Source organism: Zophobas morio, unplaced genomic scaffold, assembly GCF_036711695.1.
Source record: "Zophobas morio isolate AGI-343-1 ecotype UQ-CSIRO unplaced genomic scaffold, CSIRO_AGI_Zmor_V1 ptg000002l, whole genome shotgun sequence".
Classification (NCBI taxonomy): Eukaryota; Metazoa; Arthropoda; class Insecta; order Coleoptera; family Tenebrionidae; genus Zophobas; species Zophobas morio.
The window spans coordinates 19752914-20000000 of NW_026972107.1; the positions used below are offsets into that span (position 1 = coordinate 19752914).

At 32.7% G+C, this 247087-nt stretch overlaps 13 protein-coding genes across 19 annotated transcripts in view; 5 read left to right on the forward strand and 8 right to left on the reverse strand.

Moving 5' to 3' along the window:
* Positions 1-11378: 11378 nt before the first annotated feature.
* On the forward strand, positions 11379-54778 carry LOC135129954 (torso-like protein). 2 transcript variants are annotated; one of them, XM_064057226.1, is made up of 3 exons: positions 11379-11512; positions 41584-42240; positions 53653-54778. In XM_064057226.1, exons 2-3 carry the CDS (start codon positions 41602-41604, stop codon positions 54046-54048), a joined length of 1035 nt encoding a protein of 344 aa, XP_063913296.1. In that variant the 5' UTR covers positions 11379-11512; positions 41584-41601; the 3' UTR covers positions 54049-54778. The 2 variants fall into 2 exon arrangements, with proteins under 2 accessions (XP_063913296.1, XP_063913302.1); XM_064057232.1 differs by lacking the exon at positions 11379-11512 and adding an exon at positions 23118-23177.
* LOC135129946 (tetratricopeptide repeat protein 5-like) lies at positions 54149-56626 on the reverse strand. The gene is made up of 8 exons (XM_064057219.1): positions 56418-56626; positions 55978-56328; positions 55686-55928; positions 55572-55625; positions 55341-55526; positions 55009-55187; positions 54802-54946; positions 54149-54743 (listed from the first exon to the last, which is right to left on the reverse strand). Exons 1-8 carry the CDS (start codon positions 56475-56477, stop codon positions 54624-54626), a joined length of 1338 nt encoding a protein of 445 aa, XP_063913289.1. The 5' UTR covers positions 56478-56626; the 3' UTR covers positions 54149-54623.
* A 3874-nt stretch (positions 56627-60500) lies between these two features.
* LOC135129967 (ubiquitin-like protein 3) lies at positions 60501-105019 on the forward strand. The gene is made up of 4 exons (XM_064057240.1): positions 60501-60956; positions 97249-97357; positions 103349-103513; positions 103572-105019. Exons 1-4 carry the CDS (start codon positions 60927-60929, stop codon positions 103634-103636), a joined length of 369 nt encoding a protein of 122 aa, XP_063913310.1. The 5' UTR covers positions 60501-60926; the 3' UTR covers positions 103637-105019.
* Positions 105020-108413: 3394 nt separating this feature from the next.
* Positions 108414-113743, forward strand: LOC135129978 (cleavage and polyadenylation specificity factor subunit 6). Of its 2 annotated transcripts, none has more exons than XM_064057249.1 (5): positions 108414-108513; positions 108721-108933; positions 108985-109566; positions 109625-110562; positions 113326-113743. In XM_064057249.1, exons 1-5 carry the CDS (start codon positions 108457-108459, stop codon positions 113504-113506), a joined length of 1971 nt encoding a protein of 656 aa, XP_063913319.1. In that variant the 5' UTR covers positions 108414-108456; the 3' UTR covers positions 113507-113743. The 2 variants fall into 2 exon arrangements, with proteins under 2 accessions (XP_063913319.1, XP_063913321.1); XM_064057251.1 differs by having other exon boundaries at positions 109631-110562.
* An 821-nt stretch (positions 113744-114564) lies between these two features.
* Positions 114565-115722, forward strand: LOC135129985 (proteasome subunit alpha type-3). Its single transcript, XM_064057259.1, has 5 exons — positions 114565-114709; positions 114769-114975; positions 115024-115269; positions 115319-115431; positions 115479-115722. The coding sequence occupies exons 1-5, from the start codon at positions 114689-114691 to the stop codon at positions 115654-115656; spliced, it is 765 nt and encodes a 254-aa protein (XP_063913329.1). The 5' UTR covers positions 114565-114688; the 3' UTR covers positions 115657-115722.
* Positions 115723-115889: 167 nt separating this feature from the next.
* On the forward strand, positions 115890-119126 carry LOC135129996 (ectonucleoside triphosphate diphosphohydrolase 5). 2 transcript variants are annotated; one of them, XM_064057287.1, is made up of 8 exons: positions 115890-116209; positions 116463-116583; positions 116633-116791; positions 116850-116929; positions 116978-117233; positions 118076-118648; positions 118697-118803; positions 118859-119126. In XM_064057287.1, the coding sequence occupies exons 1-8, from the start codon at positions 116180-116182 to the stop codon at positions 118928-118930; spliced, it is 1398 nt and encodes a 465-aa protein (XP_063913357.1). In that variant the 5' UTR covers positions 115890-116179; the 3' UTR covers positions 118931-119126. The 2 variants fall into 2 exon arrangements, with proteins under 2 accessions (XP_063913357.1, XP_063913362.1); XM_064057292.1 differs by lacking the exon at positions 115890-116209 and adding an exon at positions 116240-116384.
* A 421-nt stretch (positions 119127-119547) lies between these two features.
* On the reverse strand, positions 119548-122558 carry LOC135129993 (ufm1-specific protease 2). The gene is made up of 6 exons (XM_064057272.1): positions 122432-122558; positions 121602-122319; positions 120643-120903; positions 120309-120458; positions 119880-120254; positions 119548-119828 (listed from the first exon to the last, which is right to left on the reverse strand). Exons 1-6 carry the CDS (start codon positions 122468-122470, stop codon positions 119617-119619), a joined length of 1755 nt encoding a protein of 584 aa, XP_063913342.1. The 5' UTR covers positions 122471-122558; the 3' UTR covers positions 119548-119616.
* Positions 122559-128240: 5682 nt separating this feature from the next.
* Positions 128241-135089, reverse strand: LOC135129053 (leucine-rich repeat-containing protein 56). Its single transcript, XM_064056168.1, has 5 exons — positions 134889-135089; positions 128915-129243; positions 128691-128863; positions 128544-128638; positions 128241-128477 (listed from the first exon to the last, which is right to left on the reverse strand). The coding sequence occupies exons 1-5, from the start codon at positions 135087-135089 to the stop codon at positions 128346-128348; spliced, it is 930 nt and encodes a 309-aa protein (XP_063912238.1). The 3' UTR covers positions 128241-128345.
* Positions 135090-140280: 5191 nt separating this feature from the next.
* Positions 140281-229022, reverse strand: LOC135122178 (synaptotagmin-10-like). 2 transcript variants are annotated; one of them, XM_064046455.1, is made up of 11 exons: positions 228932-229022; positions 180550-180567; positions 180293-180495; positions 180081-180233; positions 179866-179997; positions 174240-174394; positions 154902-155070; positions 154593-154713; positions 154366-154537; positions 140883-141083; positions 140281-140831 (listed from the first exon to the last, which is right to left on the reverse strand). In XM_064046455.1, the coding sequence occupies exons 1-11, from the start codon at positions 229014-229016 to the stop codon at positions 140828-140830; spliced, it is 1413 nt and encodes a 470-aa protein (XP_063902525.1). In that variant the 5' UTR covers positions 229017-229022; the 3' UTR covers positions 140281-140827. The 2 variants fall into 2 exon arrangements, with proteins under 2 accessions (XP_063902525.1, XP_063902488.1); XM_064046418.1 differs by having other exon boundaries at positions 180293-180567.
* LOC135121912 (uncharacterized) lies at positions 145764-146715 on the reverse strand. The gene is made up of 2 exons (XM_064046220.1): positions 146356-146715; positions 145764-146304 (listed from the first exon to the last, which is right to left on the reverse strand). The coding sequence occupies exons 1-2, from the start codon at positions 146577-146579 to the stop codon at positions 145791-145793; spliced, it is 738 nt and encodes a 245-aa protein (XP_063902290.1). The 5' UTR covers positions 146580-146715; the 3' UTR covers positions 145764-145790.
* LOC135122019 (uncharacterized) lies at positions 220897-222173 on the reverse strand. Of its 2 annotated transcripts, XM_064046340.1 has the most exons (4): positions 221915-222173; positions 221629-221840; positions 221388-221568; positions 220897-221335 (listed from the first exon to the last, which is right to left on the reverse strand). In XM_064046340.1, exons 2-4 carry the CDS (start codon positions 221836-221838, stop codon positions 220962-220964), a joined length of 765 nt encoding a protein of 254 aa, XP_063902410.1. In that variant the 5' UTR covers positions 221839-221840; positions 221915-222173; the 3' UTR covers positions 220897-220961. The 2 variants fall into 2 exon arrangements, with proteins under 2 accessions (XP_063902410.1, XP_063902370.1); XM_064046300.1 differs by having other exon boundaries at positions 221629-222173.
* A 1297-nt stretch (positions 229023-230319) lies between the features above and the next one.
* Positions 230320-231304, reverse strand: LOC135122313 (uncharacterized). Its single transcript, XM_064046539.1, has 2 exons — positions 231115-231304; positions 230320-231056 (listed from the first exon to the last, which is right to left on the reverse strand). The coding sequence occupies exons 1-2, from the start codon at positions 231292-231294 to the stop codon at positions 230367-230369; spliced, it is 870 nt and encodes a 289-aa protein (XP_063902609.1). The 5' UTR covers positions 231295-231304; the 3' UTR covers positions 230320-230366.
* A 10064-nt stretch (positions 231305-241368) lies between these two features.
* LOC135130026 (glutaredoxin domain-containing cysteine-rich protein CG12206-like) overlaps positions 241369-247087 on the reverse strand; it is a 69136-nt gene continuing 63417 nt past the window's right edge. For both annotated transcript variants that reach the window (XM_064057338.1, XM_064057329.1), the window contains exons 4-5: positions 242947-243012; positions 241369-241835 (exon numbers count right to left, since the gene is read on the reverse strand). In XM_064057338.1, coding sequence (XP_063913408.1) covers positions 241662-241835; positions 242947-243012 — 240 coding nt within the window. In that variant the 3' untranslated portion in view covers positions 241369-241661. The remainder of the gene's footprint in view (positions 241836-242946; positions 243013-247087) is intronic.

Below are 247087 nucleotides of genomic sequence, written 5' to 3' on the forward strand. Positions count from 1 at the left end.
TTCACAGCGCAGTTTTAATATCTAAATAAATATTGGTGTAATCACTGTTTACATAAAAATCAAATTTTCTGATAAATTGTACTGGATTCATGCACAAACTCGACACGTTTTTAAATAAGCAAAAAGACCTCCACAAAGTGTCATGCACAATGCATTCTTTATGGGTTTTACATGCTGTTACCTAAACTGGGCAACAATTTTTTTTGTCATTGTTCATAATAAACTAAAGGTCGTCACACCGTTCAGATACAAAACGGAAAACAATGCTACATGCTAAATTAAAATCAATTTGAAAAAACATGGATAATTTTCCACACAATTTGGCTCTTTCGACACTCCTCAATAAAAATTTCATATCCCATCCACAGCCGCACATTCCCATCAATCAAAATGTCATATTAACGTGTCACATCAAATCTGACACGACAGCAAATCAAAATCCATTCAATAAACCATGATCATTGTGAACAGCAACATCGATGAGTCCCAAACGCTCCGGTGAGTTTCCTTTAATTACATTCAACTTTCGATCCGCGTCTCTACTTAATTGTTTAATTATACCTAAGGAACAAACACCTTTTAAGAGATAATCAGGACGTTTCCTACCAATTAGCAGCTCGTTTTCCGAGTGATTTCGTGTGAAAACAACGAGTTCGTCGGTCTGTAATTTTTCGAAATTTTTCCGTCTTCGCAGCAATTTGAATTCTGACTAAGAGCAACGACTTTGTCGTCAGCAATGTTTACAAAATGCACATTTACTTTCGTAATGAATCGCAGTGTCTAGAGAGGTGTGCTGAAAATGAAACGCAAGAAACACCGCCGTTATTGTCAGGTACTTAATTTTTGCATAATTTGTCGCTTTCTTCATCCATTAACCGCCAAGTTAATAAAATTTTAACGACTCATTTGCAACACGCAACTAGGAAAAATCTTAAGGTTGCTTCACACTAGAATTATCCCAAATTACGACTATTATCAATAAACGGCTTCTTCTTACTCGTATCACGTAAACAATAATCTGTGGCACGTAATTACTCTAATACCAGTTTAGTGAATGCCGGGTATACAATTTCCAGTGACGTTTCGAATGTTTTGAAGACTCGTCGTCTAAATTATTTGCTAGTTTAATTCTGATGCAAGTCTAGCAGTTGCCCTTGACTGAGAGACCTCTTCAGCACGATGAGTACCGTTAACCTTTACAACCATTGCGATATCACACCATTATGCAACGGCTGGAAAAAATCCCATTTTTTTCGAGCCGATCGTGACCTCATCGAATCGAAAGTGACAGTGACCCACAATGGGCTAGCTACACTTGGAAAAATTAAGGCGAGTAGAAAAAAGACAGATTCGACGCGGCCTTCACCTTTTATCTGTCATTATACAGTCGGTGATTGAATAAAGTTGTTTGGCGTTTTTTCTGTTGATCACAAATTAACTGATTAGAGATATGTAACCTTCGAAGCTACTTTGTGACACAATCGTCTGCTTTTAAACGGTTGATTTATGGCAGTTGATCAATTTGTTGACAGTGTTGGTAAATTTTGCATGCATGAAGTGGTGCGCTTACAGATACAGTCTATTGTGGAAAAATAAATTTTTATAAGAATACAGATAAGAATTTGAAAAAAGACGGAGTAATCTAAAAGTAAACAAAAATAAAGAACAATCGGTTCATAATTATTGAACAATATTACAAGCAAAATGTTTTGAAATCTGGTGAAATATTTTTTCAAGCTTTGCCACAATAATTAAAACATAACTTTACTTAAAAAGAGCTTTGCAAATCATTGTAAAGAATAGCTATAATTTTAATATTTATTGCAGTGACAATGTTTTATTAGTTTTTAAAAATGTGAAAATTGATATAAAGTACTGTTTAATCTGTTTTAGTCAAAAGTACTACTTTATGAAAACGAATACACTTCAATAGTTGTACATACCAAAAGATCCGAAACTTGCGCCCCTGAAGTCCAATAAAACATCCAGATTTTTCGAAAAATGATAAAATTTGATCTTGCGAATTTTATTTATTTCTTTTAAGAAAACCCCTATGAGTTAAAATAAAGATATGTACGTAATGTAAATGTAAAGAAGCGTGCTATGCGTTGGCTTCAAATGAGTTTTTTTTTTACAAAATTTTGTGATGGCGTGATCAACATTTTGGTAAGGACACGTTTATCAGTTTGGATAGGTGCAGTGTAATATTAATAACAACAGTATTTGATTCCCAAATTTTTGGGAAAATGGAATGACCCGTTCCTGATTCAGACAATAAAATAAACTGACTCATTCACTAATTTTTGTGAGTCACCCTGTATAAACAATTCTCAAACATATGAATCCACTGGTAAATCACAAGTATAGACTTACCACAGTTTGCACATTTTAAATAGCATTTATTCGCAAAATTTTGAGACGTCATCGATTTTTTAAGGACACGGATTAATAAACTACACGTATGGGACTATGTTATTTTATACAACTTAAGACCCATTTACTATGTACAATTTTGATAGACGAAGTGTGGTTAGCGTTTTACCATGTACATGATATTCATAATGCACATATAGAATTTGACAACAATCGGTCCAGTAGTTTTGGAAATTGTTTGCCTAACAAAAATTGGCACAGACGACGGACAGACAGACAGACATACGGAAACCGGAGACCTATGTTTTTGTACCTAGGGGTCATCTCTACCATTCAATTTTTATTTTTATTTATGAACATGTCAGCTTCAAAATATTACTTTCTTTAGTAATACTCCAATATTAGACTTTGTACTTACCGAGCATAAACTAGGGAAGTATTGTAATAGAACAAACGGCTACTTTCAAGTTTGCTCAATGTTTCATGACCCCTAGAGTATGAAAAAATAGATCTTCGTTTTCTGTCTGTTATCTGTCTGCATGATATCTATCTGTCTCTCTGTCTGTGTCGATATTTATTAAGCAGGTAATCTCCGAAACTACTGTACAGATTGTTGTCAAATTTATGTATGTATATATATTTTGAAAATATTGTGTAGAGAGAAACTTGCACTATCTAAAAATAAAAAAATTTAATCTGTATGTAAGAAATCTAATACCATACCTACTTGTTTTCCAAAAATATATAGAACCTAAAAATATTGTAATTCTTAATTTTATGTTATTTTCTGTTATTTTACTTCTGATTTACAGTTTACAGGAGAGTTAGTTTCCTCTTCAGACTTTCGAAGTAATCGGTATTTTCAAATCATTAGTCAGACCATACACAACAGTTAACATTCTCACATTTTACAGCGAAATATCATATTTTGTCAACCTTTTTCACTTTCTGAACATCAAATGTCATTGTCGACCTGGTTCAGCAAATATTTTTATTTTTGACGATTTTATCAAAGTATAGTACTCGTAGGTATAGTGCGATGGAAAATAATCCTATTCATTCACCTCATATTTATTTATTTGTTTCATGTCACTGATTGAACAGAATTTAAATTATTGTCTGCATATGTTAAAAAATTACAAATGGGGAAATAGAATTCCAACCAATACACAGTAAATTCAAAATTTCGAATACATTTCAAAAGTTGATTAAAGAATCAAGGGGATTTTTTTATCCCAGATTTATCTAAAAAAAATCATGCTGTGTTGTAATAATTTCAATTATTTCGGTGCACAGTATCACATTACAATAATTAAAAAAATGTAGTTTCGCAGAAAATGTAAATCTAATTCAAACACAGCAGCAGCGTTTTTTACAAAACGACACGAGCTTTCCGGATATTGTACCACATATGTGACCGTTAACCATGAGTTACAGTTCGCAACTCATGGTTAACGGTCACATATTTTTGGTTAACTTTATATAAACACGAGTCACCATATATAATTTAACCTATAATCACCAATGTTTTCTACCTTGTTGATTTCATACAACACAATAAAACGGTGCCGTTGTGATTCTTCATTTGCTGGCAGGTGTTCTAAATCTACTTTCTCGCAACAAGAATAGAAAAATTAATAAGTATCAAGGTTAAGCATCTTTCCATCTTTGTGGCCGAGAATCAGAATTTATGTAAGCAACATCCTTGTAAAATTTCGATCATAACTAAGATAACAATATCATGAATAGCATACTTTTGCATGACGAAATATGTATTCAAAATATTTTCAAACAAACTTTTTAATTTATTATCACGGAAGTAAATTACAAGAATATAATAACAATTGCGCAAAATCTAATTTTATAATTATTTTTCGAAATTTTTTTATTGTACTATCGAAATAAACAGTAATGAGACCAAATTTTTATGTTGTAATAAAAAAAAATCATCGTTTGTGCAAAATTTATGTTGTAGAAAATGAAAAATATTTTAGTTAGAATAAATGTATAGGTATTAGTTTTCAAAATTTTGATAAGGGAATTTCTACATTAAATACAGCTACTGTTGCCAGTGAAACTACTTTGCAACATTTGGAACAAACTGCCCCTTACAAGAAGAATATTAAAAATATTAAATTTTCTCCTGTTTCCACCATTTCTTCACATAAATTTAATGGTCTCAGGGTGACCGTCCTTTTCGTGACAACATGAACAATGACTGTATTAAAATTGATTTACACCTAAGTTACCTTTTGCTTATCGATTTAAGTGTGAACATTCACCTCTAAACCACTTTTCCACTTTATTAGTTTTGTCTACTAAATTTTCATATTTGAAGTCTAGACACGAAGTTATATTTTTTCCACGAGCAAGCTGGTCCAACAACGATATCTCAAAACAAATCACATTCACAATGAATAAATTCCACCTTCGACGTTGACTAACGCGAAATTTGCAGGTGGTGATTTTTATTTGTGTTTGTGATCAGTAATAAACCAATAAACTAATAAAATGAATACATATCAGTCATTTTGTTGTTTTATCTAATCTAACAAAAACTTTTTTCAACATCAACTACGAATAATAAATTCAAATGAAATTAATGATTAAGATAGTTGTAATTTCAGCATAGACGCGCTGAACACATGTTGCAAATCGCATTATATGTACGTACATGTTACACTCAATGTACTTTAGTATGAACTCTCTTTATAAAGACAGCAAACCGACAAAACTACACAACTTTGGTGTTCGGTTACGGCAACAAGTTAACAACTTAAGTAAGTTCTTCATACAGAAGTAGTTATAAACTATAATAAAACTCGTCTGAAGCCAGAAATTGTTTTTGGTTTGCGCTCCTCGAGGTAAGTCGTTGCAATTTTTTCATCTTACAGAAAACTCGTAAATCTTACAGCTTAACCTGAGCAAACTGTTACTGTAAAATTTAATTCAAAAGTTGAGTGAAATGTTGTGTGGGGTCATATCCTAAAATAATTGTTACGTTTACATCTCCTCCATGCTATGTTAAAAATTTTGATGGAATAATTTTTCAGTTTATTTCAAACAAAAAAATAAACAAATAAATGACGAGCAACAATTATTTTTAGTAAAATTGACAATAATTTGTATGCAAAATGTTTTAACGCTCTCAAATGATACTTTTACTCGAATTTCACAAAAAACTTCTCGTACGCTGAAACAACATTTCACGCATTAGTTACACAAATAACAATTTCTGAAATCGGCATTAAATACGCATCTTAATGTACGATTTATCATTAAAAAAACATGTGCTTTCGTATTCAATAATGCGGGATATTATTTTACGCTTGTCGCAATTCTGATGTTATGCAATCTATAGAGAATCTAGTACACAGCATTACACTAAAGCGTAGTTGTTTAAATTTTGGTAATTTTTCTGAAAGATTTCAGGAAAAGGAAATCTCTTTCTTGTCAGTGAAGTCATCGTTCGATTCCACTTCCGCCGAAAGTGAAACAAATTAAACAGTACGTTAATTTTGAATTAAGTTAAGTTTTCCGAGAATATCAAAACTGATTTCGGTCGTAGTCATTAGTAAATTACACTACTGGATAAGGTATATAAGAATTTTTATTTAAAAACAACATTATTAAATAATACTTAAATTTCCATTTCCAAAAATAATAGTGTGTGGTCTGCTTATCCTGATGTTTTTGAAAACAAGTAATCCATTTGTATATACTTACTAATTTAAAACAGAATACAGTGGTTTTAAACATTATGTTATCTTTTTTTTTCATACAAATGATCAAATTTTACTTTATAAATCTGGTCTGTCAATATTCTAAATCGTTAAATTTAAATCTACCATACTTTAAATTTTATTTTGAAGAATCAATTGTTTCTGCAATAAAGCAATATGCAATTTGCAGTAGATCAGAGTCATACAACAAAATTTTTCAGCAAAATTTATCGAAACGTGGTTAGAATGATTATTTCAAAGCTTCGAAAAATTTTCAAATCATCTTTTCTTGAAAATGTTGCTGTGTAACCTGATAACCCAGATCAAAATCCGGCATGGGTCAGTTGCGCGCTCCGCACAGAAAAGTCTGCAGGTGATTCTAATTCCATTGGATAGTTGAGCGCAAATTGAGAGGTAAGGGACAGTAGCGCACAGCGGTCAGAAAGGTTTGCATAAATTTGAAGGGTCAATACCATAAATTTCATAAACAATTGTTGCCGTCGCAGTCAGAGTTGCCAATTGGCGGATGATTTCGGATATTTTGTTATTGAAGCACCTAACCCAAAGATTTGATCACAATTTTGCTTCGATTAAAATTCTCTGTGAATTAACTTGTGTAACGTAACTGGTTATTGGAAAAAATATTTTATTGCTCTTAAATTTTCTACCAATAGGTTTATCTTGTAAAAAATTAAACAAAGTGTTGAGAAATTAATTTATTTTTTTATAAATCTATAAGAAATACTTTACAAAAGTAAATAGATCTGCTGATCTTATCATCCCTATACTTCTAGACATATGCTATGTTGCTATGAAGCTGTAATGTACGACGCTTCGGATCAGCTAGGTATCTGTGCGCAATGACAACCCAAGTGAACAACACCCAAAAATTCGCAGTCTTATATTTTGAAAACAAATAGAAATTTAGAAATTCTGTAAACGCCATTATTTTCACTTAAAAGGTGAAGATCAATTTAATACATTGCAAACATTACGCATAGATGTGATAGCATCGGCGTAGCGAAACAAACATATATTTGTTTAAATTGCAAGGTATATATGTATTTATAAAAATATTTATATTAACAAAATTCTATAAATTTGCATCGCGTCATTGAAGCCATATACGTGCCGTTTTTGTAGTGTACTAAATTAAGCTTCCTATCCCCCTTCAGACTAAAAACAATAGCGTTTGCGGAATTTCAGTACTCGTATCCGTTCTCAGGGTAAAAGACCGTGGGGTTTTATCTAGGACGCCTATATACAGGTGCCTCAGCTAAAATTCCGCAGCAAAATATTTTGAAAATGGATAGAGATAATGAAATTTTGTAAACGTCATTATTTTTAGTTTGAAGAGGAAAGCTTAATTTGGTACATTGCAAGTACGACACTTCCGATGCAAACCTATATTTTTTTAAATTACAACCTATATATTTTTTAAGGGATTCTGAGAGATAATTAAATTACGACTACAATGATATACAATAATAAGGGCCGGGTTATAAAAAGCGAATTGAATATTTAATGCTCGATTAATTTAACGCAGGATTAAAACGTACCCCTAGAGTACGAAGAAATAAGTCTCCCGTTTCTGTCTGTCTGTCCGTCTGTCTGTCTATCTGTCTGTCCATATGTTTGTCTGTCTGTCCGTCTGCCGTCCCGATTTTTTATTACACAGATAATCTCCGAAATTACACTTCAAAATTGTACATAGTAAATGGGTTTTAAATTGTATGAAATAACATAGTCCTACACATGTAGTTTATGATTTCGTATTGAGTTTTTACCCGAAGATTTTTGGAAAAAAAATCAAAATTATAAAACAACATTTTGCAATTTAATTTTGAATCTGCAAAACCGAATGCTTTGAAATCTTGCAGATGTTTTAAAGTTATGATATGCATGATAAATGTTTAATCAAAATGTATTTACTTATCCCCTCCAAAAAATTGATGACTTTGACTCAAAATTTTTCCGAATAAATCCCATCTAAATTGTACAAAATATGATGAGCATGTCCTTGTAATTTACCATTGCTTTCATATTTTTTTGGATTTTCATATACAGAGTGACTCAAAAAAATTAATGAAAGCGTGAATTTATTTTACTGATTTAATCGGGAACTACAAAACCGAATGCTTTGAAATCTTGGAGATGTTTTAAAGTTATCATAGATATGGTATATTTACTCATCCCCCCCCCCTAAAAAATTGATGATGTTACCTCAAAATTTTGCTGAATAAATCCTATCTTAAATGTGCGAAGTGCGATCAATACTTGTGATTTATCACTGCATTAATATTTTTTAGATTTGCTTATACGGGGTGTCTCAAAAAAATTAATAGCTGAGTCAATTTATTTAATTGATTAAAACAAAAATTGCAAAACTGAATATTTTGAAATCTTGCAAACATTTTGAAGTTATTGTAAGCGTGGAAACTTTTTTACTTTTAGTTTCATTTTACATACAAATTTTTATTTTGACTTAACAAGGGTTATCGTAAAAAATAAAATTCGCAAAATCAAATCTTTATTTTTTTTTTAAAGAGCTGAATTTGAAAAGCTGTACTTTATGGTCCAGGGAAGTTCTGTCGAAGTAATCTTCGACCAATTTTTTATTATTATCTACAAATATTTCAAATATCAATATTTCAGTTTCAGCAAATAGAACACTCTGCATTTTATTACTACATGTTATTCTTTCTTTTTTGTTGTCCTTTTTTGACTTAAAGTTGACAGTCATTACGATTCTTCCATTTTTTTAAAGACACCGCCACATTGAAAGAAAAGGAACACACAATATAGTAAAATGTAGTAATAAAATACAGGCTGTTTTATTTGAAAAAAAAAAAAACTGAAATATTGGCATTTGAAAATTATGACGTTTCAGATTTTTTATAAACACCCTGTATGTTAAAATTTTGATTTAAATTGATACCACAACAAAACGTGCACCTCTGTTTGCTTCTCCATAAATAGTGCAACACAGATCTAGAAAATAAAATTATTAGGTACCATTGTTTTTTATCAACCCTTGTTTGCTTAAATTCAAGGAAACTGGAAAAGCGTTGTAACATCGTTTGGGAATTTGAAATACAAACTATGGTAGGGAGAGGCTAATAAAACTATGTGAATACACATATATATGAAGTTCTATTTAAAGAAAAAAAACTAATTTGTGTACTATGCCTCTAAAACAAAAACACTACATAGTCGAAAATAATTTTAATATATGCTACTCAAAGAACCGTAGAAGATTAGTCTTTAACTTTTTTCTATTTGTAATAAGTAATTAATGAGATATCGAGGACTGAGCCTTTAGTGGCTCACCTTGTATACCATGTATTTCTTTTATATCATACAACCCCCGTAACTTTTTTATTTGTAAAGATAAACATATAGTTCTTTAAGTAAATCTGTATCATTTTAAAAGATCAATTATCTGAATAAATGTCAATTTCCCAAGTTACCAGTTTGTCATCAATAAATATGAATTTTTCGTCTATTTTATTAAATAACTTTTTAAGTATGATTTTAAAATATTGGTTGCTTTTGATTTTTTTCGAAAAATCAATATTTCCTTTTATGAAAAAATATATCTAGTGTTCCATAAAAAAAATTAAGTTGACGTAGTTTCCGGTTATATCGGAAGTGATAGTAAAAATGTGAGGTTGCCATCACATAGATCTTCTAAAATGATACAAATTTGCTCAAAGAATTACAGGTTTATTTTTAAAAATAAAAAGTTACAGGGAATGTATCAAATAAAACAGACGCCCTGTATAATATAAACTTTTTCGAAAAACTGGTTTGAAGTTATTTAAATAGAACTTCCTTCAGCCGAAATATAAATATAATAAATTAAGTTTTTTAAAGAAATTAGAAATTTTGATTCTAATTTTCTTTTCTGTACGATAATGCCCATATTTCAACATAAAAATAGAGGCAATTTTTTTAAATTACACCTGACATAGCATGCTAGGCTGTATGTCTCAAATTAAGTTATCTCAAGAAAGTTTTGGTGAAGTTATCAACATTTTAGTGGAATCAAGTGCATATGTCGGTTACGATGCGTACAACATAATACTCGTAAGAACAACAGGACTTTGCATCATGAAATTTAAGAAAATGAAGTAAGTTCCTTACAATATAATCAATAAAATTAATTACTCAACTACTTAAATGATTTTTTTATACATCATGTACATGTAGTAATAATATATAGTGGGAACAGCCAAATAGTGAACATTGACTTTTTAGTTTATTGGAAGGTTCCAGTAAATCGCCTAAAATTATGATAACGACAGTTTACGACCCTGACCTCTCCAGTAAGTTGCTTCCTTGAAAAGAACATGGTTCTATGAATCTGACGTGCATGAACACATTTTACAGAAACAGAACAGGAAGCTTATGTTCAGTATATGGGTGTCTCGACTATACAAATATTATATATTTTTGATTCAAAAGATCACACCTATTTAATGTGGTTTTAGAACACAGAAACACTGGCTACTGAATGCCGACACTGATTTTAAAGCCGGTCCGGTCCGTTGGAACAGGTGTATCAGATGGAATACTGTGATCAGGACAAGACAGCTGGCAATAAAAATAAAACTGTTTAAAAGTTATTATTTTCCGAGGTCAGCCCGTTTAACCAGTTATCTCATAAACGATATAATTATTAATGATAATTAAAATTTCTTTTTGTCTATTCATGCTAATAACATTTTTGCAGGGAATGAATAGACAAATGTTGGTGATCGTTTTACTATCTTCATGATAATCTTAAGGTGTACTTAGAAATCCAAAGTAATCGGTTAAATAGCTTCAGAAACTAACGTAGGAAACAGCAATTTTCAGTTTCGTGTTGTAAAGTGAAATAAATTTTCCTTAATCTTAACAATCGCAGTGAACGTTGAAGTGTATTAACATTAATAACAAAAAAAGAAACTAAAAACTAAGCAGTTGATGAAAAATCGCCCTCGTAAAAAACCAACGTGAGTGCAAAACTCCGGTGGATTTAAAGCGAAGCTTATTTATTAGCTTTATCCACGAACCTGCGTATAATTTAATCGGGGCTTCCTCCTATTCGGCCTTGCGTTTCGACGTCATCGCACGACCCGAAATAATGTTAATTCTTGATAAACGGACTAAACATTATCCAATTGAAGCCGGCAAAAAAATTATCGCATCATAAATTTCATAGAATGGCAAGACTGTCTACTTGCATCCGTTATCTTCTTACAAACAAAACAAAGAACAAGCAGAGGTGCTGTTCACTGGTGATAACGTATCAATCCGGAGTCGGCGTCTGAAAAACATGTTATTTCCAGCCGACAATGAACACAAACGTGATTTGCAAACAATAATTAGTGCCGGAAGCGCGCTTGAAGTTCTTCGCACCGAGGCCCTAGAAGGTAATCCAATTTTATTTTAAAGTTAACCGTTTTAGTGAAGGTGCAAGTTTACTTACTTTTGTATGTATTCTTAATGCTATTTATATTTACGTAGGCTAAGATTTTTTTGTGTTTGTGTTATCGCAGCAAATGAAATATGTAATAAGGTAGTATATTTTAGTTACATTATGAGAAACGTAGGAAAGTATATTATAATTTAAATTGGAATGTGTAAATTTAACCATTCTCATGAGTTCAGCCACTGGCCAACATAAAACTTTTATATTTACTTATTAGTGTTCGTCCACAATTGTATCAAATTTGTTATAACACTGGATCCATAATACACATACAATTTGTAAAAAGCTCAAGATTTTCTGGTGCTGTAAACTTATATTCTGGAATTCCCAACTAAGTATTAGTATAAAAATTTCGAAGAAGCTTCTTATTTAACCTCGCAAATAAATTGCAAAATTTAATTGTTTAAACAAAATTACGTACTTAACCTAAAAATACCAGTGGGTTGTTAAATCATCATAACTAAAGAAGTTTTTGAGATGAAAACTGCTAATAGATCGACGACCAATCGACACATTCCTGCAATGATATTACGGTACTTCCCTTGATTATCACTTAAAGTAAAAATGATAGTACACACGTCAGCCTTTTGTTCTGTTTTAATTTTTTTCCATGGTAGTAAACAATATTTTTTTTTACATTTTACTATTTTACTATGGTGTGCTGATGTGACGTCCGATTGTACCTTCATATAAAAATAATCTTATGGCTAAATATTGAGGAGTTCTCTTACAAAAACTAAAGGGTGACAATTCGGTGATGGTGATGGTGACTGCAACGACACGCGATTGTTTCATATTAGTTAGCATACCACAAAGTCTGTTTTTTTTTCATTTACTCAATAAATATTTTTTTAAATAATAAGTAAAATCCGAAAGAAATGAATATTGTTTACTGTTCAGTTTCTTGATGGATAGCTCTAACAGAGCGTATTTGTGGAATTTACTTAAAAATATAACAAAGTTCCTCCCTCCCAGAGTGATGAGACAAAGAACCCTATCATTATTTATTAATCAGTCTCCGTATTCATGACAGTCTTTTAGACCACCAGATGAATCCCTCGTCTGTGTTCCTTATGAATAAATGAAAAGTGTTTGTACTTATTACTGGAAGACTCATCACCATTAAAGTCGTCACTAATTCATGCCCAATACAAACAGAACCAGAAGTTGGCGGTACAGAAGTTTGAGTTGCGAATGAACTGTATTAGATATTTATAACATGTCTTGTAAACTTTGAAAGTTTTGTATCTCATACTGAATAATTATTGCTACAGCAATTCCATTGGGAAATGGAGTTGCTGACACCCTTCGACATTGCTTCACTTGAGTAACATGAATGTCGTCTTCGTAAGTTTTGAACTATATGACAACTTTATATAACTAATAATTCGGTCTAATAAAAAAGCGTCTTCTCTTCAATTCCATAAGCATACACTTTATGCGAAACTTGTCGCTACCGTGTTGTGAAATAGAACTTACATTTTTTTGTTCCATTCTTCCTTAAATTATTGGTTTTTCTAAACATTATTTATTATTATTATTAAGCACGGCTGAGAATCATTTTTAATGTTGTTTTCGTTGCCTTAAAGGCTCTAAATCTCCCCATTATAATGTTTTATTTATTTCCCGTGTAGAATGTGTTTTGACATTTGCAATAGGCGGAAATATTTTTTCGTATTGAAACGTTTTGAGCTAATTTATAGTCTTCTACATCGTTCTTTTTTCCTTAAAATTACAGAAAATCATCGAGTCAGTCCAATGCAAATTCGCAGATTATTCGTGCGAAAAAATGCATTCGAGACTAGCCACTTTCATGTTTCCTCGACGTTCTATGACCCCTGCAATACGAAAAAATAGATCTTCCATTTCCATCTGTCTGCTTGCTTTCCGCCGTCTACCGTCTGTCATCTATGGCGATCTTTATGTTATGGTTATGGATATGGTCGAACGCTAACCAAAATTTGGTAAATCATGCCCACTAAAAATTTGATGACGTTCCCTAATTTTTTTATTGAGCACCATTTAAATTTCATACAGTAACATGTTCATCTGCTTGTGGTTTATGAATCCGCCTTGATGTTTTACCTTGATGTGTAGATAACCGTGGCCGTGCTGCAAAAATGTTTAATTACTAACAATCACATTTTTTATTCAATCAAGAATGATTCGCCCCATTTTCTCGAATATAAGAGAATACAGTAATGTTGCTCCCACCTATACTTAAAAATAATTAAGGAAGAATTATCATGATAGCAGCTACTTGCCTACTACTTACATTGTATTAGTGAGATGTTACTTACATTGTAGCTAACCCGAGGAGGGTAGAATAAGAATTATTCTACCCTCCTCGAGCTAACCTAATAATTTTAGTCGCCTCTACAGTTTGAGAAGGCAGTTTGCTTAACAGTCACATTCTTTCTATGTATAAACATATATAATCGAAGTTAAGCATATTAAGAAAGAACTGAACAAGATGAGTAAATCAAGTTGTCATAGATCAATCAAAAGCAATGGGAGTAAGACGTTTACGTCACCTTCGTTTACCCGGTTTTCTATCTTTTTTTTTTTTATAAAATAGCACTAATGATTTTTTCCAATTAGTTATTATCTGCTTTAAATATGTTTGGCTTTTTGGTTGTCTATGCGAACTGCGCCCTTCGTAGCGTACGGGTTGCGAGGGTGTTATTTACGTCACTGCATAGCATGCTGCTTTAACTGTACTTTAACAGTCCACACATATCTTTTTTTCACTTATAGGGGTTGTCAAAAAAATTAATAAAGGTGTTTTTAACACACTACACCTCTGTTTTATATCCCTATGCATATATGGACTACTAAGCTTTAACGATCCTTATAAATCACATTCGTTATGTTCCAGCCATTAATTTACTTTTTACGAGACATCAACGAATTTCAGAAACAGTACGCTATCATCGCCCTTGATAAATTCTAATCAAAGCTAAATATCTTTATTAGCATTAGGTACTTTTTTCTAAAACCAAATGACTTTTTACGTTCCAAGTAAACTATGAAGGCTTGTATGTGGATGTATTTGACGGCCATATGTAAACTGCGGCGCAATTAATCCACCAGTTGATGATGAAATGTTCATGTCTTGTAAATTTGATGATACAAAGATATAGTAACTATGAATTACTGGAAGCCCATTTCTTCTTCACTTTAGTACGTGTCGAATCTGTGATGATTTTTCGAAAAAAACCCCTAGAATTACCTCGGTTGACTCTACCTTGACTTTAGGATAAATTTAAATAATAAAATTAAATTTCACTCCTAATGTCTTTGCCATTTCTATTGAAACACCACTTGTTGATCGTAAATTTGGCAACGTTCATATTCAGACAATTTTCTAACTAAAAGCCGTTGTCAATCAACCGAAAACTATTAGCAATTGCTAAATTTTAGGCAAAATCAACAGGTGGTGCTTCAATAGAAATGGCAAAGATTATATGTATTTTTCATTATTTCAGAAAGAAAAAATGCATAATAATCAGATTTCCTTATAATACAAATACCTTAAAATTATTCGTGTCGCTTTTGCAGTATTAATACTAATTAAACGTAGAAGGTAATAATATAAAAAAAAATGGTCGGAAGTTGTTTCGACAGAACTTCCCTCGCTCCTGAAGTACAACGAAACATATCCAACATTTTCGAGTTGAGTTTTTTCTTTACACAATTTTGAGATGTCGTCATCAACATTTTTACAAGGACACGTATATCAACTTGGATTGGTGCGGTGTAATACCAGAAATAACAGTATTGTATTTCCAAAATTTGCTGTGAGAAAGGAGTGAGCCGTTCCTGATTTATGAATAAAATAAAATGACTAATTCATTAATTTTTTGAGCCACCTGTTTAAGTAAATCTAAAAAATATGAAGGCAATGATAAATCACAAGTAAAAACTCATCACATTTTGCACATTTTGGGTAGAATTTATTCGGCAGAATTTTGAAATGACCTCATCAATTTTTTGGGGTTGATAAACAGATACACTTTGATTAAAAAGTTACCATGCTTACAATAAGTTCAAAACGTGTGCAAGATTTCAAAGTATTCAGTTTTCCAATTCTTGATTTAATCAATAAAATACATTCACTCAGGCATTAATTTTTTTGAGACACCCTGCATAAACAAATCTAAAAAATATTAATGTAGTGATAAATCACAAGTATAGACTCATCATATTTTGCACATTTAAGAATTTATTGTGATGTCATCATTTTTTTAGGGGGGGATGAGCAAATACATTTTGATCAAAAATTGGCCATGCTTATGCTAACTTTAAAACATCTGCAAGATTTCAAAACATTCGGTTTAACAAATTCAAAATTAAATGGCAAAAATTTTGGTTATTTTCCCAAAAATCAAGACGTTTCGGGTAAAAACTCAATGCGGAGTCATAAACTACATGTATAGGACTATGTTATTTTATACAATTTAAAAGCCATTTACTATGTACAATTTTGAAGTGACGTCATCACATTATTGGTGGGGATGATTAAACAAAATTTGGTTTGCGTTTTACCATGTACATCACATTCCTAATAAGTATAATGCAAAATTTGACAACAATCGGCCCAATACTTTCGGAGATTATCTGTCTAATAAAAATCCGGGACGGCAGACAGACAGACGGACAGACAGACAGACAGACGGAAACGGCAGACTTATTTCTTCGTACTGTAGGAGTCATGAAAAGTCGAAAAAACGTAAAAGTAGTGAGTCGGCCGATAGACTCGATTACAATACTTCTCGAGCGTAAGCGTAAGAAGAGGAATCTTTCTCAAATCCTGTGAAAGATCCTTCTTAATTCACTTGTAGAGATTAAAATATTTTCTCCGTCTGCCGCAATTTACATTTGACAAATAACTAGTTTTTTAGGCTTTTCATAGTTTCTAAAATATAAAACACTAGGTGTTCAAATTTGTTGTCTCTGTAACCTCTGTTGTCTTGCTGGTCTAAAATTTTACACATATTTTAAGAATAAATGATAAAATCCTAATAAAAATTTGTATATGTATCATTGCAACTGAAAACTTGCTAAACAAAGCCTTTTTAAATATGTAAAATAATATGTTTCTACGTATACCTGTTATTTATTAATCATTTCTATTATTTTTAATTTACTCAAAGATTATTGAAAAAAAAAATTAAAATCGTATAACAAAATTTTGCAATTTATCTTAGAAACTACAAAACCGATTTATCACATAATTTTACAAACGCTTGAAATTATACCTTTCAAATACTTGGTACAACTTTGCAAAGCAAATCACATTTCAAATGTAAAAAATTGTAATTTTTACATTTTATCTTTTTACTAAGGTAAGAAATATAGTAATCGAGGCCATCGGACGAATTGCTACTTTTATGTTTTCTCGACATTTCATAACGCCTACAGTACGAAAAAAAGTAGTCTCCCGTTTCCGTTCGTTTGTCTGTCTGTCTGTCTGGTGTCTGTATCCATTTTTATTAGACATGTAACCTTGGAAACTGCTGGACCGATTGTTGTCAAATTTTGTATGTATGTTACAAATATCAGTAGATGGTTAAATGCCAACCAAAATTCGTCTAATCATCCCCACCAACAATTTGATGACGTCATCTCAATAAACCATATTTTAAAATGATTTGAATGTTTTACAAAAATATACTCCTATCCTTGTAGTGTACGAATCCGCTTTCAGTTTTTTTGCTAAACGTTCAAATTTTCGCAAAAACATTTGCAAGTTATAATAACGTTACATTACCAACATAGCATATAAGTCTTCGTTGCTCAATGGCTTTCTTGCAGAACCGATGACTTGCAGTCATGGGTTCGGTGCCGAAATTGTCCCTTTACTTTTTTTTCTGGCACTGGTAAGGCGTTGTGACTACTTTTCTTTTGTGCTGTGACTAAATTTTTATTATTTTATTTTATTTTATTTTATTCAATTACGTCCCCCAACAGGCACCGAGGCCCAGTTGCAGGGGAACGGGACATACACGTTACACCCAGAGCCATGGCGGGAATCGAACCCACGACCCAAGGTGTAGCGGGCAAGCATGACGCTAACTAGCCCACCCCGGGTCCTCTTATTAGTCAAATTAAGAACGATTCACCCCATTTTCTGGAAAATGTGATAATAAGCAAGTCTTTATATAATAATGATAAAATAAGAATTATAATATTTATAAAATATTTCCGATTGTGGTTTAATTAATAATTTTAGTCCTCTGTTTTGAGAAGACAAACTTCAAATCAAACTAATTTCTACGTGACATTCTTTCGATGTATAAGCATACGTAAACCCTTGAACTTCAGGCTGCTATTACCTAGTGCTGACGGACATTTTATCCCGTTAGTAATGTGCTTTACATATGTATATTTTAAATCGTAAAATCAAATTTTATAATTTTTTTGGAGAGCTGGATTTGTCGGATTTATCAAATTAAGTACCTCATTTACTAGAGCAAGTGAGAATATCCACGTCTTTAGTTTAACAGTCCGTGCAAAGCTTTATTTTTACTTATAAGGGTTAATCATAAGAAAATAAAATTCGTGAAATCATATTTTTTTTTGTAATTTATCTAAGAAATTGGTTTGTTTGATTGTACACTGACCGGCAAAAAAAAAACGGCCACCCTGAAAAATTTCGCAAAACCACTTTAAAAATTATTAATTTAACTAGTGATCGTTATTTTGTTAAAGGACCATTCACTATTGACACATGATCTACAAATTAGCATAAAAAACAAGACAAATAAACGCAGAATTAAATTTAATTTAACAAAATAACAGAAGCATACCAAGTACGACATTTTCTTAATTAAAACAATAAAAGAGGCTGTTGTTGCAAACAGTGTTTTTCGTCATTTGATTATTATAAGTTCGTTAATAAACGTTTTCACGCGAAAACAATGCCGTTAACTCTTAAAATTCTACAGACGTCTCTCAAATTGTCACTCTGTTTCTGTTATTTTGTTAAATTAAATTTAATTCTGCGTTTATTTGTCTTCTTTTTTGGTTAATGTATACATCATGTATCAATAGTGAATGGTTCTTTAATAAAAAAAACGATCACTAGTTAAATTAATAATTTTTAAAGTTTGGTTTTGCGAAATTTTTCAGGGTGGCCGGTTTTTTTTTGCCGGTCAGTGTAGTTCCAGGGCTTGCTCAAAAGCGAAGGAAGTTATGTCTAAAGAATTTGCAACCGATTTTCTTATAATTCTTATACAGGAGCTTTGCATTAGCGAATGAAGCATTTTTTTTATTGAAACTTTATTACAAATTATTATTGGTACTGATGGTAGACTGTATGTGTCAATATTAATGTATTTGTGTCCAATAAAAAGTTAATGAAAGGTAGGTACAGATATGTAATTTTATCGTACTATGATGGCATACAGGGGCGGACTGGCCAGGCGGGCTACCGGGCATTCGCCCGGTGGGCCGTCGAACTGATGGGCCGGTAGGCCGGTTACGCTGAATAGACAATATCAATAATTTCTCAAAGTCAAACTTTTAAATTTTGTTTAACAATGTTGGCGCCACTGCCGACGAAATATGATACACCGTGTATCGAGTTTAAATAACATTAACAAAGCATGAAATGCAATAGGCAGGTTTAGGCAATTAAGCACGTACTATTTTCACACTCTTTTAATTAATGCTTAACAAAATATACAATCGGCCTAATCGAAAAGTTATCTTTCTCTAAGAATCAGTCTTATGTCTCTGCTTAACCATTGAGGGTGTACGTAGATCGTGAGGTTTCCATTAAGTGACAATTTATAATCATCACTGTAAGGTAATTACTTTTTTTTATCTGTAAAAATAGTATTTGCATTATGGCTTTTTCAAAACTAGTTTGTCGAAATGGACAAACCAAGCACAAGTGGGAAGGGTGTTAAAAGAAAAGCGGTTAAAGGCGGTGCGGAAAAATTACGCGAAAAGAAAAAAAAAGCTTTGGAGGAACAAGCCAAGTTTTACAAGCCCTTGTCTTCATTTATTAAATTGCGTAAAGAAAATGTTGAAGGTGACAGTCAACCTGCACAATCTACAAGCACTACTCTTATTGAACCTGTTGAAGCGGTGGAACTTGGATTGAAGCAACCTACTACTTCAACGATTCTGGAAGATGTTTCTTCACAACAAAAAGTATCAGAACAAGAGTTTCTGCCACCCGTCGAAAGCAATAAATTTTTTTCTATCCCAGCAACAAGTGACATTGATAGCTTTTCTAAATTTCATCCAATTCAACCATGTGATGTAAAAGACTTACCATTCAATCCGATTACACTGTTTCGCAGGAAAAGTGGGGTGCGGCGTACTTGGTTAACTTATAATGAACACTCAAAAACTTTATTTTGTACAGTTTGTATGGTTTACAGCAAAGAATCTAGTATATTTAAAAGTGGTGTAAAAAGCATTCATCCTAAACATATTTACAGTAGAGTGGATGAGCATGAAAAAAGTCAAAGTCACAAAAATTCTGCTGAAGCACATTTGATGCAATTGAAAAAATTAAATATACTGTCTTACGTACCAAAACAAGAAAATATTCGTTTAAGTCAAGTTCAGAATAGAAGAGATATTTTACTGCGAATTATAGAAGTAATAAAAGTAATTGGTAAATGTGGTATTGCCTACAGAGGTCACAGAAATGAGGATATTCTTTCTTTGGCCAATTCAAAAATTAATCATGGTAACTTTTTAGAACTTATTTTACTGCTAAAAAAATTTGACCCCTTATTAAATTCACATATTAATCGTGTTATTTTAGAAAAGCAAAAGCGATATACACGTGGCAAGAAAGGTAGGGGTAATATTGTGTCTTTTTTGTCCAAAACAACTATAAATTCCATTGTAAATATTATCAAAAATTTAATAACGCGTAAGATTTCAGAAAAAATTACCAATATCGGAATGTATTCACTTCAAATTGATACAACACAAGACATTACAGTTACAGATCAAACTTCTATTATTATTAGATATGTAGATGATGAATCTGTGCATGAAACATTGCTTGCATTAAAAAGTACAAGTTCTACAAAAGGCCAAGCTCTTTATGAGTTAATAGCAAAAGTGTTGGCCGATAATAATATCAATTTAAAATATTGTGTAGGTAGTAGCACCGATGGTGCTGCAAATATGCAAGGGCAATATAATGGTTTTAGTTCTTGGATGGCTACTTCTAATCCTGAACACATACATCTCTGGTGCTATGCTCATATTTTAAACTTAGTAATAACAGATATTACACAAAAACCACATCAGTGTACATCTTTATTTGATTTGTTAAATGGTATTGCTGTTTTCTTTAAAGAATCTCACACTAGAATGGACATTTGGAAAGAGTCTTCTCGAAAAGTTTTAAGTATAATAGGAGAAACAAGATGGGATTCTAAATTTAATGCAGTGTTAAAAATTTTTGGAAGTTATGGTGACACAAGTAATGCCCTTTTTGTTACAATTATAGAGGTTCTTGAAGGTATATCAAAATCAGAAATTTTAAATTCTGACACACGATATAAAGCAACTTCCTACTTAAATTCACTTTCAAAATATGAAACCATTTTAACCGCCAATATGTATTTGAGAATTTTTCAGCATACTTCACCTACATCAAAATATTTACAAACATCTGGACTAGACCTAATTACAGCGCAAACAATGATTACTGAAACAAAAAATTCTTTAAGTGCAATCTCCAGAGATTTTGATCATTTAAAGTTAACAACAGATAAATTTGTAGAATGGGCAAATAATGAATTGGGAAAAGAAAACGACGCGTCTACGGTAATAATCAATTCCCAATTAGATGTTCTGCGAATTCGTAAAAAAAAAATGTCGGGTGAAAAAACTTCAGACTATTGTATTGATAACCCCTATGAAAAATATAAAATTGATGTATACAATGTAGTTATGGACGTTATTGTGCAAAGTTTTAGTACAAGATTTACCAAAAACGAAAAAAATTATACTCTGCTTGCTGTATTTAATCCCCGACAATTCAACAATATAAGTTCTGAAACTCTAAATTCAGATTTATTTGTTCCACTATGCAATATTTTAATAAAATTTAATGCCGAAATTACACCGGCTCAAATACGAGAAGAACTTTTAGATTTTGCTGCAAAATGGGATCAATTAAAACAAACAGTATCTGAAGAGTCAACTTTTAGTGACGATTGTGGTAACCAAAAATCCTGCAAATCCTGCAAACAGTGTGCTTTGTGTTGTTATACATTTTTAATGAAACACAATCTTTATTCAAGTGCTTATGAAAATCTTTTTCTTGTGTATAAATTTTTGTTAACTCTATCTATTTCGTCTGCTGGTTGTGAAAGGAGTTTTTCGAAGCTTAAAATTGTCAAAAACAGATTACGAAATAGTTTGACGGATGATCATTTGGAAGCATTTACAATGATGTTTGTTGAAAGTATCATGTTAGATGACATTGACTGTAATATTGTTATAGATACACTGTCGGGTCAAAGTGCCGTTATGGCCAAATTATTAAAATAATCTGTATAATATAGGTATAATGCATATAAAAAATAAAATTGCTGCAACTTTTTACTTCCTGAGCGTATTTCTAAATAAAATTAGTTATTTTAACCTTATTAATTAATAGATAAATGTAAAATTGTTGATTTTACAAAATATCACAGAAAAAAACTACTATAAGTAGTAAATGAGGGTCGCCTCCAGGGCCGGTTAAATCTTTTGCCAGGGCCACTTTTAAAGTGCCAGTCCGCCCCTGATTGGCATAGTACGATAAAATTACAATTACAAAGTTTATATGGATAAACTCTGTGAACTAGACTTACGAGTATTAAAATGACGTTGTTTTGGGAGTGAGAGAAGCTCTGTTTAAATAACAGTAGACCATTTGTTTTTATTTAGAAAACATAAAATAAATAAGCTGATTGTGAGAACCCAAAATGTTGGGAGAAATAATATTGTTAAAAGGCTACAAAAACATTCAAATTGGCATGAATTTTATCGTAATAAAAACAAGTAAACGCAAATACAAAAGAAATACTATTTACAACCACCTGTTGGTAAATAAACATTGATTTTAATATTATTAAGACATGCGACGTAACAAAAATTCTGCTGTACATTGTAGAGGTTTCGTATATCGACTCCTTCTAGGAACTCTTGGTGCCTGCAACAAAGTGGCGAAATCTCCATATCAAATGCATTTCTTTTGTGCTTCATCCGCCGCCGACTAAACGCAAACTGGACAATACGCAAACACTTGTTACATAATTCACCTTCTGGGGCTTTAGTTTCACGGAAAACGAGAGGTCATTGGCATAGACGCACTTTCCGACGTTTTCTAATTATCACACCCTCCGCGTACGGCTCGGGAAGCGCCATTACCCCAGTGAAATCCAAGTTAAGAAACCCATTTATTCCTTACGGAAAAACTCGACCGAAATGGAATCGAGCGGTGAAAGTGAGAGCGTGAGTTCGGCCCCTCTACAGGACACCTGCCCGATTCAAGGGGAGCAACCTGGTCAATAATCAGTGTGGTGTACGAAGTTGAGTGGATTGTGGCTGGAAGTGATGGTGGTTGCATTGTTTGCGTAAGTTGAATTTTCGGAGGATATCCGCTCAAAGACTAGGGGTCGCGTTGCGTAACGCCGTATTGTTGCAAATTCGGAACACGTTCAGTTAATTAATAGCCACACTTTCGATCACACAATAATTGATCGGATAGGAAAAAAAACGTGCATGGTATAGTGAACGATTCTATCACGTGTGGAACAAAACGAACGATGAGCAAGTGTTGTCGGACCAAAGTTTTTTATGTAGTTTTCACCTGTTTGTGGTCTCCACACGTAAAACCCGAGTCGCGATTGCGGTTCGTGGGATTCACAGGTAGCTACTCTGACAGGTTAAAAATTCGTAGCGGAAATATTTCATCTGAGTGAAGAGTGGATAAAACGAATGATGCACACAAATGGAGAACGTACATAAAATTCAAAGAAAATATTATATTTAAGTGTTAGTCAGCGGCGTGAGTAGAGGGAGGGTTGGGGTAGAACTCCCCTACAACGATTGCCAGAGATTATTAAATATTTACACCTAAATGGATTTTATTTGTAGATAAGAAACAGTTTATATTTTATTACGTGATTATGAGCGCAGAATAGCAGGGTTATTATTATTGACGATTGTAAAATGGCCTGTGGAGGTGAACCTTCGCTGAAAATATGTGGGTTGTAAAGTCGAGTCCGCCAAGGGGTGGACATTGACTTTCTGTTTATTGGAAATCGCCAGTAAACCACCAAAGAATTTACTAATGTTAATTTACAACTCTGGCCTCCTCTCCCATCATTTTCTTGAAACGGACAAAGATTGTAATAATCAAATGTCTTATTAAGATTTTATGTTATAATGGTTAACGAACGACGTTCGGTTAGCAAAACCTTTGATCCTTTCCGAGAAGCAACCCAAAAGCAGGCAAGCGTTGTAAATCACCACTACTGTAATCCTAGGCAGTTTATTGAGGACTTCTAATAAGCACTTTTGGAAATAGAAAGTTGAGGTTCACTACTTACTTGACGTTTCAAAGTCATTATAAGCTTGGTAAATTGTTAATCAAAATTACTCTGTTTATTCCCTCCAAAAAATTGATGACGTTATTTCAAAATTTTGCGGAATAAATTCTACACAAAATGTGTAAAATATGATGAGTTTTTACTTGTGATTAATCATTGCATTCATATTTTTTATTGATCAAATTAAGAACGAGTCACTCCATTTTCACGAAAATGTGAAAATACAAACGTATTTATTTAATAATAATTATAATAATGATATTCAGAACATTTTGTCGATTGTAGCTCACTACTTCATAGTTTTGGTCCTCTGTTTTGAGGGGACGAACTCATTCAAATCAAACTAATTTCTACGTGATATTCTTCCAATGTATAAACATAAACACTTTCAAGTTGTTGAGGATAACCAGGACGTACAGTAATGGAATCCGTCGGGCAATTTGGTAGTTTCATATTTTCTAGATATTTCATAACCCCTAAACAAGCCTGCAGTTAGGGGAAGGCTCGGGGACGCTGGGCCTTCACTAGATCTAGACAGGTTATAACATGGCCGACTAGTATAAAGATTATGGCCTGTCCAAAGGAATGCCAAAGGTACCATACGTGCTGCCATCTATTAATAATTCAAAATCGACAAAAGAATTATTAACACCTTTTGAAAGGCACAAAGGCATTCATACCCAAACAAACCACCATTACACGTTTTGAAGTCCCATAATGTCAAGTCAAATTAAAATTTTGCTAAATTATTAAGTGTAATTATTAATAGATGGCAACACGTATCGTACCTCTTGGACAGGCCATAATCTTTATACTAGTCGGCCATGGTTATAATTATCTAAATGTGAATTACTACATCGAAAATCAAAATAAAATGTAGTGTTTTATTCAATAAGTGGAAGTCAGAGCAATAATTTATAATAATTTCTGAATAAACTGTCCTACACCAGAACTATGACAGGTGACAATATTGTCAAAGCTTGCTACAATTTTTTGATTTTCAGTATTTTTATTTTGACAATTTATTTTACCTTGTTGGGAAAAAATAAAATAATGCATGCGTTACATTTCTGATTTCAGAAACAAAAACACTATTCAAAAGCGGAGCACTTGACTATATACTAGTGCTATTAAAAAAACAATGAAGTTAGCCCTGCATCTCAAAAACTATTAGTATTAGTATTCAACTGCTTCCATACTTTCTAGCTGATTTTTTTTAAGTGAAATAAGACCTTTAAATGTTTAACGATATATGGCACGGGATTCTACCTGCTACCGATACAATGTCATTTTACTGTCTACATATTTGTTACCATCTTTAACTTCACAGAGGATGTAAAAATAACGTTCTGCGAGAAGTATTAAAAATATTTTATTTTGTTCAAACAATACAGAATAAAGTCCTAATTTTAGGTTATTCTTGGTTCATTGAAAATGTGTTTTGCTTATTCAGACTATCTAGAAATCAACCACTGGCTGACTTGTCGAACCAGAAATCATAAATACGACTTTGAAAGTGACGATAACTTATAACAGGTAATAAAAATGTGAACGGGAATATGAAAATTTCTAAACTTTTATTGTAGTTACACAATAGTTGACATTAACAAGACACCTTAGAGTACACCTCTATCATAGAGTACCTTTTTAGCAAAACATGGTTAACATTATAATAATATAAAATATTTTTTTCATAAAAGCAATCAAAAACTCTTGCGATATTCCAATCTATGAAGACATCTGTTAGAATAAACGGGGCGACAAATACTTGACCGACTTGAGGTAAAATTTGCAATAGTCTGTTATAAGATTTAGTAGTTCTGTTTGTAATTTATGACCACACATCCCAGTGTTTTCTCCTTCCGACCGTGAACACAGTGGTAATATTTTTAGAAGAACACACCAATAAAACGTCACAGTGGACTTAAAAATGTCCGGATGGATTCTTTTACTAACTCAGGGGGAGAAAACTTCCGTCAGTAGCGTTCGTCATTCTGTTTTGTGATTCCATTGTGGTTTAACCTAACAATGTTCGTAGCCTATGCTGCCAATGAATTTTAATAAACATGCCTTTAAAAGAGTATAATCACTGTATTATGTAATCTAAAAAAAATATTTTTTTAAATGTCCTTATTTCAAAACGCAAATGGTATGCCATTGTCAAGTCCAAGAGGCAGATAGTGTGACTCGACATATTTCTTGCAAAATATTTTCACCTACCTGGTTGGATTTTTTAACTGAAAGGTACCCTTGCTAATTTTTGACTGTATAAAAACTCTAGAGAATCATTGTACATCAGACGTCAAGTTGTATTAATTTTCGCCTTCCTCTTCAAAAGTCATGTTTTCTAATTGTCTTTGAAATTACTTATTTAATTATAATGTACCTAATTAACACAAAAAAGTTTGAATATATATTCAGAATGAATCACTAAGCTCGCATTTCTCAATATCTTATTAGCTATTAGATTAGTTATTAGATCCACAGTTTATTTTTGAAATGCCGATGCGACGTTGCCACGTTATTCGAATTTTCTTGAAATTCTTTAGCAACTGAAGGATTAAAAAAATCGCAGTAGGGTTATTTGTGCAGAAATAAATAAGGGTTCGTGTTTTGTTGAAGTATAAATAAAATTGAGTCTTAATATAGATACACATTGTCTATCAAAAAAATAAATTATTAAAATTTTCACATATCGATATTTCATTTTTTCAAATTGAACACCCTATATTTTATTACTGTGTCTTATTCTCTTGTTCTTTTTCTATTTTTATTATTTAAGTACATATTTTCTGTATTTAAAGTTATTAGTAATTGCGATTTTTTACTTTTTTAAGAGAGTCACCACCATATAGAAAAATGAAAATAAAATATAGAGTAAAATTCAAGAATAAAGTATTATACAAGGTGTTCTATTTGAAAAAAATTGAAATATCGACATTTGGAAATTGTAAAGTGTCATTCAGGAACGGCTCTCCATTTTCCCAGAAAATTTTGGTAATATAATACTGTTATTTTTAGTATTACACTGCACCAATTCATGTTGACATAAGTGTTCTTGTTCATCACAAAATTGTGTAAAGGAAAAACTCAACTCGAAAATGCTGAATATGTTTCATTGTACTTGAGGAACGAGGGAAGTTCTATCGAAATGAACTGCGACCATTTTTTTTAATTCAAGCAAACATTCCGCGTAATATTTTTTTTTTGCTTATGAAACTGACTACTTAAGAGTCTTGTAATTCATAAGGTACTTTTACAGCTGAAGGCAAATTCAATTAGAAGTGAATAATACATAAGGAAGACGTTCTTCAAAATTTACTACCACGATTTCCATCATAAATAACAAAAGCTAATTTAAGAAACCCAACACTCATTAATCCACATGTTGCGTAATATTTATTTTGTTCAGCTTTCAATTTCGTTCTTTACAACTTTAAAGTTATTTAATATCCAGTTTTAAAAAATTCTCTTGTTAGTATCGCTATTTTTATCATAACTCGAAGCAAAATCCGGCCCGAAAATTGCATTATCTAAAAAACCAAAAACTGATCTGGTGAATTTATTATTATCAAAATATATTGAAGAGCTGAGAACTCCACTTAAAATAAAATTCACTAGATGTCACTAGATGTTGTGACGTCATCAATTTTTCAACGGATGTAAGCAAACGGTTTTCGGTGGGGTAATTTTGGAGATTCCTCTTTAAACTATTTCCAACAGACAGGCGCTGACAGGTGACAGACAGATGAAAACCGGAAACCTACATTTTCCTGCGTGTTATAAAGCACCAAGGCAGCATGAAATTAGACGTTCGTCAAAATGCTTATCATAGTTCCTCCAGTCATCGATCGGTAAGCGTAAAGTCAAATTTTTGTCCACTGGTTCCTTAAAATGTGCAAAAAATAGTTATACCGGCATACAAAAGCATGTGATGGCATATCTTTGGCACCTCAAATAGAAGAGTGCGAATTTATTTTTAAAGACAATCTATACAGGAATCGTTTAAATGTCAAGGTACATTCGTTTGTTTTTATTAAAAAGTGTTAATTTATATCTTTCTTTTAATTACTTGAGGTAGAAATTTGATATGAATATGACTCATTTTGTATATAGTTTTTTAATACCTGTTTTACAAATCTGGGTTAGCATTTAAACGGAATGTTGTATATTAACCGTCCGGACATCGTCATCTCAGTTTTTAAACTTGCTTTGTTCATTTAATTATTAATTCCATTAGGTTACGAAACAGTTTAAGGAACCAGGGTATATATAATAGTAGTAAACCTAATAATTCTTCAACGGTAGATATGCAGTATTTTTTATTTCAAATTTTAAACCTATTGCTCTTTTATTATTAATACCACTGTCCAGTTGTAAAATAAGAATAATACACAACAGACAAGTTGTTCTACCAAAGAAAGATATTCTAATGGTTTTTTTATCGTATCTACAGAATCAACTTCTGGTGCGCATTTTATTATCAGCACATAAACAACTTTGTGGTTAAAATTAATTTGTTCAGAGAAATAAGTTTTATTTTTAAGTTTTCATAACTTCATAAAAATGGAATGATAAATCTCTTTAGACGTGAAGAGGCAATCAGGAGTAAACCGAGGTGAAATAACTTGTATTTGAAAAAAATGTAGATTCGAATGATTAATATTGTTTTTATTATCATTGTAAAGGAATATATCGTAAATTTAATCAGAATATTTTTCAAGAATTGTACATACATAATTAACAAAATCGTAATTTCCAGAAGAACGATTCGCTTTTCCTTTATTTACATACCTATATGCTGACGCAAGTTTGTGTTAAATCATTTATTAAAAAAAGAAAACTATAGTAGAAACGTCAAAATTTTATTTACTGATTTGTTTATTTATTTAGTTTTGGCTGTGCTATGGAGCGTCACACGGCACGTCTGAATTTGGGAAGCCGCACCTTTCGCGACGGCGAATAACTAGTCCGTTACCAACATTCGGCTTTTATAGTATTCTTAAATAACATCTTTACAATATGTTTGAATCTGGTTTTATTGGTTTTTAAATTGCACCATAGCATTTTAATGATATAACAGTTTTGTAAACTAGTTTTAATCATTTCACTGATAAATTTTGCAGCCAACCTACAAAATTTCTGAATAGAACTCCGTGATTCCGATGAAAATTTAAATTTTAAATAAATTGTGGCAAGAAATTGGTAACTTTAATTTTTATACTCTTCGCACAACACATTTATCTTCTCAAACTCCAGGTCAAGAGTTTAATAGTCACTTACTTTTTTTTACTGCATCTGCTAAGTATCCTTAACGTTTTGCAGTCAGTTTACTTAAGGTTTTCCAGATTAGCGGTACCGACTTGTTTAAGCTATTATTCCTTCGCGAAACGAAAGTCACGTCGGAATAACAATTAATAGCAGTCAACCAGAATCAGTCTCAAATAGCATTGCGGTATGCATGATTATAGTCCTTGATAACCTGACACACATTTACCCATTCGTGATAAATTCACTTTCGACACTCAAATCAATCTGAAAAATATGAAAATTTTCGAAATCATGCCCACAAGGTTGACGAGACATTGTCCCAAATACAGTGGTCTCATTACTTACCTAATATTTTTATTTTCCAATAAATACTTTTAATAAAGGCGGAAACAACTCGCAGAGTAGATTATTATGCAAAAGACATCAGGGTTGTGTAATTGGACCAAAACAAATGTTTGTGGATAATTCGAGACAGTTCCAAAACCTTTTGTGCTGCTTTCGAGTGAATAATTACCAACTGATTCAATTACTTCGGTACCTCTTCGTTAATTAAGCCGCTGGTCTTTATGCTAATACGAATTATGACGTAATTATGCATGATATCCGCTACAGTTTTTTTCCCTGGGCACATTTTATTAAATCATACGTGCATTATGTAACATTCGCTTCCGGTTTCTTTTAACCAGGAAATTTCTTCCTTCACTGTGGAGGCATGTCTGTCTCAGTGTATTAATCTGTTGGCATCCTGTTCAAGAGAAAATTCAACTGATTTTTTGATGGCAAACAGATCCGGTTAAATAAAGTTTTCGTGTGCTTAACCACACAGGTTAAGATGATCTTACGAGCTGCTAAGACCTCTGCGCAGATGTTAATTAAGTTAGGACAACTACACAAAAAACGAAGTAAATAAAAGCAATGACGTGTTAATAAATTTTATTTAATTAGTTGTTAATGGTTCATGGACAGTTGTTGAATTTATCTACTATTTGTTTGTGTTGTAATCGAAGCAATCCTCGTACAACATTTGGACTGAATTTGATTTTTGTCGTAGTAGTTTCAAATTTGATATTTGGCACATGTTTCTCGTATATAGATTATCAACATTGCCTTTTAACCTTGTAACCCCAGGACTCGTACAGCATAGTACAGTATTCTGAGATGCACGCAACACAATTGCCGACTGTAGTTTTTATAGCAGCTATATTTGTGTAATTCTTTACTATTTTTAGAATAATTTGTTTGCTGGCATTCCACTCTTTATGGTTTTAATACTTACATGAAACTATTTTTATGGCAGTTATTTCGCCAGCGATAACTCATTTTGACAAATGTATAATTTCATGTATTATTTTAGCATTCCATAACTTGTAAAATACGCAAATGCAGGTTGCCTCTCTTCCAAGAAATTTTGATGAGACACTAGATGTTAACATACAATTAACACAAGATATTCACTAAAATTTAAAAAATTGTGAAATAAGTGTTAAAGTAAAAAAATATATTGTCAAAAAATGTGTAAGAAATTGTCCTGAGTAAAATTTTTATTAAAAGTACCAATTTTATACTGATTAGTTATATTGTTGTCTACAAATATTATTAAAACATTACTGACGTTACTCTTATAAATCAGCAGATAAGAACACTAGTCATTATGTATTATTGGTAAAAATATAATTGTATTATATTTATCAATGAACATTTTTTATTCCTTTAGTGTCGTGTCATGGCTACTAATCTCTAAAAGGATACTAAATTGTTCTTTCATTGTCGCCAAGTCAAGTATCGCGAACACGTGGCCAACATTCAATTAATAAATTCCAATCCGACTCCAATAGCGCACCTAATGAAATCATTGCACTTAACATTTTAATGACACTGCCACATTAAGGCCTAAATCATGGAGGTAGTAAAAGTGAGAAAGTGAAAGATAATAAAAGGTAACTGCGTGATTTTAATGGAATGTTCATACAGAACTTAGTTAAAGCGGAAAATCGTTAAGCGGTTTAATGTTGTTTAGTAATCGGCCGACAAAATTTAGATTCCTTGCACGGTTGAAACCGTAACCAGCAAAAATCAAAATATATTGTGACTATAATCAAATAATAATATAATAATAAATACGATATTTTTTATAAAGTGAACGAAAAAAGAAAATCTAGTGAAAGTTGTACAATTCAGGGTTTTGCTGTTTATTATTTCACAACATTTGTGATAACACCGGGTGACTACTAATGATTGAAGCAAATTTTTGGGTTGAGAATTCTGAATTATTATTGGCAGCAGTGATAGCATATTAGTTCAAAGTCGTGAATTTTGACATGAGCGCGTCCAAAAACCAATGAGAAGATGGCAGCACAAAATTTGAATTTGACATCAAGTATGCCATCATAAAATTTTACCAACCTAGCTAAAGAAAAAACACAAACATTAATAAATAGTCACTCGGTGTTTAAAGGCGTAATATTTTTTATAATCTCTTTTGTCGTCTGAAATTAAATCTGAAAAACTTAAAATGTTGCACGCAATTTTGAAACATGCATATTTTTGTTTTCTCATTTGAAAAAACTATTTATAATTTGAAACAATATTTGCATTTCAGTGTATATTAATCGAAATCGTTAGTATTGTACAAATGTCTAAAAAATATCTGGCAATGTATTTGAAGTTCATTTACTGAACAAATGGAGTGATCACGTGCACTTCACGTGCCTACAAAGTGTACGTCCAGGTTTACACGATAGCATCAAAATTGGTCGTATAAAGAAATTTCAGCAAGATGTTTGAAAATATTTTTCTTGTTTATAAATACATTTTCCTTATTTTTAGAATAACATACAGTATGACTTAAAATATTTCTAATAAGAATAAAAATGTAAATAATATAAAGCAAGCATTTTAATTATATTGAGGATATTTTCCTCACTTAATAACAAGTTAAAAAAAAATAAAACCACATCAAATTAACAGAAAAAATGACAAATTTTGTGGTAAACTAATGAACAATTTGCCATACAAAGCCAACTTAATAGAAGTATGTGTTCACACTTAATAAAACTTTCTAAGCCCCGTATAACAACAAATTCAGCTTCTTTGAAAAATTAAAAAAAAAATGATTTTGCGAACTGTTATATGTGATACCCTCTATTCATTAAAACAAATATGGATAAGTAATACCAGTAACAGTGTAAGAAGTTAAATGACATCCTATAAATGTGTTTTGCAAACTGTATATTTTTTTTGTGTTTGTTTACATGAAACTTTTTTTTAGTGACTCTATATATTTTTTAGAACTCTTTTTAGAGCTTGATTTTCTGAATTCATTAACGTATCATACTTTAATCACCAATATTCCGCCACTGTCTGTGATTCGAACAAATTATGTTACGAAAACACACTTGTTTATATTTGGTTTTGGTCATAATATGCCCCAATATCTAAATAGTTATATATCGAAAAAATTATACCTATTGTCGTGCTTGCATTTTTAGGAGATCACATGGAATTTTTTTACAAGAAATGAAATTTTAGAAACATTAATCAAATCAAAAATTATTGTTTTATACCTGAAAATCTAATTTGTATTTGATTAGTTATAATATCAAGAATTTCGGAAAAGATTTGCCTTAATTTGTGTTGTTTATCATTCATTTCACTTCCTTTACAACACTTTGACAGTAAAATATCAATATCAAGTTTTCCATAAATTTTCTTAAAAGATGGTTACTGAGTCTAATTTCGGTAATATCTGTAAACGAACTTACTTTACATAACATAAGAGACAGTATCAGTCTCCCGAATAATGAAAGTACGGAAAATGAGACTAGTCCCAATTTTATCTTTTTTCAACACATACCGCTTATGGGTGCTTTATGGACAGCCTACATATTAAACGATATTGTATAATTATGGGAACAGAGAATACTCGTCTACCAAGATAACAATCATATTTCACATTTATTTTTAAAATATTATAAAAAAGTAGCGTATCATATAATTTAAATGTCTAGGGGAAAAACTCAAGAGAATTCGTACACTACAAATGTAGGAGTATATTATTGTATAACATTTTAATATAGAATCTTTTGAGATAACGTCAACAAATTTTTGATGCGATTGAGTAGCCGAATTTTGATTAGCGTGTTAGCATTTACATGATATTCCTAATACACGTACACAATTTGACAACAATCAGTCTAGTAGTTTCTTAGATTATCTGTCCAATAGAAACTGACACAGACAACAAATAGACGGAAACGGGAGACCACTTTCCACGCTCATGACGTAAAAATGCAATTTCTAAGGATCCAAAAGTGCCAATTTTTTTCAGCCCCAGCCCACTTACAAATATTTAAAATTAGAGATGTTCAGGCGAATATCGTGCTTCACGTTTTCAATAAAATCTACATAATATTTTGAAATGACATCATCAGTTATTTGGAAAAACTAAAGCTAAACTTGAAATCTCAGAGTTCGTTAGCGCTGGAAATTATAGACATGCAGAACATGCACAAACATAGTTTCATAATTTGCGATTTGTGAAATGCCATGAGAGTATCACATTATACATTCGCCAAAATGATTTAATTAAAATGTTTCTCCTAGCTACGGCCCCCGAAGGAAAATTGTCAGACTTACACCGCATTCTAATTTTTTATACTTATCATTTGAATAATTGCTGCAAAAATAATTAAACTTTTCTTTAGTTTATCCACCTCTATGTTTTATAAAGTCATAATAAAGCCTATCACGTGTGACTAAATCCACAAATCTAAATGTGAATAAACATTATCAAAGTATCTATAAAATACAATCTACATATTTGGGGACATTATTCATGATTCTTTGTTGTTTTTTTTATTTTTTGGAACAATTACTGAATACAATAGAGTGGAAATATTTTGAGAAGAACGCCGCAATAAAGCGACTCAGTAGTATTAAAAACATATGGTATCGCGAGCGGTTTTCGTCGTCTTACGCGTCCTCCGTGGTGTAATCTAGCCTTAACACTGATTCATTTCATCTTTTCGAGCTTTTAATTTAAAACGTAAAAGATACGCCTCCAGTAAAAGTCTAAGTAACAGGTTGTGATATTTCCTCTCTAATACAGAATTAATAAGTTACTTACCAAAATTCTCGTAAGCGTTACAAAAAGCCGTCAAATTCTTTTTGACTTTACGTGAGTATTATTGGTGTGATTTTTTAACTACTGTAGAATTGTATTCTGCAAGACAATACGACTTTCATAAAATCGATCAAAGCTTGATGTTAACGTCCGTAAATTGTGGAAACTTATTACGGTTGCCGTTGAGAATTTGATTTACGTTGCATTTGCTTATCAGTAATTGCTAAATGGTATATTGTCAGGTGGAGAAGTTGCCGGTTGCCTGTGATCGGGTATTTCAAATTAAATTAATACACTTCATTAGTTTTGATTTGTCGGGTAAATGCTCTCTGAAAACTTATTTTTAGTATTGGTGCAGCTCTATTGCTGCTACTGACTACTAAAAAAAATTATAATGTTATAGCACCTTCTAGGAAAATTCTGTAATCCCATTGAATTCCTAAACATTAATCAACAGTTACCAAGTTATAGTGACAAACTGTGTGTAGAAACAATAAAAATCTTTCGTAATTCAGGACTTCTTAAAAGCAATTTTTCAAACTCTATCCGGGCTAGAACAATAACGTTTTTGTAGGTTGTTGAGAGACCTTTCGTAGTTAGAATTTATTCGAGAGAATTTGGCTGTAGTCTTCTGTAAATTTTGTTTCATTATGGAGGAGGACATGTTTCCAAAGTAAATTAGAAAAAAGGGTAGTTTCACTTGAAAAACCGGCATTCCGTCTTTTTATTATGTCTCCAAATACACTTTAATTAGGAGTTTAGACAATAATTAACCTAGTCAGCTGAGATGAAATAAAACTCCCCTTAAGCAAGTGTTAATATGTTGTGATAACACAACTAACAAGCAATAAAGTAGAATTATGACTTGACAGATTCGTATTTAGTTAATATTTAGCGATCAGGAAACCGCTACTAAAACAAGGAAAAAGAATCGAAATAAAACACAGTAGTTTCTGTGAAAAATAAGTTTGTCTTCAAACTTTTCTTTTAAAACCTTTTATAAATTACAACACAACTTCCATTCTTAACTTAAAGATTTTTTGTTATCGCTTTAAATTTACGTCAACATCAAACAATACTTTTCTTAACGTCCTATAAAATAGAAAACAACATTTTAAAAATTCTCTGGACCAGTTAAATAAACACTTTATTTATTGTATAAAATGGCAATAAATTAATGGTAAAAGCATTATATTTCGACCTGAATTCAAAAGTCGACTTTACTTTGTTTATTCTTGCAAGATCCTGTTTCACTGATCCCGGAGATCCTTGTCGTTAATTCGTACAAATTAAAAATTCAAGAAATCTGGACACAACGATCTTAAAATTTAAAAATCCCAAATTATCATAATAATGTGAAAATCAGAAATCATTTTGACATTTTTATTATTGCTCACTAGAAATAAGAAAACAAAACTCTGTCAGCACGATATCTACTCGATACTGCACCTCAAAAGTGCTATCTACAAAGTGTGGAAAAGTACTACCCACACAAATATCAACAGTCGTAATTAAGTCAAAGAAGTGAGTGTGAAAAATACGCAATTCTGGGTCAAAATCGTGCGTTTTGAAGCGATTCAAAATTACAAAATCGTGACAAAAGCGTGGTTTTTAATGCAATATTTAAGTAATGGGGTGCATTATTGACAGCGTGATGGATTTTAAACGCTAAAAAACTTGAGCGAAGATTGATTATTGGTGAAAGTCTCACCCATTAAAATCATGCAATGATTTACAACAATAACGCTTCACAGACAATAACTAATAGACTGTTTTTGTTTCCATGTTTTAGCTTGATTATCATGAAATAAACTCATTAAAGACACAGCGATGTTTGCTATGTTGCAAAATTAAGACAATGCTGGGGATCAATAAACAGTGCCAAAACCTGATGAAATAATTTAAAAAAATTCTGTGTGAATAAAATAGTAAATGAATTTTTAAAGCGTTCACAGACATTAACCACCACAGATGGTGCAACCTTGATGAAATAAGTGCAGTTGATTCCGTTATCGTCAGTTAACTTTGTTGCCATAATTCTGATGAAATATGTAGCATTTAGAATTTTTTTGTGATCATCCACTCTGCTGGAACTTTCTCTTTTACTTTGTTACATATACACCTTATTTTTTGGTGGGACATTTCAACAATATCTTGTAATCCAATTATCTATTTGTAGGTGACAAGGGCGACCATGATTTAAAAGTTTCAACAATAACGGGTTTAAGACTTGAGTAGACTATTGGAAATCAACGATATACTAAATATGGGCGTAGCCTTTTATTACCGATTCAAGCATTATGTCAAATAATACCGTATAAAGAGTAGACAAGTAAGCAAACAAAGTATGCATTGTCTGTTATTAAAGTGTTACTTTACTCAGGTATTTTAAGTCAAGGTTAACGTTGTCCTTAAATTGTCCCAGTTGCTTTATTTAATCGACCTACACAATAGTCGAAAAGTGGACTTACCTGCATAGCGAGGTTTTTATTTTATATAATATTTTATTAAGAATAAGAGCATATTGACGAATGGTAAAGTCGGTATATTTTAAGAATTTTTATATAATGCATTTTCCCACAAATTATTTTTGTGATAAGAGGTTTTCCCGAGATTAAGAATATCTATTAAGCATTAAAGAAATGCATTCGTGCGGTACCACATCCTACTTACTAGATTAGAAAGATAACAGTTGTTTAACTTTTCAACATTTCAAAAAGAAACAGGTTTTTATTGTTGACAACTCGAAAAAGGGCATTAACTTACTTCCAAAACATGTTCTTAATTTTCTGACACTAAACTAAACTCTTTTAATCACATAAGCAACAGTTCTGAATTGCCAGAAAAATTCGAAAAGTACATAAACTTTTTTGAATAAAATGTCTAATTTAGAGTATGACAATATGTAATCAAATCGAATTTGCTTTTTTGAAGCTGAACAATTTTTAGTATAAATATTTCTTTTTTTGCTAAGGTAAGGTTTTTAATTTACAGAAACAAGTTTTTTGCAAAAACTAATTTAATTCAAAAGTTCTAAAAAATCTTGCAACGTCGAACACTCGATACAATCGAAATCTTCAAAAAATGATGCGGCGATATAGAAACAGAAACTAAATATTGTAGACACTTAAAATTTGGCATTCGTGATATACAACTTATTAAACTATGATAATTTTGTCAACTATGACCTCCTTATCGCAAAATTACGTACACCACAAGAATCAAATTTGAATACTTTCAGTGTCTTTTAAGTAAATTGCTAGTCGTTTACCATAATTATACGATTATAAATAATGGTTTTAAGTATTATCTCATGCATCTGTTAGTGTGTCGGCAAGGTTTTGTCATGGTCACCTGCCAGAAAACTACTTTTTTCAATGAATTATTTGTAAGACGCCGTACATTGTCAAGTAATATGAAGATTAGGTAATTATTCTCATAGCAGAAATAAGAGTGGTGCTGGTGATTAATTAATCAGTTGTAGAGTATCTACAATTACATGTTTACATAACAGAAGTAAGTTAATTATGTCTGTCTTGTATTTTCTTTATTATCTTTTTTTAGGTTTTAATTTGTCTCGACAAAGTTTAGCTTACCACAGCGTTCAGAATTATCGGTGTTCTACATTCTAAAGATATTTCCATATATGTATGTGCACACGGTAATGTTACATTTTGAATTCGGGACATGTATTAACATTAGTTATGTTTTTTTTTTTCAAAAATGTCGCTGTAAAACGCTTTAAATCAATTATAATTACACTAACCTTGTCGCATTTTATCTGGCTACGACTTCTTCTTTAATTTATTTTTAAATAGGCATTTAATAAAATTGAAACATAAAACAAACAATCAAGTAATCATTATAGTTCAGTTACTTTCAATCGGTACATATGCACGTAATTACAGAAAGTAATATAAAAGAGAATGAATATATTAGCAATATAATAACGAAGCTTAATTAGGACTTAGAAATATTTATTTGTATAAAGCGAGTAGAGAAACTAATTCTTAATTACACTAATAAAATCTAGGCAACTGAATGGAGCACCGCAATTTTCGTTGCTAAAATTAGCACTCACCACTTTTAGAGAAGATTTGTGTAATGAGCTGGTCTATTATTCTATTTATTCAAGGTACAACACAATTAATTTTATTTACCAACTATCTATTTTGCTATTAATGCCTAATTTATCTCATTTGAAATAGCATGTTATTTTTATTATTTATTTACTTATTATGGAAACGTCTGACCCAAAAACAAAGGTCTGCGTATCAAATCAACACATAATAATTATACCGGCGATAAGGTAGGTTGGTCAAACTATATCAAAAGTTTGTCAGAATTTTATCGTGTCGTAGGTTGTTTGAAAAGTTATCTAATTTTATGAGGTAGCTGGTTTTTCAGACGGTGTAAAAAGGTAATAAAAAATGATTGGCAGTTTGCATACCAGATACTGGCGGTTTTAAGTAAAAATCAAATCTACCATGCACTCACAATCGATCGATAAATTAAAATTATGCGGTGCACTCGACCCTAAATAATTTAAATAGAAAAGAAGCACTGAACAGAACACGTTTAATTTTTTACGAGTTAAAATTAAACTTTTCTAATAAGATTCGTTGGTTACGGCGCCTTTCAAGATTAAAACATTACACTATAAGAGAAAAATACATAAATAGTTATAGACTTTTTTAAACTTTTGTTCTCGACTTCACCCTACTGTGTTAATAATGGAAACACCAAGTACTAATTCAAAATTTAATAAATAAATTGTTAAGAGACTTATTTGCTAAGACTTAATTCTATAAAATGCATTTTAGAAAATATGCAATAGAATCAACTTGGTATTCGATGTATTCCTTGCAACAAAGCACATTATAAGATTACGACCATCAAACTGAGTTTAATTTCTAGAAAAGCTGAGTTGGAAATGCTTCGAAAACCCCACAGGATTTCTCCCAGAAACAAAATCGATAAGTTTTAGTAGACTACATGGGATTTTAGCGTTTTAATGTTCTGCAAAGGTCCGTAGTTTCATAGCCGGTCTAAGTCAAAGCGGTCTAATTGTTGTATGCCACCATTTCTTTGATACAAAACGGACAGTAATTTAACAGTTACGTGTACTTTTCAAAGAAGAATAGTAAAATTTTCGTCAGCGAAATTTCCTTTATGCCTTCGCATTAAACTCGAGCCCCTGTTTAAGTGTAATACTAATAGCTAGTCAGCTACTTCAATCTTCAACGGAACGAAATTAAATTGTCTACGGTGCTAACCTTCAAATAATACCTTCCCTTGTGTACGAAACTTGTTTCGAATCTAAAAAATATTTGCGCCGCAAGTGTTATTCCGATTGTTTGTCATGACATATTTAAAATACTTTGCTAGAAAATTAAGTTTTCAATTTTGAGCGCGAAATATATTTGTCAACATCGCATTTTAACTCAAAATAAGTATTAACATAATAACAGTTTAATTGATTTAGTAATGCTATAAGCGTAATTAAATAATATACAGTATGTTTCACCTCCACTGTTGAAAATCTCTGTTAATTTTTATTTGTGTAGTTAATATAGAAAACACAATGATCAAATGCCGTCCTACGCATTTTTTAATTCTTAACATTGCAATGCAGAGCTGTTTCATTTCATTTTCATTGACAATTTCTTTTCATTTTTAAACTTCAAATTGACAATCCGTGACAAGATGCTCTCAACGTTGTGTTAATCTCAGAATAATTAAACTATCTAATGAAGGTATTTGTTTTTTTACACTGCGTTCAACAGGTGGTGGATTGACTTGGGCTCGTAGAACAATATAAACTTAGTCTCATTTCCTAAAACAACCAATTTCTAGGAAATGAAAGACAACTTATTTTAATAGAAACGCCTTTTTTAATACATTTTAAATAAAAAGTTTTTTATTTTAATTATACTTATTTAGGGCCAGTTTATACAGTATTTTAAATGAGATTAAGTTAATCACGCATTTAACGAGGCGTTTAGCGACGTCTGATTGGCGTAGATTCGGTCACGTGGTACTTTAACGCCGTGTTAAAAATTTAGTCGCAATCAAATATTTAATTGAGTTTTGTGTAAAACTGGTCTTAGTAAACTAAAAATGATGTGAGGTTATACAACAAAAGTTTCCACTTCACAGAGTTGGATAATTCTTTCTCAACAATGCTCAGAAATTACCATGTAACTAATTTTTATTGGGCGAAAAAAGAAACATAAGAAACATTCCAATCATATTTCTATAGTTCCAGTTACTTCAACCAGTGTTAAATAATAACTTTAAATTCGAAATTTAGTCGAAAATTTTATCATATTGTGGAAACAATACTTTTTCAAAAAATTAAAAAGAAGGACATTCCTTTTAAAGAAACGAAAGTTATCTCGACCTCCGGTAAAACCAAATAGTACAATCCGTTTTACATTTCGCAAGAGGACTTTATGTTGTAGAGTCTCTATTGCCAAAATTTTAAGGTAATAATTTTGATAAGTCAATTGGTGTGAAATTTTTTGCATACCTACGTGTTCCGAATTTGAATGATTTTGTACATATAGTTGAAAGAAGGGCATGAAGAAGATGAAAAATCCTATATATTAATAGTGAAATTACACTTGCGTTTATCCTTGGTTATATCTGTGATGGTTCAATGTCAGTCAAGATAAAAAATTTGCTTGAAATTCAGAACTACTGCGTATTCTTGTCCGCGGTCGCATGTCACGCAACAATCAAGTCCACCACCGAGCCGTAATCTCGGAGATGACCCGCACCTCAATCATTCGCTTCCTTGGAGTATGAAGGCCTCGCGTAATGCCCATGCACCTGGTGCTGACCCGCTCTGATCGATCCTGCTCGACGGGATTCCACCGCATGGGCGCATACCATCCCATCTCGTCCCGGGTGAACAACCGTCTCGCGAACCTCGGCCCCAGTTGCACTCAGGGGGCGCAATTAGGCCTCCAATTATGTGATACCGCGCGCGCACCCAAGGACTCACCTTGTGCACGATATTCTCTGTTTCAGGTGTCAGTCGCGGCGAGAATGTGGGGCCGAGCGCAGCTGCTCGTGCTGCTGACCGCGCTCTCTGCCTACGGGGACGACGTCCAAGAGGACACCCAGCTGCGCGCCGGCCGCTCCATCGACATCTTCACGCGCTACGGCTACCTCAGCCTCAGCATGAAAGTCGTGCCGCGCAACGACTCCGACTTCCTCTTCCGGGAGCCGACGATCGACGTCTTCGACGGGCTGGATCGGCACGTGGTGCACCCGACCAAGGTGCCCAAGAGGCAGCGCCGCATCTTCGCCGGGGACTTCCATATGGAGTTCTGCGACAACATCAAGCAGCTGGTTCAAGCTTACTTCAGGGATTTCAGCTTCGAGCGTCTGGACAAGCCGTGGAGGGCCTTCACCGGCAGCTGGTCGGCGGAGGCGGTGGCCAGAAACCTGGGGATCAACTCCTCGTTCGTGCATAAAGAACACTGTTACGTGCTGGTGAGACTGTCGAGGTTTAGGGACAGTGTCAAGTTGAGTACTGTTCCGAATAATGTGAACTTGGTGGACGCGGTCGCGCGGGAAATTGACAAGATACAAGTTGGTGATGTGAGTAGTGTGATTCGGTTCATTAGGAAGTATGGATCGCACTATATAGAGTCCTACGTTACGGGGAATGCTCTATATCAGGTATCAGTCATTTTAAGGTTTCTTAGGTAATGGCACAGCTACAAGTTGTAGCACTGGGAGACATCAATCATAGCGCACCTTAACCCATCCCTGTTGATAAATATAAGACAGGGAAAGGGAGGGCTCGAGATAGCATATGTCTTTCATCAAAATACATCTACACAAATATGTTACAATCACTTTTATCGCATAAAATATTACAGTAATTTTTTTTCATAAGACCAAGTCAAACGACAATAACTTGAAAAACTGTAGCAATTAAAAATCTAGGTAAGTAATCTCTTTGCAACAATATTATTTGTATCTTACAGTCTTATAGCAGGTTGTTTAAGGTAACTTGGTCTTAATCGAAAATGTTCACTGTATTCTTTTGCAAGCGAAAATACGACAGATGTACTTCTTGAGCAACATTTCAAAACAGTAATCTGTGTGAGTATGTCGTTAGGATTAATGCTTAAGACTCTAGCTAGATTATTCTATACCAATGTTTTCTGGAAACTAGGCAATGAGAATTTTATGAGGATTACTACTCACGACATAGTTAGCAGGCTATAATATCGACCAATTTTCACATGTAAATATCATGTTTAATGCCTTTGTGTAAACCAAACTGTAGTGAGCGTCTGTAGTGTTCTGATAAGCACCCTCTTATTACACAGAAGACGTTAGCATTCTAGCTTTTAACTTGCAACTTACACCACAGATATTTTGTTCAGAAATATCTCCAACCATCAAATGCTTTTTTGTACTTAATAATAATATAGGTAAAATGCATAAAATTTGTTGTAAAACTTAAACATTTTACACGATTAATTTACGTGGCTAAAATTTATAGTATTATACTATTTATGGTTTATATATTATTAAAACCAATCAGTTGGAGCAATTAATTTATAACAAACCTGTACAAGTATTTTTAAATTTAAAATCATTAGCAAAAATCGTTATTAATGTAAATTATTTTAAAAATTTCCACAAACAGAAAGCAGCACATTAACGATGAAAGAATGATTTAATAGTAGGTTATTACATAAAACCTTGCACTTTAGTACTTTTTTTATTCCGTCAAAATTATGTTTTATCCGAATTAAATTCAAATTCAACGATCTGTACAACCAAGGAAGACAAGTTAATCCAGTTTTGTCTCAGAGGACTTCACCGCGAATACATCGGAAGTGGCGAAAAATATGCAGACTTCTTACCCCTATTGAGACACATTTTACACAGAATAATAAGTACTTCTATCTGTTTTTTCCAGTTTCATGTAGATTATAATATTTATTGCACACGTGTTATTGAATCGGATATCAAAAATTTTATATCTTATGAACTTGGAAGAATGTTGGATAATATAAATATCTGACTTTAAATACAGACTTGATTTCGCGTCTAAAATTTATTTTACAATACTAGTATTATTTGATTTAACACTCAAGACAGCAAATGAAAAGCGACCTTTAATCAACAAAATGTTAAGGTGACGTCATTAATTGTTCGAAGGAGTAGGAAACGGGAAACCCTCATTTTGGTTTACCTACACAAGATGACACAACAAGAAAACATGAAATTAAATATTCGTTAAAATTACTCTATTACAATATCGCCGAGGAAGTAAAAGGTTTCCCAGCTATGTCGTAAAAACTATTTTCCGCGTCTTTATCTATAAGAGTTAACAGAATTTTTTCTCGGAAACCCATGAAAATATAAATGCTTTGAGAGTTCACATTATTTCTTCAATTCAGTTTATTTGGTAAGTCAAAAAGACAAAATCGACAATTAAAAATAAAATTCAAAGTACCATCTCTTAAAATACATAAAATAAGAAAAATACCATATGTGATATTTTTTTAGAGTATTTATATTGTACCTACCTGCTCAATAAAATAGGGAAGATAAATCACTACGTTTGCAAGGACATATTTTTCCAAATATTGGTTTTGATGGTTTTACTTCCTGAGCGTAAGCTAAGGTTTTTAGCCCAGACATCTAAATTTTTGGAAAAAATCAAAATTTTACAATTTAATTTCAAAACTGCAAAACCGAATGCTCTGAAATCTTGCAAACGATTTAAGGTTATCATAAGCACGGTAAATCGTTGATCAAAATTTTTTCGTTTATGGACTCCCAAAAAGCGATGACGTCAGTTTACAATTTTGCCGAATTTTTCTTTAAATTTGATAGAATTACATACTCCTGCATGTGTGATTTATTAATTGAATTTTTACCCTAGGCATCCAGAATTTTGTAAAAAAAATTAAAATTTTATTTTACAATAATTTAACTTTGAAATTGCAAAAACCGAATACTGTGAAATCTTGCAAATATTTTAAGATTACTGGAAGAATGGTAAATCGTTAAACAAAATTTGTCCGTCATCTTACAATTTTACCGAATAAATGTTGCTCAAATTAAAAAAAAACTGACTGTGGTTAATTCATTAGTCAGTCCTCTCCTTTGCGTTGAACAGACAAAATCAATCACATTTCATTTTCTTTTTAACCGCTCAAGCTTTAATCTGAACGTGCTAATAATCGAATTCTTTCGAATAATTTATTCAAAATTATTGCCAAAATGCGAACCTAGAATCTAAGGTTTGTTTTATTACAAGAAGGAGGTCTTCCATTTGTTTCAGTGTAATAAATAATTAATTAAACATAAAGAAATATACGTCTTTTTCTTCTAACGCTAAAAAATGGAATCGAATTGAAAAAAATGCACAATTCTTTGGACGACGGGTATTTTACGATTAACATGAAAATTAGCAAAGTAACTCCCCAAACCGCAAACGTTAGAGCGCTAACTGTTTTACATATTTTACCACCACGCAGTTCTTAAAATACATATTTTTTTATATTCTACGCTATAAAAAATCTTGACGAATGCAATAGATGCAATAATCTAAAATCTAATTATATTTTTTGACGTTTTTCACTAACTTTTGAAGTATTGAAACATATGCACTTCTTTTAAACCTGTATTTCAGTAAATTTATTTTTAGGATGTTTACTATTCTTTTGATCATTGACAAAGCTTTAATGAAACCACCACAGGCAACGACAAAAAAATTAAGGCGAACGGAATAATAATCACCTATAAATATTTACAAAGTCCTTGAATTTGAATACTAATTAAGTTTTTAGGACACCTATTTTTAATATTTTTTATTAAATAAAATTTAAAGTGTTTGACGCTACTCTAAAAGAATACATGTCCGAGTGATTTTAACCTGGAACCTACTAAATGGAATTTCCTGATGTATTTTAAAGTGTTTTAAACATATGAAAAGACCACAATTAAAAATTAATTTTTCCTTGTATGAGCAGTTTTTTACTAAATATTACTGACTGGGCAAGCAAGCATTTGGAGTTAAAATCCTAAGATCTTTACAATAACGTAATACATTTGACTAAAATGCATCCATTTTGAATTTTAACAAAAGAATGTTCCAAATATAGCAGTTACGTAGTAGTCTGGAACTTGAGCAATTTGGGAAATAAAAACAAAATCAGCATGCAATTCTGCTTTATTTGTAACATTTGCATCAAGGGAATCAGTCAAGTATGAATACGCTTGTACGGCAAATTTAACCGGGGAATTCTGAATATGAGTGGATGTGTTACATACAAATTTTATAAGGTATATTTAAATATAATTAAAAAAGTAACAATTAAAATAATTCCCTGTACAAAGTAAAAAATATTTTCCTAAAAACGTTTGTTATAGCGTTTTAAACTCACAAAAAGATGTAAATACAAATAACAAAAACTGTGAATCGTATCCAAAAAAGAGTATTCTAGTCTTAGTGACACCCTGTCACCCTGCCGGTAGCTACGCCACTGTTCTCAAGATTAAGAAAGCAATTAGCAAATAACAATTTCAAGCGAATGTAGGTTGGATCGTTGCATAATGCACATTTAAAGCTCCAATAACCATTCAAAACTAATTTTTCTCAAGCCACTACTGGTATTGTTTTTATCAAGGCTTATATAAGAGTTCAATATCCAAACGAATCAAGACAACAATTAGACACACATTAGGCCGAAATTCACGGTCGTCGTCGCGTCACGCTAGACTAATCGATTTAAACTGTTTTTAAGCCAGATATAATTGAATTAAAGAAAAAAATTCCTGCCGTTACTTCGTGATTCGAAATACCTGGCACATTAATTAGGATGAAATAAAGTCACACTATTCAATAATGAAATCTTTTATTCTGCTCAGTCCCGGAAATTAAAATGCGGGAACTCCGGGTTCCCAGGTAATAACAAGTGGAATCTAAATTAACTGAAATTATTTTGTAATTGCTAAACTAGATTAATTTGGTAACATCTTTCTGTACTAGAAATGTCGCGCTGACGTAACTTGATTTATGGGAGCAAAGTAATGCTAATTAATTCTGATCTGAGGTTTTCGTCATTGAATTAAATAAAATTTCAGACTAGCCATATGGCGTTTTGATTAAGGATCTACTAGTAGCAAAAAAGCTTTTCTATTTAAAATGGAAATTTTGCAGCCACAGAAACAACCGGATTATCAAGGTCGGAAATGAACAATAGTGATTATAACGTCGGCAAAATTTTAAGAAATAAAAAACCTGCTATTGATTTTGGTAGTTGGATGCAACACACTTTCTTTCGTTAGTTTAAATTGGTTACTGAATTCATATAAATTGTTACGTACTGATTCCTCGTAACCTAAGAACCACACGTTTTGAAGAATAAATATATCAATATTTGAATTATACGACGTGTTTCTTTTATTTGAGCAAATTTGTATCATCTTAAAAGACCACTTATGTGAATAAATGACATGAGTGTCAATTTTTCAAACTAATAGATTATCATAAATAAGAATGAATTTTTCGTCTATTTTATTGAATGACTTTTTGTATTGATTTTAGAATATTGGTTGGTTTTGATTTTTACAAAAAATCAATATTTACATTTGTGAAAAAATATATAGTGTTTTAAAAAAATAAAGTTAACGTTATTTCCGGTTCTACCGGAAGTGATAATAAAAATGTGAGGTTGGCATCACATAGATCTTTTAAAATGATACAAATTTGCTACAGGTCTATGTTTAAAAATAAAAAAGTTACAGGGGTTGCATCAAATAAAAGAGACACCCTGTATATAATAGATTTTGTTTCCAAAGATTTAATTGGTTGAAAAATCGCAGCAAGTTTATTACTAAGTAAGCATATTTATTAGTATCGCTTAAGATCTTAAAATCGAATTCGTACCTTGACTGAGCAATACGCGGAAGACAAGCAACTACTGTTTTTACAGAATAAAAAGTTGATATTGCAGCAGGACAGTATTGCCATTTCGGTAGAGAGATCTTCAGTTTATTAACTACGGGCACTTTTTCTAATTTTGGAAAGTTCGAGCTTTGCACTCGGGTGTGCACTATATCCGCATATTGCAATAAGATGCAAATTTCCATCGCCTAATCAAGAAAATAAAGCATTTTAGAAAAAAAAAAAGTTCAGATTGTGTGCAAGACATTTTTTTGGGTTTACCATTTAGCTCCACAGAACCGCAACAATGCTGAGTCACTTATAATACATTAGAATACATATAATACTATATATGTAGTAGGTACCGCTTAAATTGATTAACAAAATAAGTTACAGTGATGATTGACTCTAATAAAAACACTTTTTCGAAAATATTTTGTTCGATTTTTAATTATTATTAACGGAAATTGTAATTCTTAGATACTTGGTGAAAGGTCCAGGTCTGTTTTTTTTTAATAACTTCTAAACTGTTTTCAATTATTTAAAATTATGTTCACTTGCAGTTTTTAATAGGAAATGAAAGAACTGTTAGAGTAACACAAATTTTAGTTTATTTCCTTGTTTTACCAATTTTTGTAAATTTTTCACTATTAAAAGTGATTTTTTTTTTAACAACACCCGGCAAACAACAGGCCAGTTACTAGTATGAAAGGAAATTTCGCTGCAATTCAGCATAATCATCGTACAAACTTTGACATTAAATAAGCACAAACACTTCTCCGATTAATTATAACTACCATAAATTTAACTACAAAATTTTTTCAAAATATTGATAATTACATCAAACGTTGATCTTGTAAAATACCATATTTTACTGACTGTTTAACTTACTATTATTTCCGGAAATCATTAAAAATTTATAAGACATTAGAAAACATTTTTTTTTATAAATTCTTATATAAAATACTGTTTTACAACAGTATTCAAAAATAATGATAGCTAGAGAAATAGTTCTGAACTATTTTTGATCAGTTGAAATGAAACGCTCTATATATATTTTAACTACAGTAACAAACAAAAAATGTATATAATTATACCAAATGATAGGCCACGTATTTCCACAAAACAAAAGGATACATTTTCTGGTATTCGTTAAAATATTTAGTGCTTATGAAATAAGTGAACATCCAAAATGTACATAGGATATTGTTAGGAGTTTCTTTTCTTATTACATGCCATACAATAAAAAAGTTTTAAACCGATATACAACTAATTTTTCGATTTTTTTGTTGAACAAAAAAATGTGGGTTTGGCATTCCATCCTTCTGTTGTGTGTTGGCAGTTTTATTGGACAGGTAAAAAATATCCAAGCTATTACTTTGAAGTTTTAGGTGTACTTTAAAATTATAGTTTAGCATCAAAGTTTGCAATTTATGTAAACATGCTCGAAACTCTTATCATTACTCACGAATTCCAGAACTTTAACTAAAATTTATCTATTCAACTGAAAATGTTATTAAATAAATACGCCCAGAGATGTGCCGCTGTTTGTGATTTAGTAACACAGGCTTTTATTTTTAGAAGTGCGGATGCAAGATGTTTTTAAAAAACGATTGTATAAACAGATTTTACAATTGATTTCAGAAACGGTTTGTATAATTGTGTCCAACTTTGGAAACAATGTAACGTTACAATTTGTTTTGTATTATAAATATAAAATTCAATATATTTATTTATATCGCCTGAAAGAAGGCGACGAAACTCAAAAAATTATTGTAGGAATCTAATTAGACAAATTCTCTAGTTAGATAGGGTATAATCTGAAAAATAAATAACAAAACATCGATTATCTTGAAAACGGTCCATTAAATGTATTGATAACTACAGACAAAAAAACATGTGACATCTCCCTATACCGTTGGTTTAAAATCGCATGGAAGATAATAAAATTTGGCAAATGACCTACTCTCTAAGAAAATGAAGGGCAAGTGTATTGGGCTGTACTTACCAAGATAAGACTAATTTTGCCAAATGACATACCCTCTAAGAAAATAAAAGATAGAGGGTATATCATTTGGCAAAATCAGTTTTATCCTGGAAAGTACTAGCCCCGCCCACCCGCCCTTTATTTTCTTAAGGGTATGTTATATGGCAATATCAGTCTTATCTTGGCAAGTACTAGGGCCGCCCAATCGCTCTTTATTTTCCTAAAGGGTTAGTACTTGTTAAAGTAAGACTCATTTTGGCAAAGACATACACTATAAGAAAATCGAAAGAGGGTGGGCGCTAGCACTGGTTTTGATATTTTCGACCATTCTTTAACCTTTTTCGAAAATTAGCTAAAAACATTTGAAATTCATTTTTAATCCGAATTTTCCGAAGATTTCTAATCATCCGTTATAACTCTCGGATCACCACATTAAAATCTACATTCCAGATTTTTTTGAGAATGTTTGGACAACTTTTCCATCCGCTAAATTTTGACATTTTCAACAATTTTTCAACCATTTTCGAAAATTGGCTGAAGACATTTTCTACCATTTTTCCAAAATCGCCAATTGAAAAATGGTAATTTTACAGTTCTGTCAAAATAGCTCGGTTTGAAATTTTTATAGATAAAAAAGGGAGTTATTATTAGTTTTTGTTTCAGAAAGTACAGCTGTTTTAAAGATGTACTTTGTGGTTTTCATATGTTCACAGAAATGTTTAAAATTGGTTTCGTTAAGACAATAGTGAGTTCAGGACAGGTCAGTCATGTTAGGTCAAGTCAGGTCAAGTGCACGAAATAAGAAATAAATTTTATAGCAAATATTTAGTATAACAAAACAGATAATTAGCCCCGCCCACTCACCCTGCCTCCATTTCAGTGGTTGATTTTAGTCGGTCTGAATGAAATGAATGATCTTACGCTGAAGAGAATTAAAATTAGTCGTTAGGATGATCTTCCAAAGTACGTACTCGGGATTAATGTTAGAAGAAAGTTGAATTCTGTTTTTAATAAACTTAATGAAAAAATTTGCGATCATTGTTCCCTTTTCTTTAAAGCCCTATTTTTAATGCATTATATACATATAAACGTACACAGACTCTGTCAGATAAAATACATAATTCAAATAATTTTGAAACTGTCAATAGCACATGCTTTAATAATAATGGTATGCCGTAGCTTGTTTTCTGTTTTCGGGATTTTTTTTAAGTGTAAAAGATTTTTAAACGACACTCCATCGGAGGTTAAGAACAAATATTCTGTGAATAGGTACATGCGGCAATTCCTATTTTTTTTTAATTATATTTATCGTTAGAAAAAAATAAATAAATCTCGCAAATCTCAAGTGTTCATTTTGGCAAAACGTGACTGAAGTGACCAAGTAGAAGGATACAACTCCATCCTTGTAAAAAAAAATATTTGTATCGTGACAAGGCAATGATTTACTGAAGTCGTCGTACTAAAAATAAAAACAAAAAAATATATATAGAAGCGATATTATAAAATATTGGTTAAAGCCAGTTTATTAATAGTGACTTAAAATATTTACTCTAAAAAGGAAGCCGCTATATATTATTGACTTTATTTTAAGTTAATTTATTGTTGTATAATTTTTTACATTTTAGCTAAATTTGCTAAAAATATTACAAACTGTCACTAATTGTAAGTTTTATAATGTCTAAAACACGATTAACGTTTTCTTTGAAAACAAAATTACCTAAACTCAATTAAGGCATCTTATTTTATATTACACTGTCATTACAAAATTATCTACTGTTACGAGAGCGCATAAATGAAATGGATAGATAATCTTGTTTTGCTGACTTACAGCGAATTGTTCGACAATAATAGTGGCTTTGTTTTAGTTGCTCTGTAGCAGGTGAAGTTAATTTTGAATGCATGATTTACACTGCATTATCTAAATTAGTCAGCATCTGCTGTTATAATTACAATGGACTGGTCTTTTGATTTTCCACTATCTCAAAAAAAAAATATGTTTAGAGTGTGCTATTTAAATATTTTCACACTTTTACTGTGAACTCATTACTGATTAGTAAATTATTATATCGTTGTTGTAAATGCACTTAAATAATCATTTTATTGCATCATACATCAGTAGAGCTGAGAAAAAATGGATACTTTATTTGTTAACAGATGTCAAAATATCTGCAAATTAATGATGCAGTTTTCTTATGATTTAAAAAATATTTATATTTTTTGATACACTTAATCAATGGAACTTGAATGAACAAAAAAACAGTATATAAGTTATACAACAGATTTCACATAGTATGAGTTATAGTTACAAACTGCTTTTTGTCGTAACAAAATACGATATTTCATAATTTTTTTAATTTTACTAAAATATCATGAGATTAGGAGCAAATTCATAATATACTTTGACCAGAACTCTTATGAGGAGTCTGCCTCAGGCGTCTAATTCTTTTCCACTAATTCTTATGAGGGCTTAACCAACCACTGTTGTAAATTTTTCTACTTACCCCGACCTCTGTATTGAGTAATACAGATGGCAGTAAAATTTTCATTACAGTCTATCTCGAGAAATCCCCTCCCAGCCATCTCGACTGCGGCAAATTTACAAGGGTCTTTAGTTAGCCCTCATAAAAATTAGTTGAAGTCAATAGACGCCGCACAAGAGTTCTGGTCAAAGTATAGATATCTATATGGTAATAAATCTTTTCTAAAACTTTTTGCTTTTGTTAATGTGGTGATACTTTGCACTACAAATGACTGCACTATTTAAATTCGGGGTAGTTACCATGGTACAAAAAGGTTTTCTTGTACCATAGGAGTTACATAATCTATGTAGTATTTTATCTGTGGTTTAGTAAAAAGGGGGCCAATGTCTTTATGACCACTTTTATAAATATTTATATTTATGTAATTTTATAGTGGTCATACTCATAACGTCAAACATATTAATTTTTCGTATCTCGACTTGACATTCCCGCAAGGACCCGTCTTTGATCCTGCAACATTTATATTTATTGATATGCGGCAAGACAGCTTCTAGAAAACGAAAGTGTTGATTTCCCGTTTCTGACTCTCTGTCGTACTTTTTTTTATTTGTACCTAAATATTAATTATAATACCTAGTTTTTATCCTGAAAAATTAGCAGAGTCATAATTTCCAATTTATTTAAGAAATTATATAATGTACTTCTTTTTAAAAAAATAATAAAACTTCAACTTAAATTGATTTAGTGATTAACAAAATTTTGTTAATTCATCTCCTCCAAAAAACTGGTGATATAATCTCGAAATTTGATCGAGTACACCCACTTGAAACGGATATTTCCTTAACTTCACTTTAACCCTTAATTTTAGCTTTAAGCATGTACAGATTACTGAAAAAGTAAAATATTTTTTTTTTATCTTGAGTTGTATAAATCAACTTTAGTGAATAATAAGTACTTTTACAATAAATATAGAAACAACATACAACGTATGGCAAAGGCATGAAACCGGTCAAATATTTCAAATCACCTTAAATTTTGCATAGATTTTCCCACCTCCACTAACATTCATGTGTTTTTTAAGTTGCAGCACAGAATAAATATGACGCCATTGGATGTACAGTTTCTTGTTTTTCTGATTTCAATCATATGTTATACGTCATTTTTTTATTTTGTTTGAATAAAAAATGTTGCGTTAAAGCAAATTTGCTACAAATGTTAATTAATAATTATCTATAATAATCTGACTGATTAAAGTATCTACTGTGCGATTAATTTAGTTCTCAAGTTGAAATCCAGCCCTGCGCCAATAAACTGCTCATGAATAAAGACAACGATAAAGCGTACTTTGCAGTCAATTAAAATAAATAAACTCCCTCAATCAACATTAAAATAATAAAAAAAAAACAACCTCTTTTTTACAACAGATGCTCAAATAAGGTCGTTAAAATAAATTCTGTTGCTCTTTCTGTTTAGAAGGTCCGGGATTGAGTGCCTAAAATCTTTAGATCGTTTTTTCAAAAGTATGCTCCCAAAATTAAAAGTAAAAATTGAGGTTTTATATTCTTAAATTAGATGTTAACAGTGTCTAGGATTGCGACTATCTTACTTATGTATACAAGCACTCACACACTTAAAAATTAGTGCATGTTTATATATCAAATTTCTCCAACCACTCAGAATCTTTATTTAGCCTGTATTCTGTTTAGGTGTTCGTCTTCCGGAAACCAGTTTACCTCACGATCAAGGAGCGCCTGAAAACCCAGGGCATCTCTCATCTGGATAAAGTGGAACTGGGACAGTACTTCAGCCCGTGGTTCGCGGAACACATGGGACAGATCAAGGTGGCAAGTGGCAATAAAACGGTGGAACAATGGGCAGCGTCCAAATTACGCGTCCACTACTACATCTTCACATACCCTACACTGTTGAAGATCCACGGTGATACGCAGCTGCTGGCCGTCCTCAACGATTTGCTTCAAAACGAAGCCCTTCTTCAAATGGGGATGAAAACTCTCGCGCCAGCGTTCAAAGACCCACAGAAACGAAAGTTTTTCACCGAAGTGTTGGACAACTTTTTGAAGTTGTGGGAGAGCAATTTATAGAGTGCATCCTCTTTTTGTGATAACGTTGTGATAAAGACGCCTACAAGGTTGGAAGCCTTGAGTAAGAAGGAAAGGAGTGTGTGAGATTATCACTAAATGATTCTGTTAACTAATGAGTTTATTGCGTATTAGAAACAATACATTTAATTGGTCCTCTATTCTAGTTTTTATTGTTTGCAATCGGAATGAGGATAGTTAGCGATTCGAGGCGATTTCACAACGTACATTCCACAATATCTAGCCAACATATTTATTTTTATACTATAAAAAATTATTTTAATACTCAAACCAAATATGTAAAGTTTTGTAAAAACTAAAATAAAACGTAAGTAAGTAATAAAAATCAAGATCCTAGTCGATGCACTTTGTTTGTTATGGAAAAACACTTAAAACCAAATGAAGTGTAGAGTGTACCATACCAAAATACGAAATCACGTCTGTATCTCCTGATTATAGTTTAATAATTTATTTAGATATGTTATGAAATTTTATGTAGTAACCCGCTAATTTTTCGAACGCATCATATTGCACTCGGTTCTCATTCTGAATTACAAACAAAAAGTGTTAGCGTCATGTCAATCAAACTTTTTAAAAATGGACATCTGTACTCCCGCCTGAAGATCTCTACTAACTTTTTTACTGTTCACAACCATTACCAAAGGAGTCTCCACCCGAATCAATGTAAACTTGTATTTCTGTAAATAAATCATTAAATAAATAAAGTAAAAAAGAGCCAGCAACAACTTGGTTTACATTTTCCTTGTAGGTAAAGTTGACGTCTGTGACATAGGGTTCCGGAATGGCTACAGAATTTCCAATAATAACACCTTTGCCATCTGCCAAATTGTAAACGGTAACGACGACACAAGTTCCTACTTTATCTACTAAACAAAACGTACTAAAAACCATGTAGATAGTTATTTTAATAATGTAATAATTTATATCAAATAAATATATTACAATGGTACAGAATCCTCATTATGGACGGTACACACTACTTTGCCTAATACCACTTTTTCCTCATTCAAACCCGATTTTAAGGTATTTAGTGAGATCTCATCTAGCTTTACTGTCTGTTGGGTAGTTGTTGAAGTATAGCTCCCACCTCCATATGGCCCTAATTGTTTTGAATCAATAGACTAAAATAAAGAGTTATATAAAGTCCAGGAAGCAGAATTTTGCCAAAAAAGTTAATATTCGAATTTTAAAATGAAACTTTCATTTCTGCTATATCAGTAAAAATATAACAAAAACAATAGTCATTTATTGAAAATAAAAACAATGTTATGTACCTGTAAAATTTGTTGCAAGCGTTTTGCTTTCATTTTTCCACAAGTTGAAACTAATTCATTAATCTCATTTAAATACTTTACAAGCTGCCTTTCTTTCATCGTTGGCTGTTCCCATGTTGGATCATATAGGGCAGCTTTATTAAAGGATTCTAGTGCTAGTTCATATTCTTCTTCGTACTTCAAAGTCTAAAAATACATTAATAAAGAACTACAAATATGTGTTGCACTTACAATTCCTTTATTATAATGTAAGTCTGGTGTACTTTTGGCAACTATATCCTTCTCCTACAAAAAAATTAATAAATAAAAGACAAGACATATTTTCTAAAGCACAATAAAACATACTGCTTGAGAATAGGCACTTAAGCATTGCTTCAGTATTTTAGGGTTTTGTTGAATTCCAAAAAAAGATGACAAATGTGCGTTTCCAAGTACAGCCCAAGATAATCCATCATGAGTATCTAATTGAACAGCTTCCTTTGCATAAGATAAGCCCTTTTCTATATTTTTAATTAAATCATCTCTGCTTTTTGAACTTTCTTGCCGCGCCAACATGGAGAGATTCCTTAATGATATTTTATTTTTTTGCTACAAAATTTGTCATTAATATAGATTTCAAAAGTAATATAGTATTTACTTCTTTTAAAGCTCCTTCAAAGCAGTTCGTCGCTTTCTTCAGTTCATCATTTTTCCAAAAACATTCACCTAGTTCATTCCATGCTTCGACTGATTTCGGATCTAGTTTGACAGCCTTTGACAGAAGGTTTTCTGCCTCTTTACTATATTTAGGAACAACGTTTAAAAGTCTGCCTCTAAGAAAATTATACCTAGCCCTATCACATTCTGCCACACTACTCTCATTCTCCTTAAAGTCACCTAAAATTTCAGCTAGTTTTTTTTCGATTTCACTATTCTTTTGAATGGCGTCCTCAATTTTATGGTTCTCGAAATAATGATCCCTGTATAAATATAGCCTATTAACTTTTTCCTGTAATAAAATCTGATGAAGCACCACTCCTTTTAAGGGATTAATTGTAGGTGGGCACACCTGGTTAAAATGATCTCAATTGAACGTACCTGCAGTGAATAAATCACATCTTCGCTTGATTTTTTAAGTGTGTCACCACTGTTATCCATTATTTTTTGCTATTACCATTCAATACTCTAATCATTTCACGTTTGAGTTTTTCACGAGTTTTTGTTGTTTTGACGTTAGAGGTTATGTTGTTTTATTGTCAGTCGATCTGTCACCTGAACAGTGGAAAGGGAAACACATAGGCGTAGTGTTGAACAGATTAACAGGTGCGTTGTAGAAATCATATAAACCTATTTTTTCAGTCCTCTTTTTCCATTAACACTGAAAGAAAAAATTAGAAAACGTAAATAATTTTTGGTGAGAGAATCTCTATCTGGCTTAATTTAGTAATGTTTCAGTAATAATTAATTTTATAGTTAAAAAAAAATATCCCCCATTATTATGCTAAAATTAAAGCTTCATGCGTTATTTATCTTAATTTTGATGGCCCAAATCGAGCCTTCCTTGTCTTAATTTTGACAAAATGACGATTTCTCAAATCAAAATAGATGTTCGAAAATTAATTTCTATAAAAAAATATTTAACATCACTAACAAAACAAACTGTGTAAATCTAGACAACAACAATACAACAAATTAACAAAAGCAGGTAAATAAATGATTACATATTTCACCTATGTCGTATTTTATTCGTCCTATTTAAATTTAACGTTAGGTTATTAGTATGAGAAATACAGATGTACATATGTATAGTCTTTGCCATTTCTATTGAAACACCACTTGTTAAGCGTAAATTTGGCAACGTTCATATTCAGACAATTTTCTAACTAAAAGCCGTTGTCAATCAACCGAAAGCTGTTATCAATTGCTAAATTTTAAGCAAAATCAACAGGTGGTGTTTCAATAGAAATGGCAAAGACAGTAGGTATAATTCGGAGTTTCGAATTATATGGATGACAATAAAATTTTTTAGTAAATGTCATAATGATCATGAGCGTCTTTAGTTAACTAAATTAATATATAACGCTTAAATGATGCTTTATATCACCTAATTTTATTGCAGTTATAAAGCTATAAGATATACCAGAACTTAGGGGCGAACAATTCCACACAGTACAACTAATGACAAGAAAAAAATAAAGTTTGACGAAAGATATAGTGCAGTTATGACTTCATCGTCATATTGTAATTGTAAGAGTAAGAAGTAAAAATTATTTCAATAAGGCGCGTGGACTACCTAAACGTCTGGTAAAGTGCCATTGCTTGTACTTATTGCAGTTTATGATGGATCCTCTATAAATTACGAAGTTAAAGTTATAAACGCGCTATATTTTTAGTCAAATTTATGTCAGTTCCTGGATTATGTAAACTGATCCAAAATGTTTTTTTTTTTTTTTTGGAATTCACAACGCCTGAGTATATCTGGACACGTTACAAATACTTACGATTCATTGGCATATAGCTCAGTTCCAGAAATTTGACAAGAAAAATAATTTATAGCTTAAATTTAAGCATTTTTTGGGGGTCTAGAAACTTAAAGAAACGACGAAAAATGCTGAAAGTCATATTTGCTGAGATTCTGAATATCTGTGTCTGAATTACAGGTGCCAACACATGGGAAATTAACAAAATTGTCTAAACACACCTTACAATGTTTGGTAGGCTCAAAATACTCCTTGTTAGATATAGAGGTTCAGAGAAAAAACAGATTTCTAACTGTTTTTGTTTTGTGTTTCCGTGACTGTAAGTGTAGGTATTTGAAAAACTGGAAATGCAATAAAAAATATTTTTACAGATTTTGAACAACTACATATGTAAAAATTACAATCTTGGTAACACGCAAAATTGGCCAATCATTCTGTCTAATAAGGAAATCACCTGAGTTTTAACTCCCGATTTTTTCTGAAAGTACGAAAATTCAATTCCAGAGAATGAAAGAACCTACTTGAAACCACAAAGTAGTGTCAATTTCGCCTTACGGAAAAGAAAACCGACATTTGCTAGTGGGACCTATTTTACTCCAGCGAAAATCGTGTGTTTAATCATAAATAGATCTGTTGCGCACCGTGGTAAAAAAAAATGCAAGTGGTCCTAATTCCACAGGATAGTTGCCTGTAGGCTAACTGAGAAGCAAAGGTCAGTCGAGCGCGGCGTTTAAAAAAATTTGCATATAAATTTAAGAATCAATACCATAAACAGTTATTGTTTGCCATTATAGTTTATGTGGGTGTTACTTGGTTTAAAATAAATTAGTACTGGTGGAAATAATCTCCGAGCGATAATTGATATAAATAATAATTAGATTTTTTGCGTACAGTTAGAATGACAGAGCTTATTATGGTCCCAATAAGTAATCTCTTTCGCTCCATGGAATCGAAAAAACGACAGTTGATAACTGTTACAGCTTAAGTTAGTCAATGTTTTTATCATTCTTAAAGCCCATATATCATATATGAATGGCAACAAAATTTAACAAAAATTTGAGACAAAGTAGAGATAGAAGCAAACAACAAGCCTGCATTTTTGTATTCTCGAACTATAGAACGATAAGTAAGAAACATGTAACTACATTTGAACCTGCATATTCAAATTCTAGTATCACATAACGATATGTCATATAAATAAAACATATGTTTCTTAAATATGTTATTCACACATTAATTAATCTATAGTTTCGTTATCCGGACTGGCAACACAATAAAAATATAGGGTAATAAAATATTATCCTATATTGTCAAATATCCTATGGAATGAAAATTTAACAATCATAAACTTAGTGTATGAGTACATCAAACATAAATTCAAATTTAAGGAAATGTGGAGGAAAAAATAATAATTATATATAATTATATATTATTAGTTTATAAAAGTACTATTAAATTAATAATGCAGTTATACATCATGCAATCAAATTTAACAAATGAAGTGACAATCAGACTCTAAAGTTAGTGTAGCCTTAAATACGTATTTAACAAAACATTTTTTAGTGAACATTTCAGTGAATTTAATACTTTTTTGCAATAACAAATAGATACTACGTGATTATTAATGTTAGCATGTCAGTTTGCAATTGTCAATTTTGATAGAAGTGCACATAGCAAACGTGATTAGAAGATGGCAACTACTAGAGATCATACAATTTGAAATATGTCACCAACTTGACAAAACAATGACAAATATTAATAGTCACTTGATATAGTCATGGCAAATAGCAGTGGCAGATCTAACTTTTAAAACCACCATAGAATTGCTATGAAAGTAGGGACTTCTGTGAAATAATATTTATTATCCTTCTGTTTATGAATAAATAAGACAGAGTACTAAGGACTGGTAAACCTGCTTTTATTATCCACCACAGTTTACATGTTATAAAAATTTAGACCATGGGCTAGGGAAGAATAACGGATAATTTCCGCTGCAGTTTACACGTACCCGACAAATTTTCAGTTTGATTCAACTAGACGGCCAATAAACATTGTTGGACACAAGTTAATATTTTAATGGTGACTTTGAAGTATGTGCTGTTTTAAATTTCTCCGCGCCCTAGTCCAACATTCACTTTGCAACTTTGCACTTTTCATTTTTAAAAAGAACTTTGCGACAATTTATAAGGGTAGACATAACAAAAATTAACAATTACTTGTAAAGTTCTTAGAAGTTTCACTTTTCATTTTACTTTGTATTTACGAAATAAAATTCGCATGGTGGAACCCAAAGTCAGTTTCAAAAGTTAAAAGAGGAAAGTTGCAAAGTGAATGATTGAATACAGCCCGCAAATGTCTTGTTAAATAAATTCAGCGATAATTAATTTTCGTACCTCACTAAAAAAACTTTTTTCTTCAGAAACTGTTGAAGACTGTCACATTTTACTACATATATTCATAACATAAATACGCATTTTGGGCTTTAGATACCCCACATCCGCCTTATTAATTGCAGCCAGAAGTGTTCCCCTTTTAAAAATAATGAACATCGACGCCACTGGATTGTGTCCCTCATGTAAAACAATAAAAAATCATCTGGCACCTGTCATTCGAAAAGTAGCTTTCGTGTTCTTTAATTATTCGGGCAAATGCTTCAAGTAACGAACGATTAATTAATATTGTACAAGGGGTAATTTTGTCATGAATTATTTCACCTGTGTCCTTGCGGTGAAGCTCCGAACAGGTGCTCATGTCCGTAGTTCCTGGTAGATGTCGCTAGTACACTGCGGGTTGCGTCAAAACAAGCAGTTGCAAGTTGCACGAAGAACAGTTCAGCTGGTTGTGTCAGCGCAGTCGCGTAGAAAGGTGGCTTGGAAAAGTTGTACTGCATTGTTAGGACCTCGGAGGTCGTTTCTCTGTGTTTCCTTTGGTGCTGGTGTTGTGTAAAACCCAATTACAAAATCCGTGCGCCGACCATTCCACCCATTATGGATAGCTAAAACCATCACCAGTGCAACACCCAACAGCTTCATGTCTGGCCATGGAGTAGTGTTGTGACCGTCGAATAAATTGCTCAATCCCATCGAATCCGCGGATTTAGGATAGCAGTCGAACCGAGGGCTAAACCATGTCCGGAAGGCATATTCCAGCTGATAAGGTAATCGTCTTTCGAAACCGCACCCTTCCTGTTCGTGTGTGTTAGACTGTGAAGACATAAGGCGACCTAGTTTGCGATTTTCACCCCATTTTTCGGTAAAGGGCGCCTTTGTATCTCCAGAGTTCGCCACCCACGCAAACCCATCACCTGACCCCGGGCCCCCATTGTGTCTTTGTGTGTGGCTTTCACAAATCATGGAGAAGTAATCGCATTTGCCACCCGCTGCTCATTAGAAAGTTGGCCGAAACCAACCAAAACAACAAACAGATTATGAGAGAACGACGAGTTTTCAAAAATTTACGAGTGCATGCCGAAGAAAGTTAAATAAAACAGCGGCAAGCCACTTCCGTTCCCTTAAACCGGATTAATAATTTAAACAATTCTTCTCTGGAGAGCCACTCTGATGGCCACGGAATATTTATAGCCGAAAAAGGCTGCTCTTTAATAAAAGACCGACTGCTCAGGAAATTTCTACTTTTCTGGGGCTATTTTAAGACGTACACAATTTCCCGATATTTTCACATGTAAACACCGCTTGCTATAACCAGGAATACAACTTAGCAACACGTTGCGAACTTTACAAATAAAAGTCAACAGTAAGAATATGACTAATTGTTTTCACTAATAAGAAATCTCATAGTGGCGAAATCACAGTTCCAAAACAAACTTATTTGATTTTTTGGGTGTCTGTAACAATTTCACAGCAGTTAACAATCTGAGTAAATTACTAATGTGAAGATAGAAATAAATTTTGCAGTATAAACATTGTCCTGTACAGGTACAGGTATCACTTTCATTTATAAATTATTATTTGTGACTTTCCAACAATGCAGCTTGCCTTTTTAATTTTGCATGGCGCTTATTGTGCTAAAAATAAATTAAACATAACCATTTTATGCGCGTGCATATTAAATAAAATTAGAATTCTGACGCCGCTGCGTGAATTAATGACCCATGCGGCAAAGATCTGAAAAATGTTATGACATGAAGTTTTGAAAATGCAGAAAACACACTTCGCGAATTGAGTGAAATTTCCTCAAACTTTCTTTACTTGAAGACATGCAAAAAATGTAAGTTTAAAGGATACACACAATGTTATTAAAAATTCTTGATGAAATTCGATGAAAAAGTGATGAGTTAATATATAAAAACTGACAAAAAAACTGGGACAATTTTGTGATGACGTTTTTGGAGAGGATGAAGAGACACATTTTGATTATGGTTTTACAGTCTTCACGCACTCATCATACATTATATAAAACTGTACAACAATCAGCCCAGTAGTTCTGAAGATTATTTGTTGACTAAAATCGCCAACAAATGACGGACAGCTGGTAACGGGGGACCAATTTGTCATAAAGTAAAACTATGATTTCACAAAATATTACATGTTAGCAAATTGTTGCATTACTTCTTAAAAAATCATCATTGAGGTATAATTGAAATATACGATAATGTGACGGAAGAAGGCAAATTTTCATTCTGTCCTACATTTTCTAAAATATTTCCACATTTAACTTGATAATGACAGCGTCAAGTAAAAAGTGCAAGAGGCAAAAAACAAACTCAGACTTTGACGTTAAATCAGTTTGTTTGTTGACACAAATGTGTTCGCATGTTTATTAACATCCAAGAAGTTGAAGAACTAGCAGTAGCTTGTTTTTGTATTGAAGATAAGTAGGAAAACACGGTTCTCCAAGTCTAATTGGTTGACTTGATTGGATGACTATAAAAACACGGTATATTGAAATATCATCCTCAATTTGTAGAACTTATCGTTTTCAAAGCATTGGTTACTAGCGTTAACACAAGTGGCAGCTGTTCAATGTTTATCTGAACCGATCATTAATTTTAAATATAATTTTCTTTATTTTCGAACTAAATAACATTTTTTATGTGAAAGGAAACGATTTTTAAAATGAAATATAAATAAATAAAACGATATTGTAGAAAATGAATCACTTCCATAGCTGTTTAGCATTTGTGGTAATACAAGACCGACAAAAATAACATATACAGCTCATGTGTTTTCGTAAGGTGACGTTTGTAATGTTTAACTTCGTAGTGCTAAAATGTTGACTTTCCATTAGAACTAATATTGTACCTCGATTAACGATGTTGTGGACTTTAATTAGAGCAGTGCATCAGAACTGTAAAGATTGTACAATTAATTGTATGTTTTGAATAAATTAAACGTCACATTGTTAGAACGAATCTAGTTTCTGTTGTAATACGTAGTCGATAGGTAAACAACAGGTTTATTTGAGTATATTTTGGGTATAATAGAATAATTAAATAATTGTTCAAAAAAAATTCAAACATGGTATGTTTATTTTCGATGCCCTAGATGTAAGTAGTTCACAGTCAAGATTTTGTAAGCTATTTAAATATTTGTAATAGAAAACAAATAAGTAGTATTTTAACAGCACACACACAAATAATGTTTTAATTTTTTATACGTGTTTGAGAATTATTGATTCCAGGAGGAACAAAACTTTCTTATCATATGTATTATTTTTTGGGAGATTTTTATGTATATATTTAGTTTTTTTGACGTTTATGTTGAAGAGTACCCCAGTAAATATTTAACTTATTTTGCGAGTTGTCACACTACCGTAATTGCATGCCATTTGAAACATTCAGATTTGTAAAGAAAATATCAGAATCAATCAAATATTGTTTCTTGTTATATCTTAAAAACTATGTGTTCATATTAGGAATCATAAGTTTTTCTAGTTCTTTCGTATTACTCTGTTTTTCTACTCAGTGTTTTTGTCCAATGACAGCTATAGCGCACACTATTTATCCATAGTCCACCTATGGCTGTAGACCTTGGTCACACTGTTGTGGTCGTGTGGGGCGCGTGAAACTTTCTACATTCAAAATTGATCTTATATAACCCATTAACAGCGACTGTACCACTGCACTTAATAAATCGCCCATGGAAGAAATATAAAATATTCATTAAAATAAGTCGGTAGTGGAAGTTGCGAGGCAGAAGTGTTCTAAAGTATACTGTTTTAAAAATTTGTGTGGTGCTTCGGTCGTTCTTTTTCATTAAACATGTTCTCGTTAATATATAATTTGCTATTGGTGTGCGTATTAACAATAACTTGTTAATTTAAAGGTCTCTAGTTTTATTATTTATCACGTGTGCGGGATTCTTGGTTTGTTTTCAATTATTCAAGGCGACCATTATGCGGCACCTGCGGCAAAGCGTCGCTTCACCCTACTGTCGCCAGATCAAAGGGACCAATTACCATCAGATTCCTCTCATGACTGAAATATCGACGTTTTTTGGTAAAATACCGACGATCGTAACAATTAAACGTGACGTGTGGACACCATCTGTCCGATGACCCACTTCATTCCATGAAAAAACCATGCATTGAATTTGTTAAGTAAGAGTGCGTTAATCGCTAAACTTACAGTTGCATAATGGAAAAATCTAACGAATCCGCTAAAGCAAGTGATGGAGATAATGATAAGGAAGAGATTTGGATTACTACGATTATATTGGTGATTATTGACGGGTGAGATGTGGAGGGATTAAATCCCGGAAGTCGATTTTGTACTCACAACACCGTTAGAATCAATCCCAAGTTCGCTCTTTGGAGAATGGTCGAATTAATTGAGATGTTGGAAAATGGAGAATTAGTCAAGTGTTGCAACAATAACTCTTGGTAACTGTAAATCGAGTTTAAGAGAGGTGGATAGATTGAATACGCATGTATTGATCTTTAGGATGCTTAAAACTTGTTACGATAATTTGTTACTTTCCGTGCCTGCAAGCGTCATGTTATTAAAACGCCAGTTTTAAGAGAATTTGTTAATTATGTACGTTTTAAAAGTGTTGGATTAATAACATTAATTTTAAGAAAACCAGTTATAGATTAAATGGTGTTTGACGTCTTCTGACGTCATGTGAACAGATTTAGATAAATCTGGTGATTAATTAATATAATGCAATAATGCACAAGAATTATTTTTTATTTAATCACAATTAGAATTGAATTGATGACAGTTTGATTGTTGATCTTTGTATTTCGAAAAATTGTGATAAAAGCGGTTCGTTTTCGCCGCGATTAAACTTGCTTAAAAAATATTTATTTTCGGTATGTGTGTACAACAGTGTTAATTGCACCTGCACACCGTATGTACATAACACAAACTAAGTAACCAAACTACGATATGTTTGGTAATCTAGAAGGTTATAATTATTCTATTTGTACAATAAGTTCCATTGATTAAAAATAAACTCATGACCAACCACTAATTTTAACAATTTTTGTTTGAGAATTTAAGGTGTAATTATAGACACTTGTAACGAGATTACATTATAAGCAGTAAGTGACTCACTGATAATGGAGTGTATTATTTAAATGAATGAATCAATACTGATAAAATTGTTTGAGTGGATTTCATTTATAAAATTTACTCGGACAAGTCTCCGGTAAGACTGCCGCGTTTGATATGCAACTGATGGTTATAGAATCAATACTGTCAACTACTGTTATAACTTATTGTTGTGATGCAATGCATGTCTTTATTGTAGCTCGTAAAACCGGGGAAAACATTGTTGTCAGAGGTTACATTAAAGTGGGACTTTTCAGTTTTCAAAAAAAATCCATAATGACAGTGATAAAAATTTTAATAGACTCCTGGTTTCTTTCTTCATTATTATGTTTCAAATAATATTTCAAGTGTTTTTTTTTTAATATAAGAAAACGCAGCGAAAAACGTTGTTTTATTAATCCATGCTCGTGAGTATAATTTACATTTGACAGAGTTGTTAAAAAGCGTTAATCTTATTATACGAAATAATGAGGTTGGTTTGTACCAATCCGCGTTTTTAGCTGTCATTTAAATTTCAGGTTTATTGTAGACATACGTCACAATATTTATAAAAAATCAAGGTCCTCTTGATGGTTTTTTCAATTGAACCCCGAAACTACTTGTTGATAACATACACCATTTATTATGCTTTCCACAAATGAAGCTCTTTATTGTTAAACCGTTGTAAATGATGTTCTTTTGAAATTTATAGCATAATTACAACTTTGCAGAAAATAAAGGCCACACTTTTGGTAAAACAAAAAACATTATAAAAATGTTCATAATTTTCCATCGTAGCAGTCTTGGCTAGCTGTTTATAAGCTTTAATTACAATATACTACTTGATTTACGCTTGTCGATTCTTATACCGTAACAATGTTGATATACCAGTATATAAGTGTCTTCTTATACTGTATTCTATCTAAAGGTTTTTCAGTATTTAACAATTACTTTCGCGATCATCGTAGTAATTATATTGTAATAATCTCAATGTATTCTTTTTTTGGATTTTGTATTTTCTTATTACTTTTAATGTTCGCTTACCTTTTTCGATTTAAATAATTTGGGCTAATTTGATTTTGTCGAATTGTTACTTCCATGTGGAATAGCCATAAGTACCACTTGCACTTGAATGGAGGAAATGACGTCACTTACTTGTTAACAAAGATTCATTTTTGCCGTTGACGTAACTGTGATGCTTAGAGAACAACATTTTTATTTTATTGTTGAACACTGATATGATTATGAATGTGTCTACACACAAAAATTAGATGTTTTATGATTACCTGCGCTTTAGATTTCATCTTAATGAAATAAAGTGTCAGTAAAAATGGTCATTTAAAATCGCGTGTCGTCATGACACACCCACGAAAAATTTCTTTAAGTAAATTGCTTTGTAAATCCTCGTACCTTTTACTAAATAAATCACACAGCGTCGAAGAAAACATAATCTACCTTGACGGCACCTTCGACAGAACTCCCTTTTGTCCGATCCTTACACGCATTCAAATGTGGACCCAAAGAGCCATCCATCTACCTGAGCGCAAGCTTTGTGTACAAATTCGATACAAGGTATGGTGTGACCTGGGTGGTGAACAAAAGGATGGAATTTTAAATTCGTCCGTCTGACGAATTGGAATCGGCGTTACGGAAACGGTAGAATCGCTAAACTCTGGCAATTATGCAAATCATTTGGCGGCGCATAGAAAAGCAACCTGTTAATTACTCTCGCTTCATGTAAGATTTATTTGACCGTGTTGTATAGCACAGGCTGCCCGATGGGTATTTATGGTCGAGCTGTACCTCCTCAGCTCCATAGAAAGCTGAATCCGAACGAATCTACGATGGGTTTTCATAGTGCCGCATCAAACAATATCTTTTGCTCGTGGATGAGATGAATCGCGTTTTCTGTCGATCTCGGGTGGAAACGAGCGAAATATTAATTTAATTGCCTTCGCGTTGAAAGCTTCTAAGATTATTCGTCTCGCGTTTTGAAGCTTTAGCCGGAGCTAAATAGAAACAGAAGAGGTTGTGAAGGTCAACGACATCGCAGGCCAAATTCGAACCCTTTTTACCACAAACATTTGCATTCGTTGCACAATTTCCTTGATTACAAGGTAAGAGGCGTCCGGTGGCATCGTTCGGGGGCAGGAGTTGCACCCTAATAAATTTGGTTGCAGCAGGTGGCATTAACTGCACATCCACACGAAGGTCCTTCATCTGTTCTTGATTTTTATTTTCAGACGCTTTTCGAACCGCCAATGCCACAAAAATTAGATTCCGCAATGGGAGCGGATGTGGTCGCGTCGAAAGCGAAAAAAGATCTTTGCTTCGTAATGAAAAACCGTCTTGATTCACTCTAGTAGGTATTAATAGTTTAATGGCCGTGCATTGTACATGTTACTGACTTGATGACAGATGTGTTGAATACAAAGAGAATCGATGGCTCCAAATTTTTTGAATTCTGTATCGGATCCTCTATTCTGTGTTTATTTTTGTGATTTCGTACGTCAAACAAGTTCTGGCGAGATTTCGGCAGTATCTTATTGTGTTCTAAACTTGCGGAGAATGAGAAGTGGGATAGGGGTGTTTTTGTTAAAGCAGTAGAGTAGGCAACTGAAAGCACAATACATGAATGTGGAACAACGAGTCTTGTTTCTGAAAGTTCTGTAGCTTTTTTATTTTCGTTTCGTCGTGCATTTGAAATACTAAATTTTTTATTCTTTGCAAGAAATCGAGAGCTTCTAGTGTATTTATGGCAAAAGTACTTGTACTCAAGCCATGAAACACTTTATAATTTTCAGAAGTTGGATATAATACACCACCCATGTATGTATCAAGAAATTTGTTACAGGTTTTAGTATAGTTATTTTCAATTCTTTACCACACGTCTCCGGTTATTCTAATTTATTTTTTACATTTCTATTCGTGAAATGTCAGAAATGTTAAAACTATTTTAGACCTGCGTCAATCCAAAAAAGGCAACATGCGTAGGGAAAATTATGTAACACGATATGAGCAAGAAGATATTCGAAACGCAAGCTGATTTGTAATGTACTGCTTTTCACTTTTATTTAGAAAAGAACTAGAAAAATTAATGAAATACAATTAGTTATACCACGCTTGACAAACCATACTATAAAAACGCTAGTATTCTAGTGCGTAGATCAAAATATTATTTGTTATTGTAATTATCTATTTGTTGAATTAATCATCGAGTTCTTGTAAATATTAATGAATTAGTCTCAGAGTTAATTGTTTCATTTAATGTTTTTTGTGGTTGTGTTTAACCATTTAGCCGGATATTCATAAGTGTTTTATTTGTATGCTTTTTATATTTTGTACAAATATTTAACTGCATTTACAAGAAATACTTCACTAAAACATTTTTTGTATATTTCAGTTTCCGTTCAGTTTATTTAATACTGCCAGAATTGAGATGATTTGTTCTAATTTAAGAGGTTTTAAATTTTTGCTTTTCGCTCCTGTTTTAAAATGATTTTGTCTAATGAACAGAGTCAGCATAATCTGCATTTTGCATGCACCATTGACGTATGTGTTAACTATTAATGTGAAACCAAACCCAATTCAAACGATTGACACTAATTCATTTTGTGGATGTTAACTAATGTGGCATATTCCAGATTACTTTTACAAATTTTTGACGAATTTTGTCGATACAATTTATTATGTTAATTTTAAAAGTGCACAATCTTAAATAAAAAAATAGTTTTATAAAAAATACAGGGATGATAGGACAGTGTAAGTGTCGGTGACGGTCCGGAGTTTCGCCGATGTCGCGTGAGGGTGGCGTACCTCAGTGTCAAGCCCTCGGCCGACTAGTGATTCTAAAAACAAACTCGTCTGGCTGACCTAGGGTACCGAGGGTGGTGCCTTCAGTCGGGAGCGGCGGTGCTCGGGCGCCAAGGTGGTCAAATTTTGTCGATACAGCACATTTTGTGGGGTTTCAAAATCATTTCGTCAAAATCTGAGATGGTAAGGTTCACATGGAGTGACCCTTATCCTAAAAAGTTCATTAGTGTAATATAAAATTAATTAAGAATAAAAGGCTGTTTACAAAAGATACAAAACCTCCGGACATTTGATCATTATCTTCAGTTTTGTGATCCAAAGAACAAATCCGAGGAAGCTATCGGTGTTTATAAATAAATTCTGTTGTTTTAGAATAAAAAAAGTATTCTTCTTGCTTAGAGTCGGTTCTTCAAATTGTCTGTTAGGTTATACTTTTAGTCGCAAATTCTTGTTACGAAAAAGAGTCAACCATTGTATGTGCCTAAAAATATAAATACACCATAAAGTCAGTGTAATGTTTAAAGAAACTATATTTAATGGGCAACGACAATTTTTTCTCTAACTAGATCTGTTACATGGTTTATTTCATTACCAAGACAATATTATTAACTCATTAAAAATAGTTATTTGATAGTATAAATAACGATCGATTTAAAGTAAATTGTTTTGTTATGACATTATTGGATCAATGCGGTTTTAGATACAATAGTATTTGTTTGGTGAAATGCATATTGTTAAAATAAATGTCTCTATATATGTATTAAGTAATTATTGTAATATCGGGAATTCCATTGGGATCCCAACTAGATCCACTGCTATTTCCTTTTGGTTTATAAATAATCGAATAACTGACAAACTTGCTGATCGTTTAAATTTGTTGTATATAATATAATTGATACTTGATGAAATACATGTTCAAAATATTGTATGGGTGTGGTGATATGAAACTGATTAGATTAAAATATAATTGTTTGTTTTTCAATAAACGCTATTTAGTTGCGGTCACTACTTTTGTGGGAGTTTTGGACCTGTTTCGCTTATTTTGCCTGGAATTTATCATCAAAAAACGGAGGTTAAGTGTTCTTTCCATAAGGATTTCATTAGCAGACCGCTTAGGTCTCTCGGACTTAATTTGATGACTCACAGAATGTGATCTGAGAGACATTTCCGGCCTATAGTAGTAACTTTACCTACACATCTATTAATTATGTATAATATCTTTTCGTGAAGGACAGATTTATGTGTTTTGCACATTCCCAAATTTATACGTTATTTATCCAATTTTCTACCTATCCAATATCTTCCGGCTGTCAATTTTAAAAATTCAGTAGCACGATATACGTATTGAGTCCCCCTGGTAAAATAAAAATAACTAAGTGTTACCAAAACAGCATTTAGTGTCTTTAAATTTAATTTCAATGTATTCGTTCCCACACTTATTGCCTTGTTACACATTCTATTAGCTTCGGAACACCTAAGTTATAGACGTTAGCGGTGCCTTCGTTCATGACTTTTAATATCCCTTTTCTTAGTTTCGCAAACAGTAATTCAAACGTTGAAATGGTTTTTCCCTGCAATTATTCTTAAAGTTCAAGAGTAACATTTTCGACGACGTTTTTTAAATTATTCAGTAATTAAATATTTATGTATGATACATCCTAAACATTGTCATGTTAAAATTTTAAAATATGTAGTTGATCTTGTTTACTTTACTTCATTGCCTATTGAGTTATTAACTACATTACATAACACTGTTACAAAAATGTGAATTGTATGTATTTGAAAACTGTGTATACACAGGATTGATTATTCACATTTAGAACTAAAAGATCTATTTCAGTTTCAAGGTATATGAAATAATGTGCCTACTATTGTATCTTCTATTGATCGCATTAACATACCAAAGTCTTTTTAATATCAATCGTATGAGCTATTTTACAGTCTAGACTGTAGTCCTTTCACTGTATTTCTATTATTTCTCGGTATTTATTGTTGAGCTTTTCTGAGATCGGCATAACGTTTGCAATTAAACTGTCCAACTAAATACGAGAATAATAAATATCTAAAAGACTTTATCGTGTATCGCTGACAGAATCTGAATAATTGCTATCGACATTGATTGTTGGGTCGACGTGTTTCAAAGAAGGGTTTGGCTCATCAACAAGTTAATGTATGACCTACAGTATTTATATTATAATAAATTCATAGTTGTATAATGGCGCTCTAGAAACAAACAGTTTTTGCACTTTATACACTTAAATGTTGAAGAGACCGTAAAACAAGGAAAAAGTTAACAAGGTCCTTAACTTCCTTCTTGTTAACGAGAACCGCGTCTTACCTGAATTTCAGACTTCGTCAACCGTGTGTCAGACACTTGTTTGTACAATGTGCTCATTTAAGCAGAATTTAACTGTACTTTCTCTAGCGGATGCGTTAATTATAACAGTAACGTTAGTATTATCCTCTGTAATAATACACGTCGTCCAAAGTTGAGCGTATTGTAAAAAATTACTCATGAATTATAAGCAACTTGCGTCACGATCCTCACAAATTTCCTCACCACCCTCAATTATTAACACCCAAGGATCGATCCTTGAAGTTGCAGTCGTGTTAAATAAGGAGAGGAAAAACTCCCACAATTGAAGACAAAAGCCCAACGTATCAAAAGATAAGGCAAATGTGCTACGATGTTACGTCTAGTTTATAACTACTGTTTTGATAACAGTTATCGTTGCGTCATTGTCGACGAGATTCCGTGACTCTGGCGAAAGTTTCGACTTTTGTGCCCCTGCGTAAACAACACAAAATACCCTCTTGGAAGCCGGCAAACAGTCAAATTTCCATGCGCCCCAGGTTATCCGTGTTCGGATAGCAACAACGTTCTGATTAAGCTGATAATGCACGGGTCGAATACTTCTGAAGAGCTGGGGGCCATCACGAAATCAACAATTCTTGTCCGAGGCACAATTCTTGGGAAATGTGTCTTGGGCAATCACTATAAAAATGAAGGAAACTTTCTGTTTTGTTGCGGAATATAGTCTGATTTCATCATAGGAGTCTTCCAGTTCTACTCGATCACAACCAATCCATCAAGGATTCGTACTTGTACGAGTTGACACAATAAGGAAGTGTTTATTTTTAGATGCGGCCGTGGGATATCCCAATTACACGTAAAACGGTATTTCTTAGTTCGTACGGATGTAAAGTGGGCGACAAATGCATCGAAACCAGAGCTGGCTTTCATGTTTTTATTGCCATGCGTTCTAGTTTGTGGAGGAAAAATATGGTAAAATGCCAACTGGGACTAGCGCTAATTCTCTTTTGAACTGTGTGTTATGTTTTCGTTTAGTCTGACGGCTGGCAGCACAAGAGTGGAGGTGAATTTTGCTAACGAGACAAATTATCCAAGCAGACGAGAAATCGAACAATTTCGGTTTACGGCAAAAACGTATTCACGGTTGAAAGATACGCTTTTATTTGGTGGTTTTCTTTACGACCCAGTTAACTTACGTCAATAGAAAATTTAAGCGAAGCAAGAGTGGTAGATTTTGAATACAGGTAGATCTTTGGGACAGCAAGATCCTCCACTTGGGAACTTCAGAGAAGAACCCATAAATAATCTCATGCCAATGTTTTCGTCATTCGAATAAATAAATTGTACTTGCTAGAGTATAACGAATTTTTAATATTATTATATTCTTTAGTAATCTACAAACTGAGCTGCGACTTTTAAAATAATTTATTGGCACCTACACATACGTCTTTTGTGGTAAACTCGTTTTGGGTAACATCAAATCGTAATGATGCATTTACATAATGTATATTGGTTCCAATGACGTGACCATTTAGATCTTTCAAAGTAGTTTTCTATCTTATTAAGGCCCATAAAACCGAGTTTTGGTTGTTGTTCTTAGAATAATTGTTAATATCGTACTACATCCGCGTGTATTAACAATCTAGCACGCCATTAATTTTTTTTTAATTAATTTTCATCAATATGCTTTTGTCTTCTTGGTATAATTAACTTGCGGTTGCATACGTTGCTTCAACCGAGTCATCAGCTTCCCTATTTAACCTTCAAACTTTGTTTTAATGTTTTATTTTTTTCGGTTCACTTCGACGTATTCTTGGATACAGAATTTTTGCTCGTAATCTTACTTTACATGTAGGCTTTTATGGCCGTTTTTTTATTTTTCGAACCCAAGTTAGATCATTTTGTCGAATGTTTCATTTCATGTTTTCCAAGTTTTTTTAAAGTTTGTACAATACGAAATTATCGGTATCCCGTTTCCATCTCGCTGTCGTCAGTTTATTGGCGATTTGACCCATATCTCCATAACTACCCAATTGATTATTCTGAAATTTTAGGTGTACTTCAAGATTATCGTGTAGATGATAAAAGCTTGTCTATTCATCTCCACCAAAAAATTGATGTCATCTCAAAACTTTAGTAAGTAAATCTAATCTGAAAATAATATTGTGCTAATTTAGCTGTGGTTCAATACTGTTGAAATTAATATTGTAAAATGAAATTTGTCCTAGAACCTACATAACGGAGCCCATGGACCATGCACTTCTATCTATCTGTTTTTCGTCTCCAGAAATTTGATAGCGTCACAAAAAAGTATATACATAATATTGTTTATTAAAAAAATGTATGTAACATTAAACAATCGACATTAAAACGAAGAACTTTTGTTTCATAACATGCTTAAAGGGATCGCCATTTACATGACGGTGTTGAACAAATATGTAAATTTTTCATTAGTCTTATATCATAGAAATCAAAACTGATTCAAGCTTCACCAGAAAGCTGATTTATTTACATAACGAAAGGTGTTATGAAAAAACTGGTTTTATTTTATAAAGTTTTTTTTTTACAGGAAATGTTTATGAAAAAATACGGTCTAACATGCATGGGGTATTGTATCACGCTTCAGAGAGAGAAGGGGGTACTGTTTAAACTCTTCAGACTAATATTTTTTAGTATCAGATTACGTCTGCATGTTTTAAAACTTGCTAGGCCGTTAATCTTTTTTATACTTTTTCATCAATATGTATTTTTGCCTTCTTAGTATAATTAACTTGCGGTTGTATATATTTATTAGCCCAGTCACCAACGTCCTCATTTAACCTTCAAATTTTTTTAGGGTTAGAAATGTTGGGTACATTTTGATGTATTCTTACCAACTGAATTTTTCCCAATTTCGACTCTTAACTGTGTAGGTTATAAAGAAATGCTTCAGATAGACGGTTTTTTTCCAACAAAATAAACATGATTTATATTTATCAGAAACTGCGGATAATATTGTACTAGAGCTTTGTAAATCTTTGTATTAAGAGATTTTCGCACAAGTTTTGAAAATACATGTGATCTTTTATAAAATCGATTTATAATAATATTATCTTCAATTCTTTTTTCTCAATGATTCAGTTTAGTTTTGGGTTTGAAATATTGAATCCAATTTAGGAGGAGTCAGTTGCGAAGTGGACCATCGAGACACAAAAATGGGATCATAAAAATAAATGAATTCGATTATTCTCTTAATGGCTATAAAAAAGCAACGTAAGGCGAGGAGTAGATATATGCACGTTTCACCAGTCGTTCTAAATTGATAGATTTAGATTGATAGAGATGTATTACAAAGCTGCAACAACAGTTGAGTCACTTCGATTGCCAGAATAATATAAATTTCAATGTCTTTTTTTCTCCAGGGTTATACTATGTTGTAATGTATAAAGAGTACCTGTTTCATCTGGTCGGATATACATAATTATTTTTCAATTTATTTAATTTAGCTTTACTGCTTGCACAATGTTCAAGAAACATCAAGTGGAATATGGTTGGAGAAAGCGAGAGCCACATACGTACACAGAGACAGATCCAGAGAGAGAGAACGCGACAGCAGAGCGAGAACTAGAGCTAAAGAACGCATAAACGTGCTGGCGAAGCCTGAAAACGTGAAGATTTGTTGACATTTCCATGTCCAAAATCTAGCCTCTATGTAATAATAAGTACAGTTTTAAAGTCGGTATTGTCGAAACGAAGGTAACAGTGGTTATGGCTGAGTTATCAATTAGTGAAAGTGTCCATAACGGAAATAAAGGTGAGGTGGACACGTGCGTCATCGTCTTCTCTCCGTTTGATTTATCAATAAACAGAATTCAACCTTGTTTCACCATCATAAAATTAAATTTACACGAGGCTGGTCGAAAATAGAGCGGTAACATTTCCGTGAAAGTGGCGTTTTTGAAGCATAGAGACAGACGAAAGATCGGCCGAGATAAGGAACACATTCTGCGTGTTACATCCATCGATTCTTTTGTTATTTTAAATTACGGTTCAAAGAATCTTTCTCCTCCTTGGAAAACGTCTGCCCTTCGCCTCCGCCAGTTTTAGATGTGGGTTTTAAGGTTAGGGCGAGACATTTCGGTGCCAGATCGATAGATGGCGATGACAATATGCAGGTTTTTTATTGGTCGATGCGGGTAATAACGTCATGGTAGATTAAGCAATCTGGTTAACTGAATCAGCTGTTCGAGATTCAAATAGGGGTCGCGTTTCTTATCACACGGCAGCAGCCAGTGAATAATTCACGAAACGGGATTTTCGCCCAAGGCTGCAAAGACGTAATAGCATAACCAATAAACCAAGGTCTGTGTAATTTTTAAAGGTCGCGTATTTGGGCGTTCAATTCGCACCATCATGCGATCGATGGTCGTAGAGGGTTTTTGGACGTGTGCCAAACAAATAAAATGGAACTAGCCACCGCTGCGGCGCCTACGAAAAATCGAGCAATTCTTGCCAATTTGACACGGATTAGACGTAGTCAAATTAACTCTCATCTTATATTAAATGCCGTCGGGGTGGTGCGAACGTGACGCGAATTTAATCGACTCATAATTCCGGGGAGCGGGAGTTTATTGCAGGCGGACTACAAAAAATTCGACTTTGGCAAGGTTTTTAATGAAACGAGGTCGTTACCTTAAACTTAGCCTTGTCAAGGTTTTTTTTCATTACAAGCAATGTGATTTTTGAAGGAGGCGCGGTTTAAAACGACCTCTTGACATTGGCTTCTCTTTAACAGCTGCCGAGTCCATTCCGGGAGCATCGCTGCAAGTGCAGAGTGCAGAGGCAGCATGTATTGTGGAACAGTATCTAATTGAATTTGGATGTACACGTTTTATTAAAGAAGACAAGATGCATAGTGTAAACAGTTCTGTCGTCTTGAAGCATCTGGGTTATTAATCGGGTTTTCACAGTCTGAAGACTGAGAGTGGCAAACTGGAATGGAGAAAATGTTACATTCAATTAAAAAAAAAGTGGTATTTGCGTAGTTGGTCTCAATTATGTAAAACTGAATTTGAATATTTCTCGACACGTGAAATCAGGTTATGGAAACGCCGGTATAAATCGAAATAGATAAAGTAGCACATAACAGGAATAATTATGATAGAAGGTCAAAAGTCGTAAGGCAGTTATTAAGTCGTAAGTGTTACGATGCCGTGAACTTACATTTGAGAGCAATGTAATCACAAATTCCAGGAACTGTTTATTTCAGTTACTAAGGCTACTAAAAAAAAATAGGAAATTTTCGTAATATATACTTAATACTTCTGGGTCTAAGGCTAGTTAGGTGATATATTTCCGTTCATAAACACTCCACACAGCATCACTGATAATAATAATTCTGTCATGGTGTTCAAAAAACAACGTAGTCCATGTAAGAATATCACTGGTCTGCAACTAAAAATCATCAAATAAAACAAACAAAAAATAGGACTTTAATAAGTTGGACTTTCTGGTTCACAAGTTTGTAAATCGTTTTCATCGAGACGATAAACATGACTATAATAATATGCGTTCATGATTTAGAAATATTCGAATCAATACTTTTTGGACAAAAAGGTGACCATGTCAACGAATTATTCCGTGTATTTTACCGATGTTTATGGTTAACTGATGACTCATTAATTGAATTTTATATCCTTGCGAAAACGATAATGGTTTATTTGGTGTAAATATCTTATCTTGTAGGATTTTCTGATTATAAATACACATTTTGAAAAAGTGTGTCTCCACAATAAAAAAAATACTTTAAGGGTATATTATTTTGTACAAAATAGTACGAAAATAAGATAATAATGATATCGCGAATATTTTTCATTAAAAAACTAGCATCCATGACGCCATTACTGTGACGTTACGTTAACTAAAAACTTCAGTTTCATTTCTGATTTTTTTATGCCATTTCGTCTGTATATGATTAATAAAAGATTGTTGTAACTATGTAATACATATATTTGATACAAAGTGAACATATTCCATGTTATGTGTGTGTTTTTTACAAATATGCCACACACATATGTATGCGTATTTAGAATATTTTGTTCCAAAATCGTGTATATAATTACGGATTCTATTTATAACTAATAGATATTGTTGTGATAGTATCTAAACGTTTTGAGTTTTCTTCAATGACAACGATTACGGAAATATCGATTCCCTAAAGCCTTCCTCATTCTAATAAGTTACAGACATAGTCTGCGTTTCAGTAACTAATAAATAACTTTAGGCAAAGCTATGAGCGGATTTATCGAAATTCGTGTAACACGCAGGGTGTACTATCCTTTGTTATCAGCGGGAAAAGATCTATTATTTTGTAACATAAAAACTGTTTTTTGTACGACGTTTCGAAAAAAAAAGTTTTTTTTATATTTCTTCTTTAAAATCTAATGATAATATTTAAAATAATAAAACAAGTAAAGGTCTTGATTTTATAATAACTACTGAGAAAGCAAAAAAAAAACAAAGGCAGCAATCAATTTTTTGAAAATTTGTTTTTGATATAATTTTCATCTATCAGGATACCGTCAGTTTGAAAGTTTAAGTTGGAAGTGCAACGATCAAAGACAAATTTTAAAAAATCCATGGCTGTCTTAGACCGTGGTTTTTGTTTCGCTGTCCGTATAATATGTATAACATCTTCTGTAACATTTACATTTACAAATGGAAACGATTTGTAAAAGTGAATACAAACAAAAAATTGAAATAGTTATCAGCAAATGGTGTGCTTGAAAATATATTAAAATACCTCGTTCAAGTAATAATTCTATTTCTAGCTTTAGAAGGATAACAAACAAACGTAAATTTTGTTGTTTGGAATGCTTATTTGCTAGAGCGTTCCATATTGTTGCTTTAATTTACTGAATAACATTTTTGTTGACTTGTGATTACATTTTTTTAAAGCAATTTCACCTGGAAGTATATTTTAAATGTAATTCCTGTAATCGTTGTTTAACTTTGGAAAAACAGTAATTGTTAGTAAATACTTATTTAATACAACAGGGGATAAATAACTAATTTTAGTCACGTAGATCTTTAAAAATAACGTGTTTGTATATCTGTACAATATTTTGTAGATTGTGATGGTGACATTTTACAATCATTGCATTAGTGATAAATAATGTTTTTCTTTTACATTGATCGAATGTTTAATATGTATCGCAGTGCTACTTACTACCACATGTTTTGGAATTTTTGCAGCAAGGAAAGCAAATCAAAAAGTTGCTAAACCAAGAATGAAGAGTGAAAAGTAAGCGTCGTGAATGTGTTTAATTTACAGGATTTATCTTCGTTGATTGGTTTAACAGATAACGTTAGATGATAAAAGACAGGAACGTCACGAAATTTACTGAAACCCAAAATAATATATTAATTAACAAAGAGTCGTAGGTAGAGAATATCTGAAATTTTACAAAAACTGTCCATTTATTTATTAGGATATTGAAAAAGTGCTCAGGCACTGTAAAACAGTTGATCCCCGACCAGAAATCTTTATCTCCCCGTGAAACTACACTTTGGCTCCAAGGGAAAAAAAGTGACAATTCGACAACTGACAGGAGGGAAAAATTTGTCTGTTTTGTAGAGATTGTAGAAAAAATTCATTATTTTAATTATAATTGGCTTAGATATCTTTTTTATTTTCTTGTTGCTCTTCTCACACAATAGTGTTTACCTTTAACTGATTTTGAAACGCTTAGTATTTACATTACAAATACCCGCGTTTTTTCTTGTAATGGAATTAAGCTTCCTTATGTAAATTAAAAATAAGCGGTAAATATTTATTTTTCGTCTTCTGCATCATTTAATGAAATGAAAAGTACTGTATTTAAAGCTACATTATTTCGAAATATCGTGTATGTTAACGATAGCACAAAAGTTAATGTCTTTGACTTTGCAGAATCAAAATGCAGAAATTTAATTTACTTGTTAGGCAGTTGTTACAAAAGAGGTATTATTAGTTTTTAAATGATTAAATTTATTCCATTAGTAGTTTCCACACTGTAATAGCTAATCATATAACAGGCAACTGGATTTTCCCCGGCTTAATTTTATTAAACCGTTAAATACGACGAGGAGGCCTCGTCTCTCCCCGTTTAATCTACCATTAAGAACAAAATAACCTCTCATGATTTTTTAGTGCTACAAACATTGTTGGTAGGTGTTATATGAACTTGCGTAAAACAGTTCAGTATGCGTTTATCTTGTCCGGTATATATTTACTCACAATCTGCCTTTGACACAATCTAAATGTAATCTTGCCGGAACTAATTACTTCAGCGGTTGCGGATTCGGTTTCTCTCGTTAGTATTCATAGAAAACACCGGCATCTAAAGCCCTCACCTGGGGGAGGATTATGCGAGACAAAAACTCGTGACGTCGATGATGATGGGACGCCTCTTTCGTCTTTAATTTCGTTTTTGTTTGGATTTCGGAGTTGGGAGAAAATCGACTCCCTTGATAATGTTAAGCTCATTATGTTAGTAAGGCAGGCCTAAGTTTAAAATGTTGTTTGTGTGTCGAGTCTTGTACCCTGTCAGGATTTAAACGGCTACATCGATGCCGTGTCATCTACATCAAGGGATTTTATTAAGGCTAGCTTTTGAACAAGAAGGATGTGCGGTTACATACGCAAGTGTTTTTAAGATCTTGTCAGTTTGACGAAAATAGGTGCGACTTCTATTTTGGACCTAAATGTTTGTTGAAAGTTTCTCTGAGTTCTAATGACAGTTCTTTACCATCTGCTGGATGTTTTGACCCTGTTGCGTTTATTTAGTTGTAACAACGAATCCGATATACCGACTGCGTTAACGGTTGCCGTTCTTGGGTTTCGTATAAGTGGCTTTTAGGGAATGATTGATCAGGAAAAAAAACTGTAATTGATAGTAAATATTCAGTGATTACGAAATAAACTGCAGAATATTTCTGCAAAACAGTAAAGCTCACACATTTCCTCTTCCATTTTCCTGGTAGCAGTTACTTAGATTTTATCATTCTCATAATTGTTTTAATTCCATAATATGCTTCATGAGTATCATGTAGGTTAAAACGAATAATGTAAAAAATTATACAAATTTTTTCGATATGAATATTGCACGTTTTTACACGATGTTTTTTGTACCGGAACAAATAATCAACCCACAGTTAGGTTTAACATAATAATATAAATGATTTAATTGAGAGCCTAAAATGAATTATCGTTTTGGACAAACAGTCGCCGTATTGCAGTTTTAGAAGAAATAAGAAAAATTAGATCATTTTAATTGAACCAAATGAGAAATGATAAGGTGTTACGAAGAAATACGAGAAAATGTAGGTAAACTAATAATAAAACAATACAAGATAAAGGATGTTCACTAGAGTGTATACGAGAAAACGATGAACAGACAGACGATCAACGACAAAGAATAGTATATTTTAGAAATACAGGTAAAATATCTAAAACTTTTCGAAAAAATTGGAAGAAGAAGATTATAACTCGCTACTCGTTCGACGAATAGTGGCAAATAGTTCACAAAACTTATATGTTGATAACACTGCGGGACTGACTTTTTCTTATTTAGCACATCGTGGTTAGTCCTAACACTCCTTGCTCAGAAAACTCTGAATTATATACTGCGGGAATTAAGTAATGAACGGGTTTTTGCAGGGATTAATTGTGACTAGGGAAGATCACGAGATTAATCGCTGCCATGTTCAATTCAAGGTATTCGGGAGGGGCGCGACTATTTCTATTAAGTCTCTCCTGATTATGGGAGGCGTCGTCTTCGGATTTAATTCCGTAAAATTTACTCGAGGTAATTTTATCTCGGTGTCGTATCTCAAAAAGAGTTACGAGACACGTTTTTTCTTCGTCTCTTATTCTGCACCGAAAAGGAATAGAGAAGCCGAAATAGAATTTATGCTGTAGGGTGTTGAGATATTTGAACCAGATGTGGTTTCTCCTCGATACGTGATTTTAGGGTTTCTTCATAGGTGTGGTCTTGTGGGCGAGAATACATGTTGGTTTGTGTAAGCGCGGTCGCCCTAAGTTATTTATGTCCTTACAAAAGCTCACTTTGCTCCGAAGGAGGCATCAGCGGCTAAACACTAAAGACTGGAAAGATGTCGGATTTCGTGGGGCGATTTCTTTCCGATGCAGTGGGGACACAGAAAAAGGCAAGGCGACGCACTGTAATTATCGCCGATCATTAATTATCGGTTGTCTACGCCTTCTCTTGGTAATTTATAGTTGCGACATGTTAGCCGCACCAGAGCGTGGATGATGAACCGTCGGCCACTATTTATTTTCTAGGTTTATAGTGGACAGAAGTAACTGTAGATCGTCTTGAGATTAACAATTTATAAGTGGGACGCCACAACAGCGTTCGAGAACAAGAGCAAAAAGAACAGTTCCTCTCCACGCCAACATATGAAAAGAACGCAATACATCATGTAGAATTAACGTAAACCTTTCGGTTCCAGACCTCGTGCGTAGACTTTTAGGCTTTTTATTGAGTTAAAAACGAGGGCGAGCGCTGTTCCCGGATCAAGCTTGTCCTTCTGCCGCACTCGACTCGAAATATAATAAAGAGGCATCCACAACAAGAGAAGGAAGTTCCTGAAATAACCAGAATATGTGCGTTCAATGGTTCGCAAACCCTCCGGAGAGTGTATGTGGGGAATGCCCATTGAATTGTTCCACAAAAATAAACAGAACGGCTTAAAATGAACAAGGATAATTCGAGAAGTCTACGCGCACGCGGCTTATTTTACGGTGGTCTATTTGTAATTGTTTGTACAGGAAATAAAGGTGTTACTGTGTAATGAACTAGTCACTTGAAAATGCGGCAGAATTTTAAACTTTTGTTGTTGTTGCCGTTGGTTTGTTGACGAAGAAAACTTCAAATTAGCATTCATTTCGTAGATTTATCGGTTTAGTGCTATTAAATTTTAATCAGAATGTTTATAAATTATAATACATAAGAAAATATATAAGAATGAAGGAATTTGAAAGATTTAAGAATATATAGAAAACATATTGGTTGTTTTTGTATGTATCATTTTTAAAATTGTTGGATAAAACTCATCACGTATAACGACTGACATCTTCAATTACTTGTAATAAATTTCTTCACCCACATAGCTTTTACGACACAACGACTTGGTGCTGGTGTTTCATATATATTTTTTATATACAACATTTTATCGTCATTAAGGATAGCTGCAGTTTATGTTGCTTAATATTGTTAAAGGCGACAAATTGGTGTTTTTATTGTTATTTTTCGCAAACTGGGAAACGGTATAAATCTTCCCCTCTAATTCGCTTTCGTTCTAAAAATAGCAGAAATGCTCATGATGTATTTTCTTTGTATGTTTTGTGAATAACAAAAATAAAATGTGTGCTGCTATTTTTAAAGGATTGTCTATTATTATGTATTGTCGCATCAAAATACAGGGCAAACATATTTACCTAATGGTAATTTCGCTGTATGAAAGCGCGTATTGATTGACTAATTAATTAGTGAGCAACTTAATACTTCAGTAATTGTGGTATTATGAAGCAAACTGAAGTGTTGTTACAGGATCAATCAATTTCATCATTTAAGTGCGAAAATAGTAAATTACTGTTCAAGTATATCTTGATCAATATTTAACTTATAAAAACCCAGATATATCTATGTTATGTAAGAAGTATTATATTTTGGATACAGTTAATAGAGAGAAAAATGAACCTGGTTATACGTTATTATTGTTAAAATCGTATTTAGAACCAATGTCTGATATTTAGATTTTTCATTTTGCGTTTATGTCTTTGTGATCCTATAATCTCCGAAGCTACAGGTCGATAACTTTAAAATTTTGATTGTGTCCTAATGTAACCGTGAATACGGTGAGACATTAACCAAAATTTATGAATTCCTTTTTGTATTCTACACATTTGATTTATATTGGCAAAATACATAGATTTAAACCTGTCAACTTAGGAGTTTATCGCAAAGATTACGTAACGGACTTACTAAAAATTTTGTGAAATAGAGATTAACTAAAATCTATTTGTTAATCCTCTCCACAAATTTGTTGATACCGTTGTAAAACAATTTTATGATTGCAGAAACGGCTGATGTGTTTTTGTTGAGGTTCTAGACTCATTAATGTTATGTTTATTGTTAAATTGTTTGAAAAAGTTTTTCAGTGCAGCGTATTTCTACTGTCGTGATAGAAATTCTAATTAAGAAGCTAACGCAAAGTCACGTTTTCTACCATTTTACTTTTTATTTATCTTTTAGTTCCACAATATAACCTTTTTTCCAGAATAACGTAAAATAACTGTGAAGGATAAATTTGCTGTTCAATTTTTTACAAATTGTATCATCTGTAGGTATCAGTATGGTAAATCCAAATTCTTTTGTGAACTATCGTAAATTAGATAACTTTAGAATTCTACAAACTCCACGTTTAAACAAGTGAAACTGCTGGTTTGTCCATCATTAAGCTGGTAATTTTGTGCGTTTATCTCAATCGAGTTCCAAGAAAAAGTATAGTAACATATTTTAATTTATTTATTTTGAAGACTGAGATAAATAATGTATTAAAATATCTGAAAATACACAATTGACTTCCTTCAGTGACTGTATGTTAATCCGAATGTCTAATGACTAATGAATGAGTAAGAAAATAAATTGGACGAAACTTTTTAAGTTGTTGAAACAAAACCTGGAAGTGTCAACATTGTCACCATGTTTGTGTGTAGCGGGGGAATGTAAATTTCGTTTCACCACCCCTTCATTCATTGGGTGGCAATTAAAGGCATTTTTTCAGTGTCAACGACTAATAATTTTTTAAGGAGTTAAATCAGCTTCAGAAGTTCGAGATCCGAAATTGTAGAAGTATTGATAACCCTAAATTATTCTATTTCCAAAATTGTAGATTAAATAAAAGTGCGTGAAACATGATGCCTTTTGGGAGTGAAATTTAATTGAAAATACTGGCATTCATGCATAAAACTGTAAAATGAATAATTTTTGTGTGGTATTTTTGCGGCTGCCTCGTTAAATTTATATAATTTTAATTGCACGTCGGTGGCGGAAGCAAACAAACATTTATATGAAGGATTTACGGTTGCGACAACATCAATATTTCAACTGTTAACGGACGACTGTAGGTGCATTTCGGTGTGTTTGTCAATTTCCAATACCCCCAGGAGCAGGATTGATGGTTATGGAGGACATTTTTAATTTGTTTTCGAACGACACACATAAACATGTTATTAAAACCTGTGCCGTTTGTAAACGATCAATGTTTGTTAACCCTTATGGAGGAGACACTTAAAATTTGTCATTTTACGACGTATAAAGCGCGAGATAGGGATGAGTCATTAACAGTTGAATTTATATTCGGTATTCTGTCAATGACACCCCACTATTCGGCATCCACCCACATCGCACAGGCAGAAAACAGTATTAATACGAGCCCACGAAATCCGTGAATCATTCCTGCAACAATCGAGGAGACAAGCGGAAACTCATATATGGGTTATTAGCCGCAGATGCAAGCCGCGATAAAAGGGAAATAACGATAGAGAGATTACGACAGAGGAGAAGAAAGAGTGCAACCGGCGGATATTCAAACAGAAATTCCCAGTGGACCAGTTATCAGTTCAGTGAGGGACACATTAATTGATGGAGTTTTTTTATGGTTATCTAGTTTGTTAAATGTAAATAAAGATAAAGAAGTTGCAAGCTTTGAATGAAAATCAGCAACAGCACGTGCATAAAATGACAATAAAACAATCTAACCATGAAAACAAATAAACATATTGTTACTTTTTAAGAAGTCGTAATTAGAGATGCTTTTTTTGCATTAAATAAACAAGTTTGTGTTTGAATTGATATTTGCTTATTTCATTTTTGGTGACATGTTGTGAAATATATAGTATGATCTTTTTGTTTGTATACATGTGATCGGAACATACGAGAAGTGATCTAATCACGGTTTTAATCTTTATCTGACTCACTTAGAAATATCAGGAAAGTTACAAATCATTTGTATTTGCATTCCATGAACTAGAAAAAGATGACACTATAAAACGCAGATTTATGATGTCGCGATGTTTATTAGGAAGGGATGTTCGCACGCAGTATGACTAACGCAGTAATTGAAACCTTGATTCATGCGTTCACTTCTCGTCACGTGAGTGCAAACGTATAAAAATCGAATTGTAGTAGCCTTTGAAGACTATCGTTCATTTGGCAGGTCAAATTTTTAACTGTTGTCTATGTTTCAGAAACAAATTTGATTTGTTTTGTTAATTATCAAATTTACATACGTTAACGTTACGACACTAACTTTAAAACTAAGTGAAGGCTAAATTTCACCGAAAAGTAACACGTGATAAAGGTTCTTGTTTATACTGCATATCTACATCGAGAATTTTGCCGAGAAATAAATTTGCCCTAATTAAACAGATAATTTTTCAGCAGGATGTATTGACTAACAAAGAAACTCTAGCAAAAGCTTTTGTTTTTGAAGTTTGGTAAATGCATATAAATAAAAAACTGCAACACAAACAAATAAACTTAAATTAGAAAGAAAACTTTCTCAAGTGAAAAACTTCGAATGAATGAACGGTCTGCAAAGATTCGCTTTGATTGAAAATGATACAATTGCAATAATTTATTTTATATTTGAAAAGTATAACATACATTTCCCTAAATACAGCAGGCAAGGCTAAGTGTATTTTTAAGTGCTTGTTTATTTGTAATTCATTAAAAACAAAATCTACTTTGTTTTGTTTCTTTTATTTGTTTTTTGTGTAAATTCTCTGCCTGCTGTGCGATTCTAATGGTGTTACAAAATTAAACACAGTGTTAATTATAAAACACAATTTACGTTAAATTTATGTCTTCGGATTATATATATCATCGCCAGAGCCATCTATCCCTGAATAATCTCTTGCGACTTGTCAATTCTAAGTTTTACCTTTTCCACGAAAAATTATGACATTAATAACACCATTATAAATTATCATGTTTTTATCTTACAAAAGATAATACTTTGGAACCATAAATAGAATAGTGATTATAAGGATGGTGCTTGCATATAACGTAAAAAGTAAACTCTACTGCGCTTTTTAATTTCACAGGTCCGTCAGTTTTAACGATGTGTGGCCTTCGTATGTCACAAGCAGGATTAATCGAGCAAAAATTAGCCTCCTTTCCAGTGCAAACACAACAATTTTTTTTAAAACGATTCGAAGCACCATAACTAAAGCCAAGTCAAGTGACAGGTGGATGATATTTTGACATATCTAGGCGAAAACAGCGCCTGATGTAATTTTAAACACTCAGAGCTCTAGTTTTAAAACAACTTTAGCTTGTAGCTTTATTATATTTTCATGTTCCATATTTCTAGACGATTTGTACACATATTTACTGTTTCACATGACCTATGTATAATTTCTCGTAGAACGTTTTTGAAAAAACCTCACAGTTGAAAGTAAATTAGTATAAGAAATATGCAAATTTCTGATTTAGTCCCACTATAACTGGCTAATCCATAAATTTCGATGTAATAATTGCCTAGACTTTTACCAAACGAATGTTGGAACTTTATGGAACGGCTTTTAAATTTATGGCAAAAGAATGCTGTATATATGCAGGAGACGTCTTTTTTGTTGGAGGATATTGCTCCCGTTTGAATTTCATCATAACAAAAGTAGCTTACACTACAATCACGATTCGATTTGTTCTTAAGTTTGCTCTATAATTTTTACTAATAAGAGATGAATTCAGTTAAACCGTCATTGCGTTGTTTAAAAAATCTGTCTACTCACGAAACGTCAAAACTGCTAACATGGGAAAGATATCGCAATGATGTTCTTGAATAGTAGGGGAACGGTGAATGAAATAGGTATATATCGCTGTCTTTTATTTCGTGCATAAATTTTGGCAACTTCTGATCAAAAATATTTTCAGATAAACTATTTAATTGACATATTTGACAGTATCACGTTTTTCCATTTAACTATTAATGGTTTGCGACAGGTTGGAAGATAATAGGTGGAGGAATGTACTTGTTCCAACTGAAGTAAAGGGAATTTATAATACTTATAATAATTTCCCGTAGGAGGTAATAACAAAAACTATAAATTTTCATTACTGACATCTGTAATCGTTATAGGTAAGCTTCTTCTATTTCAGAACCTTAATTATAGATTCCATTATAGCATGAAGCGTACCCGATCTGCTTTTGTCATTTGATTGAACAGACTTTCTAAACCTCAATCAACGCAGCCGACGAGTTAAACTACCTATAAATTTTGTACATGGAGGAAAATTTGTATAAAAATTAGATGTTGTCAATTAAGTCTCATCCTTGGTAAAAATTTCATTGAGCCACAGGGAAATTACCCAGCTACACAGTTTTTGTTTTTGTAACGTATTTATGTTTGTTAAGTTTTAACGTTATTACGTTCATAATATGCAAAAAGTAATACACACACAAGACCAATCCCATAAAATTCTCCTTGTAAATATTCCATAACGTGAACTTTATTGATGCTTTGATCTTTCTTATATGAATTTTTTCCTTTTCCGTCTGAGCCGGTCCGCCTGCATTACACTAGCCGTCCGAGCGACCCTTCCAAGCAGTCCGTGCATAATCCAGCTGACCCGTGCAATCCACCAGGAATCATTTTGACGAGAGGGGACATAAACTTCTCTTGATAAGTGCAACGCGCTTTGCCCGGTTATCGATCTGCCGCCGGGGACTCCTCCCCTCTGACCCAGAACTAGGTTCCTTGTGTCATATACGCCCCTTTGCCTTTTCCCTTACCGGAACTCATTTCGTTGATATTCTTGGCCTCTTATTCACGTCAGGAAGACCGTGGCCGTCAACCACCACGCGGGGAAGATTGAAGCACAACAAAACCAACTCTCAAACCTTTGTTCTTTGCAAATTCTAAAAGGCGGAGATAAGTTTGATCGCAAGATTGCCGGAGAACAATAACAGAAGGTGCGAAAAGGACCGAGAGGAAATCTTTTTAATTAACATATCGCTTGCTCAATTTGTTTGCCTTTATTTCGACGAGAGATTAACGCATCAGTGTAGGTTGTCGTTAGGGCAATCCCCATGCTGGAGGGTGAACCCCCTACATCTTTAAAGCGAGGGAGATTAATTGTATTGAATTTCACCCCAAGAACTCGACATATTTCCTTGCGTTCTCCTCACTTTTCATTGTGTATCGGATTCAACACACTTCCATCCTTGAAATTACAGTAACAGGTTTTTTGTTCATTCTTCATGTGCACTTGGTGGTTAGGCTCTTTCGTATCGATTGTCTTGTCAGGGACAGGATTTCTGCTGTGACAAATTTCAATAAAAAACAAGATCTGGTCGACAGTAAAGCGCTGGTTTATTATTTTCCTACTTCACTTACACATGATAAAACATCACAGCCGAAATGCGAAAATTTGACATGACCTGCTTTCTTTGAAGGTTTCTCTTTAACCGATTTGTGACATACGTAGACGCGAAAATAACGGTTTAAATTTAGATTGACGCTCTCCTTCGCGTTTTCATGTTTTTGTTGATATAAACACCTCTGAAGAAGAGATGATAAAAAATATAAAGAGGCAGAGTACATTAATAGCACGGAATTTGTTGCGCCTTGTCATCGTGTGTTTTTTTTTGCATTTTAGATCAAGGGTAAGCTAAAGTAGATCAAGTTTTTTTTTTGCTTATTGGATTTTGGCGCTAAGAACTGAGAAGAGTGACTAATGCTGAGTAAAGCACTGGGCTGCGAAACGACTTTCTCCGCAGTCATATTTCGAAATTATTTATTATTAATTTCCGGTTTTGGAAAAAGCACATTTGAGCTTTGAATAGAAATATTAATTAATATTTCGTGCATGTCTGTGTGCTTTAAAATTATCAATTTTTATATATAAAACAATAATTTAGACAGTCAACCAAAAAACCAAGTTAGTACTCCAAAAAAAAAAGTATTTTTATCAATAGTTTTAGAAAAATCTTTAGGTTTATGCATTCGCTGCAAGGACAGAAATATCACCAGTTGAACATTGCATGAGTTTGCGTAGAAATCAAGTTTATTTGATTACAAATTTAACATATCGTTATGCAAAGCTTTAAATCACAGAGTTTTGTACGGGAACAATATAATCAGATTGACATTGTTTGAAACTAAAAAGATTATGGATTTTTTCCACATTTGCTGAAAATAATGATCTATGAAACAATTGCTTGGAAGAAGTTGGGAAACTAATCAAACTTAGACAAAGTAATTTCAACATTTTCACACGCTTTGTTATAATATAAGAACACATACGAGAATAACCTTGAAAATTTTCAAACTAAAAGAGAAATTACGATTATTGTTTGAGTATTTGTAGACACAGTGTTAAGTAAGACTCATATTAAATAAATAAAATTGAGAAAATATAAAGAAGATTGAAACAATAGCTTTTGTAATCTTTTTGGTACTGCGTTTTTTGTGGGCCACAATTTTGCCACAAATGTTATTACTGAATTGGTACTATACTATTTAGATTGTGGTGAGTAGTGTAATAGAGTCCAGTTGACGAATTGCTAATTTTTAATATAAGACCTAAATTTGAGAATTAGAAAATATGTTTTAAGGGTTTTTCTTAACGTATTTATTTATGAAGATGAAGTACTGAAAATATGGAAGTGTGAAATATGTCATCATATTTATTCTGAGACTTTTTAAACAAAATTGTTGCAAACCTATTACGATATAAAAGTACTGAATTGTAGAGGTAAAGTATGTACAATTGTTGAATACTGAAATCTTGTAATATTTGTGTTCGGGAATACTATTGACATATTTTGGATAGAAAGTTAACATCAATTTAACAGTTAGGATATTTATAGTTTCGACAGAACAGTGCATAACATTTAATCAATGGAATTACCTTTATTATTCGTAGTAAATCCAAAACGGAAAGTCCCATTTGAGGTGTAGTGTTGGTAATAAACTGTTTCACATTTCTGAAAAAAAGATAATCCAACAGAATTGTTTACATTGCTAATCCTCAAATATTATATCCTTCAAAGCATTTGCTGGTAAAGCTTTCAAAGCGTTGCGTCGGTGAAAAAGCTGTGGACAAAATATTTTGAGTATTTCTTTTGAAGATCTGTATTTTTTTTAAGTTTCTTAAAATTTCCAAAGTTTGTCCCTACGATTTTTACAAAAATATATTTGAGAACACTAGTATCACTATCAAAGAAGATATAGGTGTCAGACATGATAAGGATAAAATCTGAGCCGAAATACCCTGCATATTTTAAATGCAGAACGAGAATGAAACATTATTAATATACATATTGGATGACGTCATGTCCAAAATTTACGATAATAAATTTGGTTTACTTGTGATGTCCCAATCCGTGTTGAGTTTTCACTCTAGACATCCAGATCTGTGGAAAAAAAATTAAAATTGTATATGTAACAACATTTTGCAATTGAACTTTGAACCTGCAAAACTGAATGCTCTGAAATCTTGCAAAGGTTTTAAAGTTATCGTAATCATGGTAAATCGTTAATAAAAATTTTGTTCGTTTATCCCTTCCCAAAAAATTGATGACGTTATCTCAAAATTTTGCCTAATGAATCCTCAAAGTGCAAAGTACTCTATACTTGTGGTTTATCAATGCATTCGTAGTATTTAGAATTACTTACAGGGTGACTCAAAAAATTAATGAATGAAGAAATTGAGTAAATCAATTCACTCCATTTTCTCAAAAATTTGGGAATGCAGTACTGTTATTATCCGTACTACTATACTGCATTTATTCAAATTGATATACGTGTGCTGCCAAAAATGTTGATGACGTCATTACAACATTTTGTAGTGGAAAAACTCACCTAAAACAAACGCATAGTACGTTTCTTTACATTTACTTTAAAATTACGTACATACCTTTATTTTGATTTATAAGGGCTGTCATAAAAAAATAAAATTCGCAAAATCGAATCTTACAATTTTTCCAAAAAGCTACATTTGTTCTACTGTATTTCAAGAGGCGAGGGAGGTTTTGCCGGAATAACCTTTGACCAATTTTTATATACATGTAGCTTTGAATGTGTCCGTGACTGTTTACCTCAGGATATGTTTACTCGTATTTATCAATGTCTCGGAATAAGTACATGTATTTTTAGTAGTTTGATGCGTAATGAATTTTAATTGCTTTTCGTCCCGGAAACCGAACCCGTTGTACGTTGTCTGAAGTCTGGTACGTGGTGCTAAACCGGCATTATTTTGTCGGCAACATTGTAATTTGCAAATTGCGCCAACAACTGGCAATTTAAGTCGTGCTTCCAGGGCACGGTTCGAACACCCATTTCGCTGGTTCGCGTGACCTCAGTCTAGAATACCAATACAAACCTTAAATGTTATATATTTTTCGGTGTCCATGCAAATCACCCCCGATTCCGCATTAAAACGCCGCACAAACACGCGCTCCGATTTCGAGGGTGCTAAATTTTCCGAAATTACGAATATCAGTCTGTGCTCGGCGAGCGCTAAAATAGAACGCTGCATGCGGTATGCCGACCAATCAAAATGATGCTGTAATTAAAAATGTGGCTTTTCTTAGATCATTGATGGTTAAGCCACAAGCATGTGGTAAGAGGTCTTCCAGTCCCACTGCTTCCCACAATTTCTTTCACACAGACAAGTCGTGGGCGTTTTAACCCGTTAGGTCAAGCCTTTAATACGGTCTTCCTATATAGCGCTCACCTAGAAATTAAATTGTTTTTACCCTCGCCATACACAATTACCAGACCTGGCAAGAACGCGCCTTTATAATTGCGGACTAAATAACTCGGAATTAAAGCGGCGAAAGCTCCACGGCTCTCGGATTTGATTTTTGACACTAATTTCATCTCCACTCAACCCTTTCACAGTGATTAAAAAAGCGCGTTCGATACGTATGCGACTTCGTTCTGAGCAGTAAAATAAATAAAACATTTAAGGGAAATCTGCGAGCTCGCAATAACAGCTTTATTTACGGAGCTTCCACATACGCACATTTTTCAATTTTGCCACTCGTTTCAGAAGTAGTGCTATTTACCTAAAAAATAAAAATGGAATATATTAGTTTCAATTTGGTATAAAATATTGCTGCTCCCATAGGGAATACTAGGAAATGAGCTCTAATTTACAAAGTAATAATAATTTATTTCAATTACATATTTTATTTTTAGGATAGTGAAAGCTCGTCCTAGACTTCCCGACACTGTCGTATCGATTATATTCAAACTTTAAAGTACTTTCAAATTATTGCGAACCTCTAATCTGTTTATCTTGTCAAGAAATTGATGACGTTATCGGAAAATTTAGTTATTCTAGATTAGACCTAGACTAAAGTTTTAATTTTACTTTTTGCTTGTACAAACTATTTTAAGACAATGTTTGTGCAAAAAAATTTCCAATTTGTTTTGGGCTGTACTTTAGGAACTTTTTTGCTGAGATATTTTAACATGACATCTTAAAGCATTAAATAAACCTTTGTGAAAAGTAAGGAAAGTTCTGTATAAATAATAAATGTTGGCTTCCGGATAACAGGCCACGTAGTACATTGCAAATATCTATCTACACCCACTATTGCCATCTATACAATATGTTGGTAGAGAGAGTTCCATCAGTCATAAGTAAAAGGTTGCATTCCTGTTTGAATCAATAATTTTCTTTAAAAAATGGTGTATTAGTTGCTATTATTATATCAATTCATCTTTCATACTTCCTTTCTAAAGCAATTTATCTAGTAGATTTTTTAGTCCTAGTTTATTTGTAAAAACTGCCAGAGAACCGCAAAACTATATAAGTAAGGACGCATACAATAGCGTAGAGCGTAGACTTTAGATATTGCAAATTTTTAGGAAGGTCATGTCTGTGCAAGATCCCTTAACAATAAATTAACTTACTGCAGTTCTTGTGAAAAATAATAAAAAAAAACTATTTCTGCCTCTAGCAGCGTCATCTTAACTGAAAACCGGTATTAAAAATCAAACATACACTGTTGGACAAAAGTAGAGCAACAAATCAATTTGTTTACAAATTTTCCGAAGTTTATATTGGGTTAGTGTAACTGAAACATTTTCTTCTCTATTTGAACTGTTTATTGTACAAATTTAATTAACTTTTCCTAACCTTCATTGTATAAAATATACATTCTAAAAATGCAGCAGAAATCTATACGACAAAAGTAAAGCAACAAATGCACATGTCATTTTTTATTCATTCATAACAAAACCAACAAAAGAAAATCACAAAAGCGGTATCCATTATTTTGTATAACTTTTTCACATCGGCGTGGAATCGAAGAGATTCAGTTTTTTATGACCTCAGCGGGGTGGGCTTCCCATACTTTTTGGATTTTTGTTAGCAAACCTTATTTATTCGTGAATACGGAAGTTCTTATCCGTCCCTGCACTTCCTCCCACAAGTTTTCAAATGGATTTAAGTCTGGCTATTGTGCTGGCTACTTCAAAACCTGGACGTTGTTTTCTTGGAACCACTTTTTAACAGTCAGTGAAGCATGTTTTGGATCGTTATCTTAGTGAAAACCGAAATGGAAGGTAGCATAACATTTTGTAAAATACCCCGGTAGACGAAACAATCCATAGTTTCATTAGCGACGTGTAGGGCCCCAACGCCATTCCAAGAAGAACACCCCCATTGAAAAACGCTGTATTCCATCATAATTAAGTATTTATAGAGAGTTGCATCAAAAAATATAATTTTTTTCCAATCGTCAACTAACCAGTTTAAATGGTTTCTTGGAAATGCAGAAATAAGTGTATTTTGAGGGGCGTCTACCAAATAATTTGGCTTCGACAATCTTTCTTTGCACTGCTCTCGTACCGATTTCTAGTTCAGGAATTTCAGCAATAATCCTCGGTACGGATTCGAAGGGTTATTTTGAGAGATTCATTTGATGCACCTATCCATTCATATTAAAGTTTTCTTGCTTTTCTCGGTTTTGGTATTTTTTCTAAGCGTTATTTTCCGTAATGCCGAAGAATAATTCTTGAAACACTGTATTTAGGCAAAATAAATTGTGGTGAAATGTCTGCACATTTGCTTCAATTTCCGGAATGGTATTTACCTCAGTTATTCGAAAAGTGACTTTTTTTATTTTATGAACCTTATATTTCAAAGATCCCCACAAAAAAAGTTTAGCGGGAGAACGAGCAACCCATTTAATTCCATCAATCGAATAGGTACACTAAAAATACTTCCTTCAAATAAATAAATTCAGATACAGCTGATTATTTAAATTTCCATTTATGAAAAATAATCCAATTATTTGATTATTTGAAACGTAGCTTCACCCGAAAATACTACTGTGTTTAAGGTAGGAAACCGTCATTTCTTTGATGGTTTCACAAAACTACACTCTACAATTTATTTCAACCATTTTCAAGCTACTCGTGCATAAACTGAATTTTGTAAGGTTTTAATTTTCAGCTTTTACAGATTAATTTTTTGCTAATTTATTAACGTATCTACAGTATGTCCTACGCATACTTTTTGTTTGTGAGAGCTTAGTTCTTTGAAGTTACCATTAGTTACGTGTTTTTCTCACAGACTTCTTTATTCGTACTGAATGAATCCTATCTGTTTTTTCCGGATGATTATCTATCTCGAAGACACAAAGCCTGATTTATGCGCAACGAAAGTTAGGTAACTGGGCGACTTTGTTCTCGTCCAAGTCGTTAAGTTATCGATCCCGTACACAAATTGGATTTAGTGAATTACTTCGACGATATTACTTCAGAGTTTTGCGGTCCGGGGGTTACCTGCATCCGAATAAAAGGAAATCCGAACCGAACAACCAAAGGAAATAAATAAGCTCGTTTGCTACTTACCGCAGAACGTTGGCAAAGTTACTAAATTGGAACCGGGGTTCTTCCCGATTTTCTCAACGATAAAGGCAAAAACGGACATTTTGTCTTGGAAAAGAGGGCGGCATCCATAATATTGTTTAAAACATTCTGCAAACTTCAATTTGTAGATACAGAACGTGGTTGGTAATTTAATGGTAACGACGCAAGTTGTGTGTCGGTAGATACAATCTCAGATTTTTTGTAACTGCTTAACATGCCTCAACAACAATTTTGTTTGGGAAATGTTGTAACCGAATTTTCTTGGAAATATGTAAATACAACTAATTGTAATGCTGCAAAAAGTTGATTGACACGGCAGAAAATATGATAATTCGAACGTACTTCCCCCCATTTAAAGATTTATGATTTGAAGCTGGAATTTCCACTTTAGTGTCGTAAATAAATTTGAAATGGTCGGTATAAAATTCCGGTAATTTAGCTAACCCTTGAGGTGAGGTAGCCGCAGAAGTGATGTTCACAAGTGATATTTGTTTTAAAGGTAATTCCTCATGAATTTTTCAAGGCCCTCGACGGAAATTACTTTGAGATCCTCGAGTGGTACGTCAGTCGTTGGTGCGGATTTCGATTAAAGGCGTCGGCGAAATTGTTTGTCACCGCAAGGAGATCCAAACCAAGTTTAATAACCATTTTTGTTGCGGTGGAGAAGTTTGATGGGCTTCCGGAACTCGAGTTTGCTGTAGCAAGAGTAAACGAAGGTCTAAGCGAACAGAACTTTGAAGAAAACGTAGCTTTTTGATGTCGGTTTTTAATTTTTATATGAGTATCGGGACAGGAATCTGACCCTTGGGAATTGGATTTAACTTGTCAGAGGGTTGTTGAAAATTTAATTAAATTGGCGATTCCGAAGTGTAGGAGTTTTTTTTGTCAACTCTATTGGGCGTTGGACGATAAGGGCAAACCAAAAAGCGCACAAATAAGGTCATATTACTTTAGATGATCTAAGAGTTGACTTCAGGAAACTACCAGCTATACTAATTAAATTCACGGATTTTTATTTTACAAAGCCTATATGCATGTGTAATTTAGAAACTAGATATGTACTAGCAAAGTGCACTTTCAGAGTAGGCATGGGTGTAGGTACCATGAAAAGTTAAAATTGTACGTATATCTACTGTTTGGTTCGAAAGGGTGTTGCTTAACTCTTTAACCTACAGGAACTTACATCTAATCAAACGGCCTCGAGCACTAGGTGTTTGGTCTGATTTCGTATAGCGTTTCAGATTTGCAATTTAAATCTACCATATTATTAAATTCTACGAATTTAACACTTGTGGGCGTATAAAAATCATCTTAATTGTGAAAATTATCCAATTAATCCAACAAGACCTTTCACTTGTAAAAGGTGATAACATCATCTGAGCGACTAGTATTTTCAATTTTTTTTACGTAATTATAAACGTAATGACATTAAAGTCACTTGTGAAAGTGGCATTTTGAGTGGTTATTCTGCCTCTGTCAGAAGTGTCACTGAACTTTGTTTACAGTGATGAGGGTGGGTCTTACAATGTCATTTCGACGTGGCTGAATCACGAATTAAAAATGCAAGAGGTAGCGTCTGATGCTACACTAATCGTCCCCTTGCCCCACCCGTCCTTAGTAAATTTCATAATAGCAAGGTAGTTTACTCTCGACGAATATTTAATCGCGTCCTTTTATTCCGTAATCACCGTTGTTTCCCTTCGTATACGAAATATTTAACATCAAATCGATCTCTAGAAGATCCCCTATGTTCCCCATACATAGCCTCCCTAGCTTTACCGTTGTTGTCAAATTGTTCCATCAACATAATACAAAACAAAATTTCAGTCACGTGTAGGGAGTACGCAAGGACGTTAGCAGGTGTTCATTCCGGGCTTTTGTTGCAGATAAACCTGCGGCTGATCCTCGTCAGCGGGAAGACAAAAGAGTTCCTGTTCAGTCCAAGCGATTCAGCTGGTGATATTGCGCAACACGTCTTCGACAACTGGCCAGAAGGTAACGGATTATTTATTGTTGTTCACTTGGAAGCATACAATGGGACGCATTTGTGTCGTATCTATCGTATGTAAAAAAAATAACATGTCTGTCAGTTATTCTTTTTATTTAATGGAATTAATAGAGTTTGTCTTTATGCACAGTTTCTCTATTGTGTCAGTGTTTGTTGCATGTGCAGAAATAATCAGTGACCAACTTCTGGGTAAAGCGATGAACTCGTTTGTATCTGAATACGAGAAAAGATAAACGAGAAAAAAACCGGACGCGTAGGAAGTAAAAATCAGAGATCACAGTTGTTGCATATCGTCAATTTTTTTCTTCGTGTTATCAGGGATGGCCAACTTAACAGAAAGAAAGGGCCATTTTAAAAAATTAGAAGGTGACGAGCCAAAAACAACTTAACAATAAAATGAACTTTTTTATTAATTAATTGATTATGATGATTTATTTATTTTCGATTATTGAGATTATTCAAATATTAAACTTAAACAATACCAGTTTTTTTTTTTGTAAATTCTATTTAATCAATTATTTTTGAATAGACACAGACATATTAGAAGAATGAAACCAAAAAATAAAGTAAGATATAGTAACAAAATACAGGACGTTCCATTTGGAAAAGCTGAAATATCTCTATTTGAAAACTGTATAATTTTAAACACTTGATTTAATTGATACCACAACAAAGCACGTAGTATTTTCATTAATACTCTCACAAAATATTGTAAGATATTTTAAAAATAACACTTTTTTTTTGTTAACTCTGGCATTGCCAAAAAATTTCAAGAAAATAGTGACAACGTCGCATCGAAATTAAAAAAAAAAACTGTAGTTATAAAGTCTAGGAAGAGGCTAATGAAAATATTAAAATATGTAAAAATATATAGGCTGTTTCAATTAAAAAAAGTAAGTTCTGTGTTACACCTTAAAAACAGAACATAGTCTCTATTAATTAATGACATGTCGCGCGTTTAGTAACTCACTCTGTATTACAAGTAATGTTCAATGACTTTTCTGTATAGAGAGATCTAAAACATATAATATGACTTAAGTATATCAATTAAATAAATTTTTCTTACGAGACTTTGATATTTATTTTTAAGATATATTTCAATTTTAGTTGTTACAGACTATAAATGGCGAGTTTAAGGCTAAGATCTTGTTTGAAATCCAGTTGATTACAAGAAAATAGAAATGCAGTGATTTGATGAAACAAAAATCTATTCTAAAAATTCTTACTTTGTTTTTACTTTATAATTTTAAAAAGTTCTAGGTAAATAAAGTCATGCAGTTGACATTTTACAGACTGCATTTATATGGAATGGGATTTATGTATTTAGACATAGGCAAACCTGAATACGCTTTAGCCAGTTTTTGTGTTATGAGTAAAGAAAAGAAGCAGCAGTTACGCATTTTTAATCTACAGAGTGCTACAAATTCAGTTATTTTGTTTATTCATTGTGATATAAAAACTTTAATAACTGTGTAATTCTGTTAGTTTAATTAGTGTAAATTTGAGTAAATGAAATATTTTTTGTATCAGCAGATGATCTTTGAGTACTATTTAACCCCAACATAACATATATTTTTTAAATATACAGTTATATAATAGCCGAAATGTGTGGGCCGTTTTTTACAAAAGAATCTTTTTCGTGTAAGAAAAAATATTCAACTAGATTAGCAAAGGAGTAATGCTGCGGAGGTATATTATAGAATTATAGATATGCAGGTGTCTCAGTTAAAATTCCGTGGCCTTACATCTTGAGAGCGGATAGAGATATTGAAATTCTGTAAACGCCAATGATTTTAGCTTGAAGCGGAAAGCTTAATTTAAGTAAGTTGCAAATGCGACGTGTATTTTTTTAACGGACAATACAAAAATAAAATTTATAAACATAAATCAATGAAAGCGATAGTTCGAACATACGCTTATGTAACTGCTTTTGAAACATATCTTTTTGATTATAAAATAAAGTGTAATTGCTTTATATTAATCAGCTTCCATTTTTTTTGTTATATAAGTTTAATTTTTTTATCAACTGGAGATGAAATAAACATGTAATTGTAATCGAAATTTAATGGTGTATCAAAATCCGTTAAAAAATACACGTTACAATTTAAAAAAAATATAGGATTACATCGCGACGTCGAGGCCATATGGGCATCATATTTGCAATGTACTAATTCAAGCTTTCCCCTTCAAGCTAAAAACAGTGACGTTTGCAGAATTTCAAGATTTCTATCCGTTCTCAAGATATAAGGCTGGGGAGTTTTAATTGGGATGCCTGGGCAATAAAATATGCCAATGTAAAAAGTAAACCACATAACAAAATAAGGATCTTGACAAAAAGTAAAAAGCTCATAAGATGTAAATTGGGTTAGATATGCCCGAATAAATTGAATTTAATTTTTTATGGTATCTACGGAGTAAATTTATAATGGATGATTTTTACGAGGTACATTGGTGTTATTCAAATATTCACACTTTTGAGCAGCTTTAAAATACTTTTAAAAAATTCGGAAACCGTGTATAATACGTTTAATTAGTAACAAATGAGCTTATTTACGTCATGCTTTTCTAAACTTTTTTTATGGGAGGCCCTTTTTCATAAGATCGCACACGGAGGTCTTTTGAGCCATTGTACTGTAACCCCATTGTGTGGCATCGTTTAAGAGTCGTGTGCCTTTGATAAAGCCTCAAGTTTCTAAACTTGCAGAAATGGAATTTCTAAAATTAAACGTATTAGAGATAAATACCACTTTCAGTGACGTAATTGGTTTAATTACTGTTTACGTTAACAACGTTGTCTTTTCCGTCACTATTGTTGCAGGACCTGCAATTAAATTTTACGCTAAATATCAAACGGTTTTCTGATCCACATTAAACTTTATTATTATTGTAATTTACGGAATGTCTTTATCTAAAAAAAAAAAATCGGTATTACTTTCACCAACCATTAGAGGCCTTACAACTCTACGAAGTTTTAAACAAATTATACTAAACGATTATAAAATTGTTACACTATTAAGGTAATATTAATTGATCGATATTTAAACTCGGTTTAAAGAAACACTTAATTTAATCACACAGTTACTCAGTGATCAGATTCAGCCAGTGATAACTATATTCAGACTCACCGGTTAATCGCACATGAAGTTTTAATTCGAATTAATCATTTAATTCATCTACTGTAAACCGGCCCTTAAATGGACTTCCATATCTTGATATGTTAAGTTTTTAATTATTTAAATTGACTGGCTATAAATGAATTGGTGAATTCTATTGACTGCTTAAAAATTACAAAATTGGTGGGTAGAATTTATTTGTTTTCCTAGTATTGTGCTATCGATACATCAACGTTGTCCATATCTGATAATGCGTTTAAGCTAATGCCAAGATATTTATGTGACCGACCTAAGATTACGGACATATGTACAACATATAAAAACCAAACAAATCGACTGACATATGGTGTACTGTACGTATTCGTTTTAGGACTTTTGCTGTTCTTGCATTACATAAATGATTTACCTTCAGGTCATTTTGTTTACGGATGACAACTTTTGGTGACTACTGTATGCAAAGCACACAAACGTTTCACAGTAGTTTCAGAGTAATAAACTTCAACCTAATGTGGACATAACATTCTAAACCTTGCAGATTTCTATAATTTATACTTTGGGTTTCTGTTTCCCATAGGCAGATACACAAACACTTTTTAAGCGAAGTACTGCCTCATGTATTTTGGTTTAGGGCTAGAATTGTTACAAAAAAAAAGTCTTAAGATGTGAAACAGAATTATTGGTCATCGCGATAGTTTCAAGCAGTCTTTGAAGATCTTAATTATGTCTTATATTTGTGCATAGAGTTGTTTAGTACATATATGGAAGAATAAGGACACGAAATTTAAACATCATTTGATGGTCTTTAAATTACCACGGAATCAAATTTCTAATAAATTACCCAACGAATTAAAGTTCTTTTACCACGTTCTATTACCAAACTTAGATCAGAAGATTAATTATAACGAGAATAGACCACTAACTTTTAACATCACAAAGTTAGATGTTAAATTTACATAAAATTCTCAGGAAAAAAGAATATTTTTTGATGCAATATATATTTATCCAATGGCTTCATTCTTATATTCTATATTTAAGATAAAAAAAGATTGACGTTTGCATTGTCTTTCACATCACTCTCTGTTGATCTCCAGTCTGTTTTAACTTCGCAGGCAGTGTAGCTGAAGAACGTTTAAAAAAGTGCGTCGTATATATTTTTATATTCGCTATTTGGCAAATTCAAGTACTGTGCAACGTGACTTGTTATTTTTGCTTTATGCTTTGTTGTTGGTTGTTTGTTTGGAACACTAATTATAAAAATGGAATCTGTATTTTCGTCTATATTATCGATTGATGATTTAACGAACCACGTCACCGAATTGATGCGGAAGTATCTATGATCAAAGCAACCTACCAACATTATAGTTTACCATTATTATTATATTTAGAAACAGTTGCTAGGTCAAATCAATTTTGTGTATCTGTTCTTGAAAGCGTTTTCGACTTCTGTGGGTGGGAACTAACCGATTACCTTTTCAGATAAGCAGTCACCTTTTTTGCATTTATATTTTGGTTTTTCCGGCAACAAATTAATAGTTACAGAACAAGCGTATGTCGTGACGTTTGATGAAGTAAAAATAAAATTGGTGTCCATATTTTCCAAATCCTAATGAAGGAAAAATGGAAGTCTCCAGAGTACGCTACGTATTCTACCCTATTCTCCCACTTTATCAAACACTATTATGACTTTATAGAGCTATTTCAATAAGTGTATTAAAAATTAGCACCCCAATTTTTTGGCGGCAATGAACAAAGAAAACACACGGGTAAACTAAAAGGCTAAATCATGTCATGTTATAATGCTGACAGTTTTGATGTTTATGCTAATATGTTTTCTCAGAACAATACTAACTTTTATTTGTGTTTGTTCGGATTATAACTCGCATTTGGAAGTTAAATGGATCTCATTAACTGTGATCATTTAAACATAACATAACACAGTATTGCGATAATACAATAGCTATTTGTATCATACAACTTAGGTGTTGATTTTACAATTATTCATTTTAAAATTTGATTGTGTTTGTGCGTATTTTAAAAACAAAACATTGCATCATATTGCTGGCGGCATCTAAAATTATAAAACTGATTCCAGGTAATAGCTGGATGTTAAATCTCTTAAATCTTAATTATAATTTTTCTTCATGGTTTATGCATACATAGTATGAATAGGTAAACAATTAGACAAAACAATGGAATACATTTAAATTGTTTAGTATTGAAGAGAAGTTCAATTCACCTGAAATGTAACGTATTTCGTGATGTCGGTAATAAATGCTAAATTGAGAGTATTGCCAATCTAGTTCCACAAGCGAATTCCGCCGATTGATTGATTTGTCATCACATCCTACGAACCGAATAAATTAATAAGTAGATCCTAACAAACGATAATAGAAAGTCAATGTAGCAAACCGTCCTGTTTTTACGAGGCATTGTAAATTTTTTCCTTCTTGATTATTTCGTACTTTTATGTAATTAGCAGCGACTTCGTTCGTCAGAAACCTAATCAAGATTTTCCAGTGAATACAAATTAGGAAGAATGGATTCTAATAGAAATAAAACTGAAATTAGTCCGTAAATGATGGAAATTCCATTGCGAGCTGGTTAGCACTTCCAGCAACTCGGCTAGCATCTGTTGGAAATTTCAATTTGCACAGTATACTTTTCTTGATTGAAATGTAAGAAATATAATGTAAGAGGCGGCAGTCGCAGAATATTTGTTTGCTCGTTCGTTTTTCGTTTTGTTGTTCAAAATAAATTCCTTGTCGGAATATGTAAATGGATACAAAATAAAATTGATAAAAGTGAGAAATCATATAAGGTTGAAATTTTTTGCTTGAAAATTGCTAAAAATGATTGTTTTTGCAGATTGGTGTCAGGAAGCTGTTTCAAAGGCTGAAATACTCCGACTTATATATCAGGGTCGTTTCCTTCATAGTAACGTAACATTAGGAGCTCTAGGACTGCCATTCGGGAAGACTACAGTAATGCATCTTGTTCCCAGAGAAAACTTGCCCGAGCCTAATTCTCAAGGTGGGTAATTTAACGCCACGTTAATTAATATCTGACTACAACTTTTGTTTTGTTGCAGATCAACGACAAAAGAGCAAAGGCGGCAACAGCAGTTGTTGTTCGGCTTCTTGCTGTATTTTGTAAATGTTGTATTTTTGTGATACAAAAATAGTAAAAGAAATCTCGGATGTACTTTACCTGTCATATCCATGATCGATACAATAAAAAGTGCAAGGAACTACGTGCATAACTGCATAAGCAATGTTGTGATATCAGTGTTAAATTCGATACTCATGTGCCAGACTAGACTGTGTGTTTGTTTTATCGATGAAAATCGTCTCATCCATTATTCATTGTTATAATTTTTAGCGTATTTATATAGTTATATTGTTTTATACTTTAATGAGGAAAGATTATTTTTATCATCTCATCTTTAGACATTAGCTGATGCTGTAAATTATCAAATTTTTAACATGAGCGCCCGTTCTTTTGTATAAACATTTCAAGTAGGTCATTTTTAATGTACTTTTTGTATAAATATATGTCGAAAATGTACAACCGTATCTGTATCCTTACACGTTGATTTCATCCTACCCTGTCAAAAAGAACGCACTAGTTACTGTTGGTGTCTTTTGTAAAATAAAACATTTTAATTTCAGTATTAATTCGGAACTTTTTTAATTTCATTTCATTGGATATTTTATGATAAAAACAGTATGTTTTAAATGGATAGTTTTATTTTTATATAATAATTGAGTTGATGATGGTTCATGTATATTATTAAGAAATTTATAGAATAGAAAAAAATATGTGTTTATATATATTTGAATCAAAGTATTACTTAAGTAGATTTGCAGTTACCTATTGTAACTATATTATTGAAAGATGTACATTTGAACAAATTTTTGTAGATCTAAGTCCTTGAGCCCAGTTCATCCCTCCATGTGTTCCATTACTCATTATTTATTTTCATGTTGATATTTTCTCCTCATCAGTAATTAAAAAAAAAATAGATAAACAGGGTGGTCCAAATTTAGAAAGTATGTAGATGTTTATATAATGTTATGTATGTTACATAAGTACAAATTGGCCCTGGACCAGCATCACTTGAGTTGTTGCTTTGATACACCATTAGCTTCGTTCCGTTTTTATTTTGTTGATGACACCACCAGCCTTTGTGTCACCCATTAGGTGTATATTTAAACAACGATACTCATGTTTTACATTAATTTCTATCAATGTCATTGTAGAAAATTTACCATAATGTATGTTTATATAAACTTAAAAAGTACCGTTTATAGTGAGATGGTGTATGGAAAGAGATGATTATTGTAAACAGATAAACTAGTCTCGGATTGAATATATTTACTCAGAACTCATGGCGTTAAGACTTTAATCACAATTTGTCTATATTTTAATGAATGTAAATATCATTGTACTAGATTTATTAAATTGTAATTTTGTTTTTATAATACTTGTTCAATATAATTTTGTTTAAATTATACAAATAGAATAAAGTGATTTTAACACAGTCTTTTTTTCACCCAATATATCATTAGCGAACTAGTTAAAATATTGGTTTTCAGGCTCGGTTTTTAAATTTTTTGACATTATGCCGGTTTCGATCCATGTAAAAAACGTAATACATATAAAATCAAAATTATAATAAAATCTACATGTTCATTTGGGTTGGAGTTATTTTTCTTGCAAATAAGCGTTTTGTACTAGGCTAAATTAGGCCATATTCAAAACAACGCTTTGAATGAATGTTTTATGTATTGTTGCCTGATCAAAAAACATTTGTCCTTAATATAAACATATATATCTGTCCAAACGTAATAAACGCGTCATTTCCTGCGAATTCATGAATCTTGGATTCGTTGAGGTTTTTTTTGTAAACTTAATCATCTTTTTCAGCCGCAAAGTTTAGTTGTGGTCTGATATGTCTTTGTAGTCGTTTTGAATCATCAAATCTGTTTAAAATTTTTATACCTAGATATTTCGATATTTGTAATTCATTACTTTTCTTGCTAGTTCAGTGTTTTATTTTGCTGAAAGAATTTTGAATCATTATTAATAAATGTGTTATTACCAATGAAAACTGTGCCGTATTAACTTAAAAGTGCTTGTAGTGTTTCTATAAATTATGGAAACAAATTAAAATGGGCAAAAATCAAAACGGTTTTTCGAAATTTTGGCAAAGCAAAAATTTTGTAATTTAGTTAAATTACTCCTACGATATTTTTGACGACTATTATACTTTTCCAGTGCATATATACATTTTGATTATTTAGGTTAACTCAAATAAAATGGTTAAACATTTTAAACCAGTTAAAAAAACGTACACTATGTAACATGTATACTAATATAATATGCAAGGTGGTGTCTTTTTATTTTCTCTCTATTGCGATGCTGTAAATTCTTTATACTATAGACATTTTTATGTTATTTTCTCGATCTTTCATGAAATTAGATGCCTTTTTGTAGCAGCAAATAAGCATTTGAAAAATTGTGGAAAACTTCTTATATGGTTTAAAACCTTGTAATTAGATTTAAGGATTTGAACAAATCATTTTTAAAATCTTTGCCAGCTCTAGCTTTTGAGATACATTAAAATTAATTTAGCTGTGTATTTACTAACCCTAAAGCAAGTAAGCGGAAAGCTTAATTTCAGGTAAATATGTACACATACACATCTACATGGTTAGTTACAAATATTTTTAAGAATAAACTTCTATATGAGGCTTTGTAAATTACCATAAGTGGATAATTTAGCATTGGGTATTATTAGTTATAACATGGGACGTAGCGCGGTGATAACTTGGGAATTAATATTAGTCTTATAATTTAACTTTCTAGAAAAACAGGAAACTCTCTTAAATGCAAAGGAGACATGTTCCCATATTTATTTAATAATTTTCATACTATTCTTAATCTTCTTTTTAGACAAGACTTTTATCTAAAAAATTTCACCAGGTGTAATAACGTAATCGTGCCATTATTTCAGTGCTAAAACTGAACGCCAACCTTTTTCTGCTTTACTTTACCTACTCATTTAATTTACCTAATGCAAACTTAAACAAAAATTTTCACAGATGTAGATATCATGTTTCGAGAACGTGGCATTTTTTAAATTTAAATAACAAAAACTTTGATCTGAAAATTAAAAAAAAAAAATCGAATGGCGCCTTTTCAAACTTATAACAAAGTTAACACTTTGAAAGACGCAGTCGTGAATGAAATTTTGCCATCCTATTAAAAAGTAATATAAAGAAACCAAAATTATCAATTTATAGCCGATTCGATAATCTCGTTGTTAGTCGAAGTCCAAAATAAATGTTTCTTAATCACGAATAAAGTAACAAAAATTACAAAGGCAGTTCGAAAATATGAACACATTTTACACAGTCACAGAATTCCAGTACATAATTGTTCCTGATTTTATAACAAAATATGCTATTAAATCTTATTATATTTGCTAAGATAAGATTGCTTTTGGCCAATGATATACCCTCTATGAAAGGAAAAGGGGGCTAGCATTTGCTAAGAGAAGACTGAACAATATCAAGAGTAGTCACTAGAATGAAGAAGGAGTAGGTGAGCAGGGCTACTGTTTGCTTATAAGAATCTGTAGAAAAAACTACCCCCTCCCATCTCCTTTCTACATTTCACTGACTTTTTCTACATTTCATCGACTTACTTTACTTTCTGTAAAATATGAATTGAATTCTATTTTGAAAAACGGTAGAATCTAAGATTTAAAACAAAGTCAGTCAAGTACACGATCAAATGCTATCCATGTGTTGAAAGAACGATGAAATTCGCTTTTATACCAATAGAGAGCTTCGCGAAATGAAATGCGTCAAAAAAGAATGTATACCTATACATAGCAAATTAGACTTTCAATGTATCATATTATTTCGGATTTAGATCTGGTGGACAGAGCTTCGACTTCTCAAAGAAGCTGTACGGTAGGTAAGGGAAAGTTTCATTCAGATGTAAATCTAAATCCGTTTGCGATTCTTGTATTGTAAGTTGCATAATTTTATTGAATTAGATCTCAAAGATACAAATCAAAACTGGAAAACTATATTTTTTCTATTTTTTTTATCATGAATTAATGTCAAATTATACACTTTATTTTAATAAATACTTACAATAACGTACTCAAAGCTATGTCGCAACAGTTTTGGTTATCTCATTTTTTTTTTTTATAAATACCTTTATGGACTATAAGATGAATAGATTAACAACAGTTCATTCATAATTAAAAAAAAAATAAAGTTTTTTTTTGGATTAGAAATTAACTTTTCTCTCTACTTCCCTCTGAATGATTTATTATATTAGACACGTCAGACGCTACTTTTGAAATCATCTGTAGATTCATACTTTGTTTGGGACAGTACATTTTGTGAACATTAATGCATAATTTGTACATGTTGATTAGTATTCGTATAGTTTTGGACTTTCAGATAAGTCAGCGTTGATGTTTTACAAAAATTTCATATAAATCTGATGTGTAACTTTTAAATTTTATAAGTTAAATTACAAAGTGTATGCTTTAATAAATCATAAATAAAGTAACAACATAAAATTGTAGATTGTCTAATGGAATCGTCAACAGACGACAGATGAGCAAACGAAAACGGGGAACCTGCATCATTCTCTTGGCTGCGAATCGTCAAGTAATAATCTTTAAATTGGAAGTAAAAAAATTAAAAAACCAGATAAATTAGTAGAGCATTTTCATGTTCGCTGGTGTAGATATGCATACAAGCATGAAGTTTGTCGTTCTACACAACTGTATACTTTGAGTGCATGGAAGTAAATTCCGCTTCTGGAGTCTGGTTAGTAAATAAATAAATTTTAAAACTAGCGCCGTGCTGTGGCCAGCAGAGGTCGCTTCGGTAAGCGTCTTCAACGAGCCATGCGCCATATTGTTTCCCAACTTCCGCGTCTCAAAGATGGCGGATAACGACATCGATTTGTACGCAGACGATATTGATCAAGATTTTGCCCAGGTACGTTTATTTTTAACAAAAATGCGATTTCGAAGAGTGTGTTAGTGTTTTGTGCATCAATCTTATTTGAGGTTTGATTGAATACGGTGTCATTGGTCAATCTCTGTACAGTAGCACAGTGTGTGGTGGGGAGTGATTGTTGTTACCGGTACTTGTGTTGTATAATTGTCGCAGAAATCAGGTGTAAATTAATAATTTGTTCTACAGGACGACTTTGGGAGTGAAAACGTGGATCTCTACGACGATGTAATTGCCGCTCCGGCAGCCGCTAACAGCACCGAGACCACGGAAGCTAACCATCAACCCGCGACTACAGCTAACACGGAAGAGACAAACGGGAATACTTACTCCACTCAGGGGAACAACATCACACCCAATGTAGGTCGTCGGCACCAGCTTTATGTAGGAAATCTGACCTGGGTATGTATGGGTTATATTTTAGAATTTGCTTTCTTAAATACAAGGTTTTAGTGGACCACTGATCAGGACATTGCAAACGCCGTGCACGACATTGGTGTAAATGATTTCCACGAGGTTAAGTTTTTTGAGCACCGCGCAAATGGCCAATCAAAAGGCTTTTGCGTCATTTCTCTGGGTTCTGAACCCAGCATGAGGCTTTGCATGGATCATCTTCCGAAGAAAGAAATCAACGGCCAAAATCCCGTCGTCACTCTTCCCACCAAACAAGCCCTCAGTAATTTTGAAAGTCAGTCCAAAACCCGCCCATCCCCCACAAATAATTCCAATAATCGTAACCAACATCCTAGCCATGCTAACAATTCCATTCCCTCAGGTCCCCACCAAAATTATGGCGGCAGAATGCCAATGAACAATCAAATGCGAGGTCCTATGCCTCCAGGTATGCAAGGCCCTGGTGTACCTAGAATGCAAGGCCCAGTGGGTTACAATGGCCCCCCTCAAATGAATCAAGGTCAGCCGCCTAGGTTTCAAGGACAACCACAGTGGAATGGCCCCAGGCCGAACGGCCCTGGTCCCAATATGGGTCCAATGCGGCCTGGCCCACCTCCTCAAGGCCCTCCCAGGCCACCAATGGTAAAATAGCGTTGTCCATTATTGGTGTGGTCCTTTTAACAAACGCTGAATAACCCAGTTCCAGGGACCGCCCCAAGGACAGATGCCTCCACGAGGCATGCCCAATCAGGGTCCACCTCCTGGTCCCATGCGGCCCGACTGGAACAGACCACCAATGCAACAAGGCTTTCCCCAAGGACCCCCGCACATGCAAGGTCCCAACATGGGCCCACGGGGCCCTCCCCCAATGGGAGGTCCGCCTCCGCAAGGTCCCCCCCAAGGCCCGCCCGCCCCACACGTCAACCCTGCGTTTTTCCAACAAGGGGGACCGCCACCACAAATGCAACACCCCATGCAACCTGGACCTATGCCCCCACAGGGTCCGCCCCAGGGGCCTCCTCATGGACCGCCTCATGGCCCACCTATGGGCCCCAACAACGTGCCCCCCCATGGCCCCCCTCACGGTTACGGTCCTCCTACCAGCATGCCCCAGCCCCCATACGGCGGGCCGCCCCCCGATCATCGCAATGACATGCCGCCCTTGAGTGAGCAAGAATTCGAAGATATTATGTCCAGAAATCGCACCGTGTCGTCATCGGCGATCGCTCGGGCTGTTTCGGATGCTGCCGCTGGCGAATATGCTAGCGCTATAGAGACTCTTGTTACTGCCATCTCTCTGATTAAACAATCAAAAGTGGCGAATGACGATCGTTGTAAGATTTTAATCAGTTCGTTGCAGGACACCCTGCGTGGGGTGGAAGACAAGAGTTACAGTTCTGGACGGAGAGATAGATCTAGATCTAGAGAAAGGGCACACAGAAGAGGACGTCGGGAGCGCTCGTCGTCCAGGTATCGCGAAAGAAGTCGGGAAAGAGATCGTGATAGGGACAGAGACCGTGATCGTGATCGGTATTATGCTGACAGTTACAGAGAAAGGGAACGAGATCGAGATAGATCTAGAAGTAGAGGAGATAGAGAACGTGAACGAGAATATAGAGACAGAGAAGCTGATGACGCGTGAGTATTCTAAAATTAGTAAAAAATTATTGATCAACGGGACGCAGTAGTTTTTGTTGTGAATCTTAACGTATGTTGTGTTTTTAATGCACGAGTATGGCTGTGAAAATGAAGTCGGTTTTCTGTATTTATTAAAGTTCAAAGTTCTGTATGTTACTGTTAAACGTTATTTATTAGTTATTTATGTAAATATTATTTAAAAAAAATGTTTCAGTGTACATAGTACAATGAAATTTGAGAATATATACCAAATAAGTAACATATTGAGAATCAATTCAGCCTTAGGCGCTTTATTATTAGTCTTTTGAATGTAGTGCTGTTTGTTTTGATTTGCGGTTTTCTAGCAATATATTTTTATGCCACATTTTGAATATTGCATGAATATACGTACTCTCGAAATTAGCGAAAATAGCCAAGAGACGCGTCCTGTTGATTAAGCAAATGTACATATGTAAATCTTTTGTTGATAGCTTATATTTTTTGTTGATTATATATTTACTTTTGTTCTTTTGTAATTTGGCGTAGATTGTTTATTGTTTACAAATTGTTTAAGTACAAAACATACGTTGATTGTATATTTTCATAACGTTCCCTTGTTTGGAGTAAAGTTAGCTTGCAGTGTATTGTGAATTTTCTCTTTCCCAGAAGGTAGTTTTATTCAAAGTCCGTCCTAGTTTAAATTTTATATAAAAAAAAATTGGTGTGAATATAATTTTTGACGTTTTTTTTTTTTAATAATTATAAACAAAATTTCCTATGAATGAAGATGTTTCTGATTTAGCTGTAAGACTATTTGTACAATATAGCGATTTTTTGCATGATCATAGTCAAAAAGAATTATTCCCCTACCAATTTGTCAGGCTGAAACTACTCCATTTTATTTAAAACACATGCAATTTACCACTTTCCTATTAAAATCTTAAAAATCACAAGAAGCAAATAAAGTAATTTTGTGTATTTAAATTTTTTTGGTTAGTACGAAGTCGTCGAAAAAATATATATGAAGTAAAGTTTTTTCCTCCCTCTTTGAACGATTGAAAAACGTGGAGTAAACAAACAAAAGAAGAAACAGTTTTTTTTTTGTATATGCGGTGGCGCATTTATTTTTCCCTATTGTGAACATACATAAAGCGCAAACGATGTAAGGTAGGTTGAATTGAAAAAATATATCTAGTTATTCAAGCAAGAAATGAAATTATATTAAAGAGTGAGATCATTTCTACTTTTATTTACATATTTGTAAATTTAGACGTTAATTAATAAGATAGCTGACTTCTAAGGTGGACAATCCATTTGGCCGTTTGTAATTTACACTGTAGAGGCAACTCAATGAAGTTTTGCAAATTACATAGACTTGTCCAGTGTTATGCTTTATACATATATGTAACATACGTTTTGTTCCATTAAATTATATAATGAAAAATAATCTTTCAAAATATATATATATATTAACAATTTTTTTTGTTTGTGTATAATTGTAGCAAACCAGGGGTGTTATAAAATCTGCAAATTATTTAATATTTAACACTGATTAAAATAGCTTACAAAAAACTTTTTTACTGGGTTATTAATCAGTAAAAATAAAACTATTTTCAACATTCCTCTCTTTTTGTTGACAAAAAAAAAACAACAAAAAATAAATATGAAACTGTCCACTAAAATACGGAAGAGCATTTTAAATACCACAAAGTCTGGCGCACTGTTAGCAAATAATTTCGAGTATTTTTAATTGTTATTCAACTTTCATTGTTTTAAATTTCTTAAGAAGTAGATTCTAAAAATTAATGGTGTCGCATGACAATAAGTATGAGTGGTGAAAATGCACGCTTCATCTAGTGTTTATAAAAGTAGAAATGCCAAAAATACGTTGCATCAACGTATAGATTTTTTCGCTTTACCGTTGCTTTGCTTATTGTTACTAATAGTCAGGAATCCTTGATCAACATGTTAATTACATGAAAATAGCCCAAATAATTTTGATTGAGTATTGTAAAAGAAATAGGAGGGATTGATTGAAACTATTACTTCTTAAATTTTATTTAAAATGTACTAAAATTTATCTGTACAGGATGGAATTTGTACCTTTATGTATTTGAATCTAAAATGAAAATGTAGAAAAAACTCAGGCTTGACAGGATAGTGTTAGAGAAATGTGTTATATTAAATAACATATTAACTCCAGAAATACTATAACTTGCAGCGTTTATTATAATCTAACTTTGTAAGTTTGACATTGTATTAACCTTGAACAAAAGTAAAATGAGAATTTTGTGCGTTTAAAATAATTTGTGCTGTGGCATGTTTACTACTCAACAGTGAACGTTATCTAAATATATAAATTTGTGATTAAAAATTATGTAGGCATATGTTGTTTATATCGTCATATTCTATGGAAGAAAGCAAGGGCTAATATTACTAATAGCAGTTTAATAACAAATCAGAAGCACGTGTGAGGTTTTCGAGCACAAACCGTTTTTGTCGTAGAACTGTCAACAGTATTTATTTCAAGACCGATTAATACTTAAACGGTGCAATTCTTGAGCACTGGTGCAATATCCAGTCGCGGTTGTTGTGTTTGACGGTTTTACAGTTTAAACAATTTCTTAATTTAAAAACCATACAAATCTGAATAGTAGTATTGATCCCTTGTGCTCCATTATAGTCTACTGGATCTGTTGGTGAGGTGTGGAAGTTGTGCGCATTAAGTTAACAACTGTCGACATTTTGTGTAGTCACGGACAAGTTCTCTTTTGTTTGACACAGGTCACGTGTGTCCAGGTCTAGGAACAAGTCGCCACCTGACGCCGTGGATCCTTCTGGTGAACCTACTTCAAAGTCGCGCTATTATGATGACAGATATCGTGAACGAGAATCAGGACGTCGTGAAAGTGAGCGTGAAAGGGAAAGAGATCGCAGGGATGAGTCTCACCGGTCCCGACATTAATTTTTTAAGCGCCACTTGTTGTTAACGTGTTGTAGCACGTACATGTCATGCATGTATTTAAAATACTATATTACTGTAGCGATAAGTTAAAATAGTAAATCATCTTAACTTTCATTATTGTAACCAAAATGTTTATTATGTTTGTAATAAGTAGCTTGTGCTGAAGAGGAACGAAGAAAGAAGCTTAACAGAAGAAGATTGTATGTTTTAGATAAAAAATATGGTTTAGACTGAGAATGGATTTTTATTTTTCTTCTTTTTTTTATTGATTAACCAATATTTGACCTGCTTTATCCATAATGTAATTTGTACGAACTGTAAGCAATCCTTCACTGTTTTATTTTATTTGACCTCTTGTAACATCTCTTATTGTTGTACACTTCTGCTTTACTTTTATTTTGTTCTTTTTTAGTTCAATGTATTTTAAAAAGGCTGTGATTTAACTCATGTCAATATTAGATGAAATTAGAAATTGCGAGACTGTGATTTCAATACTTTATCATTCAAACATATTGGTTTGAATGGTAAGTATGCAAATTTTCACATCATTTCATTATTAACGAAGGTAGCTTTAAGACTTGTGAATGTTTTTTAAAAATATTTTTGTATTATTTTTATGAATAGGCCGAGGTAAATCAGCTTCAGCACTGATGTAGAAGTTGGTTTATTCACGTCTTGGAAACTGCAGTTCCAAAAAGAGAGATCGTGATATTGTACAGCTTTAATATTTATTTTATATTTTTATTATTTTTGGAATTGTTCTGTCTTATGTAATCTCAAAAAGTGCCGTCATTTTTGTTTCTGATTTTGATTTGTATTTAGATATAAGAAGTTTCCATATCTTCCAATGGCCTTAGGGAAAAATAACAGAGAATAATGGGAATTAATTATTTCCCTTATGAAAGTACAAAACAAATTTTGTTAAGTGTATCTTTATTTATGTAATATAAATAATTGAACAAATCAACCATGGTGTTGTTTACGGCAGCGGTTGTATGGTAGGTGACGCGACAGATTTCCGCGAAAATTTGCTAGGTGGCGCTGATTTAGTAAGTTTGACATTTCATTCTTTGTCGTATCTGTCAAATATTTGTTGATCGAAAGTGTAAACTGCAAATCACGCCGGTGAACTTTACAAATTTCGGTAATTTTGTATAAACAAGACCTCAGTTAACAGTAAATATGAGTTCGATTGGAACAGGCGTGAGTATATATTATAAATCAATGATTGGTGTTTTACCACGATAACCTTAAATTTTTAGTACGATCTTTCGGCCTCTCAGTTTTCTCCTGATGGTCGCGTTTTCCAAGTTGAATATGCGATGAAAGCTGTAGAAAACAGCGGTACGGTAATAGGGCTGCGGGGTAAAGATGGTGTAGTTTTGGCAGCTGAAAAGTTGGTTATGTCAAAGCTCCACGAGCCTGGTACCAACAAGAGAATTTTTAACATCGATAAACATGTCGGAATGGTAAAATATTTCCACTTTTTGGGTCTTGTACTAATTTTATGTTATTAGGCGTTCTCCGGGCTCATTGCAGATGCTAGACAAATTGTTGATATAGCGAGACGCGAAGCTGCCAATTACCGATCACAGTATGGAGTTAGTATTCCATTGAATTATTTAAATGATCGCGTTAGCATGTACATGCATGCTTATACATTATACAGCGCGGTGCGTCCATACGGGTGTAGTGTTATCTTAGCAAGTTTTGAAGAAAATGGGCCTTTGATGTATACCATAGATCCTTCAGGTGTCAGCTATGTAAGTTCCAGCTGAGTGAGAAAGCGAATTTTGTTAATGATGTTTACAGGGCTACCATGGTTGCGCAATAGGTAAAGCTAAACAGTCTGCAAAGACTGAAATAGAGAAATTGAAATTGCGTACAATGACGTGTAGAGAATTAGTTAAAGAAGCTGCAAAAATGTAAGATTGTAAACTGATTTTACTATGACTTCTTATCGCTGTTTTAGAATTTACTTGGTCCATGATGAATTAAAAGATAAAAATTTTGAGTTGGAGTTGTCCTGGATTTGTGAAGAAAGTCGTGGAGTTCACGAGAAAGTGCCTGAAAGTGTCTTTGCAGAAGCTGAAAAAGCTGCCAAACAAGCAATGGAAGCAGATTCCGATTCAGATACTGAGGACATGTAGTTGTAATTCATTCATTTTTTTGTATTTTTATTTTTAAGTAATAAAGTTACGACGGTTACGACCATAGTGTTTTGTTTTGATAATGTTGCGTGGTCATCGTTTGATAGTGATATTGATAGTGACGTATCATTTGACAGATGTCGGCGCGTCTTTTAAAAATATGATCCGGCTCGTTTTACTTCTATGTCATTTAATATGAAGTTAAAGACGAGCATGACTTCGTAAATTTTAATCTAAAAATCGCGATGTTGTGTAACTATACACTTTGATAACTGGTAATCAAGACAAGTTGGAATAATGGTTTGAAGGCCAGTAGTGATAAGGCAAATTTATGATTTAAACTATTATCATTATTGAACCCACTTATTTTTACTATTTATTTAGTCATTTTCGCTAAGTCAGAGTGCGCATACACGGCCATCCGAACGTTCGTACAATTTCATGGTGATCAATAAGGCATTTTAGTAAAGTTTTCGCCGGCCTAAAAATTTATTATTTGCCCTCATAAAAAGATCGTAAAATCATGACCAACAACGAATTACGTAGACGAAAGGTAAGAGCACCTTAAAACTGGGCTATTAATAACTGGATTGGGGAGTGTTGTGTGGCAAAAATAAATTCAAACAGTGAATGTCATGTTCATGCTTTAATGGAAATTTATAATTCAAGCACAATTTGGCCCCCGATGCATTTAAATACGAGAAAAAACACACATGACTGACCCAAAAGTAGGTTTTATTAGCTTTTGTGAACCTAACCTCACATTAATTTTAATGTAATAATCGATTTCCTTTGTTTTCGTTCAGCATAAAGATCAAAATGGGCGGCCGGCACCGAATAAGAAACGTAAAGAAATCAAACCATCAACTCTTCATCGGTCATTCTTCTGTTTGCTTATCAGCGGGACTATTTTGACACTGTTTATTTGTAAGTATTGTATCTGTAGTAAGTGCGCTTTAAATTTATGGATCTCTAGTACTTTACATTGACAACATTCCGTGGCATCTGGGCCATAAGGCTGTAGACAACATTGCCAAAAAACTTGGTTATCACAAACCAGTCCATGCAGTTGTTATAGATGCCGGCAGCACAGGATCACGAGTGCTAGCTTTTACTTTCCATGAGTCATATTTAGGTAAAGATAATGCATGAATGTGTTAACGCAGACGTCGCCAATGGTGCTGTTATTTCAGGGGGCCATTTAGTGTTAGATAAGGAGTTATTTGAGTATACGAAGCCAGGTCTTTCTTCGTTCGCGGACAACCCCAAAAAAGTAATACATATATAATCGGCGAATTTTTAAATATTTTTCGTACTTTAGGGAGTTGCAACTATAGCTAATTTGTTAGAGAAAGCCAAAAAAGAAATTCCAAAAGAATATTGGAACAAAACGCCTTTGATTTTGAAAGCTACAGCTGGTTTAAGACTGTTGCCTCAAGAAAAGGCGGAAAATTTGTTAAATTCTGTGCGGGAGTTTTTCAAAGAAACTCCGTTTTTGACTAATGAGGAGAGCGTTGAAATTATGGATGGAACTGATGAGGGCATTTTCTCCTGGTTTACTGTGAATTTCCTGTTGGGTATGTTTATTGATTTACATTTTCTTTACTAAAATATGCATAAGACGTCAACATAAATTAGTAGACCTTCACGCTTTGTTTTGTTTGTTCGCGTTATACTATAATTATGAATTTATTTCTGTCTTGCGCTAAATTTAACTTTATCGTCTATTTATCGGTATGATAAAACTTATGTTTGAAGTGTAAAACTAAAAAAAGTACCTATCTTTTAATGGTGATGGTGACAGTGATATTGCAAACTTAGTGATATGATTATTTGCTAAGGGTTTGCACATGGTTAGTACAGATTTTTTTAAACTCACTAAGTGCAATACGTCGTAAAACTGATATAATATTTTCCATCAACTCTCAAGTGTGAGATATCAACTTGAAGTTGAAAATAGAAATGAAAAAAAATGACACTATCAAATTGGCGGGTTAGATGAAATACTAGTTTTCAGATACACTCGGGATAATAATAATGAGTGAAAACTGTTCTAGACGAAAAATTTACATTTTGCGACATTGCAATTATTTTGGAATTTACTATTAGTAGCTAATGATTCAGGCAGGTGTAAATTGCAGTCACAGTTAAATTTTAATCCGACGTTATCTATATGTCAAATAAAGGTACGGCGTAAATTGCGACAATTTACGATTACCAAACGATTAAACTTTTTTTAGCCATTGGGTCGGTTTGCTTATTTGTCTTCATAAATGTCGTTCGTGTGATAACAAATACGCCATAAAACTACGACTTTTATGAACGTTTGAAAGTAGGCCAATTTTTGTTTCAGTTTCAAATAAATTTCAATGTTTATTATTGAATGAGAAAATAAAAAATTTATTAGTTCATTTTTCAGAGCGCCTTTATGGGAATCCTTCTAAAACTGTCGCCGCATTGGATTTGGGCGGCGGATCAACCCAAGTGACTTTTTCAGCTTTGACACCAGCTAGTCTTTCACAGAAACAGTACATCCATCAAGCTGTTGCACCCAGTGGATATATTCCAGTGTATACTCACAGTTATTTAGGTTTAGGATTGATGGCAGCACGAAAAGAAGTGATAACGTTGAACCAGGAAAACGAGGTGAATGTGACGTCAGATTGTATAAATCATATCATAAAAGGACGAAAATTCCATTTTGGAGGAACGGATTATTATGTTAGTGGACCTAGAGAAAATTATCCTGTTAGTAAAAGTAAAGAAACTACGTATAGAGTCGGACAGGAAACTCCCGTAGTTGACTTTGACACATGTTCTAAAATTATTACGGATTACGTGGTCGAAAAAGCGACGCCGCCAGATGAATTGCCGACGAAAATTATTTTTGCCTTTAGTTATTATTTCGATAGGGCAACTGAAGTAGGATTGATTGAAGAGAGCACTGGCGGCTACATCGACGTTAACGCCTTCAAAACAGCCGCCAAGAAATGTGTGTAGTTATAACTTGTCTACTTTTGTCTAATTTGCATTATTGTAGCATGTGCCGAACCTAACGCAGACCAACCTTTTATGTGCCTTGACTTAACCTTCATTTCGGTTTTATTAGAAAAAGGATTTGGATTAAGGGAAGACGCAAAAATATTTGTGAGTTTTATACTAACTTAGGGGTTTTTCGTGTTATGACTTTTTTCTTTTTCAGTTATATAAGAAAATCGACGGACACGAGATTAGTTGGGCCCTTGGTGCAGCTTATAATCTACTGAGAGGTTGAATGTATTTGACGTTGTTGAAAGCACACTATTTATTTTGATTGTTCCACAAGTTGACTGTGCCTTAATGTAAATATCCAAGTATTTAGTTCATAGGCTGTGCAATAAGTTCATTCGACTTTTATTCATTATTGCGAGGTGTAAAAAAGACGTTTGTAATTTTGTGGTACCAATAATAAAAGTCACTTTTTTGTTTAATGTTTCACATTTTCGGTACATCAGGTGTTTTTCTTTGTCACATGGTTTAAGTCGCACAAATGAAGTATTTCTGTAAGAATATGTTACACAAATTTTAAATTCTGTTTCGCTCCAGTGTTAATAACAACTGTGCAAGTTCATGTCGGTATTTATGTTCCAACTCCGTAATTAGTGGACCATGTCAAAATGGTTCAAGTATGGTATCATGAACCAAGTTTCCTATATTACAAAAGTATGATTAGATCTCAGACTCATAATTTTATCAGCATCGTTTATGCTAACCTAGGAATGTCTTAGGGATTTGGATAAACACACGTAATCGATTATTTTATTCCAAAAATGAACATTCACACCACGTCTAGTGTGTGTAGATATGTATGGAATAAATATAAAAAATATTCTTAAAGTGTAACAATAACAGTATTATAAATATTTTTATTAGTAATAAATCCAAATACCTTAAAAGCGTAACAAGGGTAAAAAATAACCATTAAATGCCTCTAGGGACCTGAGGTAAGCACATATTATAATATGCTGTTTTATCCCAAAAATCAACGTTTTTCCATCCACACCATCCCTTAGTTTGTATAGTATGTAAATCTTCACTACCCGTGTAATGCGGGTCGAGTATCAAAAATCTCAAGTTGCCGCTCTGTGAATTATAGTCTACCCCTAAAATAGTATGTGCTAATACTCCTCCACCTAAAACCAAATGACGACAAATTTTATATAAAAAGAATACTTGTAACTAACCTATCATAACCGGAGAGCCATGGTTTTCAAAATGGCTCACTAACTCAGGACCTTTACTTGCCATTTCTTCTCCAGAACTAACATATAAAATCTTTGACGTTATTCCTAAAAGTGTGTTTAGAACATAATTAACTTCAGTTGAACCAATCCATTGTTTTGAACCAATGAAATTTGAAGGTTTGTCTCCAATATCCACCAAGCATTTCTGTATATCCTTAAAAGTAGGCACATCCTTGTGAGTGTATCCTTGATTCTTGAACCAAGACGCGAGGGTCTGCAGAGATCGGTAAGCACAACCCCAACCGTTGTCGTCCATTCTGTTTTGGCAATAATGATAGTAAGTGTATTTTCCTTTAACGAGAGAAATCTTTCCACCTACAAAATATATAACGATTTATTTTTATTTTATATGAGAGAAGAACTTGTTACCATTGTCGCTAGGTTTAAGCCCTAAATGAGGATTAATAAGGGGCTCGCCTACTTGAAGCTTATTTTTGAATGTAAAGCGATTGGCTCTTCTGAAAATAGGTTTTTCTTGACTCAATGAAAGCTCTTGATGAAGCTTTTTTCTTTGTTGTACTAAAATGCAAACACATATTTGGAATTTAACTTCTTACAAGGAAATCTAACAAACGTATCTAATATGTATGGGACTTTACTTTTTAGTTGTAAACAAAATTGTAAAAATGAATATTCATATGGAACATAAAGTTTAAGCCCAAAATTTTCCAACTTAAAAAAAAACTAGCTCGGTTTTACTTACACAGACTTTCTTCGTCATCTCCTTGAAGATATATTTGCGTAACAAAATGTCCACAGTCTTCTGGATAAAAGTGGAATATTTCTGGTTGTGAAATTTTATCCTCAAAACGTTCAAAACCTTCCAGAACTGCGCTTTCGAGCAGTCTTAAACTTCTTACCGCACTTTCGACTATTATCTCGTATAAATTGGCTATTTTCGTTTGTCTGTGAATAATTGCGAGTGCATCTATGGTTGCCATAATTGTTATAGTTTTGCACTGTTCTGAAAACGTATACATAGTGAAAATATTGTCTATAACACTTGGTATAATGTAAAAAAGGATCATCTGCTTTTGTTAACGAATTTTCATTTTATTTATAACAGAAAATGTCGAATGTTTGATACAACGCAAAATGTAAAAAAAAATCTACAATTTGTCTTGCACCTATACCTGTAATGAATATCTTCTATATTATGCCTACTAAAAACTTGTACTGAGATTGAATGATGTAGGATCCTTAGTAATATACTTAAATTTTTTAAACTTTAGAACTACTTCTACAGAGTGTAGCAAAAAACATTACTGGAAGGATTTACGTTACATCAAAATGGGTAATATAAATTTCATAAATAGAGGCGAATGTTCCAGCATAAGAAATGAATTATTATTATATTTGAACATTAAAGGACATACGTAATTGTAACAAGAAATTGGTATAGCCAAAATTTTTTTGAGTTATTGAATTTTAATATAAATTTTTGTGTTACTGCACTCATTAAACAATACATTTTTCACAAAAAATATAGAAAAAGTGCAATAAATGTTCAAACTTCCTAAATAATTTTTTTACACAGTTTTAATTTGTCTACACAGATAGTAGTTTTAAAAACTTACACCCATTTAAATAAAATACAAGATGGGAACTGCATAATTAATTAAATAGAGTGAGATATAACTAATTGTGTAATTAAATACTTACTCTTATCTAGAACACAAAGTGGTGCATGTTCTTTTCCACCAGACAACCCATTTTCATTCGTCATTCTTTTCAACATTTTCACTTCAAAGACATCGACATTATACAGCTGCTGGCTTCTCTTTTTTCTGGTACCTCCCTCAGCAGGATCATTTGACTCATCACATATTTCTCCAATGGTAGGATTTCCCGTTACTCCTACTACCCCATTTTCAGTGTCACCTCCCAGTAAATATATATTGTTTTGGGTAAATCCAAAGGTCATAACACCTGAGGACACATTTTTTCTTAAATTGGTAAAACTTTCCTTGATGCTATTTGTTGTTAATTCAGATGTGAAAGGCACACTGGTGGTTAATCTTGTATAAAGGAATTGTGATAAAATTTCCTGTTCACTGATGGGTGTGAACTTTGTAACTTCAAGTTGCCCATTTATATAAAAACTGGCTGTAATCTGGCAACCTTCTACTTTATAACTAACAAAAACAGGATTGTCGGTAACGTATACTTCGGATAAGCTTTCCTTAATTGACTGCTCATTGTATAGTCCATCTCCAGTTTGAATTACTCCGCAGAGATAAATTTCAGCTGGTAGTGAATTAATGAAAGAGTTATTGCATTCTTCACCCTCATTTACTTGTAATTCGATAACAATAAGGTTATTTTTAACGACAATTCCATAAAGTTTTCCAAAAAAATTGAGTTTTTCTTGGGAAAGTCTCTAGAAGTAAGGTTAGGAGCATATGTTACTTGATTCCATTAAAAAATGTCACATTAATTAGAAGTTACATACAAAATATCAGTTTATCAATTGAAATGAAAATTTGACTTACATCTATAACTTTTTGTGATATTTTAAGGGATGGTGTCATGTTTATGTGCCACTTGTCAATTTAGCATGTTTCTTGACTTGACGTTTACACGTATGCAACCAGCAACACACATTGCCCCATAAAGTTCTGAAGTGATGATGATCGAGGAGCGCTGATAAACTAAAGCAAAAAAATCTTTATGTTTACAGAAGTACAGACAGGCGCATAGAAGTTTTTTTAAAGAGAGCTAAATTCAAATGCTGAAAATATACGTAATTAGACGGTTTCACTAAATGATTGAATGATTCCTTTGTAACAACATACCTACCTAAAAGAGGTAAAATAATTCATTATGATGTATGCTTCCTAATATTCATATTCATTAAAATAAATCACTGAGATTAACAGACAGCGTTTCATTCTTGTTCTTTTAACCAAATGTTCAATTAAATTAACAAAATTTTAACGTGATACTTAATTTTTACTTACATGTTCTGAGACCATAGTACTTTGACGATAGATTCTAAAATGTCCAATAGTTATAGTATAGTATATCGTTTAACTTCATTTTTAGTTGTTTTCTTGAAGATGATATTTTTTTCCAAATTAAGTTACTAACCTCTCAGTTTCTTCAGTTTGTTTGCTTATATTATTAGACGATTAAATACATAAATCCTCTCTTCCCCATTCGCTGGGATGATAGCAATAATGTTTAGCATTGCGAATGAAATATTTGTTTTTTAATTAAAATGATTTATACTCATTTATACCTACTTTTACCAAAGTAAAAATATGTAACATTAAAAAAATGTCGTAGTGATAACATTTACTTTACAATTTTGTGATAGGCAAGTTAAGTTACCTATATCATGAGAATATAACAAAAGTATAACAAAACAAAACCAAATTGTTAAAATACTGCCATGTAATTGTATTAATGGTTGCATTTTTAATTTTTATGCAAAGAGCTTCTCGTGAATCACCCCGTAATAATTCGTTAGAAAATTGCCAACCATGAAGAGCTTCTAAATATAGTTGAGTTGCTCCCTCTGATGCAAATGCAAATTTCTCCATTAAATTTTATTTTCATCGTCATTGTTAGTACACTTTCATCTCCTTCACATATTTTTCAAATTTAGATGCGCGAGTCTTAGATTTAGTTTTATGCGATGTCGAATGCTCGGTAATCCACTCAGAAGAAATACTAACTTCAGAAGATGTGCATCATCCTGCCTTAGAGATTACTGTAAAAAATGTAAAAAATAAGTTAGCACACATTCGCACCAGGAATGATGGCGAATTTAATTTTAAAAAAGCTGATTTTCCATCCTTATATGGCAACGTAGCAGAAACTGACTTTTCCTTTCTAAATTCCATAACAGATGTGAACAGGGCTGTTGAATTACTTTATGACAAGTTAAGTATAAAATTTTCAATTTTTTTTATGCCCAAGAAAAGGCAGCCAACCAGAAATTACCCAGAATGGTTTAACAAAGAAATTATAGTTAATCTTAAACAAAAACACAAAGCTTGGATAAAGTACAAAAATGATAAATCAGTTGAATCTTTTGAAATATTTAAAATGCACCGCAATAAAGTAAAAATTTTAATTAGAAATGCTCATAAAAATTATTTACGGCGTATTACAGAAGAAATAAAAATAAATCCAAAACAATTTTGGGCTTTTATTAAAAACAAAACGAAAGAGCACGGAATACCCAATGTGATGAAGTATAATGACAGCGATTTAATGTCACCACACTCAATGCGTTTGCTGAATCGTTTGTTAAATCATTCAAACAAGATAATAACGCCAACTCCGTAGTATTTGAGGAAAACTTCAGTAGTTTAAATAAAAACATCTTATATGTTAAAAATGTTGATTCCAGAGAAATTTGCAATTCGATTAAAAAACTTAAACCAAGTTTGACAGCTAGTCCAGATGCTATTCCCTCATTTCTCATTCGTGAGTGTGCGTCAGTTTTACGTAAACCGTTGTCTGTTATTTTTAATTTGACATTAAGAACATCTATTTTTACAGAAAAGTGAAAACTATCACGCATTACACCTGTCCATAAGAAAAATAGCACAAGTGACATAACAAATTATCGTCCAATCACAATTATTAACAATTTTGCAAAGATGTTTGAAATCCTGCTTCATTCTCGAATATGTAATCACGTTTCCACTTATTTGTCCTCAAATCAACATGGTTTTAGAAAGGGAAAGTCAACAACCACAAACTTATTTTTAAAAACACAGTGTATTTCAGACTATTTAGATCAGTGTAGTCAGGTGGACTGCATATATATGCAGATTTTTCTAAGGCGTTTGATCGCATAAATCGTAGAATTTTATTGCTTAAATTATATTCTTTTGGTTTCTCGAATGACTTGATTAATCTCTTCATCATAGTTACATGAAAGGTGTCAGTATGTGTATTATCAGGGCTTTTACTCTAGAAAGTTTCGTCAAACCTCGGGGTCTGTGTTTGGTTCTATACTATTCAAGATCTTCATAGATGATGTTGGACAACAAATTGATGTAGAGTATCTTATGTATGCTGACGATCTCAAACTAATCTGCGATGTTAAAACAACAGATGACTGTGTGCGTCTTCAGAATAATCTAAACAGATTGTATAACCGGTCAGTCAGTAACGAATTCCTTCTAAACAAAGATAAATGTTTTGTTAAATCCTATTTCAGAAAGATAAAATGTTTGTTCTACAATTACACAATTGATGATTCTATACTAGAACGACCAGAATACATCTGTGATCTTGGTGTCACCTTCGACAGAAAGTTAAAGTTTGACAAACATATTGAGAATCTTTCAGCCTTGGCGTATAGGTCTCTAGGTCTCGTCATCCGCATCTCGATTGCTATACAAGACAAAGAAGTTTTGTCACTTCTGTTTTTCACTTATGTTCATTCACGGCTAGAGTATTCATCGGTTGTGTGAAGTCCCATATATAATTGTCACATTTCGGCATTCGAAAAAGTTCAACGCAGATTCTTGAAGTTCTTAAGTTTCCTAGATGATGGTGTGTATCCTCCTAGAGGTATTCCAAACGATGTGTATCTCAAACGCTTTAAAATACAAAGTTTATTATGTCGCCGGAATATTGCCTCTCTTATGTTGTTGCACAATATTGTACATTCAGTAGAAGATTGTGAAGATATTCTGAACCTTTTTTACTTCAAAGCCTGAGGAACTAACTTAAGATTTAGTTCAGTCTTAGAGGCACCACGACCAAAAACTAATGGTACTAAAGCGTTACAAATTATAATGGTAGCTACTATCCTGCACTCACTTTCATGTATTCTATGTTTTTCTTTTTTTTTTTTTTTGTTTTTTGTCTCCTTTTTCACGTGTATGTCTTTCATTAAAGGAGCCCTAGCCTGTTGAAAGAGTATTAATAATAATAATAATAATTTTTTTTGGTTTCCGTAGTGTTAATGTTTTGTAGTGATGTACCAACACTCCAATTTCGAAATTATTAATTATTTTTTTATAATTTAGGAGGTTTTAGTTACTAAAGAATAGTTAATTGGGTGTTAAATGACACTAACATATAATATTCACGTTAGTTGCCATTTGTCAAAAATATTTGTAGTCAGTTTTAAACATTAAAATAGCTTTATGGTATAACTGAATAAAAGTGAATTTTATCCAACGAAAAAACAGTTTAGCACGCGAGGCGAAGCTGAGTGTGATAATGTTTTTGAGTGGGTAAAATTAGTTTATTCACGTGTATCATACAAGATTTTTTCCAATTTCGCAAAATTTTTCAAAAAATTTATTGTTTAGGTAATCCATATACATAAATATTAATTGTACTATTACTAATATGATGAACATTTGAAGAAGGTAAATTGCCTAAGCTGCCTGTACTTTCGTCACGGTCAAATTCAAACCATGCTCCTGGGCTTTCATTAAGATTGTTTTACAGGAGGTGGACTATCAAGCGTTGCAAATTTTAGTTGAATATCCACACATCCATAGCAACGAAAATTTCAGTGGTAGTGCGAATTTTTAGTTTTTTTTACTTTATTCGTGTTGTCAATGACAGTGTGACTAAAGTGTTGCTATAAACATTTTATTCTTCCTTTCGATTAAACTGTTATTTTAATAGCGAGATTTAACATATAAAATGAGCATTTTATTAGTAGAAATTGGGAAAAATATAATTCACTTTTCATTTTCTTCTTTTTTTATGTACTTAATTAATTAAAAATTTACGAAATTTTTTATGGAGGTATGTTGATAAAACGATGAGGTCAGTGACTCAAAATTGCTTCATACAATGTCGAAATAAATGTATGATTAACTAATTTGAAATTATTGTTTTTTATGAGAAAGAGGAGAAAATGATATCCACTTTTTTTCGCAGGTTTCAGTTAATTTATATTGAGTATGTATACAACAAAACGTATTTAACTATTACGTGACATTCGGCTAGTTCGAAAATATGTACATCCACACAATGTGACTGGCAAAATGAATAATGTTGCTGAGGTTATTGGTGAATCGGAGAATTTTACGATTAGGAATATATTTTTTGAAGTTCCATGCAAACATTTTTGTACATTTTGCATAACCAATGCAGCCATAAAGGCATAATAAAAATGAGCACCTTCCAGTGAATAAGTTGAGTATATATTCGTTGCTGTGATGATGATATGACATCATTAAACATTTATTTCCTTTCTTGAGATTATGTAATTTATACTTTCGTAATTTAAGGTTTAAAAAATAAGTCGTATGACGATTTGGCTGCCACTGTTCACTCTTCAGTTAATATAGCATGGACGATTAGTTATGTTTAATTACTGCTTCCATCAAAATTAAGTTTGACTATTAAGTCGCTTTATATTGCTAATTTTATAGAATTATCTAGTAAGTAGAGTGAACCAAGAGCTATAAGGTTATATGGCCATCATAAAAGTAGTTGACCGCAAATAAATACCCCCTTTGTGTGGTTCGCACTAAGCTTACCGGTTGGCAATAAATCATCATCTAAACATTTCTTGCTCATATTTAACAGGGCCGGCTTTCAAAGCGAGTGGTTATTTTGGAACCCTCAGCGGCTGCAGGTAATAAAGAAATAGTGGAGTGGTGGATTTTCATATTTAGTGAAAGCCGCCCCTGAACGAAACCACAAGAGCCGGTCGAGCTGCAGTGGACACGTTATTTACTACCCTAAAACCTTTTCTATTGTAAACAACTTAACTTCGACACAATGGGATGATTTTATGATGGCCATATAACCTTATAACTCTTGGTTCACTATAATTCGGATAATTTCATTAATAAACAAAAAAAATTAGTTATATACCGCTGTTGCAACGGACGTAGACGGTTTAATCAGTGAAAAACAAAGCTGCTAATATGACTTAATAGGTTGCTTCTTAATCTTATCATTATCTTTATCCATCAAGATTTTATTATGTTTAGCTCGTTGCTTCATCAGCAGCCATTGAGTTTAATAGACACTGACGAGTTTAATACTTTTTCTTGTAGCTATTACGATGTTTGACAGGGCAATTTTAAGATATATAATGCTAGTTTCATCGAATATTGTGAATATTTAAAATCAATAAATTTAATATTTCGTATTAAGGTACCAGGAACAAAATAACTAACATGTTAATCCACAAAATTTCATATTAATAAAGTTCCACTTTGTTATATGTTGGAAGGAAGAAAACGTGTTATTGTATAGATAGTATGTACCAGATCATTAAATAAAATGTGTGGTAAACTATGTTTTGATGGCTTTTTATTGTCCTATTATATGTAACAATAACAATAAATATAGCATGTAGGTACTAATTTATTAATATTGATAATTCTCTTAGGTGCTTCTATTTTATAACCAGTGATCAAATTACGTATAGTTGCTTTCTCCTAGTTGAAATTAAATTAGCAATTACTGTTTATTATTGGTAGATTTATCCAGAAATACTTTAGGAGGGAATGTTATAGTGAATCCAGTCGCGCTGTTTGGTGCAACGGGTCGACTTCTGGGGGCGCCAGCTCCATTAATTACATCCGATAAAGTCTGAAAATTTAATAAAAGTATAAAATTAAATCGATAAAATAAAACCGTCGTAATTAAATCTGTTACATTTCTGGGTGTCGGCCCCGATTCCTCGGATTTCCGTGCTAAATATTGTTGAAGTTCCCGATTTATTTCAGGCGAGGCTTTCGTATTAGACTCTTCTAAAATTTGATAAACATTTGAATAATGCAAGAACTCGAAAATCGAATTTACCTTCAGTGTAGGTAATGCCATCTAAACTTCTCAGTCTAGGTAATAAGCTTTTAACGGTCTGTCGGTACTTCGGAAACTGCCATATTTCAGCATTTCCCTCGAGATAAATATGTTCCAGTTTCTCGCATAGAGTCAGGAAGGCCAACGTGCGTGTCATATTTTTCAACTGGTTACTGACGACTTCAACGTATATATATGAAAAGTTTAATGAAATTATTTCTCACCTTCTTAGATCCACTGTCTTGATATTACTTAAAAAAGCTAAAGGCATACAGTTTTCAATCGCATTATTTGCAGCGTACAGTTCTTCCAAACTTTCCAGGCCCAGCATGTTATCTAAGCAGTCGATTCCACACCGGTTTACTCTCAAAATTTTTAAATTTTTTAGTCCGCAGCCTAGGTCTCTGAGCGAGGAGACGACACTGCCATCCAGAATCAGTTCCCTCAGGGCCGGAATGTAGACGCTGAAATGTTGTAGGGGCACGTCTCTGGCTATTACCCTCAATTTCACTTGAGTTACCCTATCCAAGTCTTCCGTACCAGTTACTTGTACCTAAAAAGAGTAAATGATGGAAACATTTGTTGCAAAAGGGATTCGGGAACCGAACAAATTTTTATTTGCCATGTTTCTGGTTGGTGATTTACGATAAAAATAAAAGCGTTTGTGGTATTCTTTGCGCTAAATACAAACGTTTCTCTATTGGCCATAAAATTAAAACGAAATGATATTTTTTTAGAAATTACTTTATCGCAAGTTCGTTAAAAACAGAGTGTTATACTTTTAAAGTGCGAAGAAAACTTCAAAATATTAACACTGGAAGCATTTTATATTTTACGCTTTGAAGTTAAATGAGCTGCTTCCATATTTGTGGCATTGTTAATAAACTAGCTGAGGTTTTGTTTTGCACTTTTAAATTTCTATAAGGAATTTTAGTACTTTTCTTGAAACTTTTAGAAGTTTTTAGAGGTTCAAAGATTTACCATTTCCCTAAATTATAACGAGTTTTGCGATATATCGCAGTTCTATTATCTTATTAAATATTATCTCTTCACGAAACATATAGTTTTTGCCAAAATTAAAAACTACCGCCTGTTGATTGTAGTTGGTAACAAAAAAAACTGTAATGGTGATTTTCATAATTTTGCGTTTTATACCGACGAAATCTTCAACGAACGTCAAAACGTTTGTAGAATTTGAGTTTATTTCTATCTTTAAAACGTTTTGAAACGTCAAAACATTTCTGAAATCTACCATTGAATCTGCTATTGTTACAAGTTAGCTCTAACTTATCTATTTTTCCCCATTACAAACTTCAAATTTAATACTACAGTGTTGTCTCTTGTATTTTCAAGGTACCATGCAACGTTGGTGGTTTTTTAGTTTTGGCAAATAGTATAAATGGCAAGCAATGTCAAATTTTCAAAAACCGTACTTAGGAAGTCATTTAGGGTTAGAGAAATATGTTTTTCACATGGAATGCTTTTCTGTCACGTGGAAAAACTGGATATAGTTTAAGCTTTATTGTCATTATGACTGACGCATATGTGTCAAAAGTCAAAATGACAAGAATTGTTTCACGAACTGTGTCAGTGAAACGACATCACTTCCCGAGATTTCGTGTTCGCAACTGTACCAGTAAATCACCACTATAAAATTATCGGTTGTGTCAACTGGTCTTCTTAGTTTTTGTTTAAAAAGTATTTCTACATAGATATGATGATAATAAACAAACATTTCTTCTATAAGATTAAAAGGAGGGTCAAGGATTTTTTCTGAATCAGAGACATAATCAAAACCTTCTTCTGACTCATCAGATGATTCCATTAATTGTTTGATGATCATAAACGACTATAAAAGTGATTATCTACGCTCGTGTGCTTCATAAATGTTGTACGTACCTTCACTGAAGGATATGAGGGCGCTGCTTACATTAGCAAATGCTCAGGGGAGGATTTTTTCAAATAAAATCGAACAATACTACGTACAGCAAGCAGGTTTAGAAATGAAGCTTTCCGCAACACCCAAAAAAATAAAAGACCGGATCGATGCGAACAATGGTACACTTATATCTCCCGTCGGAATGATTAGTTTTCAGATGGCTGTAATGTAAAAAATTATTAAATTATTCATTCAAATTCACGTATATCGAGCTGCTTTCTTACTATACATTAGCCATAAAACGCAAAAAATTGCATTATAAACTCAGTTTCATGGAGGAAAATATTGAGAACGAGGACGCGAGCCTACCTGAAGCACTAGTTCGGTCTCTGATAATAATTAGTTTTAATTTATTTTAATAAACTAATTATAAAAACTACCGCACCGAATGTTGTCAAATTTTATATCTATGTTAGAAATCTCGTGTAGATGGTAAAACGCTAACCAAAATTGGGCAAATCATCCTCGCCACCAAAGTGATGACATCCCCTCAAAATTACATATCAAAATATGAAAACATAGTAAGTAGGATTTAATTTTGTAAAATAATATACTCCTGCGTTTGTTGTTTATGAATTCGTCTTCAGATTTTTCCCAAGGCATTCAAATTTTTCAAAAAAAAAAAAATCGAAATTGTACAAGGTTGTCATACAGTGTAGTGTTCTCCTTCGGATACGAAAACCGCGCACGTTCGAACTGGTGTGAAGTTTTTGGTTTTTACACAGTTACTGCTATCTGTTATTGTCTATTATATATTTTTTATTGATCAAATTTCAAGGACGGTACATCCCAGTGTTTTATTATTAGTTTTACACTGTACGTGTTGGAATTGACATGCGTTTCCTTGCTGAAATAATGTTGTTCGGAATATTTTTAAACGGGAAAACTCACTAGTACAGGCTTACTTCGTCAGTGCATTCATATTTTTGGAGCAATTGTTAATTCGCTTCCTATCATGGATCGGCGACAGGAACGACAGCACAAGTGTGTTGTCATAACATAATGCATATTAATGAATTCAGAAAGACAAGCTCTAAGAATTTCTAAAAAAATATATATACAGTGTCAAAAAGAAATGGGATGTCATAGGCAAACAAAAAACACAGGGTGTTAAAACATATTTATAGGATTTCATTGAATGTCGTAGACTGTTACTGGTATTATTTATCTATTTGTTTTAATGTATAGAGGTTATCACAAAGAAAAGTTTGTAAACTCTTTTTTTTAATTTTTTTGAAGACGCGGAATTTGTTGTACTGTAATTTAGGGGCGAGGGAAGTCCTGTCGAAGTAACTTTCGACCAATTTTTTAAAGAAAATAAAGTTAACAGGTAAATTATTGAATCATAACTAAAATAAAATAACTTAACCAGTATTTACTATCTATTATTTATTGTTATTATTATTATGGTGATATTAAACATCGTAATATGAAATGCTTTTGATAACATTTCACAAATAGACCAAATAATCTTCAATTTATAAATGTTAACTTTGGGTCTGATGTTATCAGAATGGTGGAGGCGCCGGGTACAAATATGGAAATTCATTTTTCCCCCGCGAAGCTTATATTAAAACCAAATTTTCTAATAATATAACAATTGCTACCACTCTTGTAGTAAATTCACACTAAATTAAAGTGAAATATAAAATATTTATTCCACATTTTGTTCCCACAGAGTGAAATAAATTTATTGGTAATGTTTATTGTTCATAATTTTAAAGGAAATAAGCAATACGCAAGCGTAAGGAGTCAGATTTTTGTGTTAGAAGTTACGGAAGTTTAATATTAGTGGAAGTTATGTGTAGTTTCCAATTTCATATGAGGCTTCTCCTTTAAAAGCACATATTTTATTTTCGTTTGATTTATTTTGATCTTTCAATGTATGAAAAACTGTTATGTCTGTTTTACTCAAGAATCCCAGTTATTATTAATTTTCTTTGAAGTGCACTGTAGCTATTTGTATTTATCAGTTTTTTAATTAATGCTGATTTAGGAAAAAAATCAAAATTTTATTCTAAAAGATTGTTTTTCATGACAATAGTGCTGCTATAAAATGCTTTAACAAACAACTTTTTAACACTATAAAGCGTACCTTCTTAAGCTAAAAAGAGATACTTAAACAATTAAAAACAAAAATATACTTTACATTTGAGTCTGAAGTTTGTATGACAACAAAGAGTCAAAAGGGGAAAATACAAAGCTCCAAGATGAGGTTTCTTAGAAAAATCGAAGTAAAAATAATATTAGATGAAGTAAAAATAAGATTAGATAAAATAAAAACCACCGTGCCCAGAGAAAAACTACAGACGACACCAGTACGAACTTTAATAGAAGAGTGACAACTAAACTTGTTAGGACACGTAATGAAAATGAGGGAAGACAGCTCAGTTCTAAGAATATACAAAGGTAGAATAATCAACAGAAAACGAAGAAAAATATAGTAAGAAAAATGTGGAGACAGGAAATTAAAGTGGCTGCCGAAAAGAGAGGTTGCAACGTGATACGGAAACAAGCACAAGACAGAAAAGCACGAAAGGAGACATGGAAAAGGAAGTCGAGAGAATAACTCAACCACCTACCTGACTCCCGCAAGGGTAAACAGACTCAGGATTCAGCAAGTCAGTAAGTACAGTCTAGATCAAATAATGTTTCCTCTGTTAATAATGAACAAACACAGGGTTTTTATAAATGATTCTAAGGGCGTAGTTGGCCATGGATTTTAAAAATCCCCACTTCGCTGAAATTATGCCTGATTATGACAGTTCTTACTTGTCATTAATATCATTTAAACTCATAGTTTTTATTGTTTTAACGTTTTTCAAGTGTGAATTACAGTAATTCTTCACTTTCATTGTTGTTTTCTTATCGCAATGGGACCTTCATAAACGAAGAGTGTTTGTATTCTGTAACCGCTTGTAAGCAAGAATATCTGGTCAAATACCGTGATATGATAATTCAAGAAACATCTTTAGAGGTTCACATCAGAGATGTAATCAACAGATCTGTTCGAACTGGCAGTGACGACAAAGGGAAATGTCCTGGAAGACCTTAGTATCTGAGGAAGTTGTTGATGATTTGAGACGACTTGAGTAGAATCCGTAAACATCTTTGACAAAATTTCTTCCGCAGTCAGGAGTTCCTGTTGCAATATGAAATTGAACAATGGGTCCAAAGTATTGACGAAAGGATGTTACAGAACATTTTTGAAATTAAAAAGAAAGTGCTTTGAACAAAGTGGTGAACATTTTCAATATTTACTGTGATGTTTAGCCGCAATAAATTTGTTTAATGAATTAGTTTTGTTTTTTAAGATATAAAGTTTTACAAATGAGTGTGGTATTTATCGTGTGTCCTTGGGCATTTAGTATAGTCCAAAACTGAGAAACGTTTACACGACCTTTTTCAACCTTATATTCATTTATAGAAACCCTGTATAAGTACTAATTTTCCATGGTAAGGTTGTAAATTGAATCAACTATATTTTAATAATATTGATAACATGATTTTATAATTTCGTAAATCGAATTACTAAAGTTTTATTGAATTTTTTTACACATGACTGTATTTGTGTTAGAATTTTTTATTGTTTTTTCAGGAATTCGTAAAATTAATATTTCACTGTTTCCTGGTGCATCCACTAGATTTTACAATAGTGGGCACAGAAGTTTTTAACTTTAATTCGCAAACTATAATCTATAAATAAATGTTATCGCATGTCATTTATTTACAACTGTGACGTCATTCATGTTTGAGAATATTTAAATTATTTATATTCCACAATCTAACATTTATTTGTTTTCATGTTGTTACTGTTACAAGTAATCCAAAGGTAAGACAAATTAATGAAAATTTATTGCAGTATATTGAACTGGTTATTTAGCTTAAAATGTGTCCTGAATTTATTTGTAATATGAGGCGCTAGTTCTCTTAGTCATAAATTTGAAATTTTTAACACTTATTTACGTCATTCTCACTATAGTTTAGTAAATTGTTTCATGAATAATAAGGTATACTATTACTTAATTGTGGTAAGGATGACATACACTTTAATATTTAGCAAATTTGCAGCAACCTGAATACGACAAGTGTTTTTATATTATAGTGTTATGTCAACACCTTAAAGAAGATTACTGTATCGATCAACGACAATGGCGTCGCACTACCACACTACAAATAAAGTTGGCTAGAGCCGAGCGGTGACAAATATTCAAACTTAACGGCATTTTCTTTCGCAAATATTTTGTATAAGTTATTACCAAAAGCGCTCGCAGGTTCTGCTCCAGAGGGATAAGAATTTGCGACAAGTCCGAGACTATATCTTCTTCTTCAAGTTCAGGGGCGATTTCCTCGTCGCTGTCGTCGTCGGAGACCGGACCGTTAGGCAGCAATGGGGCCATAAACAAGATGAGGTCCGAAGATGGCCTGTTAAGTAAATTGTCGTCCAAATTTGGAGGCATGGCTGCAATTTAACGCTGCACTACTGGGAATAAGGGTCGTCATGGAGATTGTAAATAAGGATATTATCGATTGAGGCTTTAAACCGGTAGCCTGTTATTTTTAAAACGTCTATTGATTGTAAATGTGCAGGTTTTTTTAAAAAAACCCTTGAGGTTTGTGGCGCAATAAAAATTTATTGAGCTGTTTAAGTGTTTCCGCATTGTAATTATACTGAATAATGAGGGTTTGTTATAGTATTATGTTTAATGTTGATTTTAGATGAAAATAACAACAATGAAAACAACAAGGTGTTGTGTCTAAAAATTTGATTAATCATTCATTGATTTCTCGTTCGTCAGTTAATTTTGTGTATTTTTCAAAAGGGGGATCGCATTACTTCGGGGCTTCTATTAGTTATTTTATTTAATATTTTAGGAGTATATGCTTAATGTATCGGGCGATCAACATAATTTGTAATCAAGTCGTCATTGGAACGGATTTAGCATGTCGATGATTAAACCACACTGATAAATATAAAAAAAAATGACAAATGTAAAAACAGAAATGACAGACAATTTCTAGTATAGTGTAATTTTAAATAAAATAAGTGTGAAGAAAAAATAGTGTTCTTTAACAAACTTTTTCTACAAAAAAGTCTGGAGGAGTAAGATCACGAGATCTCGGAGGCTAGATATTCTCTGTATTTTGACTAGTGATTCGGTTCTTAAAAAAAATGTCTTGCTGATCTGGAACTGGAGTTAAAGGTTACCTTGAAGAGAATTACATGAATAAACCAGTTAGTAACATAATCGTTTACCAAATACGCAAATAAAGTCCTGAAAAGAACTGTTTTTAATATACAGAGTATTTCTCCAGGAGGCAACAACAAGCAAGAAAACAAGAAAAGTAGGTTAGAAGGGACGTCTATTTGGCAGTTGTTAAAGTTACAGCGAGATTCTGAATAAATTTAAACCAATGTAAAAATCAGTTTATAAGGATTTTAGTTTTTGCCTTTTTGGGTTTCTATTTTAAATGTTTATCGACAAATAAAATTATTCTTGTTAAAACCTTCCTAAGACGTCGCTTTTTAAACATATCACTTCAGAGAAGACATACGGATTCGATTCCAAGGATGATTCGATTACAAATTATCTTGCTCGCCCGATGGAAAGGTTGTAATACTTTTCGAAAACTACACGTGCTGATTACAAAAGTATTTTGAAAATTACGAAACCTCTTCCACAAATCCGGAGAAATAGCTGTCCTAAATTCGTAATGCAAGGAAAGTGCTGGTGTTCGAAACCTCTAGAAACGGAAACATTCTAGAAAGGGGAAGTAGTTTAAATACATTTCGAGGGGAAGAACCGTCCGTTTGGTAAGGGACTCGGATAAAGGACCGCAGCCATCGTTTGGGTCGCAGAAATAAGGGCAATGTTATGCGTTGTTGTAATTAGAATTATTATTATAATAAAAGTTGTTTGGTTTAGCGGTTTTGCTCACTGTTTATAAGAACCGACATCAAAGTTTCATTCACCGTAACATTGCCTCACATAGGGGATTTTTCGGGTCAGTGAAATTAAAAGACGCGGAATTGGATAAGAAGGATTATAGGAAAATAAAAAACATTTCAAGCAGAATCTTAATTTTTTCATTGATTTTACGTTTGGAGTTAAACATGAAAGAAATGATTTTGTAGTTCTCTCACCGCTTGTGTGGCCATGATAAATAACGAATAAATATTAAAAAACGAAACATATCATTTAATGGTTTGAGCGTAAAGCATCTTCCAATCTATGTATGTCCTGGATAAAATTCCGCGGTCTTATATTTTGAGAACAGAAAGAAATATTGAAATTCTGTAAATGTCGTTGTTTTCGGCTTAAAGGGGGAAGCTTAATTTAGTACACTGCAAATATGACGCATATATGGCGTCGAGTTGCAATGCTAACCTATATTTTGTTAAATTACAATGTACATTTTTTTAACGGATTTTGATAGACCATCAAATTTTGATTACAGTGATGTAAAATACTTAGGTTTATTTCATTTTTTGTTGATAAAGGGGTCATCCTTTCAAACTGAGCAAGGACAATAAGTTTCGTACCATATACAGGCAGAAATTTATAACTAATGGGGTTTTTGATGAGTGGAACTCACTACCTAAAGACATTGTTCTGTTTGAGCAACAGTCATTTAAGCTGAGGTATAATGCACATTGTGCTAAAATGAAGAGTCTAAACTAAAGAATGTATGCAGTACTATATGTATAGCGCAGGCACAACAGACTTTTTTGGTTCAGTGTGAAAGACGACAGTTGGAATATATGCTTAAATGACATGTTTTTGAAACAGATTTTATTGACTGTAAAATACTGTGGTAATCCTTTATTTCATTTATCTTCCATTTTTTTATATTTACAAATTTTAAAATTCAGTATTTCAATTATTTATCGAAATTTTGGAACATGGTTACCACTGCTTACAGCTTACAAAACTTTAGAAATTGTACTAGATACATTTTCGACTTTATTTGTTGGAACTGAGGTACAGTAAAAAGAAACGTAGCAGCTCCTATGACGCAAGCTTTTTTTTTACTCTATCTCGTTTCTAACAAAAAAGTCGACGATATATCTGATACGATTTCTGGAGTTTTGTAAGCTGAAAACAGTGTTGGAAACCGCGTTCCGAAATTTACTTAAATAATTGAGATATTGATTTTTAAATATACGTTATGTAAAAATTTCACTAAAATTTAAAAAAAGGATAATAACAAACTGTTTTAAACAAAGGTGATGTTACGCTATATATATGTATAAAGTAACTTGTGGACAGGTTATATTTAAAATTTAGCAACCATAATTCTGTTAATAATGTACATATGTATTACATTCGAAAATTCCACGCAGAAAACGTAGGCGCTGGCTTTAAACAAACATACATTTTAATTTAAAAATATAAGTTTGCGTTGCGACGTCGCCACGTCATATTTGCAATGCATTAAATAAATTTTATCTTTCAAGCTAAAAGCAATGGCGTTTACAGAATTTCAAAATTTGTATCCGTTCTCAAACTCACGAGTGATTTTAAGGTTCTGCTGGTGTACTTCGACAGTCTGTCGAAAAAGTGCAAATCCTCCAGTGTTCGGGCTGTCTATTCAATGCTGAGGGCGACGATTTCTACGAAAAACAATGTTGAGATAAGCAAATGCAAGCAGTTGATTGTATTTCTAAAAAGACAGTCAGAAAGGTACAGACCCAAGAAGTTAAAAATATTGACGAAAAATGAGGTTAGAAGGTTCCTGAAAGAAGCTAACGATAAGCAGTTTTTGCTTACTAAGGTAAGATATGCCTAAAATGTCTTCAAATTATTTTGAATCATAATTTTCTTAGGTTGCATTGATAATTGGCATTGCTGGAGCTTGCAGAAAAGAAAAGCTCACTAATTTGTCCATAAAAAATATTAAGGATGAGGGTTGATTTTCCATATACAAATCTCGAACCCCAAAATCAAAATTTCTAGAGAATTTTTGGTAACAGTGGGTGGCATCCAGGGACTTGATATGGTGGAAATAATTAGGAAATATTTGCCATTACGTTCTCAGCATACCAAGCATGGAAGATTTATTCTTGCATAAAGGAAAGATTTGTCAAAAAATATCGCAACATTTTTGAATTTATCAGATCCTAAAGAATACCCTGGGCATTGCTTCAGACGATCTTCTAATTCGATGCTTGCAGACTCTGGAGCAGATCTTTTAGCTGTAAAACGCCAAGTTGAAAAACGAATACAGTGGTGGAGAGGTACACTGATACATTAAAAGAAAATAAAAAGTTGGAGAGTTGGAAGTTTTAGAAGAAATTATGGCAATTAATTCTTGTACGAACAATACATCACTGCAAATAGTGAGTAAAAACACGGCACAGTTAACGACATCAGCTGGTATCAATATATCCAGTTGCGAAAACATTGATATTGTTTTATTGTTTGTAATTTACTTAAATAAAATGTTCCATCTCTAAGTTTATAAATTTATTCTTGACGATCAAAATGAGTTGTGTAATAAATTTCATTGCACCACTAGTGGAATAATATTGAAGATTACATAACTCAAATAACCGTCATAATAAGTGGTATCATGTAGGTCGCAGATAAAATTTTTTACGTTACAAGTGAGATAAAAGCTTTATTACTATAGCAGTGTGAAGTTCGCTCATAATGAGACATTAGGCGAGTTGTATAATCATATGAGGGTAATAATGTGCGTTAGCGTTAAGTAACTTATAAAGTTTTTTCTAGGGCTTTGTTTTTAGTTCTTTTATAAAAGTGTCGCCTTTATAATCGCTATCTATAATTCAAACAACTGGAATAAATGAATAAATCTCAAAAAAGGGGAAAATAAAACTTACCCACTCTCAGCGATAAAGTCCATAAATTTTATATGGCAGATTTCGCTGCAATGTTATTATTTTTTAAATACCTACTACATTTCTGAAAGAGTCGGTACATAAACTGTGGACAGATTGTCATTATTTATTATTTATCGGTTATTCCATTATTTGTTTAACAAATAAAATTTGCTAGTTTTTTTATCATTCTAACTATTTAGTTTCCCTAATATCAGTAAATTTCTCTAGGAAAATTCATTTTTACTAAATAAAACGCGTTTTAATATTTTGAACAGCGCTTGCTTTATTGTCGAAATTTTTCATATTGATCAGTGGTAAAGTTGTTCGCGGATTTCTGTTCAGAAAGTAAATCTAACTCGATAAAAATTTATAGGAAAATGGGCTTGACTATGCCGTTTTAACAAGTAGGATTCAGTTATTGAGGGTAACAAATACACAAATATGAAAATTTTCGGATACATTGTTCTAAATTTATGCATCGGCTTTTTGGAAATTCGGTGTTTTTAACGAAAGAACAGCACTGCCTTGAGTTCTTTCGTGTAACATTTTAAAATCAAAGTCTATGTTGAATTCCATGTATTTTGGTGGTGTTCATTTATCAAAATAGTATTCTATAAAAATGAAATTAACAATTGAACCCAGTTGGTTTGGTTTATTAAATTAGTTTGCAATGGCTTGATTGTGGTAATAATTTTACAGTTTTTATAGTTATAGACATAGAATTTTAAATAAAATGCAATCATAATAATTGTGGGTTCAGGGGTTGAAAGGGTAATAAATAATACATTGTGCAAAAACATGTGAGTACAGTATATATATTTAAAATAATTTCTCTTATTTTAACAAGCTGATAACAAACATGCATAATTGATATTCAGACACGTAGATCCATAATTAATCTACAAGTATACTTGAATATAACATAACATTGAGTGTTGAGCACATACTTGCCAACTTTTAGAAGATGTATTTGGCTGGACTTGTCGGAAACTGCAAATTTTTTCTCCGGTAGGCCGAAACATTTGCATTAATTATCCAATGTAAATACATCTCTCTAATTAAACACAAAAGATTCGGTAAAACCAGGAATGGTATGCTACAACTCATCTCTCGGTACAATGAAGAGCTGATATGCATCGGTATTGTCAATCATACAATAAAACCGAAAATAACCTACAATACAACATTGTTGCTTATTGTTCACACACATTATAGCGAATTGTTTTTTTTTTGGAAAGTCTTCAAATAGACACTGAATACTGACAACCTACGGGATTGACTTGCTTTCCCTTTCATGATCATCGCAGCACCAATGGTTTGACTGTTTCTCTTAATTTCGCATTACGAGGAAGTTCACCTGAAACATTTATCGGTAAGACGCGAAACCGGGGATTTAGGGACGAATTACCTGCTGTTGAGGCAGCTCAGACTGATGGTGGTTGAATCGTTAGAAGCGGCGGGAATGTGGCCCGGTATTGACTCTAAAAGTGGATACCACTGCGCTACGGGTCTTCTGGGATTGTCGAGCATTTCCAGCCAATGATCTTTACCAATCCCGATAAAACTCGAACCTATTGCTGTGCAACCCATTAGCTCGTTGGAACCAATCCTGAAAGGAATAAAAAAATTACGTGCACATTTTTTGAAATAAATTGATGATGTGTGAAGCAAGAGAAAATTGTAGTTGACACGTCAATTTGTGTTCATAAAAAAAAAAAAATGTCAAGTTTACAGTTATAGTTTTCGAATATAAAAGGTATCGAGGTATTTCGGAAAGTATGATCGGCTGAACTTTAGAAAAAAGCTAGTTTATTTATGAAAGGTTTTTATTTATGACATCAAATTAATATTTGTTGATAAGTATATCTATTGGCTATCTTTAATTAGTTATCATGAGTTTGATGTAATATAAGCTATAACAAGGGACAAAAGTTATGAAAACTTTGTCGAAGGGAACTTTTGTTGGTCAAAATATCCTCCTGTGATTGTTGTTCTTTCGAGATTAATGAATATTCAAGTATTCCGGTTCGTTATAAACGGCTAGAAATTTTACTCTCGTTTACCTTGCGTTATTGTCTAGACTTTGTGTCACAAAAGTTATTAATAAAATTTCGCTGCAATGCTGTTTGTTAGGAATACCGATAATAACTATTATATTAAAGACAATTTCCCCTCTGTTTGCAAAAAATCGGATTCTAATTGCGTACGGTGCTTGAAAATTTCCATCTAAAGTAATGGTGTCGCGTCTGTGAAAGCCGACTAACTTGGTCTTTTGCTAATAATTTTGAACAGTTAAGGGTGTATGACCCCACCGTCCGCCCTTATTAGCTTATGCAAATGCTATTGTCCACTATATACTCAGGTTTTGTTATTGCTTTTCCCCTTATTTTCAGTTTTATGAACTGGCAATATAACTTTTTGTGGTAACTGAGAAAAAAGCATAGACTTTTCGGACTAATTATTAATTACCAGTGGGATGAAATAGTATATTATTAGCCAAGGTTGCAGAGCCAAGCATTCTAGACCGAGCGCAAATTAGAACCCGAGACGTGCAGCGTCGAGGGCTCTAAGGGCGAGGTCTAGAAGTGGCTTTGCAACCGTGGTTAATATACTATTTTTTTCACTAGTAGAAACCATAAGACAATAAACTGAAAAATAAACGTTCAATTTTTTGACACAACATGATTTTGTTTTGATTTCTAATCAAACTTAATCTAAATCTTCAACACAAAGAAAACCGTTTATATTTGTCGCTGAGTTAATCATTTTATCTTGTACCATCTACCAACTACCATGCGTATACTCAAGTAATGTTTGTAGCACACATTTGTTCATTTTTTAAGAAATAATCACATCAAACATTGCGTACATAACCTCAATTTTTCTTTTTGAACCGGTGGTAGCAAAAGTTGAATTTGCTACCACTAAATGAGTCGACATTTGCATGCGTCCAGGCTGCTAGTGAAAAAACGTTATTACAATATCGTTGTGAAGTTTCGTTCCAACGAGATTTTAGTCGGATTGTGTACTCGCAACTCACGTGCCCTACAAAATTTTCTGTACGATTTTAATGATGAATATGTTATAATGGTGAGCCTTATATCTTGCAAACGGATAGAAATATTCAAATTCTGTAAAAGCCATTGCTTTTATCTTGAAGGGAGACGTTTGATTTAGTGCATTGTAAATATAACACATATATGGCGTCGGCGGCGCGACATAAATCTATATATTTTTGAACAACAACGTATATTTTTGACTTTTAAATTTTCTAAATGAAAAGATATACTTAGTTAACTGAAACAGACTTGCAAACACAATTACACTGTTAACTTGTAACGTCAGAAATCTTGGTCTACCATCATATTTTTGTGGTGCTTGTCGAAAATGTTTTATTTTTTATTTATTATATTAACGTTATATTATTATAACCTATTCAGTGATCAAAAAGATTCCATTCTAGGTACTACCAGATGCACAAATCTTTTTTTGACCGTATGGCGTAGCTAACATCATAATCGCACATCTGTCAATGTCAAACTGTAATTTCTGTCATTGTTCTTATCTGTAGACTATCTGTCATTATACGAATTATTGATCTAACCTCATATTGTTAGATGCTAGCTACGTCATATGTTCAGAAAACGTTTGAGTATCGAGAACTAACTAGAGGTGTTGTTTGTTTGATCGCTTGTTATAAATGTCTAAACGATTATATTAATCTGGTTACAGTGTATTGTCGTTTTAATTTTTAACGTTAAAAATTTTGAACTATATTTCTTCCAAAAAATATCTTTGACGAAATCTGAATCGGCAATAGAGGCTCCACTTCTTGGCCAGCTCGTAGCTTAGATTTAACATGCTTAGATTTAACGTGCTTAGATTTTTACTTCTCGAGCGTAAGCTAAGGAAGTATTGTAATCGAGTCCAATCAGGCGACTGGCTGCTTTCAAATTTTCTCGATGGATCAAGACCCCTGGATTACGAAAAAATTGGTCTCCCGTTTCCGTCTGTCTGTCTGTCTGTCTGTCTGCCCGCCTTCTGTGTCGATTTCTGTTAGACAGATTATCTCCGAAACGTCACCTCAAAATTATACATAGTAAATGGGTTTTAATTCGTATAGAATAACCTAGTCCTATATGTGTATTTTATGAATTCGTGTCGAGTTTTTACGCGAAACGTCGTGATTTTTTGAAAAAAAAAAATCAAAATTATGTAACAATATTTTGCAATTTAATATTGAATCTGCAAAACCGAATGATTTGAAATTTCAGAGATGTTTTAAAGTTACCATCATAAGCATAGTTAATTTTTAATAAAAATATGTATACTGGCTTATGCCCCCAGAAAATTTCACCTTCAATTTTGCTGAAAATAAATCCTATCTAAAATGTGCAAAATGTGATGAGTCTATAATACTCGTGATAAATCACAGCATTAATATTTTTTAGATTTGCTTATACAGGGTGACTCAAAAAAATTAATGAAATGCTTTGAAATCAGGCAGACGTTTTAAAGTTATTGTAAGCATGATAAATGTTTAATGAAAATGTATCTGTTTATTCACGAGAAAAAATTTATAACGTCTTCTCAAAATTTTGCCTAATAAATCTTATCCAGAAATGTGTAAAATATGTTCTTCCTTGTGATTTATCATTTCATTCTTATTTTTTACATTTACTTCTACAGGTTACGCAAAAAAATTAATGAATGTGGCAGCTTTTTTATTGATTAAATCAGGAGCGGCTTACTCTATTTTCCCCAAAAATTTTGGAATACAATACTGTTTTTATTAGCAAAAATGTTGATGACGTCATCACAAAATTTTGTAAAGTAAAAACTCATTTCAAACATACGCGTAGCACGCGTCTTTACATTTACTTTAACACTACAACATATGTTATAACTAGAACATGAAATTTTATCATTTTTCTAAAATAGTGTATATGTTTTCATGGTACTTCGGTGGCGAGGGAAGTTCTGTCGAAACAACCTGCGACTATTTTTTTTTGTGAAGATACATAAAAAATTTGGCATATTTGTGACACTTGTGTGATTTAGAAGATTTAACATATACAGTGAGTCACCAAGTGCGCGTTTTTCGGTGTTTTAATTATTATTAGAAAGAGAAGTTCTTTGAGAACTATACTTTAAAGTTATTTTTAACTATACAGAGTGTTCTGTTTTTAAGGAGTAACTCACAATTTAATTTTTTAAATAAAACATCTCTTGTATTTAGGTTTCACACCCACAGTTTAACAGTTTATTGCTTAAATTCCGATGCGATGTTGCCACGTTATTTCAATTTTATTGAAGTTTTTTAGCAATGGAAGAGTTTACAAAAAACCGCAGTGGGATTATTTTTAAACTGTATACAAAAAATTGTGTACTAATGAAATTAAATTTTCATGTACAGAGCGTATTTTAGTTTCTCATATAAAACAGCCTCTATATTTTATGACTGCATCTTGTTTTATTTTTTTTCTGTTAAGTACTTTCTCTATTTAAAGGTATTAGTTACTGCGATTTTTTTTTTAAGAAACACATCGACATATTAGAAGAATGAGAAAAAATAGAGTAAGATATAGTAATAAAATACAGGGTGTACTTAGTATTTAAAAATATGGAAACGTCGGTATTTAAAAATTGTGAAGTTCTATATTTTTTTAAACATCTGGTACATTAAAATTTGATTTAACTGATACAAAGCGCGTACCCTATTGAGATTGCCCTATTCCCCAACCATTGACAAGAAATTTCGAACAACTAGCGGACCAATAAGAAACCATTTTTATGTTCAGTGGGATGACACTGGACTGATTAACTGTCTTTGAAATAATTCTGATTCAAATAAAGTGCGAGCATTATTCTGATTTCAATTTCCGTTCTTTTTTAAATGTATACCTAAATTTTATTGTTTTTATTGATTGAAAATGAAATTAACACCAGAATGTTTTATATCATTGCAATCGTATTTTAATGATCTATCATAAAGTGCTATAAAATATAAATTGTCATAATAATAAAGTAATATGTATGAATTTAATTGAAAAATTTATTGTGAAGTATGTTCACAGTAAACCTAATATTTAATGGATTATTGCACTCACATGTCACATGATGTCAACTGACCAATCAAACGCGTCAATATTTGTAAATTCAACCAATCAGCATACAATTACGTGATAATTGCACACTGTGCAATTACCACTACCGATAATTATCACTAGCCAGATGTGCCAACTATAAGATAAGCAAGTACCAGTTAATTGCAAAAAAAAACAAGAGGTTACTAACCAAATATTTAATTATGAAACTAAGAATTGTAATTAATTATGGTACAGTTGTAGTAATTTACAGGGGTTTGTGTGCTTGGTGAAGTAGTAACTATATTTTTAGACATTTGTACCAAAGCAGACGGTGCGCAATTTGTGGATTTGTTATTAGACTCTTCCATAGCCGTTGAGTTGGCGCGTAATTTGTCAATCATTTGATAATGATGATCTCCATCGAGCTGAAGGTATGGTTTGATGGAGAAAGTATTGGCATGACCGGTAATCTTTATAAGCTGTTCTTCACCGACTCCCGCTTTTGCAAGTTGCGACACTGCAGTTGACCGTAATGAATGATTACTAATCTTCTTTTTCTTTATGTCGATGCCTATTTCTTCTGCGGCGGTTCTTGTCCATTTCCCCATTTCATTCCTTCCAACGGGTGAATTTTTGAACCATCCTACAGAACTAGGTTCTCTCCATGCAGGATTTGGCGTTAAAAATAAACGATCGGTGGTTATATGTTTACCTCTCTTGCTCAGCATTTTTTTGTAGAGCCTTAAATAATAAAATAATTATTATTTTGTATTTGAAACAGTATTTAATTACCTAACAGGGCAAATTCTAGGATCTGTGGTGTTTGTTGCAAGCCATTTGCTGTCTGTTAATTTATGGCTACCTCCTTGAGCTGTTTTGGAAAAAATACAATTGTATTCTATTCGCCCCGTAGGCAAACCACAATTATCACTTTCTTCCTTAAAATGTTTGATAGTAACGTTAACACCTTCACATCCCCTCCAAGCTAATTCTAATCCAGCCACATAAAAAAACATTTTCTGTAAACCATCTGGCGTGTCTTCGTTATAAATCTTTAGAATCTTGTTGTATTCTTCTAGAGTCAAAATTGAGGAACTAGTTTTGCGTTTTTCCGGTTGTATTTGTAGGTTCCGGCGTTTTGCGTCGCGTGCATTTCTACTACCCTTGAATTCCAGGTCAACAAAAGGATCAAACTTTATACCAAATTTATTGAAATACAGTTCTTGCAACTGCTTTGCCGTTACATTCCACATCGTTTTTATTACTGCTTCTTTGTAGTCATTACCATCGACTTTTTTCATATTGTACCCCCAATCTTTGAGGATGAATGCTAGTTTTTCCGTGGAAGTGTTTCCATCAAAAACATATTTGCGTTCACCGCAAAACTTCTCAAATTGCCTCCAGATTGAATTTCGTGAGTTCTTCGTATTTAGCGGCGTAATGTTTGTAATAGAATCATCAATTTCTTTTGGCGTGTTACGACCAAAACGAAAATTGGACATGGTTTTTTAAACCCACACAAATTTTGCAAAATGGCTGTTCTTATTTACTTGCGTCGCCATAGTATCGCACACCAAACTACTTCGTAAATCATTATAAAATTATTTTTAAAATGTTTGTTCTTGCAATAATCTGTTGAATATATTGCGTGCATCACAATGAAATCGATAATTTTGAACAACAATAATCTCTCATGCTTGTTGCCTAAGAAAAATGCACTCGTGCTAAAGCACTCGTGCGTTTTCAATGCAACAAGCATTCGAGTTATTGTTGCTCAAAATTATCGATAACATTGCGATGCACTTAATATATTATAACTGATAAGAGCTTGCGAAATGGTACAGCTTAACCTCACTTTTTCATAATTGACGATTTTCAACAATTCTGTCAAATGCCAATTTTTGGACAACAGTGTCGATTTTCGAATTTGATGCCTTTTGCAACTGAATTTTAAAAATGTTCACATAAAAGTAGTATGAAAAATATCGCATATAAATTGTTTTTTATGTGTGAATTATTGTTATCTGATTTTTTTTTTATTTTTATACAGAGTGTTTGGAGAATGGTTTGGAGATATGTTTTTCGGTGAAGTTTTACCTGTACTAACTATCAAACATATATTTATAAACACAAAATTACAAAGAGATTACTATTGAAACTTGTCAAATTTATTATTCAAGTAGGTTTTAATGTGATCATATGTTGAAAAGTGTTAATAATATATATTGAATAAGGATTTTAACAAATAGTAATATACTGAAAGTGTTTAGTACTAAAGCGTAACCGCAACGCAACGTTGATAAAACTTTCTTTCATTCGTTAAAATGTTGCAGTTTTAATTAGGTAAACGGTGCGAACTCTCAGGTAGCATGAAAAATAATTTTGGAGTTTTTGCTTTTATGATAAATTTCTGAAAACATAAAAAGCACGCGGGAGGTATTTTGTGCAAATATTTTTTACACATTTTTTTTAAATACAAATTTTTAAATTAGTGGAAAAAAATAATTTATTGGGCATAGGTATATAATTTTTACCTGCATGCCGCGATAAATTTCATACACTCCATCGGTTAAAGGCAGAATGAGGGCTAAGCCTTTGAACTGTCAAATCAAGCACCGCTGATATGGAAATGCATAATTATGATCCCGTCTCGAATGTTATAACGAACCGAGAAATTTTTGTTTTCAACGATATCAGATATTTTTGAATCGCTCTCTTATGTTGCACAGGAGATGTTTATACCGGCTGTCTGGAAAATGGCGGATTAACTCTTCAGTACGTTATATACGGGGGTTTCGGGAGTCCCAAAAAATAATAAAAAAATTCTTTATAATGAAGATAACGAAAAAAACGTGCTTTTATAAAAGTAAAATTGGCAACACTGTACACACCTAATGCGTGAATACCTCCGGCTTACTTTCTGGTTTCCTAGTAACGATGCTGACTGAAATCCACCTTCGCTTTATATCAGGTAAATATTGTTGTCAAATGGAAATTTATGAAATTATTACAAAAACAACACAGCCATATCTTTGTGCATTCTAACTGAAATGGTAATTAAACATGGTCATGGGCGAGAAAAATATTAACTAAAAGTTTTACTACTAGTTATTCCGATAATGAATGAGTGGTTTAGTTGTTAAACGTAGCAAAAGAAGCAATTTTAAAATCATTATAACTCACCCAAAATGTGAGAAGGATTTTTTTTACTATTTTTCCCAGACTCACCAGTTGATTGTTAAGAGCGTAGCGGAGAGTTAATCCGCCATTTTCCAGACACCCGGTATAACATAAATTAGACAATAGACACTCTACATTTCGCGTGTAATATGCTAAGTAAACAAGCTACAGTGGTGTTGCAGACATTAACGGTATGCATGATGGGTTTAAGGTGTTAATGACACATCAGTCTTAATGTTACTGCCTGGTCTATTATGATTTATGAAGTTAATTTCGTGTTAATAACTAACTGACAAATTCAAATTGGTTCACGAACGCCACATCTGATGCCAGTTCATAACTCTTTGAACGCGTTATAATCAACACTCAAACCACAAGGTTAGTATGCCGGTGTTTTCAATACACTTTCATGTAAAAGAAATACTAGTTGCTAAAAAAATTTCAGCCTATGTAGGAAATAAATCATACACGACAGAATCCATAATAAGAAAATCCTATTTTTGCAATTGTATGTAGTGCTTCCTCTTCTTCCAAGGAAAACGAAGATGACTTTGATTTATTAAATATATTACTTGTTTTGTTTTTAACTTCATTGATTTCGTCTCTTCCCCACGGTAACGCGAATTTACTAAAATAATAAATTTGTTTTTTTTTTGTTACAAAACAGCCCAACAAAGTTCTTGTGCTGTGGTGACCGAATTTGAATCAAATTTTCGCGCTGGATTTAATTAACAGCGGCGCGAAATTACATTTGAATAATTTTAATTTGAAAAAAAAAAATCAATCAAAAAATCGTTAAACATAGGCAACCATGTGCACGTAGCGCTTGGGGGTAGTTCTGCATGTTTAATTAGAGAGCGGTATGTTGGCTTTGACAAAAGAGCGGCATGGTGAAAGCGGGATGCGGCATTATGTTTTGGTTCGGTGTAATGGATGCATGGTGAGTAGCTAGGTTAAATTAGTTGGTTTGGTAGTTAATAAAAGGGAGGAAGCCTTTGTTTAACGACAATCAATCGTAACACCGATGACGTCACAGTTTTCCCCCAACACGTGTAGCTAATTCTTGCGCCTTTTTAATCGGAAAAATGCGACTTTTTGATCGACGCTAACACCTGTAAATTTGATTCATTGTTTGTAAATTCACAGTTCATGTTAAGAGTTTAATCGTCAACTATTGCTAACACAATTTAACAATCTTGCTAGAAGATTTCATGAAATTCACTTAGTCAGGATAACACCTTTGTTTGTTTAATTACGAATGAGGTTTCTGGATGCATATACATAAGTGTTACATTATAACACTCCTTAATTCTTCACACAAGATTGCTAATCGTGCATTTACGGCAGTTAAATTAACAAAATTCATTATACTGTGAACTAGCGGGGGGTTAAAATAATTTCTCCCCTTCAGCAGTTATCATCGTTATCATCATTACAACATTACATTTCCTCGCAACGTTAAAGATTGATTCCATCACCGAGGCATGTCCTCGCAATGCTAGAGATTGATAACATCACCGAGGTATCGCCTCGCAACGTGTAAAGATTACATCACCGAGGGTATTTCCTCGCAACGCTAAAATTTACATCACCGAGACGCTTTTTCCTGGCAATGATGACTGGATATTTTTGTGTTTATTTATTATGTGTTTTGTTTGGGGCAAACAGTTCACGGTATTATAAACTCTCAAAGTATATTGTTTTTTTTTAAGTAACCAATCACTTGGATCATGACATAATTTGACATAATGTAAATTCTTTGTTTGAATCGTTGACAAAGTGTGGCAAATATTAATTTCATGTAAATTTGTTAGGTTTGCAATTTTCACCTCATGTAATATTTCACTGTCTCACAATTTTAACTTCAGTAATTGTCTTGAACGTAAACTTTCAAGCTCTACAGTTTTAACCGCACATAATATTTTTATTTGCACAAGTTTATTTCACACCAGATCTTTTGTTTTTATAAATCTTTGCTAGTTTTTGTTGATGAATGTTTCCATCATATAAATTATCTGATGTCCAATTTTAATCTAACATAAGAATTATTTGTTGTTTAGAATTTTACAAGATTGTATGGCGAATTTAAATGTTGTTTATTGCTCGTTTTGAAACTTTAACACTTATTCAGTTGTCGTTAATAGAGTCATAGAATTTGATCATTTAAAATGGAATTGAGGTTAAATAACAGAACAACGTGGCAGAAGCGGAGTGCGCGGTTCCTAGTCGAGCTGGCGAGGTTTATCGCGTCACCTGCAGAAAGGATGCAAGTTTGTATAGATTCAGGGGCGGTCGCAATGTTGTAACGCTGTCGGCTTCCCGCCATAGCCGAGACCCAACTGCGGATCTGCGACCGTAACGGCCTGGTCTAACGGGACGTCCGTAATAGAGAGATGCTTTGCGGTAGGCTTGCGATAAATAGAATCACTGTCGCGTAGGAGAACAGCCACGACCGGTAGCCCTAAACTCCGTTTGTGCTAGAACGCCCCTATGGGTATTTTTGTTGTGCTCTTGTTGACTGCCGTAATTTTAGATTTGCCGCCACACGTCTGTAATAACTTGTGTGTTTGCATCCAGTTACTTTAATTCAGATTTTCCTTTGTTTTTATTAAATTTGTGGTATATTTGCATTGATTCAAAAACATATGTGTAGGGTTTTGTGTTTGTTCGGTTTTCATATGTGTATGTGTGTCAACTCGCGGTTGTCTCTTTCTTTCATATTTTTAATGTGTTTCAGTTGTGATGGATTATATGTGGGTAAATAAACCATAGGGGGTTTTTGGAGCTGGGCAGTCTGAGGGCACGTCACTAGTCACCCTCGCTCGCAGCTTCTTTTCCTCCTAGAGAGGGGTACGATTTTTAGCCCCCTCCCAAAAATGTTTATTGTTTCGTGCGCTGTCTACTCGCACGCAGTGTATGCTCACTTGTATCCAAGAACGTCTTCCCGCCAATAAAAAAAAGAAAACACAACGTAGGTTCCATTTTGTTAGACGATCGCAACCAAGGCAAAATTTTGAATTTTTAAATTTTTCGCGGGCGTTTCAAATTTTTTTTTCAAGTGTCAATTTAAGGCGGGAAGTTTGGGTTATCACAGTATCAGTTTTTGAATAGCATTTGCAGCATTTTGGTAAAAGCTGAAAATATTAAATGGTATTAAAAATGCGTTGGGATAAAGTTGAAGTAATCATTTTGACCCCCATCACCAAAAGTTTTAGGTAGGTACAAAAAAACATGTAATTTGTTTATAAGGCTAAATTTAGTCAAACATTTTGAAGATTACCGGGAACATTTTTTGACAAATGTTTTTATATTTACTTTATATTTCACATGTGAATCGAAGATTTTCATAAATATGGTTATACTTAGAATGTATTAACCAAAATTTATTTATATCCTCAAAAAACTGATTACGTCATATTTAAATTTATTAAGTAAATATGACGCCAAATGTGTAGCTGCTATGTATGTTAAGCAAAAAAAAATGATCATAGGTTATTTAGACAGAACTTTCCTCGTCCTTGAAGCACAGTCGAACAAGCAGTGGAACGATGGACAACTTCTTTCTCTGGCTCGCTCGGTTCCTAACCCGAGTTTACTCGAATAAGCGTTTCATCCCGAAACCTGACGAAATCAAACTTATTCACTGCCCACGAAAAACGGCTTATCGACGAAAGAATAATTTACAAATATTAAGCTGTTCTCAAACATAAGGCTAAAAAGTTTTTTGGATAGAAGTCATATGCGATAAGCAATACCACAAAGAGTAGTTAAATAGATTTGTGGGGCTTCGTCGCCAATTTTAAGCACACTTTAATAGTTATTTATGTATTAAGGGCATAATCAGGGAGATTGTGGCACGAGGGAATGTTTAAAGCCCGACGAAGGAGGGCTTTTAATTTCCTGAGTGCCACAATCGACAATTATGCACGTGGTACATACAACGTTTTATTCTATTTTAGTTTATAAACTATTTTTAACGAAATATTGAGTATTTTCGGCAAGACTGTGTGAATTGTGCCGATGCGAATTTTAATACATAGCTGGCTATTATTTTGATGTTGTTATGGATACCACGTTGATTATTTGATAATTCGTTTTTCAAAATGTAAATTAAAGAAGCGGAAAACGTTTATTCAAACGAAAGTTTAGAAGAATTTGAAGTCGGTCAGGTAATGATTTGATAAAATATTGTTTTTCCAACTTAAGAAAAACGTTGAATATCGAAGCGTGTTTGAATAATTAATTGATTAGAGTAAATGAACAATCAATTGTTGCTTAGCAATTTTTGACAGATTTGTGCTAAAAAGGTCAATTTAAGCCCGCATTTGGGTGCTTATAAATAAGATTATGGTTCTAAAATAGAATAAAATAATTTATTTGCAGATTGATAGTGATGTACTTTCAATATAACACAAGATTTAAAATTTAATCATCGGTTAATGTGCAATGTTTTCAGAATGGTGCTAAATTTAATGAACACGTTCTATTTGTTTAAACACGAACTGTTCATCAGATAAACATATTATTCACAGTTTATCGGTGGTTTAAGTATTCGGGTTTGTTTAACGTAATTAACAACCATGCACATGAATTAATTAGGTACGTGCATCTAGTTTATAGATTATGAATATAGTAAAGTTTAAAAATCTATTCCATAAAAATATGGTCGCGGAGTTGTTTTTGATATTAATTTATTTCTTAGTTTATTTCTGCAAATTAAGTATTAGTGATTAAAATTTACTGTCATGGTTTAAATACTGATGCTTTAAGAAGAAAACCGATGGATTTGAAAATCGTGTCAACTTTTGTAGCTTCATCTACTTGACGTACTTTAACGACAACAAATATATATATGAGTAAATTTATAACATACTAATTTATTTTCTTGTCAGTTTTATTTTTTTTCGAATTTTCTTTCAGCATTACTTTATATATGTTACGTTTCATCAAAAATTTGCGCTTTACAAAGTTGCCAAATACTTTAAACTTTATTTCTCCATGTTCGAGGGTTATTTTATTAAATATATATTTTTACAAATTATCAAAAGTATTTATAAAAAAATATGTTATTAAAAGCGCAATTGAACAGACGTATTACGATATTATACTCACTGTCATACTTCATTATCTTCTTTGTAAAATTCCATATAGGAGCTTCTTTAAATTTACCTCCTACTTATTTACAACTAACACAAACACCTTATTATCCCCACGACTTAGTTTAGTCCGAGAAAATGACAGCGTAGCTGTTGAAACGTTTATGTTGATATGTCCCGAGCAATCGTACCGAAGATTATAATTGTTCAACAGTATTGTTTACTTATTTTCCACAATAAGTTTGTCATATTGAGAAAATAACATTTAAAATAGACTATTAGTTAAATTTGAAACTACATATCAGGCGATAAGTACATATATTTAAATAGTTGGTCAAATCGATTTTATTTATTTATGACATCTTAAAACATTATGTATCGAATATGCCACACAATTTTATAGATGGAAGCAATTCTGATACATAAGGTTATTGAAAGAATTTGTTTGTGGCAAGTATTTCACTTGTACGAGCGTGATATGGCGACATAAATAATATTTTGGTATCTATTTTTGCTTCATATTTACCTGTCATAGTCTATCACTTTGACTATAAGAGAAACTTCCTCGATGTTCTCGGCCGGGACATCAAACACTAAAGCCTCGTTATAAACTGGCGACAGAGTATTTTTCTTGACTGAAGTCTTTTTCTTCTTTATCCGCTTCCCTTGGCACAGCAAATACACTTTAACGTAAGGATCTGAAAATGGGAAACGGTCCTTTCACGAACGTTGACCTTTGAATTTTCAATATACCTGATTTTCCCGTAATATCCATGGCTTTGAGACTCCTCCCTTTAATTATGGTGATGGTCAAACGTCCGGCTGTCGGCAAGTAACACAGCGATAACATCAGCTCTCCTAAATCGACTTTTTCCTGCAAATTAAAAAGAACATTCCCTCGAAAATCAATAGACAAAAAGGAAATGCGTCGGGAGAGTCCTGCACGACCTACTTTTATTTAGGTCAAGGTTTCTCCCGGAGCTTCCCTAAGGACTGCTGCAGCGGATATTTTTATCCCCGTCGGGTTTAAATTTAGATCGGTGAATTTTTTATAGAACTCACCTGTGGAGGGCATAAGATATTCATGGTATACTCTATCTCTTGCTGGAGGTCCGTTGTGTCTAGAAGACCTTTTAAGACTACGTGACCGATAAGATCGTGCCGGGAGAATCTGTCGAAATCGTACACCGAAAACTGAAGGTATCTTTGTCGAAGTTCTTCGTAAGGTACGCTAAAAATAAAGTACACAGTGTTTTAGCAACTCATTTAATATATTTGCTCGAAAGTATTTAACGATAAAGTACCAATGTGGGAACTGGTTTAAAAAAATGCCTTCAGGGAAATGTGAAATTAAGTATCTCAGTTTCATTTCAAAGGTTTCAAAACAAATAATATTCTTGAGTTTTGTTTGTATAGCTTTGAACTTTTCAAATTCTCATTTAATAAACTTCATTCATTCATAAGACAAACACATTCCTATTTAAAAAAATACATTCTGTCATTATTTTACAACTTTAATTTCAGTTGAATGTGCTTACTAAGTTTTATTAATAATAATTCGTCATTTTGGATTTTGAGATAAATTTACGGTTCAATAAGAACGAGTATGAAGTTAAGTTTTGTAAAAAGTTCTCATATGTACTTATTCATTTATCAGGTGATGTATTTTTTAAGTCTACATTTAAAGAAAGCTATAAAATGTAGGTCATATTTGCTTGTAAAATATAATATAAAACAGAAGTTTATGATTTTGCATAAAATGTTTTGTCTGCTTTAGGTTGATAAAAAAAGAATCTGTTATGTAAATTACTTATAGGAGGTAACCTGAGTTTCAAACTAATATTTTTTTGTTTTTTTTTGTCTCTATTATTGTAACATTTTTCAATTTCCGTGATCGTCGATCACTTTAAAATTTTAGGAATATTTAAGATACTTATAAACGTAGCAAAAGTTTAACGAAAATTTCTTTTTTCGTCTGTTCAACAACAGTGATGACGCAATTTGAAAATATTGTATTGTAGTGTTTCAACAGTATGTTTTTATTTCTTAGAACTATTTACATAACATAAACGGATTGTTTGGATTGCTTGATTGATTGCCTCAGAAAAGTTGTCTTACTATCTTGCATGGAAGTTCCAAATAATATATCTATCCTAACCAACTAAAAATTTGTTCGAAAACATTAGTAAACAAATCTTTTTTAAAAAATAAAATCCAGTATGCATCTTGTGCTTTCGAGGCGTCATAGTAACTTAATAGGTTTTTTCAAATGAAACATACTGTATTTTACGTAAGCGAAGGAAATATAACCAAGTCCATTAGGGGAACGGCGACTTTAATGTTTCTCGACGTTTCATGTCCCCAAGAGTACGAAACAATAGGTCTTCCGTTTCCGTATGTCTCTCTACTACCGGATCGATTGTTGTCAAATTGTAGATATATATATAAGAATTATCGTGTAGATGGCAAAACGCTGATTTGTCTAATCATTCCCTCCAACAATTTGATGACGTTGTCTCAAAATTTAATTTTATCGTATAACATTCCTGCACTTGTTGTTTATAAATCCGCCTTGACTTTTATCACAAATACTTTACAAACATTTTTATATAATCTTTGCAACATATTCCATGCGGTGGCTTGCTTAGTGGTTAAGTAATTGGATTTGGTGGGCTCGAATTTTATACTTGTCGACATTTTTTTTTCTAAGACATTTAATTTTGCTTTAATGTTTGAGTTCAAATGCTAGGGAAATTCTCTCTAAATAACTTTAGACCAATTTTAAAAGTTGTTAATTGATCATAAATATTCCTTTAGATGAGCTGAGGAATGTCGTCTATGTCGATTTTCAGTTGACAGATAATCTCCGGTAGGTAGTTTATTATGTTTATTTCTTAAATACCACAAAATAAAAGCTGAGGGGTAAACTATTGCAATTGCATTCGTTAAAATTAAGAGTTTTTATTTCCCGAGCATAAACTAAGGAATTATTGCAACAGGATCTATCGAACGAATGATTACTTTCATGTTTTCTTGACGTTTCATGACTTCGAAAGTACGAAAAAATAGGCGTCCTGCTGCCGTCTGTCTGTCTGTCGGTCTGTCGAATTTTATTAGACATATAATCTCCGCAACTACCGAACCGATTATTGTTAAATTTTATATGTGTGTTATGAATATCCTGTAGATGGTAAAACCAACAATATGATGACGTCACTTCAAGACAATGGTGTTTAAATTTTATGAACTAACATACTCCTACACGTGGAGTTTATGGATCCGTCTTGATTTTTTAACCTAACCGTCGAGATTTTTTTGGAAAAAAAAAATTCATAACAATATTTTACAATTTAAATTTGAGGCTGCTACCGAATAATTTGAAATCTTGCAAACGTTTTAATGTTATAGTAAGCGTGGTAAATGGGTAATCAAAATGTATCCGTTTATCTATCCCCAAAAATTGTTGACGTCAGCTCAAAATTTTGACGAATAAATCCTATTTAAAATGTGCAAAATATCATGAATCTATGCTTGTGGTTGATCAGAGCATTCATATTTTTCAGAAATACTTATACAAGGTGAAATTTATGTTTCAAGAATGGCTCATTCCATTTTCCCGAAAATTTGGAAATACACTGCTGTCGCATATTTATCGGCATCTATGCCAGTTGATATACATGACAAAGTTTTGTAATGGAAACACGCACTTGAAACATATATGGCACGCTTTTTGCATTTTTTTACTTCCCGAGCGTAGGCAAAGGAAGTATTGTAATCGAGTCCGTCGGCCGACTCTCTACTTTTACATTTTCTCGATCTTTCATGACCCCTAGAAGACGAAGAAATAGGTCTCCCGTTTCCGTCTGTCCGTCTGTCCGCCTGTCTGCCGTCCCGTATTTTTATTAGACAGATAATCTCCGAAAGTACTGGGCCGATTGTTGTCAAATTTTGTATTTATATTAGGTATATCATGTAGATGGTAAAACGCTAACCAAAATTTGTCTGATTATCCCCACTACTAATGGGATGACGTCACTTCAAAATTGTACATAGTAATTGGGTTTTAAATTGTATCAAATAACATAGTGTTACACGTGTAGTTTATGACTCCGAATTGAGATTTTAACTGAAACGTCCAGATTTTTGGAAAAAAATCAAAATTAGGAAACAACATTTTGATATTTAATTTGAAATCTACAAAACCGAATACTTTGAAATCTTACAGATGGTTTACAGTTATGATAAGTATGATACATTTTTTATTACAATATATTTAGTTATCCCTTCCAAAATTTTGCTGAATAAATCCTATCTAAAATGTACCAAATATGATGAGTCTCTTCTTGTGATTTATCAATCTATTCATAGTTTTTGTATATGCATACACAGGTGACCCAAAAAAATTAATTAATGCATGAATTGATTTTATTGATTTAATCAGGAACTACAAAACCGAATGCTTTGAGATTTTGCAAATGTTTTAAGGTTATAAAGAGCATAATACATTTTTAGTCAAAATATATTTGCTTATCCCCTCCAAAAAATTGATCACGTCAGCTCAAAAGTTTGCCGAATAATCCTATCTAAAATGGATAAAATATGATGAGTCTATTCTTGTAATTTATCATTCCATTAATATTTTTTGGATTTGCATATACAGGGTGACTCAAAAAACTTAATGAATCCGCATATTTATTTTATTGATTTAATCAGGTTTTACAAAACTGAATACTTTGAAATTTTGGAAATGTTTTAAGTTTATCATAAGCGTGGCAATTTTTTGATCAAAATATATTTGCTCATCCCCCCTAAAAATGGATGACGCCACCCCAAAATTTTGCTGAATAATCCTATCTAAAATGTACAAAATATGATGAGTCTCTTCTTCTAATTTATCATTCCATTCATATTTTTTGGATTTGGATGTACAGGGTGACTCAAAAAATTTAATGAATGCGCAAATTTATTTTATTGATTTAATCAAGAACTACAAACCTGAATGCTTTAAAATCTAATGCGAAAAAAAACATAACAGGCTTGCAGTCGTCACGTTTCCGACAGCGAGGGAAGTACTGTCTAAACTCTTTATAGTATATTAAAGAACGAGTTTCATAAGGCAAATATTGAGGCACGAATCCAAGTTTATAGAACGAGCGGCGAAGCCGCGAGTTATATAAAAGATGAGTGCCTCAATGGCCTTATGAACGAGTTATTTATACTATTTTTTCTACCGCACACGTTTTTTCCCAAAATTTAATTGAAATTTGCATTTTTTTTAATCTGGGGACTTTTGTCGTGGTTGGTGATGGGTTGGTCTGACACTAACCACGAAATATTTGAGGTTCGAATTTTCACAACAACAATTGTAATTCGAATCAATTCGAGTTTTTGTAATTTAAAATTGGTTCAAATGTCTTGCGAAGAAGTTACGCGTCCGGAAACGTGGGAAATTGTAAGTTTAGATTTGCCACTGACATTCACCTGACATTTCTCGTCATTGCTACCAATCTTACCGATCTAAATTACACCAGATCTATTAAAGAACGCCTTTCCGCTATTAACGAACTGCTGTGACGTCATTTGCGTGCGTTAATAGCTCTATTAGAAAACCAAAAAACGTGGGCGGTAGAAAAAACCAATTTTCTAGTTTTTACATTACATACATTACTTTATTTTAATTTTTAGAGGTTATCATAAAAAAATAAAATTCGCAATGATGAGGTCATTTCAAAAAATTCTATGTTTACTTCATTTGATTGTTATACAACAATATACTCCTATAAGATTGGTTTACGAATCCGCTTTGAGTTTTTCCCTAACCGTTCAAATTTTTGCAAAAACATAATGCACGGTATAATAGTAGTTTATCATTAACGTAAGGCATCCCATCCTGGTCGTAGCCTAGTGGTTGGATGTGAGAATAACGGGCTGGACGTCGCGCGTTCGATTCCATACTTGGCTTTTCGCATTTTTCGCTTTTTACTTCCCGAGCGTAAGCAAAGGAAGTATTGTAATCGAGTCCGTCGGCCGACTCTCTACTTTTACGTTTTCTCGATCTTTCATGACCCCTAGAAGACGAAGAAACAGGTCTCCCATTTCCGTCTGTCTGTCCGTCTGTCCGTCTGTCTGTCCGTCTGTCCGTCTGTCCGTCTGTCCGTCTGTCCGTCTGTCCGTCTGTCCGTCTGTCCGTCTGCCGTCCCGGATTTTTATTAGACAGATAATCTCCGAAAGTACTCGACCGATTGTTGTGAAATTTTGTACTTATATTAAGAATATCATGTAGATGGTAAAACGCTAACCAAAATTTGTCTAATCATCCCCACCACTAATGCGATGACGTCACTTCAAAATTGTACGTAGTAAATGGGTTTTCAATTGTATAAAATAACATAGTCCTACACATGTAGTTTACAACTCTGAATCGACTTTTCACCCGAAACGTCCAGATTTTTGGAAAAAAAATCAAAATTATAAAACAACATTTTGAAATTTAATTTTTAATCTGCTAACCAGAATGCTTTGAAATGTTGCAGATGTTTTAAGGCTATAAACAGCATCATAAATCTTTAGTCAAAAAATATTTGCTTATCCCCTCCAAAAACTTGATGACGTCAGCTCAAAAGTTTGTGGAATAAATCATATCTAAAATGTACAAAATATGATGAGTCTGTACTTGTGATCTATCACTCCATTCATATTTTTTGGATTTGCATATACAGGGTGACTCAAAAAAATTAATGAATGCGTAAATTTATTTTACTGATTTACTCAGAAACTACAAAACCGAATGCTTTGAAATCTTGCAGATTTTTTAAGGTTATAAAGAGCATAATAAATGTTTAGTCAAAATATATTTGCTTATCCCCTCCAAAAACTTGATGACGTCAGCTCGAAAGTTTGCCGAATAAATCCTATCTAAACTGTAAAAATATGATGAGTCTGTACTTATAATTTATCACTCCATTCATATTTTTTGGATTTGCATATACAGGGTGACTCAAAAAAATTAATGAATGCGTAAATATATTTTATTGATTTAATCAGGAACTACAAAACCGAATGCTCTGAAATCTTGCAGATGTTTTAAGGTCATAAAGAGCATAATAAATGTTTAGTCAAAATATATTTGCTTATCCCCTCCAAAAACTTGATGACGTCAGCTCGAAAGTTTGCCGAATAAATCATATCTAAAATGTACAAAATATGATGAGCCTGTACTTGTCATTTATCACTCCATTCATATTTTTTGGATTTGCATATACAGAGTGACTCAAAAAAATTAATGAATGCGTAAATATATTTTATTGATTTAATCAGGAACTACAAAACGGAATGCTCTGACATCTTGCAGATGTTTGAAGGTTATAAAGAGCATAATAAATTTTTAGTCAAAATATATTTGGTTATCTTCTACAAAAAACTGATGACGTCAGCTAAAAAGTTTGCCGAATAAATCGTATCTAAAATGTACAAAATATGATGAGTCTGTACTTGTGATTTATCATTCCATTCATATTTTTGGATTTGCATATGCAGGGTGACTCAAAAAAATTAATGAACGCGTGAATTTATTTTATCGATTTAATCAGGAATTACAAAACCGAATGCTTTGAAATCTTGGGAATATTTTAAAGTTATTATAAGCATGGTAAACTTTTGTTCAAAATGTATTTGTTCATCCCTCCTAAAAAAATTGATGACGTCACCCTTAAATTTTGCTGAATAAATCCTATCTAAAATGCAAAAAATATGATGAGTTTGTACTTGTGATTTATCATTCCATTCATATTTTTTAGATTTTCTTAAGGGGTGGTTCAAAAAAATTAATGAAGTCAATTTATTTTATTGATTAAATTAAAGGCAACACTTATTATTAGTATTACACCCCAACCAACCCAATTTGGTAGACACAAAATTTGTTAAAGGAAAAACTCGGTTGAAACATAAGAGTAGCACGCTTATTTACATCGACTTTAACATTACAGACCTGCATTTGTTTTATGCGGTCACTTGGTTCCGCGAATGCGAAATAGACATGTTTATAATCAACCAATTGTGAATTTCACCGTCAAGAATTAAAATAAAACGCAATGTTTTATATAATAAGCGGACGTCGAAGCAATAAAACCGATGGTCGTTTTGTTTATAGTTTCTCTGTTTGGCTCTTACGTATGCTGTTACGCTTGTCATCTTAAATTAAGAATGTTTATACATAAACGATTTTCAGTTGCCCCTCATATTACTAGACAGCGGATTTCTGTCGGGCTACGTCACGATTATAGGTGGGGACGCGCTGGATCGCCGGGACTCAGTAGCGGGTGATAGATAATCACTGAATTTAATCAGTACTAATTCCATAAATATAATTAACGATTTATTAATCAAACGGCTAAGTAAATGAGAACGGGAATTAACAGCAGAGTGCAACGAAACAGCGTTATTCTAATCTCAAATAAACGAAGTGCAGTCGAGCCGTACCGAGTTTGGCCTTGCCTAGCCCGACAGAAATCCGCTCTCTAGATATTACACACCGACGCCGTATACGTGAGTAAATTGTTTCGTTATTTTATTGATTATAAGAAATCAATATTCAAAACGACCCAATTCATTTTCCCGAAAATTTGGGAATACAATAATTTTATTCTTAGTATTACACTACATCTATCCCAACTGATATACGTGTCCTTGCAAAAATGTTGAAGACGTCATCACATTTTTTTTTTAAATTCCCACTACAAAAATGTAATGAGAAAAAAAACACAATAGGCATGCAGTCGTCAAGTTTCCGACAGCGAGGGAAGTACTGTCTAAACTCTTTAGACCAATTTTTTTGCTCTTGCATTGTGTATTATGTATATTTATGACATCATAGCAATTTTTATTTGGATGAAATTACCCCACTTTTTCGAAAACCTGGAAATACACCCTTCTTTATTTAATAAAAATTATAGTAATAATATTCAGAACAGCCTGTTCGATCCTGACTGTATCAACAATTTTAGTCCCCTGTTTTGAGGCGACAAACTCATTCAAATCAAAACAATTTTTACTTCCCGCGCGTAAGCTAAGGAAATATAATAATTTAGTCCATTCGACGAATAGCCACTTTTGTATTTTTTGTCTTGCATTGGTAATGGCCTGTTGGCCTGTTACTAGTATGATCTATGTTATCACGTCATCACAGAATTGTTTATTCATCAAATTAAGAATGAGTCCCCTTATTTTCTTGATAAAATCCCCTATTTAATAATGATAAAATAATAATTGAAATTTGCGTTCCCGAGGCGCAGGGATTGGGGGGGTGCTATTGACGCCGGTTCATCCGTTCACCGAAAAGAATCGAATAATTTTTATGACTTTGTTTGTCTAGTTAGGTTTTCAAGAAACCTCAGATGTGTTGTTTACAATTTGTCACGTATTTAACGATAACACTTCTTGATGATTCGAAAAATTGCACAACAAAAATGTATCAGTCGTACTTGCGGAGTCGTATTGCGTGCACAGCTGTTACCATTTTATTTGATGTATTTGTGTGACGAATAATTAGAGCACAACTTCTTGTACTCCTATACCTAATTTCAATTGATTTGTACAACTGACTCTCAAGATATTTAACCGTTTCCATACATTCTAGAGACCCTGTTTAAATGTTATCAGAAAACAAACATTTGTACATTTTTTAAAGAAGCGGAATTCGTTGGTACAGTTCAGTTCAAGGGCGAAGTAACCTTGGACCAATTTTTTATATTATTGATTCACGTTATGTATGCTGTTACCAGAACTAGAAACACAATAATAATATTTGGTACTAGTAAAATTGTGTCACGTAAAACAGGGATTTTAAGATAACTTATATTAGGCACAATGCACCATAAGATTAAAAAAAAAAAGTCATCATCTAGTAGGTCCTGAAATTTATTTTTAAACTAATATTTCTGACATTGCAGCTATTGTTTGACTGTATTTAGCCGGAGCTGTCCAACTAAATCAGGATCTTATCTTATGATGGTCTTGCCATCATAATTTTTTTGACATTAACTTTTAGTGGTTGCTAGACATCATTTTTTGTCAATCATATTAATTACTACAAGTGGACACATTCCATGGATTTTTTTAATGCTTTGTCTTAAAATTGGCTTTTATATGAGTTTCATTTGCTATTTTATGGTCCTCATAATAGTGGAACAACAATAAATTATCATTATGTGATTTTCAAGGAGATTGTAACAGAAGCCAAACTTACGAGTGTTTTGAGAAATTTTGCAATAAAAATCTCTTTAATTAGTTTTCTTCTATCAAATATAATTTTAATGATGATGAATAGATAAATTGATGTAGAATAAACAAACACCAAATTTACAAAACTAGAAGAAAGTAGGTGAATAACGGATAAGGTGAATTTTGATCTGTGTAAGGTGATAATATAATTCTGTTTGTTGTTGATAATTAATAACGGTGACAGATTTAATCATCACTCTCTAGTTACATTGAGGTGTGGATCTACATTACTATTAATCAATCACATTTAGGACAGGCATTACCAAATTTAGAAACAAAACATTTAAAAATAGTACAAGTTTAGTCATTTACTGGAATTTGCGGTTGAAGTACCAGCTACCAGTAAACCAAATTTTGAATATAAACGAAAAACAACCTTATCATAACTTATTTTTTCAAACTTTAACTCGCTCTGATTTGAAATAAGCATCAAATCCAGTGATTTAACTCTTATCGAAATTTAACTTCAAACGATCGTTTTTTGATTGGTTTTACTTACAGTTTGAAAAATTTTTGATAATAATCTTCAGCATGTAAAAGTTTTTAAAACGTAGTCTCAACAATGTGTTTGTGGTGAATTCCCTTAACTATGTTAAAATAAGTATATTTGTTTCCAATTTCAGGCATCTGTATTTCGACAGGCATCGGTAATCAATCAGCAAAGGCTTCAGTCTTGGCGATCAACTAAACTATATTACAGATAAACAAAAACAAAATTACTCCCTTCTGTTACCTACAGCCAAATTTTAATCTATTCGGGTAAGCAAGGTGTGTTGGATCAGTAATATACAGTCAATTTCCGATACAAAGTTTAGAATCGATTAGCAATTACACGAAACTGTCTGAAATTGAGGCATGACATACGCATACCTGCAAACAAGATTAATTTGTCAACTGATTTCGGGGGACGCGAATTACTGTATATCTTAATAAATCGAAATTCGCTTCGCTTGTGACAATACGTGAAATATTTGTCTGATACGTGGTTACTTATTTGTAAAGATTATAGAGAAAAATATAGAGGTTTCCCAGAAAACGTATTGTCGCATGCATGTCTCGAGAACGTATTGGGATATTAAAATTCTGTAGACTTTGTTATTTTTAGTTTGAAAGGAGAACCCTAATTCAATACAGAAAACGTGTCTTTGGCATAGGCTTTACAACGCTCATATTTTATACACAACACGACATCCTGGGGTATTAAAACATACTTTTAAAGGTAATGACATTACATTTTTAACTATCATTATCAATAAAGTATCTGATATCTGACTGAAGACATTAATCTAGGTACATAAAATTTTACTAAAGTTTTCCTCTGATGAACATATTATTTATTTCTACATTTAAAGGTATGAAAGGTATAATAAATTAATATAATTACGAAAAGTACACGCAAATATTTCCTTTGTCAGTTTTTGTGAAAAGTATGTAATCATTAAAATTTTAATACGTGTAAATTTTAATCCGTGAATATTTTATTTTATATTCCTTCTCGCCTATGTTTGTAACCACAAAGATAAAAAAGAAAACGTAGGAGATGCAATGTTTCTCTGCATCACATTTTTTCTACCACTCATTGGTTTACGTAAACGATACAACACTGACATTATTAAGTAAACTCAAGCAAAGTTTATTTAAGGTTAAATTTAATCTCGCGGACAGGTAAAAAATAAATTACTGTTTATTTTTAATTACAAGAACTGATCCACTCTGAAGAAAGATAAGAAAAAAGATAGTTGCAGAGGTGGATCAAGTTTATGTTCTAAATGCACTTTGTTCAATACAGTTATCTCGATTTCGCATAGTGTAAACTGTAGTGACGTACACTTCGTTTACGTCCATAGCTGATATTTTAGTACTGATAATAATTAACTGTACGTGGGATTTTGATTTTGTGAAATAATTTAAGTCTGTTACATTTTTAATGAGATCCAATAAATCGTTCGTTGTAAAATTTTTGTTTTGTGAAATTTTACATTACACACAAATTTATAAATGACAAAATTGGATATAATGATTTGTAGCAGAATTTAGTAGACAAATATGAGATACATTAATTTGCGTATAAAGTTATTGCATTTCAGTATTGTTGACAGTAGAGGATGCATAAATATTTACTTAATGCAAATTATCAGAAATTAAATGGCTATAATATTAAATTTGTCAACTATCGTCTGGTGTTTACAATTATGCAATGATTTTGTTTAAGTTTTAGCATGTTTTAACTTGTGTAATAAATAAGTTAATAACCGATTGATTTAGGAGTATTTACACACATATAATAATCTGTTTGTTTAGGTGGTCAATAGAACGTACAAAGGCAACTGATTACTTACAAATTTTGGGTTTAATTAATAAATTAATCAAGTTTATTTCACCTAAAAATTGATGCTGCCATTTCAAACTGCTGATTTACTTGTCAATATTCACCCTTATTTTTTATTTTTGGAAGAAATTAAGCTTTAATAAATTACTTCTTAAATAAAAACAACTTTTAATCTGCAGCTTGGATTACGACAATTTTGTCCTAAAAATTTGAGAAAACGAAGTTGCAAATATAGACTAAAATACATTCCTACTATCACTTTCTGTGCAAGGTAGGATTTTTATTATCTTCCTTAGGGGTAAATATAAAACAGAATTGTTAGTATTTTTTACATTTGTCACAACCATATTGTTGTTATATGTAAAAAAATATGGGTAGAATTTGAAGCAAATAATGTTTTGTTTCAGATGAAACAAAGATGCAACAAATATTTTTTTAATTATAAATTTTTATTTACAATTAGGACCACTTTCATGCACTTATTTTATAATTAGAAAAAATACGCTGGGGATAATATATCGTAGAACAACACAACTTGTGGTTATCTGTTTTGTTGTCATAATGCTGCCCGACCTATTTAGTATAATTAAAAAATCTAGTTGTAAGTCAGCAGAAGATGCTTTTTATTGAGATGCCTTTTATTCTCCTGTCATATTCTGATTTAAATTAAATTTTCTCCTTGAAGTGAGTGAAGCCTTAAAAATGTAAAACTAAATTACGGGAAAATAGCTTGGCCGTAAAAGGCACAGAGAAGACACCATTGTGTAATACCCAGATTACGGTTATTATCGAAAGTCGAATAATTTGCTTGTTATGAACATAATACTGCGCGGGAAGTCGTGTTTTAGAAGTTGAATAATTAACATCAAAATCTATTGATCAGTTTCCACTCATGTAATTTTCAAAGGACTAAAAGTTGCGGAAGCTGTTACTACTTCAAGGACACTGAGATAATCATGGTCAGATAAATGAAGTGAAAGTAGGTATAACGACCATAATACCGTTAATAGGATGTGTGGTATTTCTTTTTTGAATGTGGAAAATTAATGTTTGAATATGCGAAAATTAGGAAATATTTTCATGGCAAATCAAAATTACTGTCAGTTTTAAATTAATCCAGACATTTCAAAATTTTTTGTCTATGATAGCTGTCATAAGTCATTTATTTAAATGCGATTTTCCGCTGAAAAGGCCCTAAGCCTCAGCAGCGCCCCCAAGTATTGTCAATATCTTAAGGATCCAATTGTAACACATAATTAGCTCGAATAAATGTATTTTGATTAATTGATTGACGCGATTTTCATTAAATTATTATACATACGAAATGACCACGCAATTTCTTATTTTCTGGACTATGACATCTTTTAAACAATAAAAATGTTTGATAATAATGATTGGGGAAAGACGCGAAGGTACTGAAAGAAATGGGCCAGAGTTGTCTAGTTTTTCAGAGATATGCAGAAAAATATAGAGAATTTCAAGTAAACAAATAAAATAAAGCACATTAGGGGCAATTATGTAAAGACTTAAATTTAAAGGGTGTTAAATTGCAAATTTCCAGACTAACGAGTTAAATTCATAAATCTGATTGGCTATTTATTTTTTAACAATCTTTAAATTTTAACAGGTTTGATTCAGAATAGCCTCTAACATGTTTTATTTACATACTGAGACAAATTTCATTTTTCTTTATTTCTGTCAAACAAAATTTTTATTTAATTCTTAAAAGCAGTACATATATCATACCTAATATAAAAATAATACGAAAAACGAGGCACACGTTTTCGTCAAATTTAGTGCTTCCGTGTGTTATAGTGCTTCTCTAACGGTAGAATCATAACAAACATGAGTGATTCAGAAGACGATGTTTCATCCGACATCGAAAACACACCAAAAGAAGCAGTTTTAAATTTATTGTAATCGAAGTTCAAGGAGCTGTATGAAATGACTTACAAACCGTGCGAAAATTTGTGTGAGCTTAAGGAGGCCAAAATTACATCGGAAAAAGTCGAGTTATCATCTAGCATTACTGGTGCTAAATTAAAAAAAATGTGCTATTAATACACAGGGTCTTTACTAAATATACGGCAAAAAATAAGGGGTTATTCCTTGGAATATTTTAAGATGTGTTTGTGTTTGACTGATTTTCGGAAAGACGTTTTGTTTCGAAGATATGATATGATGATGTGAAGGTCGTTTATGGCCTCATCGATTCAGCGTCGTCTGCCACATTTTAGGGCCGCCGGCGAAAAATATTTTCGGGCCCCCTTCGGATGGTATTCTTTTAAAAAAATCAAATGAAAATATTTTTTCAAGACGAAACCCATTTTCTATTATTTTTTTTCTCCCAAAGCAAGGTCCTTAAAATATATATTATTCTGAGATCAAATTGTGATTTCTATTTCTATTTCGGTTGAAACGGATGTTTCTTCCAAATTAATAGATATTTTCGTATTCAAAGATTCATTGGGACTTGGTTTTATATGTAAATAAGGTATGTAGTGCCCTAGGAAGGATTAAAATCATTTATGTTTTCAAATTCTATATGTGAATTTTGAAGACTCACATCAATATCGTTATCTTCATCTAAGAATTTAAATTATTAATAGGTACAATTAAAACTTTCCTAAATACACTCAACTAGATTAGATGTAACTGTATTTTCTTTGCATTTAGTAAGATTTTCAGAATGTTAACTTGTCACCCGCACCACTATTCAAACAAAAAAAAACCTAGACAAGATGAGTAAATGTAAATGAACTTCCCCTAGATCAATGAAAAGCAATGGGAATACGACGTTCATGCCATTGTCATTAGTGTGTTCTTTTTTTTTTTTAAGAAACTAAGACTAGGTGTCCCAGAAATTAGAAAAAAGATCTCTAACTTTGCCACTTTCTTCGTTATTTTTTTTCCTGAATTTTAAATTTTCTCTTCTGGGCACCACTTACTATTTTTTACTTTCTGAGCTTAGGTTAAGGTCGTATAGTAATCGAGTCCATCGGATAAATGGACACTCAATCTCTAGAATACGAAAAAGTTGTCTCGCGTTTCCGTTTCTCTGTCTGTCTGTCTATGTGGCGTCTGTGTCGATGTCTATTAGATACGTAATATCTGAAGCTACTGGACCGATATGTATATTAGGAAATCATGTAGATGGTAAAACGCTTACCACAATTTGATTAATAATCTCCACTAACACTAACGTCATTTCAAAGAATTCTATTTCCAAAGTATTTAAAATTTGCGGTAGCATACTTCTATACTTGTGGTGTACGAATCCGCTTTGAGTTTTTCCCTAAACGTCCAAATGTTTGCAAAAATATTAGCACAATATATTAAGAGTTTACCATTAGCATACCATATCCCGATCCTGTCTCAGTAAGTAATAAGTATAACAGCTCGAAAGGCGAACCGGTGGTTCCACATTTAATGTCAAACTTGGCCGTTTTTTTTCTCTCTTTTCTCTCGCGCTGTGTATTATGTATGTTTATGACGTCATAACAAATTTTTTATTTATTAAATTAAGAACGAGAGTGAGAATACGCACGTCTTTATTTATAAAAATTATACCAACAATAATATTCAGAGCATTCTGTTCGAGGCGATAAACTCATTCCAATCAAACAAATTTCTGCATGACACTCTTCTGACGTATTAACAAACACTTGAAATGAAGCTTGTTATTACTGCTGAGAAGCCATTTTTCCAGTTGGCTATCTGCTTTAAACATATTTTACATTGTGCGAAACTGTGCAATTTACACAATCCCTTGCAATTTCTGCGCAGATGCTGTGGGGATATTATTTATTTTTTTTGGTTTTTATCCTAGGCGAGGTTAGTTACTTTCAGCGATTTTGTAGATTAAGAATGTTTATAGGAAACATGAATTAATGAAGTATTGTTTTTCTTTCGAACAGCTTTCCAAAAATCATTGACAAATGTCACGTTTTTGCACTAGTGATAACAAGAGCCATTTCCATTTTAAAATGGAAATGGCATTTTACAACTAAATCAGAAAATAGGAACAGAAAGCGAAATATTGTAATAGGGTCCATCGGACTAGTGGCTACTGTCATGTTTTCTCGACCTTTCATGATGTCTAGAGTATTAAAAATAGGTCTCCGGTTTTCGTTTGTGTGTTTGTCGTCTGTTTGTGTCGTTTTTAATCAGACAGACAATCTCTGAAATTACTGGATCTTTTGTTATCAAATTTTATACATATTGTTACGAAATAAACCCATATGCCGCCTCGGTACGACGGCTATGGGTTCTCGTATGTGTATGTATGACTAATTCTCGGCGACGCCGGCCGGAGAAGAGCCTGGAAGAGGAAGTCCAGCAGAGATGACGTAGGCGTTTCGAGAAGGAACCACCGTCGGGGGCAGTTAGTGTAGTCCAGGCAACTAGACCTGAATGCAGTTAACAAGTCGACTCCAACGAGTGTTGAGAAAACCCAGTGAAGTTGCGTCGAATTTATTTTGTAAATAATCGCTGTAATAGTTAGTCGTGTAAATTCGAGTTAGTAAGAAATAAATTATTGAGTTTACCCAGGCCGATTTTAATTACCTGTTCAACGTAACAATATGTTGGTATCATGTATAACCACCAGACGTTCGTTCAAAATTTTCCACATTGCAAATTATTTAAATGTCATAAAAGAATATACTCCTACACTTCTAGTTTAAAATCCGCCTTGACTTTTTTCTCTGCATCAAAATTTTTGCAAAAATCAACTATACATATAACAATCTTTTACAAACGATGACGAACAGAACAATTCTGTCGTTGACCGGTTAAATTTACAGATCTCGGAAGCAATGTGGAAATGGTCGCGTTCGATTGCCTCGTGGGTCTTTCATTTTTCCTTACACTGTTACGGCTATTATTTATATTTTTTATGTATAGATGTTATCACATATAAACTGTCGCAACATCATATCAACATCGACCAATTTTTTAACATTGAGAGTATGAATAAACATGTGGCTGCAAATTAGGAGATTTATGTTTACCTCACCTAAATTAGGTCAATTTGCTGTTGGCTTGTTAATAAACATAGAGTGAGTCAGTAACTGCGGTTTCTTTGATATCTCATTAATTAGTCAAAAAAAAATCAGAGATTAAAACTGTTTTTGAGACATAACACACAGCTTAGTTTTTTAATACAACATCCTCCATAGTTCAACATTTTCTCATTGACCTGTTGCTAGGTTTCAAAATCGTAGCCTATTTTTGAAATTTCAACGCGACATTCTGACGTTATTTCAATTTTCTTGAAATTTTGAAGGATTCACAAAAAACTCGAAATAGGGTTATGTTAAAATCTGTGTTATAATATTCAGTAGAAAGATAAACCAAGCGACGCACTTTGTTGTGATATAAAGTAGAGTTTTAATATTTCAGTTTTTCACACCTTGTATTTTATTACTCCACTTTAATGTGTTCTCTATTCTTTTTCTTTTTTGCTATATATATTTTCTTTTCTTGTAATTTTTTTAAGAGAAACACCGAAATGTCGAAAAAAATGGTCTAAGTTTATTTCAACAGAATTTCCTAAAGTTCAGTCGAACAAATACCTACAGCTTTTTTTTAACTTTGAGAATTTTAATTTTTTTGATGAAGATCTCTATGAGCTAACATTAATATATGTGTGGATTGTTAAAGTGCAGGTAAGTGAGTTTTTCCATATAAAATTGTTTTAATGAGGCCATCAACACTTTAGCAAAGATACGTATTTCAATTTGAATAGGTGCAGTGTAATACTAGTAGTGTATCCTAAAATTTTCAGGAAAATGGGATGGGCAATAAAATATGTCGCTTCATTCATTAATTTTTTTTGAATCACCTTGTATAAGCATTGATAAACCACAAGTATAAACTCTTAGTACTGTCCGTATTTTAGAATTATTCGATAAACTTTTTTGGGAGGGGGCAAACGGATAAATTTTGATGAAAGATTTACTATGCTTACGATAATTGTAAAACGTTTGAAGATTTCAGCGCATTCGGTTTTGCAGTTTCAAAGTTTACTATTGTAAAAGTTGGAGATGACACCATATCATTTTTGGTGGGGATGATCAGACAAATTTAGGTCAGCGTTTTATCATTGATAATCGATCTGGTAATTTACAAGATCATCTGTCGACACTGACGCGGACCGTCGGCAGACGGCAGACAGACAGACGGAAACGAGAGATCTATGTTTTCGTATTCTAGGGATCATGAAACGTCGAGAAAACATAAAAGTAGCGAGTCGACCGATGGACTCCATTGCAATATTTCCCTAGCTTCAGGTACGTGTCCACTTGCGAAAAATCGCCTCAAAATCAACCCTGGAGAGCTCCAAGTCGAATCCAGTAATGACGAGACACTGATCGGCTGATCTCGCCGCGAGCGACGTGCTCTTCAGTGAACAAGCCAAACTGCGTTTACTTGCAAGAGACACTCTCAATGCGAACAAGTTTCGAATTGGGGAAGTATTCCCCGAGAGTAAGCAGTTCATCATAAATTATTTCTGGAGTAAAGCCGCCTTATTTTACACGTTTATGATTCTATGGAAATCGTCGTGAAAAGGACTACCGAATTGGGTCAATTCTGATCGTTTGCCTGATTTCAACATTTGTACAGGGTTTTGAGATAACACATTTTTATGAAATTGTTAAATACTAAAAAAAAATGTAAAAAGAAAATAAATGACTAAATTATGTTCTCTTATCGTAAATCTGATGCAAGTAATGTGAAAAGTGGACTAGATTAACTCTAAATTAGACAAAGGAAAGGCACACTCCTAACTACTCAACAAATGCAATCACGTAAAATAATCAAATGCATGTGATCTATTTTAAATTTGTTATTTAATTTTATTGTGGATACAAATTTGAGATTTCCCAGTGAACAAGACTATTTCAAACAATGTGGATTTTCTAATTTCAGAGATATACTTATATGTTTGCAGTGGTGAGGCGAGGCGCCGAAGCGTAATATTCCCCTTTACTAAAAAAGCCTCGAGGATTTAGATTCAATGCCGGCTGCACTTTGTTCACGAATTTACGGGAAAAGAACTTTCCACGTTTGCGGTATATGTTATATTTGTACAGTGGCGTGCGTTCTATTATTTTTCTAGAAATATTACCTAAGTATATTGGCGCAGATAATTTCTAATTCTTTGTGCGAATATTTCCCATGATTGCAAGAGTTCAGTTTTAGTAAATTGAGAAAGCGATACTTTAGGCAGGGAACCGAAATTTTGCTACCTAACGAAGAATGCATTATCTTAATGTGATATACCTAATAGTGTGAAACTGGGAAATAATTTTTATTTTTTTCGCGCACCCGAGTGCGTATAATGTAATAACCATTAAGCAATTTAAAGGTTCATATATTAAAAATTTTTCAGCGAAGTATCCAAACGACTCGCTTTAAGTGCGGGGAGCAGAAACTTATTACGAACGCGCAAAACAAGATGTATCACCTGTCAACACTTCCACCCCCCGTTTACTTTTTGCTTGCTCTACGCATTAGGAATTATTAATTAAGTTCGATAAGATCCTAGCGAGTGTGCACTTTATTACACGAAACCTGTCAAACTTCTTCCATTCACCGCTCAGTTTTAATTATGGCCATGTTCCAATTAAAAGAAAATCCGCTTTGTTTTTCCCAATCGCTTGCTCTGAATGGAACTGTTGCGGCCTCTTTCGTAATTATTGAATAATGGGATCGCTGGTCACTTGAGATTCAAATTGGATCTCGTTTGGGGATTTAACGACATTATTAAGACCCTGCCTGGGACTCACCTAAATATGAACGTCTCGTTGAAGACCGGGTTGAGGTTTTTCCGATGAACTTTTGTCTGGAACTTCTTTTTTCGGTCCGGGAGAAGGTACAGTTTTATGTATGGATCGCTGCTTCCCGTAGAGTCCTTGATGGGCAGGTCGCGTCCCTCGAACACCTGCGCAAAAGGTGGTGGTTGAGAAAATTGGCCATTGGAAGAATTGATGGACAAATAATAAAAATGAAGGAACAGAAATGAAGGAGTGCAAGGAAGGCATCAATAAGCGGAATGTGTCGCCGTTATTGATTGAAGTGTCTTTCGAAGTTGATAAAAATGATGATGAAGCGCTTTCTTCTAATCAGTGCTTTTTTCAAACAGAAACTTGGCTAAAATTATTGAATTCTATTGCAAGGAATACTGCTGAGTTCGCCTTATCAGAGTCTTTTGTCATTAGCGAGAGTGGTGGAGCGGAAGCGCGAAGATGATGTCAGTTTTGAGTTAAGCAGGATTTGAACTGAAATTCAGAAGTCATAAAAATGCTTGCTACAGTTTACGTATAAGCAGTACTCGGAGTAAATTGGAGTCACTCAACATTCTCGACAAAGTAATTTCCAGTTTAAATTCTAACACTAAGAATAAGAAGTTAAAGTTATTAAGTTTTAGGATTTGCTATAATCTCTTTCAGTATATCTTAAGTTGTTTTTGTAGAAAACTGATCCGCACAAACAGCAATAGTGTTTGAGAGATGAAGAGGCCAAACTGATTAACACAAAGAACAGTGCAAACAACAAATCACTACAGGAGAGGGACAGAGAGTTTTATTTAAGTATCAGAATTCAAATAAGAATGTGCGAAGTGCGCAGTTAGGAACAGAGAACGAGATGAACAAGGGGAAATACGAATTAAGCGAAATGAATTGATTCTACACAGCGTAGTACAAAATGAATTGCAAATAAGGGTAAAACCTTATTTCAGACTATAAGATTTATGAAGATGAAATAAAAAAATAAAATATTCTTTCGAATTTCTCTCAACAAGTTAAAAAAAGTAGAGAAAGAGAAAACGATGGGTACGTAATTAAAATGAAGTGTGATATTTTTTCGAAGATTTAATATCTCAGTAGCGGAGGTATTTTATACAGGGATTTAAAAAGAAAGTATGTAATTTTGAGTTTCGGAAAAAATTGTTTACTGCGAAAAAGAGAGAGGATCTGAAAATACGATATCCAGTCAAACTAAAAAACACTAGGGAAATGAAAAGTTAGCAATAAATTAAATAGTATCTAACGAAAGGAAAATATTGAACAGGAATAGAACATCAAATAATAACGAAAAATCAAAATGACAAAAAAGAAAAGTGTTGCCAAGAAATTGTAAAGCAATATCCATATAACTATTTATTAGACCATGCGATTATAAATGTAGACGGCAAATTTAGAAAAACGTTCATGGTAAGTCTACAAAAGCTAATACAAGTAATTAAAAACTGCTGAACTATTAATAGCGAACTTAATAAAAAAGCAATTAAGTTAATAAAATTCAGGTCAGATGCTGCATTTTTGTGTTACGTAGATTATTAAAAAAAAGTTTTCAGAAATCGAAAGCAGTAATGAGCTGTTATTATATTTATTTTCACTTTACAATAGCAAATCATTAATGGTGATTTGCGACTCTGAGACACTCGAAGCGAAACTAATACATTTCTCGTTCGTATTATTCACAACGCTTTTCCTGCGACTTTGGAATTAGAACGGTATTTGTAAAAAATCTTTTAATTATGCTAAGTGCAACAAGAGGAAAACAGCACTCAAAATATTAATTCTTCTTGACGTTCTTTGAGTTTGTATGATTAAAAAATTCGTCTGAAATTTTAGGCGGTGCATAAACTTCACACGATATGAGCTTTTGTTTTCAGTTCATTTTTTTCAAACAATCTTCGATAATGATCAGCTTTGGCTGCGCCCGTACGAAAAATTGATAAAACGCTAACCAAAATGTGCCTAATAACAACAATGTGATGATGTTTCCTGAGAATTTTTCACAGTAAATAAGATTTAAATTTTATAAAATCGCAAACTCCTGTACTTGTGGTTAATGAATCCGTCTGAAGTTTTCTCCGCGATGTCCAAATTTTCGCAATAAATCCAAATTATCTAGCAACCCTTTATACTAATACCTGTCAGGTTATTCGACAGCTGTGCGACGTTGGTCTAGTAACGCGAATTGCGCATGGGCTTTTTTGTTTCTTACACTGTTACTGTTATTAGTTGTATTTTTTTTATTGATCAAAGCAAGGACGGTACACTCCATTACTTTGTTATTAGTATTACACTGCACGTATTGGCATTGGCATACATGTCCTTACTAAAATCTTGATCGGAATATTTTCAAATTGGAAAACTCACTAAATATATAAATATCACTCATTCATATTTTTTGGAGCAATTGTTAATATGTTTCCTATCATGGGTGGAACAATGCACTCGTTAAAATTAACAGAGAAGTTAACAGAGTGTTTTCATAAGGTAATGTGTTCAAATCAAAGTCAGTGGCGGAGTGCGGGTAGTTAAAGTATAATTACATTAAACTAGCTGACAGGAATCTCTAAAAAATATCTACGATGTCATTTAGTTTCTTACACTATTGCTGATAATTTCTATATGTGTTTTAATGTACATACATTTTGAACAAAAGATAAAGAATCAAAGAAAAAGGTCTAAAAATTTCTTCTGAGAAATAAGGAAAGAAATACTGTGGAATTTTTTAAACCATGTGTGATTTTTGTGCGGTCATCAAAAGAAGTCGTAACAGAGTGACACAAGTGTAAAAAATTACGCTTTATAAAACGGTTTGCATCTGAAAATAATGGAAGAATATTAATAATAAAAACAAATAAATTGGTACAGGAAACTAGGTCCTATGTTAAAATTATAAGACAACAATTGTTTAATACTGGAAGAACAAATGTCATAAAAATATCAAAAAGTATATATATTCTTATTACTTAGGTTATTTCATTTCAGCTGTTCGGGAAACATTACTTCAAAATTAAAAGTTTAATAAAAAACGAATAGCACGTGACAGCATCTACAAATGAAGCTATTTTCACAGCAAATTTTTCTTTGGACATATCGTTTTTGTCAAACTCTTTTTTTAAGTATTTTTTTTCATTAATACGGTACTTGCCGCAAAATAAATGTACAATAGTTTATATAAAAATCTGGAAATTATTTTTCAAAAATGAGTTTATTGAATGAAAATATTATCATTCCCACCATCTGTGTCAAATTTATTCGTCGTGAGTGTGCGTAGGTAAGTACTATACCAATGAAATTAAAGAATAAAACTTTTCTTTAGTTTCCGTGGAATCAGTAGTACTATAATCAGACATTTTATTTTGAAGACTTCTCGTAAATTCTTCTGTTTTGCACAAAAAATAGTTTTTAACTACACCCTGTATTTCAAAAATGTGTAATTACTTGTTCGTACGAAAATGTATAGGAGTATTAGCGCAAAATATTTTGTCATTCGACATTGGTATTAGCTTAGGCTAATTCACAATTATAACGCGTAAGCTAAAGAAGTATTGTAAGAAGCTTCATCGAAAGATTGGCTACTTTTAAATTTGTCTATCGTCTGTTTCGGTTTTTATTGGTATTCTCCCAAACTATCGGACCGACTGTTGTCAAATTTTATTTGTATGATAGGAACATTGTGCAGTTGGTGCTAACCAAAATTTCTCTAATCACCTCCATTAATAATAATTTGATGATATCTCCTCATTAGTTTGCGTAGTTAAAATTATCTAAATTTTATCAAATAAATAAATTCTATACTTGTAGTTTATGTACCTGTCTTGATTTTTGTTAGAATTATTTTACAATCTTTTGATGTGCAATCTTTTCCACGTAGTTTATACAATATCCGATATCTCGCCACTGCAATGCACTGCAGTAAATTCGTCGTAGTAGAGTAGGACCTGAGATTTGTGCTGTGCTCCGTGTGAGTTCGAATCCTATCCATAAGGTGTTTTTTTATTGTGACTTATATCATCATTTTTTTTACTTACATGGGTTATCATAAAGTAATTAATATTTTGCAAAATCAAAATTTATAATTTTTTGAAGAAACTGGATTCGTTCGATTATACTTAAGAGGTGAGGGAACTTCTGTCTAAATAACCTCAGATCAATTTTTTTATTGATCAGATCAAGGACAATTCACTACATTTTTTTCGAAAATTTGAGTTTACAGTAATTTTGTTCTCATCTGCATTTATCAATAATACAACAAGAATTGTCCAAAATAATATTCATATACTCAATTAATAATTTTAGTCGTCTCCTCTGTTTTGAAGAGACAAAACCATTCAAATTAGGTAGCTTGCTACGTGCTTAATCGTAGCATTCTTTCGGTGCATAAACATAAAGAATCGAAGTTAAGCATATGCTGATAATACATTTTTTCCATTGGGTATTTACTTTGAATATTTTCATATTGTCTGCACTTGTGTGGAATTTGCGCCCTCGGGGCGCAGGGGCTGCGTGCGTAATTTACGCCAGTGATTTTTATTTTACCAAGGTTATTACAAAAAAATCAAATTTTATAATTTTTCATAGAGGCGGGATTTGTGGACTGTACTTCGGGGGCGAGGAAAGTTTTGTTGAAATAACCTTCGACCAATTTTTTTTATTAAAATTATATTCTCTCGAATGTTTCTCTTATATTTGACTAGTTACAGTAAATTTTTGTAGGTCGTATACTTGTCTGAAACTTTTAAAATATCTTTGTAATATTGTAAAAGTTAAATCGTCTTGTAGTTTTTTTATTGGTAATTTTACCTCACGGTGTTTAAATAAACCGGACGTTAAAGAGTTGCATGGAAAAAAGAAATTAAATTTGTTATAATTATATGGGTACCACCCACGTCCACTGGGATTAAGTGCTTTTATGTCTGAGTCAAAGTAATTTTTCTGTCAAAATACATGCAAAACCCGTGGCTCTATTGATGAACAAAGAAATTATTAATTATTATTAATATTATATTAAAAATTATAATTTTATTCAAACATAAAAATATATGACAATCTCTCGACTTAATTACTTAACAATTACATTTTTAACTCGACGTTAAAGTACCATGTGACCGACTCTACGTCAATCAGACGTCGCCAAACGCCTCGTTAAAAGCGTGATTAACTTAATCTCAGTTAAAACATTGTATAAACTGGCCTTTAGAATAATATATTAATGTGACACAGTATGGGCAGCTATCGGATAAAATTAAAATTCATTGTTACAACCAGACCCTGTAAATATCAATTTCGGCTTGACGGTTTTACGTTTTAGATATGATGTAAATTTTAGATAATAGTATTAAATTATCTATTCCGTAAGTCAGGTAAATTTTGTTTTGTACTCTGAAACGTTAGACGATAAAAATGTTGTGTTTTTAGTTTTGTGTGATGGATAGTTTAATGATAATAATGTTAGTATTATTAAAAAAAAATCAATAGTAAATTTAAATTGAACACATTTTTTCATTTAATCTGAGCGTTCCGAATATTATTGTATGCCACCTGGGAGTAAATAATGGCGAGGTTTAGTTAAAATGGATACACTAGGTGTATATTAAGGAAGCAAATTTACCTTTACAACCAGCCCTTCCACGTCCTTGTCGTATCGTAGAGAGAAATGTAATTTTCCGCAATATTCCATCTCAGGACCCCCGGAGCTGTCAGCCGATGATTGTCTCACTAAATCTTTCTTATACAGTTCTGGCTGCAAAAGAAACAGTTTCAAAGTGAGCGTGCTAATTGAAATTTACCGTCTATACTGATTCAGAAATGAGCACTATTGAGTACCTTAATCAACCCCACGATGCTCGAATCGCTGCGGTGCTCCAGAGTACAAATGCTGAATTGCACGTTCGACGGCATCTCCAGTCTGTGCGAGAGCTGTCTCTGGAAAGTCTGATGTCTTGTTGGAACGATGGGAAGCGTTGTTTGGCGCAGCACCTGAACCAAGTTTGTCAGTCATCAATCACGCGGAACTTACCTTGAAAAGGATCAATCACCTTCTTGGCGACGACGTCCTTGTGTTCCTGGACATATTCCTGTGTCAATGGCTCTGTTTGGAGGTCGGGCAGCGAGTGGCTGATTCTTATGGCTGCCTGTTGCTTGGTTACCGAGGATTCGCCTTCCGAAGGGTCGCCGCAGGTCTTGTCTCTGATCCACTTCCATGTCGCTGCGCATTGGTAACTCACAGCGGCTAGAAGAACTAACGCCATCGCCGTTAGAAAAATCACGCCCAATATTTGATATGTAAGGATACCTGACCAGTCTGACTCGTCTGGAAAAGAAAGACGGGTTACTAACCCTGGAGCAGTAATCTCGGTAATGGATGTGAACACCCGGAGAAACAGTAATCTGTTTTATGTCTAACGCCGCTCTGGCTCAGATTAATGCAGATGTTAATTGGGCGAATTCGATTTACCTCCTTGGACGTTTCAACACTAGTGAGAATTGTGGCGGCAAGGAACTTGAGTGTCTGGCTTGGACGGTAAACTTGTTCTCGAGTCAGTAACGTAAAATTTATTCCAAATCAATATAGCTAGGTGGCAAAGTTTGTAGTCAAATAAATTAAAAGTTGTTTATAATTTTTGATTGTTGTTGCATATAAGGAGTTCTGGATGGATGCGATAACTTTTTAATTATAGATATTCAACATCTCTTCAGTTAATACTTTTATATTTATATATAAAGTACTCCTAGATCTAAAGAAAACTTGTAAAAACTCTACAGAAGACCACATGTAGGTATGGTTGTTGTGTTAAATCCATTTATGGCAACAAAACGTCGTCGAATACAGGTTGCAAGTGTGCACAAAGTTTAAGTGAACAAGAAGATACTAAAAACATGTCTTGCTAAGAGTAACATACGCTCCAGACGCCCACATGCCAATCTTGTTTAAAGTGTAGAGCATCACAAAGCTGTTTACGAATTTTCTAGAGAGCACCTGATTGAAATGTGCACAGTAGGGAAAGTTTACGAAGTTAGTTTCGTTTATATTCGTCAAATCACCATACTCATGTTCTACGTCGAGTAGACTTTATGATCACTTCAATATGCTGGAAATAAGATAATACAGGATAATCTGCTACCTGCATGCATCTATGTGTGTTGCCATGGATTTTTTAACACAGTCGAACGTTTATTAAAAACATTGTGCAGTTCCGTCGTGTGCTGTTTGCGTCATCTATTCAAGATGATTTCATTTTGCAGAGGAACAATGTAAAGTCTTACCCTGCAAAGACTGTCAGAATATGCAAATATCTACATAATGGCTGAGATTACAAGAACTATAGAATTGAACTCAAATAAACGTGTCTAGAACATGCTGCAACTGTTATTAAGAAAAATCCATCTTTTGTCAATGAGTTGATGGGTTGTGGGGAAAAATTATTAAAAATAAATTACCATACTGGAAACAGTGTAAGGAGGGTCTAAGCTGATGATAATCATAGACTCAGTCCAATTTGGTCTTTTATTATTATAAAAAGAAGGTCGATATCACAAATTCCAGAAAACATTTATTGTGTAACATATTAACAGTGGTTTTATGGAGTTGTTTATTACCTTTGCAACTTTGTCTATAACGCGAATATTGCTAGTTTTGTATCCAAAAAGCAGCCGTTATTGCCATTTTAGAGCAGTTGGCAGTGTTATTGATCACTTTCTACTTTTTATAGCCCTTTGAATGTGGTCGGTTTTATAATCTGTAGCAGTATCAATGGAAAAACTGTTGGAAATTTCCTTTTAATAAGAAGTAGTTGGTGGAACTCGGATTAAAAATGTATCAGCATGATTCCGTGCACACAAGCTTAAAACTGTTTGATGTTCAGATTAATATTTATATAATGAGTTTTAAAACTGAAATGAAAAGAAGAATTTTTTACATTCATGTATTCATCAATCAAAAAGTGTTGTGGTAAAATGGGTTGGGGTGCCACGAAAGTATTTTCTGAAATTAACAAGTTTTAGGAAGCTCATATAACAAAATCCACTACAATTAAAATATCTCAATACGTAAAGTTTATAGATCAAAAAGTTTTAATCTGTCTGGATCGGTCGAGCAGTCTAGTGACAAATCGGTAAGTCTAAGAAAAAGAGGTGCATCAGTCAAGTACATCGATCTAGTTTCTTTCTCCTCTGTATTCTAAAACTAACCAATTCACGACAAAACCGAATCTAGCTCTGACTTATTTAACTATCGTACATTTGAGAAATTCCCATTTTACGCGAAAATGTTCTGTGGGAATATATATTTTTAATAAGTTTTACGTTTAGCTCGATTATATTTTCTATTTTATCATTTTCTTTACAAATTTTTTAGACATTTTATTTTACTTCTAAACTACTCTTCTTCTTTCTGTTTCATAAAAATAGAAGATAGTGTGAATGGTTTCCCGCTACATAAACTGGTAGCAGTAAAGTAGATACTAGAAATGGAAGAAAGAACGAAAGCTTTACTAATGCAGGTCACAAAACTACTTCGATATTACTTTTATAACATGTTTCTAATGCACATTTTCATTCAGTGATAAAAAACAGGTAAATCCGTTTATGTAAAAGTTTTTGGTTGTTCTTTTTTATACTGAAGACAAACATTTAGTGGCTTCGTTAACTTTACTTGATGTTTTAAAGATATAATTACATGCTTACGCGTGCTGTAAGTTGAGAGTTTCACCATCTCATTGTGTTTCGTAAATTTGAAGAGAAGGAAAGTAAGTCTTGGAACGTGGTGGAATAAGGTTACACGGGCTACTTGAAGTTTAAACTGAGAAAATCATTTTTTTTTATAAGTAGACATAGTAATGTAATCGTCTATTAAATTCCGTTAAAAAAGCATACGTGGCAATTTAAAAAATTGGTCCAAACTTGTTTCGATAGAATTTCCCTTGCAGCTGAATACAATGAAACATATCCAGCATTTTCGAGTTGAGTTTTTTCTTTACATAATTTCTTTATACACGTATATCAACTTGGATTGGTGCAGTGTAATACTAAAATAACAGTATTGTATTCCCAAAATTTTCTGGGAAAATGGAGTGAGCCGTACCTGATTTTAATCAATAAAATAAACTGACTTATTCATTAAATATTTTGAGACACGTGTTTAAGCAAATCTAAAAAATATGAATGCAATGATAAATTACAAGTATAGGCTGATCATATCTTGCACATTTTACATAGAATTTATTCAGCAAAATTTTGAGGTGGTGTCACCAATTTTTAGGGGAGATGCGTAATTTCATTTTGATCAAAAATTTACCATGCTTATGATAACTTTAAAACATCTCCAAGATTTCAAACCATTTGATTTTGCAGTTCCTGATTAAATCAATAAAATAAATTCACGCATTCATTGATATTTCTAAGTCAGCCTGTATAAGCAAATCCAAGAAATATGAATGGAATGATAAATCACAAGTACATCATATTTTCTACATTTTAGATAGGATTTATTTGGCAAAATTTTGAGCTGACGTCATTAATTTTTTGGAGGGGATAAGAAAATTTATCATTTCTATCATAACTCATAACCTTAAAACATTTGCAAGATTTCAAAACATTGAGTTCTGCAGATTCGGAATTAGATTACGAAATGTTATTTTATAATTTTGATTTTTTTCCAAAAATTTGGACGTTTCGGGTAAAAACTCAACACGGAGTCATAAACTACAAGTGTAGGACTATGTTATTTTATACAATTTAAAACTCATTTGCTATGTACAGTTTTGAAATGACGTCATCACATTGTTGGTGGGGAAGATTAGACAAATTTTGGTTAGCGTTATACCATCTACATGACATTCTTGATATAAGTACAAAATTTGACATCAATCGGTCCAGTATTTTCGGAGATTATTGTCTATCTAATAAAAATCCAGACAGCAGAGACGAACAGACAGACAGACAGACAAACGGAAACGGGAGACCTATTTCTTCGTATACTAGGCGTCATGAAAGTCAAGAGAGTTGGCCGACGGACTTGATTACAATACTTACTTGGCTTACGCTCGGGAAGTAAGAAAATCGTGTAAGGTTACTGATACAGAACTTCCTTCGCCTCTGAGGTGCAGTCCAACAAATCTGATTTTTTTTAAAATAACAATTTTTTTTAAGAGTATATTAAAAAACATTAGATAATGAAAATTACAGTTTAAAAAAAAAACCTCCCATGAACGCTTCGATCGCGCGACCTTCGAGTTACAAGTGGGCAGTGGTTTGTACGTTATTGAAATAGTGGTGGCCTGCTCCTTATACCAGTAAGTATAAAAGGTTATTTTTCTACGAAAAACTGGATGCTTAGTGTAAAGACAAGGCGGATTCATAAACCACAAGTATAGAAGTATGTTATTTTGTAAAATTTAAATGACGTTTAATAAAAAAAATCAGGGGGGGATCATCAAATTGTTGGTGGGGATGATTAAACCAAAAATCGACACAGACAGAGATGGCAGACAGACGGAAACGGGTACCTATTTTTTCGTGATCTAGGGTTTGAGTTTCTAAATAATAATTTTTACGATTTGGTATTACAGTTTACATTACATTCTATTCTATTTAATTAAAAAGTTGTATTTTCTATTAACCGTTAATATGCATAAAGTGTTTTTTATTTGACGTGTGCAAAATGATTGTCTTAGTACAAATAAGATTCTATGCGATTCTATGAAATGTCGAGGAAACATGAAAACAGCTAGTCGCTTTGTTACAATACTTCCTTAGTTGACTCTGGTGAAGTAAAATTATAAGTTTGCGACGAAACGCCGACGCTATATATGAGTTATATTTTCAATGTACATATTAAATTAAGCTTCCGCTATCAAGCTAAAAACGAAGGCGTTTACAGAATTTTAATTTTTCTATCCGTTCTGAAGAGTCGTCGACTTTTATCTGAAATATGGACTTTTTTTTAAATACGTTATTTGATTTTTCAGGTACACTACAGGTACATAATTTTTATTACTTGACTAACCAGCGCAGTAATTAATGTTATTTTTACTTTGTATTTTTTTTTATTGTTAGGAATTTATGTGGTCGGTATTTGAAGAAAATAACATTGTTGTAAATTCCTGGATAATTAAAATGATTATGGGACTGCTCAAGAAATTGCCTTTACTCTACTTCCATAAGGTGAGTACTTGCCGAATTAGGCCACGACTAATGATCTTGTTCCAAAGAAGAGTTGGAGCTTACACTGCAATGTTCACCAATTCTTACGATGCTATCTTTTTTCAGGAACTCGTTTTGTTTCTGAGATCGACGAGGGTATGAAATGGGGACTGAAAATTTTACCTCGAAGTCGTGTTCGAAAATTTACAATTTACCGCTTGACCTTATTAAAAAAAGAGAGAAATATATAAGACACAGTTACTAATAAACATGTCATTATTTCATTAAGAAAAGCTTAAATGCTGTTTTTTTTTTCCTAAAACACTTTCATGTTGTTAAAAATTGTACGTGAAGATGCCTCGATAAAAACTACACCAATATGTTTTTAAAAGAAAACCTTGGAAAAGGGTTAATATTGGCAAAATAAGTGGAAGAAATGGGACAATAAATGTCCATTTGCGCCACCCTACAACGCTGTAGATACAATTAATTATTATTATATCACGTTTTCGGTGGGAGAAAAGACAAAGCACGATAAATGCTCAACAGTATTATTAGAGAAATTATTTAAATGTCGTTCTCTTGTGGCAGAAAATTTCTCACTAACTTTTATAACAGTCTAAAGATTACGCGAGATTTAGTGCAAAGAGTAAAATTTATGCTAATGGTGAATTAATGTCCAAAATAAAATACCACGTGTAATATATTGTATTACAACCGGTAGTTATTAAATGTAAATAAACTGCCAAGGAAATGTCTAAGCAATAACGTTAATGGCGAGATAAAGCGAGATATATAGGGAGTTAAGACGTTTTCTTCTATTGATTTTTAAGTTATTTTTTTAAATATATTCTTAAGGTAATAGCAGTCGTTTTTTCTATAAGTAATGTTTAGTAAACATTCTTGCTTTTGTTTTTTTTTATGAAAAATGGTGACACAAACCTTAGAGTATTTTGCCATATATTTCATATCTGCCAACAGATATCTGCCAACAGATATGAAATACAATTTACAACTGGAGTGAATAAGGCTTAGATTTATTTGATGTACGACTATGAAAAGAAATATAGTAAAATCGAAGTGTTAAGGAGATTCTAGATATTATTTTCTTATTTTTACAGTTTAATAAATATTTACTGGTATTTATTATGTTTTATATGCCGTGTTCACATTAATACTTAATGTGTCGATTTTTATTAGACAGATCTGTCTCTGAAACTATGGAGTGAGAGTGTACAAATATCGTAAATTTAGATTGGTTAGACGTTAACCAACACGCCATTAAATTTTATAAATTAACATCCTCTCCTACACATGCGGATTATGAATCCCCTTTGATTTTTTACCTAGGCATTCAGATTTTTGCAAAAAACTTTAAACAACATTTACACATTTTAAACCAGCATAAGAATAATGACGTGAAATCGATGATCGTGTTGTAAAATGTTCACCAAAGCGAAGGTAGCTGGTTCGATTGACTCATGGGTCACAATTTTTTCATTGATCAAATCACGAATGATTACTCTATTTGATCGAAAATTTGAGAATACAATATTGTTGCGTTCGTATATTTTCAATAATAATAAAACAAGAACTGTCATAATGACGGCTACGTTTCCAAAATATTATTCAGAACGTATTGCTCCATGCTTAATTAATAAGTTTATTTCCTTCCCCAGTTTTGAGGAGACAAAAAAATATTAAATCATGGAACATAAACAGTCGAAGTTAAACATATTTTTTTGCGTTGGATTTGCCATACATGTATTTGACATTGGTAGTGCCACTGCATATAAACATGCTTCTTTACCTGTACTTTAACAGTCTACATATTTCTTTTTTTAACTTATGCGAGTTGGCATAAAAAATATATATTAAATTCGTAAAATTTGAAACAGATTTAGAGCAATTTTTTTTATCGCAACATTGTTTATTGTTGTAAAACAAAGAAGGAGTGTAACAGATTATGGGTATTATTTTTATATTTTTACAACAGTATCGAACACTGATTTAATCAATTTTTTTGAGACGAACAAAACTTTTAAATATTTTCAAGCAATCGTATGGTATAGTGAAAGTGTTGGATGAAACAGTACCAAACCTTAATAAAAACAGCAGTCAAAAGGAGTTTACGAAAAATGTGTGTCGGGAAAGGAAGCTTGCAGAAATAATGGATATGTTGAAAGATAAGTCTAGAAGCGTAATTTATAAAATGTGTGGTGACTGTGAGTGAATATGTTACCATGCAGACGTTACAGACTCTGCATTGACAGAATATAAAATTTCATATTCTAATTTGTCAGTTTACATATGATGTAAGGATATTGGTTTAAAAGGAAAGGATTGAGCACGAGAAAATGGAACAGCACGAGATGAGACTAAAATAACAAATTTGCTGAGGGAATGCGCGAACCGCGCACCCACTTTTAAAGAGAAAACATGGATTTTTTTTCACACATAAAAAGTTGATAAAAGACTGCAATAAATATGAAGGTTACCATCGGATAGCTGTCAGTGTAAGCAGTACAGGTTTTTTAAAAAACGATTCTTTAATTATACGAAAAATGCTGATCATCATGACAGTATTAATAAATGAAATTTTTAGGGAACTAATAATATCTTAAATCTGAAGCCACAATTTTTTATTATTACACAATGTCATTACAATAATAGCGTTGACGATGAAATGTCAATTAAAAAATTTTTATGTTTTTGGATCAGAAGAGCATTACTGATTGTGACTATTTTTATTTTTGAAGAGGAAGTAAAATAATCCACCTCGATGAGATCTAAAATCTTCAATAGTTTTCAATTATTGTCACCATCTTGCACATTATGAAGTGGAGGCTAAATTAATATCGTACATCGATATGCAACGTAATGAAAATTTATTTGTTGATCAATTAAAATCTTGCAAAAAGTTGTTAGTAAAAGGATCATGTGAATGTGAACCTAAAAGTTTGTGGAATTCACTCAAGAGAGATTTCCAGTTGACGACAAAGTAAACATCACAGTCGCGATCTCTGCGAGAAAGCTGACTGAATCTTTTCCGAAAAGTCAACGTAAATATTTACGGAAGGAATCGCGTTTTTCTTTCGATACGTGAGATCTTTTAATCACGAAAATGTGTCGCCGTAAATGGAAAATAGGAGCGAACAGCTCTTTATCGGACACAAAAGAATTCAGACCTGTTGCGTGATGCAACAACGCTTTAAAGCAACAGTTGGATTACAAAGCTCTCGCTCGCTTTCAAGGTTATACCCGCTTCAAATTGATTTTACGTCGACCAATTAGAACACGCGAGCTTTTTGCATTCGGTTGACAACTTTTATGTAGTCTACCGAAGCTAATGAAAACACGATGAGGCAATTAAAAAGCCAAACGGCATAATCTGTTTTTTATGTTTGGTTTATGTTTATCTGCTGGTGGAGTAGTATTTGGCATACATTTAGTTTCCGTCGAGGGGGAATGCTACAACGGTGTTTAACATCAAAGGCTCACCTCAGTCGATATTGATAATATAGAAGGAAATTACATTCTCTGGAGGAATTGTTTTAAACTTACTCTTGAAAGTGAAGGGTACTTGGTGAAGTGAAAATTCAGCACGAGGGAGTTTAAATAACTGAAGCGTCGCAACTCTAAATGGAAAAATAACATGACGTTGGAATACAAGTGCAGTGAGTTAGTTTTTCTGAAGTTTGGAATAAAAAGCGACGAGTTCTGAAAGCATGCAGCTGTTCTGTTAATAGAAAATAGAGGGATGAATCGATACGAATTATATCTAAAGCTATGCCTTTGTGTATTTTTTATATGAGGACATGCCAACCCTTGCTTACTTTCGTTTGGTGATTTTACGGTCGAAAAATCAGGTTCCGACACATAATTATAGCACAGAAACAAGCCAGTGATTTTCACATTGTCACTCGTTAAAGGCGCCCTTCAAAAAACTAAATCCCCAATTATCTACTCAGCTTAAACCCAAATTTTCAGTACAATAAGCGTCAGTAGCAGTTGAAATAAACAACTGCTACCTGTCATGATTTTGTTTAATTATTGCAAGCGCGTTTGTAAAGGCATTCGCTATAATTAATACCGTTGTGAGCAATGCTTTTGAAGAAGAGATATAAGACAGATACCAACAATACCAAATTTCAAAGTTTCAGCTTCACAAACGGGTTAAAATAACTTGTTAAGCAGTTTTGCTGAGTTTGTAATCAGCCAAAGAGATGGCTGTTCAGGACAGCGAGAAATTTCTAATCATCAGGCCTGAATATTACTTTACCTGAAACAGCGGTTGAGGAACTTAGGGGGACCATGTTTTTAATAAGTGAATAATTGATTAATTATTGGTTTATGTTAACGAAAATTGTATTTTGCAGATGGAAAGTGGAACGCGTATACTCTTTTCATGAAAGCAATTTTAGAGAAAACTCTTTAAGAGGTGGGATCTCTGATTAATTCACACACAAATTCCTTTCAGGTAAATTTTTTGTTAATTTTATTTTGGTGAAGCTATTCAGTTTGTTAATTATTACTGGTATAAGTTAATTTAAAGAATATAATATTTTTTTCAAGCACAATTTAAAATATTTTTTATATATGCTTACATTCAAATATAGTCTTGGTGAAATTCAGCAACATAAACGTTAGCAGTTTTTTAACAATACTCTTTTACACTTTAAAAGCGAAATAACATTTGGTTTTTTATGAGTATTATTCGGTGATTAATTATTTAAAAGTTATTGTTTCTCTTTTGGAAATCTAAAAACGTTTAAAACGTCAATGTCATTCAGTCGTCAGATCGTGTAAAACACCTTTAGGTGTTAGCCAACCTGAATATTTGTCATTACTCATTTTTAACGTTTATTTTATACCTACTTATAGTTATTTTTCTCTTTTGCCGACAATTTTTTGATGGTAAAGTGTAATTTGACCTACTTTTACATCATTTTTACTTCCCGAGCGTAAGCAAAGGAAGTATTGTAATCGAGTGCGTCGGCCGACTCTCTACTTTTACGTTTTCTCGATCTTTCATGACCCCCAGAAGACGAAGAAATAGGTCTGCCATTTCTGTCTGTCTGTCCGTCTGTCCGTCTGTCCGTCTGTCTGCCGTCCCGGATTTTTATTAGACAGATAATCTCCGAAAGTACTGGACCGATTGTTGTGAAATTTTGTACTTATATTAGGAATATCATGTAGATGATAAAACGCTAACCAAAATTTGTCTAATAATCTTCATCACTAATGCGATGACGTCACTTCAAAATTGTACATAGCAAATGGGTCTTAAATTGTATAAAATAATATAGTCCTACACATGTAGTTTACGACTCCGAATTGAGTTTTTACCCGAAACGTCCAGATTTTTGGAAAAAAAATCAAAATTATAAAACATTTTGCGAGTTAATTTTGAACCTGCTAACCCGAAGGCTATAAAGAGCATCATAAATCTTTTGTCAAAATATATTTGGTTATCCCCTCCAAAAACTTGATGACGTCAGCTCAAAAGTTTGCCGAATAAATTCTATCTAAAATGTACAAAATATGATGGATGACTCTGTACTTGTGATCTATCACTCCGTTCATATTTTTTGAATTTGTATATACAGGGTGACTCAAAAAAATTAATGAATCCGTAAATTTATTTTACTGATTTACTCAGGAACTACAAAACCGAATGCTTCGAAATCTTAAAGATGTTTTAAAATTATAACAAGCATGGTAAATTTTTGATCAAAATGCATTTGGTCGTCCCCCCCAAAAAAAATTACCACAAAATTTTGCTTGATAAATCCTATCTAAAATGTACAAAATATGGTGAGTCTCTTCTTGTGATTTATCATTCCATTCAAATTTTTTCGATTTGCATATACAGGGTGACTTAAAAAATTAATGAATGTGTGAATTTATTTTATTGATTTAATCAGGAACTACAGAATATATTTGGTTATCTTCTCCAAAAAACTGATGACGTCAGCTCAAAAGTTTGCCGAATAAATCCTCTCTAGAATGTACAAAATATTACGAGTCCGTACTTGTAATTTATCGTTCCATTCATATTATTTGAACTTGCATATACTGGGTGACTGAAAAAAAAAATGAATGCGTAAATTTATTTTATTGATTTACTCAGGAACTATAAAACCGAATGCTTTGAAATCTACTGCGAAAAAAAAACATAATAGGCATGCAGTCGTCACGTTTCCGAAAGCGAGGGAAGTAGTGTCTAAACTCTTTAGACCAATTTTTACTCACAGTTTTAGTCATTTTTTATAACTAAGGAAACCGAAGTGGAAGTAGAAATGGGAATATTTACTGTAATATTCGCTGATTCACTAAATTTCAAATTAATAAAACTCGGTGGGAAGTAAAATGGATGTTGCTTTTGAAGCTTCCAATGCTTCTTCTTGTGGTACAGTTACCGTATTTATTGTAAATGAAGACGCGTTTTTATAAAAAGTGTGGCGTGGAAAATATTAAACAATGGTTGGTAGGTAAAATCCAGAGCCAAATACTGCATTGAAAGGTTGCGGAATTTTGTTATTTTTAAATATTAAAAAAAAAGATAAACGTATAAAATAAAATTTTGTATTCCACTAGAAGGTAAACAAAAATTTACCCACTCATGAAATTTACCCAACTCGCTCGCTCATTAGGCAAACTCTTCATTCGTGGACAAATTTTCTTTTTACCCTCTTGTAGAATAAATAACTATTATTGCACTTGACTCTTACATAAAGGTAGCTATAACGTAAGCTAAGTGAGTGAGAAGTAACACATTCATTGTGGTAATTTTAAAAGAAGTAGAATTCTGTTGAGTAGACAGCCTTTATAGATTGTTTTTTTCAAAATAGAAATAACGCCTTTAAAATTTAAGCTCAGTTTACAGTTTCACGTGCAATCTCTTGTGGGGCTGAAAATAAAATCAATCAACTATCGCAAATAAAAAACTGTAAACAAGTAATTTGATACTATGACACAAAATTATAACAGTTTATTACGTAAATTACATAAATAAATATAACAATAAAACAACGAATGCTTTGTCATGACCCCATTAGCTTCTACAATCTTAGCCAACCATCTGGACATCGAAAGGAATAGATTTTTGTTATAGTTTTCATGTAAATGTATGTCACGCGTCCGTAATGGTCGCCAAGAAATCAATCATCTTTACTATTAATAACTAAACCTTAGCACCGCAGTTTTTCTACCAACATACCCCATATTCTGAATAGGACTGAGGTGTGGGCTACGACTACATCATGATTTTCGAACCACGCTGCTACTCTATGAGCAGTATAACTTGGACAGTTGTCCTCTTGTTCATTATTTGGGGAGATCCTTCTAACCAAGGGCAGCATTTTCCGGAATCTGGATGAATATGTTTGCAGAAATCCATGCTTAGATATTTACCAAAAAACGTATATTTTGCTCATTGGTAGCAACGTATCGCTCGTTGTTATTTCGAGGCCTATAGGCTTTTATGCTACTGTTACGAGAGGACTGAAAAACTCTCTCATCCAAAAAGACAACTCTGCTCCAAAAAGCTTCGTCTCGAGTTAAGTGCTCCAGTGCAAATTCTATCCTTGCTTCCCGATGCCGAGGCATAACAAGCATTTTTTTGGCAGCGACATTCCGCAATCCGTTGCGCGGTTCTGGTACTGGCAGGAAGGTGGGTAACCCTTACAGCTTCAATAGCTATGGTAAAGGGTCTGTTTCCCACCAAGTTCACTAAGATTTTATCTTCTTCAAGTGCTGAAGCACGACATCTTCGTGAACCTCGTCGTCTGCCAATTGTATCACCTTCTCATTTTTTTCATAAAGGAGTAAATGGTATTTCTTGGTATCCCCAACACTTGGAATATTTGACTGTATGTCATACCACTTCAATTTAAATAAATATTTAGCTTTAATTTTGTTCGAGTCTGCATGCACATCAAATTTGAATTTTGAAAATTTCACATTATACTTAGTAGTCAGAAATAATGACAATAAATATAGACTACATGAAAATTTTTGACATGAAAGAAAAATGATGTTTGAAAGTTTTTGTTGTATACCGGGTGTCCCACGTAACACTTTCGGGCTCAATAACTCAGGTATTTTTGAACGGATTGTTATGAAATTAGAAATGTAGGTATTTTGATTGGTGAAGGTTAATATGAACCGGTGAGAATAATCATTATCTTGAAAAAGTTAATTTTCCATGCTTTAATTTAATTTTGAGTTAATTAAGTTTTGCATCACTTGATTAAACCTGAAAAATAAATACTGTATGCAAAAATTGATCTCTGAAATACGTCTGGTTAGACAAAAAATAATAAATTATTGCGCAAATAATTCCAAAAAGTATTAAAGGATAGGTAGCTATGAAACAAAAAACTGCATTCCTCGGATTTTGAACACCCTTGCGGGAATTTAATACCTGCTTGCTAAGCGTTATTTTATGAATTTTAAGAAAATACTATTTTTCGGTTGCTCGGCTACAACCTTTTCGAAAGTGCAAAATTGCTTTAGGTTCAGGAATTATTTCTAACTTGAATGGAAATAATTTTGCTAGGTGTATTTAACATCTTGTTTTGTTTTCACTCGTTTTAGGTCTTGTACACTTCTCGTATCTTCAAATAAGTTTATTATTCTCTATACTTTGAACTTGGTAAATTCGTCATCGGGATACCGTTCGATAAGAGTCCTGATTGTTTCATCTAGGTCTGGACGGCATTCTCGGTGGATTAAAATGATTTCTGTTTTAATAATAATTAAAGAAAAACGAACCATTTTCAATAACTTGTCAGATGTTGACAAAAATGTCAGGGGTGTCCAAAATTTAACTCGGCGACGCAGGCAATTGTTTTGCACCGACAGCACTTTTAAATTAAAAAAAACAAATTAATTAATTTTTGCGTTTTTATTAACGTAATTCTTTTAAACAAAAACAGTGATTTAAATAATTTTTCGCGCATAGGCGTTATTTTAGTTGCTTAAAGTTATAATGCAATTTTGAATCATTTTTAACAACAGGAATCTGTTTCTTCTCTCTGAATTGGTTTTTTGTACGATAAAATAGTTTTTTTGTTATCAGCCTAATCTTTACCTATTATATTACACCTGTTTTAAATTTCATAAAAATACACCCGGTATATTCTTCACATTTCGATTCCACTTTTTTAGGTAGTGGTTTAAAAAAATTGTTTTCATTAAGAAGAACATCGGGAAACTGAATTCGAAATTCTTGAAAAAGAGGTGGTATGGAATAGATTCATTCTCCCTCTTGAATATTTCCGTTTTAAAAATAGGTTTCAATTATGAATACTTTTGCAGTAACTTAGGATTAACAATTTTGACACCAACTTCTCAAAAAATCAATTATTTTGATACAAAATTAATCTACTATTTTTTTTTGTTTTTGTTACCTTTTGTTTTCCACAGCCTCTCTCTATAAAAACTATTTTGGATTATATGGTATAAGCGGCATTTTTATTTCTTACACAATAAGTAGTATTATCTATATGTTTTAACTTGTCATTATCCCAAAAGAAAAGAATTCTAAAATCAAATTTTTGTGATTTTTTTGGACCAGTGTGATTTGTACATACCAGAAAATCCGACTTCTCCGCAAAAAGTGTTAAAATTTAATTTTTCAGGGGCGAGGAAAGTTCTGCCTACATAACTCTAGACCAATCTGGTTAAACTGAATTATTCTTTATACATTTTTGAGAGACCACTGCTTATTGCTATATGTACTAATTTTTAGGAAAATAAAAAAGATGTGTCTTTTTCTTTCTACTTAATACTTATGTAAAATTCTCGTGTCAGTGTTTGTAACCAAACTCCTCCGAAACGACTTGACCGATTTTTATGAAATTTTTTGTGTATATTTGGTAGATCTTAGAATAGGTCGTAAACTATTTTTTATACTTATCCCTAAGTGATAAGGGTGGCCCACCCAAAAAAATTTGTCTTTATTTTTTAGACAAATTTTTTTATTTTTTTAGGATTTAGCATCAAAAAATACATATAACCCTAAATTTTCACCCTTCTACCACCAACCCCCATTTTTTAATAACGACATTAGTATCTTTACTATCATCCACAGATGCGCAAAAAGGGTTGCACAATGGCTGTTGAATATAATCATTGTCGTACGATAAATTTTTATGTATAATTTATAATTTAATTATAATTTATTTATTTGTTTTAATTTAATTTTTTATTTAACTGCCAAAATATTCACTAAAAATAATTTATATGGCAAAACAACGTTTGCCGGGTCAACTAGTGTTTGTATACAGCGTGTTATTGAAAGGTACGTACAAAATAAAATCGACAATTGGTCTCGGAAGTATGGGTGCTAAAAGTAAAAAAAAGTTCAGGTAAAAGTGTTCTCCTTTTAAAAATAAAAATTATTAAAATATATATCCAAATTCGTTATACGCCTCTGATAAAAAAAAATATCATCTTTCGTTTCTATAGCAACACTTTGTCTTGATAAAAGTTTTATTGTTATAGTTGCTAGGATTTACTAAAATAAATTAATTTTACCTATTTATCCTTCAGTGGCGTCTAAAAAGGTTGGATAAGGGTTAATTTTCTCCTTATAATTTTGATAACACAAAATAAGTTTTTCAGACTTCTTAGACTTCGCGAATAACTGTCAATTTTATTGTACGTACCTTTCAATAACACCCTGTATAATACAGTTACGAGGAAGAAGCAGGCAAGACAATTCCGTAGAGAAGTTGAAAGGGAATGAAGGTATTTCGAACTAAAATAGTATTTTACAGAAACAAACAAGGAGGGTTAATTAGATGTTTCATTAGTTTACAGATTTTGGCGTTATTTTTAAAAATCTGTTGAAGTGAAATATATTGTAGAGGGTGGTCCACGACTAATAAAGAACCCGGAAAAATTTGAAACGCAACCCCAAATACATTTTCATTACTATCTTGTATATAATTATAATTACAGTTGAAGCATTAATGCGCGTAGTAGTAACCTTAACACTTGTCAAAAGTTTTGACAAAAACTTCAAATTGAAAGATAAAAAGCAAGAACACGTTTTATTTTTTACTAATGCAATAAATGTTCGAAGCGTTGACCCATGTTTCTCTCACATGCGTCAATCCTATTCCAGAAGGATGTCTTAACACGCATTAATGTCTCGGGAGTAATGGCTCTTATTGCTTTTGTAATGAATTCTTCTAAATGGTCGATATTATTTATTGGAATATTGTAGACCATTCCTGTCACTGTGCCCCACAAACAAATATCTAGGAGGGTCATATACGTATGACAGAACTTGACAAATTTTAAACTTTCCGTCAGATTGTTATAGGGCGACACTTCGAACATTTATTCTATTAGTAAAAAATAAAACGTGTTTTTATTTTTCAGTCTGAAATTTTTGTCAAAACTTTTGACAAATGTTAGAATTACTGAGTATAATACTCCAATTATAATTGTAATAATATCTAAGATAGTGGTGAAAATGTATTTTGAGTTGCGTTTCAAATTTATGCAGGCTCTTTATTACTCGTGGACCTCCCTGTATATCAAAATGAAGAGACAAATTTGAAAGTGTTGATTTTGTCAAAATTATTTTCAAAGCCGACTGAAAATATAGTATAGTTTGTTTTGCACCTTCAGATATCTTTATATTCTCGCGATTTAATAGACAATGAAACAAAGATAAAAAACTGCTTGAAAGTTTGAAAAATTTTCAAATTTCAATTTAGCTTGTAATGTAGTTTTTCTTGGAAAGCTGTGCCAAGAGTTTAGAATTGTTAAATATATATATAGCCATATTGCTTTGTGCAATAGTTTCAGGGTAAATTACGTAGACAACAAAATAAAGTTTCAATTTAAGAAAAGGTTCATAAGCTTTCAAACGATAATAGGACTAGTTATACGAATAGTTTACACGTCCGAACCAGGCCTTCAGTGTCATTTTGATAGGATGAAGGACAAATTATGGTTAAATGGAAAAGTCGGAATTTTTCAAAATAAATTACAGTATCCTGACAAAAAAAAAATATAAAGGAATAAGAAAATCAATCATCATGGGGTTTATAAAACACATACATTTCTTCAGATTTAATAAGTTTTGAAAGTAAAGTATTCGACAGTGCCTCCACAGCGTTAAAAAAAATAGGCGAAACTGGAATCAGTTATTATCCGTAAATTTTTGAAATATTATAAACTGGAGGGCGGAGGAGCTACTATTCTATTCTAACAGCAGAGATTATGTTCATCAACACGAGAAGAGTACTCTTGTAATTGTATGTATTACAAGAGTATCGTTTTCGTCTTAGGAGAGCAGTGAGGAGGACAGAGCATATGTAGTTTCAGTGGACATATAGATAAGTAATAATATGAAGGTTAATAAAACGAAAGGACAAAAATTATTGCGAATGCAGTTAGAAAATTATAAATGTAAAATATTATTCAGACAATCAAAAGCTTCCCCAAGTAATATTTCGAGCATCTTTTACAATTTGCTCCCTAAAAAAAGAATTGTAGCTTTCTTTAGAGAGAGTTTAATTTTTATTTTGAAGACGGAAGTGGAATGTTTCTACGACATCAGCAAATTCATTACGATGAACGCCATTTCACTTTTAATTAACTGTACAAAATATTGTTGGGTTTGCTCTCCCGATGTTTCAAAAGATATGAGGTTTCCCTTTCAGCAACAAGTTTAAGTCCGTTCTGAAAAAGTACAGTATTTTTTAAAATTTCAGTAAATTCAGCATTGCTCGGAAACCAATCATCATGTAGACCTACACTTGAAAATAGTAATTAATTTTGGAGCAGTTGATTCTGATCTTTTTGTGAAATTATATTTGTGTTAAAGCGAAAAAATGTTTCTTGAATTTTGAGCAACTGGTAACAGGTTTTAGTAAAAGAATAGCTAATTTTTTACCACATGAATAAAATTCTGCATTAAATATTTGTAGTTCTCAGTGTGATGGAGATACTTTCGTGGTATCCTTTGTTGTATACTACACTTGGAATGTCCACGGAAGTTGAAAAGGCTGAATAACAAAGAAACTCGGAAGTGGTCTGGAACAGTGTTAATTTGTCATTATTTCTGGAATTCTCTGAATGTTCTTAGAAATCTTCTACTTGTAGCGTCCCTGTAAAAACATTTATATTCGTCTCAAGTTGTCTCTTCTAAGTAGGTGCAAACTTTCCCACAATGCCGTTATTTTCTTCTCACCCACACAAACTGCTGAAATTCCCTTTGATAGGCGAAACACTTTGCTCATGTTGAGAGGGTAATTAGTGTCCCACCATTAATTATCAGACAAATGCAGTGGTGAAATGTATTTAATTTTACAGACATTACAACAGCCTACACTTTTTTACTGATATTAATTTAAAGTCAGCAAATACACATAAATGCTTCATTCACGTAATTATTATGAAAGGAAACGTAGGATGAATGCGAATTTGCTTGATGAAAAACAAAATAATATTTCCATTTAGTTAATATTACGCTGTGTACGTGAAGTTATAAATAATTTTACAGTCTCCGATTTTGTAGGACATCTCAGTTGAGGTTTAGTTCAAATTTTAGAGAATTGTTGCCTTATCAGTCATGTTGACTGTATTAAGAACTGGATATTCTTTAAAGCCTCATGCAATTCTAGTGACACGTAATTTATTATTGACGTTTTTTTTACACATCAGAACTCGTCATTTCATTTTTGAAAAAGAATTTAAAGATCAGTAATTCACTTCACAATTGTGTATTAATAAATGCGCCTATAGCAGAATAATAGAAAACCGCTAGTTGTTTGGTCCATTCAGTTTGCTACGGTTAGATGTCATCTGATTTTGTTGGGATAAATTATATGTTTTTTATTTATGATTCAATTTGTGTGTGTTGCTTTGTTACACATATTCAGCAATATCAGGCTCAGAAGTCACAAACTTGATTACCTCGATGGACTTGAGGTGCGTCCCAAAGGACGTACAGGGTCGACCGCCATAAATTTGTTTAAAAGGCGACCAAAAATTACATCCGTGAGTTATTTAGGGGTGGCCTGCACATGACAAGCTATTATAACTTGTCACATGTTCACAACGTGATTGGAACACGCGACTTTATTTCGACGAGGCGTCAAATTAGCAAAACATCGTTTATTTCTTTTCTGTTTAAATGACAGAATTTCGTCTCGGGTTTAATTATTTTTTTTTAATAACCTTCCTAGCTTTTCATTATGCTGGTAGTAAAGCGCCCACGTACTTTAACGTATTTCGTTTGGATAAAGCATAAAATTAGGATATCTTTAACGAACATCAGGACGAGGAATTGTTTTGTTGGTTGACAAGGTTTCTACATTGTTCGCAGCGATTAAAAATTAAAGCAAAGCAGATGGGCGTCAAACGAACAAAGCGTGGGCGATATTTTTATCGAGAAAGTTTTTGCGGATATCTGTTTCATAATATCCAATTTCTGGATTAACAGAAGTTTCTGGAGGATTTGGCCATATAATTTTTCCCTCTATGATTAAAAGTCTCATGGTTTCTAGCTTTATATTAGGAAGTCGTGGTTGGAGATTGGAACTTAATCCAACTGGAATTTTGTTGACGATGTTATAGATAAATTAATTATTTCGGAAAACATATTCTATAATTTACTTCTTGAACAGATAACATTGTAAATACGAGTATATATTTGATGAATGAATTTTTCTTGTTTCTAAAGCGTTATTGTCATAGAATTCGAAAATGTATGTCTGTTCGTTGGTCGTGTTGTGTGGTTTGTCTACCGCCTGAGGTGGAATTATTAGTGTGTATGTATTTTCTTTTTCGTCCAACAAATTTTAGACTTTTATATATCTCAACGTTACGAAATAAGATTGTTCAGTTGTGTTTCCTCAATAACTTTTATAGCTAGTTATTATTCAATAGGGTGTGATGGTGTGAACGTTTTTTAGTGGTAATCGCGTAAACGTTAACGCGAGTTGTATGTACAAACAGTTTCTGAGATATTAATTACGTTCTGACAAAAACAGAGCACGTGTGTCTTGTGCTGGTTTATTTAGATCGAACTGAGAAAATCTTCTACCTAAAGATAAAAAAGTTTACTACTTTTATAAGAATTGTAACATTATTGAAACAATTAGCAAAGATATCGGCAAATTAAAGGCAGACATTTTTAATGTAAAAGGCTTTGTTAAGGTTCGTCAGCGTCCTCCATACGTGGGATATTACTATTGGAAAAAGATCTAAACGATGTTCAGGATCGTCAATGTCGGCTGAACAATGTCATTGTATACAATTTACCTGATTCTGAGGGTCAGCCTGAAAATAAAAATGATGAAGTTATTTCGATGTTCCCAAGCTTAATAGTAAATAAACGTGTAATTGGGAATGAAATTATTCTTGAGAAATCCCTGGCGTTATATTTTAGGAAAACGGAAAATATAAGCTTGCTCTAATTATATGTCCATAGGTTGTGATTTATAGTCTTTAGTTAAAGGAATACTGCTTATTTAGAACCCAAATTATTTAAATGGAAGTAAGAAATGGTGACGATAATATTCAGTTAACGAAGTGTCAAAATTATTGTCAACAAAACGTTTCGTCGTTCAGTGTGTGTGTAATGTCCAATGAGGTCTTAATATTGTTTATCAAAACGCTATATAATTGGCATCTAAAAATTCTGGATCTAAAATTATTCTTCTACTTGGAACATATTCACAGATCTAAAACCGGATCGGATTCGAATGTACATGCGGGTTTATCGTACGGGCTTCAGAATCATAACAAATTGAAGGGTTTTCTCCTTTCAACAAAAACTATGAACATTTAACTTTGTTGACACATTATCGTCAGTGGAGCGAGGAATTAAAGGAAGAGTGCAAGAACCAAATAAATTGGAATAAAATATTTGAAATTAAAAAATGAATTATAGTAAGCGAACTACCAAAAAAATCTTGGATATTTTTTATTTTTATGCACAAGTAAATGTAACTTAATTTTAACTTGAGTGAGCTAAGGTACTGTACCAAAAATGGACACCAAAATTATATATAGATGGATACTTCCAAATGGATTTTTTTTATATAATTAAATCATTTAAAAGTATACGCATGAGCAACAAACTATACAGGGTGTTAATAAATGATTTACATCTAGTAGGCTACGAAATTCAATTAGTTGTCAGACTTTGAATCAAATTATTTATTTCTTTAAATCACAAAGTATACGGAAAAATGTGGACTCTAGAAGAAGGAAAATTTATTATCGAAACATATTTTCGGTCTGGCCATAAGACTTGATGAAGAATGGCAACACTCAATTTTTTTTGTGAAGCCGTGTGTATGGCCTTCTAGATGTAAATAATTGATTCCCTGTAGATTTTGCAAAGTCCGAGCATTCAGAGACATGTTATGATTTTCGCCAATATATAATCCCTATCAAATCTGGATTTTAAAACGATTCGTAAAAGTGAATGTTTTGGATATGCATTCAGATATACCTTCTATACAGATATAGATTTAGAAAAAAACAAGGATTTAAATGTAAATAGACGTGAGATTCGCTGTAAATCGGGATTCAAATTACGTATCTTACAGAAATGAATATCCAGTTACGGTACTGATAGTTAAATTCGTAATTGAAAAAATCCAGATCTTGCGGACACTAATTTTTGGAATAAAGTTTTTTATTATTACATAATGTAAGCTGCCGAAACTAGAATAATTATTATTACGTACATAAAAAGACTGATTCGAAGTTATTTAGTTTGAACTCCCTTCGCACCCAAAGTTGAACATTCAAACCAATTCAGTATGTTAAAAAAAAGCAGACGATGATGGAATCTGAACTCACGCGTGCAGAGTTCCAGTTGCTCAAATTCAACGCCTTAAATCTTCCCTACTTGTCTCGTAAATGCCCGACATATCGGTTACATGAAGCACGTAATTGTGATTAAAAATCAAGACGGATTCATAAACCACAAGTACGGAAGTATGTGTAAAATATAAATAGTACTTTTTAAGTAAAATGTTGACATGACGCCATTAAATTGTTGATTCTCACCAATCTGACAAATTTTAGTTCGCGTTTAACCATCTCTGTGATATTTCAAACATACATTCAAAATTTGATAAATATCGGTCCGGTAGTTTCCGTGATTGTCTGTCCAATGAAAATCTACACAGACGGAAACGAAAAACCTACTCCGTACTTTGGGCTCATGAAACGTCCAGAAAACATGAAAGTAACTACATATTCGTCGATGGACCGACCCTATTACAATATTTCCTTAGCTTACGCTTGGGAAGTAAAAATTAATAATCATTCTAATACATATAATTTTCCAAGGAAATTTTGAGAAATTTTTAAAATTCTAGTCTATACTACTTAAATATTAGTCCTATTACTTATTAAAAGAGAAGGTACAAAATAAAGTTTGGGAAGGAATGTTTCATTTCTAGTTTTATCTAAATTGCAATTATTATTTTTAGGAATACATTTGACATTTCTTGATTTTAAAATCAAGCATTTTGCACTGAACCATCTGCCTGCAGGGTTTTGATTGCTTCACCTTTCACTGGTCTACACTGATAACATGGATCTTGTACAAATCAACGTTGAAAAATAAAATTTGATTTTCCATGAATGCCGGAAAATCGTTGATAAAAATTAAAACCAACAGGGATCCAAGATCAGAGGCTTGTGGTTCATCATGATAAATTCTAACGCGTTTGGAAATCTTATTTCCTTATACCACTTGACAACAATTTTCAAGAAATTAACAGTTTACAACTGTTGTTACTAATATTAATTATATGCCTGAATTTTGTTGAATACGCAATCAACAAAAGCTTTACTGTGGCCAAGAAAGCTGATAATTTCAAACTCATAGTTTTGAAAAATATTACTCCTATTAAATATAACGACATGTTTTAAGCGATCATTTTAGTACTGTGTTTCTTCCTAAATCCAAATTGAACATTCGTAAATACGGGTATCGTTCTACTGTTGTTACCTATAAAGTTATTCTTCTCGCTTTTTTTATGAATCGGGATAATTCTGACAGTTTTTAAGCAGATATGCGTGTGCAACTATTTATGAGCCGAGTAGAGGAGTAGATAATGAAAATATTTCTAGTTCTAGTATGTACAGCGATGATGGGTGACTCATCGTCGGTGACGGCGGCCGGGCCGCGTTCGCTAAAGAAAAGCCTGAAAGCGGAAGTAGCGATGGGTATTCCAGAAAGACCTAGATTGCGGAACTTCTAAAAGGGAAGTATGGATTTAAATATAGGCCACCTTCGGGAACGAGATTATTCAGTCGAGTTGACTCCAGCGAATGTTAAGAAAAGCCAGTCAAGTTACTAAGAAATAAATTGTTGAGTTTTATCCACGCCGATTTTAAATACCTGTCCAACGTAACAATAACTTCCTCTGTTGCTATTGTCTGTAGATACTTCATTAAAACAGAAAATATTGACTAATGACTACGTCAAGAGACAAAAATGTAAACTATAATTTTATATTGAATGTATATTATTATATGGTATATTACATAGTAATGTTACGAAATAAACCCATACGCCGCCCCGGTACGACGCCTATGGGTTCCCGAGCCTTCCACTACGCACGGCTGGCGTTGATGGGTGGTGAGTCATTAGTCTCGATTGCGGTGTCCAGGAAAGACGCGAAGCGGCGCTAGAACAGCCTGGAAGCGGAAGTCACCCAATTCGAGAAAGAGCTCGATCGCCGAAATATGAATTTAAATAGAGGCCATCGTCGGTAATGATCAATTTCAGTCAAGAACCGTGGATTGAGCTAGTTGAGTCAAGAGACGTTGCGCCGAAATTATTTTATAATCGGTGTAATAATTATTAGTCGTGTAAATACGAGTTATTAAGAAATAAATTGTGGAGTTTTACCTACGACGATTTAATTCATCGAACATCGTAGCAGTATATTATTTAACAGATTAGGAACCAGATTATACGTAGAATATTTTAAATGAGAACACGGTATCACGCATTTAGGGAGGCGTTTAGCGACGTCTGATTGACGTAAAGTCGATCACGTGGTATTTTAACGCTGTGTTAAAAATTTAATCGCAATCAAATATTTAATTGAAGTTCTGTAAACTGGGTCTTAGAGCAATATTTGTAAAATAAGAGTTAAAATTATCATGCGAAATGTTACAGTCTTCATTATCATAGTTATTTTCATTATTCATTTTATTGCGAGATTCATTTGTTATTATTTGATACATAGCTTTGGATTTATTGAACGTATGATCAATTAAATGTTTAAAGTTAAATGTGCAAAATGTAATCGGACAGTCAATACACGTACTGAGAACCATGTTACTTGTCATAGGGACTGTAAGGGTAGTTTTCATTTAGTATGTGCTGGTATCTCTGAAGAGACTTATGACGGCTTAGTTGAGTCGGGAAATGTTGAATCATGGACGTGTACCGCATGTTCTTCAAAATTTTTGGAGGCTAAAGCAGCTGTTAATAAAAACCCCTCTGTTTCTTCGCTGAATACCTATATTTCGACTGATCAGTTAAAAAATATGATGAATAATATAGTAAAGGAACATGTAGATAACATTTCGCAGCTATTTATCGAGCATATTGGTGCTTTAACTCTTAGAGTTACTGAACTTGAGTCAAAAATTAGCGATCTAACCAGTGAAAACATTATTCTTAAGTCAGAATTTGAGAAACTTAATTTAACGTTGAAGAGCGGTAAAAATTCTGATATACAAATATCTAAGGGGGTAAATAAGGATGAATTAAATGCCAAATTATCGTATGCCGAGTCCTTGGTAAAAAAGTCTCAGAAAACTGTAATTGTGCAGCCTAAAGATAAAACTCAGTCGGTTTCAAAGACTAAATCAGATGTATTAAACGCGATAGATCCTCTTAATTCTTCTTTAGATATTATTGGGAGAGTAAAACCACTCAAGGATGGGGAACTGCTGCTTGGGTGTGAAAATACTAAATCGTTCAAACAAATTGCTAAAGGTAAGTTTGCTGATGACTATGAAATTCGTGAAGTTAAAAGTATAAGACCAACAATTAGAATAACTGGTTTTTCAGATGATATTGATGAGGAGAACTTCTTGTTATACCTTAAAAAACAAAATGAGTCTATTTTTGATGTTAATTCGAGTGTTAATTTGTTAAAACTGAGCTGTGCAAAAAGAAATAATACTGTATATCAAGCCTTAATTGAAGTCGATTTGTACACATGTGGGTCACTGTCTTATTGGTCTCGATGGTTGTTCCATCTATGATGCTGTCGAAGTAACTAGGTGTTACAATTGCAACAACTACGGTCATGCATCGAAAAATTGTAAAAATAAAACTAGCTGCCCAAAATGTGCCAGAGAGCATAAACTTGTTGATTGTCGGTCTGATAGTTTTAAATGTTGCAACTGCTCCAAATATTTAGAAAGTTTAGCGACAGATGAATTTGAAGTTTCTGATGTTACGTATGATCATGCGGCTCGGGACTATAAACAATGCACGTTATTTAGAAAAACCATGGATAAAATCAAGTGCGACATTTTCGGCTCCGCCATATAGCAATCATTGGAGGATCCCACTTTATTAGGTACCGTTTCAACTAATAATAATTCTACTGCTTCAATCACTTTACTATCTTCGTTATCAATCTATTACCAAAATGCCCGAGGTATAAACTCAAAACTAGTCGAACTTTTCAATTCTTTACTAACTTGTAATTTTGAGCTCATAATTCTCACTGAAACGTGGCTTACTGATTCTGTGGCTAAGAATTTTGTCCTGACAATTTTGAGATATACAGATCTGATCGTAAATTTAATAAAACTACTCTTACCAGAGGTGGTGGGGTTTTGATAGCAATGCGCAAATATTTCTCTGTTTTGCAGATTGATCTGTCCCCGCATGGTTTTGATGAGTTGCATTTAATTGACATTGTGGGGGTAAAACTTACATATAGATATGTCTCTTTCTACATTTTGGTAATTTATGTTCCGCCCAAGTCATCTGTTGATGATTATATCTCATTATTTAATTTGCTCGGTAATCTTGCTGATTTATGGAATGATCGTGTGGTTATCATAGGTGACTTTAATATTGCTGAATATCATATTGATTTAGAGAACAATATTGTTGGTAATAACAAGTTGTCTGCCCTAAGCACTTTTTTAAATCTTAATAACTATTGTCAGTTTAATACTATTATGAACACTAATGGCAGACTTTTAGATTTGATTTTTTCTAACTATGAGTGCTCTGTTAATGGTTGTCATGATTATTTTTTGCCAGAAGACAGTCATCATCCTTCTTTGGTAATTACCATAGATACTCATCAAGGAAAAAGTAAGATTTTAGGTAATTCTGAAATATTAGTTAAACGGTGGAACTTTCGGAAAGCTGATTATCCCAACCTTTATCACCATCTTGGGCAAATTAATTGGTCGTTTTTAAATGGAGTTAATGATCCGAATACTGCATGTACTTTATTCTAAAATAAACTTATTAACATCCTTGATATTTATGTGCCCAAGACTCGTAACATTCGTCATAGCCCCTTCCCGCCTTGGTTCACATTTGACATTATTAATAAAATCAAATTTAAATGGAAACTTTGGTCTAGGTATAAACGAAGTAAAAGTTTAGAGGATCTTTTGAATTTCAAATCTGTACGTTCCGAAATAAAACGTGATGTCAAAATTGCCTATCGTGATTACATCTGCGATTTGGAAAATAACATAAAAGCCAATCCTAATAAATTCTGGACACATATAAGCAGACTTAAAAAACAAGGGGGTATACCGTCCCAAATGAGTTATAATAACAAGGTACTCTGTAATCCTGCAGATATAGTAAATGCATTTGCAACCCATTTTAGTTCAGGTTACACTGACTGTAAAGCCACAAATTTGAATGAATTCGTATGTGAGTCTTACAATGACCTTATACAATTCAACACGATAAGTGAAGCAGATGTGTTTAATGCGCTAAAAAAAATTAAGTGTAACTTAACGAGTGGTCACGATAATATTCCGGGTTTTTTATTATCTGATTGTGCTTCGGTGCTTTCTCATCCCTTATCAGTCATCTTTAATTTAATAATAAATTCTGCCATCTTTCCCGATATCTGGAAACATTCTATTATTTCTCCAATTTTTAAGAAAGGGAGTAGAAATACAATTGAGAATTACAGGCCCATTTCGCTAATTTGTAACTTTGCCAAAGTTTTTGAATTTGTTTTACATAAATTTTTGTTATTTAATGTTCGTAGTAAAATATCTGATTGTCAACATGGATTTGTAAGTAACCGTTCCACCATATCTAACCTCTGTGTATTCACACAGTTTGTTTCAGAAAGCTTTGATGCTATGCTTCAGGTTGACGTGGCCTATACTGATTTTTCCAAGGCCTTCGACAAACTTAATCATGATGTTTTGCTGGTTAAATTAAGTAATTTTGGGTTTTCTGCTTCATTACTTTCATTGTTTAAATCGTATTTATCCAATAGGACTCAGTGCGTTAAATATAATGGTCATGTGTCAGATAGTATTTCTGTCTTGTCTGGAGTGCCTCAGGGTTCGGTTCTTGGACCCCTTTTGTTCGTGATTTACATAAATGACATCGCAAAGAGTATTAGTTCAAACATTCTTATGTACGCGGATGATTTAAAAATTTTTAGAACTGTTTCGAGTATTAATGACTGCCGGATGTTACAAGATGATCTGCAGAAATTTCTATGTTGGAGCAATTGTAACTTTCTCCCGGTAAATTTTGACAAATGCTTTATTATGTCATTTACTAACAAAAATATCCAAACCTTGTATCCCTATGATCTCAATAACACCATTTTGACTAGAGTTGATTCTTTCTGTGATTTGGGAGTCACTTTTGATTCCAAACTCTCTTTTGTAAATCACATAAATAATATATGCTCTCAAATCACTCGGTTTTATACTAAGATGTGGCAGTAGTTTTAGTGACTTTGATTGTTTGAAAATTTTATATTTTGCTTATGTGCGATCCAAGCTTGAATATGCAAGTGTTGTTTGGTCTCCATTTTCTCGGATTCATATAGACACATTGGAGAAGATTCAACGACGTTTTTTGAAGTACTTAGCTTTTAGGGCGGATGGTGTTTATCCACCAAAGGGTTCGTCCCATATTACTCTTTTAAATAAGTTTGGGTTTAGAGATTTACATTGCAGACGGACTATTGCATCGTTGAATTTTCTAAAAAAGTTGATTCATTTTCATATTGATTGTCCGGATCTTTTGAGTCGATTATATTTGCTTGTCCCCAGATTGTCATCTTTCTCATGATTGCTTCTATTTGCCTACTCCTCGCTTAAACGTTGTAAAACACTCACCTATATACGAGATGTGTACTTTATACAATTCGGAACAGAATGCATTTGATATATTTAAATAGATAGGTTTTTTCTTTGTATATGTAGCTACATTCAGTCTGTTTAACTTTGCCTTCGTGGGTTCAGCTGTTGGTCATATATTTTGCTAAGGTGGTCAGTAATTGGGCTATTGCCTGTTGACCATTACTGACATAATAATAATAATAATAATAATAATTAATAGTTAATATGTTGAATGAACAATTTTAGCTCATGGTTTAATAAAAAATCACATAGGCGAGACTCCAGTGGGTAGACCATAACCGTTAAATTTAACATTAAATTACCAACTAAGAAAATAATTATGTCTTAGATTGTTAATATTGGTAAAAACTGCATTACCCTTAGGCGATTTGTAGATGCTCAATAATTGAGTTAATAGTATTGCACTATTAACTTTTCTAGTCTTATTAATGTCTTAAAAATGTGATTTGAAGTCATAATGTTTAAAATGAAGGCTTTCTATTTCAATTTTTTGTTACTTTCGGACATTAATAATATAATTCCCACCACACGTTTTGATATTCTATTTAAACATGTACACTTTCTAGTCGTTATTTCTTTTGAGAAAAAACCTAGACGAGACTACAGAAAATTCCCTGCGGACAAGTTTCTGCTTTTAGTTCTGAGTTTAAGAAAATTACCAACCGTTTAGTTACGACAAAGTATCACACAAATTCGACCATTTAAAGTTAATTTAGGTTTATAATAGGTATTAAAATTAGAAAATGTAAATCGCCCCAGCTTGACAGTGACCTTTCGCAAAATATTCTTGTTGGTGCGTTTACTTAATGAAATCTCTTTTATGATCGCTGCCTAGCTTGAGGCTTGTTATCAGGAATCAAAGAGAACTCATCGTTAGTATTAAAAATATCCAGCGAAGCGAGCTTTATTAATTTATAACATCGCCCTGAATAATTTATCGCCCCGATTCGATTAAAGTATTCCAGACATAAATGTGGTTTTTGCAAATGCCTGCGGGAAAAAGCGAAACAAAACCTTTTCTGCTGATTGTTCCCAGGTTAACCAGAATGCTCTGGTTCCGTCCGTAGTTTTCTTCGTTATTAGTTTTATTAAAACTGTATCCGCCTGTGTCGCCGACGAGATTTTATGTCCCATTAACCCACCGACAGGTCGCTTGCTGGATAAAGGACACGAACCTTCACCTCCATTAAAGACATTATTAGATTTTGACGGACGATTTTTTCTTTAGCGAAGATTTATCGCAGTTTTTGTGTTGACCTTAATTTCTATTTTTATAAGCCACCCCAAAAGTTTTAAGCGCATAAATATTGTAACTCTGGCTGAAATTTTGTTTTGTATCTTTTGTTATCGATCTGTTGTGTAACGAAGTTAGTTGTAGATCAAAAGACACGGAAATACACCTCCCAGTTAAAATTTAATAATTTCCAACAGGCGACGATCTTTATCATTCTATTAAATGGTTCGATTGAGATCGTGGGGGAGTCGCGAACAAGCAAACATCAACATTTTTATTGTTATCGGAAAATAAATTTTGATGATTTGTTTGCGAATGTGATGAGTTTATGAAATGTGTTTACCACGCTTTCAGTTGCAAACATTCATTTTCAAAGATATGAAAGAGAAATACCACTGAGTCAATGGTAAACACCCACGTTAGAAGTTATTTAATGGCACGTTGTTAAGAAATGTATAAGGGCTAAAGGTCAGCATTTAGCTTTATCTGTTTGTTTTTAAAAGTAACAGATTGTTAAGAATATAAATTTTTAAAAATTTGTCTGAAAAATGGTGCATTAATGACGTATTCACACGTAATTTAGTTAACTAAACTTGATTTCGTAAAATAATTGAACTAGCCGGTCAATTTGCAAGTTATTTATTGCTACGACTTTCTTTACCGAGTTAAACCAATCAGAAATTGTCTCGTCGGTGTTCACTATTTCAAAGTTGCAATTATAATGGATATTTCATGCATAATAGATAAATAATATTATTCAAGTATCGATATAGTCAGTAATAACCTGAACACTCTGTGTTATTCTCATTATTTCAAGGGTTATAATTTTCTACTATTGTTACTATTTAGGTAGTGATATTTTCATATTGTATTAGTTTAAAAATGAAATGCACGATATTTCTACCGTGTCAGAACATCAATAACGAATATATTGTAGGTGGTATGTATACAGGGTGGGTATTATAATAACGGGACCCTGACCAATTTCCAGTGCAACACAAAATACATATGATCATGTGTAACTTTTTTTATGTATCTGCTGACAGATCACATATGACAAATAAACAGACGAACGAACGCAAACAAGAAACCTGTAGTTTCAAATGTTACGCTTTGTAAAATACTAACAAACTATAAAAATGCACATTCTTCAAAAAATGTTAATACGTATAGTTTCTTTATGTTAATCAAGCCCATAAGAGTCTTATAGATAAACTGACAACCGAGAACTTGTTTATTTATTAATGATAAAAAATTATATCGAATTAAGAGAAAAAAAATCTTAATTCTTTAACACGCAATATATCGAATATCATTCGTTACTCCTATCAGTAAAATCTAACCTATATATAAGTATGTAGGTACGATGTATGTTTCTAACTGTACTAGCAGGTACCGCTAAAATGTATATGGGATTTGCAAAAAAATTTAGCTCTTCAACACGCAATATATCGAATGACATTTCATTACAATCTATAAAAGTTTAAAGGTTATAAATATATATGTAGAGATGTTTCTAACTGTACTAACATACTCCGCTTTAACTTATATGGAATTAAGAGAAACAAGTCTCAACTCGTTAACACACATTATATCGAATATCATTCATTATTATCAATACAATCTTAAGGTGTAAGTAAATGTATGTATGGTAGAAATGTTTTTAACTGTAATCGCTAATCTTTGTATGTGGAAAAAATAACAGAGTGATTTAAAAGTGGAAGTCCATTGTTTTTTTATTTAATTATTATTTGAATGTTATTTATTGCTTTTTGATTCTAGTTAGAATTACAGTCACTATGACAACTACTTCAAGGTTTTACCACAAATCTTGTAAAATTTAAACTCTAAAACACATAGAATAATCCATTAAAGACGACAAAACTGCGTCGTCGGTGCTTTTGCCTCTGTTAAATTTTTCCATGTACGACAAACCGCTTGATTTAGATTAAAATAATGATTTATTAATATGTCAGGTTGACACGAGAATATTATCTAATAAGCTAATAATTGAAGCTTTTCTTCTTATTCCTGTTTGTTTAGAAATGGTCAACTTTGTTTTTTTGTCGATCTCGTTTTGTGTCTGCCTGTGCTCATTTTTATTAGACAGATAATCTCCGAAACTACTGAACCAAACCTTATACATATGTATCTTAGTAATATTGTATAGATAGATGGTAGAACGCTAATCAAAATTTGTCTAACCAGTCCCACCAGCAACTTGATGACGTCCCTTCATTTATTTTCCATAAATGGCATTTAAATTTTACAAAATAACAGACTCCTGTACGTGTGGTTTATGAATATGCCTTGATTTTTTACCCTAAGCATAAAATTTTGGCAAAAAACTCAAAATGTCGTCCCCACTAACAATTTGGTGACGTCCACTTATCATTTTGCGTAGTTAAGGTTATGTACATTTTATAAAATAATATATCTTACAATTTTTAAAAACGAAAAGAATATTAAGAACACTAATGTTTTTAAACAAGGATTCAATTAATAATTTTTGATATGACGTCATCAGCTTCATGCACAGAATGTATAAATTAGTTTTAATGTAGCTCTTCTGTTTTATATTAATAATTTTTACATAAATTGTACAATGTGATCGTTAGTTTCGGGTTTACTGAATACATGAAATTAAAATGGGGTTAGATGAAAAGTGAAGGTCTGCATTTTCATATTCTACGAACTGTCAAAAGTCAAGAAAACGGAAGTGGAAGTGAACTAGTCTACTCGTTTAGCTATCGTTCGGGAAAATAATACAAAACATTTTGTGTAATATTGCGGCTATAAAATTCAGTTTATCTAAACTTAGTTTTATAGCTGTAATTGAGGAATTTAAAGTTAAAAGAAGCATCTGGAACACGTATTCGGTTTTTAGTCTGTACACAGTCATGGGTCGTATACAGATGAAGTTGACTGGAGCCGCTCATGTCGCAGGTGTGGCATTCATAATATTGACACTAGATTAAAGTAAGAATTGAATTTTATTAGTTAGAAAACAAAAGTTTTGTAACAATTCCTTAATAACAATGGAGCAATTTTGTCGCCATAAAATGTGCAGATAAACTGATGAAACTTTCGTCTTTTAGAACATACGAGCGAAAATAACACCCAAGGGAAGTCTTGACGCAAAAGCAAAACAATTAATATTATTGTATTCATATGCACAAATTGCGGGAACATCTCTTTCAGTTTGTGGAAACACTACTCAGCACAAACACAAACAGTAAGAGGAAATTGTCAATAATGTTAGTATCTAATTGTTGTAGTTTGACAATTGAAAAACTTTTATAAAAATGTGGTCCCATTTTCCAGGTTTTAGTGTTTGTCATCACTCGGAACTGTTCTGAGGTTACCGTTACTAAGATAAACATCTGTTACTTAATCTAATTATTAAAAAATTGTCACCGCGAATCTCAAAAACCGTGGCGGTATTAATGGAAGTGGCAAGGTATGATTATCTCTATTAACACAATTCTTTTTCGTTAGTTTTAAATGACAACTGTACCGTAATGCACAGTGCATTTGATGCAAGTTTGGCGGTTGATGTTTGTATTTAATGAGCGGGTTAAAGAAACTCCATCTTCAAGTAATTGTATCGATAGGAGAGAAATCTAACTGAGGAGCTATTTGACAACCTGTAGTATTCAGTTGATCATTTTTTCTTTATAGGGATTTGATTTTTACTTCCCAAGCGTAAGCTTATGTATGTTTGTCTGCTGGCTGCCGCCTAAGTCAATCTTTATTGCACAGGTAATCTTCGAAACTATTCGACCGAGTGTTGTAAAATTTTAAAAATATGTTTGTTAGAAATATCTTATATAAAACACTAACCAAAATTTGTATATTTGTCCTCATTCATAATTTGATCCTGATCATTTTGAGCAGTTAAGATTATCTAAATTTTATGAAATTATATATTCCTCTACTCGTGGTTTATGAATCCGTCACGATTTTTATCACATTTACTTTAAAACCTTTTTTCGCAATATTTTTCAAGTAATTTAAACAGAAGAGTTTCGCCTCTGGTATGGTTGACATACAGAGTTACCGTGCTATTTTGCCTCATTCCTAATTTCGCAACCCTGCTCCTGAAGATGCCACTTACGAAAGCGTGCGAAACGTTGAGCCCAAAAACTCAATTGAGACGGTCCCAACCCGGAAAACGATCATATATTTTTCAAGTAGTTCATCCAGCCGATATCACCCTTCTGCATAGTGAGATTGATGATTGATTCTCGGACTTGTCCTTTGCCCCTTGTGGGTTCAAAGCCCATTTTTACGGACTGTTTTTTTTTCAGTGTGACTTGAATTATCAATACTTTTTATTTAGACGAGTTATTTATAAAATAAATGTTAAATTTGGCAGAAAATTTTTTATAATTTTTCGAAAAAACTGGATTTGGTCGATTGTATTTGCAAGGGAAGTTCTGCCTAAAAATAACATTAAAACAATTTGTATTGATCAAATCAAGAAGGATTACTCTATTTTCTCGAAAATTTTGAAAATACAGTAATCTTCCTCCCGACTATATTTAATGATTACAAAATAGGAATTATCATAATAGCCGATACTTATCCAAAATAGTATTCTGAACGTTATAACTTAATTAATAATTTTAGTCGGATTCTTTGTTTTCAGGAGACAACATCATCCAAACAAGGCAGCTTATTACGTGTTAATCGTCGCATTCTTTCTAAACAAACGAAGTTAAGCATGTAGATAATATATGGTTATTTGTTAATGTTATAATTTTTCAAAGAAACGAGATTTGTTGTGCTGTACTTGAGGAACGAGGGAAGTTCTATCTAAATAACCTCTATTGTTATACGTTTATAACAATATTTCTATTACATATTGATATCTAAAAACGCAAACAACAACTGTACATAAGTAAATTAGAAGTGCCACATATCGATTTGTCGAAGGCATGAATTTAAATAAAATTTAGGAATATGTTTGAATAAATTCGGACGCCTCCACATCCGCAAAAATTGAATGCAAAGAGCCAGAAAAAATAAACGAAAGTTGAACGTTCGCTGCGAATGGAAATCTTTTTATGTGTCAGTTGTTTGGCGTTAACAAGGTTGTTTCAGGCTCGGATTAAAACAACTTGTATTCGCTGATTTGTTATTATAATTGTTATTGAAATAATTATTATCTATTATTAAATGGAATTCCAACATTGAAGGAAGTGTGGGAGAAAATTATTCGGTTTTTTTTACAATTGTACAGAGAACCTATACAGGTAAAAATGATTTTAAATTTAGTTGAAAACAAGTGAGTGATAAAAATTATCAACATTTATAACTCTGGAAATTTAAGAATGATTCTATCTTGGTAATGATTTTTAAGGATATTTTTCTTTGTTAATTTAGTGTCTAAAATCCATTCCGCTTTGATTTGGCAGTTGGATAATTGACAACACCTCTCTCTACCATTTGAAATGCATTGCTTACGAGTTTTGTTCACTGTCAAGTCAAACCGGAATGCACAGTATACAAGTTTTACTTCTTGAACTTGAATGCCAAATTCTAATTCCATTTTTGTATCCTTTTGCTGCCGTAAAATACGTAAATACTCGTTTTCCAAAACCACATTTAAAAACAATGTTTCGGCTTGTCGACAGACGTTAAAAATTGAAACCATTTTCACCGGGTTTATTTGTTCACGTATCAGAAGTTGAGTACGTATATAATCGTAAACGGATATAACCATTGCGTAGCTTTTCACGGTAATCCATTTAAGCGAGAACGCTCTCCGCGTACCACGATCCTAGCAGTCGCAACTCATTCCGTTGTGGCAGTAGAATTTTGACAAACGTCAGTTTTTATTTCACAAGTACATTTTTATCGCAGCAAAAATTGTATTAGATGTTCGAACGAGTTTTTCAGTCTCAGCTTAACTTCGATCCGCAAATTTCCAGTTTAATGCGTTGTTTTCCGCACTGCATGCATAAATAGAACTGTTTCGACTATCTTGTATATGACATTGTTTTTAATAACGTCCGTTGCCGATTTTAGAAGGGAGGTAAAGCCTGGACTACGAGATTATTGTAAAATTTGAATTGCACTTTAAAAATAATTATGGAGATAGAAAAACGCCCAATTTTTTTCCATTCATCCCATTTAAAAAATCGATGACGTTGTCTCGATATTTTTTCATTTAATTTAATCGTTCACTACCATACTGAATGAGTCAATAAAATTAAATTGTTGTTTTGTTCTGCGTTCTGTTTTGTGACCTTTAAATTTCATTCATGCAATTTTTTACAAATTGTACTTGTCTTTTGTCGAAAAAACAGTTTAATACGAATTTACCCATTTAAGCATTATTAATTGTAACAATCCTTGCTGTAGTATAGCGACGCCTTTTGTTTGAGACCAATGATTTTTAATTTGAATGTGCTCAACGTCGTAATGAGTTGGTTACGTTACAGCAGAGTAGCATGAACAAAGAGGTTGCCTTAGTATTTGAGGGTTGACGACCCGACATCTACAAAGGGTAAACACAGCATAAATAAAGGTTAATTAATTGTAATTTGCTGACTGAATTAATGTTTACTTTACCAATGTTCGCCAAACTGCCCCGAGAAGTATTTCTGTTTCCTCGGTTTCTTAACAACGGAGAAAAATTAAGACAGCTATTCATCAGTGGCTAGAGCATATGAGGTCAGTAAGTTTTAATTTTACGGCTTCTGTATAGTAAGTCTTTGTTTCCGTGGATACGCTTACAAAACTGGACGAAACTGAATCAGTACGTAAAATTTGCAACAAAATGCACTAAATATTTAACACTGGAAATAAGTTAAATTAAGTAGTTACATTAACAAATTAAAATGCATAAGCAATTTTTGAAAGCAATTTCCTAAATCAGCTCATGATAATAGGATAAAACAGCTTACATCCCTCAATCTTTTCCTCGAGATTGTCGATAATCTCCATTTTTGATGCAAAGATCCTGACGTGATATTCTTTACTGCCCAGGTCGTGACACGACATAATAAAAACGACCCTGATGCCATAAACTTGCCGGCGTTGTCCCACATACCACCTGTTTAATTATTTAACATGTTTTCCGTTGTCTTTATCTTCATCCGCAAGAAACTTTCTCGATTTGTGTGTATACGAGAAATTTTCATTTATTCAGTACCCAATTACCACGACAAACATGTTGATATTCGAATTAGGTGTGTTCCTTTTGAGATTTCGATAAAGTTTGACATTTAGTGGACGGAAATTGTTTGTCTCAGGGGAGAGTATCATTTCTTCGAATCAATTTGACGATAAACACAATACCATGTCAGGGGAAATCAAAGCAACTTTTTCTCGCTATTGTTGAAAACATGACTTGTTCATTTCTGATCATTATTAAAAAAGTCAAAAGCCGGCATTCGATAGTCGCAATGTCTGGATCGGTCAGCGGAATTTTGAGTGGCGGTGGATTGAAGTTGCCACCGCAATATTGAACACAATAGGTAAAAATACGTCTAGCTGAGGGCTGACCACCCATAGAAAATGTACGGAGACGAAACGTAAATGCTGAAAGGCGTATCAAATGAAGTAAATATTTTTGCAAGTACATATGTTAAATTATCTGTTAAGAAAGAATTTTAAATTGTATAATCTTTGACTCGTCTTGATTTCCCAGACACCGAAACACAAAATTTGTATGAAGTTATAAAAGAAACAAATAAAAAATTTGCTATATAGCTATTATTAACATAGAACTTCCTTGGCCTGGGAAGAATAACAAATAGTAATAGCAATTATAATGTTCCAGGTTCAGTTGCTTGTTTTCAAAGATCTTATCTAACAAATTTTAATGTTGCTCTTCTAATTTATATTAATAATTTTGTATAAATTGTGGAATTTGATCATTATTATTGGCTATACTGAATACATATAATTCTGTGCACGAGTTTTTAAAAACACTACAGACAGATCACATGCATACGAAAAGTGAAGGTCCGCGTTTTCATATTCTATGGGCTCTGAAAGGCCGAGAAAACGGAATTAGAAGTGAACTTGTTGTTTACTCGTTTAGCTATCGTTCGGGAAAATAATACAAAAAATTTTGTTTAATACTGCGGCTAAAAGACGAGTTTAAATTCAGTTTGTCTAAACTTAGTTTTATAGCTACAGTTGAGGAATTTAAAGTTCAGAAGAGCATCCGGAACACGTATTGGGTTAGATTTTTTTCTAGTCTGTGCGGAGTCATGGGGCGTATACAGATTAAGTTGTCTGAAGCCGCACATGTCACAGGTGTGGCTTAAGGATTGTGTTTTGTTAGTTAGATAACAAAAGTATTTTAACAGTAATAAAACAATTTTGACACAAAACATGCAGATAATCTTTCGTCTTTTAGAGCATAAGAGAGAAATCGCACCCAAGGAAAATCGTGACGCTAAAGTAAAACAGTTAAGATAATTGTATTCACATGCACATTATGGGAACTTCTCGCTTAGTTTGTGGAAACAATCAGCACAGTAAGTAAGAGGTAATTGTCAATAATGTTAGTAATTTCTGAAGTTTGAAAAACTTTTGTGCAAAATGTGGTCTCACTTTCCAGACTACAGGGTTTCTCGTCACCCAGACAACTTTGACGTTAACATTACTATATAAGTAATTGTTAATTACTTAAACTAAGTAATTATTAAAAAATTGTCAACACGATTCTGAAACACTGGCTGTATTAAAGGGAGTGGCAGGGATGGTTATCTCTAGAAATACAATCCTTGATTTTACGTTTGTGTTTTGTAAGCTGAATACTGTTTGTAAAATTACTTTTGGTAAACCTGCTACTATGCTGATAATATGTACGTAGTACTTAGTGAACCTCGACATGCATACATTTTGCGACTGCACTAATACGTTGAAACTTTGTAAACGCCGTTGATTTTAGTTTTAAGCGAAAACTGTACCTTGATGTACAGTACAGTTGATCCAAGTTTGGCGGTGGAAGTTTGTATTAAATAAACGAGTAAAGAAAGAGTTAATAGTCTCGGGCGCTATCACGTGAACTTTACGGGTAACTACAAACTATGCAAAACTGTAAAATATAATTTGGTATAGTGTAATTAATCAGCGCTAAAGGTAAATAATGAAAATTGGTGTCTAAGGTTACTTCGACAGAACTTCCCTCGCTCTTGAAGTACAGTCCAACAAATTCCGCTTCTTTGAAAAATAAAAAAAAAATGTGATAAACTTTATACATTAAAACCAGTGGTGTAAATGACACCTCAAATCACTTGCGGCGCAGGGTGTATTATTTATTATCAGTGTACATGCTTAATTCGAATGTTTATGTTTATACATCGAAAGAATGTCACGTAGAAATTTGTTTAATTTGAATGAGTCGTCTCCTCAAAACCGAGGACTACAATTATTATCATTTTGAATATCATTATTATTATTCTTATTTGATTATAATTAAGGGCCGAATTCTGTAAAGTATAAAGGCACTTTAGTAAAAGGATTGTCCTTTACATAAAGATATTCCTATTCTCTAAAACGTAAAGGAGCCTTATAGATCCGTTGCATAAAGGTGAAGTCCTTTATCGTTTCCTTTGTGCAACGGATGGTCCTAAGTTTCACTTTATACAAATTATTTGTCAGTGTCATTAGTTAATGGTGACGATTTCTAATAAATAAAAGAGAAAAAATGGAGAATTTGAGATTATTTATCGCAGAGGAATTACGAAGAAGGTAAGTTACACTACTTACAATATAAATATGCGTTAGTACCACTTCTGCAATGCATTCCATTGTTTACAAGATTCAAATTATATACATATATATGTATATATATACATATATATTGTTTCAGAAGACGGTTTTAAGAAAATGTTCCGACTTACCAATGAATCTGCTTTTGAAATATTTACACAATTACAACCACGGTTAGAAATAAACAGAGGAAGAGCGACGAGAATACCCAGTGTCATAAAATTTATCGCTACTTTACATTTTCTAGCACAAGGTAGTTACCAAAACTCTATTGGGCAAGACTATCGCAGCCCAATGTCTCAGTCATCTGTTAGCAGAAGCATCCATGTAGTCATTGATATAATTATAGATCAATTTCATCACATAATCAAATTTCCACGCACAGTGGAAGAAATCACAGTGACAAAAAATAGATTCTTCCAACGTTTTCAACTTCCAGGAGTTGTGGGCTGCATTGACTGCACTCACGTGCCAATTAGTGGAGAAGCTTTGGTTTTAGGGAACATTGATGTGCCAAGATTAGTGTTTATGAACAGAAAAGGTTATTTCAGTTTGAACTGCCAGATAATATGCGATTCAGATTTAAGGATTCTGCACATGGGTGCTCGTTTTCCCGGAAGTGTGCATGATGCAGCTATTTGGCAGCTGAGTGATATTCAGGTTTATTTGAGAAGATGTTTCTTTAATAACAATGATGAGACAACCTGGCTATTGGGGGATTCTGCATATCCGTTAACACCTTATCTACTGACACCAATTAATGGGGCAGATCCAAATACTCCAGAAGGACGATATACTTATGCTCATCGTTTAGCTAGAAATAGCATAGAACGATGCATTGGAGTTCTTAAAACGGCATGGAGATGTTTACATAAGGACAGAGTTTTAAAATACCATCCACTATTTGTAGCAAAAATTTTTTACACGTGTGGTATACTCCATAATATCATGAGAATGAGAAATATTGAAATAGAAATCGATTATGATATGCACAACGAACTTGAAGTAGAAGATTTTAATGACGCTGATTTCAATGTTCAATTATTGCACCTAGGACGACAAAGGAGAAACAATGTTATTCAAAATAATTTTGTGTAATAACAATTTTTAATTTAACACAAAATTAACTCTCAACTTATTAACAAGAATTACAAAATAAACTGTAACAAAACCTAGATATATCTTGGTCCTTATTGCACATTATCCTCAGTCTCCTCAATATTAATTTGTGGATATTTTAATTTCAACTTAAAAGTTTCTAATTCGACTAATTTACTTAAATTCGTATTTATTTGTCTCAAAACCACCAATTTTTCTTTTTCGACTTCATTTTGAGACGTGTTCATTGTAAGGTTTTTAAGAGCACTGTTGAATGTATTATAACATTTTTTCTTTCGTATATTTTGGATTGCATCTGAACTATTGGACGGAGCCTCTGTTGCCTCTGAAATCACAGGAATTGCGTTTGAACTGCGTGGTCCACTGCCTGCTGGCTTTGAAATCACAGAAATTGCGGTTGAACTACATGATGCTGTGTTTGTTGCTTTTGAAATCACAGGTTCCTCTGCAATATTTTTATAAATAATTTAAAAAATATAGATAGACTGACAGATTACCTTCCAACCCCAATTCAGGAATATCCAGGCCATTCACCACAATATTCCCAGTTGCATTTAATAATCGTATTTCCAATTTTGTAAGTGGAGCTTCAGGTTCACCGTCGTTACCAGTTTCTTTTTGGCTAGCTTTGATTGCTCGAGCTTTTGCTCTGACACTGGTTTTCCAGTTGCTAAAAGTCTGCAATATATTACGTTTTCACTTATTAGTTTTATATTGCATTACAAATAATCAACTTGCCTTTTTCCACTCTTTGTAATTTTTTTTAGGCCCCCCACTGCTGTTTAACAGTTCTGTTAAATTTTGCCATACACTTTTAATATAGTCAGTGTCTTCCCCTGGGTGGAAGGCGTTTTCCCGGAAGTTAATGTTATTTTCAAGTTTTTCAATATAGAGTGAAAACTGTTCAGCTGTGGTTTTTGGAGATCTTTTTCGTTTTTTATTTTCCATTCCTTGTTTTATGCAATTACAACATAGTGATTGATTGGGAACTTATTATGCTGATATAAACAGTTCTTATACGTACCTCCAAACTCCACAACACGATTACAATTTCAATTTTTAATTACAACAAGACGTGTACAAAACCAATGTGACGGGCGATAAATTACTTATTTTTGGAGATGTCAATATCAGTCAGAACAATCGTCATGTGAATCTTGGATTTTAAAACAATTTTGAGGTTCTAGGTATTCCCGTTTGGAATTAATTTGAAATAGCCTCTAGTGTCTTTTCTAATAATAATCTATTAAATTTATTATGGGATACGTCATTTGCTAAATCAGTCTTATCCTAGCAGGCACTAACCCCGCCCACCCACCCTCTCTTTTCTTAGAAAGTAGGTAATTTGCCAAAATCATTGTTATCTTGGCACGTACTAGCACGTACTCTCTAATAAAATAAGAGGCGAATGGGTATTGTAAGATAAGATTGATTTCGGCCACTAATAAGTATTATTAATTTGGTATTATCCGAAATCTTCATATAAAAGTTAATTAAGCCTAATTTGATGGAAACACAAATACTTGTAGGACATCCCAAATAGTAGTAAGTAATAAATAACTTTGCAAAAACAACTCCTTTGGAGGGGTATTCACTTATAAACGACCAAAAGATCCATTAAAGGCGAGGGTCCCCATAACCAGTTGCCAGGTCAGTGTGTGTTTTTGTTGTTACACAAGAGGTAAGTGTTGGTACCTCCAAAAATGTGTATGATTTTACAAAGGGTTTATTTTTTTTAATTTTTGGTAATATTTTTAAAGTTCAGTTTAATTTTGATGATAAATCGCAAGCGTTCGTTTTTCAAAGCATATACTATCGTAAAACATCAGTTCGTCCTTTACATAAAGTTTCTCCTTAAGGGATGCAATAGAGAATGAGATATTAAAGGATTCACTTTCACATTTCCTTTACGGTTACGGAAAAGCCTTTAACGAACGGATCCTTTATTAAAAGGTTAAGATACAGAATTCGGCCCTAAATAAAGAAATATTCTCGCATTTGCTGGAAAATGAGGTTCTTAATTTGATCAATAAAAAAATTGGTCGAAGACTGTAAGTATAATCCGACAAATCCAGCTTTTTAAAAAAATTGTAAAATTTGATTTTACGATTTTCGTTTTGTGCTAACCTCTGTAAAGTAAAAACCAGCAGCCCCTGCGTCGTACGGACAATGTAGAATATATTTAAAGCACATAATCAACGAGATAAAATGTCCTCCAACAGGTAATAGAAGCTCAAGTGTTTATTATGTTTATACATCGAAATAATGTCACGTAGAAATTAATTTGATTTGAATGAGTTTGTCTTCCCAAAGCAGAGAACTAAAATTATTAATTAAAATCCAATCGAACAAAATGTTTTGAACCTTATGATTCTTATTTTATTATTATTATGTCAAGACGCGCGTATTCTTCACATGTTTGAGAAAATGAGGTGACTCGTTCTTAATTTGACCAATAAAAAAAATTGTAATGACCTCATCAACATGGATAATACTAGTCACAGTACAAAAGAAAAATAGTCACAGCGTATTACCAATGCAAGAAAAAAAAGTTATAAAAGCCAAATTCGGCATATGTTTTTGCGAAAATTTTAACGTTAAGCTAAAAGCATTTAAAATTACGGTTCATTGAGATGACGTCATTAAATTGTTGGTGGGGATGATTATCCAAATTTTGGCTAGCATTTACATACCATCTACATGATATTTCTAACATACATACAAAATTTGACAACAATCGGTCCAGCAGTTTCGAAAATTACGTGTCTAATAAAAATGGATACAGACAGACAGACAAACAGACAGACGGAAACGGGAGACTACGCTTTTCCTACTGTAGGGGTCATGAAATGTGGAGAAAACATAAAAGTGGCAATTCGTCCGATGGATTCGATTACTATACTTCCTTAGCTTATCCCAGGGAAATAAAAATTACAAAAATTAACAAGAACAAAAATTAGATTTCAGGAGCCAGTATATCAGTTCAGATAAGCAATATATAGTAACCAGTGGCGTCACGAGGATTAGGAAAATAAAATAAGCGAGTCAGAGTTCGAAGGATCTCAGCGATGGCACAAAATGGAAAAAAAAAATGGTGACTCCCCAGAAGAATTTAAGCGAAACAAGTTGCCTAAAAGGCTCCTTGGAAGTGGCGAAGATGGAGATATCACGAAAATGATGAGAAAGTTATTGGAAAAACGACGAAATGCTAAATGAAATAAAACAAATACGAAGGTAGCACAAAGAATACAAAGAGGAATTAAAAGAAGTTAGAGCAGAAATATCAAAATGAAAAAAGAAACAGAAGAACTGCACCAAAAAATAGAGTGCCTGGAAAAGAGAAACGAAGGAAGAATTTATAAATATGTGGATTGGACAAGGAGGAAATAAGATAAACAATTGAAGTGCAGTTAAGGTTCAGTTGTAAATCTAATAAAATCTTACATTATAGGTGAGAGAAATGCTATATTATAAGCGAGTAAGAATGTAGGGTCACGAGCGTGTTCGCGCGAGTGATACTGCTCTCACGAACTTATAATGGCATTTCACTCACGTATAATATACGACGTTTTATTTTACAGTAGCAGCTTCTACAAAAAAGTAAGAATAAGATGAATCCAAATTGACAGCTCATTTACCCTAAAAAATCGTAGTGTCCATAGTTACATTACATTGCATCACATCATTTGTGAGCAGTTTACTTCACTTGTTAATAATGTTGAATTTGTGTCTCGTAAAACAGTTGCATTAACTACCCCAAAACCTACTATTGTAAGATAAAAAATATTAATGCAGTGATAAACCACAAGTATACCTACACTCATAATATTTTGGATATTTCAGAAAGGATTTATTCAGTAAAATTTTAAGATGACGTCCTCAATTTTTTGGAAGGAGAAAACGAATCAATTTTGATTAGCGATTTACCATGATTACGATCATTTTAAAACATCTTTCAAAGCGTTCGATTTTGTAGTTTCAAAATTGAATTGTAAAATGTTGTTATATACTTTTGATTTTTTTCCAAAAATTCGTACGTTTCGGGTAAAAACTCAACACGTGCAGGGCTATGCTATTTTATACAATTTAAAGTCCATTTACTATGTACAATTTTGAGGTGACGTCATCACATTGTTTGGTGGGGATGATTAGACAAAGTTTGGTTAGCGTTTTACCATCTACATACTACTAATATTCATAATAGGTCTGTAAAATTTGACAGCAATCAGTAGTAGTAGGTTCGGATTTTATCTGTCTGTCAAAAATTTACACAGACGGCGGACAGACGGAAACGGAAGACCCATTTTTTCGTACTCTAGAAAATCGAGAAAATATGAAAGCAGCCAGGCTCCCGATGGATTCGATTATAATACATCTTTAGCTTACGCTTGGGAAGTAAAAAGTAGGAAAAAATATCAAGAAGTAAATACTGGAGTAAAGGAAAATAGAGAGTAGTTAATAATAATAGGTAAACTGGAAGTTATTTGGGAAAATTTTAAGAAAATAGTTCTAGTTTCAAAAGATCAAGTAAGAAAAACAAACAGTCTGGTGGATTGTCGAGAGGCGATTAAATCCGGAAGTAGAGAAGAGCGCATGGCAAAAATATTTGACATCAAAATCAGACAAAGATTATTTAAAATATAGGAATTATAGAAAATAGAAATAGCACTAACAGTGATACTGAATAAAACATAGAGCCAGAAAAAATTCCAAAGAATTGAAAAATAGTAATACATAACAGTGCATAAAAAAGGGGAAAATATATCTTATGAAAATTATATAGTTATTATAGGATATTATGATGAATAAGAGGCAAATGAATCGGAATTAAAAGAGGTAGATAACATAACAAATATCTGAGAGCAATAGGGTGGAAAAAAATAGAGTTGGAGATCAAGCAAAATCTAAATGGACAATAAGATTCACTGCTGAAAACGTTTAAAGAAAAACAACGAAAATAGATTGGAGAAGCCTAAAACAACGTAGGACAATGAAGTAGTGAACGTAAGAGGAAGAAATAGTGAGTGAAGCAGGGGAATAGTACTAGCGATAGACTTCATGAAGGGGCTCTAGTAACCAACTTAACTTAACAACTCCTATACTGAAGACATTCGGTAGAAAGAAGAGTTATTAAGTGAAAAATAAAGTTAAGATTTGAAAATACTTAAAGTATTCTCTTGAGGTAAGGGTGTTGATTTTTTTAATAAAGAAGTTATTTTCGAAAAATTTAAATCTTTTTGATTTTTCAGGTACCTACTTAAAAACATTTGTATTTAATACTAGGGTATGTACTACAACATACCACATATTATGCAGTACATAACCAAATACTATACTCTAGAAATAATAATTATTTTTTTTTATTCCCATAGTGACACTATACCGGTTGTTTTTTAGTCTGTTTTCCTTATGTGCTTCTGAGAGTTTTGATGCAAAGACATTCTGTACAGATGATATTTATTCTTTTTTAAAATACTCTGGATTTTGTCAGATTTTCTTCCGGAAACCGTTGCCTCAGAACTCAAATCGTACCAGGAATACTTCTGCGACATTCACCATACACATAGATTATCTCTTTTCTCAAAAGAATGGAAATTTCAGGCATTTTAAAAGAAGCACAAAGTTGAAACTTCAACAGTGACAAAAGTGCGAGAAAATTAGTTGTTCCGGCAGGGTTGGCCAAAAATTTTAAGGAAAAAACAGGGCCAAGTTTGTTTTCAAAGCATTAATTAAAATCTTTTTTTCTGCCACTTCAGAGCAGATTTCTCAAAGACGAATCAACTTTTCCCAAATTTTCCTACACGAAATACTTTATTCAACGTAATACTTAATTTTAAAATTAAAGATTACAACAACCAATAAATTTTTGACATAAAACGGAATCTGCATCCTTCAATAAATGTAAATTACAAAATTTGAAAAAAATCGGCCGAAAAATAAATGAGATACGATATGCAACCACATTTTTAAAAAACGAGAAATATTTTTGAAATTTTGTTTCGACCCTTCACTTTATTTCTGTTTAGTACACAAATTTTTCTTTTTGCTCTTTTAATGTACGTCAGAGTTAAGTAATTCAAGCGCTGTTTAAACGCAACAGGTCCTTCACCGCAACCCTTTTTACACTTGTTTTTTATTTTTTAAAAGTGTAAAACAATAACACGGCATCTGTAAGTAAAAACTGACTATACACAACGGTTATTCGTTGTGAATAGTCAGAATTTGTAAAATTTTTGAAAATTAGCGAATTTCAGGGTTTCCAGGATTATTATCATATTTCAAAAATTGTTTCAGATTATTAATCGTCATAAAATAGCTCTTTGCTCATTTACCCGAGCTCATATCTTCAGCCGTTTACGGGATCTCTCTAGCGGGTGATAAATAAATTCACTCTCTGATGTATCAAAAATGAAGGAAAACGTTTACACCAATAACTAGATATAAGTTAGATGAAAATGTTCATTATTTCACGGTAGCAACAAGCGCAGCAAAATCCCTTTTTACATAAATAACCCATTTGATAACTTTGCAGTCCTTAAAATTATCAAGAATAGGCAAACTCACTGCTAATGTAGTAAACGCGAATGAAAACCAACAGTGAAGCTAAAATCGATCCGTGCAGAACACCTGTGGGATCAGTTGAGTATTAGAATATAACAGTTCTTTAGGTTTATTTGTTGGGTTCTAACAATGGGTATATATCACGGATAAATAACCAGCAATTTGTACACTGACGAGAAAAAAAAAACTTACTACTATTCTGGCGGTGACAAGAAATTCGTAAGAGAATCCATCAATTATTTTACATATTTCGGTGATTAATTATTATGTTGTTTCCAAAAGGCATAAAAACTTGGACAAAAGTGATCAATGAAATAAGAATCGAAAGTGAACGGTAACTATCACGATGCGATTTTTTATCATATAGAAAATATGAATTGCAAAATGGATGCATAAATTTTGTAATAATTCATCTAAAAAACGCAAGCTGCACAAAAATAGGCTATAAAGTCTACACTTTTATTGAAACATGATCAGCTTAAATTATCGAAAATTTTAAGTCAAATGTTGGGTAATTCTTAAACCAAAAAAAAATTAAATCACTACAAAATTAGACAAAGTTGTTAAATTCTAACAGAAGTGCGCGTATGTGTAACAATGTGACATTTAAAAGTTCTTTTACGAAAACTTTTTATGTACTTGGTTAAGGTTGTTGCTGCAGTGAAGTCGGCAAGAAATAAGCCCGGTGATCCTTCATAAGAATCAAGGGTAAAGTAACGATTTAGGGTAGTTGCAGTTTATGAAAAAAAATAATTGTTATTTTATTATATAAGTACTGTTTTTTAAATTGTTTCATGATTTTGAGTGAATTTTTGTAGTGTAATTTTTTTTCTAATAATAAATAAATTGGTTCAATTATTCTTCTTAAGCTAAAGGCGACACTATTTCTTTATTGAAACTGTAGTACTAAGTAAGGTAGTTTATAATTAAGAGCCCGTTAATTACTTATCCCAGCGAACATTACAAAAGTTTGTGAAAAGTATTAGCAGCTGCATCGATCTACGACTTCATCTAAGATAGTTTTCAATTTAGATAAAATAAGTACCTATTGACCATTGGCTCAAAGATACTTGTGTTTTTGTTCTAATAATATATCGATCTATTGGTTAAACCATGAAACAAAAAAAGTAATTTTTTTTTGTTGTTATTTGCTGCATGACAAGTTGCATTTGAGTCTATTTAAATTTTTAGTAAATATAGAGCAAATCTCATAACGGTGTATATTCAAGAACTGTCTTACTGGTCAACCCCTCGCAGTCAGTAAATAAGTGATCAAAAAGGCAATAGATCAGCGACCCATGCATAACGTGCGTTCAGAACGTGAAAAGAAGTCTTTCAGCGTTGATTTTTGAAGTTAGAAAACGCATGCTATCTGTGCGGAAGAAGTTTTAAACTTTGGAAATCGACTTACTCTTTGCCGGACCCTGCATTTACGAATCGGAAAAAACACACAGACCACTAATAGGACAAAAGGGCTGACCTGTTTCACTACCGGTGTCCGAATAGTTGTGTTCTTCACTTGGAAGGACGGGCGTAACAGCAGCTGCGGCTTTCACTAGTCCCATGGTCGGCAGAAGAGTGTGGACTAAAACAGCGTCGCGACGCCTCGGACGAAAGTTGGCGCGTTTCGACGCACGCATCGCGACGTCACTCGCGACCTAGGCACCGATTGGCCAGGTTCAATGTCGGCGAGGCTGGGTTAAGGCCAGTCGGTGGAAGGTAGAGCAGGGATGCGGCCGGATTAACCCTCCGGTGGTGAGGAGTCTGGGAGCTTCATATTCAAAACGCTGCGTCGCTTTAGTCAAAAAACCGTTGATAAATATTTTATGGCACTCTCTGTAATGAAACCTGCGTATTTTAATTAAATTGACTGATTTACACTTGTCTGAACTGCCAAAAAATGGTGGTATAATTAAAAAATGTCACAATAGTAAATACAAATATAGTAGATAAAAAATTGGTCTAAGATTATTTAGATAGAACTTTTCTCTTCCTTGAAGTACAGTCGAACAAATCCACTTTCTTCGAAAAGTTATAAAATTTGTTTTTGAAAAGTTAAAAACATATAGCTAATATGGATACTGCAAGTCACATTGTAAAAAAGTGGCCTATGGGGGATCGAGGCGGTAACCTCCGCGTTTTTTGCGTTATTAGTTCGCCACTAAGACCTTCTATCGTTGCTATTTCATTGCTCTTACACTCGTAAAAAAATTTATTGTATAATTTGATTTTTTTTTAAATCGGTATGCTGTAAATGTAAATCACAAGTACAGGCATTTTATAAACTTTACATAGCAATTTACTAAGCAGAATTTTGAGGTGCCGTCATCAAATTGTTGGTGGGGATGATAAGACAAATTTTCCTTAGCTTTTAATACCATCTACATGATATTCGTGACATATATCTACAGTTAACAACAGTTGGTTGGGTAGTTTCGGAGATAATATGTTCAATAAATAAAATCGACACAGGCGACAGACGACTGACAGACAGACAGACAGACGGAAACCCACCTTAAGGATTAATGCATAATAGGGGGTAAAGTAAAACTCTTTACACCGGCCCTATATATTTTTGTTGCAAAGGCGCTGATTTTTACAGAGCATTTTGGTCGTAAAACAATAGAATAATAAAATTGTAATACAAACGTAAATTTTAGTGAATGTTTTGTAAAAACTAATTAAATGTTAGTGTACCATCAAATTTACAAAAAAGTGCCTTATGGAAGACCTAAGACTAATTTTAATGCCAATTTATTTTTTTTCCGGAAATCGTCATTGAAACAGCATTTCCTTGCGACATTAGGCGCAGGAAAATTGGATTTCCCTGACTAGTACTGTAAAAACTACAAAAATGATGCAAAATAATTAGTTATTTAAACAAGAAAAATTTATTCAAAATTTCGTAAATTACACTATTTACAGATATTAACATTAATTGTAGAATTCGATATATTTGCAATGTTAATTCCAGACAGAGATTTATGATCAAGTTTAACCTTTTTATCAAAAATTTCAGTCGAGATTTCGGTGCAACAGATTTCAGATGAATCACTACTTGTAGAGGGACACGTCTCGATATTAGTGAAGGGTCTTTTTTTCGGACCAGCTTGTATTTTATTAGCTATATCTAATTTATTTTCGATGGACTCTTCTATGTATCCTTCTGCTACTGAACTGCTTTGCCATCCTCCATGCCTTTTTAAGTTGGTAATATCTCCTCCTGCGTCTACTAGTAAAGTCGCGGAACTGCGCCGCATACAATGTCCTGTGTATTCCAGAGGTGTTGGTAGACCAAGGTAGGTAGCAATTTGAGAAGGAAATTTACCAAATGAATGCAAGCCCACTGGTTGGACCGTACATTTCCCTTTCTTGTAATTTAAAAATAAGCGCTTGTGTGGAGTACTAGGCGGACGTAATTCCAAATAACGTCTGTATGTAGCAAGATTTCTTTCATCAACAACTACAAAGCGTCGAGGTTTTTTTGTTTTAGAATCAGGAATGTGTACTATTAGCACGTTATTTTGATCTTCAATGTCGTCAACTAACATCCTTGATAATTCGTCGCATCGACAGGCTCCAGACACCCCAAAAATAAGCGCCACCTGAAATTACCAAATTTAATAAAACTTAAATATGTATGTAATCATTGTAATAACTTACTTTCATTAATAAAAATTCCTTGTCGGGAGCTTCAAGCAGAAATTTATCTATCTGGTCCCGAGACAAACATTTCGATTTTTTTGGTTGGTAACCAGTCGATTTTCGTTTTAGGTAAGCAGTTACCTTACAAAACTTGCTGATATCCAAATTTTCCTTCAACAAAAGCACGGCTTTCAACATAGAGTAAGTGCTCCAGAGGCTTGAAGCCGTATAAGAACTTGAGTTTTCCGCAAAATAAGCCAGAAATACGTCTTCCGTTAGCGAAGTAACATTTTTAAGCCTGCGCCAATCTTCAAAGATTTGGAACTGCTTTTCATACCGCTCCTTAGATTTCGACGGTAACAATTCTTCTGTAGCAGCAGCGGCTGCTTTGCTTAGGTCAAAAGGAACATCCTCACCAGTGTTTTCGCTTGTATTCATAATTAATTAATGAAATAAACACACAGCTCTGACGTACGCACAAAATTTTATAATTGTTTTGTTTGTAACCATCGTTTTCAAGAAATTGACAAACTAGATTTTTGCGCAATTAATTAAAAAACTTGTTGGAAAATCTCGATTTTTAGCGATTTATTGCGATTTCCGGAAAAATTTAATACAAAACTCGTCAGTAAAATGTCTTATTTGACTCGGAGCTTTAAAATACTCGGCACAAAGTGCCTCGTATTTCAACATAGCTCCTCTTCAGTAATGAGACATTTTCCTGACTTTTATGTAAATAACTATTACTACATCCCATTTCCGCATAAAAAAAACAAAAATCGATATATTATTATAGTCAAAAGTTGTGATATCACCCAAATCTTACTACGCAAAAGCAGATTAGATCTTGAAAAATTACATTCTTTTGCAGGGTGTCATGGTTTTTTTTATATAAAATTTTGCGCAAAGATTACTGATTTGATTAGTAATAATAATAGGAAAGATTCGTGGAATGTACATTGTCGAGTGTTTCTGTGAGTGACTTGCATAAAACGCATGTAAGTACTATTATTTAAATAGTTAACATTTACTTTATAAAGAAAAGTTGAACCTGTTTTTAGCATATAAACATATGGAGTATTTTAACACAATAATTTTTACACAAGGAAGTTAAAAAAGAATATGTAACTTGAAAAAATTACAAAAATGTGGCTTATATGAAAGTTAAAACAGCACTTCAGTGTGTTCGGTTTTGCCGTAGTCAATATACGTATAATTAAAAATTCACATTATGTAATCTACTCTCATACACTTACAAACAATAAAATGATTTGAAAACAATCGAAACAATGATTTTATTATTCACTGGAATCGTGATAAACTTACCATGTATTGTGCTAAAACTATTATTAGTTGTTCTGCTGCAATGGAAACGGTACCAATAAAAGAATATTTAAAGTTAATCACATTGCTATTTCCTTCTAAGCACAACGTCAAATCACGTGTGTCTGAATGTAATTTTGAAAATATTTGTCTAATAATTTCTGAGATGGTGCATCAACTTTTGTAAGCAATGAATAAATAAATTTAGAGTGACACAATTCATGTCTACCAAAATTTTAAAAGTTCCTTATTCAGATTTCATTTATTTGGTCAATTTGATGGTTTCAACTTTTTAAAACAAATGATATAAATGAATATAGATATCTTATTGCAGCACAAATGAAGAACAGATTTATGTAACAGTATCCTTTAATGACGATATAATACTTCTGTTATTCATGACTCAGGAAGTAAAAGTAAAATAATATTAAGGAAGTAGGTACATATAATAGCGTAATTTTCAATAAACATTTATTTAATAATATTACGAAATGGCAATAAATAAATAAAGTTTAATTAATGTTATATAATTCCGACACTAATGTTAGCGTCGTACAAAACTTCCAAAGAAATCTGTTAAGTGTTCTCAGATAACTTTTTGATGGTAACTCGTATACACAAAATTAAAAATAGGGTTGGATCATAAAGCAGCAGGACAAGAAAAAGTACGTTACATTTTTCACGCGAAATTTGTCCAAAAAGCTATGCTTTGACGTCACTAATTTTCTGGACAAGTAATCGGTTTAAATTAAATTCTTAAAATCTCGGAATAGACATTTTTAAGATAAGCATAAAACATAATTAAAATGTGAAAATAATCATGTCAGAGGAAAAAGTTGGAGATATTTTGTCTACAAAACAGACAGACCAAGGAAACTAGGAAATGTTAAATTCATATTCTCCATTTGTGAAATGCCAAGAAAACATCAATCTGCACATTCCTTAAGATAGTGTGAATATATTTTCCTTAGCAAGAGGTAGATAAAAATAAAAATTCCTATCAGCAAATTACATTCTCTGCAGTCATGAATTCCGAATTGTTTTAACTCTAAAATTTGCTAAATTTTGTAGATGCAGGTATTATTATTGTGCTTGTTGTTTGAAACGGAATAATTTGTGTTTGTTTGTAGCGATGCCTGCATACTTGAGTTAATTTGAAATAAATTAACGTATTTGAATACTAAAAATTATGGAGGTATGATTAAAATCATTCTATTTTAAAAATTGTCCCCACACATGACTCTGGTTGAGAAATATGGGATTATTTTAGCGAGAGAGATCATCGGCAAAGAAATTCCTCCGATATCTCATAACTTCATTTTTCTGTTCTAGTTCAGGATAAATATAGCAATAGATATTCTCAGTATCAAACGAGTGAGATTACATCCCAACGGGAGGATATATCTAAATCCTATATATTAATGCGACAAGTTACCTATTTTAGCATTTGCATGAAATAAACATAATTTCGATTCTGAAATTTTCACCACAGTTGAACTTAACAGCACGTGTAAGAAACAGTCCCTAAAAACTGAAAGCTTTACGATTAAAGAAGTAAGTATAATGGGGAAACGACAAAGTTTTTGTAGCAAACAACAGATTGCTCTCAGTCGCTCAATTCTAACCAATTACTTACAGAAGTGCACATCTTGTTACTACTTACCCAATTAAAACACAGGAAAGAGTTTTTAAATTAGTTACAATTGCTCTTGAAACTTGATAAAGTGGTGTTAGAAGCTAGTAGTTAATGTGACGGCAAAAGACTTTAATAAATAATAATGTAGGCATATTTTGGATATTGGAATTATTTTTTTGTCCAAATCTTTTACGTAAATAGACATGAGTATCTGAACGAGCATTTAAACTAATTTAATTAAAGTTATTTTAAACATAGCTCAAACGTAGATTCTCTTTGTAAGATTGAATTATACTAAAAAATAATAAAAGAAAAATGTAGAAAACAGCAAAATTAAAAGTCGTATCTTTGCGACTACATAGTTACATAAAATATTCATATATGTTCTAAAGGAAACGTAATGTAATATTGTTTAATAAAGATAAAAGCGTTCAATCATACTTGTTCTTACTTGCATAGAAACTGTAACATAACACGACTTCAAACATCGATTCCCAACAGTTTATTACTTTAAAATAAAAAATTAAGTAACCGATTCCACTGTCAGGAACGTGTTCCACCAATAAATTTGCCATTTCTCAATTTTTGGTTTTAAGCTTACATTTTGGAAATATTTAAAATTATTTGTTTAAAAATAACAAGCATTCTTTAGAGATATACTGTACAGGGTGAGTTAAAGAACAAGTTTACCAAAATCCTATTCGTAATTGTGAGGATTTAAAAACCAGAATTAGAAATGCAGGTGCTGCAATTCTAACTCTCCTTAAACTTGCCGGCGTCCGGTTGTCTGTTAAATCGCATCGAAATGCATTTTCAACAGTACTTACGCTAGTTCAATTTATTTAATTCTTCAATTTATTTACTACATTTCTTTGAATTAATATGTTTGCTTTTTTTTTTTTTAAATTTCATTTGTGAACTTTTGATTGACGTCTTTCAGAAACAGTGATAACTAGCAAGGAGAGTATCTACGTTGATCCTAAAACCATATGTGTTTATTTTGGAATCTAGCAATATAGATGTATGTTGTGTTGCATTGAAAATTGGTCAGGGTCCTGTTATTATAATACTCACCCTGTATATTACTTAGTTAGACGACAATCTGGAATTTTAAATTTATTTTGATTGTGCGTATCGCAGCATTGATAATTTGAGTTTTTTAATCAGTTGCTGTGGGGGAGGGGAGGGTTTCAAAAATTTACAACGTCTACATACACCCTGGACACAGCAAAATTATAATTTTCAATATTAAAAAAAATATATGGAAGTTTGTGTCGTAAATATCAAAGCTAATTTTTTTATCTCGCTCCATTTGTATCAAATGTATAAAAACTTACATCTAAAAATGTGTCTTGGACACATCGTTAGTAAGGTCTCGATAAAAGTGGAGACCAAATCATGACTCATTGAAATGTTTTGTTTACACCGTTGCCATGGAAACCGCCCCTATGGTCGCTGTATTTGGCTGGAATCGGGTCACACTTGAAACAGTGACTGCTAGCAGTAATACAACTGCGGAAGTACGTCTTCATTCTGCGTTACTAAAACTGTTTTATTTTAAATAAAAATAATGAATTCAGTTGAATATTTCATAAAATATCGTCCTCTGTCTTACGACGATAAAATTGTAGTGACAAATTTTGGCCACCCCTGATTCATTAATAACAAAAGTGTTCATAGCAAAACGAGAGACTTCATAGATGTTTTAATAGACAAGACACATATGATAAATTTTTGTGGATGTGCGGTTGTGAAAAAAATAGTAAATTGTTTTATGTTGTGCATTCCCTCAGTATAGTGAGTTAAAATCAAAGGTATTTGGATAAATACTTTTTTCTTTTTATTGAATATATTTTTGCTTCCCGAGCGTAAGCGAAGGAAGTATTGCGATCGAGTTTCTCGGCCGACTCTCTACTTTTACGTTTTCTCGACCTTTCATGACCCCAAGAGTACGAAGAAATATGTCTCCCTTTTCTTTCCGGTCTGTCTGTCCGTCCGTCTGTCTGTTTGTCTGCCGTCACGGATTTTTATTAGACAGTACTGGCTCGATTGTTGTTAAATTTTGTATTTATATTAGGAATATAATGTAGATGGTAAAACCCTAATCAAAATTTTTCTAATCGTCCCCACCAACAACGTAATGACATCCCAGCAAAGTGTTGTATAATTAATATATCTTAAATTTTATAAAATATTATACTCCCACACTTGTGTTTTGTGAATTCACCCTGCTTTTGTTTATTATTATTATTATAATTATTATGCTAAGCATCACTGTTCTTTTACCACATAATACGTCGACCAGTAATAGCCGAAAATGTCTCAGCTATATGTAAACCTAGTTTCCGGACCTGGGCCTGGGTACGATTCTTGGCGTCTCCAACTTTTTTTTTCAAATCAGGAACAGCACATCCTATTTCCACAATGTAACAATACAATAATAGAATAGATAATTTATTACACTGTAGTTTATCCATGTGCCTTACAACGCATTCATATTTTTCCATTATTGTTAGTACGATATAATCAATGCACTGGATATAATAAACAAAACTAAAGTAAGTGTGATTCATTAATAAATGCATAGAAAAGTCTCCCCCGTGTAATAACGTGTAACATCAGTTGCTTATCGGCGGAGTGACCGTCGCCGCCGCCCTCAGACATATAAACATTTAATCCAAATAAACAAACGTGATGTGGATATTGTAGCAAAGTAAAGTGTGTTACATCACTCAATGTTGAACAAAAATGTGGTCTAGGGTTACTTATACACAACTTCTCTCGCCCTTGAAATATAGTCGAACCAATACAGAGTTCAGCTTTGTCTAGATAATGCCAACGTGGTTGGTGAAATATTTTGTGTTTTCGGCGTTGTGGGAATAAACGTTTATAAAATACAAAATATTCGAAAAATTATAAAATTTAAATTTGCGAATTTTATTTTTACTTCCTGAGTGTAAGCAAAGAAAGTATTGTAATCGAGTCTATCGGGGGACGACTGGGCTACTTTTATGTTTTCTCGACATTTCATGACCCATAGAGTATGAAAAATTAGGTCTCCTGGTTCAGTCTGTCTACCGTCTGTTCAGATTGTATTTTATATGTATGTTAGGAATATCATGTAGATGGTAAAACGCTAACCAAAATTTGGCCAACACCAATGGGACGACGCCATCTCCAAAATTTACAATAATAAATTTTATTTAATTTTATAAATACTCATAGTTTTTAGAATTACTTATATCGGGTGATTAAAAAAATTAAAGAATGAGGAAATTTATTTTATTAATTAAATCAAAAATGGCTCACTCCATGGTTGCGTCATCTGCAAATAAAATTGTTTTACCAATGTTAATATTCGTTAGAAGATTATTATTAATGAATACGAAAAAAAGTGGGGCCCAAAATTGAACCTTGTGGAACTCCAACATTAACGGGAATTGACATTGATAGTTTTTTTTTCAAGAACTACTTAAGATTATGTAGATTACCTCTTACGCCGTAATATTCTAATTTTGTTAGTAGTTAGCATCTCGTATTCAAATCTAACAAAATAGTGCAGATAACTTAGTTTTTTTGAAAACATTTGGGAATGCCGTGCACAATTTTCTTGAAACCAAATTGCTCTGGTGTAGACAGTTTATTTAGTTCAAAGAAATTAACTAAGTGGTTCTTAATTACTTTTTCAAATGGTACAGGTAGAATAGAGCGGCAAATATAAATGTCTTGATTGTCACCAATATTGCAAATAACCTTTCCAATCTTTAAGCAACCAAGGAAGTCGACTTCTAGGCTTCCAAATTATACTAAAAAAATCCAAATTGAATAAAGAACTTTTACATCAAAATAAGCGGAGCGCATCGAGTAATAACGTTGATTATTATCTTGTGCCGCATTTTTTTTTTTATTTCACTGTGACTGGCAATATTTATTTTTTAAGTTATTCGGTTTAGCATAAAAAAGAATAACATTTTCCAAAATCAGATTGTATAAGTTTTCGAAGAAGCAGGATTTGTTCACTGCACTTTAGGAGCGAGGGAAGTTCTGTTGGAATAACCTTTGGGCAATTTTTCCCATAGAGATTTGTGCGGTTCATTATCAGCATTATGGGTACTGCTTTTCCGAATTATAAATTATGTGGATAGCTTCAACTGAGGAACGTAAATTACGAAATTCATGGCTAGACTAATTTATATTAGATGTATTTCTTTTTGTACTTATTAACAACGCAGGAAGAGAAGTGTATGTAACTTGAAACTTTTGTCTATCTGTGGTACCGTATAGTTTCCAAACGTATGAACCGATTTCATTGAGGTTTTCTTTATTTGAAAGCGGATTTAAGTGGGATGCTTCTTAATAATGCTTTATATGCATAATCACTTTAGGCATTTTTAGATCGTTACCTTATGATATAGTTGATGTAGGAATTAGCTGGTTGCGCGCTGGTGGGAATTGCACGTCGAACGTGGCAACGAATCACAACCAATTCAAGATTTTTTAAGGGGTTTAAATTATTTATTATTTAGAGATTTATCGCCAAAGGGAGAGCGTTAGATGCTGTTTTCTTCATTTAGTAGGATTAATGCAACTTTGAAAGATATTTCAACGCAGTGTTGTCTGACGTCAAGTTTGGTGTAGTTAATTCCTTCTGTGTAGTTAAAAATTCACGCTGGTAAGAATGGAGTTTTGTCTATAAAAAATAACCAATATGTAGAAATTTTTGACATTCTACAGTGAGGGTTCTGAAGTCGGCAGACAATATTCACTGATACAAAAAAATGTCTATATTATTTTCATCCCGGAATACTTCCAAGTTTCATAGTTTGTTGCGGATATATTGAACGTTAATTTATTCCCGGGAAAAGGATCTAAACAAATTGAATCATTGTACTACTACGCATTTGAATCAATATGAAAGGTACGTCACTACCTCTTGAAAAGTCATTTTCTGGAGGCAGATTAGTTATCAGGGATAATATAATACTTTCGTTGGTGTTAACGAACTCGGCGATTTGTTTTTCTAGCTTTTTCTTCAAATTCTTTGTTGACTGTATGATGAGAATACTGATGATATTTGTTACCCTAAACCAATGAAATTTATTTTACAAGTAGTTTTTTTTTTGTGTAATAAATACAAGTGCTATTTTTGCAGCAACATCTTTTTTTTTAGCAAGATACTTTTTCTTTATTATTTTAACACGGCACTGACTAGCTTTGGTAACAATTTTTTTTTGTTTGTGTAATGTTTTACCGATTTTATTACCGGTCAGTAAAACGACCGACGAGTAGCGTCATATTTAACGATGAAAATTTCTGATTGTTGCGGATATAAAGCAAACACGTATTGAGTCGCCCACACACATAACTCAAACTAGTAATTACAGTCAGTCATTTTTAATATTTTTGAATTTTAAGTAATAAGTCGTAAACGATCATAGATTATTCCTTTCAGTCGGAGAAATATCAATATTAATACAACGCACAAATGAAACTTTTTTTAATTGCAATTAAAAATACATAATTAAAATTGTAAAGTGCACGTTCAAACATAATGCGTTGACACTACATTGTTTTCTTATTTCTACTGCACAAAATAAATTAATTTAAAATGTGAAGTTAAGATTACACCCCCTTTAAATTTGAATGGACCATGCCTGGTTCACTATGCTTTATGCCTAGGAGAAACAACATATTTACACTCTGGGGCAACGTTATTTTCGGAAATTATAACGTTTATTTTCTAAAGGTTAAATTCAATGAAAGCCTGTAGGCATATACTACGGTCGCATTTTACAGGAACTGCGTAGGTTGTTACTTTTTATTTACTTACCAAAGTGTGGGAGTTAATAATGAACGTAATGTACTTCTAACGTGAAATGATTTAACTGTCTAATAAAAATTCAATAATTGATACGCCAGTGTGATTGATTCTATTTCTAGGTAGCAGATAACTAATAAAAAATTCCTTCAGTAAGTCAAATAATATATAAACTGAAACAATAAATTAGGTACTAATTAAATTCAAACACGATTTAATCAGTAGTAATAACTGTCACTGCTGTTTTGAAATCAGTTTGACAAATAACGCCGTCACTATCCTGGGACAAACCTAGAAAGATTGTATCTGGATGTCGGTATTTCTAAATGTCACTTGCATCACTTCCATACAAAAATGCACTAGTTCTGTCTATTACAAATCGAACTTCAGAATGAATGCGACACTTCCTGTTTGAACTGTACTAAGTATCTAAATTCAAAATTTTATTAAATTAGCCTTCAAATCAGATGTAACATCTGTGGTTCTGAGTGTATGGCAATATGACTCAAAGTAAAAGAAATATTACAAGGTTTAATAGAAGTGTGTCTACATTTTGTCTAGATTTGTGTTACCTATACAAGATTTATAATGGGAGGAAGGAGGAACGCATTCCAAGTTGTAGTGACCAAATAATAAATACATTGTTCAAGGATTTGGCAACACTTACTTTCACCAAAAATTTTGCCGAACTGAAATTGATGAAAGCAGGAAAAAATTACAATGATGTCCTGCATTACAATAAAATAATAAAATTCAGCGGAAAAAAAAGAAAATCCACCAGTAAAATGTTCTTCGCAATATGCAAATAATGATGAATAATAATTGCCTCTAAAATTTTGCCTATGGATTATTATTAAGACATTTCTTTTTTTTAGGTGTAATAGACGTACTAACAAATAAGTTGACTTGAACGGTTTCTTTTCATTATATTTTCCTGTCTATTTAGAGAGTTTCAGATTTTTTTAAGACTTCTTTTGTTAAAAATTAAAACACCAGTCTCTAATTACTGCGCCTATTGTTAGTTTTTGTCGTATACACTGTAAGCAATTTTATATTAATGCAAATGTTCTTAGTGTTAAAATAACGGTAAATCTGTAAATTTCTAAATGAAGACATTCATATTCCTGTCTAATATTATTATAATGATCATGTTTTACGTATTTTATTAAAAAGTCAAGGTCATATTATATTTCCTTGTTTATGTCCGTAACTGAAATACTGAAACATAAAAAAGTGAAATCTTATAATTTTGTTTTAACAGTTTATACGCAGTTATTTTATTGTGTCTTGTTAACGCATCATTTCCGAAAATTTGTTTCAACTACACTTTCCAAAGTTTTCTTTTGTACACCAGTTTCTGAATTTGTTCAAACAAACTTTTGCTTGAAACGGAAGTCCTTTATGTGTTAAAATCAGTAGGTTCTTTCCCACTTTCCACAATGAATATTTACAGCCCCGAGGAAATTCTAGTCACCATTAAATTACATTCCCAGCAAACGAGCAAACTTTTTATTCGTTTTTTATTTCAACACAAAATAAAATTTATACAAATATCTAGGCTAGTTATGTTAAAATTCGTTACAAAAACTACTTAAAAATAAGTCGTATTGGTATTAAGACTCTAAGACTAACAAGATTGCACTCGTATAGACACCACAAAAACAGAAATAGTACAATGAGTGGATGGAACCTCGGATATGGCAATGGACGGTGCGACTTCCGGCAACCCGGAATTATCGATCCGGCGACCAATGGGTTGATGGAAGATTCGAAGCTTTGAGATTCGTATTAACATGCAGTGCACCTTACTAAGCCGACTTCATCACAGTTCATACATTTCAAAGCTACGAATTCGGTGGTGAAATGGTTCCGGTGTACCGATTTCTTGCTGCCATTGCAAACTTGGCAAGGCAATAGTCGATATCCGCCGCAAACTTTGCAGGTCGTGCAGGCGTCCATACTCTGGAACAGAAATTCGCATTCAGACAAAGTTGAGCACCGACGCCTAGTCAGAGGCGGCAGGCACCAATTATTTCATCAATTATAACACAAGTGGATTAATTTTTTCAGACAAAATTTGTCTTTCGAATATTCGAGTGGCTGTTACTAAAAAGACGAAAGTTTTCCAAAAGCTGCGCCAGAGTTTGAATCACAAATTTTGCAGAAATAAATAAATTACGAGTTGTGTGCGGCTGGAAAATCTAAGAAGATTTTGAATCAATTTGAAAATTTAATAGCATTTAATTCATAGTTGGTCCGCATAATATTTTTTCAATATATTTAATTGAATCAATAAGTTTAGTTCAAAAAGAAAAGAGAATTTTTAAAGATGACAATTTTTTACATATAAAAATGTGAATTTGCTGAAAACATCAGACTGCCTTTTTTAATTAAAAAGGAGAAAAATGATACCTATTAGACACCGGAATCTAAACCTGTGTAGAAGTTATAGTTAAAAAATGCATCGTGTATCATGAGTACATAAACGTCTTTGTTTTAGTGACAGTTTAATTGCTATTAATTAATGTAAACGCATCAAAAACAAGACCAAATCTAATATATCCATAATGGGAATAATGAGATTATGTGCCAATTCTACCTTTGACGGTTCTTGAAAGCAACACTAAACTAATTAACAGCGTGATTTTCCAAATAAATTCAACAATGGAAACAACATAATTTGTGTTATATCGTTAGCAATAAAGCCGTTGTGTTTAGGCTACTATATGGTGTAAATCAACTGTCAAGTTTTATACAATCTAGTTTTTTTTATATACCGCACGGCACAAACAAAGGCCAATACGCCACAAATTCAACTTAATTTCGAAAAGGGTTTTTTAATCGTGCGAAAATGTTAACGCACGAGTCGCCACTGGTGGCCGAGGATATAATTAGCGGGTCTCTGGTGTACAAACCATTCGCTTTGCGAAAGTAATTTGCCGGTGCGTTGACACACACTGAAAAAACAAATAAAACGTCGTCCAGACCAATCGATTGCGCGACTTTGATTACCCAACAAGTTTTGATACGGTTAAGCTTTAATCGAACGATTAGATCGCCCGGAGGAACTTACCTTGAAAGGTTTTAATATTCTCCTCAGCTCCCCGGATTCGTTTAATCTCTCTATTGTCTCGGCGTCCTGGAACAAGAGATCGGATATTAGAATGGACAAGGGCTGTTTCGATTTAAAAAGGCTTCACTTATTATTACAGTCTAAATGGAAAGTGGAGAGCATTGGGCAGGAATGTCTTGGGAATGGACAGGGTCGTATTGTGCCAATTACAATAGTTCCCGATTGTTCTAGTTTTGATACGTTTCAAGGCTGATGGTGTCTGTTAAGTGTTACGTTAGTTGCGACATGACATAAGAAGAGCTGCCGCTCTACTTACTATCTTGTACATGCGACATGTTCATAAGCAGAAAACGAGGAAGGTGGACCCTGAAGGAATTAAAGGAGCATTATTAAGAATGTATTTAGCTGCATTGAGAATAACAGTGAACGTGATGCCTTTTGACGCCAAAAATTTGTAGATGTTTGCTTCGGTAAACCAAAGGAAATATTGCAAAGCTTTTCCTAAAAAAAAACTCCTAAAAAGAAGATGCAGTAAACGTTAAAAGCGAATTGATTTCAGACTAATATGGTTCGTATATTTAATATTCTTGGCTAAGTTATACCATAAATTGACGATTTTAAAATTACAGTTTTGTGCTCGACGACGAACAGTTAAATCTATTGCTTCTGCATTTTCTGCACCTTAGCTCGTGCTGATGTACAACGGTAATTTTAACGAAGAATGAATTCCACGATTCTGTCTGACTATTTCTTTGTATGTCTGTATACGAATTGACGATTTATTAGGCACATAATTTTCGCAACTAACGAGTCAGTTACTTATAAATTTTGATGGTACTTTAAGGATATCCTTCATCCTTCATCCTTCCCTTAAGAATTATTTTTTTAATTTAACGTGCGTGAATTAACTACTCTAAATTGTTATATAGGTACTCGTACATAATTAAAATTATTAACTGTCCATTTGAAATTTATTAAGATACTAAAATTTATTGGATCATTACAAAATCATAAAGAACCCAGGGGAAAGTAATTACGCGCAGAAATGTTTGTGAATTTAAATTTGAGTATTTTGACAATAAGTTTTTTATTTTGATGATTGTTGGATGTATGCAAAAAATTGATGGAAGTACTGTTAAAATGTTTGCTTTATCACATTAGAAAGGTTTAAAGGAGTACGCAAGAGAAGATCAGGGTCGACAGGAAGTCTGCATACGCGGATACTGCAAAGGAGAAGAAAGTTATATGTAAACAACTTTGCAGTTTTTTTCTCAGTTGCCACATTGTTATTTTAATTTTGTTTCACTGCTGTTGTCAAATTATTTTTAATTAAATTATCGCCAAAATTGGTGTTGGTAAATTTTGTGAAGATAAATAAATCTTTAATCAGATTAGATAATAATACTTTTATTTGTTGTTTGTAATTATTTAGATTTTTTTGTACTCTAGTGTTTATTAAAACAAAACTTGATTAGATATAATTGTACAGTGCAGGTTGCGCGTTAATGCAGAAATGTAGGTTTTTTTCTTTTTTATTAAGATTTATGCTCAGGCAGGCAATAGAATTCCTGTTTCATTTGTAATTTAATTGCATTTGAATACTTTGCACTTAAACTATTATCAGGTTAGATGGAATATATTTGCAGAAAGCACAGTCTCTAAAGTTAAATTAGATCATTTATAATGAACGTAAAAACTCTTGAGGTTGATTGACGTCATTTTTACTTAATTATAAACTTGGAAACTTATTTAATCGTCATTTCGACTTTCTTAAAAAAAATACTGAAAAACGAGAAAATTAACTGTAACCAGGTTTTCTTCCAACGCTAAAACACCGCTTGCCTGAAACCTGTTAGGGTGGCAGAAAATAGTGGTGAATGCATTAAAAGTCCATTTAGTCACATTTTGCCACAGACAGCAGTAAAAATACCGTGCGATCCATTAATTTTGTGCTTCGGACAAAACATGCACATGAACTCTGTCGTGAATTTCTCTATATATTTAGTCAGAATACGGGGTTATGGTGCATATGTATAGTGGAAGGCTAAATGTTACAGGGAATTACAATACGTAAACGTAAAATTGTATACGTAAAAAGAGTCCTTTATAGATGTTTTCAAGCACAATTTTATATGCTTACACGTACTACTCTCTAATGGATATGTTTTTAAACTAAATTTGCCTATTGTGAAATTTAACTTACTTCATGTTTCGTGGTCGCTGAATCAAGAACTGTGGGTTAGAAGTTTGGTAAGATCTTACTACAATATAATTTACGAATTTCACGTATTTTGTTTTGTTTTAATAATACCTGTTATTTTATTATATTTTTTTCCTCATGTTACCTACAGCTGGGTTTTGTTTAAATATTCAAACATTAGGACATTTAATTAAGTGTTGAAAAGGTTTTCATATTTTTACCAAAAAAAAACTATTAATAACGGTTAAAAATATGACACAAACTTGGGCATGCTATAAATTTAATATAAAGCTTCGGAAAGCTTGGACATAAATAAAGACCAAAATATGTCTTTTACAACTGAAAGCTCTCAGTCGCTTTGTGCTTCCAGCTTATTTAGACAGAATGTAAGTACGACGTTGCTCTCCGGTTCAAATTTCAGTCAGAGACGATATTTTCTTTAAATATTTAAATATTGGCTCATCTAAATCGAGACAAAACATGTTTGCACAACTTCTAGGGCGAATAAAACTAGCTATTATTTTTATAACATATACAGCTGTATTTAATATATTTATATTTTATTTAAATAGACCAAAAAAGAACTTGTCTGTTAAATCACGCAACATTTCACCGTTGACGCTACTTTACTTTAAAAGTCTGGACAGGCAATGTTAGAGAGTTCTTGACAAAATTTTTGAATTATTAAACTTGCAGTATTGATTTCCATTTAAAAAAAGTGTGCTTCATTCACAGCTTTTTCCTTGAATTTTCTCGTTTCCAGAAAGCAATTTTGTAAATATTTAAAGGAAATTCTGAGAGAAACTAACATTAGTAACAACTTGGTATTGATTTATTTAAAATTTACTTAATGCGTGGAATCAATAAGTTTTATTATTACTTATTTACCAGCACTTAGTTAAAATAGATTTTTTAAATGCAAGTTCCAAAGTTGGTACTGCAGTTTAATTTAACTGTCAAACTAAATTTAATACGATCTGTTAATTATGTTAGAAAATGAAATAAAGTTGTTCCTGTTGCGTTTAATAGTTGACAGATTGAAATATGCAAGTTCTACGATTGTTTGAACTATTTTGTAAAACTTGATATTTCGGGAAGACTTAATTTTGTGCGTTTCCAGAAGCACCCTGTAATATAAGTATCACTTGTGAAAATAAATTCCAAAAAAACATTTTTCAATAGTAAAGTGACAATGAAAATGCTTATTTACTAGAGCAGTGCTGTAGTTAATGTCATTTCGTCAGTACATTTTCATGCATTTTCACTCGATTTTCTTTGACAAAATCAGAGAAATCGCATTTGTAACCTCTTTTCCAGGATCTGAATGACTGTGATTCATTTATTTTCGGCAAGGAATAAAGTCAAAGCTAGAATCAGTTAAGTTTCCACAGCTTTAAATAAATTATTCACCAGATTAGATCACGGTCAGTGCAGTGCTTCCAGGGGATGGGTTAAATTCAAGGTAGAATGTTTTTTCAGATTTCAGTTTTAATAGAACCCAATTTTATTTGAAGGAAAAGTAAGGAGTGGGGTAGCAATTAAATCTATTTTCACTTAAAATTGAAAATAGATCAACGAATAAATGCGTCATTAGAATTGAGGCAAAATTCACAGACACTTTGAGGAAAAATATTAATAACAATTCTACTTTTGTGTAAGTTTTAATCATGCATTAGTAAAATTCTTTCGAAGAAACGATTTCGGCCGACTTTGAAGATAACGATTTGAATTCTAATAAGAGAAAATCTCGTTTTAGAAATATGATGATGGTTATTGTCACCTTAAATGTGACAAATCTATTACATTTGGAAACTCTCCACTGCGTACCTAATTGCTTTATTCTTATGTGAAAAAGCAAATAATGCAACTTTCTCATATTTCAATAAGTGACTACAACCCAAATAACCGTGACGGTACGCACAATTTCCTTTCCTACCCAAA

Coding starts and splice junctions, on each gene's coding strand:
- LOC135129985 (XM_064057259.1), top strand. CDS start 114,689: ATGAGTTCGATTGGAACAGGC. Junction 114,710..114,768: donor TGAGTTCGATTGGAACAGGC/GTGAGTATATAT, acceptor TTAAATTTTTAG/TACGATCTTTCGGCCTCTCA. Junction 114,976..115,023: donor TCGATAAACATGTCGGAATG/GTAAAATATTTC, acceptor TTATGTTATTAG/GCGTTCTCCGGGCTCATTGC.
- LOC135122313 (XM_064046539.1), bottom strand. CDS start 231,294: ATGTTGAAAGCCGTGCTTTTGTTGAAGGAAAATTTGGATATCAGCAAG. Junction 231,057..231,114: donor AGGAATTTTTATTAATGAAA/GTAAGTTATTAC, acceptor TGGTAATTTCAG/GTGGCGCTTATTTTTGGGGT.
- LOC135129967 (XM_064057240.1), top strand. CDS start 60,927: ATGTCCGGAAGGCATATTCCAGCTGATAAG. Junction 60,957..97,248: donor GGCATATTCCAGCTGATAAG/GTAATCGTCTTT, acceptor CTTTTGTTGCAG/ATAAACCTGCGGCTGATCCT. Junction 97,358..103,348: donor CTTCGACAACTGGCCAGAAG/GTAACGGATTAT, acceptor TTGTTTTTGCAG/ATTGGTGTCAGGAAGCTGTT.
- LOC135129978 (XM_064057249.1), top strand. CDS start 108,457: ATGGCGGATAACGACATCGATTTGTACGCAGACGATATTGATCAAGAT. Junction 108,514..108,720: donor TTGATCAAGATTTTGCCCAG/GTACGTTTATTT, acceptor TTTGTTCTACAG/GACGACTTTGGGAGTGAAAA. Junction 110,563..113,325: donor GACAGAGAAGCTGATGACGC/GTGAGTATTCTA, acceptor TGTTTGACACAG/GTCACGTGTGTCCAGGTCTA.
- LOC135129954 (XM_064057226.1), top strand. CDS start 41,602: ATGTGGGGCCGAGCGCAGCTGCTCGTGCTGCTGACCGCGCTCTCTGCC. Junction 42,241..53,652: donor CGGGGAATGCTCTATATCAG/GTATCAGTCATT, acceptor TATTCTGTTTAG/GTGTTCGTCTTCCGGAAACC.
- LOC135129053 (XM_064056168.1), bottom strand. CDS start 135,089: ATGCCTCCAAATTTGGACGACAATTTACTTAACAGGCCATCTTCGGAC. Junction 129,244..134,888: donor AGAACCTGCGAGCGCTTTTG/GTAATAACTTAT, acceptor TACTCTTTTTAG/GTACAAGTAACTGGTACGGA. Junction 128,639..128,690: donor TGGCATTACCTACACTGAAG/GTAAATTCGATT, acceptor ATCAAATTTTAG/AAGAGTCTAATACGAAAGCC.
- LOC135122019 (XM_064046340.1), bottom strand. CDS start 221,838: ATGGAAAATAAAAAACGAAAAAGATCTCCAAAAACCACAGCTGAACAG. Junction 221,569..221,628: donor ATTACAAAGAGTGGAAAAAG/GCAAGTTGATTA, acceptor AATATATTGCAG/ACTTTTAGCAACTGGAAAAC. Junction 221,336..221,387: donor TCCTGAATTGGGGTTGGAAG/GTAATCTGTCAG, acceptor AAAATATTGCAG/AGGAACCTGTGATTTCAAAA.
- LOC135129993 (XM_064057272.1), bottom strand. CDS start 122,470: ATGACACCATCCCTTAAAATATCACAAAAAGTTATAGAT. Junction 122,320..122,431: donor TATCACAAAAAGTTATAGAT/GTAAGTCAAATT, acceptor CCTTACTTCTAG/AGACTTTCCCAAGAAAAACT. Junction 119,829..119,879: donor TGGCTCTCCGGTTATGATAG/GTTAGTTACAAG, acceptor ATTTGGTTTTAG/GTGGAGGAGTATTAGCACAT.
- LOC135121912 (XM_064046220.1), bottom strand. CDS start 146,579: ATGTTTTTTTATGTGGCTGGATTAGAATTAGCTTGGAGGGGATGTGAA. Junction 146,305..146,355: donor CCTAGAATTTGCCCTGTTAG/GTAATTAAATAC, acceptor TTATTATTTAAG/GCTCTACAAAAAAATGCTGA.
- LOC135129946 (XM_064057219.1), bottom strand. CDS start 56,477: ATGGATAACAGTGGTGACACACTTAAAAAATCAAGCGAAGATGTGATT. Junction 55,626..55,685: donor TAAGTGCCTATTCTCAAGCA/GTATGTTTTATT, acceptor ATTTTTTTGTAG/GAGAAGGATATAGTTGCCAA. Junction 54,947..55,008: donor AATGAGGATTCTGTACCATT/GTAATATATTTA, acceptor CATGGTTTTTAG/TACGTTTTGTTTAGTAGATA.
- LOC135129996 (XM_064057287.1), top strand. CDS start 116,180: ATGACCAACAACGAATTACGTAGACGAAAG. Junction 116,584..116,632: donor TATTTTGACACTGTTTATTT/GTAAGTATTGTA, acceptor ATGGATCTCTAG/TACTTTACATTGACAACATT. Junction 118,649..118,696: donor CAAAACAGCCGCCAAGAAAT/GTGTGTAGTTAT, acceptor GCATTATTGTAG/CATGTGCCGAACCTAACGCA.
- LOC135122178 (XM_064046418.1), bottom strand. CDS start 229,016: ATGGGACTAGTGAAAGCCGCAGCTGCTGTTACGCCCGTCCTTCCAAGT. Junction 180,568..228,931: donor GGACACCGGTAGTGAAACAG/GTCAGCCCTTTT, acceptor TTTCTTTTCCAG/ACGAGTCAGACTGGTCAGGT. Junction 154,538..154,592: donor GGATATTACGGGAAAATCAG/GTATATTGAAAA, acceptor TCCCATTTTCAG/ATCCTTACGTTAAAGTGTAT.